General features: G+C 48.4%; 2 protein-coding genes, 1 long non-coding RNA gene and 1 other non-coding gene across 12 annotated transcripts; 3 read left to right on the top strand and 1 right to left on the bottom strand.

Annotated features, from left to right (window-relative positions):
* The first annotated feature begins 33,820 nt into the window (after positions 1-33,820).
* LOC132504593 (U6 spliceosomal RNA) lies at positions 33,821-33,924 on the top strand. Its single transcript, XR_009534979.1, has one exon. It is a non-coding gene; the product is annotated as a U6 spliceosomal RNA (small nuclear RNA).
* An 11,598-nt stretch (positions 33,925-45,522) lies between these two features.
* ZNF236 (zinc finger protein 236) lies at positions 45,523-148,264 on the top strand. Of its 6 annotated transcripts, none has more exons than XM_060170383.1 (32): positions 45,523-45,830; positions 59,726-59,868; positions 61,308-61,472; positions 70,335-70,513; positions 73,054-73,178; positions 73,481-73,653; positions 76,073-76,216; positions 78,967-79,170; positions 80,131-80,359; positions 94,935-95,207; positions 96,548-96,700; positions 104,720-104,861; positions 105,504-105,764; positions 108,797-109,041; positions 109,761-109,862; positions 110,377-110,528; positions 112,616-112,719; positions 114,070-114,221; positions 114,977-115,189; positions 116,791-117,073; positions 119,306-119,409; positions 121,040-121,405; positions 122,176-122,321; positions 122,413-122,653; positions 123,051-123,230; positions 125,937-126,092; positions 135,271-135,458; positions 139,514-139,642; positions 140,449-140,646; positions 142,916-143,045; positions 144,739-144,915; positions 145,751-148,264. In XM_060170383.1, the coding sequence occupies exons 1-32, from the start codon at positions 45,776-45,778 to the stop codon at positions 145,873-145,875; spliced, it is 5,637 nt and encodes a 1,878-aa protein (XP_060026366.1). In that variant the 5' UTR covers positions 45,523-45,775; the 3' UTR covers positions 145,876-148,264. The 6 variants fall into 6 exon arrangements, with proteins under 6 accessions (XP_060026366.1, XP_060026365.1, XP_060026369.1 ...); XM_060170382.1 differs by having other exon boundaries at positions 96,497-96,700; XM_060170384.1 differs by lacking the exon at positions 45,523-45,830 and adding an exon at positions 47,739-47,802 and having other exon boundaries at positions 59,822-59,868; positions 96,497-96,700.
* A 6,488-nt stretch (positions 148,265-154,752) lies between these two features.
* MBP (myelin basic protein) lies at positions 154,753-269,266 on the bottom strand. Of its 4 annotated transcripts, XM_060170494.1 has the most exons (10): positions 269,137-269,266; positions 244,921-244,996; positions 218,046-218,133; positions 190,750-191,171; positions 184,146-184,223; positions 166,621-166,728; positions 165,325-165,360; positions 164,892-164,924; positions 161,597-161,716; positions 154,753-156,163 (listed from the first exon to the last, which is right to left on the bottom strand). In XM_060170494.1, the coding sequence occupies exons 2-10, from the start codon at positions 244,969-244,971 to the stop codon at positions 156,119-156,121; spliced, it is 981 nt and encodes a 326-aa protein (XP_060026477.1). In that variant the 5' UTR covers positions 244,972-244,996; positions 269,137-269,266; the 3' UTR covers positions 154,753-156,118. The 4 variants fall into 4 exon arrangements, with proteins under 4 accessions (XP_060026477.1, XP_060026478.1, XP_060026479.1 ...); XM_060170495.1 differs by lacking the exon at positions 164,892-164,924; XM_060170496.1 differs by lacking the exon at positions 184,146-184,223.
* LOC132532179 (uncharacterized) lies at positions 156,775-157,795 on the top strand. Its single transcript, XR_009544351.1, has 3 exons — positions 156,775-157,102; positions 157,196-157,254; positions 157,527-157,795. It is a non-coding gene; the product is annotated as an uncharacterized LOC132532179 (long non-coding RNA).
* Positions 269,267-286,677: the final 17,411 nt, after the last annotated feature.

The following is a 286,677-nucleotide window of genomic DNA, read 5'->3' as shown; positions in this document are numbered from 1 at the left end:
CCCAGAGGCGCTCGGGGAGGATCCATCCGGCGTCTTGCAGCCTCTGGTGGTTGCTGGCCGTCCGCGGTGTCCCTTGTCTCGTGGCTGCGTCACTGTGGTCTCCGCCTCCTTCTTCCCCATGAAGTCTGTGCCTTCCCGTGGACCTCTCCTGTGTGTCTGTGTCTTCTCGTGGCCTCCTCGTCTCTGCGTCTGCGTCCAAACCTCCCTCTTCTCGTGAGGACACCAGGCTTTGGATTAGGGCTCATGCTAATCCAGTGGGACCTGGTCGTCACTGGATTGTATCTTTAGAGACCCTATTTCCAAATAAGGTCACGTCCTGAGGTTCTGGGTGTTGTGCATTTGGAGCACACATGGCTCCCGGGCAGAGGGGGGACGGCGGTGGCAGACTCTGCCCCTCCAGCTGGAGGGCGCCCCGTGCCGCAAGTGCAGTGGTGGGAAGGACTTGCCTTCCTGTCCTTGGTTGAGGCGCGGAACAATTTCTGGTGCTAACGTTGTACAGAATCATCCTGTAAACCTTTATCAAAAGCTTCCTGTGTGCCTGACATTTTGCTTGGCAAAGTGCGGCGGGTACAGCAGCGCATGAAATACAGCCCTTGGCCTCAGTGGGTTTTCAGCATTTCCCCTAATGAACTGCATTCAATAGTAATAGGAAAACCAGTGATGAGAGGTGTTCTTTGGCAGACCTCCCAGTTACTGACATTTGTGGTTTGGTCGCCCGTGGCCACACACACACATACAAATGCCCTAAAATAATAATTTTTTTAAAATATCAATTCATACATTTGAGGATACAAAATATATTTCTTTGGAAATACTGGGCCCATTGAAATAGCAGCTGTGAGAATGAAAGGCTGAAGTAGAGTGAATTTCTAATTGGTTCTTTTGTCTCAAACATTTGGAGTAAGGTGATGTGGGAGCCATGTTTCTAAATACACTGCAATATTTTGAGATATCATGCCCTTTGTTTTCAGTCAAATAAAAAAGAAAGATATGGTTACAAACCTGAAGTTATATTAGGAAAAAATAGTCTCTGAAAATAGCAATAAAAGTCCTAGGGTGATGGCCTGTTGTTTGGGTAACAACCCAGATTCTTGCGGAGGCAGAAAGGAAATTCACGTCAATAGGAACTCTTCCAGTTGTTAAGCTTCTTAGCTCCTTATTAGATTGAATACCAGAAGGCAGGTTAGTGCCAGTTGTATCTTTTGATGAGACCTGAAGCCCTCTCCACTGTCCACAGGCCTTGGCCACTCAGAATCATATTCATTTAAGTGAATCAAATTCATATAAATTATATTCATATAAATTGCTCTCTCCAGCTCTCTTTTCTTTCTCCCTTTCCACAGCCCTTCCGTCCTTCCATTCTTCCTTCCTTCTCTCTCCATTTTCTCTCAGTTCTATTCTTCTTCAATTTGCCTTTTTTTCGAGAGTTACACTTAGGCCTTCCCGCAGTGGTGCAGTCATTGACATGTCTTAGTCCCACTGGCAACTCAAGGGTAGGGAGAGTCACCCAGCCCAGCCCTTCTCAGACGTCCATGTGCCCCCAGAATGACCCGTGCATCTGGCCAAAATGCAGATCTTGTCTCAAGAGGTCTGGGGTGGGCCTGAGAGTCTGCATTCTTGACACCATTGAGGGCGAAGACAGAGATACCCAGCACCCCTGTGATGTTCAGGTACTTCTCATTTCCCTTCAGTGTGGAGATGGCAGCAAGGAGGTGCCTGGGGGGGAGGGCAGGGGCGACGTCCCAGAAGTAGGGGTCTGTGTGGGCCATGGAGGGTGTGACAGCATGGCCTGGACCTAGTCGGGGAAGAGCATCGAGGCCGGGTTTGCTTCCCTCTGGCTTGAGACTCCAGCAGGTGACTGGCGAGGGCACGAGATGGACCCTCAGAGACCCTTAGACGGGGAACCCAGAGTGCACTGCTGGGCTCCACAGGCACCCTCCACTCGCTGCCTCTCAGCTGTTCCCTGGTCCCTTCCGGGCTGTGGATCCGGGACCAACAAACACCCAGATTAACTGCCTGCCAGGCATTTTAAAGGGTCTTCTGAGAAGTTAAAGAGAAGTTGTGTTCGTTTGGGTCAAGAGCTTTCTATTTGAATGCAGACTGTCCACCACGATTCACGCTAAGGTCACTTAGGAAAAAAGAAGCGAGACGGAAACAGCCACTTCACTGTTGCCGATGACGCAGTGCAAGGAGCTGCACAGAAGGACTCGCCACTGACTCACCACCTGCGTCTCCTTCCTGCTGCTTAAAGTCTGTCCTCAAAGGCGTTCTCCTCAGAGCCATCGGATCCACACTGCTGGCAGCACTCACCACCCGTGACATTTCAAGTGGAAGTGACAGGGCAGTACTTAAACAGTGGAAATTTAAAATCTGTTTCGATATGGATCCCTTTCCTTTCAATACAATGACAGTGTCGTTTATATTTCATTGCTTTGGGATTTTTTTCTTCATGTTAACAATCAAGTGATTATGATGTTATGGTTGATGCAACTTGCAAACGGTTAAAAACTAAATGCAAACAATAACTATTACCATGGCTCGTCTTGCTACTATTGCGATGGCAGTAATTCGGGACCGTTCCTACTGCTACAAGGCAAGAAGGAAAGTGAGTCGTCACCAACTCGCTCCTTTTCGCTGAGTAGGGTAGGACGTTCCTGAGGCCAAGGTCCCAGGCGGAATTTTCTCCTGGGTGCTGTGACTAGATGGCTCCTAGTTTCTGGGACAGTCATAATTTCAGATCCTCTGTTTTGTTCTTTTCATCATTCACATTTGGTCTTCTGGGAGAGTTACCAGTGACCTGTGTTCTTAGCTGCACACAGTGGCCCCATCTGATGAAGCTGAGGAGTCAACCTTCCCCCAGCGTCTACATCCACATCTTGAAGTCTTGCCAAAGTCCAGTTATTAACAAGGCCTGAGTCTGCAGGCACTAGCTGGCTGCCTTAGGCACACATGGAGAGAAGAAGCTGGCCGGCATCCCAAGTCCGCCGACTTGTCCACTTGGAGAAAGGGAGAGGTAGCAGTGCAGGGCTGTGCTTCTTGGTGTCCTGTAACCTGGCTTCTGTATAGAAAATGCAGCATCATGGAGTTCTGACCAAACGGCTGAGCAGCCTGTCTCCTCTGTGGTTGGCAGAAGTCGACGTGAAATTGGTGGTTGGTAGGAAATGGAGGATGAAGGAGTAGGAGTTTGCTAAAGGGTCAAGGAAGAAAAGGACGTCCAAGCCCAAGAAGTGACATGAGTACCATCTTGGAGCCATGATGCTGTGTGGGCGTTTGAGAAATGAAAAGTGGCCACTTGCTAGGGCTGCCATAACAAAGAGCCACAGGTTGGGGGCTTAAGCAGCACGTCTATTCGGTCACAGTTCTGGAGGCTGGAAGTTCAAGATCAAGGTGTCAGAAGGGTTGGTTCCCTCTGAGGGCTGTGAAAGGGAATCTGTTTCATGCCTCTCTCTTAGCTTCTGCTGGTTTCTGGACAATCTCTGATGATCCTTGGCTTATGGATGCACCACCCTGATCTCTGCCTTCTTCACATCGTCTTCCCTCTGTGTGTATCTGTCTCTGTGTCCAAATTTCCCTATTTTGGAAGGACGCCAGTCCTAATGGATTAGAGCCCACCCCGATGACCCCATTTAAACTTGATTACCTCTCTAAAGACCCTGTCTCCAAATAAGGTCACATTCTGAGGTCCTGGGAGTTAGGATGACAACGTTTCTTTCTGGGGGACACAATTAAACTCATAATCGGAATTTAAGAAGAGTTTGGAATGTGCAAGAAAAGGCTGGAGTTACGGCTTCATATGCAATGCTGAGGAGTTTCGCGTCTATAGTGAAAGCTCTGGAAACCAGCAAAAGCTTTTAAGCAGAAGAATGACATGATTGCATCTATGTTTTAGAGAATAGCCCTGTCCTGGGCAGATTACCCTGGAGCAGGGGGCAGCATACTTAACAGGATGGACCCCAGGTGCTGGAGGTCCAGGCATGGGCTGCTGCAGTAGGAATAGAAAGAGAAGGGACAAATTTTCAGAGATTTTAAAAGGGAATCGATAGAGCATGGTAACCCATCAGATGACTACATGGAGATATTAAAGTAAGTAATGAAAAAGTGTCTATCGTGGTCTCTCTGGGGCAGGACCAAAGGTGGGGAAAGTGGGTGGTCCAGAGATTAGGTTTCCAAGGGTCCCCAGGAAGGGCTGGTGGAACAGTCTTGAAGTACAGAGTAGAAGGGGCACATGGGTACAAGCTGTAGACAGGTCACTGAGGTGGAACCAGATTGATAACTCACCGCGTAGGCCTGGAGGGGCCCAGGAGGAGATGAGAGACAGGCTGCAGTGGTCCCAGCTCACACTGCTCCCCAGTCCTCTGGAGAAGGGGTGTTGTGATGTAGGCTTGCTCGGGTAGAGGTGCGCCGGCAGTTTTACGACTTGGTTTAATGTCCCTGGAAGTTCTGTGGGTTTTTTTGGCTTTCTCTAGTTGTGGCGAGCGGGGGCTACTCTTTGTTGCGGTGTGCGGGCTTCTCACTGCGGTGGCTTCTCTTGTTGCCGAGCACGGGCTCCGGGAGCACAGGCTTTGGTAGTTGCGGCACGCACGCTCAGTAGTTGTGACTTATGGGCTTAGTTGCTCCGCAGCATGTGGGATCTTCCAGGACCAGGGATCGAACCTGTGTTCCCCGCATTGGCAGGCAGATTCTTAACCACTGCGCCACCAGGGAAGTCCAAGCTCTGTGTTTTGAGGCCTTTTTTTTTTTTTCTTTTTTTGGGCCGCGCCACGTGGCATGTGGGATCTTGGTTCCCTGACTAGGGATTGAACCCATGCCCCCAGAGTGGAAGCTCAGAATCTTAACCACTGGACCGCCAGGGAAATCCCGAGGACACTTTTCGAAAGTCGTACAAGTTATGACTGAAGAAGATCTCTAGCTCGTTGTGGTGGTTAGTTGTATGTGTCAGCTTGGCTCGGTGAGGGTGTCAGACTTTATTCTGGGTGTTCTGTGAGGGTGTTTTTTGGATGGGATTTACATTAAAATCATTTAACATTTAATGGACTTTGAGTAAAGAGATTACCCTCCATTATGTGGTGGGTCTCATCCAATCAGTTGAAGGCCTTAATAGAAAAAGACTGCCCTTCTGAGAGGAAGATATTCTGCCACCTGACAGCTCCCCTGGGTCCCCAGCCCGCCGTCCTACATTGTAGATTTTTGGGCCTTCCGGGCCTCCATAATCATGTGAGCCAATTCCTTAAAATAAATCTCTCTCGATACACACATCCTGTTAGTTCTGTTTCTCTACCCTGGCCAATACACACATCATCTTGATCGGTCTTAAATGTAGCTCTATTTCCTCAACCCAAAATGAAGGTATAAATTTAAATGATTGGATTAAAAGGAAAGGTGTTAAAAAGCAACATTTTTTTTAAAAAAAGTATATTAAAAAATACGTTTTGTGTGCTAGGACCTCTTAGCACCAACCAGTGATAGCTATCGTGTCTTTTCCTTCCTGCAGTTCACAGGTGCGCCCCCCACATACACCTAGGGCCTGGATAGAGGGCCGGGGCTGCTGCTGAAACTCTCCTGTTGAAAACACGATCATCCAGCACCGTTGTCGCCTTGCCCACCGAGGGCAGAGTTGGTGGAGATCTGCACAACCACTCTAGTCTTTGGCCTGTGGTGGTCATGAGAAGGGGCTGCCAGAAAGCAGTGAGTGGGTGCAACGTTCATTGAGAGTTTCCAAGGAAAAGCCCTCAAAACGAGGAGGAACAGCAGGTATATCAGTTGGAAAGAGGACACGGTTAGCACGTTAGATGCAGCGGCCCTGCCTAATAAAATGCATAAATAGACCAATAAAATGCATAAACAGACCAACAAAATGCAAGCACAGTGCAGGAAGTACTTACTGAGCGTGGCCATCGGGAGGCGCCGGAGGATGAGAAAGGAAGAGACTGCCGTTCTGAGGCCTTAAAACGTGCTTCCCTCCGCGTAGGGAACCATGAGCCCCAGGACTGTCGTTTACTAGCTGACTGTTCCCTTCTGCCTGTGTCTAGGCTAACCGGCACCAGCTTTAATGGTCCAGGCAAGATCAGAACTCTCCGCGCTTTCCTTTGGAACATCTTTCAAGTGGCTAAGGGTAATGATGATTCATTTATTTATTTAAAAAATATTTTGGATAGTTTAGAAAAGGGTGGGAAAACCTACCAAAATATTCATAATCAAGTAGTAAATGGAAAAGTACACGATAACAGTGTACATAGTAAGTCCTGAATTAAGAAAAAAAAATTGTCCCCATATGCTCAGCCTTTTATGGCTGGTGAGATCACAGGGCTTATTTATTTCTTCTTTTTGCTCATGTGAATTTTCTTCGATGAGATGTATTCATTTGTAATAAGGAAAAACTTACAATCTTCTAAAAGATCAAAAAGAGGCTTAAATTGTTTATAGAACCGTGAAGTATTTATATTTCAACGAGCTCAGCATTAGGAAAGAATTCATCTAAAATGGAAAACTGTGCACATAAACGTATAAACAACTGGACCCGGGAAGGAGGTCCACTGTGGCGCGCATCCGCGGAAACCCCGGTTCTGGAAATGTTCCTCACGGACCTGGTCCCGAGGGAGGCTCAAAGACTCGGCTGACAGAACCTTTGCCATTCAAAGTAAGGTTTCTAGTATCACCATAACCAGTGCTTCTTTTTCATCATGAAAATTGAGGGGGATGTTTCAGCTCTGACCTCAGAATTATAAATGTGGACCCCCATCCCTGGGCCTCCGGGAGGCCCCAGCCCCGAGCCTCCCTCCTCTGTGCGAGCCCTTCCCTCCCCAGGCCCAGCAGCCGTCCATGTGGAGAGGCACGGCCCCTTGGCAGTACTTCTCGCCCCTGGGTCTCACCCTCATGGAGCTCCGTGGCACTCAGGCTCTCCCGCCGCTTTATGAAATGCGTTTGCACAGGTGCGGTGGGCGGGGATGGAGCTGCTCTCGCTGGTACCAAAGGGAGTCCTGGATCCTCCTGGCTCTGACCTAACCCAGCCAGCCGGCCCTGGGCCCGCAACTCGCAACCCAGCCGCGCGGCTTCGCCCAGCCCGTCGGTGGTGCGTGGAAGCCAAGCCGCGCCGCCCATGAGACGCTCTCCCAGGGTCTGTGGGACTCAGCTTGTCAGAGCCGAACGTTCACGAGGGATTTTAACTCCCCAGAGGTAACACAGGCCTGAAAGGGATCCTAGGCCTTGCAACGAGTCTTCTCCACTGAGATCCTGGTCCCAGTGCAGGTGGAGGTGACTTGGCAGCTCCCTGGGGCAGCACTCCCCGTGGGGGTCACACTGTGGTCACAGACACATGGTGACATCTACGTCATGCCCTCCTAGGACCACACCTGTAGGATAATGCTCCGCAGTAAGTTCACTCACAGCTTCATAGGTGTGATTTCTTCTCCATTTGAAAAGGTTACGGACAATACAAACAGTAGAAATGTTTGCTAACCTGGTTTATTTCAAGATACTATATATTTTGTCATAAGTTTAAAAAATTCTTTAAATAGTCATTCATCTCTTGTATTTGGAAAAAGGTTTAACTTCATGTGAAAACCAAGCCTTAAACAAATACAAAATACTGCACGTGCACGTGTACAGCTGAATTAGTTCCACCCACAGGGGGAGACCTACACCGATAGATGCTAGTGGTCCTACCATCTAGGAGCCACCTGGATAGCAGGTAGTTCTCCATCTCATTGAGCTACCTGCCTGGAAACCTCTTTAGTGATGACTTATTACTGATACAGTAGCCTTCAGACGTTAGATCCACTTTCGTCAATACATTTAAAGCCCCGTTTCCCAGTATAGACCTGCAATGGTTTGCTTCAAGCTGTACTCATGGCGTGGTTCCAGTCCTGCCCATTTCCAGGCAAAGCAGTGAGTAATGACCCACTAGTGTGGCAACATCCAGGACTGTGGTAACTTAAAATTGCTTAATTTAATTGATAGCTTCTCCCGATGAGCCTGTGACATTACTACCCAGGAGGGCTGGGCAGAATTAATTAGGTGAGGGAGGAGATTCCAACAGAACCATGAGTGATGGTGATCTTTTGAAAAAATTAGGTTTTTTCCTCCAGGTCACTATGAACGTAAATGACAACCTCAGAAATGATAAGGTCACTCCACTTTTCAAATTTGAAAGGAAGACTGAAAGTATTTGGGGGACATAAGACTTGCTTAGTGGGAGGGGCTGCTCGTGTGGTGATGTTCAAGCAACCCAAGAGCGGCCAGTCCAGTGGGCAGGAGCCCGTCCCCTCGAGACACAGGCCCCGTGGGTGGTGCGTCCTCCGGCCCTGGACACGCTTTTAGAAATGAAACTGTCCTCAAAAGGGCGGGTCGTCACCTCGTCATCAACGTGATGGCTCCCTTGCCTCTAAACACCAGCAGCACTTTTGGGTTGTTTGTTCGTTTTTGCGGTACGCAGGCCTCTCACTGCTGTGGCCTCTCCCGTTGCAGAGCACAGGCTCCGGACGCGCAGGCCCAGCGGCCATGGCTCACGGGCCCAGCCGCTCGGCGGCATGTGGGATCTTCCCGGACCGGGGCACGAACCCGTGTCCCCTGCATCGGCAGGTGGACTCTCAACCACTGCGCCACCAGGGAAGCCCCTCCTCCATGTTTTTTTCTTTTGGAACTTCTGTTTATCAACAGTTGGAGATCCTGAAATTTCTTCTCTTTTTATGTCTATTTCCTTGTTTTAGTTTCTGAGACATGTCTTCAATTGTATTTTCCCATATTTCAATCAGTTATTTTATTTCTGCTTTTTTAAAAACATCTTTATTGGAGTATAACTGCTTTACAATGGTGTGTTTGTTTCAAGTGAATCAGCTTATTTCCGCTTTTTTATTTGAATTTCCAAGAACCCTTTTCTTTCTTTTTACTCATCTACGTTCCTTCTAAACATCTTGTTCATGTTGCATGGAAAAAATATATTTTCGTATCTCTGCAAGGATGTTAATTAAAGAAATACTTTTTGAAATTTTCTTCAGCTCTCTGCACTGTCTTTTCTTTCCGCAGAGTTCCTTTTCTCTGCCTGGTTTGTCTCTGTCTTTCATGATGGAATGTTTCCTGAAATGTCCAGCCATCTTTTTTTCTGTTTTTAATTTTGATTGGAGTATAGTTGGTTTACAATGTTGTGTTAGTTTCAGATGTGCAGCACAGTGAATCAGTTTTACATATACACAGGTCCACTCTTTTTTAGAGTCTTTTCCCATATAGGCCATTACAGAGTACTGAGCACAGTTCCCTGTGCTGTACAGTAAGCCCTTATTGGTTATCTGCTTTGTGTATAGAGGTGTGTATATGTCAGTCCCAATCTCCCAATTTGTCCTCCCTCCCTGTCCCCTACTAGTAACCATAAGTTTGTTCTCTAAGTCTGTGACTCTGTTTTGTAACTAAGTTCATTTGTACCCTTTTTTTAGATGCCACACACAAGCAATATCACAGGACGTTTGTCTTTCTGTGTCTGTCTGATTTACATCACTCAGTAAGACAGTCTCTAGGTCCGTCCATGGTGTGGCAGATGGCACTATTTCATTCTTTTTTATGTGTCCAGCCATCTGTAGTTGTCCGTGTTTAACAAGAGTAAGTCCTGATCAGAGGAGGGAAAGTTAAAGCTGATGGAAGTCCCGTGGTTGACCGGCGGTTCTTGCTCTCAGGCAGGAGTAGCAGCGTGTTCTGTAAAGTCGGGGCAGCACGTATTTTAGGCTTTGTGGGCCATTAGGTCTGTGTCGCAGCTACTCCACCCCGTCTACGCTGCTGCAGGGCATGGTAATTCGAAAGAAGCCACCGTGACCAGGAATGAGTGTGTCTGTGTTCCAGGAAAACTCGCTTCACAAGAACGGGCAGTGGGTCACCTCCTGGTGGGGGCCTGGCCACTGCCCTCGGCTGCACCAGAGGCCTTGGGACCAGAGCCTCCCCGAGTCACCTTTCCCAGAGAAAGCTCTTGGGTCTTGAGTGGGGCCCAGGGCGAGGGTGCTGGGTGAGTCGCTGCTGACACAGAAGTTGAGGGGGCAGGACTGGGGGCTCCTGGGAGCACATGGCCTGTTTTCACCTTCAGCCTTTGACCTCCTTCCAGAGGTAGAAACAGGCTTTCACACATCAGCGGGCTTCAAACAGGCTTTCACACATCGGCGGGCTTCTTCTTGTCGACTCCCATTATGCAAACTTGGCTTAAACTTTCTCCAATTACTAAGACAACTACCGCTCATTCATTTATTTTCCATCTCCCAAAACTGTTACCAATTTATTGTTTCTATTTTCTTTGTTCTTATGAGTTTGTAACTCTTTTTCCCCTTTATGGTCATTTTGGTAGGGTTTCAGGAGGATGCCAAAACATCACGTATGTTCTGTTTGCCATGTTTAACCAGAATCCTCCTGGGAAGTTTTCCCACAGAGGCCGTGCTGACCAAGGCCATGGGGAGGGTGAGGTCAGGAGAAGGAAACATTTCAAAAGGAAGGAAAACAGGGCTTCCCTGGTGGCGCAGTGGTTGAGAGTCCGTCTGCTGATGCAGGGGACGCGGGTTCGTGCCCTGGTCCGGGAGGATCCCACATGCTGCAGAGCGGCTGGGCCCCTGAGCCATGGCTGCTGAGCCTGCACGTCTGGAGCCTGTGCTCCGCAACGAGAGAGACCACAACAGTGAGAGGCCCGCGCACCGCAAAAAAAAAAAATAGTACTATTTCTGACAATGCTGCAGTCTGCTTTTCTCTTCCCTGGGAAATTCTAGGGCAGGCATCACGCTGAGATCAGATGTAAAGTAAGCGTGGCTTCAGGATGACAAAGGTGTTAATCACTGAAGTCATCAGCCAAGGTGGCATTATTATTCCAGCCCTTCGGGAGGAACACAGTGGTTTCCTCTGAAAGGTTTCCAAATCAAGATTTCATGTCATCATGACTAATTTTATACAGTTAAAATGCCATGAGGCTCTTTCAGAATTAGATAATTGGTTTTTAAAGTGCTGCTCTTTAGAGAAAAAGGAGAAAATAATAATGTGTAGAAACAACAGCACAGCATCACGCCACCTCCGTATCATCCCCCTCTCCTCCATCACACACACAAGCAGACACCACGCTCACGCGTGCACCCCCACACCTGTACAAAGTTCTGTTAGTTGATTTATCAGTGAACGAGATGAGAGTGTCAGCATATCTGAAAACTGGCCGTGGAGGAACAGTGGAGCTAGGTGCTCAGAACCGCCCACCTTCACCAGGTGAGAGAGCCGAGCAGGACAGGGCAGGCCGGCCCGTGGCGTCCCCTGGCGTCAAGGTCGCGCACCGTCAGCCTCCTGGCTGTCAGGGAAGGAGCTCGGACCGACCGCGACCACCGTGGCGGCTGGCTACTGTCAGGAGACCAGGGTGACGGCAGGGACCGGCTCAGGCCATCCTCAAGCCCAAACCTATGCGCTGTTTATTAACTGAGATCCCTGGAAGCAGAGGCGCTGGGCAACTGGCTCGAGATCGGCCTGGAGAGTCGGGGAGAGGGGTCTGAGCCCCGCCATCCGCGGCGAGGCTGCCCTGGCAGCTTCGCGCGGCCACAGAGCCGACCGTGGCGGAGGCAGGACGGTGGGTGCAGAGGCACCCACGTGGTGGGTCTGCGGCCTCATGGGCTCCGTGAGGAGGTGGGGGCGGGTCACCGCAAAGACCCCCCCCCCAGCTCCGCAGCTCCCTAATTCACATGCTCCTCGCCTATGCACTTTATGCTTTTCTGTTGTTCTTGTTTTTTTTTTTTTTTAAAGAAGATGTTGGGGGTAGGAGTTTAGTAATTTATTTATTTATTTTTGCTGTGTTGGGTCTTCGTTTCTGTGCGTGGGCTTTCTCTAGTTGCGGCGAGCGGGGGCCACTCTTCATCGTGGTACGCGGGCCTCTCACTATCGCGGCCTCTCTTGTTGTGGAGCACAGGCTCCAGACGCGCAGGCTCAGTAGTTGTGGCTCACGGGCCTAGTTGCTCTGCGGCATGTGGGATCCTCCCAGACCAGGGCTCGAACCCGTGTCCCCTGCATTAGCAGGCAGATTCTCAACCATTGCACCACCAGGGAAGACCTCTGTTGTTCTTTTAAAGTACGTTCTGTGAAACAGGGCACAGACTTTTTAAAAGAAAGAAAACTCTTTCGGAGGCCCGGTTATGTAAGTTACAGAAATGTTTCCCTTTTGGTTTCTTCATTAACACACTTACTATTCTGTGCGAATTTCAAACTGTTCATCGAACTGTTGGTCGTCTCTCTTCAGCACTATGTTCAGTCCATCACCCCTCACCCCAAATATGCAGAATCGGCCCTGAAATGTACAGCGTCCTGATGCCACCACTCGGCCCACAGCCGCCTGCAGGTCCACGCTCCCCAGCCCCACCTCTCCAGCCACACGCCGGAGCGCCGCTCCAAACACCAGTTAGGCGTGTAACTGCCCTGCTCACACACACAGCGACTTCACAACGCACTGTTGTAACTCCTGGTCCTAAAACCTTAAGAAGCTCAGTGTGACCTGGCCTCTCCTTTCCTTGTTCTGTGCCATGCAGTTCAGCCTCATGGATGTTTCTGATTCTCCAGGTCCATTTTTTCCTACCCCTTGAACTGCCCCCGATTGTTTTCTATTAAAGAAAATTCACATCACATAAAATTCACATCCCGTAACCATCTCAAACTGTGCCACTCGGTGGCATTCGGTGGATTTGTAATGTTCTGCGACCCTCACCACTGTCTAGTTCCAGAACCTTTTCAGCATCCCCAATGGAAACCCCACACCCATTAGGCAGTCACTCCCATCCTCCCTGCCCTCCAACCCCCAGCACCCACTGATCTGCTTCCTCTCTCTATGGATCTACCTATCCTGGGTATTTCACGTAAGTAGAGTTTTACAGTATGTGGCCTTTTGTGTCTGAATGCTTTTGAGTTTCGACCATGGTGTAGCAGGTGGCGGAACGTCCGTCCTTCCTTTTTGTGGCTGAATAATATTTCATTGCATGGATTACTGCATCTTGTTTATCCGTGCATCAGTGGTGGGTGTTTGGGTTGTTTCCACCTTTCAGCTACTGTAAATAGTGCTGCTAGAGCATTTGTGCACACGTTTTTGCTTGAGTTCCTGTTTTCAATTCTTTTGGATATATTCCTCGAAGTGGAGTTGCTGGGTCTTCTGACTTTCTGAGGAGCCACCAAGCTGTTTTCCACAGAAGCTACACCATTTTCCCTTCTCACCAGAAGTGTACAAGGGTGTCAGTTTCTCCACATCCTTCTCAACACAATTTTCCAGTTTTTGTTGATAGCCATCTGAGGAGGTATGAGGTGGTGTCTCATTGCAGTTTTGATATACATTTCCTTATTGACTGATGATGTTAAGCATTTTGTTCATGTGCTTATTGGCAATTTGTATATCTTCTTTGGAGAAATGTCCATTTTAATCCTTTACCTTTTTTTTAGTTGGGTTGTTTGTCTTTTCGTTTTTAAGTTGTAAGAGTTCTTTGTATATACTAAATGTTAGATCCTTGTCAGATATGTGATTTGCAAATATTTTCTTCCATTCTGTAGGTTGGCTTTTCATTTTCTCAGTACTGTCCTCGGATGCACAAATGTTTTGATTTCGATCAAGTCCAGTTTATCTACTTTTTCTTTTGTTGCTCAAGTTTTTGGTTTCATAGCTAAGAATCCACCGGGATGTTGATAGGGAATGCACTGACTCTTACATCACTCTGCTGATGCTAACATCAGAACAGTGTCTTAACCATTTCAAGTCTTCCGGTCCCCCTGATTTTCACAAGGCTGGCTTCTCCTGTTTACTCAGATTTCAGCACTCAACTGTCTCCTTCTGTTTCAACTCTCGTTTGGAACCTACCACTGCACGGTGCTTTCCTTATTCACTTGTAGTTTTGGGTGCTTCTCCTCCGTCTTTGTCCGCTGGAATGCAAGCTACTTGACAGCAGGCTCATCATGCCTGTTTGTTCGATGCTTTATCCCAGCATCTGGAATTGTGCCGGCACCTAGTAGACCCTTAACAAATACCTGTAATGATGAATGAATGGATGAGCCAGTGAAAACCGGCTGGATGAACAGAGCACATTCGCCAGGGAGCAGAGCGGGAAGGTTACTCTCTTGTAACCAGAAGTGACGGCAGGGTGACCTCGTGCCCCTGACACGCAGACGCTCTGCAGACAAGCCTTGTCCTCTCTTACAGCTCTGAGCTTATGAAATGGATTAACCTTCAAGCATCAGCTGTGAGAAAGTAGGTGGAATTGATTGCCATGGCTGCTAAGAATTCACGAAAGGCACCTGTTGTTGCGTTTACATTTCTTTCCATTTTGTTGTAAATTGTGTTTTATCCATCAATCTATTGATGCTGCTGAAAGCCAAATGAAGTGAAAAATGTGTTTTCTCCCTAACCTAGTCTAGAATCCCTATGGGAAGATGAGCTCTTTGAATCAAGAGGCTGTAACCTCTGTCCTCCAAGTGACAGTGTGGTATCAGCGGGGTCAGTGGTTCACGCTGTTCTCCACCCGCCTGATGTTCGTACCAAACACCCACTCGCAGTGGTATTTCTCCCCTCACTTGCTGACTTTCCACCGGCACCGACACAGAGCATCCCAGAGCCGAGCCCTAGTCCAGCAGGTGGCCTGTCATGTACTGTGCGGGCAATAAGAAGACAGGCCACCAGAGGGGCTGGTAACGGGGCCTGAGTGTGCACGGGGTGGCCGAGACTGACGTTTTAGGGGCTGTGAACCCAGGCCCAGTTCTGCTCACAGCGTGGAAGATCTCAACAGCTTACCGTGAGCGCAAAGCAGAGGCCAGATGCTGGGCGAGCACAGGAGCGAAGAAGCAGGTGTCTGTTCTGAGCCCCAGAACAGAAGCTGCCTCTAAAACGAGGCGTCTCACAAAAGGAGGAAGAAACAGAAACATGCCCCAGGCGCCTTTGGGAGCCACGCAGGCCCGCGAGAGGGAGCCAGGCGAGCGGCGATTTCTGCCCCTCTCTGCTCTTGTTCACTCTTGCTTGGAAGATACGGTAAAGCGCACAGATATGCAAATGCGTCCGGAGCCAGGAAGATGCCGAAGCGCGTGGGTGCCAACTGGGCCGATTTGGGCAGTGGCCGCAGAGGCCGAGCACTGCTCGAGGGGCAGGGTCGGCACAGGTGCGGCGCCCCCGTCGGAGGGGGCGAGGTTGCTTAGACTCTTGCGCCACGCTCAGTGTGGGCCTGGGCAAGCAGACGCCCATCCGTGTACCCTTGCCAGCTACGCCTCGTGCTCCAGTCGCGCCGGGGTGGCGGGGCGGGGGGTGGGGGGACTGCCGCCCTGCTGCCCCCCCAGGTCCTGCGCCCACACCCGGAGTCCCCCCACCCCGCCCACCATCTTCTTCCCTAGCGTCCTCAGTCCCGTCCACCCTTCAGGTGTCTTCCCCGGAGAGGTTCTTTCACCCAGGGCTGGGTTAGCATATAGGAGAAAACTGCTTTCCTGTTTCGCTCAGTGAATCAGTACAGGGAGTAAAACAGAGAAGGTACTTCGACACAAGGGGAGAAGAAACCACCTGCAGGAGACTAGTTGTATCCCTGGCGGCCGACGGGTGCCCACAGGAAGCACGTTTTAAGGATGAGGTCACGTCTCCATTGTAGCGACAGTGTGGAATCTCTCCTCTATTTATAAAAATACCTTGAAAAACAACAAGTGATTTAACCAAATACCTCTTCAATAGGATGTTATAAAATGACTTGGGTAGAAATGAAAATTTATGGCTTTCTCTTTTAAAAAGGGTCATGCGTTGATCTCCAAGGAGCGCAGGACGTTTCCCTATGCTTCTGCCCTTTCCTGTCTCTCCTGCTCTGCTCTGTGCTCCATCTGTCCATCCATCCTCTCAACGTGAGGCCTCCTTTCCACTGCTAACAAGTGGAGGCCGCAGTTAACCCATGTGTGGGGAAAGAAGCCTTTGCGGAATCTTCACATAGGCTCCAAGGATGGTGTAGGAGGATTAAGGATTCATTAACGACGCCCGTGCACAGATTGCTCTTTTCTGGTTGTATAACTGAAACATTGTCCTCAGACTCCAAGAGGAAAGTGCTTGTAATGTAAGGATGGAAACGAAAAGCAGCCTTCTAACCAGGACACCGTGAGCGCTCGTGGCGCATGTGAGTCTGGACACAATGGGAGCCTTTCACACTTCAGGGCAATCCAAATGTCAAATAATTCTGGAAGCATAATGTGTGGCTTGTTAACCCCCATGAACGTCTTCACGCTCTTTGTGCGCTGAGGAAGAGGCAGTTGGAGCAGGGGACGGTGAGAGGGGGCTTCTGTTCAGAGCCCCTCCCGCCCGCGTGTTTGCCCTGCGGCACCCGGGGCTTGCTGGGCACACACGCCGCCGCAGAGCAGGTTCCAGAGCCAGGGCGCCGGGCCCAGCATCCTCCAGGGGTCAGAGACGTTCTACCAAGCTCACAGTCAGAGACCATGGAGTGCTTTGGTTCAGTTACTGATTAATCACCATAGCAATGTGCTCATGGTTCAAGTACAAAATACCCTTACAGATCAATGAGAAGGCAGCCCGACGTCTCCACCCCAACAACAACAACAAAATGGTCAAAGATCCAAGCAAGCATTCACAAAAGAAAAACTGGAAAGGACGACGAACAGATAGAAGAGGTCCAGCCTCACAAACTGCTAAAGGTAACATGCACCTTGTGGCCGCACAAGATGGTAAGGATTCTTCTCCCCTAAATGGTAGCGCTTCGTGTTCCTGAAGATTCCGGAAGCAGGCACACGGATGTGCTGCTGGTGGGAACACGAGTGGGCCGTGCTTTCCGGAGTGTGATTCGCCCTCATCTGTACAGACGTAGGCTCGGCTCCAGCGGGGTCACGTCTGCGTCACCACTCACCCTTAGGAGGATTCGTGCATAAGTGTGACATGGCATTTCTCCATCACCACGCTTTCCAGGAGGTGGAAACTCAAAAATAACCTCGATGCTGGAGGACAGGACTCCCAGACACTGCGGGTGGCTGTGTCTCGTCTCCCTTCCGCCCACGGGAATGGGACTTGGTTATGCTTGTAGTTACCTTTTTCTTTCTGGATTCCTGTGCACTGAACGGAAATAATCACTATCCCGGCTTTATGAAACATTGTCGTGGTTAGCCCATGCCTGGCACTTTTATAAATCTGTGTCTTTGTGATAATGTAACACACACCTAGGAGCCCACCACTGCACATGACGCTTGAACTTGGCAATAACTGCGTCTGTGTGAGTCCCTCCCCCTCCTGGCTGGCCAGACCCCCCGTTCTTCTTCCCTTGTGCTCCTTTTTACATTATATTACATCACATTATACTATATATGGATGTATATACTATTCCAGGAAATAGATTTCTAACTTTGCAGAAAATGTACCATGTTCATGACATCTTTGAAACTTATTTTACTCACTGAACATTTACTGCCGAGATTCATCCATGGTGTTGCATGCTGCTGTAATGTCTTCCTTTTCACCGTTTCTGTTTTCTTATTACACCGTAATTTGTTAGTCCACGTTCCCATTGATGAGTATCTGCTCCTGAGAGCAGACACAGCATCCCCGTATACATCTGCTGGTGGTGTACCTTTGCAGTTTTTCTCTGTTGTGTTAGCTTCCTGGGGCTGTCATAACAAAGTACCACAAACTGGGCTGCATAAAGCAACAGAAATTTATTATCTCACAGTCCAGAGGTCAGAAGCCTGAAGTCCAGGTGTTGGCCGGGCCATGCACGACGGGAGGAAGGATCCTTCCCTGTCTCTCCCAGCTTCTGGGGGTTCCTGGCTATCTGCAATTCCATTTACATAACATTTTTTAGACGACAGCGTTTTAGAAATGGAGAACAGATTAGTGGTTGTCAGGGGTTAGAGGTGGGGGAGGGGAAGGTAGGCGGGTTAGAAAAGGGATCCTTGTGGTATTGGGTCTATTCAGTGTGGAGTTGGCAGATATACCGACTATGATGTGATAAAATCGTATGGAACTCAGTACACACGCAAATGAATGTAAGTAAAACTGGGGCATCTGAGTAAGATGGCTGCGTGGCATATTCTGGTTGTGATTGTTGTGCTAGCCTTTTGCAAAGTGTTACCGTTTAGGATTTAAAAGGGAATTTATTTCCCCCTATGTTTGTTTACATCTTTTTGGAAGAATTGTTTGCCATAAATACCAAGTAAGTAAACAAATAAATATATAAGCACATCTGCTGCCCCTCCCCTGGGGCTGCTGCTGCACGCACCCGCTCATCATTAAACCAGCGGCTGGAAGAGCAAATCCATGCTTAGTGGGCGGAGCGCCTGGCCCCCTGACTTCTAATTAGGGCCTCAGATCAATAGCACTGCTTGTGTTTCTCTGCCCCCGGCAGCTTCGTGTGTGCGGCATTTCTCTTTAGAGCAGCAGGGACATGCCTGGCACTGCCGCTCAGGTTCAGCCGCCCAGGAGGATAGCCGCCCATCTAGATGAGATGCCACCCCGGCACTGCCCAAGTTCAAGTACACGCCGTAGAGCAAATACACCCACCCAATCTGGGGACAAGCCCTCCAACTGGTGTTTCCAATGCAGTCATAAATGGATATAAACTTCATTTTATTTGCAAGAGTATCTCCTTCTGGTGCACATGAGCAGCTATGACTTCCTTCTTTCCTGTCTGTTTTGCACATGTTACACCAGCAGGGCGTGAGGAGGAAATGCAGGGGGAGGAGAGACACCTGAAGCGAGGCCCCGGTTGGTGTTGGTCGCTCAGGTCCGGAGTCTCCCGGGGAGCTTGACCTGCCCCACCACCATCCTAAACCCTCCCCGTGTTTGTAGAATACAGTTTGGGGGAAACCTGCAGCCCCTCTCAGTGTCCAGACACCTGGCAGGGGAAGCCGTGAGCTGGAGGAGGGAGGACGCCTAGGCTTGGAGGCCCCCACGGGGCGGAGGGCAGGGGTTCTCCAGCCTGGCCTGATCGCAGCCCAGGTGGCTCAGGCTCGGGACCAGGATACGAGCCTGGGGGACACGCTCCAGCAGACGGAGGAAGAGAGCGCTTACCGTCTACCTTCTGCATCCGGCCACGGGAGCATTTCCCACGGATCACACCAGCTGTCTCGACTGCACGAGCCCAGATACCAAACCCCAGCTTCACAGTTTAAGAAGTAGTCTTAGAGGGGCTATCCCACCTGCCCCACACCCTGCAGAGCTAAGAGGCGGCTGAGCCCATGCACAGTAGCAAATGATGGTCCTGGGAGCTGAGTCGCCTTGGCAACGCTGCTGCTGCTGGATCGGTGATGCCCCCGTGGCCCATGAAGCAGCCTCCAGCTCCCGCTCCAGCCGGTCCAGCTCCTCTCTCCTCAGCCAGCGCTGCTTGCCCATGTGTCCTGCTACTTCTCTTCCCCTGTGTGGCTGCGAGGTGAAGGAAGCTGCGTTCCTCTCACAGAGTGAAAAGCCTGCCCTCCAGGGCGACGACTGCTAGATGCCCAGAGGCCCCGCTTTTGCTGCTATTGGGAGTTTTGTGTTGTTATTTCCATGTTTGAGGTCCCGTTTCAGATGACGGCGGTCAACAGAAATAGTCACGCTATATCCACAGCAGTGCTCGGTTTATGCCAGGCTTTACTCGGTTAAAATAAAACACTGTTCACTGGCTAAAGGATTCACCTTCTGTCTTCACCTTTCAGCGCTTCTGATCTCTGTCGCGGCCCCAGGCCGACAAGCCCCAACATTTATTATTTTATTTTATTTTATTTTATTTGTGGTACGCGGGCCTCTCACTGCTGTGGCCTCTCCCATTGCGGAGCACAGGCTCCGGACGCGCAGGCTCAGCGGCCATGGCTCACGGGCCCAGCCGCTCCGCAGCATGTGGGATCTTCCCGGACTGGGGCACGAACCCGTGTCCCCTGCAACGGCAGGCGGACTCTCAACCACTGCGCCACCAGGGAAGCCCCCTAACTTTTATTTTTGCCACAGCACAATTCATATGTGAAACTTCTGGCTAAAGGTGTTCAGGCAAAATCCAGCATCTCATCCATCTGAGGCTTCCTGGGTTCCCTCTTCTTCTTCTTCTTTTTTTTTTTTTTTTTTACATCTTTATTGGAGTATAATTGCTTTGCAATGGTGTGCTAGTTTCTGCTTTATAACAAAGTGAATCAGTTATACATATACATATATTCCCATATCTCTTTCCTCTTGCGTCTCCCTCCCTCCCACCCTCCCTATCCCACCCCTCTAGGTGGTCACAAAGCACAGAGCTGATCTCCCTGTGCTATGTGGCTGCTTCCCACTAGCTAGCTATTTTACGTTTGTTAGTGTATATATGTCCATGCCACTCTCTCGCTTTGTCACAGCTCACCCTTCCCCCTCCCCATATCCTCAAGTTCATTCTCTAGTAGGTCTGCGTCTTTACTCCTGTCTTACCCCTGTGTTCTTCATGACATTTTTTTCTTAAATTCCATATATATGTGTTAGCATACGGTATTTGTCTTTCTCTTTGTGACTTACTTCACTCTGTATGACAGACTCAAGGTCTACCCACCTCATTACAAATATCTCAGTTTCGTTTCTTTTTATGGCTGAGTAATATTCCATTGTATATATGTGCCACATCTTCTTTATCCATTCATCTGATGATGGACACTTAGGTTGTTTCCATCTCCTGGCTATTGTAAATAGAGCTGCAATGAACATTTTGGTACATGACTCTTTTTGAATTATGGTTTTCTCAGGATAAATGCCCAGTAGTGGGATTGCTGGGTCATATGGTAGTTCTATTTGTAGTTTTTAAAGGAACCTCCATACTGTTCTCCATAGTGGCTGTACCAATTCACATTCCCACCAGCAGTGCAAGAGTGTTCCCTTTTCTCCACACCCTCACCAGCATTTGTTGTTTCTAGATTTTTTTGATGATGGCCATTCTGACTGCTGTGAGATGATATCTCATTGTAGTTTTGATTTGCATTTCTCTAATGATTAATGATGTTGAGCATTCTTTCATGTGTTTGTTGGCAGTTGGTATATCTTCTTTGGAGAAATGTCTATTTAGGTCTTCTGCCCATTTTTGGATTGGGTTGTTTGTTTTTTTGTTACTGAGCTGCATGAGCTGCTTGTAAATTTTGGAGATTAATCCTTTGTCAGTTGCTTCATTTGCAAATATTTTCTCCCATTCTGAGGGTTGTCTTTTTGTCTTGTTTATGGTTTTCTTTGCTGTGCAAAAGCTTTGAAGTTTCATTGGGTCCCATTTGTTTATTTTGTTTCTATTTCCATTTCTCTAGGAGGTGGGTCAAAAAGGATCTTGCTGTGATTTATGTCATAGAGTGTTCTGCCTATGTTTTCCTCTAAGAGTTTGATAGTTTCTGGCCTTACATTTAGGTCGTTAATTAATTTTGAGCTTATTTTTGTGTATTGTGTTAGGGAGTGATCTAATCTCATACTTTTACATGTACCTATCCAGTTTTCCCAGCACCATTTATTGAAGAGGCTGTCCTTTCTCCACTGTATATTCCTGCCACCTTTATCAAAAATAAGGTGACCATATGTGTGTGGGTTTATCCCTGGGATTTCTATCCTGTTCCATTGATCTATATTTCTGTTTTTGTGCCAGTACCATACTGTCTTGATTACTGTAGCTTTGTAGTATAGTCTGAAGTCAGGGAGCCTGATTCCTCCAGCTCCATTTTTCGTTCTCAAGATTGTTTTGGCTATTCGGGTCTTTTGTGTTTCCATACAAATTGTGAAATTTTTTGTTCTAGTTCTGTGAAAAATGCCAGTGGTAGTTTGATAGGGATTGCATTGAATCTGTAGATTGCTTTGGGTAGTATAGTCATTTTCACAATGTTGATTCTTCCAATCCAAGAACATGGTATATCTCTCCATCTATTTGTATCATCTTTAATTTCTTTCATCAGTGTCTTATAATTTTCTGCATACAGGTCTTTTGTCTCCTTACGTAGGTTTATTCCTAGGTATTTTATTCTTTTTTGTTGCAATGGTAAATGGGAGTGTTTTCTTGATTTCACTTTCAGATTTTTCATCATTAGTATATAGGAATGCCAGAGATTTCTGTGCGTTAATTTTGTATCCTGCTACTTTACCAGATCCATTGATTAGCTCTAGTAGTTTTCTGGTAGCATCTTTAGGATTCTCTATGTATAGTATCATGTCATCTGCAAACAGTGACAGCTTTACTTCTTCTTTTCCGATTTGGATTCCTTTTATTTCCTTTTCTTCTCTGATTGCTGTGGCTAAAACTTCCAAAACTATGTTGAATAAGAGTGGTGAGAGTGGGCAACCTTGTCTTGTTCCTGATCTTAGTGGAAATGCTTTCAGTTTTTCACCATTGAGGATAATGTTGGCTGTGGGCTTGTCATATATGGCCTTTATTATGTTGAGGAAAGTTCCCTCTGTGCCTACTTTCTGCAGGGTTTTTATCATAAATGGGTGTTGAATTTTGTCGAAAGCTTTCTCTGCATCTATTGAGATGATCATATGGTTTTTCTCCTTCAATTTGTTAATATGGTGTATCACGTTGATTGATTTGCATATATTGAAGAATCCTTGCATTCCTGGGATAAACCCCACTTGATCATGGTGTATGATCCTTTTAATGTGCTGTTGGATTCTGTTTGCTAGTATTTTGTTGAGGATTTTTGTATCTGTGTTCATCAGTGATATTGGCCTGTAGTTTTCTTTCTTTGTGACATCCTTGTCTGGTTTTGGTATCAGGGTGATGGTGGCCTCATAGAATGATTTTGGGAGTGTTCCTCCCTCTGCTATATTTTGGAAGAGTTTGAGAAGGATGGGTGTTAGCTCTTCTCTAAATGTTTGATAGAATTCGCCTGCGAAGCCATCTGGTCCTGGGCTTTTGTTTGTTGGAAGATTTTTTTTTTTTTTTTTTTTTGCGGTACGCGGGCCTCTCACTGCTGTGGCCTCTCCCGTTGTGGAGCAGAGCACACAGGCTCCGGACGCGCAGGCTCAGCGGCCATGGCTCATGGACCCAGCCGCTCCGCGGCATGTGGGATCTTCCCGGACCGGGACACGAACCCGTGTTCCCTGCATTGGCAGGCGGACTCTCAACCACTGCACCACCAGGGAAGCCCCTGTTGGAAGATTTTTAATCATAGTTTCAATTTCAGTGTTTGCGATTGGTCTGTTCATATTTTCTATTCCTTACTGATTCAGTCTTGGCAGGTTGTGCGTTTCTGAGAATCTGTGCATTTCTTCCAGGTTGTCCATTTTACTGGCATAGAGTTGCTTGTAGTGATCTCTCATGATCTTTTGTATTTCTGCAGTGTCAGTTGTTACTTCTCCTTTTTCATTTCTAATTCTATTGATTTGAGTCTTCTCCCTTTTTTTCTTGATGAGTCTGGCTAATGGTTTATAAATTTTGTTTATCTTCTCAAAGAACCAACTTTTAGTTTTATTGATGTTTGCTATCGTTTCCTTCATTCCTTTTTCATTTATTTCTGATCTGATCTTTATGATTTCTTTCCTTCTGCTAACTTTGGGGTTTTTTTGTTCTTCTTTCTCTAATTGCTTGAGGTGCAAGGTTAGGTTGTTTATTCGAGATGTTTCCTGTTTCTTAAGGTAGGATTGTATTGCTATAAACTTCCCTCTTAGAACTGCTTTTGATGCAACCCATAGGTTTTGGGTCATTGTGTCTCCATTGTCTGTTGTTTCTAGGTATTTTTTGATTTCCTCTTTGATTTCTTCAGTGATCACTTCGTTATTAAGTAGTGTATTGTTTAGCCTCCATGTGTTTGTATTTTTTACAGATTTTTTCCTGTAATTGGTATCTAGTCTCATGGCATTGTGGTCGGAAAAGATACTTGATACAATTTCAGTTTTCTTAAATTTACCAAGGCTTGATTTGTGACCCAAGATATGATCCATCCTGGAGAATGTTCCATGAGCACTTGAGAAAAATGTGTAATCTGTTGTTTTTGGATGGAGTGTCCTATAAATATCAATTAAGTCCATCTTGTTTAATGTATCATTTAAAGCTTGTGTTTCCTTATTTATTTTCATTTTGGATGATCTCTCCATTGGTGAAAGTGGGGTTTTAAAGTCCCCTACTATGAATGTGTTACTGTCGATTTCCCCTTTTATGGCTGTTAGTTTTTGCCTTATGTATTGAGGTGCTCCTATGTTGGGTGCATAAATATTTACAATTGTTATATCTTCTTCTTGGATCGATCCCTTGATCATTATGTAGTGTCCTTCTTTGTCTCTTCTAATAGTCTTTATCTTAAAGTCTATTTTGTCTGATATGAGAATTGCTACTCCAGCTTTCTTTTGGTTTCCATTTGCATGGAATATCTTTTTCCATCCCCTCACTTTCAGTCTGTATGTGTCTCTAGGTCTGAAGTGGGTCTCTTGTAGACAGCATATATATGGGTCTTGTTTTTGTATCCATTCAGCCAGTCTGTGTCTTTTGGTGGGAGCATTTAATCCATTTACATTTAAGGTCATTATCGATATGTATGCTCCTATTCCCATTTTCTTAATTGTTTTGGGTTTGTTATTATAGGTCTTTTCCTTCTCTTGTGTTTCTTGCCTAGAGAAGTTCCTTTAGCATTTGTTGTAAAGCTGGTTTGGTGGTGCTGAACTCTCTTAGCTTTTGCTTGTCTGTAAAGGTTTTAATTTCTCCATCATATCTGAATGAGATCCTTGCTGGGTAGAGTAATCTTGGTTGTAGGTTTTTCTCCTTCATCACTTTAAATATGTTCTGCCAGTCCCATCTGGCTTGCAGAGTTTCTGCTGAAAGATCAGCTGTTAACCTTATGGGGATTCCCTTGTGTGTTATTTGTTGTTTTTCCCTTGCTGATTTTAATATGGTTTCTTTGTATTTAATTTTTGACAGTTTGATTAATATGTGTCTTGGCGTGTTTCTCCTTGGATTTATCCTGTATGGGACTCTCTGTGCTTCCTGGACTTGATTAACTATTTCCTTTCCCATATTAGGGAAGTTTTCAACTATAATCTCTTCAAATATTTTCTCAGTCCCTTTCTTTTTCTCTTCGTCTTCTGGGACCCCTATAATTCGAATGTTGGTGTGTTTAATGTTGTCCCAGAGGTCTCTGAAACTGTCCTCAGTTCTTTTCATTCTTTTTTCTTTATTCTGCTCTGCAGTAGTTATTTCCACTATTTTATCTCCCAGGTCACTTATCCGTTCTTCTGCCTCAGTTATTCTGCTATTGATCCCATCTAGAGTATTTTTAATTTCATTTATTGTGTTGTTCATCATTGTTTGTTTCATGTTTAGTTCTTCTAGGTCCTTGTTAAATGTTTCTTGCATTTTGTCCATTCTATTTCCAAGATTTTGGATCATCTTTACTATCATTATTCTGAATTCTTTTTCAGGTAGACTGCCTATTTCCTCTTCATTTGTTAGGTCTGGTGGGTTTTTATCTTGCTCCTTCATCTGCTGTGTGTTCTTCTGTCTTCTCATTTTGTTTATCTTACTGTGTTTGGGGTCTCCTTTTTGCAGGCTGCAGGTTCGTAGTTCCCGTTGTTTTTGATGTCTGTCTCCAGTGGCTAAGGCTGGTTCAGTGGGTTGTGTAGGCTTCCTGGTGGAGGGGACTAGTGCCTGTGTTCTGGTGGGTGAGGCTGGATCTTGTCTCTCTAGTGGGCAGGTCCACGTCTGGTGGTGTGCTTTTGGGTGTCTGTGGACTTATTATGATTTTAGGCAGCCTCTCTGCCAATGGGTGGGGTTGTGTTCCTGTTTTGCTAGTTGTTTGACATAGGTTGTCCAGCACTGTAGCTTGCTGGTCGTTGAGTGAAGCTGGGTGCTGGTGTTAAGATGGAGGTCTCTGTGAGATTTTCGCCGTTTGATATTATGTGGAGCTGGGAGGTCTCTTGTTGACCGGTGTCCTGAAGTTGGCTCTCCCACCTGAGGCAGAGCCCTGACTCCTGGCTGGAGCACCAAGAGCCTTTCATCCACACAGCTCAGAATAAAAGGGAGAAAAAGTAGAGAGAATTAGTAGAAGTAGGAAGAAAGAAAGAAAGGAAGGAAGGAAGGAAGGAAGGAAGAAGGGAGGGAAGGAAGGAAGGAAGAAAGAAAGATAGAAGGAAAGCAGGCAAGAAGGCAAGAAGGAAAGAAAGGAGGGAGGGAGGGAAGGAGGAAGGAATGAAGGAAGGAGGGAAGGAAGGAAAAAAGACAGAAAGAAAGAAGATACAGTAAAATAAAGTATAATAAAGTTATTGAATTAAATATAATTATTTAGGAAAAAAAAGGGACGGATAGAACATTAGGACAAATGGTGGAAGCAAAGCTATACAGACAAAATCTTACACAGAAGCATACTCATGCACCCTCACAAAAAGAGGTAAAGGGGAAAAAATCATAAATCTTGCTCTTAAAGTCCACCTCCTCAATTTGGGATGATTCATTGTCTAAAGGAGGGAGGGAGGGAAGGAAGGAAGGAAGGTAGGAAGGAAGGAAGGAAAAGTATAATAAAGTTAATAAAATTAAAATTAATTATTAAGAAAAAATTTTTTAAAAAAAAAACAATGGACGGATAGAACCCTAGGACAAATGGTGGAAGCAAAGCTATACAGACAAAATCTCACAGAGAAGCATACACATACACACTCAGAAAAAGAGGAAAAGGGGAAAAAATCATAGATCTTGCTCTCAAAGTCCACCTCCTCAGTTTGGGATGACTCGTTGTCTATTCATGTATTCCCCAAACGCAGGTGCATCAAGTTGATTGTGGAGCTTTAATCCGCTGCTCCTGAGGCTGCTGGGAGAGATTTCCCTTTCTCTTCTTTGTTCTCACAGCTCCTGGGGCTCAGCTTTGGATTTGGCCCCGCCTCTGCCTGTAGGTCACCGGAGGGCGTCTGTTCTTCGCTCAGACAGGACAGGGTTAAAGGAGCCGCTGATTCGGGGGCTCTGGCTCACTCAGGCCGCGGGGAGAGAGGGGCACGCAGTGTGGGGCGGGCCTGCGGCGGCAGAGGCCAGTGTGACATTGCACCAGCTTGAGGCGCGCCGTGCGTTCTCCCGGGGGAGTTGTCTCTGGGTCCCGGGACCCTGGCAGTGGCGGGCTGCACAGACTCCCCGGAAGGGGGGTGTGGAGAGTGACCTGTGCTTGCACACAGGCCCCTTGGTGGCAGCAGCAGCAGCAGCCTTAGCGTCTCATGCCCGTCTCTGGGGTCCGCGCTTTTAGCCGCGGCTCGCGCCCGTCTCTGGAGCTCCTTTAAGCAGCGCTCTTAATCCCCTCTCCTCGCGCACCAGGAAACAGAGAGGTAAGAAAAAGTCTCTTGTTTCTTCGGCAGCTCCAGACTTTTCCCCGGACTCCCTCCCGGCCAGCCGTGGAGCACTAGCCCCCTGCAGGCTGTGTTCACGCTGCCAACTCCAGTCCTCTCCCTGTGCTTCGACCGAAGCCCGAGCCTCAGCTCCCAGCCCCGCCCGCCCCGGCGGGGGAGCAGACCAGCCTCTTGGGCTGGTGAGTGCCGGTCGGCCCTGATCCTCTGTGCGGGAATCTCCCCGCTTTGCCCCCCGCACCTCTGTGGCTGCGCTGTCCTCCGTGGCTCCGAAGCTTCCCCTCCACCACCCGCAGTCTCTGCCCGAGAAGGGGCTTCCTAGTGTGTGGAAACCTTTCCTCCTTCACAGCTCCCTCCCACTGGTGCAGGTCCCGTCCCTATTCTTTTGTCTCTGTTTATTCTTTTTTCTTTTGCCCTACCCAGGTAAGTGGGGAATTTCTTGCCTTTAGGAAGGTCTGAGGTCTTCTGCCAGCATTCAGTGGGTGTTCTGTAGGAGCTGTTCCACGTGTAGATGTATTTCTGATGTATTGTGGGGAGGAAGGTGATCTCTGCGTCTTACTCTTCCGTCATCTTTCTGATTCCCCTTCTTTTTAAAAAAATAATAAATTTATTTATTTATTTTTGGCTGTGTTGGGTCTTTGTTGCTGTACGCAGGCTTTCTCTAGTTGCAGTGAGCACGGGCTACTCTTCATTGTGACGTGGGGGCTTCTCACTGCGGTGGCTTCTCTTGTTGCAGAGCATGGGCTCTAGGTGCGCAGGCTTCAGTAGTTGTGGCACATGGACTCAGTAGTTGTGGCATGTGGGCTCAGTAGTTGTGGCACGTGGGCTCAGTAGTTGTGGCTTGCGGGCTCAGTAGTTGTGGCACATGGACTCAGTAGTTTTGGCTTGAGGGCTCTAGAGTGCAGACTCAGTAGTTGTGGCATGCGGGCTCAGTAGTTGTGGCTCATGGGCTCAGTAGTTGAGGCTCACGGGCTCAGTAGTTGTGGGTCACGGGCTCCGTATTGTGGTTTGCAGGCTCTAGAGCACAGGCTCAGTAGTTGTGGCACACGGGCTCAGTAGTTGTGGCGCACGGGCTCTAGAACGCAGGCTCAGTAGTTGTGGCGCATGGGCTTAGCTGCTCCGCGGCATGTGGGATCCTCCCGGTCCAGGGCTTGAACCCGTGTCCACTGCATTGGTAGGCGGATTCTTAACCACTACGCCAACAGGGAAGCCTGGGTTCCCTCTTGACTTCTCTGCTTTGCCCGTTTGGAGCTATGCCTTCCTGGTTCCAGTACGTTTGCCACCACTTACCCTGACTGTCCCCTGGTGTCCCATCCCCCAGGGTCTGAGTCCAGCTTGTGTCCCCCATGTGCCCTCTCTCTAACTTACAGCCTCCGACTGCAGCCTAGTCCCCCAGCGCCGGAGCGGGCCCGTCCCCCAGAGCCCTACTCCAGGCCAGCAGTACCACCTACACACGCTCTCTCTTCTGCTTCTCATCTCCAGTCTGTTGTTGGGTGTCACCCGTACCCGGTGCTGATGGGCACATCTGGTGTCTCTCCGTGGCGCCAAGGCCCCTGAAGCTTGAGCCCCTCTCACGCAGGCTCCTCTGCCGTCTTCCTCCGCATCCTCCCTGCCCCACTTCACTCCAGCTGCCGGGCCCCACGTGGGCTCCGTCGTGCTCTGCCCAGCTGCAGTCGGATGGCACCCTGCCTCGGGGGCAAACCACACACCCTCCCACGTGCACAACCCAGCAGTGCGGGTGTCAGAGGCCAGACACCGGGCTTCTTGATCGAGTCCATCCGGTATGAGTGGTGTCTGTGCTCTAAGTGACTGGCAGGTCCTCATACTGGCTGCTTGTCCTAAGGAACAAGAGACATTTCTGGTAGGAGGGGCCGAGTAGATGTCCCCCAAACGGACCCAGTTTCCCTTCAGTCCCCAACTCAGTGACTCTGGAGCAAAGCCGCGTGCCTGGAAGGGCTGCCCAAGGTCAGGGTCCCCGCCGAAGACGTGATGCAGGCGATGTGTCCCCTCACATCTCTGTTCAAATCGTTTGTCCTGCAAAAACAAACAAACAAACAAGGAAACGAAACAAAGCAAAGCACCAGGTGTATTGTGGTGAGGGATTGCGGATGACCGTGGTGAAGCTCAGTCTCGGGGACTGTGACGCCGCCTCCTGCCAGCCGCCGGCGCCCGCGCAGTGGGCCAGGCCCGGAGTAGCCACGGCGGCGGCGAAGGAGGACGGCCTGGCTCCCTCTGCAGGGCTGTTCCTGACACTGCAGGGCACCCACCTGGCCGCTCACAGGGTCCCCTCTGAGACCCCACTGAGGGATCAGCCACAGGGGATCCCGTGGCCTCCCGGTGGCAGCTTGGGCAGACCAGACTCCTTCCCGCCTGGCAGGGACAGCGGGAAGGGACACCTTCCTGGACCCCAAGGGACAGGAATGGACTCCAGTTCTGAACGGTGCCACATGCTGAGGCATGCTCCCCCACCCAGAAGGGCAGGTGCAGTGATGTCCCCACGAGCTTTCCTCCCCTCAGCCAGGCAGGTGGTTCTGGGAAGCGCTTCATGAGGCTCCTCAGAAGGTCCCCAGGGGGGTCCACGGTGGCCATCCCTGCGTTGGCCTCCCTTCCCTGTTCTGCTCCCTGGGGCCCCGTTCCCAAATACGTCCCCAGCACACAGGGCTCTGCTTTTGGTAGAAGCGGGCCAGGACCCCTCTACTCCCCAAATGCTCATTATATGAAAATGAGGACGTGATAGGAGGAGTCCTCTTGTGCATCATTGATTGAGGAAAACAAATAGTCCCATTAGCCTTTCCCAGTCTCATCTGAAATTTCAAAGGCTGTACAGCGTCATGCGCCTCACCTACTTTTCTGACACTCTCCTTTTACCGCCAGGGGAACTGCCAGTGCCTGAAAGGATGAGGTTCTCTGGAGAGTCAAAGAGCATAGCCTCTGAAGAAGGGAGAGAAATGAGAAGGAAGGCAGGCTTCCAGGCAGGCCAGGGGCGTGGCCAGGAAGAGGGGAGGGGCGAGTCGGAGCCACGTCGGAAACTCGGCTCAGCAGCCAATATGGTGCCCAGAGCCCAGAGGCTTAGAAAGGGGCCTGTCGGGCGCAACAAGGGCGGACCTTCGCTGAAGGCTGTCCACGTGCCCAGTGCTGTGTAAGACTCTTACACACACCGTTTACACTTCACAACAACCTCTGAGGGAGGCAGACGGGAAGCAAGGCAGGGGCGATCCTTCAGCCCGTTGGCTTTTCCAACACGCAGAGCTCGGCGGTCCAGCTCTGGGGGCTGGGCTCTCAGGTCAACCTTGGGCTGTTGACATTAACTGTCTAAATGGACGGCGATTGTCTCATTCTAGACTGGACTTTTCACTGAAGCTTTTTCATCGTGCTTTATTCATATTCACTTCTGTTCCTAAACGTGTTCAGCCCAACACCAACACACAAAGTGCCAGGTTGTCACAATCGCCTGGGATAGGCTTGTGATTTTCTACCGACAACTTTGCTGTCTGTTTCAGACCTTAGCTGAGGATAAAGCGAAAGCTTCAATTTCCTTCCTCTTGTGGTGTAATGTCAGAAATATTACTCAACTTTTGTGGACTTCTTAATGTAGCCATTTCCTGTGTCTTAAAGGTAAGTTTCAGGGCTTCCCTGGTGGCACGGTGGTTAAGAATCCGCCTGCCAATGCAGGGGACATGGGTTTGAGCCCTGGTCCGGGAAGATCCCACATGCTGTGGAGCAGCTAAGCCCGCGAGCCACAACTACTGAGCCTGCGAGCCACAACTACTGAAGCCCGCGTGCCTAGAGCCCGTGCTCCGCAACAAGAGAAGCCACCATGAGAAGCCCACGCACCACAAAGAAGAGTAGCCCCTGCTCGCCACAACTAGAGAAAGCCGGCATGCAGCAACGAAGACCCAACACAGCCAAAAATTTAAAAATAAATAAATAAATAAATTTATTAAAAAAGGTAAGTTTCAAAAATCTTTGAATCATAAAAGTGTTAGAACTAGCAAGAACATTTAGCAACCACTTGCTTTATGTTAATAAACTGAGTCTCAAAGAAGTTAAGTGCCTTATACCATGAGTAAATATAAGTCACCGTAAGAACTCTGGCCTCCTGTCTCCCATTCATTGGTGTCACCATACAGAATATCTCTTGGAAAGATCTGGTATGCAATAGAAAGTTGCATCGTCTTTGCTACACATCATTGGAAATTAAAACTCACCTTTGGTATAGTCAGCATGTCTAAAGTTATGCTATTAATAAGACCTACCTCTGGGAGCAGTAGGTATTGTTACTGTCAACTGAAAGAAAAAACTCACAGCACAAGAGCTGTGAGTTTTAAGTTTTATTCAGGGTCTTACTGAGGACTATAGCCTGGGAGACAGCCTCTCAGGAGCTCTGAGTAAACTGCTCTGAAGAGGCTGGGGGGAGTCCAGTGCTTGGGCTCAAGCATCAAGTATACATCTTGGTAAAACTCTACTTACTGCTAGTCACAAAGAGCAGACATCTCAGGCGAATGATTTTAGTGCTTTTCTATGTACAGAAAGATGCAAGGATCTGAGTTCATTAGAATTCTTGCTGAACTACACTTCTGCCTGTCTAAGGGGCCTGCTTGTCCCAGCACAGAGCATCCTGTTCCCATCATTCCCTCCGTCTGCCTGTCTAAGGGGCCTGCTTGTCCAAGCACAGAGCATCCTGGTACCATCATTCCCTCCGTCTGAGGCAGAGGATACTGTCGGTCAGCAGCTGTAGTGGGTTAACCCTTGCAGAATTGCACAAAGCTCTCTGTTCTTCTTTGTTTACATTATGTATGTTATGTATGTTAAGGTATTGTTATGGACTGAACATGTGTGTCCCCCCAAAATTTATGTGTTGAAACCCAACCCCCTGTGTGATGGTGTTAGGAGGTGAGGCCTGTTGGAGGAGATTAGGTCATGAAGGTGGAGCCCTCGTGGTGGGATTAGTGCCCTTGTAAATGAGGCCCCAGAGAGCTCCCTCGCTCCTTCTGTCACCTGAGGACACAGCAAGAGGATGGCCGTCTGCAACTCAGAGGAGAGCTTCCCCAGAGCCCGACCATGCTCTCACCTGATCTCAGGCTTTCAGCCTCCGGAGCTATGAGAAATAAATGTCTGCTGTTTATGAGACATGCAGCCTATGGTACTTTGTTATAGCAGCCTGAATGGACTGAGGTATGACAAAGCTAGGAAATAAATATAATTTAAGTCTGCATGTTGAGCTCCCCAGGCAGACAGTGCTGGATGAATGTTGGTGTGTGTTAAGCCTCCTACACCATGGGTCGTAATAGTCCATCTGTTTGAACGTAGAGACATCTAACCGAGGCTGCAGCCTATGAGACGTGAGCATCCACGGATACTATGAGGGTTGTTTAGCTTTAATCATATGTCCACAGAAATGATTCTGTTATTGCTGCTATTTCACTTTAATTGGGAGATTTAAATAATATACCCCAAAATGTTGTATGCATACAACAGATGGTATAGGAAATAATTTTAGGCAACACCCCAACAAATATGTTTTATTTAAATATCTCTGTATTTCATATGTATTAAAATATATTGCACAACACATATTGATTAAAAAACTGGTACCCAAAATAAAGTTAAAACTCAACACCAAGAAACCAAACAGCCCAATTTTAAAAATGGGCAAAGATCTGAATAGTTACCTCACGAGGGAAGGTATGCAGATGGCAAGTAAGCATATAAAAAGATGCTCTGAATCATATGTCATTAGAGAATTGCAGATCAAAACAGCAGTGAGATACCAGGACACACCAATCCGGAACACTGACAGCACGAAATGCTGGCGAGGCTGTGGAGCAACAGGAACTCCATTCATTGCTGGTGGGGATGCCCAAGGGTGCCGCCACTTTGGAAGACAGTTTGGCGGCTCCTTATCAAACTAAATATAGTCTCATCATGTGCTCCAGAAAGCACACTCCCTGGTATTTACCCAAAGGAGGTGAAGACGTACGTTCACACAAAAACCTGCATGGATGTTTATAGCAGCTTTATTCATAGTCGTGAAAACTTGGAAACAAACAAGATGTCCTTCAGTAGGTGAATGGATACGTAAACTATGGTTCATCCAGACAATGGAATGTTACTCAGCACTAAAAAGAAATGAGCTATCAAGCCACAGAAAAGACACGGAGGAATCTTAAATGCACAAAGAAGCCAGTCTGAACAGGATACGTACTGCATGATTCTGACTATATGACATTCTAGAAAAGGCAATATAGAGACAGTAAAAAGGGCAGTGTCGGCCAGGGGTTCAAGGCGGGTGGGGAGAGGGTGATTAGGTAGAACCCAGAGAAATTTGAGGGCAGTGAAACTATTCTCTGTGGTACTGTAATGGTGGATGCATAACACACATTTGTTACAACCCATAGCACTGTACAGAAATGAACATTAAATTATGAAATTTGGTTAATACTAATGCGTCAATATTGGTTCATTAACTGCACCCAATGTAACATACTAATGCAAGGTCTTATTAATAGGAGAAAGTGTGTATACTGGGGGGAGGGTACGTGGGAACTCCCTGTACCAGATGCTCAATTTTTCTGAAAATGTAAAACTGTTCAAAAATCAACTATTAATTTAAAAAACCCTCAGGTGCTCACCTCGGCAGCACATAGACTAAAATTGGAATGATACAGAGATTAGCATGGCCCCTGAGTAAGGATGACACGCAAATTCCTGAAGTGTTCCATATTAAAAAAAAACTCCTCAGAGTTGTTGCTCAATGAATATCGTTATTATAAGCGTCCAGTATGTGCCAATGACCGCTTCAGCGCTGGAGGTCAGGCCTGTATCGTAAACGGCCCGGGTCTGCGCTGCGGCGGGGAGAGTGCAGGTGGCGCGATCTGCCACCAGGTGGCGCTCCTCCTCCCCGACTCTGTTTCTCTCATTCATTTTCTCCATTCTGCTCCTGTCTTTTCCTTCTTTCCCTTCCCGTGTGTACACTGTCATCCCTGGATCTAGTCACCTGGGGATGGAACCCAGCCCCGCCGTTTCCACGAGGGCGGCCTCCACCTTGGCGGGGGGCGCGGGGAGCTCCGGTGCCCCGGGCGGCACGTCGCAGCCTCTGGGTCCCGGCGCGGGTGGAAAGTGATGGTGACCAGCCAGGGCGCTGGGTGAGCGCGCGAGCCTGCTCCACCTGCATCAGTCCCGGGCCCGGGTCCCTTTCCCTGCTCCCCCCACGCCGCCTCTGCCTGTGTGATGAATCTCCAGACCCTGCAGCTCACCCGCTGAGACTCGGCCTCGCCCCCGGCTCCCCAGCCCGGGGTGGCGCGTTCACACCCGGACCACCCCGGGCTGGTCCCCAGCCTCACGCGCCTTGCCTCCCCTCAGATCTCTCCGCCTGGGGAAGCGGATTCGACAATCCAAAACCTAGCGGGGGAGACCCACCCTGCGCTAAGAGACCGGGCAGCATCAAAGTGATTGTGTGACTGTGTGGCTGGGGGCGGGGTGGGGACGACGCGCTGGATGCGACAGAGGGAGGGCAACCAGCGGGCCCAGAGCGGGGACGCCTGGGTCAGGTCACCGCAGCGCGGGGGACACAGGCTCGGGGCTGGGGAGGGGTCTCCGGGGGAATTAGAAAGGATCACGATGAACAACTTGGATTCTTCTTGCGATAGGGAAAAACGCTGGTCCACGAAATTATGTTAGAATTAAAACTTGCATTTCTCAAATGACAAACCAAAATGGGCCACAGAATAGAAAGACGTTTGTAACACATTTATCTGATAAAATATTAGTATTCAGAATATCTAAAGAATTACTATAGATCTTATAGTAAAAAACATAAACCTAATGCTTAAAATAGGCAAAAATAAAAACAGGCAAATCAGTGAAGAGGAAAAACAAGGGAAGAAAAGTTCAACCTCACTAGAAATTAGGAAAACTCAAATAAGACCCCACAGGTTGACAAAAATTAAGAAGTCTGGTCATACCAGACGGTGATGAGGGTGTTTTCAGACACTGCTGGTAAGAATGTAGATTATTACAATTACACTGGAAAATCATTTTAAATCTCAGTAACTCCACTCCTACAACCCAGCATACTTATGTCCACATGTATAAGAATGTTCAGAGCAATTTTATTTGTAATAATAAGAAAAAGAGAAATAGCCTAAATTTCACCAACAGAATAGATAAGAAAATTTAATATAGTTAATATAACAGAACTGTTTACAGCAGTGAGAATGAACGAGATACATATCACAATATACAAAGAGAAAACAGATGCATAAAGATACGTACATTCACGGGCACTGAGGCTGGCTGTGTTTAGGACTCAGGGCAAATGGGGTGGGATGTGCCCTCCCTTTAAACGTGGCTGGTTCTGTGGGCCCGGCCTCCCAGGGAGGCGCTGCCACTGAGCCACATGGTGAAGCTGGGCTCTGAGTTTGCTAGTGAATCATGAGTACATTTTCGTTTTTCTTACAGCCCAGAGTAACGCTCACACCTGTGATCAGTGGGCAAGCAGGACACCCCGACCCCTGATCCCTGGAAGTGTCCTGCTCAAGGGCCACTGACTTTAAACTGTTATCCAACAGACTCTCCCTGGGGAAAAAAAATAGTGTTTGATGGTTTTTGGTTGAAGCACAGAGCAGTCACAGAGTTAAAATCGCTCGGGACCTCAGAGAGACACTAGTTCAGCTTTCTCATTTTACGGCCTGAGACCTGGAAAGGTAAGGCGATTTTCCTGGGCTCACACAGCCTGACACCTGTTTTCTGTCAGCAACTCTGAGGAATCTATGGGAGAAAATGTGTTGGAAGTTTTAAAGCAATTGTTCTTTCTTCTGGTGTCTTAGAGTCTCCTCACTGATGGCAAACTTGATTTTTCCCGCTGTTCCACCCATCAATGCTGATCAGGACCCACATCCACTTTCCTTATTATCCAAGACACTCTCCCCCTGCGCGCATCGTTTGCTTCCTTACTTGAGTGGTGTTTGAATGATGTCATCCCTTACTGCACATCAGCTGACTGTGCTTTTTGAAATCATGCTCTTGGTGGCTCCCGAGTTGACCCCTAACCCCTGCCCCCGGTCGCTTTCTTGCTTTGTGCTCACGCCATCCCGTCCGTGTGGGCCTGTGCCTGTTTTCTTAGGCTACTGAGTGCTTCTTGAGAAAGTCGTGAGACAGGCTGATTGGTGTTACTACAGTTCTAGCTTATACCATTTTATTTATCTACTTATCGTAAGTTATTATTTCTATTATCATGTTATTTCCATTTTCTTAGGTGCCAAACTATATACCTAGTAACCATTTTATTTAGTTATCATAAGTTATTATTTTTATTATCATATTATTTCAATTTTCTTAGGTGCCAAACTAAGTCGGTTTACTTCTGAAAGTACTCCAGGCAGTTTCAGCTTCAGGCAGATTTCAGAGTCTAGTTCAGTTTGGAATCTGTGAATTCAAGCAACTCTGGAGTGAACTCAGATTCCCACTCCCAGATCTCAGCTTCTCGAATGGCGAGGTATGTACTTTCATTTGCTCATCTGGTATGGGAAAGAGCACAGGGCTCTGGATACCTAGAGACCTGCTTTCCAATCTGAAATCCAAGACCTACTGTGTGACCTTAGGCAAGTTATTTAACCTCTTTTGAGAGAGTTTTGTAAAATGGGAGTCTACACTTCTATTCCTGGGACAACTGAAAGAGATTAAACGTGTGAATGTGCCTGGTGGCAAATTAATACCCAATGGTTTTGCTTGCATCTTCATTTTAACTTGAAAACTGGCTGCTGGTATTTAATTCTTGACAGATGAGAAACAAACAACAACAAATCAAAAAACCTAAACATTATTTCTATGACTTGAAAACTGTGCTAATGCTAAACTCTTCTGTAAAATTCAAGAGGAAGGAATACCTCACAATCCAATCTATGAGACCAGTATTACTCTGATAGTAAGATCAGAAAAACACATTACAAGGAAAACTACACACTAATAACACTCATGAACATAGATGTGAAAGTTCTTAACAAAATTTTAGCAAATCAAACATTCATTCGTGATAGAAACCCTCACCATCTAGGGAAAGAAGGGAATGTCCTCAACTATAAAAAACCAATAGCAAAAATATAATTAATGGGGAAAGACTGAATTCTTTCTAATATTAAAGAGGAAAAAAAAATTTGCTGTTATCGTGTCTATCCATTAGTACTAGAACTATTATTAGAGGTTCTAGCCAGCGCAACAAAGCAAGAAAAAGAAAAAAAGGCTCCATATTGGAAAATAAGTAAAATACTTAATTTGTAGAAATCATAATCATTTATTTTAAAAACCCTTGGGAATCTACAGAAAAAGCTAGACTGACTTATAAATGAGTTTAACAAGGTTTCTGGATAAAGAGACAATATTGAAAAATCAATTGAACAATCAAGTTGAAGCTAGATAAACAATATATTTAATAAAACCTCAAAAATACGAAATGGGAGGAATACATTTGACAAAAGATGGGCAAGACTTGATCACTGAAAACTACAAATTGTAGCAAAGAGAAATTAAAGAAGACTTGAATAAAGATACTGTGGTCATAGATTGGAGGACTTAATATTGTTAAGGTGCGAATTTACTCCAAATCAATCTAAGGATTCAAAGTAATTCTACTCAAAAACTCAGATTTTTTTTTAAAAGAAATTGACAAGCTGATTTTAAAATTCAGGAAATGTCAAAATGACTTAGAATAGGCAAAACAACTTTGCAAAAGAACAAATTTAGAGAACTTAACACTACTAGGTTTCAAGACTTACTATAAAGCTACAGTATTAAAGACAGTGTAGCACTGGAGAAAAAATAAGCAAAAAAGTAATAGAACAGAACAGAGTTTAAAATAGACCAATACCTATATGATCATTTAATTTTAAACAGTGTTGGCATGGCATTTCAATGGAGAAATGATAATCTTTTAAATAAAAGGTGCTGGAACAACTGGATAGTATATTGGAAAAAAAATAAAACTCAACCCTTACCTCATACCGTATACAAAAATTAACTCAAGATGGAGAAAGACCTAAAAGTAAGAGCTAAAACTTCCAGAAGAAAACACAGAAAATCTTAGTGACTTTGGCAAAGTTTCTTAAAAATGATAAAAGGCATGGAACAACTGGTAGTTTAGACTTCAAAAAAATAAAATCTTATGCTATTCAAAAAACACTTTATGGAAATAAAAAGGCAAGCCACATACTAGGAGAAAATATTGCAAAACATATATCTGACAAATTATATTTGGAATATTAAAAAAACTCTACAATTTAATAATAAGATGACAATCCAATTAAAAATGGGCAAAAGATTTGAACAGACAAATACATCAAGGACAATACATGGACAGCAAAGAAGCAGATGGAAAGATGCTCAACATAATTAGTTATTAAAGAAAGGCAAATTAAAACCACAGTGAGATACCATTACACGCCCACTAGAAAGAGTAAAATTCAAAAGGCTGACCATTCCAAGTGCTGGTGAGGAAGTAAACCAACTGGAAGGTCATGCATTGTGGGTAGAAATGTAAGACAGTACAACCACTTTGGAAAACAGTTTAGTAGCTTCTAGAAAAAGATACGACTACCGTATCACCCTGCCATGCCACTCCTAGGTATCTACCCCAGAGAAATGAAAAGTATATGTCCATGCCGAGACTTGACACAAATGTTCACAGCAGTTTTATCTGCAATCAGGGCTGGTATGAGGGCAAGGCAAGTGGGACATTTGCACAAACCTGACAGCGAGCACCTCCTTAAGTTTGCACACAAGGTGCCCTGCTTCTCTCACCCTAGTCCGGATCCTGTTTATAACAGTCAAAACGTGCAAACAATCTAAGCCGCCATCTAAGGTGGGTGGTTAGAGAAGCCGTGGTCCCTCCACACACCGAAACGCTATTCTGTGCTATTTCAACAGCGCGAAAAATGGGACGATACAGAGGAGATAGGCATAGTCCCTACACGGGGACGACTGCAGTTTTGTGAAGCGTTCCGTATTTTTATAAAATAAATAAGTCCTAGGAATATAATGTAACCATAGTTACTAACGGTAACTATAGTTAGTAATACTGTATTGTATATCTGAAAGTTGCTAATAGATCTTAAAAGTTCTCAGCATGAGGAAAAAACTGTAACTGTGTGTGGTGATGGATGTTAACTAGACTTATTGTGATCATTTCACAATATTTACAATTATCAAATCATTACATCGCACACCTGAAACTAGTACAATGTTTTATGTCAATCATATCTCAAAACAAAAGGAAATAATGTTTAGCAATAAAAAGTAATCAATTATTGATTCATGCAACAACATGGATAAATTTCAAAACAATTAGTCTGAGTGAAAGAAGTTAGACAAAAAGAATATTGTATGAATTCCATTTATACAAAATTTTAGAAAATGCAATTAATCTATAGTGACAAAAAGAAGATCAGTGGGTGCCAGGGAAATAAGTAGGAAGTAGGGGGAAGGAAGGAATACAAAGGGGAACAAGCAAGTCTCAGGGGTGACAGGATAATTCACAGCTTGATTGTGCTGATGGCTTCACAGCTGTATGTGTCCAACTTACTCAACTTTACTCTTTAGTATGTGCAGTTTATTCTCTGTAAATTACATCTCAATAAAGCTGTGAAAAATAAAATGAGGCACAATAAAAATTTAAAGACATTAACCCTTATTGGATCCTGACTGGGAAAACAAACTTCAGGGCCAATTGGGAGCATCTGAATATGGACTAGGTATTAACCATTTTAGGAGATTATTGGTAATTTCTGTAGGTATAATAATGGTATTGTGGATATGTAAGAAAATTCCAGTGTTCTTAGGAGATACATGCTGAACTATTTAGGGGTAGAATGGGATGTCTACAACTTATTTTAAATAGTTTGGAAAAAAGAAAGAAAAAATAAATAGATAAAGCAAATATGGCAGAAATAGTAAGACGCTTGAATCTAGGTGTCAGTACACAGGTGTTCATTTGACTATTCATTCTTTCAGCTTTTTGAAAGGTTGGTTTGATAATTTTCTCATTAAAAAGCTGGAAAAATTTACCAAATGGATTTGAAAAAGAACCAAATTACAAGAGATACAACAGAAGATAACTGAATTATCAAACTCAATGAATAGGTTTAACTGAAGACATGGCAGAAGATAAAATCAGTGAACTGCAAAATAAATACTAAAAAAGTATCCATAATGCACTACAGAGAGAAAGAGAGGCAGAAAATATGAAAGAAAAGTTAAGAAACATGGCAAATAAAATGGGAAGGCCTATCATGAATCTGGTTGGGATTCCAGGAGAAAGAGAAAGTTCACTTATAGTTTAAAATGAATTCTTGAAAGTGTAAATAAAAAGAATCCATACTTAGGCATACCGTGATGAATCTGCATGACCCGAATACCGTGATGAATCTGCATGACACGAACAGCTGAGAGGGGCCTTAACAACTTCCAGTGACGATGATAACCTCCAAAGAACAAAGACTGATGAGACTTCATCACCCATGACAGAAGCCAAGCTAAAAAGTGGAACACTGTCAGTGGACTGAAAGAAAATGATTGTCAACCTAGAATTATTTACCCATAAAAAGTACTTTTAAGAATGAGGGCAGGGCTTCCCTGGTGGCGCAGTGGTTGAGAGTCCGCCTGCCGATGCAGGGGACGCGGGTTCGTGCCCTGGTCCGGGAGGATCCCACATGCCGCGGAGCGGCTGGGCCCGTGAGCCGTGACCGCTGAGCCTGCGCGTCCGGAGCCTGTGCTCCGCAACAGGAGAGGCCACAGCAGTGAGAGGCCCGCGTACCGCAAAAAAAAGAGAATGAGGGCAAAATAATTTTCAGGTGAACAAAAAATGACAGTGTTTGGCACTAGCCATGCTTACTAAGTGAAGTTGTACAGTACGTGTATGAGACAGAGGGAAAGAGAGAGCAGATGAAGGTCAGAGATACAAGGAATGTGGAGGACAAAAAAATTGGAACATGGAGGTATATTTAGACAAATCAGACTAAATAAAATAATATAATAATATCTTTTGAAGCTTAAAAGTAGAATTAAAACACAGAACTAAGTGGTATATAAATTAGGAGAAGGGTAAATATATTTATTAACATTCAACTTTTATAAGTATTATCTTGAAGTTTCTAGGGTTCCCTTACAGAATACAGCATATAACTTTCAAATTAGAAAGGAGAAAAAGTTGAACGAGAAAAAAATGTCAATCCAAAAGAAGGCAAGAAAGTAGAGAAAAGCAAACTTAGATGATGGAACAAATTGAAAGCAAAAAATAAAATAATAGGCACAAATATTTTTCATACTGTATTTAAAAAATCAACACCAGAAGGCAAGTACAAGACTACTCATAGCAGCATATGTTCATTTACAAACAAAACCATATGACCCAGCAATGCCACTCCTGGGCAGATACCTGGAGAAAACCGTAATTCAAAAAGACACATGCACCCCAATGTTCACTGCAGCACTATTTACAACAGCCAGGACACGGAAGCAACCTAAATGTTCATCAACTGAGGAATGGATAAAGAAGATGTGGTATATAATATATATATATATATATATATATATATATATATATATACAATGGAATATTACTCAGCCATAAAAAAGAGCAAAATAATGCCATTTGCAGCAACATGGATGGACCTAGAGATTGCCATACTGAGTGAAGTAAGTCAGACAGAGAAAGACAAATATCATATTATATCAGTTACATGTGGAATCTAAAAGGCACAAATGAACTTATTTACAAAGCAGAAGTAGAGTCACAGATGTAGATAACAAACTTATGGTTACCAGGGGATGGGGGGGAGGGATAAATTGGGAGATTGGGACTGACATATACACACTACTATATATAAAATAGATAACTAATAAGAACCTGCTGTATAGCACAGGGAACTCTACAAATACTCTGTAATGGCCTATATGGGAAAAGAATCTAAAAAAGAGTGGATATATGTATAACTGATTCACTTTGCTGTATCCCTGAAACTAACACAACATTGTAAACTCTACTCCAGTAAAAATTAAAAACAAAACAGAACTTGACATAACCCCAAAGTCCATCATGGACTGAATGAATACTCTATGGCATAGTCTTACAATGAAATACAACAGTGAAAATAAATGAACTGCAGCTATATGCATCAGCATCATTGTATCTCACAAACACAATATTGAGCAAGGAAGCAGAATTTGGAAGAACTTTAAGAAAATGTTCCAAAGCTGGGCCAACTGACGAATACTTCGTTTATTTAAAGACATCTAAATAGACTGTACAACTGTAAAGGCAAGGGGATGATTATTATAGTATCAGGAGAGCAGGTATCTCTAGGGGGAGGACATTCTCAGTCATCTCACATATGGAGATTCCACGGTGTTGGTCCTGTTTTCTAGCTGTGCCCTGTGTGGTGATTCTGGGGAGGATATGTTTTATGCCCCCTTTTTAAATGTCTGATATAGTTATCAACTTCGAAATGAAAAGGAGGAAAAGAGCAGTCCTCCATGGAACCCTCTGACACACCCAGGAGGGAGAGTATAGAAAACCAACCTATATACAACCTACCAAGGCTGAATCATGAAGAAACAGAAAATTTGGATAAACCGATAATGAGTAAGGAGATTGAAACAGTAATCAAGAAGCTCCCACCAAAGAAAAGCCCAAGACTAGGTGGTTTCACCAGTAAATTCTACCAAACATTTAAAGCAGAATTAACACCAATCCTTCTCAAACCCTTTCAAAAACTGAAGAGAGAACACTCCCAAACTCATTTTTATCAGAATTATCCTGATACCGAAGCCAGATAAAGACACAGCAAAAAAAGAAAACTATAGGCCAATACCTCTCATAAACATGGATGCAAACATTTTCAATAAAATATCCACAAAGTGATTTCAGCAGCACAGTAAGAGGCTCACACACCACGAGCAAGCAGAATTATTCCTGGGAAGCAACGAAGAACAGCACATGGGATATACCACATTAATAGACAGAAATCATATGCTCATTTCAACAGATGCACAAAATGCACTTCACAAGATTCAACATCCTTTCGTGATAGAAACTCGCAACAAATTGTGTAGAGAAAGAACGTACCTCAACATAATAAAGGCCATATATGACAGAACCACAGCTAACATCTTACTCGTGGTGAAACGTTCAAAGCTTTCCCACTATGACTAGGTACAAGGTACAAGACAAGGGTGCCCACGCTCACTTCTATTCAGCATTGCACTGGAAAGTCCTTGCCAGAAAAAAAGAGAAAAAGAAATAAAAGTCATCCAAACCAGAAGGGAAGAAGTCAAAACGTCTCTGCAGATATGTGTAGGTATACATGTATGATGAAGAAAGAAACCTACGGAACTACATAGCGGGTACAGTGATGGAGGTGCAGTTCTCTTTCATGGAGTAAGTGAGGATCTTGTAACTAATCATGTCTACTTTTCTGCTTGGGCTAAGAAACCTGGAGTTTGATTTCCTATTTGCTTTTTATAAGCATTTCATTAGTTTGGGTGCTGACTCACTTTTTCTATTGTTTCCATTGTCCTGACTTCCTCATGTTTTTCCCCTGATATAAATTGCTTCAAATCTTTTCAGAACAAAATAGGGTATACATTCACAAACACATCACCATCATCCAAACTGATTTATAAATGACCAAGGATTATTATCTGTCTCCATTTTCTCAGCCTTACAAGGTACTCCAGCCCTAACATGCATATGGTAGTACTGTCATATATATATATATATATATATATACATATTTTATTTTTGCGTTACGCGGGCCTCTCACCTCTGTGGCCTCTGTGGCCTCTCCCGTTGCGGAGCACAGGCTCCGGACACGCAGGCTCAGCGGCCATGGCTCACGGGCCCAGCTGCTCCGCGGCATGTGGGATCTTCCCGGACCGGGGCACGAACCCGTGTCCCCTACATTGGCAGGCGGACTCTCAATCACTGCGCCACCAGGGAAGCCCCTGTCATATTTTGTCTAAACTTAACGTAGACTTCTGCTGTGATGCAACTAGGAGCATGGGGTTAACAGGTAAGCAGATTTGGTTTGCGTCTTGGATTTGCTTACAGGCTATGTAGCCTTAAGCAAATTCCTTAACCTCTCTGAATCTCATTCCTAAAAGAGTACCTTGAAGGAATGTTGTACGGATTAGAAGTATTTTATGTAAGGCACTAAAACATGCTAAGAAGTTAAAGAACAGGAAATGTTCATTGCTAAATCCCATCTGCCATCCACTGGCTGCCTGATGTCGGGAGGTTGAATAACCTGAACATGTTTAGTTTTTTCAGGAATTGGATGTATATAAAACCCCTAACAGATAAGACTCATTTTAGTTTTTCCTACTTTACCTCCTTCTTCACCTGTTGCCTCCAGGTAGAAAACCCTTTACCATCTGTTAGCACCCAACCACTTACTAAGTTTCAGTTAAGAGAGGGGTCTTTTGTATTTACTTTTCTAACTATAATTAACCTTGTCCTTCTCAAAGTTCTCTGTGGATTTTTGACTAGTTTTGTGTTTCTTGCCCCATGGTTCCAAGTTTTTCGGGGGGACAGATTGTCTTGTTAACCTTTGTATTCCCTCATAATACCCTGCGTGCAGTTGGTGGTCATTATTTATGGCTTTGCATTAATTTTTCTGAGGATACTAAGACGATGTTAGACTACTTTCTTTTGGCTTTGTTTGACCTCACCTAACACTCTGCCGTCATGTTCCTGTTCGGGCTTTGGGTTAAGTCAGTATGGGCAACAACAACAAAAATAACAGATGGACACATTTGAAATTGTAAATTTTAATGCATTACATCAGAGGATAGGAACATAAGTGACTTCTGGGTGGGTCCTCCTCAGTCCAAGGTCGATGTTTTGGGTAAATTTAGGCTCCCAGCCTTTTTGCCCCTGTGGTTTTCACAGGGATGCTCTCAAAGGCCTTCCGGAAGCAACCCGGGGAGATGGAGCGCCCAATTTTCCTGGAATTACACGAGCATATACACACACAGGACGCAGACTACGCACGCGGCACAGGAAGGACCCGTGGCTGGGTTGTTTCTTTTACCTGACTCCACCTGGAAAGCTCCTTCTCACCACCTCGGCCCGTTACAAGGACACCTTTCCTACTTACTTTCCCGACGGCCTTACCGGCTGCGTTGACTTCGGCTACCCAACACCTCGGGAGGCGCCGCCGCTAGGTGACCGCGGCCGCTCGCCCTCCGTCCGCCCAGGCCCGAACGGCCGACCGCGCATGCGCACGGCGCCGCTCCCAGCCCCCACCGCGCGCCCGCCTTCAACGCCCCGAACACGGCCCGCTGGGCCATGGAACCCGCCGAAGTTGGCGGGGTTCGAGCTCTCCCGTTCGTTCGCTTGGGCGCCTTCCCCCCGTGAGGCCCGCGGGCGCTCGGCCGGGACTCGGCGTCCGCTTGAGCCGCTCCGCCCGCCTCCGCCGCTCGGCCGGGTGCGCGCCGCGCCCCCGCGTCCGGTCCCCGCGCGTGCGCGCTCCGCCGAGTGTATGTGTGTGAGTGTGTGTGCGGCCGAGGGGTGGGCCGCCGCCGCCGACGATGCCGCGGGGCCGCCCCCCGAAGCCCAAGGAGAGCAAGGCGCGCGGCGACACCGGTAAGCGGCCCCGGCCCGGCCGCGCTGTGCCGCTCCGCGCGAATATAGTCCCCCGATGCGGTGCGGAGGGCGCCGGGAGCGGGCCGGGCCGGGGGCGGCGGAGCGGGCTGGGGTTGGAGACCGGAGGCCGGGTCCGGGCCGGGGTGGGTGCTCCGCCGCCGCCACCGTCACCACCGCCGCCGCCGCCGCCCGACTGCTGGGTCGCAGGGTGCGGGCGGAATGATACCGGCGCGGCGCGGCCGGCCCCTCCGCCGGGCTGGGCCTACTTTCCTGGGCCGCGCGGGCGGGCGGCGGGGCCGGGGGCGAGGCGCGCGCCGCCGCCCTCCTCCTCCTCTCTCTCCTCTACTCTCTCTTCTCCTCCCCCCCCGTTCCTCCTCCCCCCTCCACACCCCGTCCTCCTCCCCCGTCCTCGGCGTCTTCCTCCCGCTCCCCCGCCCGCCACCTTCCTCCCGCTCCCCCGCCCGCCACCTTCCTCCCGCTCCCCCGCCCGCCACCTTCCTCCCGCTCCCCCGCCCGCCACCTTCCTCCCGCTCCCCCGCCCGCCACCTTCCTCCCGCTCCCCCGCCCGCCACCTTCCTCCCGCTCCCCCGCCCGCCGCCCTCCCGGCCCGGCTGCCGCAGGTCGTGGGAGGTCTTTCTGACGAGAAGGCGCCGGCCCGGTGTGCATCCCCGGGGTGGCGGGCCCGGCCCGACCGCGAGCTGCCACGGCCCCGGGGGGACGCCCGCGGGGGGCTCGGGAGCGGGTCCCCCCGCGGTGACACGGGGGCCGAGACCGTGCGGGGCTCGTGTCCAGGTGCACCGTCTTCCGGCCCCGGGCTCGGTGGCCCAGCGTCACCCTCCCCTGAGGCTCGGGACCCAGGCGGGCGGGCGCTCCGGATTTCGGAAGAGAAAGAGGACGTGTCTGGAAAGGAAGGCCGTTGCGTCCGTTCCATTTTGCCGCTGCGGCGTTTGGGAAGAGAGGAGGAGAGGCTAGGTGTAAGCTTAGCGGCGTTGGCAGTGCTCTTACTGCAGTTGCTGAAGTTCACGGGCATGGGAACCGGGCTGCAGCGCCCGCGAGTTTCCGCTGGAGAGGTGTCGCTGGAGAACAGTCCAGGTGTGCACGTTTGTAGTTGCCTAGTGGCTGCTAGAGTTCTCGTTAGTGGCTGATGGTGTCTGGAAGGAGGTCTTAAAGGCCTCGCACCCTGATCGGGCCTTATTTTGGTCAGTGTTAATTTTTTTCTCGTTAATATGATTTATGCAAAAAAATAAAGTGCAGTGTCCCGCAGTTCTTAGTCACTTGCAAAAGGCTTAGGGTAGAGAAAGAATGTGAAGTTTACATTGCAATACGGCTGCGACCTCTTCTTCCCCCAGTCTTTCCCGTCTGACCAAATGGCATCACCGTTCACCTGCTTTTTCAGGCCCCAAACTGAAAAATAATTCTTTCCCTTCCTCCCCAAGGCGTTTCATAATTTTGTAGCTTCGCCCTCAGAGGCGTGTTTTCAGTCGGCCCTACTCCCTCCCTCTCTCTCCAGTGTGACTGCGAGGCGGGCCTCTGTGGGAGCCTTCTGACTGGTCTCTGCTGGTCTCCATCACCTGTCAGCCTGAGGCATCTCTTTCAAATGTAAATAAGGTGGCCACACCCTGATTAGAACTCTGCAGAGGATCCTTCATCCCTTTAACTTACAGTCCCACTCCTTGCAGGACCCTGCCTGATCTGGCCTGCGTCTGACTCTCCTTTCTCTTTCCTTGCCCTCAGTCCTTTGTTCCTGGACGAGGCCACGTTTGTTTCTGCCTCAGGGCCTTTGCTGCTCCCTATTCTGAGAAGCCACCCCTTGCTCATTCTGGGCTTCAGCTTCCCGAGAGAGGCCTCCTTCCTCAGACCCTTCTGAAAGTTGCTTTCCCTGCCTTAGACCAGTCATTCTCTACCACAGTGGTTCTCAGAGTTGGTTCATGGACCCCTGGGAGTTCTGGAGACAGTTTCAGGCATCTGCAAGGTAAATATTCTTGTAGTGATACTAAGTCCGTTGGGCTTTTTCACTTGGTTAACAATTGCACTAATCATACACAGGCCATTAAGGGTGAAACTGCTGACTCTTCAGCAGGAGCCGTGGTGGCGACACCCAACCCTGTGAGGCAGCGCTATATTCATGTATTTCACTCAAAACAACGTATTGCAACAGAGAGAAAGCAGAAGCAGATATGAGCATCCACCTGTCTTCTGTTAAAGGAGACCTTGAAAAGATGTACAAAAGTGAAAACTCCTCTTACTATGTTTTTGGAGAGTATGTTTTACACAAAAATGTGCATTTATGTTAACATGGACTAGATTTATTTTTCAGTGAATAAGCGTTTGGAAAGTTGCTTAGTTTTAATTTCTAGTAGGGCAGCTGTCAGTAGGTATAACCTGTAGAAAGTTAAGGTCTTTGGGGTCCTCCGTGATGTTTAAGAATATCAAGGGGTTCTGAAACCAAAAGGTTTGGGGACTGTTGCTCTAACAGTTTACGATTTTAATTATGATTTTAATGTTTCTCATAATCTGAAATTATTTTGCTTGTTTTTTTGTGTCACTCATTATGAATTTTATTCTAAGAAAAACATGGAAGGTAGGAGGTGGGGATTTTTACACAACACCTATATTTCCCCTATATTTTTATAGGGGAAATGAGGCTCAGAGAGGTTAAGTGATATGGAAGGTCTACTCAGCTAGTAAGTGTCAGAGTTGGATTTGAATCTGCCTTTGAGTCCAAAAGGTCCATTGCATTGCTCTGCCCTCATAACTATAAAGCCCTACATGTGGGTTAATTCATTTCTTCAGCAAGCATTTTGAAGCACTTCTTGTCGTAGGTGGGCACTGTGTTAGGGGCTGAGGGTGCAGAGTTTAAGAAGAGAGACGAGGTCTCTGCCTTGGGTCTCAGGACGGTGTGTGTCCTCTGACGGCAGGAACACTCTTTATGGCAGCAGGTAACAGTCACTGGTGGTCTAGGCTTCCCAAGGAAAATGATGTCAAAACTGAAACCTCCAGAAATGAGGAGGAGGAGGTCTGCTCAAAAACATTTCCTTTTTTTTTAAATGCAACTTAGCAAAGTGATCGTTATACATATGCATATATTCTTTTCCAGATTCTTTTCCACTATAGGTTATTATAAGGTATCGAGTGGAGTTCCCTATTCCCTACTGCTATACAGTAGGTCCTTGTTGTTTATCTGTTTTATATATAGTAGTGTGAATATGTTAATCTCAAACTTCTAGTTTCTCCCTCCCCCTCACCCCCAATCCCCTTTGGTAACCATAAGTTTGTTTTCTAGGTATGTGAGTCTATTTCTCTTTTGTAAATGCGTTCATTTGTATCATTTTTTTTTTTTAGATTCTACATATAAATGATATCATGTGATATTTGTCTTTCTCTAACTTACTTCACTTAGTATGATAATCTCTTGGTCCATCCACGTTGCTGCAGATGGCATTCTTTCATTCTTTTTTTTGTGGCTGAGTAATATTCCGTTGTATATATGTACCACATCTTTATCCATTCCTCTGTTGATGGACATTTAGGTTGCTTCCATGTCCTGGCTATTGTGACTAGAACTGCTCTGAACATTGGGGTGAATGTATCTTTTCGAATTAGAGTTTCCCCGGATACATGCCCGGAAGTGGGATTGCAGGATCATATAGCAACTCTGTTTTTAATTTTCTAAGGAATGTCCATACTGTTTCCCATAGTGGCTGTATCAATTTACATTCCCACCAACAGTGTAGGAGGGTTCCCTTTTCTCCACACCCTCTCCAGCATTTGTTATTTGTAGACTTTTTGATGATGGCTGTTCTGACTAGTGTGAGGTGATACCTCATTGTAGTTTCGATTTGCGTTTCTCTGATCATTAGCGATATTGAGCATCTTTTCACGTGCCTGTTGGCTATCTCTATGTCTTCTTTGGAGAAATGTCTATTTAGGTCTTCTGACCATTTTTTGATTGCGTTGTATGTTTTTTTGATATTAAGCTGTATGAGCTGTTTGTATATTTTGGAGATTAATCCCTTGTCAGTAGCATAAAAACGTGTCTTAAAGTAATAATTAGCTTTAGGACATAAGTAAAGAAGTCAGCCTCATCTGTTACATAAATTGATGGGGGAGTGTTTGTTGAGCACTCACCTTTGTGCCTGGCACTGTCCTGGGAATATAAAGATGAGTGAGATAGGGTTTTTTTTTTTATCATTGTTATTTTAGTTTACTCTTAATAAGCCGTAATGTGATCTGGATGGAAACTACATTTTGGGATCTTGTGTGGCTTCTGTTTTTCCAGTAGAATGGTGCAAACCTTTTCTGCCTAGCTTGAACCTTTAGTTGGTCTCCTGCTAAGTTTCTGTTTTCTGTTGAAGGGATATTTGTTAATACTTCATTTCCAGAGAGCTGAGGCAGGCAGACCTTGAGCCAAAGGAATAAACAATTCCGTTCTTGCTCAGATTACCAATTCAGGCCATTTTAGATTTTCTCCGATGAATTCAGTAACTCTGTACTCTTCCTTCAAGGGGCGGAGACTGCTAGCATAGCTAACAGAAGTAGAGCTTGAACTTCTTACAGGGCAGTAGGGGAAGTGCTCTGAGGCTTTAAGGGGACTCTGCTTCCCTGGCAAAACTAGGTGTCATTGGTGGGTAACAGTTAAGGGGAGATAGATTCTGCTTAAAATAATTACTTTCTATCAATATCAGATATTGAAGGATGAAAAGATTTCTTCAGAAAGGAGCAAGCTGTACTCTCCATAATCGAACTTTTCAGGTAGACAGAAACTCAGAGTGTTTAGTATTTTGAAGAAAGTGTGATTAGATAAGACACAAAATCTAAAGATTTTATGATCCTGGAATCAAGTAGTGAGTTAACATGGGTTCAAGATCTTGGTCTTTGACACAAACCTAGCCTGGGAAAACCATAGTAAACCTAATTCTTCATTAGATAGAGTCAATTCAGCAGTTCTAAAATGCTTAATGTATATCAGCGTTTTTACATTGTCTCCATACGCAAAGGCAGTGCTCAAGGAATGAGCAACATTTTTCAAACTTCTTTTTTGTTTTAGAATTCTCTCACGTGAAATATCGCAGCAAGACCTCCGGTGGCGGTGTTCACCCTTGGAGCGCATTATGGAGTCATGTGGGGAGCTTTTAAAGCTCTCGATGACCGGGCCTCATCCGGTGACATCTGAGCCTATGGTGGGACCTGGGCATCACGGCTTTTAGAGCTCACAGGAGATTCCACTGTGTGGTCCAGGCTGAGGCCACTCTGCTGGGAAGGAGGGAGGGAGGGAGCTGGGGCTCCGAGGTGCCTTTCTCTAGCATTTCTCTCAGCAAACGTGAAACCTGTTGCTTTTCTGGGTTAAAATGAAAAATGTATGTAATCTAATAAACTGCAGGAACAGACTGTGCTCTCTTAATACCTCAATTCTTTAACTGAATTCAAAACCTCAGTTGTCTGTAGGTCAGACACTAATGCAAACTAGCGAGGCAGTTAAAGGTAGTAGGTGATAGCAGTTGATAGCTGGCTCTGGGGTTTCGGAGAATTGGAGTTCCTATTTTTTCCACAGGGGCCGGCTCCTACTTTGCTCCATTTAATTATTGCCACAGCTAATGATTTTTTTTCAGGAGAAGCCAGAAATGTGTTTTTTGAAACTCCTTTATTATTGTATTTAGGTGACTAATTTAATTGAATAGAACATCAATGTAGAAAAGTGCGTAGATTTTAAGTGAAAAGCTTCATGAATTTTCATATGTAACCAGAACATTAGCAGTACCTTAAAAGTTCCCCTTGTTCTCTCTATTACCTGCTGACCCCCACTGTCCTCTTTTGATACCGTAGATTAGGTTTAGCTGTTTTTGAACTAAATTGAGTTCATAGTATGTACCCATTTCTTTCTGGCTTCATTCATTCAATATTTGTTTTTATGAGGTTATCCTCCCTATTATATAGCAGAAATCGGTTCGTTTTTCATAGGTATATAGTATTCTGTTGTATGAACATACTATCATTTAATTTATCCTTTCTACTATAGATATTTGGGTTGTTTCCAGTTTGGGGTTATTACAAATAAGTGCTGCTGGGAACCTTTATGCATTTCTGGGTCATGGTGGGCAGTGGTGAGTGAGTGTACCAGTTTACTCTCCCACCAGTAGGGGATTAACCTTCCATTTGCTCTGTAGTCTTTGCCTTATCACTCTCTTTGCACTTGGCATTGTCTGTCCTTTTAATATTTTAGCCCTCCTGATATGTGTAGTGTTATCTCATTTTGATTTTTAATTTGCAGGTCTGTGCTAATAAGGGTTTTATGTTTATTAAGCATTTGTTCTCTTTCGTGAAGCTCTTAAGTCTTTTCCCATTTTTCTACTGAGTTGGATGTTTGTTTGTCTTTAGTTAGTAGACTTTTTAGAGCAGTTTTTAGGCTTGCTCAGAGTTCAGCCGATAGTTTGGAGTTCCTGTATACTGTACTCCTTATTTATCTCCTCACAGCCTCCCGTTATTAATGTCTTGTTTTAGCGAATGAACCTATTTTGATTCATTATTATAAACAAAGTCTATAGCTTACATTAGGATTCACTGTCTTCATAGCTTTGCCTGCTCCAGAACGGCATATAGTTGGAATCATATAGCATGTAGCCTTCTCAGACTGCGTTTTACTAAGCAGTGTGCATTTTACACGTCTCCATGTCTCTTGATGGCTTGATATAGCTCCTTTCTTTTTATTGCCGAATAATATTCATTATATGGATGTACCACAGTATATTTGTTTACATTTTGAAGGACATCTTGGTTGCTTCCAGTTTTTTTGGTAATTATGAATAAAATTGGTGTATACATTCATGTGCAGGTTTTTGTGAGGGCATGAGATTTCAGCTCATTTGAGTAAATGCCAAGGAGCATGATTGCTAGATCAGACGGTGAGACTATAAACAGCTTTGTGAGAGATTGCCAGACCTCTCCACGGTGGCTGCACCCTTTTGTGTTCTCACAAGCAATGAATGGGAGTTGCTGTTGTTCTGCATCCTTGTCAGCATTTGGTGTTATTGATTATTTTGTACTTGTAGCCCTTCTAATCGGTGTGTGTTATTGGGTATCTCATCGTTTTAGTTTGCATTTCCCTTATGACTTACGATCTTGAGCATCTTCTCATATGCTTGTCATCTGTATATTTTTGGTGAAGAGTTAACATGTATTTTCAGTATTGATCCGTAGGAGTTCTTTATGTATACTGCACTTGAGTTCTTTGTACTTTCATGTTCACTCTTTCAAGGATAATCTTTTCATGAAAGAAGTTTTTAACCTTAATGTTGTCCAATTTATCAGTCCTTTCCTTTATGCGTAGTACTTTTGGGACCTGTTTAAGTAATTTTTGACAATTATAATCATGAAGACATTTTCATCTAGAAGCTTTATTGTTTTACTTCTCACCTTTAGATTGATACACCAACCAAAATTGATTTTTGTTTCTGGTGGAAAGGTCAAGGCTTTTTACATGTGGATGTCTAATTAATCTGCACTATTTATTGGAAAGATCATCCTTTGTTGTACTGTAGTATCACCTTTGTTGTAAATCAGGTGACTATGGAGGTGAAGAATTGTTTTTGCATTCAGTTCTCTTCCATTGTTTTTTGGTTTCTGCCTATTCAATTTCTTATTGTCTTAATTACTTTTAGTCCAAGTTTTGGTATCTAGTAGTGTAAATGTAAGTCCTCTACTTTGGTTTTCATTTTCATGGTTATCCTGATAATTTTTGGTACTTCTCAGTTTCATCTAGATTTTATTTAAAAAAATTTTTTTAATATGATTTGAGAGGTTTTAAAAAATACTTATTTATTCATTTAGGCTGTGCCGGGTCTTAGCTGCAGCATGCAGGATCTTTTAATTGCAGCTTGTGGGCTTCTTAGTTGTGGCATGTGAACTCTTTTTTTTTTTTTTTTTTTTGGCATGTGAACTCTTAGTTGCAGCATGCATGTAGGATCTAGTTCCCCGAGCAGCAATCGAACAAGGGCCCCCTGCGTTGGGAGCATGGAGTCTTATCCACTGGACCACCTGGGAAGTCCCTCATCTGGATTTTAGAATCAGCTTGTCAGTTCCATAATGATTAATGACACTGAGCATCTTTTCATGTACTTGTTGGCCATTTGTATATCTTTGGAAAAATGTCTATTCAAATCCTTTGTTCATTTTTTTTTTTTTTTTGCGGTATGCGGGCCTCTCACTGTTGTGGCCTCTCCCGTTGCGGAGCACAGGCTCCGGACGCGCAGGCTCAGCGGCCATGGCTCGCGGGCCCAGCCGCTCCGCGGCATGTGGGATCCTCCCGCACCGGGGCACAAACCCGCGTCCCCTGCATCGGCAGGCGGACTCTCAACCACTGCGCCACCAGGGAAGCCCCCTTTGTTCATTTTTTAATTGGGTTGTTTGTTTTTTGTGCCTTTTGTAAGAATTCTTTATATGTTCTGGTTACTAGGCCCTTATCAGATGTATGACTTACAAATATTTTATCCCATTCTGTAGCTTGTCTTTTTACTTTCTTGATAGCATCCTTTGATGCACAAAGGATTTAAATTTTGATGAAGTCCAATTTATCTACTTTGTCTTTGGTGTCATATTTAAGAAACCATCACGCCTCCACAGTCATTAAGCTTTTTCCTTTTGTCTTCTTCTGAGAGTTTAATAGCTTTAGTTCTTAAACTGATGTCTTTGATCCATTTTGAGCTATTTTTTGTGTGTGGTATGGAGTGAGGTGGATGTCTCTGATCCACCTTCCTTCTTTTGCATGTGGATATCTGTTTGTCCAAGAACCATTTGTTGAAGAGACTGTTCTTTCAGTGAGTGGTCTTGGCCCCCTTGTTGAAAAATCAGTTTGCGATGGAAGTATGGGTTTTGTTTCTGGACTCTCAGTTCTATTCCATTGGTCTGTATGTCTATCCATGTGCTAGTACCTCATACTAAATTTCAAGTATACTTTATACTAAGACATTTTAAAATAAATACATAGCCAGTAAAATTGTGAGTTCTTGTGCTGCCTAAAATCACCTCACAGACTGCTGGTGGTACGCTTGTCACACTTAGAAAACACTATCTCTGCACATTTTTAGGAAATATGTAGTTGCTAATCATTGTGTAGCAAACCAAGGCCCTGATGCTCATTGTTGCATTTATTGAAAATGCTTGGCAGAAAGCCTTTAGCGGGTGGGGTAAGAAGACGTGGGGTGAGGTACATAGGTATCGGGCAGAATGGTGAAATACAGAGATAGCTGCCTTTATTGTATTAATTTTCTGAAAATTATTATTTAGGGGAATGTCCAGTCTTTCTATCTCATGACTAAGACAAAGGTCTTAGTTTTGAGGAGATTATGCCTAGGTAAGTGTTAAGCCTATTTACTGTAGAAGGTAAAGCATGGTCTATGTCAGCCCTTTATGCCTTTGTCACTCTGGGACGTCCCTGGGGTGCACGGAGCTTGGAGGGTAACAGACATTGCAGGGATTGCAGTAATGCTGGCTGGCCGGTGTGGAACCCCGGTTTACCCTCTGGGGCAGGGGTAGCAGGCTTCTTCTGTAGCGCCAGATGGTAAATGTTTTAGACTTTGTGGGTGTTAAGGTCTCTGTTGTAACTTTGAATTGCTGTCGCAGCCCCCAAACTGCCACAGTAATACGTAAACCAGTGAGCGTGGCTGAGTTCCATGAAACTCTGCTTACCAGAAAGGCTAGACCCTAGTTAGTTGACCCCAATCTGGAAGAAAAAACAGGAATGAAAAGGAAAGTTGCATATTATAGCACTTTACTTTGGGGTAAACCTTCTATTGATATATAACATACAGAGAAGAACAGAAATTATGTTAAGTTCAGTGAATTTTCAGAGCAAGAACTTTCTCATATAATCAGCACCCAGATTATATGGGTTGTATTAATAATTCATATAATTATTTATATAATTTCTTAGGTTAAGAAATGGGGCGTTACCAGCACCCTAGAAACCCCCATGATGCTCCGTGTACTTACAATCAGTACCCTCGTGAGACTAACCCCTGTCCTGATATCTCACAGCCTAGATTTTAGTTTTGCCCATTTCACTTCAGAGTTTTACCTAAAAAATCTCAGCTGTGCTAAAACCTGAATGCTGACAAATGTGGGAGGAGCAGTAGAAAATGGGAGAAAAGAAAGTAGAAAGGAATTTAAAAAAAAGTAGAAATGAGGGGAAAGAATGGTGGTGATTAGGCAAGGTGGTACCGATTTGAAGTAGGGGGGTGACTCTCAGACTTCCCAGACGCCTGCTTGGTGACTTCAGAGAGCACTGTGGTGTCAGAGGGTGACAGAGTGAGAGCAGGTGGTTGATGGTTAAAGAGCTGGGTTCTTGGAGGAATGTAGGGAATGATGGAAAGAGGGAAGTGAGGCTAGTGCCTGTTGAGGGCAGAGGATGGGGAGAGCAACTCTATTTTGGAAAGATTTTTATTCAAAACAAAATAAAAACAGGTTAAAAGTTTGGGGTTTAGTTACTTTAGAAATTGAAAATGCCTCATCAGGATTTATGGATAGCTGAGATCTTAAATGCACAGTGCTTAAGAGTTTCAGTCGGGAGATGCGAATTTGAGTTAAATCCCTGAATGCTGTAAATGCAGTAGGTTTTGCTGGAACTTGGTGTCACATCGTAGGTATTTTGCGTGGAAGAGATCCACCTAGGTTCTTCCAGTTGGGGTTGTGGATGACCTTCGCCATGCAGATAAGCTGGCTGGTCTGATGTGCTGGGCCCGTTCTGGGAAGAGCAGTTTGAAAGGCAGCTCATCTTGTCCCTGCCGTTACATGCCAGGTCTGCCTGTGGGTAGTTACCATGGGAGAGCGTGGTCTGGAGTGATGGGTAGGGTATTGAGTAGCAAGGACGAGCATTAAAGAGGTGGCCGTGCTTCGAGACGGTTGATGGGCTTTTGTCCCCATGGCACCAGGAAGCGTCGTCTTGTTTAATCTGCACAACTCCGTGATAGGCTGTATCATTTTGGGGTGGTAGAGACACAACTATTATTATATACTGTTTAGAATCTCTGTGTAAAGAGTTAAACTGATTTTGAAACTGTTCTTCAAGTTTTTCTCAGGGAAGCAAGCAAAGGTGCTCAATTTCTGATCTTCGTACACCGGTTTTTGTTTAATTTTGATAGTGAAGTGGAGTTCTTGGTGGTGGGAAGGTGAGCAGTTGAGGAGAGCGGTGGGCCTGTGTGTGAGGCGATGTGTGTGTGAGGCGATGTGTGTGTGAGGGGACGTGTGTATGGGGACAGTCTGGGTCCTGCCTGGGGTCCTGCCTCCGGAGGCTTCCTTGCACCAGTGAGATCTCATGATGACTCCTCCCCGGTCCTCTCAGAGGGCAGAAGCACATAGGTGAGAAGTACTGTTCTGGATGAGCTCTTAGATTTGAGCACTGCCAAATGCAGGTGGCTCTGTGCTTATTCCCATTCTGTCTGGGGGAGCAGTAGGAATATGTGCGGCCCAACGTCTCATGTGAAGTTCTAGCTGCCTCTTAAAAATGCAGCCATACTCAGGAGGACTGATGTGAATTGATCACACCTTGACCTAGATCCCTAGCCCCTTAGAAATCCGGGGGCCCTGTGGCTGCAGAGACCGCTCACCCCCAACAGTGGACACGTGCACACGCGTGTATGTTGGTGTGTAGTTTTCTTGGAGTTGGTGGATCTCCTGAAGCCGATCCTAAGGATACGTGAATTTCATAGACCTCTTTCTGAACAAGTACTCTGGGGACCAGACATGTGAATGAACTTGAAGAGCTGGTGCCTAATTGGGGTTGTTTTGAGGCCTAGGACTCTCCCAGAAAGGGCCAACCCTGAGCAGAAAGAAAGCCGAGTGTGGGGTTAGCACCCCCCAGCCCTGGAGAAAGGCTTTGCTCTCTCAGTGCTGAGAGAAACAGCCGCGAAGCAAAGTGAAAGTCTAGAGATGCTGTGGACTTTAAAATTAGACTCAACGTGGAAACTAAAACATGTTTTGTTTTTTTCCTTCCCAGTTACACTGTAATTTGAATTGTTTTAAGTTTGTCTTTGGACCAAATTAATATTATGTTATCAACAGCGGGAAGGGACCTACTGAAAAAGTCATTTTATTACATTTAGAGCTTTGTTAAAGAGCGAAGTCTTGCTGCTTAGGATAAAACTATTTTCTAGAAAAGTCTTAATTCATAAGCAAAATGACATCATTTTTCAGTTTTAAATGTACAGTTTTTTATCTCAGGGGTTTATCTATCAATTGCAGTTAATTAAATCAAATTAATTCTCATTTTTAGATAACATATTAAGTAGTTTCAACATAGAGGCTATGAAAATTGTTTCATTCTCCATCCTGAAATAGCATTTTAATTTTGCGTTTTAGAAATTAAGTTGAGGGGCTCTTAGTGTATTCAGGCTTTAGGTTAAAGCACTACTGAGTTCTTAAAACACAGTTGTCAACAGATATCTTACTTGTGCCTTTAGTGTTTCTTCCCATACTACAGACTTTTCAGAAGGGAATAATGTATCAATTAATGTGGTCCCAGCAATCATTTTATTTGGGCCTGGGGAGTCATACAACATTTTGTTATTAGTTTGGTGTAGAGATTTTGAATGTATGGGCTTTGAATGTGGATAGAGTTAAGAATAAGTAGAATAAAAATTATGTGTATCTTTCCCTTAGTAGATCCACTTTGTTTCTGAATGAAGTTACAGTCTTTTGAATTACATCAGTGTTTCTCAAAACTGGAATCGCTTTACTGGAGGATCTGCCGGGAGGATTTTTTGGAGTTCTTGTCGGCTTTCTGCATCCGCTTCTGCTCTGTCTCCAGCATGGTTTCACCCCACCTCCCATCGTTGGAATTTCACAGCTCTTGTTTTAAGCAGATTCTGCTGTAGACCAGGAGGACTGTTGGCCAAACAGGGGACTGCAGGCCATTTGCTCAGAACAGGCATGTAAAGGTCTAGAGAAAATGCTGGAATGCTGTGTTCCCCACATGGACGTTTGAGAAATAGAAGACATTCCTGAGCTTTATTGAGTCTTAAAATTAGCCCCTCACCCTACTTCCAAATTTCTAATATTTTGGGGTCAAGTTGGATACAAAGAGTTGTACGTGACATATTTCTGTCTTTGTCTAGTTAATATGGATTGTATATTTGTGCCGAAATTATAAGACTTGGAGTATTATTTTCAAGAATTGAAGACATTTAGGAATCTTTATTTTATGAAGTTCTTGGTAAATTTTTGTGATTATTGCATATTTGTTCTTGTTTGAAAATACTTTTAAGTTTATAGCCATTTACCTAAACGTAAGCACACTGTACACTAGGAAGCACACTGTAAAGCCTGAGGATGGTTCAAAGCACTGCAACTCTTTACCCTCCTAAAACCGTAACTATGTGAGAGAACAAAAGGGTTTGCTTTTTTGACTTTATCTTGCTTTGCAGCAGTTTTCAGAGGTAGATTGAATTAGTGCATCAGCTTTTATATTTCTACTCGAGTTTTGTTTACTGAGTGATTTAAGAAACTGCGTTACTGATGAATGCTCAAAGTGCCTTAGAGGAGAAGGCCTCTGTGACTTGTTGTGACTTAGAAATAGTATTGAGCAGGCAGGCAAGGCTAAGAGACACGGTGGCTTTTGTGCGTCCTTGAGTGGGTATTAAGCCTCAGGAGTTTGGTTTCAGGTTTCTGACAATCCTGTTAACAGATGTTAGAATCCTGTAGTCCCATGTCTCAGTCATCTCAGCATTTCTCATTTCTAACTTAAAAACATGTCCATTAAAAAAATTTAAGGTACCATTCATTTCATCTGAAATCGCTCATAAATCTGATATAATGTGGTTTCGAAACAATAACCAAATAATTTAGTTTCATTTATATGCTGAGAATAACAACTGGTATTTATTGTTTATACTTATGCAATTTTATAGATGGAGTTTTAACATTGAATGCGGAGAACACTAATTATGCCTGTCAAGTTCCGAGCTTCCATAAATGTGAAATCTGTCTGCTATCTTTTCCAAAAGAGTCCCAGTTTCAACGCCACATGAGGGATCACGAGCGAAATGACAAGGTATGTATTTTAAAAAGGGATGTCAGAAATGTGAGCGTTGAAACTGGAGGAATTGTGAAAATCAACATGTAAACATTTTTCTTATTCCTAAATTATGGAACATTCCATATTATGTAAATAAATATTTTGATGTTTTGTTTTTAGTTGTAGTTGTATTTCTACCCATCATTAGATAATGAAAGAAAGTGAGAGCTAGTCTGGTGAATCTAATGAAGTTATTTATGAGTGGACAAAGAAATAATCTTAAAATATGACTTTCTTCAGTAGTTTCAATTTCCCTTATCTTTTTTCTCACTGCTGTGGCCTCTCCCGTTGCGGAGCACAGGCTCCAGACGCACAGGCTCAGCGGCCACGGCTCACGGGCCCAGCCGCTCCGCGGCACGTGGGATCCTCCCAGACCGGGGCACGAACCCGTGTCTCCTGCATCGGTAGGCGGACTCTCAACCACTGCGCCACCAGGGAAGCCCCAATTTCCCTTATCTTGGTGTGTTTTTCTCCAGCAGGCAGTGTTACCTTTAAGTGGTCTTGCATTTTAAGAAGGTACTTGAGATGTTTTAAATCTTATTTCCGCAGGGAGCAGTGCTCTCTTGAATAGGGATTTGAACTCTCTTGCAAGTGTGCCCCTTGTGGGGTATGTCAGGCGTGTTAGTGTGCTAACGGAACGAGCTGCCTGAGAGTTGGAAAGTGGCAGTTAAAACTACAGTGAAAAGAGTGATTGCCGACTTTTCTCTAGGTTAGGAGGATGTAAGCTAGTGAGCCATCTGAGACTAGAAAAACACCAGGGACCTCTTTTCTGGAGGACGGGATCTGACCAACTCCAGCCTTACTTTCGGCATGAATGATGCTGCTGTAACTATGATAATGTGGTACTGACACCAGTACCAGCTGGCGTTACTCTCCCAAGCTGAAAAATCTGAAAATACTGACCCATTAGGGTCTTGATATTTACAGGAGAAATACCAGTGATTACTTTATCTTTCTACTAGTAAGTGGCAGAATACCTTCCATTTGGGGGATATTTTAGATGAGGATAAGCAACTCTGTTAAAATCTAGTGAAAGTTTTCACAATTACTTAGTTTACTTGAAGTGATTTTGTTTACAGCAGTGGAGTTGTCATAAAAGAAGGGAAAAAATCCCACCCAATGAGTTGAAGTATCTCACTTTTATTTTCGTAGTGGCTACATTCTGATACGTTTATATGCAGCATTTCTTATTAGAAATATTTTCTACATAGATGTGGTGTCTCCTTACACTCCTTTGAGAAATACTGTAAGGAGCTTTACTGTGTCCGTTTTGGATTTATTGACTTCAGGTCCAGAAGGACTTCAGAAGTTCCTTAGAAAACTTATCTGTGGATTATGGTGCTTGTTAATATTTGAATGACATTCATTGTGGAAAGATTGTGTTTCAGTGCTTCTCGACTTTTTTCTCCACCTAGCCACATCGATGTGACCAGTGCCCCCAAACCTTTAATGTTGAGTTCAACTTGACACTTCACAAATGTACCCACAATGGGGAGGATCCTACCTGTCCCGTGTGTAACAAGAAATTCTCCAGAGTGGCTAGTCTCAAAGCACATGTTATGCTGCATGAAAAGGAAGAGGTAATTATTTCAGCCTATACTTTGTTCACGGATTTTTAAAATGCATCTGATCCTTAGTCAGGAGGATGTTAGGGTTAAACTAGTTTTAAAAAGCCTTTGGTATAGGTTTCAAGGAGTCAGTTATCATTAAATTTGCCTTGGCTAGTCTTCAGGTCACTGGTAAAGTGTTTATTTCGGGGTCATGTCAGCACCTTGGGGTAGAGACATTTTAGTGTGTAGTATATTGGGGGGATCAAAGTATGTCCACAGTGGCTGGCAGAGGTGCCCCGCACTCTTTTTTTCTTAATAAAAGTTAACTTTTTTAGGATTCTGAGTGGTCAAAAGTAAAGTTTCTGCCTCTGAAGATGGTAGAATCTCCTTGCTTGGCTCCTGGATCCCCTGACACGTGGGAATTTGGGAGAAGAGAGGAAATTCATGATGACCCAAAGCAGTTTATGCACCACAGTGAATAGTCCTGAAAGGTCCACAGGCCTAGTCTTGGGACAGAGTGAAGGATGACAGGGACGTGCCGCTGGTGTGCACCAGAGAGGCCTGCCTTCTTTTGGGACGGGTGGGCTCACTGTGACGTATACATGGCTGTTGCTTAAAGTATTACCCCCCATTGTTACCATAGAAAACTAGGGAAATGCAAATGTAAAAAGCAGTCACCCAGGGATAATTACAGATAACTATTTGGTATAGTTTCCTCCAGAGACAGAAAAACATACAGCGTTTAAATTGCATATATAAAATTTGCCTCCTGAAAATTGAGTTTATTATACTTTGTATATCGGTTTGTGCCCTCTTTTTATGTCTTTAATTTTTTATATAAAATAATTTATTTTTATCTTTTAAAATCTTATTGTATAAGGAATACATGTTTATTTTGGAAAAAGTTAGAAACTAAAGATTAACAAAAGTAATGTAAAAGAACCAATAATCACACCAGTGGGAGAGAACGCATATGCAGCTGACCTTTGAACAACGCGGGTCTGAACTGTGCGGGTCCACTTAAACGTGGAGTTTTTTAGTGCAAATACATACTGTTTTGTAACCCACTCTTTTCCTTTAATACATTGTGAATACATCTTTTCCTCTTTCACTTACTGAATCATGAGTGTTTTCCCCATGTCACTATTTTAAATTGCTTTATTAAAGTCTTCAGCATCTGGATATAGCATCATGATCTTTTTACCATTTCCTTTGTTATTTAACCTTTAAGTTGTTTATACTTTTTCAGTATTATAAACAGTACATCTTTGCATGTATCTTTAATCGTTTCATTAGGATAGATTCCTAGAGTTGGATTTACTGAATTAACAAGGCTTTTTCAAGTTCTTTATAGAATGCCACGTTATGTTTTCGAGAGCGCATGCTGCTCTATACCTTCTCCTGCAGACTGCAGGCCTGTCTGTCTCACTCAGCTGTAGCACTGTCCAGAAATGGCCATTGTTTTCGTTTTAAAAGGCAGAACGTGTTTAATTTTGGAATAAGTTCACACAGTGAGACTCAGACAGCAGAGAAAGGGTTAGAGAGTGAGACTTAAGTCTCCGTCAGGCCCGACTTTCAGTCCTCCTCCCAGGAGCTGCCTGCACAGCGGTCTCTTCTGCATCCTCCCAGGGGCTTTCAGTACGCGTACACATCTCTGCATCCCCGGTAGTACCACGCAGTAGCAGTATTCTGTGCTTTTTCTTCAGTTGGCTCTGTCTTAGGTATTGTTGCAGCCGCCGCATGGTGTTACACTGTATGCGTTGTGTACACCCGTGTCATAATCAGCAGGTCTCTGCGCAGGTTGTTTCTGCCCTTTGTGTGTAGCTGCAGTGAGCAGTCTATTCATTGACAGGTTCTGGCTCTTACGATTTGCTTAGAAATGCTTCCCAAGTGTACAATCACCATTTTTTAAAATCCCACCGTGTCTTCTAATGCAGGTCCACAAGATGTAGGGCGCACCTGTATTTCAGAAATCCTGAGTTCACACTCATTCCTCCAACCCCAGCCCCTCCGTACAGGGCGCCCACCTGCCCCCCAGTTCCTGGTTGTGTGTCCCTTCCTCCACGGCGGGGCGGGGCTCCCAGCAGTGTGCACGCCCCTTCCCTCGTGTGCTCGGTGGTCCTGTGTTAACACTGGAAGTCGTTTCACAGTTGCTTGGCCCAAACCACTGTACATGAAGCGCGTTTCGGATCTGGGGTCAGTACAGGGTTGTTGCATTCGTTTGCTTTCTCTTTTAGGCCCCCTTCCCATTCTTATGATCTGCGGCCCTCAGTTTACTGCCCTCAATTAGGGTCGGGCTTGTAAGACCAGAGACAGCCCCATGCAGGCAGAGTAGGGATTGAGGACCGGGGAGGTAGTCTTTGAACATTAGGGTAGTAAGTAGCAGCTGTCAAAAAGAAACAAACAAGGGGCACTCAGGAGACTGGCTCCTTTCTGTAACCCTGCCCCATTCCTGGGACCACGTTCTTGGTTTTCAGTGTGACTTTGCTGTATTTCTCTTTGTAATGATAAACAAATGTTTGTATGTTTCTTATTTTACTTTTCTGGTTTATTATTAATGTGGACTTTAGAATTTTGCCTAATTAAAAATTAATTGGTATTTTAATTTTGATTGCATTAAATTTTTAGATTGTTAAAGGGGAGAATTGAGCATGTTTAAAATATTGAATCTTTATTGTCAAAATATTCAGTAATGTTTTGTTCAGATGGGTTCAGCACATTATTTAAATTTGTTCTTTTTTTTAAAAAATATCATGTAACGGCTCTTTCAAATATGTATTATTTGTTATCTGTCTATAGGAAAGCAGTGCATTTTTGTATATTGGTTTTGTAGCCTGCTGTTCTACCAGATTCTCTGAGTTTTCAGGTGTACAACCTCATCTACAAGTAATAATTAGGTGATGAGATTTTTGGTTTGGTTTTGTTTTCACCTAGTACATGGGGGGTTTTAAAGTAAACCAGATCTCACCCCTCGAATTTTCGAACAATTTTGAAATAGTTGCAGGCATCATGTTACTACTGCACCTCTAAATACTTCAGTTGTATCCCCTAAAAACAAAGACACTTTTCCTCATTATCACAGAACAGTTACCACACTCAAGAATTTAACGTTGCTCTAATAATCCATCTTCAGAGTCTCCATCGGGAGGGGCAAGGACTGACTTCCTTTGAGAGTAGGTGGAGAAGGGAGTTGTGAGCAGAAGAGATACCTCTGCCTTTGACCCTAGAAGAAAAGCGTGAGGACAGGTTCGGGTGGACAGGGGATGCAGGTGTGACAGTGGGAGTCCAGGCCCTTCCTGCTGGCTTAGGGCAGCTTTCCCTTTCTCGGTTTGCAGCTTCCGTAGTCTCTGTGTCTCAGCAAGTTTTCCACTGAGCCAAACGCTAAGAGTTCTTTTTCTGAAGCAGTTAAATCTAAGAGGTCCAATAAGTATTTATGTCTTAAGTAACTTAGTAGCCATTTGGAAAAACTACCGTATGTAAATTAGGTACTTCGTAGCTTTTTAAACCCTGCAATTTCCTGTTTCACATTGATTTTCACTCATTCCCTGCTTTTTAACCATAGCGACTACTGAAAGCCAGCTTCACAACGTTACGATGTCATTGAAACTGAACGGTATTGAGCCAGTTGTCCGTGTGATATGGGACGGTTGTCGAGGGTCGTGTGTCTTCCCTTGAGGGCGTCTGCTGTCCCTTGGCCCCTGCGAGTCTGTTATGGTCACTGCCGCCTCCCTCTCGGGCTGGATTGGGGCTGCAGAACCTCATTTTTCTCTGTGAAATGGAGACGTTGCCTTGTCTTCACAGAAGAATGAGGTGGTGGAGAGAGGCATGGGTGTGGGAAGCCTGCTTTTGGGAAGTGGGAGCAGAGCCTGACCAGGGACAGATACGTGGGTTGTGTTACACGTACTACAGGGGTCGTGGCTGCGAACGGATCTGTGTGTGTTGGGTGGGAGGGGAGCATGTGGCTTCTTCACAGCGCCCTTCAGCCCGGTAGGAGGTCAGATGGTTGTTTGCATCAAGGTTCTGTGACGGGATAGCGAATGAGTCAGTTGTTGGCAGAGGGTTGAAACGATGTAACATGCGGTCTAGGCCGCATCAGCAAGGGGGTGAAGCCTGGGGTGTGTGTGTGTGTGTGTGTGTGTGTGTGTGTGTGTCAATCCTCAAGGGGGCTCACTGCGGCGGGTGGGGTGGGGGCAGATGATTGAAGCCGTTCCGACTGTCCTGGTGCCCCGGGTGGACCCAGCCCTGGGGGTGATGGCATAGGGCGGGTGTGCCCCTGAGCTGGGGCCCCGCACCTCTGCCAGCCGCACACCACCGATGCAGGCCAGCGAAACTGCTGTGCTCCATCCTAATGCTTCTTCAGATACACCTTTAAAAATTTTCTCTACCTCCTCCATGACTGGAAAGAGAAATAACGGTAATTCATCATTTCCAGACACTCTTAGGTTTTTATACATTATTTTCAAAACCTTCCCTTCATTCTGTTTTCTCTTCCACACCCTTTGTCCAGATTCTTTTCCACACTGTCCCCCAAGTGGAGCTCACAGTCTCTGATGTCTGCCTTTATCCCGTTTCCTTGTGTCGGTTTCTCGTTGCTGTGACGTCGTCTCCTGAGGTGGCAGCCCCGTCATGCGCAGCAGCTGTGACGGCAACTTGGGCAGCCTGGTCTCATCTGCATCCTTGCTGCAGTGGTGAAGCTCCAGCTGTCTTTGTCTTTCACTGTTGTAGGAGCGTAAACAGTTCATAGTTTCTGGCTCCAGACTTTTTTTTTTCCCAAAAGGCCTTTGAGGAACATAAACAGTTCATAGTTTCTGACACCTAGTTTTTTTTTTTTTTCCCAAAAGGCCTTTGAGAAGCATGTATTTTCTGAAACCAGTTGACTTTCATTTCTATTACTACTAACCTGTCTTCTATTTTCTCTCTTGGAATATAACAGATTCTCTCTTAGATCAGTAAATAATCACAGGAGAGGAACAGGGCTGGAATAGTCAGAAGGGAGGCTTTTGTGTAACTGGTTTGAAGCTGGGGATGGAAACCGTGAAAATGCTTTATCTTCTTGCCCTTGTGCCACTGTGCTGCCGGGGACAAGGCTCTGGAAGTTGAGAAGTGATATTCAGTAACTTGACCTTAGTAACCCCATGCTGAACAGGAATTCAGGACTAGTGGTTTCACATGAGCAGAACAACGACAACAAAAAAGGTTTGCAGTGCTTATTTCTGATGGGAAAATGTGTTGGCAATATGTAAAAAATCGGGTGCTCTTTTTTAAAAAAAGGGTTGTGTTCGGGTGCAGGTTGGGAGTTTTCCTCTCTCACCTAACAGTCTGGTGTCGTACAGTACAGAGCTGGTGGGGTGGCCGAGGTAGTCCGGGACCCCACGTGCTCTGCTCTCTGTGGGTGTTTCTTGTACCACGTGGCTTACAGCGGAGGGAGGGAGGGAGGTGGCGCGTCTGCTGTGGGAAGGCCAGATCCAGAGGTGGGCGGAGCATCAGCCTGCTGCCATCCTGTCGAGCGGAAGGGGCACGGTCGCCACACAGGGTGGTTAGTGTTAGGAAGGTCGGCACACAGCCGTGTGCTCAGCTAAGAAACCCATCGTTGTATAGAAGAAGAATAGATACTGGAACACAATTACCAGTCTTGTGCATGTATGTTAAATAATGCATTTTAGCTACCTTTGCCTATTTTGTATGTTTTCATTTCTTAGTTAATTGATTTGAATGTGGTATATTGGTATCGACTACAGGAACAATTCCTTACCTTTAGTTGCACTTAAAATTAACTGATAAGAATCCAGCTAAGATGAAGTAGACCCTTTGTGCCCCTCTTACAACTGAAAATACATAGAAATCACACAGCCGAGAGATCTAGAGGCTCCTGAGGGCGGGAAGAAGGAGGCGGGCAGCTGAGGGCTTTCAGGACTTGAGAAACGTGTGGCAGCGAGTCCCCTGAGCTGCTTTTTTGCCTGCTGTACACCTGGACAGGGTGCTGGAAGAGCCTGCAGCCTTCTGCCAGCAGGCGTAGATGAAAACACGCCAGAAGATTGGTTGCCAACAGCCCAAACTGGGAAGAGGGTGGTCTCACAAGAGAAAATCTTGTTGACGCTGCCAACCCTATTCCAGCCAAATACCCACTGAAGAGCTCGGCGGGGCTGGGAGGAGAGCGATGGTCTACGCCAGCCTGCTCTCCTGCAGTCCCCTGCAAGCAGATGTCCCTCTGCTCCCCTGACCCCCGGGATTCAGTAGGGAGCTAGTCTTGCATCCGTCTCCTGGCGGATGGAGGTGGCACCCAGATCGCCCCCCCCCCCCCCCGATGGTGTTAGAGAGCCCAGCTAGAAGCCGGCCTTCCATCCTCTGCCGGGCAGAAGCAGGGCGTGTTCTGACTCCCCGCCTGTGTAGTCTTTCCACCGGCAGCACCAAGACTCAGCCAGGTGATGTGGGATGGATCGGTCTGCACGGGGCAGAGGGGCCCTGTGAGGTGGCCCTCCACTCCCCAGCTGGTCCTGCCTCTGAACAGGGTGACACCGGCCAAGAGATGAGCCCAGTGGACGGTGATGGAAACCAGTGCTGCTGGGGCTCAGAGGAGGGCGGTGCCCTGTGGGGTGGGCTAAGGTTTCTCTCCTGCGCTGAGCGCCATTTTGAGGCGGACTCCTGTAGGAAAGGAGGAACGGCTGCTGAGAAAGCCCGGGCAGGGGCAAGGACAGCGCTTGGGCATTGGAGCCTGGGGGCTCTGGGAGAGGGAACGGGGTACAGAGAAAGGTCGTGGGTGGCCCCGGGGGAGGGGCGGCGGAAGGGCAAGCGTTACGGGGTGAGTAGCCTAAAGGCGGTTAGTATTTAGCGTATTTTATACTCTGTTTGACTTTTAAAAAGTTATTATATCTTCAGCCAGGTGGGGGCTGATAAGAATGCCATGTTTCCCTGGATGATCTGCTGGCCACTTAGCGGTCACTGGAGTTCCCCCAGGACCGCCTGCTTCTGGGGCAGGCACTAGCCACCGCTTCTGCCTAGAGGGCCTGCCGGGAGCTCCGACTGCGGGGAACGCGGTACAGTGGGCGTCCGCCAGCCGCGCACAGGCCTCGCACTCCCCACTGAGACTTGCTCGAGGTGCCAGGTCCTGGGCAGGGAGGGAGGCCCGTCCCGGCTCCTGGGTCTGGCTGGGTGTAACACAGCGGCAGCACGAAACCTTGCACCACGAGGCCTGTTCGGTTGTGGCCCAGCATGTGCTTGATCCTGCTTTCGCAGTATGAGCAAATTGTACATAAACCAGAGTTTCCACTCGGAAAATTCTGATCAGTTTCTGAGTAGTATCCATGTAGATGTCCCCTGAAATATACTAACCTGTCATTTGGTGAAGAAGTACCTGAAAAGAGGGTGGGTCTGAGCCAAAGCAATGAGAGTCAGGGGGCGGGTGGGAGGGTAACAAGTCAGGGTTTATCCGTGATTGTAAGTCATTAGTGAAAGGAGAATCCCTTGCTGTACAGATTCAGGGTGTGGATGCCCCCAGTGCTACACTCAAGATAGGCAGCAAATTTTGTTAGGTGGTTTTTAAATTTTTGACAGTTCCCAAGAAAGAAATTTCTTTATTATCAGCAAGATACTAACAAGATAGTTCATTATTTCCTTAAATTATTATATAGTAACACTAAAGTTACTTAAGTTGGCGTCATTCTTGGATTGCTCAAAGTATTCCATTCATCCTTGTCTTTTCTGCAAAGGATGCTCTGAGTAGTATCAGTGAACAACCTCATGTTAACGCTGTTTCTATGCATTTACGAGACTGTCAGGTGGAGTAATTAGAAGAAAGTCTGATGGGAAGAAATAGCTATATATTTCGTTGTTTGGAAATAATAGTTTATTCTCATTGACAGGTTACACTCATTCTTTTCCATGTTTGGATCATTTAAATAAATAATTGTATTATAGAAGGTCACATGAGTAAACTCATTGAACTTTGTACTGAGTCAACAGTTCATTACTAAGTACTTCCTCTGTGCCAGGCACCGTTCAGCATCTTACATGCACCGTTGTACTTAACTTTATAACAACCCTGTGAGGGCAGGCATTGCTGTCACCACTGTTTCACAGACTTTGAGCGGTCAACACCCCCAGATACACACCGCTGGTGACCAGCAGCCTTCACGTGAACCAAGGCCCAACTCCAGAACATCTGGACCAGTGCTATCCTAATTGAAATTTGAGTAATTTAAAATTTATAGTGGCTATATTTCCAAAAGTTAAAAAGAAAACAGATGAAATATATTTTATTTTAATATACTTATGAAAATATATCCAAAATATTCTAATTCAAATGTTAAAAGTTGAGCTATTTTACATTCTTCCTTTTTTTTTTTTTTCAGTAAGTCTTTGAAATCCTGTGTGTATTTTATACTTATTCCATAGCTCTGTTCAGGTGCTCAGCCAGGCACTTCTGGACAGAGTCGCAGAACTCTCGTAATCGACTACCCGTAAACCAGATTGAAAGAATGATAGGTGTTTCCATTTAAAAATTTACCAGCTGTCATTTTGTTTTAAGGTAGTCTATTAAACTGTCACCTTAATTTAAATTCTTTCCTGACGCTTTTGTGGTCATTCTGCTTCTCTTTAAAGTTTTCACAGCAAAGATGGACAAAATGCCATTTACCCAGCAGCCAGTTTGAAACAATTCGCTTTGCTCAGAAATTGTATTGTTCTCTCATCCTTTTCCCTATGTTTCTATCAGGAAAGAAATCATTTTTATATGTTCATATTTGGACATGATGATATTATTTGTTAAGAGGTGAAATAGTGTTTGTTCCAGAGGAAAGCATCCTTTGTGTATCAGCCATTTACAGTATGAGTTCTTTCAAGAGGTGATGGCTCTGAAGTGTTTGCTCTGCTCACGGGCGGTCTTTGCCTTTGCAGAACCTCATCTGCTCTGAGTGTGGGGATGAGTTCACCCTGCAGAGCCAGCTGGCCATCCACATGGAGGAGCACCGCCAGGAGCTGGCTGCGAGCCGGACTCACGCCTGCAAGGCCTGCAGGAAGGAGTTCGAGACGTCATCACAGCTGAGGGAGCACATGAAGACGCATTATAAAATTAGGTGTGAGCCTTTTCTTGGGCTAAAAAAATTATACGGTACCTTAAAAATGGGCATGCTTTGCTATGACTGGTTACACATCTTGGCTGCTTTAGAAGCAAGAACAGGGCAACTCATCTCATGTGGTGTCGGGATGTCTTTCGTAGCATGTGTTATGTGTTGTGTCTACAGTAGGACAGAAAAGGTCGAAAATTTAAATGTCAGACTGTATGGATAGACGTTTTTAGCTATATTATAATGTTAAAAGGTGTAGAACAGAGTATTATTGGCAATACATTTTTATGGGCAGGTAACAAGGTGTGTAGAGTGGATTCACAAAGGCCACATTAGCACCCTTTTTACTGAATTGGTTTATTTATACTACCTATTTAGAACTTACATGTTTAAATAGTTACTGTGCTTAGTGTGTATATAAATATATAAGTAAAACTTCATTTAATCATTACAAACAACCCTTCAGGCCTGATACTTTTATGTCCCCATTTTGCAGATGAGAAAAGGTAGACTAGAGAGACCAAGTAACTTTCCCAAGGTTTTACAGCCATAAGTCAAGTGTTAGGGATTTAAACCCTAGTAGTCTGGCTTTAGTGCTCATAATATTAGCAACCACGCCTGTATTTACATACGTATATACATTTATTCCTGGTAAAACTTAACATGGCTTCGAAATTTTGTATTTGACCTATTCCTGATTATATATTTTTTACTGCTATTTCCTTCTCTTAATGATATGAAATGCAGAGTTGTTCCTGGCCCTTTGTGCTAAGTTAGCCAATGGTGGTGATCAGTGGTCACACTCGTTGAGCTGATCTCTACAACAAACTATAAAAGCCCGTATTGATTAACTTTTTAATGACAGTATCATCAGTTTAACTTGCCACCCTTCCAAGCTCCAGTATCTAGGAGCTATCTGTACTGTTTAATAACAAGCACCACCACAGCAAAAGGTCCCACACCAGTTAATAAAGTTTGTAAAGTGCCTGAGTGTTTTGTAGTATTTATGTATTCTCTTTGGCATTGTGTTTTGGAAGCGTGGACTGAACATCTCCATATGATCAAAGTTCTCCTGTCTTTCCCACTCCCTTCATATTGCTGGTTGTTGACTAATGTGGTTCCCACCTGATGCTTTGTTATTTCGGCGATTTTTAAACTCCCCAAATGTAACGCATGTGTCCTATCACACTAGATTTTTATTGTGATGACGTTCTAGCACAGGCTCTTTTGATTGTCCCCGAAGGTCTTGGAGAGGCAACTGAAGGTGCGTACGTGGTCACCGCGCACTAGAGCGCGCCGGCCCCTGGGCCTTCCAGGGGCTGGGCAAGCTGCCTCCCTGTCGCGGAGCTGCCGTTTAGCAGGGGAGACAGACAGCGGCCAAGCAATCGGATTAGCCGGCGCAGGCTTCAGGCAGTGGGCGTGTTGAGAAGGAAGTAGGATTGGATTCACCTGGGGTGACGCTCCAGGGATGGGCAGTTGCTGAGGCACCTGTCGGATGTAGGCCTTTCTTAGGATGGCCGTTTGAAGTGGGACCCAGGTGAGGAGCAGGGGGAGACGGCCCTGCAGGTCTGGGGGGCATTCTGGGCCTGGTGGGTGGGGAGGGGGGCAGTTGCCACAGTCTGAGCCGCAGGGGGAGGCCGGTGTGATGGGAGCCGGCTGCGGGGTGGAGTGGAGCTCACGGGGCTGAGTGAGAGGCGGCCGGGTCTCGGAGCTGGAGGGCGCTGAGCCCATCCGGGAACGCAGGTGTTACCCCAAGGGCCGCGGGAAAACCTGGGAAGGTTTGGCCCACGGATCTGGCTGCCCAGCCTTCAGGCCGCAGCCTGGCTGCTGTGTGGGTGAGGTTGAAGCAGGGAGACCCATGGATCGGGGCCACAGAATGGCGGTGCTGCTCTCAGGCCACGCTGGTGGCTGCAGGGTGGGGAGACGGGAGCTTCTTTGGAGGTGTTTTGGGGTGAGACCAGCAGCTTCTGGAGATGGACTTGAAGTCAGGGGTGAGGGAGAAGGAAGAATCCAGTGTAACTTCTAAGGTTTAAACTTCACAGCTGGGAGCTGCCGTCTCCTGTTGTGGAAAGGAGCAGGCTGAGAATTAACAGGGCTTCATTTGGGACTGACTAGGTTTGAGGCGCCCAGGAGCCTGCAAGGGGTGTCAGCTAGAGAGTTAGGTGCCCAGGGCTGCTGCACAGAGGAGGAGTCCGAGTTGTTGGAGATCATCAGCATCTAGGAGGAGCCTGGAGCAGGCAGCACACACTCGTGTCGACGTAGAAACCACACCTGAACAGGTCTGTGTTTGATCATCACAGGGAAAGCTTTATCTAGAAGAGACATTCCGACTCTCCTCCTCCCCAACCAAAAAAATGAGTTTTATGATATTGATACACAAAACTAATACATGGATGTGTGTGTGTGTCCTACACACTTCTATGTGATTGATTTCTCATTAAAGCACATTCTGATGGCCAGTCGGCCTAACCTTTCCCATAGGATTTTGATTTAGAAGTGGTGGCACAAGGGATTCGACTTACTGAGTATTTTCCCTCTACTTATACTAGGGTGTCAAGTACAAGGTCTTATAATCGGAACATTGACAGGAGTGGATTCACGTATTCATGCCCACACTGTGGAAAGACGTTCCAAAAGCCAAGTCAGTTAACTCGGCATATTAGGATACACACAGGTACGAGATACATTGACTTTTGGGTGATTTCCCGTGCGACCTTAAGGGAAGAAAAGGTGCTTTAGAGCCAGCGAGACCTGAAATTTAATCTTGCCTTTTCCGTAGTTTGCTGGTAACCTTGGTGTTACTTGGGAGGTTTTGAGTAGGTAGTGAGACGTGAGAGTCTGCGGCCACAGGGGGACGTTCTGCCTGGAGGGGCAGGTTCGGGGTCTCGCGTGTGGGTAACTGAAGTATTTTCTTTTAACCCATCAGATGCTGGCACGGTGTGCAATGATGTTTTGATCATTTTTCTCCCTCTCTAGGTGAAAGACCATTTAAATGTAGCGAATGTGGAAAAGCTTTTAACCAGAAGGGGGCGCTGCAAACTCACATGATTAAGCATACAGGTGAAAAACCCCACGCCTGTGCCTTTTGTCCTGCCGCTTTTTCTCAGAAAGGGAATCTCCAGTCACACGTGCAGAGAGTTCACTCAGAGGTAAGCGTCACACTTGGGGGTGTGGTCCTCACAGGTGTGCAGTACGTCACAGGCTGCACGGATGGCTCTTGAGTTAAGAGTGAACCTGAGAAATTCTCCATTTTAAATGTAGACGAAGAATTTGTGCAGAGCAGACCCTGTTTAAAAAAATACATATATGTGGGCTTCCCTGGTGGCGCAGTGGTTGAGAGTCCGCCTGCCGATGCAGGGGACACGGGTTCGTGCCCCGGTCCGGGAAGATCCCACATGCCGTGGAGCGGCTGGGCCCGTGAGCCACGGCCGCTGGGCCTGCGCGTCCGGATCCTGTGCTCCACAATGGGAGAGGCCACAATAACACACACAGACATACACACATACATGCAGACACACACATATACACACACACAAGACATACACACATATACACACACAGATATACACACATACATACACATATACGCAGACACACATATATATACACACATTTGAACCTTTCTGGACTATTATACATGGGAGAAATATAAAATACTATTTTTTGTCTTTTCACCAACAGTATTGTACCTTTGATGAATAAATGTTTGGAAATAATCATAATACCATTCTTAGTTATGGTCCGTCAATCTGAATGTTAACCTATGTCATCCCTTTAGTGAACCTGAAACAGACACTTCCAAGTGTAAGAAATTGAGAGACAAATGAAATTGAGGAGAAAGTATTTTTCTGGTGCTAGTATTGCTGACCTTGCATATGGGCCCATTCACATTTTCTATCAAACAGAGCCCTGGTCGGTGTATTTCCCTCCACACTGCATGTTAGCTAACTATTTCAGCCAAACTGATGTTCCTAATTTTTTTGTTGTCTCCAGGTAATACTGATTTGCAAACTCTGGAAGTATTTCTCTTAAATTGGTTCAGCTTTGCTCTTATTATTATTTTTTTAAATATTTATTTATTTTTGGCTGCATCGGGCTCTTGGTTGTGGCACGCAGGCTTCTCTCTGGTGGCCTGTGGGCCTCTCTCGAGGTGCGGGATGCGGGCTCAGTAGCCATGCGGCATGTGGGATCTTAGTTCCATGCCCAGGGATCGAACCCGTGTCCCGTGCATTGGAAGGCGGATTCTTAGCCACTGGACTACCAGGGAAGTCCCCACCTTTGCTCTTGTTAATTGTCATGATTTGGTGTCTTATTTAGTCTAACTGTAGATTATGAAGAAATATTTAAGCAACACAAATACTTTTATCATGGATCATTTATTTTATATAACTACAATACTTTGGAGGATGAAAAGCATCACATTCCTAAAAGCATATGTATATCTTTTAATTTTTTCCTTGGAGTAAATCCTTAAGTAACACTAAAATGAAGAAAACCCTACATACTTCATATAGTTTGTAAAGAGACTGAGAATTTCATATGCAGTGAAGTTGCTTTTAAAGACTAAGTTTTATTATCTAAGACCCAGAGACACTAGGAAGAGCATGTACGTATTCGTGAGGTTACCTTCCGATCTGAGAAGAACAAATGTGAGCTGTGTAAGTGACTCTCTTGGAGCTCCCTCTGTGTAAAGGTTGCTGAGGAATAACAGTGTGTTTAAATGCACAGCAACTGGAGAATGGCCCCTGAGAACAGTCCCAGGCGTCCTCGTTGGTGCTCCCGGCTTTAGGAAACCCTTTCAGGGAAGGCCAGGGACTCGCCTGCCCCCAGCCTGGGGACACCCTGGGACCTGCGGTGGGACGGGAGCAACCTCTAAAGATTGCTTGTAACATTATCTAATCCTGTGATGAGTCTAAAGCCATAAAGTTCATTCTTAGCAAGGTGCTAGGTGGAGTGGAGGTCTTAGCCAAGTTCAGAGCCGGCTGGGCTTGTTGAGTAGTGCAGAGAGGATACTGTAGGTGCTTCCTCTGTGCCTGGGTGGCCCTGTCCCTGATATTGCCTTGTAGTCCACTCTTGGCTCTGTCGTAGTGTTAAAAAGTAGTCACTATTAAAAAAAAAACCAAAAAATGCGGTCACCGCCGTGGACGATTGGACTTGGTGATGGAAAATGTATACATTGCGTGGCCATCCATCCTGACTTGTATGTTCAAGGCTCAGAGTAAAATTATATCTAACTGTCTGGCCTTCATTATTGCACACTGTGCTTAACCATTTAAGAAGTTGAGAACATGTCAGACATTTTTTTACTAGAGCACAATAACTGAAAACTATGATTTTTCACTTAACCAGTTCTGATTTATAGAAAAGACTGAAATTTCAATTAATCTCATACTGGCAATATTGATTAAAGAGTTGGGTCATTGATTCTAGACCTACCTAACTTATAAGAAAAGGTATGATAAAGGGTTAGATTATTTCTGTCATTTTAATTGAATGATAAATTATGATTTGCCATAATTTAAATATTTTAATCTAACAATTGTAAAAACTTCTTTTTTCTTTTTTAAGGTCAAGAACGGCCCTACCTATAATTGTACAGAATGTAGTTGTGTATTTAAAAGTTTAGGTAGCCTGAACACTCATATCAGCAAGATGCATATGGGTGGGCCACAGAATTCAACAAGTGCTGCAGAGACTGCTCACGTTTTAACGGTAAGCTTAGTAAGCTGGTTGATAGCAGGTGTTCTTTTACCAAAATCTGCCATCTTAATTATGACCTTGAAAATTGAATATTATTTAGAATAGTATTTAGCACCGTAAAGATGCTATGGAAGTTTCCTGTATGGAAGTACGGTGCTACTTTTATTTGTTTGTTTAATGAGTGAAAGGAAATCAAATTTTTAAAAACTTTAGAATAATATTAACGTGATTCTGATTTATGGACTGTCATCTGAACCGGTTAGAAATAAGGCAAAATGTAATCATGTAATCATTAATTTATGAAATTGTAATTCCTATGGTCAGTGTTATTGATGATTATTATTGAATATTCTTTATCCTTATGTTATACTTTAAGAATCACGTCTCTCTTTAAAGTAATATTTCTCCAGGTCTACTGTGACAGTGATACTTTTTCCTGAGACCTTGGACTTCTGGGAAACTCAGTTGTATTTTTCAGTACATGTATTTGAAATTGTATGACCCCCAAACACACCCCCTTTTACTCCTTTTTTGTAGGCTTTCATAGCTCAGCCTCGATCTGCTACTTCTACTACCCTCCCAATTGATCATAAATGGCAGCATCTAAGCATAGAGTTTGGTATCCTAACCAACAGCAGAGACTTTGGACGTACAGGTCTCGGGAGTGTTGAAGTAGCTCATGAGTGCCGTCAGCCGATAGTCTGTGTTCAGTCAGCAGCTGCCTCCTCCCAAACTAGAAAATAGGCCTAGTTTGTATTTAGTTCCCAAGCATGAGGTTCACATGTAGTGTTTACTTTTTCTTTTCTTTTCTCACAATATTTGCAGCTTGGGATGATTCCTCAACTTACTCTTGATCAGGGAGGATGTTGTAAAGAAGTTCTAAAACTGGAGAATAATTAGAGTCTAATAATTATGTCTTAAATTCTATTTTGGACTGAGTATTTTTTAAATAAAATTTTCAATGTATAAATCAAGCAAATATTCCTTTGGCAGTATGCGAATCAAATATGTAGATGTAGTGAATTACCTGGAATGATAATACAAATCATTTTTAAAATTTATAGTTTCAGTAAAAAACAGAAAATGTAGTATAGGGGTTTGGAAACCTGTGATCCACGCCACCTTTTACCCTCATCTGCGTGTGTAAGAGCGCTCTGTGTCAGGTTATACGTACTGTTTCTCAGGACTGTCTAGGGGTCAGTGTCCAGCCCCCTGAACACTGTCTCATTTTGCCTCTCCCATTTTCTAAATCTTGACCTTTGTGCTTTACTTTGGAGGGTTTTTTTCAACTTTATCTTATAATTCTTTCCTTGAATTTTTTTTTAAGCTAGTAAGGTTTTTAATTTCTGAGATCTTTCCTTGTGATCTGATTGTTTCTTTTTGAAGATACTCTTTTCTGGTTTGATGTACTTTCCTTTGAAATCTAATCAGCATTTTCTCTTAAAAGTTCTCTTCTAGTCATTGAATTGTCTCTCTTGTGCATCTCCCCACTCCTTCTTCTTTCAGATGTCTTATAGTTCTTGGTTGCCTGCATTTAAGAAGGGGAGCATCAGGAAACCTGCCTCTGAACTTTTTATGTGTGAACAGAGCTGGTTGAACTCCAGGGTTACTTATAATTGGCCAGGGAACCAGCTCTTAAAATTGGGGTCCCTGGTGGCAGAATGTAAACGATTTTTTGTTTAATCTAGGGAACTAAGGGCCACAAAAGGTGCCCTAGCTCTCCCCAAATAGTTTTTTCATTTTTATCTCTTTTAGAGGCAATCCCCCATTTTTTTGCCTGAAGGTAAGTGCCTAATTGCCATCTTTTCTATGGAGGAAGACGGGATTCATTGTCAGTGATAAGTATTTTAATTAATAGACTTTATTTTTTGGAGCAGTTTTAGGTTAATAGTAAAAGTGAGCGGAAAGTACAGAAAGCTCCTGTAGACTCCTCTCCAGCAACCCACATAAGTTATTACCCCCGTTATTACCCCTTGCATTGGTGAGGTGCATTTGTTACAGCTGATGGATGAGTACTAGTGTATTACTATTAACTAAAGTCCACAGTTTATGTTAAGGTTCACTCTCGGTGGAGCACGTTCCGTCGGTTCGGGCCAGTGTATAATGCCCTGTTATCCACCATTACAGCATCGCGCAGGGTAGTTCTCTGCCCCTACTGTCTTCTGTGTATGCGTTTCACATTCCTGGGTTTCTGAGGAATCAGATCAGCTCTCTCTTCACAAGTTCTTGGCTGTAGCTTTACAGAGCATTTATTCCTCCAATGCCCCTATTTTTTGAGAATTAAAAGAAAAATTTTAAACCACAGTGATCTCTTGCTTATTTTCTATATTTTGTAACTCTTTTACTCCTTCATTTTAACGGACTAAGAGGGAGATGAGGCTTGTGTGCTTCACCCCCATCTTGAAGCAATAGTCTCTACCGCCGCTTACAAGACTTGAATTGTAGTAGAAAAAATTCATTGAATATATTTTTTTAAGGGCCAATTTTGTGTCTAACTTAAAAATCAGTGAGGCATTTTATTTAAAATTTACGTTTGGATAGGTATAGCTGACTCACTTTGTTATAAAGCAGAAACTAACACACCATTGTAAAGCAATTATACTCCAAAAAAGATGTTAAAAAAAAATTCATGTTTGGGATACTAATTTTGGGATTTTAATGCTCATAAGGGAGATATGCCTGTTTATTTCCTTTTTAAAAAAAATTGGTGTACAAATTAATGTAATTGTTTATATTTTTAACGAAATGTTGCTGTGTTTCAGGCCACGCTGTTTCAGACCTTACCTCTTCAGCAGGCGGAAGCCCAGGTCACGTCTGCTCCGAGTCAGCAGAGTTCCCAGGCGGTGGCCGATGTCATCCAGCAGCTGCTGGAGCTGTCGGAGCCGGGGCCTGCGGGGTGCAGCCAGCCGCCTCAGGCCGGCCAGCAGCTGAGCATCACGGTGGGGGTCAGCCAGGACATCCTACAGGTGAGCCACACTTGCCTGCTCCTGTCTGTGTTTGTCAGGGGCTAGGCGTCAGCACTGACAACGCAATATGCAGGTCTTGTCAAAGGAAAGGGGTCTTCATGCAAAATGTGTCGTCATTGAAAAACTGTATTGAAACAAAATATGCTTGTTTGAGTACTTATGGACAGTGCAGTATTTGAAATGATTTATCACTCAATAAATACAAAGTTTAAAACTATAATTTTTTCTCTGTAAGTGAATTTTCTTGAAAAGTATAGGCGTTTCAGAACTTCCTTGTATCTACCCTTGTTGACAGAGGGTAAGGAATATTTCCTCCTTTCCCACTGCGCTCCTTGGAGATAGCACTGCCTGTCTTGACAGTGTGAGCGTCCCTGCTCCTGTGGCGCTGGAGCGTGCGGAGGGCAGAGGGCTCTTCTGAGTCTTCCTCCCCGCCCAGCTCCATAGTCACCGCCTTCATTCCCAAGCAGAGACAGCCTTCTCTCTCCTGTCCCTCTGTTTACTTACTGACGTGAGCACTAACCTCTCCCCTCTACCTCTGTGGTGACAAGTTGGCCGGGGTGTGAAGAATCTCAGGTTGTCATGACGGCTGATGTCGTGAGGGTGACCCCGCTGTAGTTTCAACCAGGGATTCCTAAATGTGTTACAGACAGCTAGGGTTGTCTGAGAGAAAATTTCTAAAAGGCAAGTGAATTAATTTCAGTGCCCTTGAATTTAGAACTGTAAATGCTTGCCACACCAGACTTTGGGTGGAGATGAGATGTCAGATATCAGGAGGGATGTTTCGGCCTCCAAGGGCTGGGCGTTTCGCTCAGAGATGACTGCTTGGCGATGTAGCTCTTAACGCCCAGTGGGGTGGAGTCAGAGTTCCGTAGGTCAAGCTTGGTCGCGTCTTTGTAATTGACTTTGGCGGGCAGGTGTGGGCATCGTGCCTCCTAACCTCCTAGTTCTGTTCTGTCTCAGCAAGCCTTAGAAAACAGTGGGCTGTCTTCAATTCCAGTTGCAGCGCATCCCAGCGACCCCAGCCACGCCAAGGCCGCGGCCGCTCAGGGCCAGACTCCAGACGCTCCCAGCGTTTCAAGGGAGCCAGCTGACCCTACGGCCGCAGAGCGGGAAGAAGAACAGGAGAGCCCAGAGAAGTTGGATAAAAAAGAAAAAAAGATTATAAAGAAGAAATCTCCGTTTCTACCTGGTAATTGTAGTATGCTTTAAGGTTTAGACACTTTGGGTGGCCTATTGCTGGTTTTTAAGAAACACGCCCTCCTTTTTCCTTCTGAAGGTGGTATGTTTGTTGAAGTCTCTGATAGCGTCTAATAGCATTTGTTTATCGTAAACTTCGTTAAACTTACCGAGGTCCCTGTGATTAGGGCCCCTCCTGACTTGTCCCGCCGCTGCTGTCAGGCCCCTCCTTCCCTCCAGCCCTTCCCGCCAGTCTCTGCCCCTTTGTCCCCCAGTGCCGCCAGCCCTTTCCTGCCGCACCTGCTCCGGCACCTGCTCCGTTTCTCGGCCCACAAGCCCTCTGCAACCTGCCCCAGCGTGCATTTCTGTCTTCCCTCCCGGGTCACCTGGTTGCAAGCTTCTGTTATGGTAAACTTGGATTCCTGCTGTTCTCAACGTTCTCACGTCTTTGGAATGACGTGGGTTTCCCCAGGCTTTTCTGCATCGTGAATGTCTTCTTCCTCCCCCTCCTCTCCTGTTCTCTGTGCAGACTCGGGTGGTCATTTGAGGCCAGATCATGGTGCCTCGTCGTAGGAGCACAGGTCTCCCCCTCTCAGTCCTGCAGACTAGAATGTTTAGGACCCCCGCGACCCCTCACATCACTTGTGGACAGCTAGAACACATTCCCTTCGTTTCCGAACACCCCACGGTGCTCAGTATGGCTCATTGCATGGGAGCACGCATTAATGCATCTTTCTTGAAGAAAATAGATTCCTGCCTTTTGGGAAAAGCGTTCCTTTGAGAACATTTTCTCAGTGAATATAACTACTCTGCCCCTCCCAGGTGTCTTGGGGGCAAGTGCTTTCTTTCTGGAGAGCATGGAGTAACCCTGTCATCTCTGTTAACACTTCAGAGAATGTATTTTCTCATTGTTAACGTGCGATTGTGAGATCCTCGTTTCTCAACCCACAAAACATTGTGGCCCTACTCTCCTTTTTCTTTGGGTCTGGCCCCGTCTCCCCAAGTGAAAAATAGGATGATGGAATCTAAGCAGTTTATTGTCTGTGTTTTCCTGGGATCTAGAGAGGCAAGAAGGAAATAAAGGGCCATTGCCACATATTTTTAATAATAGCTCTATGATAGCCTTGTAGGTTACACGTTTAGCTGTGCGTTCTTGAACGTCTCCTCTATGTGCCCCTGATAAACTGATGGAAACCCATAGGTCTTGCGAAACGTTTTGTACGAGTTAACTGCTAGTCGTCATGCTGAGCCTATGAACATGCTCTGATGTGGCTGCAGGCAACATACACGTCTTCAAGTGAAAGGCCAGACCTGGCTTCCTGAAAGTAACGAGGAAGGGAGGCTTCATCCTGGGCCGTCCCATATCTTTAGGTGTTAGAAACAGCTTTCTCTTTTGCACTGAGCATTATTAGGTGGAGATTTCAAAATGGAACTGCAGTTAACCTTATTGTACATTGTTTTAATGTGGAGTGTTGTGTTCATCGAGTGTAAAGATTATGCAGATTAATTTTTGAGATACTTGGATAAATGAAGTACTTAGAGCACTTAGCAAGCTTATGTAGTTCTAGTAAATTTTAGATTAAATGTGATCCTTACTACAGGTTGGAGCCAGCTTTTTTTGTTTTAACCATCTCTCTGATATTGTGATGAGAAAACTATCATGGGGACATGTTTCTATATAAAGATATTCCTCTTGATTAAAACTTTATAGGGACCAGTATACGTTTAATGTAATGACTGTTTCTGAAAATACCTCTTCAGGAGTAGTTGACACCATCTGATACCCTAAGAAGACCCTGAGCAAACTATTATTGTCTCGTAAGTTGTAACACTTTCTTAACAGCTTAAAATTAGCCTTAATTACATTTCCAATTGTACTCTGCCATCTATAGCTGTCACTATTTGATTTATTCAGTTTTGTGAGAGGGAATATTTTTAGTAGAATTTGCTTTGTTATTTTAAGAGGTATTTTGTGTATCGGTTAAACGTTGAACAAATGCTTTTATATTTATCATAAACCTTGTGATGTATAAATCATTATGAAGCTTTTTTTTAATCTTTTTTTTTAACATCTTTATTGGGGTATAATTGCTTTACAATGGTGTGTTCGTTTCTGCTTTATAACAAAGTGAATCAGTTATACATATACATATGTTCCCATATCTCTTCCCTCTTGCGTCTCCCTCCCTCCCACCCTTCCTATCCCACTCCTCTAGGCGGTCACAAAGCACCGAGCTGATCTCCCTGTGCCATGCGGCTGCTTCCCACTGGCTATCTACCTTACGTTTGTTAGTGTATATATGTCCATGCCTCTCTCTCGCCCTGTCACAGCTCAACCTTCCCCCTCCCCATATCCTCAAATCCATTCTCCAGTAGGTCTGTGTCTTTATTCCTGTCTTACCCCTAGGTTCTTCATGACATTTTTTTTTTCTTAAATTCCATATATATGTGTTAGCATACGGTACTTGTCTTTCTCTTTCTGACTTACTTCACTCTGTATGACAGACTCAAGGTCTACCCACCTCATTACAAATATCTCAATTTCGTTTCTTTTTATGGCTGAGTAATATTCCATTGTATATATGTGCCACATCTTCTTTATCCATTCATCTGATGATGGACACTTAGGTTGTTTCCATCTCCGGGCTATTGTAGATAGAGCTGCAATGAACATTTTGGTACATGACTCTTTTTGAATTTCGGTTTTCTCAGGGTATATGCCCAGTAGTGGGATTGCTGGGTCATATGGTAGTTCTATTTGTAGTTTTTTAAGGAACCTTCATACTGTTCTCCATAGTGGCTGAACCAATTCACATTCCCACCAGCAGTGCAAGAGTGTTCCGTTTTCTCCACACCCTCTCCAGCATTTATTGTTTCTAGACTTTTTTGATGATGGCCATTCTGACTGGTGTGAGATGATATCTCATTGTAGTTTTGATTTGCATTTCTCTAATGATTAATGATGTTGAGCATTCTTTCATGTGTTTGTTGGCAGTCTGTATATCTTCTTTGGAGAAATGTCTGTTTAGGTCTTCTGCCCATTTTTGGATTGGGTTGTTTGTTTTTTTTTGATATTGAGCTGCATGAGCTGCTTGTAAATTTTGGAAATTAATCCTTTGTCAGTTGCTTCATTTGCAAATATTTTCTCCCATTCTGAGGGTTGTCTTTTGATCTTGTTTATGGTTTCCTTTGCTGTGCAAAAGCTTTGAAGTTTCATTAGGTCCCGTTTGTTTATTTTTGTTTTTATTTCCATTTCTCTAGGAGGTGGGTCAAAAAGGATCTTGCTGTGATTTATGTCAGAGTGTTCTGCCTATGTTTTCCTCTAAGAGTTTGATAGTTTCTGGCCTTATATTTTGGTCTTTAATCCATTTTGAGCTTATTTTTGTGTATGGTGTTAGGGAGTGATCTAATCTCATACTTTTACATGTACCTGTCCAGTTTTCCCAGCACCACTTATTGAAGAGGCTGTCCTTTCTCCACTGTACATTCCTGCCACCTTTATCAAAGATAAGGTGTCCATATGTGCATGGGTTTATCTCTGGGCTTTCTGTCCTGTTCCATTGATCTATATTTCTGTTTTTGTGCCAGTACCATACCGTCTTGATAACTGTAGCTTTGTAGTATAGTCTGAAGTCAGGGAGCCTGATTTCCTCCAGCCCCGTTTTTTGTTCTCAAGATTGCTTTGGCTACTCGGGGTCTTTTGTGTTTCCATACAAATTGTGAAATTTTTTGTTCTAGTTCTGTGAAAAATGCCAGTGGTAGTTTGATAGGGATTGCATTGAATCTATAGATTGCTTTGGGTAGTAGAGTCATTTTCACAATGTTGATTCTTCCAATCCAAGAACATGGTATATCTCTCCATCTATTTGTATCATCTTTAATTTCTTTCATCAGTGTCTTATAATTTTCTGCATACAGGTCTTTTGTCTCCTTACATAGGTTTATTCCTAGGTATTTTATTCTTTTTTGTTGCAATGGTAAATGGGAGTGTTTTCTTGATTTCACTTTCAGATTTTTCATCATTAGTATATAGGAATGCCAGAGATTTCTGTGCATTAATTTTGTATCCTGCTACTTTACCAGATCCATTGATTAGCTCTAGTAGTTTTCTGGTAGCATCTTTAGGATTCTCTATGTATAGTATCATGTCATCTGCAAACAGTGACAGCTTTACTTCTTCTTTTCCGATTTGGATTCCTTTTATTTCCTTTTCTTCTCTGATTGCTGTGGCTAAAACTTCCAAAACTATGTTGAATAAGAGTGGTGAGAGTGGGCAACCTTGTCTTGTTCCTGATCTTAGTGGAAATGCTTTCAGTTTTTCACCATTGAGGACGATGTTGGCTGTGGGCTTGTCATATATGGCCTTTATTATGTTGAGGAAAGTTCCCTCTGTGCCTACTTTCTGCAGGGTTTTTATCATAAATGGGTGTTGAATTTTGTCGAAAGCTTTCTCTGCATCTATTGAGATGATCATATGGTTTTTCTCCTTCAATTTGTTAATATGGTGTATCACATTGATAGATTTGCATATATTGAAGAATCCTTGCATTCCTGGAATAAACCCCACTTGATCATGGTGTATGGTCCTTTTAATGTGCTGTTGGATTCTGTTTGCTAGTATTTTGTTGAGGATTTTTGCGTCTGTGTTCATCAGTGATATTGGCCTGTAGTTTTCTTTCTTTGTGACATCCTTGTCTGGTTTTGGTATCAAGGTGATGGTGGCCTCGTAGAAGGAATTTGGGAGTGTTCCTCCCTCTGCTATATTTTGGAAGAGTTTGAGAAGGATGTGTGTTAGCTCTTCTCTAAATGTTTGATAGAATTCGCCTGCGAAGCCATCTGGTCCTGGGCTTTTGTTTGTTGGAAGATTTTTAATCACAGTTTCAATTTCAGTGCTTGTGATTGGTCTGTTCATATTTTCTATTTCTTCCTGATTCAGTCTTAGCAGGTTGTGCATTTCAAAGAATTTGTCCATTTCTTCCAGACTGTCCATTTTATTGGCATAGAGTTGCTTGTAGTAATCTCTCATGATCTTTTTTATTTCTGCAGTGTCAGTTGTTACTTCTCCTTTTTCATTTCTAATTCTGTTGATTTGAGTCTTCTCCTTTTTTTTCTTGATGAGTCTGGCTAATGGTTTATCTATTTTGTTTATCTTCTCAAAGAACCAGCTTTTAGTTTTATTGATCTTTGCTATTGTTTCCTTCACTTCTTTTTCATTTATTTCTGATCTGATTTTTATGGTTTCTTTCCTTCTGCTAACTTTGGGGTTTTTTTGTTCTTCTTTCTCTAATTGCTTGAGGTGCAAGGTTAGGTTGTTTATTCGAGATGTTTCCTGCTTCTTAAGGTGGGCTTGTATTGCTATAAACTTCCCTCTTAGAACTGCTTTTGCTGCATCCCATAGGTTTTGGGTCGTTGTGTCTCCATTGTCCTTTGTTTCTAGGTATTTTTTGATTTCCTCTTTGATTTCTTCAGTGATCACTTCGTTATTAAGTAGTGTATTGTTTAGCCTCCATGTGTTTGTATTTTTTACACATCTTTTCCTATAATTGATATCAAGTCTCATGGCGTTGTGGTCGGAAAAGATACTTGATACAATTTCAGTTTTCTTAAATTTACCAAGGCTTGATTTGTGACCCAAGATATGATCTATCCTGGAGAATGTTCCATAAGCACTTGAGAAAAATGTGTAATCTGTTGTTTTTGGATGGAGTGTCCTATAAATATCAATTAAGTCCATCTTGTTTAATGTATCATTTAAAGCTTGTGTTTCCTTATTTATTTTCATTTTGGATGATCTGTCCATTGGTGAAAGTGGGGTGTTAAAGTCCCTTGCTATGATTGTGTTACTGTTGATTTCCCCTTTTATGGCTGTTAGTTTTTGCCTTATGTATTGAGGTGCTCCTATGTTGGGTGCATAAATATTTACAATTGTTATATCTTCTTCTTGGATCGATCCCTTGATCATTATGTAGTGTCCTTCTTTGTCTCTTCTAATAGTCTTTATCTTAAAGTCTATTTTGTCTGATATGAGAATTGCTACTCCAGCTTTCTTTTGGTTTCCATTTGCATGGAATATCTTTTTCCATCCCCTTACTTTCAGTCTGTATGTGTCTCTAGGTCTGAAGTGGGTCTCTTGTAGACAGCATATATATGGGTCTTGTTTTTGTATCCATTCAGCCAATCTGTGTCTTTTGGTGGGAGCATTTAGTCCATTTATATTTAAGGTAATTATCGATAAGTATGTTCCTATTCCCAATTTCTAAATTGTTTTGGGTTTGTTATTATAGGTCTTTTCCTTCTCTTGTGTTTCTTGCCTAGAGAAGTTCCTTTAGCATTTGTTGTAAAGCTGGTTTGGTGGTGCTGAACTCTCTTAGCTTTTGCTTGTCTGTAAAGGTTTTAATTTCTCCATCATATCTGAATGAGATCCTTGCTGGGTAGAGTAATTTTGGTTACAGGTTTTTCTCCTTCATCACTTTCAGTGTGTCCTGCCACTCCCTTCTGGCTTGCAGAGTTTCTGCTGAGAGATCAGCTGTTAACCTTATGGGAATTCCCTTGTGTGTTATTTGTTGTTTTTCCCTTGCTGATTTTAATATGCTTTCTTTGTATTTAATTTTTGACAGTTTGATTAATATGTGTCTTGGCGTATTTCTCCTTGGATTTATCCTGTATGGGACTCTCTGTGCTTCCTGGACTTGATTAACTATTTCCTTTCCCATATTAGGGAAGTTTTCAACTATAATCTCTTCAAATATTTTCTCAGTCCCTTTCTTTTTCTCTTCTTCTTCTGGGACCCCTATAATTCGAATGTTGGTGTGTTTAATGTTGTCCCAGAGGTCTCTGAGACTGTCCTCAGTTCTTTTCATTCTTTTTTCTTTATTCTGCTCTGCAGTAGTTATTTCCACTATTTTATCTTCCAGGTCACTTATCCGTTCTTCTGCCTCAGTTATTCTGCTATTGATCCCATCTAGAGTATTTTTAATTTCATTTATTGTGTTGTTCATCATTGTTTGTTTCATGTTTAGTTCTTCTAGGTCCTTGTTAAATGTTTCTTGCATTTTGTCCATTCTATTTCCAAGATTTTGGATCATCTTTACTATCATTATTCTGAATTCTTTTTCAGGTAGACTGCCTATTTCCTCTTCATTTGTTAGGTCTGGTGGGTTTTTATCTTGCTCCTTCATCTGCTGTGTGTTCTGTCTTCTCATTTTGTTTATCTTACTGTGTTTGGGGTCTCCTTTTTGCAGGCTGCAGGTTCGTAGTTCCCGTTGTTTTTGATGTCTGTCTCCAGTGGCTAAGGTTGGTTCAGTGGGTTGTGTAGGCTTCCTGGTGGAGGGGACTAGTGCCTGTGTTCTGGTGGGTGAGGCTGGATCTTGTCTCTCTAGTGGGCAGGTCCACGTCTGGTGGTGTGTTTTTGGGTGTCTGTGGACTTATTATGATTTTAGGCAGCCTCTCTGCCAATGGGTGGGGTTGTGTTCCTGTTTTGCTAGTTGTTTGGCATAGATTGTCCAGCACTGTAGCTTGCTGGTCGTTGAGTGAAGCTGGGTGCTGGTGTTAAGATGGAGGTCTCTGTGAGATTTTCACCGTTTGATATTATGTGGAGCTGGGAGGTCTCTTGTTGACCGGTGTCCTGAAGTTGGCTCTCCCACCTCAGAGGCAGAGCCCTGACTCCTGGCTGGAGCACCAAGAGCCTTTCATCCACACGGCTCAGAATAAAAGGGAGAAAAAGTAGAGAGAATTAGTAGAAGTAGGAAGAAAGAAAGAAAGAAAGAAAGGAAGGAAGGAAGGAAGGAAGAAGGGAGGGAAGGAAGGAAGGAAGAAAGAAAGAAGGAAAGCAGGCAAGAAGGCAAGAAGGAAAGAAAGGAGGGAGGGAGGGAAGGAGGAAGGAATGAAGGAAGGAGGGAAGGAAGGAAAAAAGACAGAAAGAAAGAAGATACAGTAAAATAAAGTATAATAAAGTTATTGAATTAAAAAATAATTATTTAGAAAAAAGGGACGGATAGAACATTAGGACAAATGGTGGAAGCAAAGCTATACAGACAAAATCTTACACAGAAGCATACTCATGCACCCTCACAAAAAGAGGTAAAGGGGAAAAAATCATAAATCTTGCTCTTAAAGTCCACCTCCTCAATTTGGGATGATTCATTGTCTAAAGGAGGGAGGGAGGGAAGGAAGGAAGGAAGGTAGGAAGGAAGGAAGGAAAAGTATAATAAAGTTAATAAAATTAAAATTAATTATTAAGAAAAAATTTTTTTATAAAAAAACAATGGACGGATAGAACCCTAGGACAAATGGTGGAAGCAAAGCTATACAGACAAAATCTCACAGAGAAGCATACACATACACACTCAGAAAAAGAGGAAAAGGGGAAAAAATCATAGATCTTGCTCTCAGAGTCCACCTCCTCAGTTTGGGATGACTTGTTGTCTATTCATGTATTCCCCAAATGCAGGTGCATCAAGTTGATTGTGGAGCTTTAATCCGCTGCTCCTGAGGCTGCTGGGAGAGATTTCCCTTTCTCTTCTTTGTTCTCACAGCTCCCGGGGGCTCAGCTTTGGATTTGGCCCCGCCTCTGCGTGTAGGGCGCCGGAGGGCGTCTGTTCTTCGCTCAGACAGGGCGGGGTTAAAGGAGCCGCTGATTAGGGGGCTCTGGCCCACTCAGGCCCGGGGAGAGGGCGGGGCACGGCGTGCGGGGCGGGCCTGTGGTGGCAGAGGCCGGTGTGACGTTGCACCAGCGTGAGGCCCGCCGTGCGTTCTTCCAGGGGAGTTGTCCCTGGATCCCGGGACCCTGGCAGTGGCGGGCTGCACAGGCTCCCCGGAAGGGGGTGTGGAGAGTGACCTGTGCTTGCACACAGGCCCCTTGGTGGCGGCAGCAGCAGCCTTAGCGTCTCCCGCCCGTCTCTGGGGTCCGCGCTTTTAGCCGCGGCTCTCGCCCGTCCCTGGGGTCTGCGCTTTTAGCTGCGTCTCGCGCCCGTCTCTGGAGCTCCTTTAAGCAGTGATCTTAATCCCCTCTCCTGGCGCACCAGGAAACAAAGAGGGAAGAAAAAGTCTCTTGCCTCTTCGGCAGGTCCAGACTTTTCCCGGACTCCTCCCACTAACCCCCTGCAGGCTGTGTTCAAGCCGCCAACCCCAGTCCTCTCCCTGCGCTCCGACCGACTGACCGATCGAACCTCCGCTCGCAGCCCCGCCCTCCCCAGCGGGTGAGCAGAGAAGCCTCTCGGGCTGGTAAGTGCTGGTCGGCACCGACCCTCTGTGCGGGCATCTCCCCGCTTTGCCCTCCGCACCCCTGTTGCTGTGCTCTCCGCCGCGGTGCTGAAACTCCCCCCTGCGCCTCCCGCAGTCTCCGCCCGCGAAGGGGCTTCCTAGTGTGTGGAAATGGCTCCCTCCCACTGGTGCACGTGCCGTCCCTATTCTTTTGTCTCTGTTTTTTCTTTTTTTTCTTTTGCCCTACCCAGGTACGTGGGGAGTTTCTTGCCTTTTGGGAGGTCTGAGGTCTTCTGCCAGCATTCAGTAGGTGTTCTGTAGGAGTTGCTCCACGTGTAGATGTATTTCTGGTGTATCTGTGGGGAGGAAGGTGATCGCCGCATCTTACTCTTCCGCCATCTTCCCAGCACCCCCCATTATGAAGCTTTAATAAAGTCAGTTAACCTTTAAAATGTCAGCTTCCTCATCTGTAACAGGGGTAGATAAAAGGGATAGAATAAATGGAAGAGAACTGAGTAGCGCCTGACACATACCAAGTGCGTAATGAATACATACGTTTTTAAGTTATTTTAAAAGCAGGTGAAACTTGCTCGTGCCCCACAATTCAAAAGGTACACGATGGGGTACAGTGGAAAGCAGGGAGTCCCCTGCCTGCTCATCTTGGTCCTCCATGCGCCCCTCCCTCAGGCAGCTGCCGTCACTGGGGTCTTCTGTGTCTTTTAAACAAGCTTAGGCATATTATTATATATTATTGTTTTTTAGCAGGATGTATGGCATACTGCATGTATTATTTTGTGGTTCACTTTTTCCCACCTGATAGCTTGTTTTACAAGATGCCTGAATAGTATTCCGTTTTATGGGTAAATAATATTTAGGTATTTGCCAGTACCAGTAATGCTGTCATGGATATGTGTATATCTGTAGGGTACATTTCTGGAAGTGTCAGAGCTTTCAGAGGGTAAATTCTGTAAAGATTGTTTTAAAGTACTGATTTTGAAATAATTGCAGGCTTACTAGAAATATTGCAGGAACAGTAAATACGGAGAATTGCCTTTTGCCTTCATCTAGATCCTCCAAGTGCTAAATGCTCTGCTGCATTCGTTTTCTCTTTACCTAGTAGTATTTTGTGAGCTGTATCTGTGGCATGTATTCTTTTCTAATTTGTTTGGCTTTTGAGTTAAAAGGGAGAGGTATTTTCTTTTTATATAGCAAAAGGGGGAGAAATGTTTTTATGTAGTCAAATTTGTCAGTGTTTTATGACTTTTGGACTCGTGTAATACTTAGAATTCAACACTGACATTATGGAAAAAGTGCCTCTTTTATCTAACACTTATACTTTCATTTGTTTATACATCATTACAAAATGATCACCATGATATGTCCAGTTACTATCTGTTTACTCTCATATTTTAAACCAAATCTTTGACTCAGTTTTATTTTTTGTTTCCAGATGGGCATCCAGCTGCCTAGACACCATTTATTGAATAAGTCACATTTTTCCTGCTGGAAAGCAATGCTGCCTTTATCATGTATTACACTCTCAAACCTGTATGGGTCTTTTCTGGACTTTATTCCAGTAATCTGTCTTTTTATTCATGTGTTGTGATACCAAATGGTTTTAGCTTTATTGTGTGTTTTATAACTAGGATACCTAGTCCTCTCTCACTACACTTTTCTTTAAAGTGTATTTTTTACTGTTTTCACATATTTATATTTTCATATGTACTTTAAAAGCGACTGCTAAACTTCCAAAACTAGTTCTAAAAGAATCCCTATTGGTATTTGTATATAAGTGATTTAACCAGAGAGAATTGATGCCATTATAAATTTTTGTCTTTATACCAAAGAATAGGGTTAATAGGGGATTATATGAAATCATGTGTGTGAAACTTTTGAAAATTGTAAAGCACTATAGAACTTAAAGAATCTTTCATTCAATAAAAAGAATAACTTAAGAAAAAAGAATAGGGTATGTATGCATTTCCATTTACTCAGATTTTTTTTTTATCCATATTTTAGTAGTATTTTAAAATCTTCTTCTGGATTTTGTTGGTAGGTATGAAGGATGTTGATTTTCACGTATTAAAATGTGGGCCTCTTTCTGAGTTTTAGTTTTTTAGGTGTATAATCATATCATTTGTAAACAATGATTTTACCTTTTCCTTTATAGTTATTACTGTGCATTTCTTTATCTTATCTAGTCATGTTGGCTGGTATCTCTCAAACATGATAAATTAATGGCAGTGTGATAGTGGACTCTTTCCTCACCTTAATAGGATTGCTTTTAGTATTTTCCTGTCAAGTCAAATGTTGTATTGATATGTTTTATTCACCTCCTCCTGTTTTTAGGCAGTTTTTTAAAACTTAAAACTAGACGTTGAATTTTAGTAAATACCTTTTCGTCTTGAAGATGATTATGCATGTTTTTTCTTTCAAAATTTATTAATGTGTTTGAAGAGAAAAGCTATTGCCCAGCACCAAGAAAGATTGCCACGTGGGAATGCAGAACTGGTTTTCCAGATCACTCAGTTTGTCAAAGGGTCAGAAATCTGGATTCAGTTTTCTTTTTCTAACACTGCCTGGGCCAAACAAAACGTATACAGGCCAGATTTGGAGACAGCTTCAGGTTTGAAGCTTCAGCTGCCAGTTTGTATCTCTCTTCCAGTTCATTCCCAGAAATAATTAGAACCTGGTGACAGTTTTATGTCATCTTATGTAATTAAAGACATATTTTCATTTTTGTTTGGAAAAAAAATCTGATTTGGGGAGATGATTTCCAGATTTTAACTGACAGATATTATGGTTCTGTCTTATCTCTTTGTACGTTGTTTTTCTGATTTGTCATGATAAGACCTTTAGGTAATTATTGCACTTCTTCTAATACCTATTAGTTTTAAGCAATCTTAAGTTTTAGACTTCCTTAGTATAAGCAGTATCACCTAAAATAAATATCTTTCTCTCACTTTAAAAACCATTTCCTTTGTTTTCTACTCTTTACCCCCCACCCGCCGTGGTGTGTGTATGTTCCTCTCTTTGTTCTTGTTTTTAGAAAAATATTACTTTTCATTCTTTTACCTAACCTCTTTCTCTATGTTAATTAGTCCCATAAAAAGTGTTATATTCAGGAAAATACATTTTCTCTCCTTACAGATTCACTAACACGTAAGGAAAATTCCTTGTATTGACTGATAACAAAGAGAAGGAAACAAAGAGCTTTCCTTTTCCCTAATAAAACTATGTCTGTAAAGACACAGTTAAATAAAGAGTGAAAATTTTCTGATGAATTTCATCAGCAGGGCCCAAATCTCTTTGATTTCAAGTGTATTCCTTACCTTATTGTAGGTGTCTTTTTAATTTCTGGCGAATACATCTAATTGAAATTTAAAAAGCTGATTCTGCCAAATTAGAAATTTGCCAATTTAGGTATTATTTTACTAATTATATTTCCATAAATTCCACTTGTGATTTTTCTTCTGAGAGGAATAGCTTCAAACCTGGATCAAGGTTGAATAACAGTATGGGGTTGGCCAAAATGTTTGTTTGGTATTTTCCGTAAGATGGGTCTAGTAGCACTTAGTGTCTTTAACTCATTCGAAGCAATTTTGTTAGATTGTATGTGACAGCTGTCCTATCAGCGTGCATTTAAAAAAAGACTTAACTGGTGAATTTTTGTGTAGCCATTTTAATATTGAAGAGAAGAAAAAAAGCAACATTTTCAGCATATTACGCTTTATTATTTCAAGAAAGGTAAAAACGCAACCGAAACACAAGAAAAGATGTGTGCAGTGTATGGAGAAGGTGCTGTGGCTGATCGAACGTGTCAAAAGTGGTCTGTGAAGGTTCGTGGTCTGTGAAGGTTCGTGCTGGAGATTTCTCGCTGGACGATGCGCCGTGGTCGGGTAGACTACTTGAAGTTGATAGTGATCAAATCGAGACATTAATTGAGAGCAGTCAACGCTATGCCATGCGGGAGACGGCCGACACACTCCAGGTATCCAGATCAGGCGCTGAAAATCATCTGCACCAGCTTGGCTGTGTTCATCGCTTTGATGTTTGGGTTCTACATGAGTGAAGCGAAAAAAACCTTGACCGCATTTCCACATGCGATTCTCTACTTAAACGTAATGAAGAGAAAACCTTCCGTTTTTAAAATAAACTGTGACGGGCGATGACAAGTGGATACTGTACAATAATGTGGAACGGAAGAGATCACGGGGCAAGTGAAATGAACCACCACCAACCACACCAAAGGCCGGTCTTCATCCAAGGAAGGTGATGTGTATATGGTGGGATTGGAAGGGAGGCCTCTATCATGAGCTCCTTCTGGAAAACCAAACAGTTCCAACAAGTACTCTCCCATTTAGACCAACTGAAAGCAGCACTCGATGAAAAGCGTCCAGGACTAGTCAACAGAGAACGCATAGTCTTCCATCAGGATAACACAAGACCGCATGTTCATTTGATGACCAGGCAAAAACTGTCACAGCTTGGCTGGGAAGTTCTGATTCATCCGCCATATTCACCAGACATTGCACCTTCAGGTTTCCGTTTATTTTGGTCTTTACAAAGTTCTCTTAATGGAAAACAGTTTAATTCCCTGGAAGATTGTAAAAGGCACCTGCAACAGTTCTTTGCTCAAAAAGATAAGAAGTTTTGGGAAGATGGAATTATGAAATGGCAGAAGGTAGTGGAACAAAAGGGTGAATACATTGTTCAGTAAAGTTCTTGGTGAAAATGAAAAATGCATCTTTTATTTTTACTTAAAAACCAAAGGCACTTTTTGGCCAAATGCAATATTTAGCATTGCAAAAGAATCTTCTGTATTTGATCATAAATCATGAACTCATTCATGATCAAATATGTTATTTCTTTATTTTAACTATTTATCAGTTCCTTTCTGTAGCATAAGAATTTACCATTTCCTCATTTTTATTTGCATTTTTTATTAGTGATAACAGATCAGCTCAGACGATACTTATTGTAAGTTCATTCCTTCTTTTCATGTTCTTTGAGTTAATTTTGGAGTCATTTGATCACACCTACTGTTACTTACACTTATAGCAGACTAAGTCTGCCCTGCTGATTCTTGATTTATATCATAGTACCTGTCTAGTTAGCGTTCTTATCTCTCTTAGGCTATGATTTGTGTTCATATGGGACTGTTAGGATTTTCCGCAAGATTCAATCATAGTCATCAGTCATTTCAGTTATTATGGAAATTTCAGCTTTCTCCACAGTTGCTCATATATCCTCTGCTGTGGCAAAAGGTCTGTAGCCTTTTGTACGTGTGATGTGCTGCCTCAATCTAAGCCTGGAAGGACAGTGATACTTGGTGAAATGCGGTTTCGAGGCCAAGCTGGACCCTTCTCATTGTAATCTTCCTCCAGGGTCGATCCGCGAGGAGAACGGTGTGCGATGGCACGTGTGTCCCTACTGCACCAAGGAGTTCCGCAAGCCCAGCGACCTGGTGCGCCACATCCGCATCCACACCCATGAGAAGCCCTTCAAGTGCCCGCAGTGCTTCCGGGCTTTCGCCGTGAAGAGCACGCTGACAGCCCACGTCAAAACGCACTCGGGCGTCAAGGCGTTCAAGTGCCAGTGCTGCATGAAGAGCTTCTCCACCTCGGGGAGCCTCAAGGTGCACGTTCGCCTGCACACAGGTACGGGCCTGCCGCCGCAGGTGGTTCCCGGCGAGGTCTGCGCTGGTGGCTGGGCGTGTGGAGCGCCCGTTGCTCTTTATTTCAGCGAGTGTGACCGTGACCTTCTGCGGGCTGGGCACACGGCACACGCTGTTGAACAAAGTCCACGTGACCTTGGTCCTCATGGAGCCGATGGCCCGAAGAGGGAGCGTTAAACTGTACCACTTACGAGTGAGGGCAGGAGTGCAGGGAGTGAGGAGGGGAGACCGCTGTGGGTGGCGGGATTCAGATGCAGCCCAGGAGCGCCTTCCCGAGGAGGAGGCCGGCATCGCCCCCGTGGGGCCTCTGGGTTTTAGCTGGCGCCCTTCAGGCTGGGACCTTAATATCAATACCCACTCTGCCTGTCGGATATTTTGTCATCAGTATTAGGGCACGAGAACTTCCATGTTCAGGCTCCAGTTCTGTTCATAGCAGTTTTATTGAGATATAATTCACAAATCATAAAAATTCACTCTTTTAAAGTGTGCATTTCAGAATTGTGCAACCCATGCCACTATCTAATTTTCTAACATTTTTATCACCCCCAAAAGAAACGCTGTACACATTAGCAGTAACTTCTCCTAACCCTTTGAGGTTCCTGGGCTGAGCTGAGCATGTGGATGGGTATTTGAAAAAGCTGAAATGAGACTGTTTTGATATATGCCTTTCTTTGGAATCTGCATTTTCATTTGCCAATAAAATTGTAAGAAAAGGAAGTTTCCTTCAGAAAAGGGAAGTCATAGCAGAGGATTGTTAAAAGGATGTTATCACTGTCATCAGCAGCAGCAGTGACATTGTTATTTACAAACAGCCACCATTTACTGCTCGTTTACCCAATGCCGGGCACTGCTAAGTGCTCTTCAAACACAAGTGTGTAGAATCCCAGCAGCAAACCTGGGGCCCCGTTGTTATTCCAGTTACAGAGAGGATGATTTGAGAGAGGAGAGCAGCGTTACTCACGTTAGTGTCTTAAGGACTACTAGTTGTTTGAACATCCATTTTACAATTTTAGACTTTCTCCTGAAAATAGTAAATGCCCTTTTTTTTTTTTAACTTAAAATGCTCTTATTACATGCCTTAACATCTGTAACGTGCACTGTATGCAAACGAGAATAACTGTTAATTTATAATGTCCATGAAATTATAAACATATGGCATGAAACAACAAATTGAGAATTCAAATCAGTATTAAAATACTAGAATTTTATGTTGGCGTTAACTGAGATGTATCTCTTTGGAATAATTCTACAGTCTATTTTATTTTTTATCAGGAGTCAGACCTTTTGCTTGTCCTCACTGTGACAAGAAATTTCGAACCTCAGGCCACAGGAAGACTCACATTGCTTCTCACTTTAAACACACGGAGTTAAGAAAGATGAGGCACCAGCGTAAACCTGCAAAAGTTCGTGTTGGCAAGGCGAACGTTCCGGTCCCCGATATTCCTTTGCAGGAGCCGATCCTCATAACAGACGTAGGTAAGATTGTCCTCCCTTGGTACTTTGCAAAGGGTGTATGAACATTTTGGTCTGCGTAGTTAGATAGTTGTATGTGTGGTGCCGGTGGAGTTGTTGTTAAGGATTGTTTTGCTTTATGGGCCAGCAAGTTTCACAAGTAAATTAAGATCCTAGTTCTGGCTCAACTGCTGCTCAGATTATGTTCTCGGTAAGAGGGAAGTGCTGTGTAAGTGAAGATGTTCCTATGTGAGTCCTCACCAAGGAAGACTGTACCTCAGTGGACCTGTGGGGTGGATGGGTGTCCTGAGTGGGGCACACAGTATGCTGTGTCATTTACATCTTAGAAGCCCCGCAGGCTGTGTAACAGATCATTATCTGGGCTGCTTTAACCTTTGGATTAAAAGGTAAATCTGCCAGCTTTTAAGTTCTTTTTAGGCTTGGTGTTGTTATGATCAAGGTAAATTATGATTTTGTTAGCTAACTAAAAAGAAAACACTGTTCATGAGAATCTTCAGAGAAATGATTTTTGTAGGTCCTAAAACAAGATTAAAGGAAACTCATTAAGTTTTGTGCAAGAATTTACATGTTTATGCAGTTCTCCTGTATTTCATCGTCTTAGGTGAGATAATCTAGTCTGTGAACAAAATTAATATCAAGTAAAACATAATTTAATATAAATAAAGCTTAAATAGTAAAAAAAAAAAGAGAGATACTGTAGACTAATGTCAGCTATAGTCCACTAATAAGGTGATCTATAGTCACGAGCCTTTATGTATCTAGGAGCATAGCATCAAAATATATAAACCAAAAACAGAAGAAAGGAGAGATATTCAAATTCTGAACCAGAGTGAGAGACCCTCAATTAGATTGGTGTAAACACAGTGAGACTGAGGAGGATTTGAAGCGCACATATCAAAAGGGTGATTGAATGGCTTTAAAGCCTTCTACTCCAAAGTACACACTCTTTTAAATATGCATGAAATAGAAGTTGATCACATTCTAGGGTATAGAGAAGTTTCAGGTTTTCAGAAATAGGTACTGTGAAGGATACAGTCTTTGATTACAGTTCACTGAAAACATAAATTAATAGAAAGTAGCTATCTAAAGTTTCATTCTATGGAAAAGTAAGACTCAAAACTGCAATTACATCCTAGAAATGGGAACGTTTTTATAAACAGTGGGATGGACCAAAGCTATTATCAGAAAAGACTGATAACAGCTTTTAAGAAGTATTTCTTACTAAAAAATAAGAACAAAAATAAATAAAATATATAACTCAAAAAAGTAGAAAAATAAAAAAGCAAGTAGCAAAAAGTAATTAATAAGTACAATAATTTAAGATAGAAGACAAAATTCTAGTGAACATAATTTTACAATTTTTAAAAAGTTAACAGTAGAATAGATAGCTTGACACGTCTCTAGTAAACTAAAGACCAAGAAAATATCTGTAATATTAGGAATGAGAGTCAAGCTGTAAGCACAGATACAGATGAGATAAAAATTGTTTGCAGATACTCTACAACATTTTGCTAATACACTTGAAAATTTAGATGAAGTGGATTTTTTCTAGAATAACGTGCTTATCAGAACTGACTCTAGAAGAAATGGAAAACCCCCAAGAGACAACAAGTTTAAGAGCATACTCCCCAAATACCAGCCTGCAATGATTTTACATATGATTTCTGCTAAGCTTCCTAGGAACTGTAATTCTTAGGGTGTTTAATTGTTCAGACACTGATCGGAACTCCCATGGTAGGTTAGAACACTCTGATGTCCTTGTGCAGTTGTGGCAGCTCACAAAACAAAACAACAGACCAATTTCACTTAATGTGTATTTAACTTCACTGTAGTCTCTAGGTTCTCAGTGATTTGTGTTATTCTTGAAATGCAAAAAAATCTCTAAAAGTTAGGACAGACTAAAAACTTACTTAGCAGCCCTAGAATTATCCTTCATGCTTGAGGGTAACCCTCAAATTACCAGTTTTTTCAGGTTGCCATGACTCAGGTTACACACCTGTGGGTTTCTTGCCGTTAAGTTTACAAATCCTTAGTTGAGTTGAACTGGAGCCCTGATTCTCCAGACTTTCCGAGGTTAAAATGGAGAACATTGTGCTTTTAGCTTCACAGACACCTGTATCTTAGACGAAATTAGTGGAAGCAGAATTCTCCTTTGTTCTAGGCTGAGTGGGACACATGGGGGAAGTGATTCATAGAGCTGGCTTCACATTGTAAAATATTTAAATACTTATTTTACACTTCGTCATTATTTGTATTTGTGTCTGTCTCTTCTCTCAGAATCTGAGCTCCTTGGGGCGTATGTAGAAAAAGTGTGACTGTAATTATGTTTGGGGGACAGATCTTGATAAAAACATACCAGAGAGGATTTAGCATAGATTAGTTACAGTTATTTGACTTAACTGGGAGATGAGATGTTCCAGTCCAGTCTAGTTACTTGAAGCTCAATACCTTTTACACTAATTACTGTCGCTTAGGAAAGTATTAGAATGCATAAAAAAATACTCCAGCAAGTAACTTAATCTCTGCATATTAAGGGAGCATTGTTGGATAGAACAGTTCCATATAGTTGTGTAATTCTAAAAACTTCCAGAGCTGCGTGGGAACTTAAAAATAGTCTTTCCCAAACTTGCCTACATTCCTCACTCTTCATTTTCACAGATGTAAAATGTGGGCCCTAGAGAGGGTTCTAACATTGCTTTTAGGTTCTACAACTAGAGCTCATGGTAGAACTAGAACCTGGGTCTTCAGACTTCTGGATCAGGGTGTGGTCAGTAAAGCTCACTTCCTCCCACACCCGTCAGCCTTGCGCCCCCGGCGCAGGAGTGTGGAGGAGCCGCCAGGGGCCCAGATGGCCACTGGATCTTGGCATCGAGCACCACTAGTCTTTACTGAACACAGATACCGTGTAGTTCATTGCACTTGGGGCTGTTTTCACTAGACATGCGGTGTACTGTACTCTAAATGCTTTCTCTTCTAAATTCAAGAACTAAGTTTAAATAAAACAGTGTGCAGACTGGGGAAGTATTGGAGTCAGGGTGATCGTAATATTTAGATCTGTAGCTGCTTCTGGATTTTCAAATCATGTGTATACGACATATCTATTTTTTTTTTAAAGAAATCACTGTGTTTTCTATATATGACTGTGCGTATGTGTGAGTTTGTGTAATGGTGTATGCTCCCACCATTTTTGTGGAGCATAGATGTTTGAAAAATATTTTCTTCGAAGTGAGCCAGGCTTTGGTTATCTATTATTTTTTAAATTTATTTATTTTAAATTAAAAGTGGGGCTTTGTTTTGTTTTTAATTAATTAATTAATTAGTTAATTATTTACTTATTTGGTCGCACAGGGTCTTAGTTGCAGCGGGCGGGCTCCTTAGCTGTGGCTCATGGACTCCTTAGTTGCAGCTCGCCAGCTCCTTAGTTGCGGCATGCAATCTCTTAGTTGCGACATGCAGGATCTAGTTCCCTGACCAGGGATCGAAGCCTGGGCCCACTGCGTTGGGAGCGCAGAGCCTTGACCACTGCACCACCAGGGAAGTCCCTGGTTATCTATTATTTTAAACCTCAGCGCTGTAATGATTGATCTTCCAAGTTTATATTCATGTTTTAATCATATTGATATTAGTGCATTTATCTTGCTTTTTTTTTTTTGTGGTACATGGGCCTCTCGCTGTTGTGGCCTCTCCCGTTGCGGAGCACAGGCTCTGGACGCACAGGCTAAGCAGCCATGGCTCACGGGCCCAGCCACTCCGCGGCATGTGGGATTTTCCCAGACCAGGGCACGAACCCGTGTGCCCTGCATCGGCAGGCGGACTCTCAACCACTGTGCCACCAGGGAAGCCCTAGCTTAGCTTTTTAACAGAACTTTGTAAAATTATTAGACGTGAAAAATAAAGCATCAGAAAAATGAAGCCTGTTATTTCACTTTCTGAGGAACTCAAGGTGGGACTCCTCCCCTCCCCCCCAAAGATGTCAGAATCATCTGGGGTTCTGTTTAAAAATAAATATACCTGGATGCTGCCCAGAGACTATAATTGTGTGTCTAGCGGGGAGACACTAAGGTAACAGTTGTATATACTGGATTGTTTATTGCAGCCCTGCAGTAGTGTACAGTTAGAAACAGGCAGGATGTCCGCCAGAAGTGCATTAAGGGAACTGGGTACACTGGTACGGTGGAATTCCTTGCCAGCATCCAAAGGGTGATGGGGATGATGTCATATGTAATGACTTGGAGAGTTAAGTATATGTATGAAGTATGGACAGGTAGTTCCAGAACAGTGTGTATGGTTGATCCCACTTATGTTTTCACATTACAAACTCTTCTGTTAGAGTGGCTACTAAACCGTTCACTGTGGTTGTCTCTGAGGGGTGTTACTGGGCACATTCTTTTGTTTTTCTTTTTACGATCTTGTGAATTATTTGAGAAAGGGCCAGAGGACTTGCACTAGAGCGTATTGGCAAGGGACTGGGTAAAGGGATTCGGTTCGTGGAGGGCAGGTGGGACTGGGGAGGAAGCGAAGGCAGGCTGGGAGGCGGAGCTGGGCCGGGACAGGAGGCTCGAGCTCCTCAGGCTCGGAGGGGGCCTTAGGAGCCGGAGCGTCCAGGCCAGCCGCTCGACCACAGACCTGCTGTTTCGGAAAAGAAAGGAGTAACTGAACATTCTGTTTATGGGACCTGTTTATGATGGAGAACTTGTTTGCTGTGGAACGTAGGTTCCAGAAGCCATAGGAGAAAGAGCTGGGAGAACAGTGGGGCTGGAGGGGGGACCCTGCACCAGAATGGGGGTGACTTGGAGAGGAGGATGGTCTGTGGGCCTTACAGGGCTCACAGCTTCAAGGCCTGGCGCAGACAGCCCGTCTGGAGTCTCCCGGTAGGTTCTGGCGTCAGGCTGCTTCCGTGCAGGCTGGAAGTCAGGGCCTGCCGTGGCAGACGGGTGGCGAGCTCTCTGAAGGTGCTGAATCGGGTGCAGCCTGGAGCCTTAGGGGTGCAGCCCGGCTCTGCCGTCTGATGAGCTTGTGTCTGCACTGCAGGCTAGGGAGGTGCTCACCCGGAACCCCGCTTTGCTGACTGACCTCAGGTCTGACTGGGAGGCAGTGAACCCCTGCACAGCCCTGCCCCCAGCACCCAGTACGGCTTTTTTTTTTTTTTTTTTGATGTGGGAAATGGCAAAAGCAATACTTTGTTTCCTTATTTGTGAATATCTTATTTTTTTCCCTATGAAACAGATACAAGATGACTATAGGAGGGCTTTTTACTTTTTAAAAATTACCTTGTGAATTTCATTTACTTTACGTACTTTCACGAACTTATACAATTTATATAACTAATTGCCTAAAATTATTTCACTTTCCTGTGTTGCTTTTTAATGTATATCTTGTCTGATGAAGTCTATAAAATTAATGTCTCACGTTTGTACAGCCCAATTTAATTGTGGGAGGAGAGTTTTAAATTTTTTTATTGGTGTTTTTCTTAGAAATCACTCATTCCGTTAAGTTCAGCAATGAACAAGAAAATGGCTTATCAGATATTACTTGGAGCTACAGTTTTAATTAAGTGGTACTTTATGCTAATAGTTACTGAACCTGTTTGCATAAGATACTGGGGAACTGTGCCTAAAAGCTGCTATTATGTGTTGCCTGTGGACCTTCCTTGCAGAGCATTTGAGGTTCACAGTTTCACAAGCTTCGCAGTGACCAGAGGAGCCACCCTTTTTGGCTGCCAGTTTGGAAAATACTCACTTCAGTTTTCTGTTCTCTTCATGGAATCTAACATGATTCCCTGGAAGTAGGTGTCCAATAAAGGTTGGGTGTCAGACCGTGAATCAACGACCTTGGTTGGAATTTGTGCGTGCTTCTTTCCTTCCTTTCCTTCTCTGATTTTGTAAACACTGAGAACAGGATCGTTAGTATATTCGATCGTATCTACGTGTCCTACCTGGCCAGTGCTCTCTGGCTCAGGGCTACATCTATGACCATGGGGCAGGCCCCAGGCTCCAGAAGCTATAGCCCAGGGAGTGGGGAAAGAGAAAACAGAACCAGCAGTGACAAGTGCTGGGACAGAAGTGAGTCAGCGTGTGGAGGTGGGACAGTGAGGCTCGTTAGGAATCGCAGCACGGAGCTGCCTGGGGAGAAGCCGGCGGTGGGTGTGGGGAGAGGTGGGGACCGGGGCCAGGAGGCCGAGCCTGGTGGTCGCGGTGGCCCCGTTCTCGGTGGCAGACCATGGGAGGTGGTTGAGCAAATTGCCGTTCGGGTCCCGGCGCACTGTGCCAGGGACATTCTTCTGCTGGTGACACGAGAAGGCAGAGCAGAACATTCAGGAGGCTGGTCTAGGTGCGTGTCTAACACAGAGCCACGCAGAAGAGTGAACGTGCGTCTGGGTTTGGGAATCGGCCCTTGGACGGCCATCTTGCCTCTGAGCGCCAGGCGTGTCAGCCTGTCTGCAGCAGACTTAGCGCGTGTGTCCTGGGGAAGGTGGTGGGGTGGACTGAGGGACTGAAGTTTTCTCTTCTTGAGCGTGAGAAAGGAGTTGTTGGGAAAAAGCAGGGCAATGCCGTGAAGGGTAGAGCGATGCTGGAGCTGCCAGGAGGGCAGGGCTTTGCGTGGTCCCCATGCGTCTCCCCAGTCCTGAATCCTTGTGAAATGGGAGAAGGTTTGGCGGCTCTTCGAGTGTGTGCCCTGTGGGTTGTACACACATCAGTCACAAGGGAGATTCTGGTATTTTTTTTAATTTTTTTATTTTTTGGCCGTGTCACACAGCACGTGGGATCTTAACTCCCTAACCGGGATCAAACCTGTGCCCCTGCCTTGGGAGGGCAGAGTCTTAACCACTGGACCACCAGGGAAGTCCCACAAGGGAGGTTCTGAATTCTCTTTGAAAAGTAAATGAGCTCTCATGCAGCATCAGGAAGTGCGGGTCCATTCAGTTAAGCCTCACATGCGAGCGAAGCGAAATAGAAATAGCAGTGGAAATAGAAACGAGGAAACAAGTTTAAGAACACTGAAAAGTGGGACCTCCAGGACTGGCAGATGGCAGACTTGACGAGCGGCCCCAGAAGTCTGGGATCGCCGGCCCCCGCGTGACTGGGCGGGTGGGGTTCCTCACGCACAACTAGGAGAGCTGGGAGGGACAAGCGGGTTTTAGGGGACAGGATTGAGCTGTAACCCGCACCGTTAGGGACGGTCTGGACAGCAGTGTGTTAGGAGGTGCCTCTTGGTAATCATTGCATGGAAGTGAGGGGCACAGCTGAGGGAGCAGGGAGTGTGGCCAGTCCAGAGTCTTGGCTGGTAGCTGCATTGTCTGGGAGAGAGGAGGAGCAAACAGCCCAGGTAGAACTGACAGTGTACGTCTTCCTCTCGTTCCAGGTAAACATTAAGTGATTCAGAGGGTTCAGGTGTATGTTTGTTCTGAATTTCATAAATAATTCAGTTGCTTGATCAAGACATACTTATTACACGGTCAACCTAAGGGCATTCTTTATTCACTGAAAGTATGTAAAACCTGAAATATTTAAGGTTGTAATTTTGCTGTTTACAGATTTTCTTTTAATAAAATTTCTATGAAAACCCTGACTTTCTTAGAACAAAAAATCATGTTGGAATCATTTCTGTCTGAGTTTGTTATAGTACCTAGGGTACAGTCTTCATACTGAACAAATAAGGGACTTAAAAACTCTGATTAACCTGCATGTTGATGTACTTATATAAATTGCATGCCAACAGATGCTCATATAGAAAGTTAAATGTAGAAATCTATGAAAAATTGGCTCTAGAACAAGGAGAAGTAATTGTGACAATATAAATGTTCCTTATGTCGAAAAGAATATCTTATATTAACTCTCTAAGTGTTTCCTGATAGGTGTTCTTTAAATAGCGAGTCCCTAACACAATTAACATAGTAGCGATTAGTCGCAACACTGGAATCCGGCTCCTCAGGATGTTTATCTTCTGGGTAAAGCAGGTGCCTTTTGACATTTCTTAGTAGCACTGACAGTGAATTATTCCTGATTTTCTTTTGGTTTGTAGGTCTTATCCAGCCCATTCCAAGAAACCAGCTTTTTCAAAGTTATTTTAATAATAATTTTGTAAATGAAGCAGATAGACCGTACAAGTGTTTTTACTGTCATCGTGCCTATAAAAAATCTTGCCATCTTAAACAACACATCAGGTAAGGTAATGTAGATTCAGAGATGGAAATTTATAGTTACAGTGACTTAGTGATCTGGTGACTTGTGGAAATACTAAGAATGGTAGTGTTAGCTTTTGTTATTTAAAATGTCACTTTTAACCCCAGAATATTTACTGATAATTGATATTTTCATTCTTCAGTGTCTTGACCAAAATGTTTTACCCACAAACCGCCTATTATATTTCACTCCTATTATATTTCAGTATTTGCAATCTCTGGGACATGTCAGAGAAATATTTGGTTTGTTTCATGAGGATTATGCTCTTTCACAGTTTCTCGGGTGTATTCATCAGATTAATTCTTGGCGCTAGCAACAGGGAAGAGGAAGTATTGATAGAAACCTGATCACAAGAGACAGTGAGGGGTCATGAGAAGAGGACAGAACGTAGAAGAGGATGTGGGGTCTGGTTTTGTGTCGGTTGTATGCGAGCCCCGGACTTCAGATGAGCCACCTGAGCGCTGAGTCTCAGGTCCCGTTGTGGGGACGTGAGAGCTGAGTCTCTCTGCTGCTGAGCTCAGAAAAGGGGTGGCCAAGTGAGATAATTACTAGAGTGCGTTCTAAATTAGAAAGCAGCGTGAAAGCGTAAGACGCTTATTCATTACCATTTTTATTCTTTTTAGATCACATACAGGTGAAAAGCCTTTTAAATGTTCTCAGTGTGGAAGAGGCTTTGTTTCTGCAGGAGTGCTCAAAGCACACGTCCGAACGCACACTGGACTTAAATCTTTCAAGTGTCTGATATGTAATGGAGCTTTCACTACTGGTGGTAGCTTACGGCGACATATGGGCATCCATAATGACCTTCGTCCCTATATGTGTCCCTATTGCCAGAAAACATTTAAGACCTCACTAAATTGCAAAAAGCACATGAAAACCCATAGGTAGGTATAATTCTGATGGTCACTTTTTAACAATCCTTATAATTCCCAGATGATGGTGGGGAGCGTTTTGAAGAAATAGTTGTCTTTGTTCCCTTTATTATTACTTCTAGCAGGAGGTGTATGAGCTAAAGAAACTTCTGTATCAGTGTTTAATGACCTATTGAGAACCATAGACTGAAGCACATCATTTTTATTTTTAATGTAGTGTTGAAGTAGTCAGTGTTGGCCTAAATGCTTTCTAAACTCTCTTAAAACTAATAATCAGTAGTAGATAAAATGCTAGATAGACAGTGTCTACTATAATGAGGTAATGAAGGTTTCAAAAAAGAAAATCTTGGTCAACTCTGGGACCTCTAGGCATATCATTAGTGTTATCTGAATGGTAATTATTGTAGGTTGTTGACAGAAAAAAATTATGTTTTAGCTAACACATAAATCCATCATTAAAGTTTACTTAGATTTTTTTTTTTTTTTTTTTTTGCGGTACGCGGGCCTCTCACTGTTGCGGCCTCTCCCGTTGCGGAGCACAGGCTCTGGACGCGCAGGCTCAGCGGCCATGGCTCACGGGCCCAGCCGCTCCGCGGCACGTGGGATCTTCCCGGACCGGGGCACGAACCCATGTCCCCTGCATCGGCAGGCGGACTCTCAACCACTGCGCCACCAGGGAAGCCCTAACTTAGATTTTTGCTTGCTTAGAGGGCTGCCTCATCTGTAAGTGGAGGGGACCCAACGAGCCCTTACAGAGACGCATTTCTGACTGTGTCTGGAGCTTATTCAGTGGTGCTTCTGTGAAGCCACAGAATTCTGTATTGTAACAGAAAGCATGGACAAGGTGACCACGACCACCTCCTAGGAGACTTTGAGAACAAGAGTTACCAGGCTTACCAGGAAAGAATATTAGCCTTCTGCCCTAGAATGTTTACCTTTGAGCCGTATTTTAACCCGGATGTCTCTGTCCAGGTATTACCTACCAAACAGAACTCCCAACTGATAGAATAAGGTAACTCGGAGAAATGGTGTTCTGGTTTCATCCCTCTGGCTGCCAAAGCACACTTGGCAGAATTGACTCTCCTCGATTTTGGTTGATCGCGTAGCCGAGGAGTTTAAGTGCTTCTTGAGACCATCTAGGGACTATGAGATTGGTGGTGTCAGTTAGGGGACTCTTGCCAATTACATGTCCAGTTACACTTGGCTGCATTTTATGGAGGAAGCTCTGTGCTTCACACGCATTCAGGGGCTGGGGAGTTCATGGGGGCGGAGACGCTCAGAGCGTGCACTGCTGCCCCCCTGCCAAGAGAAATGGGGCGCGACCACAGCTTGCGCAGAGCATGGTGAATGACGCCTCTCTGCAAGACGCCCGGCCTTCACAGTGTGCTTTTGTGGTGGTGTTGGGAGTTCAGTTTACAGGCTCAGAGGCCAGTGCTGTAATTTCCGGGAAGAGGGTCAGCTGTTTTTAGCCGGGTCATTTCTGTCAGTGGAGTGTTGCTTTGGCCACTGCTTTTCCAGGGTTCCGCTGAGGGACACGTGCCATGCTTACGCCAGGGGAGAGTGTGCGTGACTTTCAGGTGGCAGCGTAAGGACGGGTAGGTCTGTCATTGCAGAGTTGGGGGTTTATCTTATAGATGGCGTGTACTGTGAACCTGCCTGCGAGCAGGCAGCAGCTCCAGTCGTTTGATCCCTTTGTTTGAAGTCTTGGGAATTCCTAAAATGCTATATACACTTACATTAAAAATAAAAAGTCGCTGTAGTAAGAGTTGTGAAAACACCCAGGCAAACAAACAAAACAAGGCTCCACCAGTCACAACAGAGGGCACATTTCCTCTCCTTCAGGGTGGTGGAGAGGACCCCGTGAACCCACGGCACCGCTGTACAGTCACCCTGTGGTGGAGGTGTGACAGTGCGTGTTCTTTCCTTTGCTGCTTTTCAGTACATTTTTGTCCCCCCACCTCAGTAAAAGTAGTCGAGAAGTGACTTTTTTTTTTTTTTTTTTGCGGTACGCGGGCCTCTCACTGCTGTGGCCTCTCCCGCTGCGGAGCACAGGCTCCGGACGCGCAGGCTCAGCGGCCATGGCTCACGGGCCCAGCCGCTCCGCGGCATGTGGGATCTTCCCGGACCGGGGCACGAACCCGTGTCCCCTGCATCGGCAGGCGGACTCTCAACCACTGCGCCACCAGGGAAGCCCAAGTGACTGTTTTTGATATCAGAAAATGAAGAGGAAAGACTTTGTTTGGAACTCAGAATGGAATTCTGAATCAGCAGATTCACGTGATTCTGGCATCCAGCGTCCAGTAGAGCTTGTGTGAGTCTGACTGGAGTAGCCCCTTCATGGCTGAGATACTGTACAGCCTGTTAATCAGATCATTGTTTGACCTGGGTTTTTGTTTGTTTTTTCCCCAGTGTTTTTGTTCATTCACTGAATTCATTGTTCATTCACTGAATTCATTGTTCATTTTTCTCTTTGAAAGAGAAATTGTTGGCCTTGATGATAATATGCCAGGTATGCTTTGTACACGTAAAAGTAATACTAACAGGAATAATGATTTTGCAGAAAACCATCGCAGCCACATGCCTCGTGGTCCAGGTTCTGCCGCCTGTGGCCCACTGGTCAGTGAGCCGCGCACGGCCTGGCAGGTTGCAGGACGGTCCCGTCTCTCCCATGTGTGTGTATAACACTGAAAGCAGTCTGTCAAGACGCTGCCTCATCTCATGCAGTTCTTGTTTTGAACACCTCAGCTCATCACAGAATTTGAATTGGGAGAGTTTAGCTTTGAAACGTGGCATCTTTTGTATCGTTCAGACTTTGAAAAATCCTTGTTGCCTTCCGGCCCCTATAGTCTGTGAAAGCGCTTAGAGATAAGGGCACGGGGGTTTTCTTTCAGATTATTTGTAGTGTTTAACTCTCAACTGGATTGCTGCTGCGACTTCAAAGTGAAACAGTTTAAAATGAAAACTGTCACTGAATAAATCGCACCTCGCGTGCCCGCGGTGTTTGACAGCAGCTGACGCTGCGGACTGTTGTCCATTTTTTGAAGATTTGAGCTTGCCCAGCAGCTCCGGCAGCACCAGCAGGCCTGCCCGATAGATGACGGCGCCGTGGACCAGCAGGGCATGCACGTGCCCACCCAGGTGCAGGTGGAGATTGAGAACGCCGCACTGCAGCCGACCGCTGAGGCCGTGGCCGACAACCCCGGGGCCGTGCTGGACCTGGGGCCGCCCGCCGGCGTGGAGGCGGGGCTCGGCCAGCAGATGGCGGGGCAGCCTTTGGAAGCAGATGAAGGTGAGCGGTTCAGGGCTTTTAACTCTCAGGAGTTTTGCAGCCCTTTGTACTCCAGTCCCCGCTGGCCCTCTCGTCCCTGACCTTTTAAAGCGCAGTTTGTGCCGTGTGTCTGAGCGTGAGAGAGTCTGCGGTGCATTTAGAATGGTAGAAATGGGACCTTCCGATAACGTGCTGCTTGTCACCCACTTTCACCCCTGAGCCTACCGCGAGAGAGTCTTTGGTTTCCACTGAGTGCCCATCTGTGTGATCACGCGTGTCCTGGTGCATGGCTCCCGGACTTGCCAGCGTGAGGCCGTGGACTGGGTGCCGCTGGCTGCGGGAGCTGAGGCCCCTCAGCCAGCGCGCTGCCTCCTGCGGGGAGGTCTCGCTGCAGAAAGATGCCGGCTCACGGGGCGGGGGGGGGGGGACAGTGAGCTCAGTGACAGAGTCGGCTCAGGCTTCCGGCCCCCTGCGGGCCTGACAAACGGTTGGCTGGTCAGCTTGCTGTTTACTTTGTGGGCGTCCCAAGAAGTATTTGGTCTGTGAGTAGGGTTTTGTGCTTTTTAGCCAACATGTGTAAGTTTGTACCCTCTATATGAATTGTCTTCCTACTGTCTTTTCCAAACAAGGAGGCTGCTTTTTGGAAACTCACCGAAGCATCCTTTTGGACAGGTTGGTAGATGTGAAGCAGCTTCCGGGTTTACGAATTTTCCGCCCTCGTCTGTGCTTCTTGTCTTCAGACAGGCTTGTGGTCCCGCAGCACACTCTGGAAGGGCACGTGGGCCAGTACGAGGAGCAGGCTCCCCCGCCGCAGCCCTTCGAGCCAGCGGGTCTGTCACAGGGTCAGTGGTGGGCCTTACCCGGGGCTCTCCAGTGAGCTGCGCCTGGTTGGGGTTAACTTTACAGCAAGCTTGAGTGTTTCTTTTAGTGCTCTTCTGAAATTTATGACCAGTTATCGAACCAGATAACGTCTTGCGTGGGTAGCGTGTGCATGTGTGTACACATGCATGCATACGCTATTTTGTAGTCTGTTCAAATTTTCCAGAAGGGGACTTTAATGACCATTCTACACCTGGTCTCTAGCCAAGGAAAGGTAATTGAGTAGAAACTGGGACTTATTTGTGGCTGGTGTGTTAGCCTGCCCTGCAAGGATGGGAGCTGAGCGTAGTCTCTTGCCTGTGAGCAGATCACTTTAGAGCCTGCTGATAAAAACTAATAATCCTGATTCCCGTTCAGAAAGTAGACATGTTCCTTTAAATACCTTTATTTTGTAAAACCAACCTTTTTTGGTTTTGTGTGTGTGTGTGTGTAACTTTAGTATTTTTTGTAGAACTCACGTCTTCTAATTTATTTCAGGTTTTACAGTGACTGATACGTACAATCAACAGACTCAGTTTCCACCGGTCCAACAGTTACAAGATTCCAGCACACTGGAGTCTCAAGCCCTGTCCACGAGCTTCCATCAGCAGAACTTACTTCCGGTTCCTAGCTCTGATACGATTAATGTAGTGAGTATTGCAGAAGTCTCATCATTGAGCAGATTCTATCTTATTCTTTACTGTAATTATTTAAAATTTGCTTACTTAAGAGGGCATGTTTACTTGTTGCAACTTTAAGATTGCTGCATCACCTGTGGAAACCTCAGTGTTTATCATATAGGGCTTCTATTTCCTTAAAACATTTTTGTTTTAAGATTTCATTCCCATGATGTGGCTTTACCTTTTCTGTTAAAAGTCAGGAAAGTCAGGAGAGTGTAACTGACTTCAGTAACATCTGAAGGATATCGCCTTGCTTTAGCGAGAAAACCAAAGCATTTTAATATGTGGAATCTTAAAGAAACATGTTAGAATGAAAATATAATGAAGGCTGACATACTGAAGATACATATTTAAATGCATCATTTAAAATTTTCCTCTCTTAGTCAAGTTGGAGGCATTTAAGTTTTTGTTTTGGTATTGATTTTGCCATTTTTGGAAATCTTTCAGTAGTGGTGAAAATGATTGGCAAATCAATTGTTTTCTCTCTCTCTTTTTTTTTTTGCGGTACGCGTGCCTCTCACTGCTGTGGCCTCTCCTGTTGCGGAGCACGGGCTCCGGACGCGCAGGCTCAGTGGCCATGGCTCACGGGCCCAGCCGCTCTGCGGCATGTGGCATCTTCCCAGACCGGGGCACAAACCCGTGTTCCCTGCATCGGCAGGTGGACTCTCAACCACTGCGCCACCAGGGAAGCCCTCTCTCTCTTTTTTTAATATTTACTTTTTAAATTTTTTGGGGGGCTGCGTTGGGTTTTCGTTGCTGCGCGCAGGCTTTCTCTGGTTGTGGCGAGCGGGGGCTACTCTTGGTTGCGGTGCACGGGCTTCTCATGGCGGTGGATTCTCTTGTTGCAGAGCACGGGCTCTAGGCGTGCGGGCTTCAGTAGTTGTGGCTCGCGGCCTCTAGGGCACAGGCTCAGTAGTTGTGGCACACAGGGCTTAGTTGCTCCGCGGCATGTGCGATCTTCCCGGACCAAGGCTCGAACCCGTGTCCCCTGCATTGGCAGGCAGAATTTTTAACCACTGCGCCACCAGGGAAGTCCTTATTTTCTCTCTTTAAAAGACCCTGTGGGTAACTTTTGCCAAGTGGAGGACCTGGACCCTCCAGTGAAATTTTCAGAGCACGTTTTCCCAGCTCGAAGCTGCGTAATTGACAGTAGGCGCTGAATCTGGGTGATGGGGGGTATGCGTCTCTGTGGCTTGCCTTCACTCGGCCCTCTGAGCAAGACTGCACACCCGCTCACTTGTGGCTTTTCGGGGTGGGTCCTGGAAGCCAGGGGAAATGCGTGCACGCAGGTAGGTTCTCCACTGTTCTGGCCTCTCCTGCGCCTGTCCCCCATGTCCTGAAGGTCAGCCTGTGCTCTGTCCACTGAACATGGGTGTTTCCTGCAGCTCTTTGCCCAGTCCCTGGGCTGCACCACCTGTGGCCGGAAGGTGTTGAGTTAAGGGACTGCTGTCTCCAGGCCTGCTGCTCCTGGGCTGGGAACATGCTTTCTCCCCCTGTGATTTTGTGACAAGCGAGGGGACTTAGTATTTTAAGAAAGCAGGGCGTTTTGTTCACTCTCAGTAAGAATAGAGCAGATGAAAGAGTAGTCTCTTAATAGACATAAAAAATATGGAAAGATTGGGCTTCCCTGGTGGCGCAGTGGTTGAGAGTCCGCCTGCCGATGCAGGGGACACGGGTTCATGCCCCGGTCCGGGAAGATCCCACATGCCGTGGAGCGGCTGGGCCCGTGAGCCATGGCTGCTGAGCCTACGCGTCCGAAGCCTGTGCTCCGCAACGGGAGAGGCCACAACAGTGAGAGGCCCGCGTACCGCAAAAAAAAAAAAAAAAAAAAAAGGAAAGATTAAAGCAAGTTAATGGAAAATAAAATAAGTATTTCTTCATTAAAATTGGTATAGATGATTTTTGTTATTAATTTGGCCCAAATGATTGCAACAACCTAATTGGGGTTTCTTCCTTTTAAATCCACATTTATGAGTTTTCTTATCCTTAGTTGTTAGGTGTTTGTATTCATTCATAGATGCTCAAGCAGTCTGCTCTGTGCTTCTACTATGTTTTAGACAAGTCGTTTGGTTCAGGAGTCACCCCAGCAGGAGCTGGGGCTGCAGGCGCCACGTCCCCCGTTCCTGGACGACAGCGAGGAGCAGAGCCGGCGCTCCTACAGGTACGCGCGCTCCTCCGGGTGCACGCGCTCCTCCGGGTGCGCGCGCTCCTCCGGGTGCGCGCGCTCCTAGGGGTACGCACGCTCCTACGGGTACGCACGCTCCTACGGGTACGCACGCTCCTCCGGGTGCGCGCACTTGGGCTGCAGCCCGTCCTGCTGCGCCCAGTGCCCACCTGCACCGTTCCTGCAGCTACACAAAAGCTCTGGGAAACAGGGCCTGTCGTCACCCCCATTTTATAAAGAAAGTATCTGAGACAAAAGAGACTCACTTGCTAAAGCTTCTACAGCTAATAAGTGACATGGGCAGGGTTTGGACGCAGCAGCCTGTACCCATAAACTACTCTGCTCTAGCTTCCTGTCCCCACTCTAGGCTGCTGTTACCGTGTTTTCAGAAATAACTTGAATTTATATCGTGCCTTTTTGTCCACGGCTCTTTGTGTGTTTTATATATAACCTCCTGATACTTAAGTCACACTTCCATTTATTCAACAAGTATTTGTTTGTTAATGTTTAATTTGGGATCTTGCACGGGTATTTTTAAGTGAGATTAGTGTAACGTTTTCTTGTGATTCCTTTGTGACATCTGCTTGGGCATTCCTGGACTTCTGGCCATTCGTTCATTCCCCATTCGTTCATTCAACACTTATTAAGAACTTGCTGCTGTGTGCCGAGCTGTGTGCTCTGTGTACCTTTCTATCACAGATTAAAACCTGGAAATGGAAAAAATAGGGAAATAAAATGGAATAAGCTTTCAGAATTTTTAAAAATTTTCTAATAATATGTGAATAGGAATTTTGAAATTTATAATTGTTTCATCCTTAATTTTAATATATTTCATAACAACTGAGAGGAAAATAACACTACATATTTATATATTATTCAAAATAGGTCAGTAGCATCTGTTTGGTAAAGTATTTTATCAACTAAAGAGTATACGAACTGACATTTCCAAGTGTCTAGACTCAGGTGATTCTGACCCTCATGCAGCGGAAAGGTTTGCAGCATCTTATGACTTGGTAAAGAAAGTAGCACATGATAAATTCCCTGTTATGTTTAAAGGAATAGTTTGTAGTTAATCAAATTTTATTTCTCCTGGAGAACTGCTGTAGGTTTTACTAACTTTGAAATAATAAAATATGTTTAAGGGTACGGTCTGAGCAGAGTTTGATCTAACAGGTTTTTCTCGCTAGTGTTTCAGTGTTCTAAGTGTTGGAAGCACACCTGGTTTCTGTAATGGTTAGGCCTGATGGTTTACTGATTGCTGGTGAAGCGTGTTTGCTTTTCTTCCCTTCTCAGGTGTTGCATTTGTGGTCATGCTGTGAATTAACGTGGTCTGTGTTGTGTGTATAGATGTGACTATTGCAACAAAGGCTTTAAGAAGTCCAGCCACTTGAAGCAGCACGTGCGGTCACACACCGGGGAGAAGCCCTACAAGTGCAAGCTCTGTGGACGTGGCTTCGTTTCCTCTGGGGTCCTCAAGTCCCACGAGAAGACACACACAGGTCATTGTCTGCCCCGCACTGGACGTAAACACGTGGAAAACCATACGTGATTCTAGAGCATATGAATTCTAGCGCATTTTCATCACACCCCTCAGGGCCCCCAGCCCCAGGCAACCACTGACCTGTTTCCTGTCTGTGTGGTTTTGCCTGTTCCGGGCTCTTCCTGTAAACGGAACCATACGACACGGTGCCTTTTGTCACTGGCTTCCCTCACTCAGCACGTGTTCAAGGTCCACCCACGTTGTAGCATGTGTCACACTTATTTTTATAGCCAAACAGTAGTCCACTGTGTGGAGAAACCACGTTCTGCCTGTCCGCTCATCAGCTGTTGGACAGCTGAGGTGTTGCCGGGTTTTGGCTATCAGGAATGATCTTGCTGTGAACGTTTTGTGCGTTTCTGTGTGGATGCAAGCTTTCGCTTCTCTGTTTAGGAGTGGACTTGCTTGGTCATACGATAACTGTTTAAACCTTGGGGTTTACCAAACCAGAATGGCCTTTCCAGAGTGGCCGCACCATTTTCCTTGTCCACCAGCAATGATTTCACATCTTGTCAGGGCTTAGTATGATCTGTCTGCTTCATTATGACCGTCCGTCTTCTTAAAATAACCTTCTTGAAAGACCCTCAATTCCTAAAAATTGGAGACCACAGCAAGTACATGCTCTTCGGTCTTGCAGCTTGTTGAGCGCATCTTTGCTTTGACCGCGTGCGGTTTTCAGGTAACGAACGTGTTCTGACCCCGTCTCTGCTGTCGCAGGAGAAAAGGCGTTCAGCTGCAGCGTCTGCAACGCTTCCTTCACAACCAACGGCAGCCTCACCAGGCACACGGCCACGCACATGAGCATGAAGCCCTACAAGTGTCCGTTTTGCGAGCAGGGCTTCCGAACCACAGTCCATTGTAAAAAGCACATGAAGAGGCACCAGACAGTCCCCTCGGCTGGGTCAGCACCGGGAGAGGCAGAAGGAGGAGGTGTGGTCCCTTTGTTGATTCAGGTTTATCATCAGCCGATGCTGAAACTTAGTGATTAACTCATTGCAGAGGTGATTTGTACCAGTATATTGACTTATTTCATTTTCTGATTATGAAAGCAATCATAATTTGCTCTTTGAAAGAAAGATTCGGGAGGCACGAAGAGGAAAACTTCTCACCTCACTGGTCACCAGGCACCAAAATACCAGCGTCCCCGCACAGGGCAGGCTGTCGCCCACGCATGCATGTACGCACGCGTAGGTGGACCTGAATTCCCTGATAGGACAGCATGTTACATGCAGTGTTGTCGTCCATGGGTGTTCATTACAGGCGAATTTGGTATTAGCACGGGTGTGCATCAGTTCTAACGCCTGCACGGAATTCTGCTGTGTTTCATTACACGGTTTCCTGTTGCTGGATGCGCAGTGGCTGCCCAGTGCTGCAGTGTAACAGGAGGAGCTGGCGGTCAGGGGGCTTTAACCCTCGGCGCTGTGCTTACTCACCACGCACATTCTCATCTGATCGACACGAGATACCGTGAAGCTAACTTAAGCGGTAGACGAGCTGATGGGCCCAGTTCCCACCCCAAGTATAGGAATCCCAGGAGGATTTTGTGCCTATACTCTTTGTACCTGTGAGATGATTTCTTCTTAGCAAGTTCCAGAGTGAAATTACAGTGGCAGAACGTGCACCTTGCATAGATCCTGACACAGGGCGCCAGTGCACAGCGTTCTAAATCTTTTAAACGACCTTGTTCCACGTGCAGTGTGAGTTATGCTATCGACAGTTTACACGGTGTCCTGGGGCCTGGGCTCCTGTCAGTGCTGCAGCCGGCACTGTGCACCTCACACCGTTGGTGCTGGCGGAGTGAGCGTGCTGAGATGGGGGTGCGACTTCGAGGGCCATCCGTCAGTTTTTAGTTCACTGTTTTGGCTCTGACCACCGTCCGTTTTGCTATTTAGTGTCTCTACTGTTTTTTAAAAAAATTTTATAGCCATCTGTGCAATAATAAAGTCCCCCTGTCCCCTGTCCCCAGCCAAACCTTTTTTTTCTTCTCGGTTACATTTTAACAGCAGCTTATTCTTTTTTTTAATGGATGTAAATATATCCTTACATTTCACTGAGAGAATACTTCAACATACATATTTTTTAAGTGTTTTCTTACCTTTCAGTGAGTCTTTTTAATTGGCGGCTGTTTGCCAGTTATCAGTTTGGTCTCTTCCTTCGGGCTGCTCGTCCTCTTACGCTAATTCACTTGGTGTCCGTGTTGATAAATGAACGTCTGTGTGTATGAGTACTGTTGACTCGTGCGGACACTGACCCGTTCAGAGCCCACTGCCAGCCTGCTGGCAGGGCTGGCGGAGACCGTCAGCCACGGCATTTGCCCTTGGCAGTGACCCCTCCCCCGAGGCATGGCCTTTCCACCCTGACCAGCTTCTCAATAGACAGTGGTGGGAAAAAAACCCTTTACCATCCCAAATATAGCCTCATTGAGTTGCTAATTTTAACCTTACATATTTAAGTTAAATGTTTTGTTTTAGTTTTTCTGTTACATTTAGTTTTTTATTAGGATTTGATCCTTTTTCCTACATGTTGTTTAGAGATGGGTCTGGAGGAAGAGGAAGACAGTTCTGAAAGAAACGTGTGTAGAAAGGCTCGTCCCGAGGTCATCACCTTCACAGAGGAGGAGACGGCGCAGCTGGCCAAGATTGGGCCGCAGGAGAGCGCCACCGTCTCAGAGCAGGTGCTGGTGCAGTCGGCCGCCGAGAAGGACCGCGTCAGCGAGATGAAGGACAGGCAGGCGGAGCTGGAGGCCGAGCCCAAGCACGCCAACTGCTGCTCCTACTGCCCCAAGAGCTTCAAGAAGCCCAGCGACCTGGTCAGGTGCGGTGCAGGCCCGCTGCCCCGGGGGTGGACGTGCGGTCTGCGCGCTCCTCTGCAACCCGTGCTGACGCCTTCTGAGTGGCTCCTCCCTCTCTTGAGTCCTGGTTGCAGGCCCGTGTGCGTTTGGAGGCTTCCTTGCGAGCTCATTGAGCACGTTAGCTAGAAGTCTGCTTGCTCTGTGGGTGCTTGTGCTTATTTCTGTGTGACGGTGGTAGCAGTAAAAGAGAATTAAAAATCATTTCCTGAGGCAGATGCGGTGCTGAGCCCAGCCTTGTAGGCGCACACAACACAGCGGGTTCCTGCCCGCCCCACAGCGCGACCGGTCTGTATGGCGCGAGGCTCCATCACGCGGGGAGGTGGCCCGAGCGCTGGGGGTCGAGTCCACGTCAGCCGCGAGGCGGTGATTGACGTGCGCTCCGGCAGAGGGGCGGAGGGCAGCTGACAGACGGGCTCCAGGAAGGAAGGCCGAAGTACAGCACTCTCTTAAAACATCTGGAGGATTTTCGTTTACGGGGTGGGGCCGGGGGGGCGCTCGTCTTTTGCTTCAGGAGGTGGAACTGCTGGGTAAAAGGTAGAGGGTGATTGAACGGAGGAGCTGTCGGGATTTCAAGACGGGTAATAAGAGAGCCGGCTGCTTCAGAAAACCAAAGAGGCGTCTTCGTGTCCCTCTCTGTCGCACAGAGCCCTGCATGTGACGGGAGGGCAGACAGGCTGCCCAGAAGCTGCTAGGCTGGAAGTGCCCGTCGCGTGAGCGCAGCCGGTAGCCCCTGCCCTTGTACTCCTGCCGGGCAGGAGGGGCGCGTGCCAGTGAGAGAGGGACGGGTAGGCGGGCGAGGGGCAGTGGGCAAGGCCGGGCCAAGCTCGGGCGCGGAGCCGAGATGGCGTCGTGTCCCGGCGGGTGGGGAGGAGGCACGAGCTAAGAAGATGACAGCGTGACTCCGAGGCCGGGAGTGAAACGCTGGAACCCTCAGCTACGGAGAGGACCGGGCGGTGGCCGCAAGGGAGCAACATGCGGGGTGCGGGGCGGGGCAGGGCCCCAGCGGGAGGCAGGGGTGTGAATCGCGGACGAGGGCGTCGTGCTGGGCAGCCCCGTGGGCATCGTCGCGCTGCTGAGAAGGCCTGCAGCGCGTGGCCGGCGGGTGGTGCTGACGAGCAGCCAGCTGGGCCCGGAGGTGCGCCCCGGAGGCGGGACTGCTGACCCTGCACCCCCGTGAGGGGGCGAGGCGGCAGGTGCCCCTGGAAGCGAGAAGCCTGCTGCGGCCTGGCAGCCGGCCTGCCTTCTCCTCTATCCTTCATTTGACAATCGTGCGAGGCTCAGCTGCCCGCACTGCGTACTGGACAGGCGTCCTGGTGAAGCGAGCCAGGACCGAAAACAGCGGAGGAGGCTATGAAGGGAGAGCCTTCCCCTCCCCAGAGACAAGCGCTATTAGCAGTTTCTTCTGTGCGTTTTTTCAGCAATGTCTACTCATACGTCAGCATTAACTTATGCAATTCTGGTCTCGGTTTAATTGTTACATATTGTGGGGTCTCAGACAGCTTTGTCAGTACCCGCCGACCTCTTTCATCCTTCACGGCGACGTCTTGTTCTGTCGTGTGGGCATCCCAGACCCCTGTTGATGACTGCCTAGTTTTCAGTGTGGAATCACTAGGCCAGCCCCACTGTCCTGTGTTCTGTGTGCACCTGTGTGGGTGCCCGGGGTCAGTGCTGATGGACACACCCACTGGCCTCCGAGGGCTGTGCCGTTTACATCCCCCAGCCTCTGAACACCTGCTCCTAGGCCACCCAGCCGACAGTGGGTCATCATCAGACAGATGGGAAAGGGATGGCTTGTCATTTTAACTTGCTCCTTTTAAATTCTGAGGCTGGGGAATACCTTTTCATGTGGCATTTGGGTGCGTGTGTTTCTTCTCTACGCTGCCTGTGTGTTGCCTGTTTTTCTACTGTGATATTTCTTGTCTTACTGCTGATTTGTAAGATTCTCTTTGGTTTTCAGGAAAGTTAGCCTTGTTTTCGTTGGTCTTGCAGATTACTTTGTTGTCTTGCGGATTTGTTTATGGTATTATTTATATAGAGTGAAGCTTAAAAGTTTTGTTTTGCTAAATTTATTCAGTACATAGTCACGCGTAATTTTTATTTATATGGATAGCTATAAATTTTAAATCATGAAGTTGTTTGTAAATGCGTATAAAGTTAAAAAGAAAGACACTTAATTGCAAATGCTTTCTGGCTAGGCATGTTCGAATCCACACTGGAGAAAAGCCATATAAATGCGATGAATGTGGGAAGAGTTTCACTGTTAAATCTACCCTGGACTGCCACGTGAAGACTCACACAGGTAAGAGCAAACACCTGCACTGTTGGTAGATGCCTTCCGACGGCATTTTATACTTGTTCCTATGTATTTTTTTTGCACACATACTTTCAAGATGAAACAAAGCTTAAAAATCAGGAACCATGAAGAAATGAATATAGAAGATTTGTGATTCCCAACATGGAGAAAGTGATCTCTGACACCAAAGGAAAGGATCTAGGTCTCAGATGTGGCGTTGTAAGTTGTCTTACTCAGAGTTAAATACCTGTGTTAGAAAGATTACCTCTTAGTCTCATTCAGGCCAGAGTTTCAGTTTGTTGAAATTTTGTGAAAACTGGGGATTTCACAAATCTGATTACACTTACCAGGTAGCAATTCTGTTTCTGTGGGGGGAAAATCTGATAAAGGAAAACAATTAACGTCCAAATTTCATGGCCATTTTCTTCATCTTATGTGAGGAACTGAAGGTTAATCATCCTAAGTAAAACGTGCTCAACCTTCGCTTCTTGACTGTGCACGGTGCGCCCTCGTGGGTGAGAAGGCGGCCCTGGGCCTCTGCCCGGTTGGAGTCTGTCCTCACTTGTGAGCCACTTCTCTGACCCGCCCATCCGTCATGTAGAAAATGGGGCAAACACGAGCACCCTCCCCCCACCCCCCGGTTTAAATTGCCCAGAAAAGTAGAAGTAGCACCTGGTAAACACGGAGTAAACGTTAGCGTCTGAGGACGCGTAGGATTGTGACTGTCACACCAATTTGCACTCTGAAGTTTTGGCCGTGAGCAGAATTGACCAAGGGAGTACAAGTGGAATTTCACACATAGGCGTAAAGTCCTGTGATTCTTTTCTGATGGGTTCGTGTGTGGAATTAGGTAAACAGATACACGAAGTCCTTCAGCTGCCTATTCTACGGACAGTTCTTCTGTTGTTTCCTTAGGATCTGTGCTTGACCCTCCCCTGCAGCCCTGGGCGCTGCCGAGGGTCAGGAGGGACCCGCTTAGTGGCTTTGTGTCCCGGGTCTCGCGTGGTAGCTCACGCGGCAGGTGCTGGCCACCCTAAGGACGTCTCCTGCGCACCAAGCCTCCGTGTGGGCTCCCGGGCATCAGGACTAGGAAGAGAATCTCTGGGAAGACACCTTCCAGGGCCCCCCTCAGCTGACTTCTGCGGCCCGAGCAGCGCGAGGGGAGCAGGTGCCGCCAGTCCCGGGGCCCTGCTGCCGCGCCCAGCCCGGCCTGCTGGGCCTTCTTCGCCCCGCAGCGTGTGTTAGAGGACTTGGTGCCCCAGGAGCTGGGCACGTGCGCCCGGAGCGCAGTCTGCCGGGCGGCTTCCACCTGTGCCGGCGGCTCGGGCGCCCCTTTGTCAGCGGAGAAGACTGGTGAGGCGTGAGCTCACGCTTCGTAAAATCAGGGAGTGGAGCCCGAGATGCAGGGCGGGTCCCCGCTTCCGGCAGGGCTTGGTGTGCCTCCGTGTCGTGGAAAGACTGAATTCGGATCCTCGACAGTGAACTTCGCTTACTTTTAAGTTTTCCAGCCACCGGCCCTCCGGAGCGAGGGGCCCCGGGGAGCGTGGGGGATGGTGGACGCAGCGTGGTGGCAGCCAGGCCGCTGGCCAACGGGGGCGACCCGGCCAGCCCGCTGACGCACGGCTTCTTCTCCCAGGTCAGAAGCTCTTCAGCTGCCATGTCTGCAGCAACGCCTTCTCCACCAAGGGGAGCCTGAAGGTCCACATGCGTCTGCACACAGGAGCAAAGCCGTTCAAGTGTCCCCACTGTGAGCTGCGTTTCCGCACGTCTGGGCGGAGGAAGACTCACATGCAGTTTCACTACAAACCGGACCCTAAGAAAGCCAGGAAGCCTGGGCCCCGGGGGCCGCCGGAAGGGCCGCAGCCCGTGAGCGCGCCGCCTCCGCCCTCCTCTGACCCCAGCGTGTTCATCATGAACAGCCCCGTGCTGGCGGGGCAGCTGGACCAGAGTCTGCTGCAGCAGGGCCTGCTGGGCCAGGCCGTCCTTCCCGCCTCCGTGTCCGGTGAGTAGGGCTGACAGGCACCAGGGCTGTGGACGCCGGGACAGGGGCAGGGGGGGTGGGGTGGGGTGGGGGGCGCGACCTTCAGCCTCAGGACACTGCCCTTCCTGAGGGTTTCCCGCGAGGTCGCGGGAGGTTGAAGTCCTGACTTCCAGACGCAGCTGCCTTTCCGTTTCCCATTCTTTCTAACGTCACTTCTGCATTTCAGGCTTCAGCTCTTTGTTTAGTTTGATGGGCTTAAACCTGTTTCTTTTTTAGTATTCTCACAAACTTAATAGCGAGACGTAATTTATAGCTACCCGTGAACCTTGCTTCTCATATACGAGTTATCCAATTGCTCTTGGGTCACACAGTATTTGAAAAGCATTAAATTTTAGTCAGTTGGGTTTTTTGTGCACTCACAAATAACGTAGCAACTGTTAGTAGCTACTGGACATCTTAAGTGGCTTTCTTTCAGTTTCATGACCCATGGTGCAATTAAAGCATAATAAGACAAAATAATAGCATTGTTTTAAATCTTGGGCTGATCAGTGTGATCTCTTTGAGCCTAGTTTCCTGATGTGTTTAAAATGGATAATATTATTTTCTATTTCACAAGGTTTGTTTTGTGATGATTAAATTAGATATGTATGTGCCTGTGTAAAGTAAATATTAGTATTTGTTAACTAGGTCATGTCGGTATGTGTTTAGAACTTCTGTATTTAGGAACCCAGTGCGTTTTTCCTGTTTGAGAAAGTGTCTGGTACGCAGTCATTCCTATTCTTCCTCTGCAGCTGGCGGCGACTGGACGGTGTCTCTGACAGACGGAAGCCTGGCCACCCTCGAGGGCATACAGTTACAGTTGGCGGCTAACCTGGTTGCACCCAGTGTTCAAATCTCTGGGATCGACGCTTCCAGCATTAATAATATCACGCTACAGGTGCGACGCCCACCAGGCTTTTCTGTGCTTTCAGAGGGTCTGAGTCACACTCAGCGTGAAATTTCCATCACAACAACCTCTGTGCTTTCAGATTGACCCAAGCGTCCTGCAGCAGACGCTACAGCAGGGTAACCTGCTTGCTCCACAGCCGACCGTGGAGCCCGGCCTGGCCCCGCAGCACAGCTCCCTTCAGACACCAGACAGTACAGTCCCGGCCAGCGTGGTCCTCCAGCCCATCTCAGGCCTGTCCTTGCAGCCCACGGTGACGTCTGCCAACCTGACCATAGGCCCGCTCTCGGAGCAGGACTCCGTGCTGGCCAGCAGCAGCAGTGGTGAGGGCCGCCGCTTTGGTTGGCTGCGACAGCTGCAGTTGCGGCTCGCTGCTGACATCACACATTGGGTTTGGGGACACCGGGGTGCTGTGCCCTTCTCTTTATAAAGCTTAACGAATAAATGTCCTAAGAATAAAGTAAGCTTTTCTGACGATAAATGATGTTTAGTCAGTATATGCACAGAGATTGCATTCATGGAACCGGCTTCCTATTTCCTCATAAGGCTTTTTGTTTGTTTTTAAATGATTTCAGATTAAGGAATTAGAGATGACTGCTACTGTATTTTGAATCCTTCTCTTTTTAAAGTAACAGTTGCACTAAAATATTTTAATATGAACAAGGAGGAAATGATTATTTTTTTAAGCCCAGCTTCGTTCTGTTTTATAACGATGACCAGGCACGCAAGACCTCTCTCAGGTGATGACATCACAAGGCCTGGTGTCCACCTCCAGTGGCCCCCATGAGATCACCCTGACCATTAACAACTCGAGCCTGAGCCAGGTGCTGGCGCAGGCTGCCGGGCCCACCGCTGCGCCGTCCTCGGGGTCGCCGCAGGAAATCACCCTGACCATCTCCGGTTAGTCTTAAAATTTTTTAAATCCTTTCACCTGCAGTTTAGGTAACTCTTTTTTGTATCTTTTTCCTGTAAGACTGAGCTTTGCCTAAATCCAGTGCCTCAGGAAGTGTTCGTAATTTATGTGAGAATGGTCATCCTGCAGCTCCCATCTGATACCAGGGATTAAACGTGGTGGTTCCTCACGGCACGTCCAGTTTGAGCCAGGTAGCTTTGTCAGATATATTTTGTTTAACCAAGAGCAGAAAACCATGGCTTCATAATTCTTACCATGCTCCTTTGAGCTAAAGGAGTTGAATCGGTATAAGTGGTTACACTAGGAGATTACAGATACCTACCCCCCTGACCTTTTCAGAATTCTTCTCAGATTATGTAAAAAATTATGGTAGAACTAGATAAGTGGGTGGAAGACACCCTGTGGCAGCCCAGGCCACCGAGGTTGGCAAGCTCATCCTCCATGTGAGTCACCAGCTGATGTGCTCCCTGTTCCAGGCCTGTGACGTTCACGGTCAGCTCTTCCCCTTATAGAGCATCAGTTCTCACAGTGTGTTCTCATCTTAGTTAGCCTGGAGCATATTTTACAGGTGCGCTTTGCCCACATGACTCTTAGCTATGAGCTCTTCATGCTAACTGAGTGGTTCTTAAATTTAGCAACAATTTTTTGACCCTTACAGTGCACCAGGTCCTGTTCTAGTAACTTTGACAAATATTAACTCATTTAAGTGTCATAACAACCTTAAGAGATTGTTGTGTTTTAAAGAAAAAAAAAAAAGAAAAGAAAAACATTTTGCTGGGGTCAAAATAACCTCCCTGGAGACACAGTATGGCAGTGGCTGGAATACTGGGCTGATAGCCGTGTGAGCGGTCAGTGTAGTTATTACCTCTGTTGCCTGAGATTTCTGCAAAAATCATTATTGGAAAAGAAAGAGTAGTTATTGAGAAGAAAACCAAAAGCTTGCTTTCTTGAGGGGCGTCTATTCCTTTCAGTTTACGTGAGAGTTTGAGGAACTGTTCCTGGATGGAGCTTTGCTTCTCAGTGACACGCAGTGGTGTTTAGGTGCTAGCAGGCAGCAGAAATTAACTCTGAATTTTATCTAATTCACTAACTCTCTTCTTTTTTATTTAATATATGTGTGTGTGTATATATATATATATATATATATATATTTGAATTTTAATGTTGGAAACATGGAAGAGTTATTTTCAGAAAGCTGTTTTGTTGATCGAATTAACTTTTTTTGCATAATCTCAATATCTGAGGGGTTGTGCTAGTCCTATATAAAAAACACATAACATATAGTTCGGCAAATGTGTTTTTGTGGCTTGTACTTCTGTTTCTCCTATGTTTTCCTATTATTGATCATTTAGTTATTTTATTGTTAATTTTTAGTGTATTAGGTGAATATAACTGCAATTTAAAAAAAAAAAGCTTAAAAGGGTTATCCTAGGAGAAATCTTTGTCAGTTGATGAAATAAGGGTTGCCCAAACTCTGGGCTTAAGATTTCCTATTCCTTTACTTCTCATTATTGTGTGTAATGAGAATTGGCTGTGGGGAATACTAACTCAACATTTTCGTGTCGCATTCTGAGAAGTCTAGAAAAACTTTTCATTTCTGGTCACCTGTGGAGAGCATCTAGCTGTGCTATAGAAATGTTTGGTTATTTTGTCAAATGTTCTGTTTTCCATGAATGCACAGAATTATAAATGCTTACGAATGCTAGAATGCAAATACTACTTCAGTTAAGGTGTACAGACCTTTAGCAATTCCTAAGCTGTTTGGGAAAGAAGTTAAACATTGGGTAAAAGGCGAGGAGGGTCCTCAGTCTCCCCCAGTTGTCGTGTAAGTAAAAGTGCTCTTACCTGATGTCTTTAGTTATTAATAGAAAGCCACGTCAAGCAGAGAGTCAGAAAAACGATGCCTACACGATTTTGAGCATTTATCCGCAGGTCTTTGAAAATGGGTCTGCTCTGCTGGTAGGAGTTCTGCACGTTTTATTTTGCCCACACTTCCACCCCTCTTGCACAGACTCATTCCCCAGTTCTGTTTCTCTAGTGTGGCATGAGGGTGTCGGTGATTATGAAGCTGAGTGCAGCATCCTTTTGTCTTTTGGTTTTCATTGAAACAGCTCGGGTTTTTAATTTTCATGTTCCTCTGTTTCCATACTATCTGATTACATTATACAATTATGCTCTAATGTAAAGGTTACAAGCTAATGAAGCTGACAGAAGCCCATGTCTCTCGGTGGGAGTACATCACGGCGTGCTTGAGCCTGCTGTGCGCGTCCAGAGCGCCGTGGGGCAGTGACCCTCCCGCAGGAGACCTGTAGCGGCCACTGCTGCCGCAAGGGAGGCCTTGGTACCCTCCCTCGTGCCCCTCGGTGCTGCAGCTGGGAGTCCACCATGTTTGGAAGTATTTCCAATTCAGTTTAAGTTTTATTCAACAAAGTGTGTAGCTCTAAGTGCCTAAATGCTGGGTTAAAGTAGAACTCTTAAGACGCACTTAAAAACTTTATAGCTTAAAAAGTGTGAACAGGTAGTTTCATTTTGGGAAATGTATTTCATGGTCTTATTTTAATTTTTTTTCTCTTTAAATAGTATTAAAAATGAAATAGCTTTCACTTTTAAAAGGATGTTATATGTTTAACATACTTGCCAGTATGTGAATTAATGTGTTACTCTCAGATATCACAGTATTAATTTCTATTTAGGTCAAGATCTTATTCAGCACAGTTCTAATGGAAGTAGTGAACTGAACGGAAGCATAAGATTGTCAGCACCTGCAATCAATAATCAATCTACGGGTGCCACCTTGACCATAAGCAATGATCAACTTCTCTCACAGAGTGCAACATTAAACGCTTCAGGTATGCAGCTAATGATCCAGCCACGAGAGGCTTCATGACGTTTCATAGTTATCGGGCTCTGCACCTGGTCAGCAGAGAGAAGTCACCTGTCTTCTTGCATGATGAGTGTGTCAACTGCACGTTCTAATACGTTTGATGTGATTCTGTGATGATTAGTGGCTTATGTATAATTCTAGGACACAGAACTGTCTCGAGTGTTATTAACCTTTTAAGGTCGTTTCCACCTTCTAAAGAACAAAGGTAAATAATCTTATTCAAATATGCAAGGCATTGTGTATGTCTGCAAGTCACAAAGCTGTCCCTGTGTCACCCAGGCTGAAAGTGCCTCTGGCTTGTTACTTTGTGCCCTGCGGTGGGAATGTTTGGGCACCAGCTGAATGTAGGATGGCAGAATTAAAAGAAGACATCTTACTAAGGTTTTGAAGTATAGACTTTAATAAAAAATAAAAGAGCTCCAGTAAAATAGGTCACAGCTTCATAAGTAAACGTTAACAGTTGAGGATGCCATACCTGTTTGCCTTACCTTGTAGAGATTTCATTACTTTCTTAGCCTTCTTTATTTTCCAACTCTGTATATCATTTTTTGAGAAAAAAAATTTAATCTTTAGATATGTTTGTACCCCCAGCTAGACTTTTTTCCGTGCTTAATTGAAATGCTTTCTTAGCCAGTAATTCTTCTATTCACTGAAAGATTGTGGTGCATACTGTATGGTAAGAAGTATACTAAATCTGGGTGTGTCATGTTGGGCAAGGCAACTACGGTCCCCTTGCATTTTGGGTCCTAGAAACGAACAGAGCAGACGTTTATTGAAGAAGCTGTAAATCAGTGTAGGATTAACGGCAGTAGCGATACATAAAGGGGAGAAGGGCGCCCAGCGAGCACGTCTCGGGTGGGGGGTTGACCTGGTCGGGGCGGCCTCCCGAGGCGGGAGCCCTGGCCGTGGGGGGGGCATTTCTCCCCCGTGAGTGAGGGCTTGATGGATCTGCAGATGCTGCAGGGTGGGGACTTGCTGAACTGAAGCAGGCGGCGAGCTGACGCAGCTGCACACAGTGAGGTCCCACTCAGGACCCTGAGGGGCTTTCTGTCCACCCCTCCCCTTTGCTAAAGGGTAAACCGACACCCGGCTGGTTAAGAGCCGTGTTGGAATCACGTGTTGGCAGATCTGGGCAGATGCAAAATCTGGACTTCTGGCCGATGACCGTTTCCACTGTACCACTGCTGTCCGTGTGTTCCTGTCTCTACTTTGCTCTTAACTCTGTCCCTCCTGCGTCGGTTTGCTTGTTTAATTTTGGGGCTCTAAGAAAATTGTATCCCAGAACTGAATTCTTGTACTTATTAATTTGAAATGAGAGTCTTTTGGTTTTGTTTGCAATTAAGGGGAATTTTGTTTTATATTCTAACTGGCTATGGAAGCTAGTACTTTCAGGTTATAATTTAGCCTGTAATAGGTAAGACTTCTACAGTATATCATGTACTACTCAAGTTACATAGCAAACTTGTTTCTGCAGCTGTTTCCTGAAAGTCTTAGTTTGTGTCTTTTTGTAAAGGACTAGACACTGTGTTCTTTCTTGTCACCTCTGGGGTTCTGATCACCTCTCCCACCCTGCATGGTGCGCGGTGCGCAGTGCGTGTTGCAACATGAAGATGTGTCTCTTGTGTTTGGCCCGAATGAGTGGTGTCACGCTCTGGTGGGGGTCTATGTCCTGGAATGCTGGGATGTCAGGCTCTCCCCGCCTCCTGCTTCCCTGAGGAGTAAACTGGCTGTAGGTGGTGGAATCTTACATCTCCTTGAAAGCCCTGCTTCATGTCTGTAGTGAGTCCTGGGCAAATCGATGGAAAGACAAGGAGAGTTTTAGGTGTTTCCCTGTAAATGGAGGGGGGGTGTTTTGCGCTACTTGGTGACCCTGGGCGTTCGCTGGTACAGCAGATTACTTAAAGCTGGTGATGTCTGATCAGAATGGAGAAGGGGATGGAGGGAGGGCCCAGGGACGCAGAGGGCTGTGTTTTGGCCACCTGTATTTCTTTAAACCTCTGTCTTCTGTGAGTCAGACAGTGGGTGTTCCACCTTGTACATCTGCCTCCACAGATACAGGGTGATGGTCTCACGGGCAGGGGAAGAGCGGTCAGTTGTGTACAGGGCTCCTGTATGCCACACACTGATGTTTCTTTAAAAACAACACGCATGCCCCTTTCTTCTGATTTAATTTTTTTTTCTCTCTTAAGACTTATTGTTGTAGAGCCAGCTGAGAACTTTTCTCTCTTCTTTTTTGACGCCACTTTAGCTTAATTTGGTACCTTAGTAAAAAAATTTTTTTCAGGAGTTTCATGATATTAGAAAATAAAAGATGTGCTCATAACTAAAGAACATTTGTTTAATAATGTAGTATCAGTTATTATAAATACAGGATTAATTTTATATAAGCAACTCAGTTGTATTACGATCTCAAATACCTTTGGCATCTTTGAATAATCCTGAATATAGGAAAAGATTCTCCATATGCTGAACCACTTGATCCTTGACTCTAAGCAGATGTTTTTAGAGAGGTTTGCGTATTCCACTAGTGCTAGTTATAATTAAGTGGCTGATTTCATCTATATCCTGTTGTCAAGAGATTGCATCTTAATGGGCAACATATATCTTAGAATCAGTCAGCCCTAGGCCGAGCTTCAGGCCACACCAATAAGAACTGAAATTGAAGTGACTTTGAGATTAAACATGCCTCTTCTGAGATGAGCACCAAAATACAAACTTTCGGTGTCACCGGTGAAAGTCATGTTGCAGGCCCTTGATCACCTGTGGAAAGCATCTGTCTTCTGTGAGTCAGACATTAGGTGTTCCACCTTGTACATCTGCCTCCACAGATGCAGAGTGATTGTCTCACGGGCAGGGGACGAGCATGGTGACTGTGCGCGTGGTTGTCGTCGTTAACTCTCTGTGTGAGCAGCACGTGGTGGGCTGCCAGCTTCTAGGGCAGCTTTTGGGCTCTTTGCGCCTTAGTTGGAAGTAGGCTGTTACCATTTAGGGATTTACAAATAAATCGATGTGCCCCGATGAGTCAGAATTTCACATCCAGAACGAAAGCATGTGCTTTTGTTCAGATGTGTGATATGGGTTTGAAGGCCATTTCCAGATCCGATCCAGGTAACACCCATGACAAAGGGTTTTCCTAGAAAACGGGCAAGTATTCTATAAGTACCCTTTCAGAGGCAGAAAGTTATTATTAATAGAGGCTTGAAATTTAGCACAGCTTTTTAAGGAATTTAACATTGTCTTTTTGTTCTTACCTGAGTCTTTTTTTTTTTTGATTTTAGAATACTTTATTTATTTATTTAGTTTAAACATCTTTATTGGAGTATAATTGCTTTACAATGGTGTGTTAGTTTCTGCTGTATAACAGAGTGAGTCAGCTGTACATATACATATATCCCCATATCTCCTCCCTCTTGCGTCTCCCTCCCACCCTCCCTATCCCACCCCTCTAGGTGGTCACAAAGCACCAAGCTGATCTCCCTGTGCTATGCGGCTGCTTCCCACTAGCTCTCTGTTTTACATTTGGTAGTGTATATATGTCCATGCCACTCTCTCACTTCGTCCCAGCTTACCCTTCCCTCCTCCCTGTGTCCTCAGGTCCATTCTCTGCATCTGCATCTGCATCTGCATCTTTATTCCTGTCCTGCCCCTAGGTTCTTCAGAACCTTTTTCTTTTTTTTTTGTTAGATTCCATATATATGTGTTAGCATACGGTATTTTTTCTCTTGCTGACTTACTTCACTCTGTATGACAGACTCTAGGTCCATCCACCTCGCTACAAATAACTCAATTTCGTTTCTTTTTATGGCTCAGTAATATTCCATTGTATATATGTGCCACATCTTCTTTATCCATTCATCTGTCGATGTACACTTAGGTTGCTTCCATGTCCTGGCTAAATAGAGCTGCAGTGAACATTGTGGTACATGACTTTTTTTCAATTATGGTTTTCTCAGGGTATATGCCCAGTAGTGGGATTGCTGGGTCATATGGTAGTTCTATTTGTAGTTTTTTAAGGAACACCCCCATACTGTTTGTAGATTTTTTCATGATGGCCATTCTGACTGGTGTGAGGTGGTACCTCATTATAGTTTTGATTTGCATTTCTCTAATGATTAGTGATGTTGAGCATTTTTTCATGTGTTTGTTGGCAATCTGTATATCTTTGAAGAAATGTCTGTTTAGGTCTTCTGCTCATTTTTTGGGTTGGGTTGTTTGTTTTTTTGATATTGAGCTGCACATGAGCTGCTCGTAAATTTTGGAGATTAGTCCTTTGTCAGTTGCTTCATTTGCAAATATTTTCTCCCATTCTGAGGGTTGCCTTTTGATCTTGTTTATGGTTTCCTTTGCTGTGCAAAAACTCTGAAGTTTCATTAGGTCCCATTTGTTTATTTTTGTTTTTATTTCCATTTCTCTAGGAGGTGGGTCAATAAGGATCTTGCTGTGATTTATGTCATAGAGTGTTCTGCCTATGTTTTCCTCTAAGAGTTTTATAGTGTCTGGCCTTAGGTTTAGGTCTTTAATCCATTTTAAGTTTATTTGGGTGTGTGGTGTTAAGGAGTGTTCTAACTTCATTCTTTTACATGTAGCTGTCCAGTTTTCCCAGCACCACTTATTGAAGAGGCTGTCTTTTCTCCATTGTATATTCTTGCCTCCTTTATCAAAGATAAGGTGACCATATGTGCGTAGGTTTATCTCTGGGCTTCCTATCCTGTTCCACTGATCTGTATTTCTGTTTTTGTGCCAGTGCCATACTCTCTTGATTACTGTAGCTTTGTAGTATATTCTGAAGTCAGGGAGCCTGATTCTTCCAGCTCCGTTTTTCTTTCTCAAGACTGCTTTGGTTCCTCGGGGTCTTTTGTGTTTCCATACAAATTGTGCGTTTTTTTGTTCTAGTTCTGTGAAAAATGCCATCGGTAGTTTGATAGGGATTGCATTGAATCTGTAGATTGCTTTGGGTAGTAGAGTCATTTTCACAGTGTTGATTCTTCCCATCCAAGAACATGGTATATCTCTCCATCTATTTGTATCATCTTTAATTTCTTTCATCAGTGTCCTATAGTTTTCTGCATACAGGTCTTTTGTCTCCTTGGGTAGGTTTATTCCTAGGTATTTTATTCTTTTTGTGGCAGTGGTAAATGGGAGTGCTTCCTTAATTTCTCTTTCAGATTTTTCATCATTGGTGTGTAGGAATGCAAGAGATTCCGTGCATTAGTTTTGTATCCTGCTACTTTACCAAATTCATTGATTAGCTCTAGTAGTTTTCTGGAAGCATCTTTAGGATTCTCTGTGTATAGTATCATGTCATCTGCAAACCATGACAGCTTTACTTCTTCTTTTCCGATTTGGATTCCTTTTATTTCTTTTTCATCTCTGATGGCTGTGGCTAAAACTTCCAAAACTATGTTGAATAATAGTGGTGAGGGTGGGCAACCTTGTCTTGTTCCTGATCTCAGTGGAGATGGTTTCACTTTTTCACCATTAAGAATGATGTTGGCTGTGGGTTTGTCATATATGGCCTTTTATTATGTTGAGGTAAGTTCCCTCTATGCCAACTTTCTGGAGGGTTTTTATCATAAATCGGTGTTGAATTTTGTTGAAAGCTTTTTCTGCATCTATTGAGATGATCATATGGTTTTTCTCCTTCTGTTTGTTAATATGGTGTGTCACATTGATTGGTTTGCATATACTGAAGAATCCTTGCATTGCTGGGATAAACCCCACTTGATCACGGTGTATGATCCTTTTTAATGTGCTGTTGGATTCTGTTTGCTAGTATTTCGTGGAGGATTTTTGCATCTATGTTCATCAGTGATATTGGCCTGTAGTTTTCTTTCTTTGTGACATCCTTGTCTGGTTTTGGTGTCAGGGTGATGGTGGCCTCATAGAATGAGTTTGGGAGTGTTCCTCCCTCTGCTATATTTTGGAAGAGTTTGAGAAGGATGTGTGTTAGCTCTTCTCTAAATGTTTGGTAGAATTCGTCTGTGAAGCCATCTGGTCCTGGGCTTTTGTTTGCTGGAAGATTTTTAATCACAGTCTCAATTTCTATGCTTGTGATTGATCTGTTTATATTTTCTGTTTCTTCCTGGTTCAGTCTCGGAAGGTTGTGCTTTTCTAAGAATGTGTGCATTTCTTCCAGGTTGTCCATTTTATTGGCATAGAGTTGCTTGTAGTAATCTCTCATGATCCTTTGTGTTTCTGCAGGGTCAGTTGTTACTTCTCCTTTTCCATTTCTAATTCTATTGATTTGAGTCTTCTCCCTTTTTTTCTTGATGAGTCTGGCTAATGGTTTATCTATTTTGTTTATCTTCTCAAAGAACCAGCTTTCAGTTTTATTGATCTTTGCTATTGGTTCCTTGATTTCTTTTTCGTTTATTTCTGATCTGATCTTTATGATTTCTTTCCTTCTGCTAACTTTGGGGGTTTTTTTTGTTCTTCTTTCTCTAATTCCTTTAGGTGTAAGGTTAGGTTGTTTATTTGAGATGTTTCTTGTTTCTTGAGGTAGGACTGTATTGCTACAAACTTCCCTCTTGGAACTGGTTTTGCTGCATCCCATAGGTTCTTGGTCGCCGTGTTTTCATTGTCATCTGAGTCCCTTTTTAAGGTAATGTTGATGAATGAATTGAGTTCTGCTTTCAGTGAGAGAAGGATCAGTTCTTTGTTTACTAGTTCTTTGTGAGGTTATTTTGACCTCCGTTTCTCCTAGATTTAAGTGCAGTCAGTTACTTACTTCCCAACAGCTCAGAAATGTTAACGGCCCCTACCAGTGGGTGCACTTTACCATCAGACGCTCTTCCCACTCTTCCTGGGGGTGAGGCCAGTCAGGGCATCTTTCCCGTTCCCGACTCCCCGCCTCCTCTCACCACTTTTTTGTTAATCTCAAGAAAAAAGTGATCTCACACCTTGTCAGCTTGTTATGAAACCCTCCAAAATTATCATTAAGTTTTCTTAGAGGCTATGAAGACTTATCCCAACAAAGACTGAAAACAGGGTGGGTTTGATGAACATACAGAACTTGTTAATCCTTTAAAGGTTACTCTTTTTGAGTTAGAGTCATGCAGTGAAGTAGGGCTTAGATGGCTGTGATGTGTCCTAGGAGAATAGAAGAAATAAGAAAACGTAAGTGGGAACTAAAAGTAAGAGTCTACAGTGTTTACTTCAGTGTTGAATCTTAATTTTCCTGTTAAGAATATTTAATTTGAATTTTAAATTACGGCTTCTAGAGCTTTAAGCAAATACTTTCATGTGGCTAAGAGCTCTATAGTAAACAAATATAGTGACAGCTTTTAATTATTTTAATCATTTAATTGCATGCGAAAGAAAATTTTTAAACACAGGTTCTTTTCAACCATATTGAGACTAGTTCTGCCTGAACTAGGGTCATCCTTCTTGTGGGAAGTCTCTTGAATTAAGAACATTATTAAAGGTTGCGTCACCACCACACTGTTTGAGTTGAAATATGAGCTCTGGCCTTCCGTGAAGTTGTTCAGTCTTTTCTCTGAACTTTGTGTCAGGGTTCACCTTAGTTAATGAACTCGCAGGCTTCTGTTTTCTCTTTGCATTCCTTGTGCTGCACGTCCTGGAACCTTCCACTACCTTAACCGTCCTCAGAACGTCGGACGTAGTTCACTGGTCGGAAGGGGAGAAGGTCTGCGTCTCCTTAGTTGCAGGAGTTGTGGTGAGGTCTGGAGTCCTGTGGCTACTCCGGGATGATCCCTAAGCCCATGGTGGTGCTCTTGGCCGACGTGGCCCTCACACCACCGTGCTTCTCCCAGCCCGCGCCCTGCGGCCGGCCCCATCCTCTCCTTAGGGTTCCGACTGAACGGCAGCTCGTGGAGCTGCTCCTCGCCAGGTCCTGCAGGGTCCTTCTTGTTCATCCTCACCCCTCCCGATGGCGGGTGTGTGGAGGGGATGCCCGGTGAGGAGGTGGCCCGGGTACCTCCGCAGATCCACACTCCCCTCCCGTCCTGGCGGCCGGGCACGCGCGCTGTGCAGACGCGAGCGAGGGGGGGCTGAGCCGCGTGGCTGCTTCAGAGCGGAGACTCCCAGCCTCCTAATGGTTGTACTGCTTTTGAAGGTTCCAGGTGTGTGCAGCACAGTGTGGGACTCCGGGAGTGTGGATCTGTGGAGGACGCCAGTTACAAGTAAGTAGCCTGGTTCCCTGTGCCCGACGCGGGCAGACCCAGGTCTCAGCAGAGGACCGCGGGAGTCTCGTGGTGTTTTGTGTTCAGACCTAATTAGGGACTAGTGTTCGGAATTTCTGCTTTAGGTGTCATCTTGGGGTCGCTAGCACCTGGAACGGTGGCTGACGCAAGTGGGTGATAAGTCACGTTTGCTAGGTGAATGGAAGGACAGCTTGTGAGAATTGTGCGTGTGTGTGTGTGTACACGTGCATGTGCATGTGTGTTATGCTTACAAGTAAAAACTTTAAACAGTTGTGTTTTGTTGGTGCCCGCCACAGGACTTTGATAGTACCATGCTAAGCCCATTTCGTTTGCCAGTAGGTGCATGAGTTTCAGTGTTGTGGAAGAGAAGGCCTTCCTTTCTTTGCCCGATCTGTCCCAGACGTCTTCCTTTCTGTTATATCATTAGCTACAAGGGGAGAATATTATAGTGTTTTGTTTTGTTCTCCAAAGAAGATTAAGGTGCCCTGCAGGATAAATTAGTATTTAAAGGATTGCATGAGGTTGATTTTGATTGCCTGTGTTTCAGAATAGGTGAACGTAAGCAGAGTTGTCAGATGTTACACTGTGGAGCTGGTTGTCGCTCAGTGGGTCCCATTTCATTCCTCTCTCCAGGCTGGTCTCTGGTCCTGGATGAGGACAGTGTCCTGGAAATTCTTGTCTGAGTCTCCTTCTGCACTGGCAGCGGTGACTGGGCCTCAGGGTCACTTTTTCACTCTCTTTTACGGCTTTTTTCTCTGTTTACACTTCAGAAGCAGAGTACATTTACGTGTAAGGACGTGTAGATATTTACAAAAGCCTTGCCATAACGCTGGAATCAAAGATACTGTGATGCCTTCATGCACTTTCACAAGCTTAGGCACTGTAAATGCTGACTATGACAGATGCGTTCCTTTATGAGAATTGTCTTCCCGTGCGAATAACATTGGACTTACCTACTTTCCCGTTTTGCCTCTTCTGTAGAACTTAATGCCACAGCTGGAAGCCTGCCTTTGACAACACCCATGTCCCCATCTGCCACATCTGCCCAGAACCTGGTCATGTCCTCATCGGGAGTGGGGGCAGAGGCCAGCGTCACGCTGACCCTGGCTGACACTCAGGGTTTGCTCTCCGGGGGGCTGGACACGGTCACGCTCAACATCGCTTCTCAGGTGAGTTCCTGTGTTCCCCCCGCCCCACGGGGTCGTCCCGGGGAACTTACCACTTTCCTGAGTGTGTGTTCTGAATACGCTCTTTCAAAGCTGAAGTGGTTTTTTCTGATTAAATTGAAAAAGTAATTTGTTAAATGCAAAGTGGGGAGTACAAGAAAATCCAGACAATACAGAAAAGCATTTAAAAAAATCCACTACCCAAACGGAACTGCATTTAACGTTTGAGTGTGTCTTCCCTTCTAAACCTTTCTATGCATACGTACAGATGCGTATTTTCTAACTTTTACAGAAATGAGCTCACATCTATATCGTGTAGTGTAAACTTTTCCTCCTCTCATTAATTATATTATGAATATCTTCCCATCAATGATTTCAGCAGTGCAGACGTTTGTAATGGCTGTACCACCGTTCGTCTTGTAGATGAGTTTACTGAGGGGCACTGCGTTGCATCCAGGGTTTGTTATTAGTAGGGTGGAAATTCTTACGCTCTGTATCACTTATGTTCTTAGATGAATCCCTGCAGGAGATGTGCTGGATAGAAGGGTGTACATTTTAGATAACGCATTGAGCTTAAGATGCCGAAAAACCTTTCACAGCTTAATTAGAAAACTCATGAGAAAGGATGATTAATTACAGTGATGAATCCCTGTAGTAAAGCGCTGTAGGAGTTTCGACAGCGGACCTGTCTGCTGGTCCCTGTCTGTGCGTGTGCCCGGCTGTGCGTGTGCCTGGCTGTGCGTGTCCCTGGCTGTGTGTGCGCCCGGCTGTGCGTGTACCTGGCATGTGCCCGGCTGTGCGTGTTCCTGGCTGTGCGTGTGCCCGGCTGTGCGTGTGCCCGGCTGTGCGTGTCCCTGGCTGTGCGTGTCCCTGGCTGTGCGTGTGCCCGGCTGTGCGTGTGCCCGGCTGTGCGTGTCCCTGGCTGTGTGTGCGCCCGGCTGTGCGTGTACCTGGCATGTGCCCGGCTGTGCGTGTCCCTGGCTGTGCGTGTGCCCGGCTGTGCGTGTGCCCGGCTGTGCGTGTGCCCGGCTGTGTGTGTCCCTGGCTGTGCGTGTCCCTGGCTGTGCGTGTGCCCGGCTGTGCGTGTCCCTGGCTGTGCGTGTCCCTGGCTGTGTGTGTGCACGGCTGTGCGTGTGCCCAGCTGTGCATGTGCCTGGCTGTGCATGTCCCTGGCATGTGCCCGGCTGTGCGTGTCCCTGGCTGTGTGTGTGCCCGGCTGTGCGTGTGCCCGGCTGTGCGTGTCGCTGGCTGTGAAGAGGCAGGCTGGGCAGCAGAGTAGACAGTCACCTGCTCTCCTGGCTGGAGCCTCGTCTCCGCTCTGGGCTCTCACTGTGCAGGGAAACGCTGATGGCTGTGGCATCCAGAGCAGGGTCTCTTCTGATCCTGCCACAGGTGCGTGCTGGCTGTTTTGACTGCAGGAAGATGGGTTAGCTCTTCTAGGTCCTCCCTCTTTCCCTTTGTAGAATGGTCACGTGTCCTCTGCTCGCTCTGGGCTCACGCCCTGTGAGATTCCCTGCCAGCATGCCCGGCCCTTTCCCCAGGGAACACGTGGGACACTGCATGCGAGGGGCTTCTGTCCCGGCCGACCAGAACGCTCCCTCCCAGGCGATTTTGACTCAGCAGCCTGGGCCCCGTGAGCAGTTGAGGGGTCTACAAAATTCATGTGCACTTGGGGAATGAGAATTATTACAATTTCCACCTCAGTGTAAATGAAATATAGCAAAGAAACAGACTGCAAGTAATAATACAAACCAAAAATAAGTGACTTCTAGATGATGCCATTTTAGCGGATTCAGGTCATCATTTCTGTAAGTATAGCTAATTGTTGAGCATTTATTTTATTAGGCACTTGATTTTTGAATCAGATCATTTGCATTAGAATACTTAACATTAGCCTTTGGAACACCAGCCATAAGCTAGTAAATCACGTCGTATTCAGGATTCTTTTTAATTCAGCTTTTTTATTTTGAGATAATTGTGGATTCGCAGGCAGTTGTAAGAAATAGCACAGATCCCGTAGACCCCCTACCCAGTTTCTCCAGTGGTAGCATCTTGTAAAACCAGGGCACCGCACCCTCCAGGTGTTGTCATTGGCACAGTCAGGACGCAGAACACGCCCATCCCCACAAGGATCCCTCAGGTTGCCCTTTTAGCCACATCTGCTTCCCCTTCCCCCTGACAACTGCTGATCTCTTCTACAGTGTTGTCATTTCAAAACAAAAAGGAATTGTAATTTCCCCTTGATAAATCTGTATGAGCTAAGAGTCTCAAATGTCTTAGCTTTAGTTGGGAATATATGAATTTATTGAGCCAGCACTTCTTCAGGTGTGTCAGAATTTCTGGCCAGCAGTTGTATTTGTTCTTGATTAATAAAATAAGGAAATGTGAATTTATTAATTTTGATTGACAAATTTGATTGATTTTTCAAAATTGGGTACCAACACTGGGTACCAACTGTCTAATCAGAGTGGGGGCCAAAGCCAGACACAGACACGTAGAAGTGCAGCAGTAACTGCTACTTGAAGATAGCAATATTCAACCGACTTCCCTGTGTAAGGGGGGTAGTGGACATGATGCTTTATTAGGGTACATAGGAACTTTTCAATCCATCCCACGTTTGTGTAAGAAAATTGGACTGATGGATGGAGATACCTAAAATGTTATTTCACTTTTTAAAAAATCGCCTATGGAAAGTAAAGAATCTTAATTGAAGCTCTCTTTTTTCTAGAATCTAGATGACCTTGTAAATTTATTTTCTGCCCCATATATCCCATATTCTACCCCGTTGCCTTTGTTTCCCCATCTGCCTTGGGCGGCGTCTTTGCAGTAAGAAGTGCACCTGAAATCCTCTGGTGGAGGAAGTGCTCACAGTGCCGTCTGGCCCTGCGTTTCATCTCCCTGCCCGCTCCTTGCTTCTGTCCTCCCGGTTGGGGCTCAGCCTGTGTCAGTCCCGTGAGGGCATTGAGCAGCAGCCCTCCCCTTCAGCTTGCAGGCCCCCAGCGACATGGGCCATGTTCTGTGTGGCCGTGTGACCCCTTACCCCTTAGCATCGTGCATTGATGGGGATTCTTCAAATCCATGGTTTTGAGTGAGTGTTTTGAGGATGTGTGAAATACACTTAGAATCAGCTTTAATGGTAGCAGTTCGAGTTGTGTTCTTAGTATGGAGCCTGCATTTTCAGTACAGTGTTGGTTCCTTTAGGTTGAACTTCGTCTCTGCACTCATTCCCTGCATCGCCCTCACCACATCCATTCTCTCTCTCTGTCTCAGATTCACAGTCAGTTGATAAAGGTGTGCTGGCGTGGCAGTAAGACTCAAAGTAGTTTTGTATGTCTATTTTTAAACAAATGTCCTTTATATATATATTTTTTACAAGGTTACTGAGATATAATTTATATATCGTAAAGTTCACCCATGTAATTTAAAGTGTGCAATTTAATGGTCTTTAGTATGTTTGCAGAGCTGTACAACCATCACCATATCTAATTTTAGAACAGGTCATCACCTGAGAAGAACCCTTGTCCCATTAGCAGTTAGCAGTCACTCCCCAAGTCCCTCCCTCGACTCCAGATCCACCCCACCCCTGCAAGTCTCCCCCAGCCCCTGGCAACCACTGATCCACTCTCTGTAGATTTGCCGATTCTGGGCACTTCCCATAAATGGAATCATAAGACTCTGGTCCTTGCGACTGGCCTCCTTCACTGGCTTGCACACGTTGTAGCCGTGTCATCATCATTCTGTTTTATTGATGAATACTGTTCCATTGTATAGGTGTACCACATTTTGTCTGTTGGTTCATCAGTTCATGGATATTGGGGTTCTCTGCCTGTTTGGGCTGTTGTGAATAGTGCTGCTGTGCACATTCCTGTACAAGGTTTCAAGTGGATGTAGGTTTTCGTTTCTCTGAGCGGAATTGCTGAGTCATATGGTGATTCTGTGGTTAGCGTTTGAGGACCTGCCAGCTTGTTTTCTGAAGTTACTGCACCATAAGAGATCTTTTAAATTACAACTGGATTTGATCATGTCACAACTTCTAAAGCAGTAATCACCTCTGCCAGGGTCAGCAGTTCCCAGCCTTGCTCACGGACCCCGCTCTCTCGGGCCCTGGGGGTGCGGGCTCGCCCCAGGTCATCCTGGTGAGCCCCACTCCACAGCCGTCGGCAGCCTGTGAAGAAATCGCCTATCAGGTACAGCACAAGTTTTATCCACAATCTCTCATAGTTTTCAAAAAGCGTAGCTTCAGAAGGGATGGGATGGAGGGTCCTGGAGAGTCCTGCATGGCCGGGCTCGGCGCCAGCCTGAAGACGTGTGTCTCCCGAGAGACGAGCAGGTGCTGAGCAGGGAGGACCCGGGGGTGGGGGGTTAGCACTGGGTCTCGTTTGTTCCATGATTTTCCAGTAATGCGGAAGTGTAGTTTTAAATCTATCACTGTCTTCTTTACTTGCCCACCGATCAGATTGCACGTGGCCATTTACTTGCCTTTGTTCTTTTTGTAGGATTTCCTGTCATACCTTTGCTGATTCTTTCAAGTCTTGCTATACTTTTTCATAGTACACACGTTCACGTGTGTGTGCATGACCTATTTCTCCTTTGACTAGTCCTTTTTCTTAAACGCAGTTTGGCAGCGGGGGTGAGGGTGGACGAACACGTAGTAAATGACAGAGTCCCACATAGAAAGGCCTAAAGACTCCTGGAACTTTGCAGAGGAGTAAAGACGAGGGGTGAGGACCTCGCCCACAGCGGCCACGACAAGTGAGCTGGGGCCGGGTCTGCGGCTGGGGTCCCAGCCGGCGCCGTGCTCTGCTCCCCGGAGCCTGCCCGGTCAGCGTGCTTGAGACACGCCTGAGCTGCTCGTTGCAGCTGCTCCCACGGGGGGCCAGGAGGCCGGCCGCCTCCCACAGATGACAGCCGAGCTCGGGGGCTGGGTTCGGGGCGGGGCTGCCTGTACCCCTCGCGCCGGTCCCGTCAAGCCGGGATTTCTGACCCGCTCCAGGTGACGGACGTGTCTCCTAACCTGGCCCAGGGTGGGCAGCCCGAGAAGGAGGGCCGGCTGCACCAGTGCCTGGAGTGTGGCCGCACCTTCGCCTCGGCCGCCCTGCTGCTGCACCACAGCAAGGAGATGCACGGCCGGGAGCGCATCCACGTCTGCCCCGTGTGCAGGAAGGCCTTCAAGCGCGCCACGCACCTCAAGGTACGCCCCCGCCCCCCTCCCGGCAGCATCGCCGCTCTTCGCTTCAGGTCAGAGGCGCTGCACGGGCCTAGGACTCAGTGGGGTCAGGACTCTTCCTAGTGAGCGACACGGTTCCCATCTCTTTTCGAGGAAAGGCCCATGGAGGTGAACATATTTACAGATCACCTTGAGATGCCGTTTCTCCCATCGCGGGGACACGCATGAGAGCTCTGTCGGCACCTATGAGCAGGGCTCTGGGGAGGCAGGAACTTCCGTGACGGCTGGCAGGCTGCAGAATTGGTCTGGCATCCTGCAGGGGAATTAGGCGATACCTAACCACGCGAGAGCGGCTCCCACCATGAGAGTTGGCACAAAGGCATATATGCCCGCCCGAGCTCAGGGTTAGGTCAGCGTTGTTTGTAGCTCCCAGTCATTGGGGACAACCTGAGGGTCCCACTCTGGGATGTCCACACAGTAGAGGAAAGAATGAGGAAGGGTACTGTGATGTGACTTCCAGGACCACCGGTCAGGGGGAGTGCCCAGGCCTGTGACTTCCAGGCCAGAGCCCCTCCTCTGCTGCTGCTTAGTTACCAAAAGCACGAGAATCCTGTGACGCCTGATTGCACAGTGAATCCCACTCTTCCTTTTTCAGGGCCTTTAGAGGAGACGGTCAGTCAGTAAACCGAGTTTCTGTTCTCCAGGCCTCCATCTGCCTGGCACCTCTCGCCTCTTTTTCTACTGTTTTCTGAGATGAGAAGCCCCAGTATTAATGTGTTCTGAAAAGAGACTCCATGTTCATTTTTAAAAGCAAAACACTGACTGTCAAACGAAGTCTTCTTGCAGAGGCTGCAGCGCGAGGTCGGTGGGGTTGGCGAGCGCTCCTTATGCCTGAGGGGCCCCCAGCCCCGCCCGACCTCTGTGTGCCTCTGCCTCTGCCACTTAGAGCCTCTGTGCTCCTGGTCGGGTCACGTACCGTCTGCAGCTTCAGTTTCCTGCTTTATAAAATAAGGGTGTTAATACTTACATTTTAGGGTGAGTTTGAGGAATATAAAGCACTTAAGGCCTGCACTGAGCTCTTAGTAGACAGTACAGAAATTATAACTATACTCACGTTACAGCCTGATAGAGGAGAAATCCTTTTGAAGAGGGAAAAGAATAAAAATGGTTCAAGAAAATTTAAGATGTTTAAAATCGTATATGTTACTATATATAGACATAACTCTTCCATAAACATCTACAGTTTGAAATACTAAATTTGGCCTTTTAATACTTATAAGTTACTTTCTCTTGATGACCTTCAGAAATCTGGACTTTTTAAAAAATTACGTTGTGCCAGAAATAAGGAAGTTCCCGCCACGCCCACACGCGGCGTATGACGGGGCCGCGTCGGGGGACACGGGGGCAGCTGGAAGAGTTCCCGCCACGCCCACACGCGGCGTATGACGGGGCCGCGTCGGGGGACACGGGGGCAGCTGGAAGAGTTCCCGCCACGCCCACACGCGGCGTATGACGGGGCCGCGTCGGGGGCACGGGGCAGCTGGAAGAGTTCCTAGGGGCCAAAGCTGGAGCAGCCGGGGCAAGAAAACAAAGTAGAATTGGGTTATAGCCCACAGTGCAAAAGCTCCACGATCGTTACTGGTGGAAACATGATCGACTGAACAGGCTAGTCTCCTGTGCAGAAGAATCCCGAGTAGCCCCTGTGGATGCTGCCCCCAAGAGGGGGTGGCCCCACTCCTTAGGGGCGAGCGGCAGCAAGGGCACGTGATGGGAGGGGGTACAAATGGCCGCCCTTCTCTGGAGAAACCTGACAGATGCTGCCTGCGTGATCAGAGTCAGGGCCAGCAGTGATGATACTGTGGGATGGAAATGGCACGGAACTCCCCACGGCCCACAGCCCACAGCCCACAGCCCACAGCCCTGGTCTGGTGATGAGGAAAACATCAGACACCTCTCAGTTGAGGGGCATCCTGCAAAATATCCAGCCGGTCCTCTAACAACTGTCACGGTGGCCGACAGGGAGGGAGGCCGAGACACCACCCCGCCCAGATGCAGCCCAGGGGCTCGGGGGGAGCCTGGGTCTCCCTGGCAAGCTGCAGGCCCGGCCTCCCATCCGCCGGGTACCACCTCCGACTCTGCTCCGGGAACACCCACGAGGGTCCGGATCGGAGGCGAGCCTGTGGTCCTCCTCCCACTGACGGGCCTTTCTGCGCCGGGTCTTCCTCTCCTGTTTCAAGTCTAAAGTTCTGGTATGATCTTCAGTATTCCTCACATGTGTGTTTGTCTTTACCAGGAGCACATGCAGACGCATCAAGCCGGTCCTTCCTTGAGCTCTCAGAAGCCGAGGGTGTTCCAGTGTGACACCTGTGAGAAGGCCTTTGCCAAACCAAGCCAGCTGGAGCGACACAGCCGCATCCACACAGGTGACCGCGCGGCGGGACCCCCACAGCCGTGCTTCGTTCCCCCTCTGCCCCTCCGTCTCCTCGGGACCACGGGCTCGGCCTCCCACCCTCTCTGATCTTCTGTGCACCCCTCCAGGCCTCTATTCACCTGGCAGCCGGGCCAGAGCCCTCAGAGGCTCCCCCTGAGCACCCCCGGCAGAGCCCGCCAGACCTCCCTGAGCCCCCGAGGCCCCGCGGCCACAGGCAGGTCTCTCCCTGCATCCAGCTCTCTGTCTGGCGCCCACCCTTTTCCCGGTGCTCTCTGGTGGGTCATCGTCTTCCCAGCCCTTCTGTCCCTTTGCCGGCCGTCTCTGACTCACCTTCACATGGACGCCTCCTCCCGAGAGGCCCTGCCCCGCTGGTGCCCCGGCTGGCATGAGGGCCTCCTGTGTGGTCAGCAGGTGCCCGGCAGCCCTCCCCAGCCTGCGGGCCATGTGTCCTCAGGGATGCCCCTTGCCTGTCAGCGCAGACCCGGCGCCCACCGGGTGTCCAGCAAGTAGCTCTTGAGTGAAAAACAACCATGTGGTTACTTCATAATGCATTCGTTCAAAAGCATAATCAAGAGAAACGACTGCCGTTTTTACTAGCATAGATGCACGTGAAGAGTTTGGCATGTGTGTAAAGTGGGCACCTTGTGGCTGTCACTGGGGCCACGTCCCTGCTCACATGGGTGCCCCGTCGTCCCTCCAGCTCCTGATGTCTTCAGCTTCCCCTTCCGTCTCCAGAGAATCCCAGCTTCTGAGGACGGTGTGATCAGGGTGGGCCCGCAGGGCAGTCTCCCTTTTGGTCACTCCCAGTCATCTGACGAGCGACCTAGTTCATCTGTGGCCGTTCTCGTTTCTCAGGCATGACGTCATCATAGTCCCAGGCCCAGAGTTCAGGGCAGGAGACCTTGGGGGGCCATTTTTGGGACTCTGCCTGCCCTAGGCAAGCTGCAGGAAGACCTCCTTTGTCGTTGGCTGTGGAGGGACACCTGGGGGGCTGAGGACAGCCCTGGGGGTGCTGGCATGTGACCCCGCGAGGCAGCGTGGCAGAGCATGTGGGAAGGAACCTTCAAGGCCAGGGGGAAGGGCTGTGCCAGGCCCTGGGGCAGGAAGGGACCCGGTCCCTGGGACTTGGAAGTGGGTGCGTGACAGCGAGGGGTGGCAGGACCGCCAGGGCCGCAGGGGGTGGAAGCAGAGAGATGCTGCGTGGGGCGGGCCGGACTCCGCAGTGTGGCTGTGGGGCGGGCGCTCACCTGGGCAGGCCCCCAGCGGAAGTCAGCTTGGCGGCTTTTCCCTCCATTTGTCAGTTTCCACGTCAGCTTGAAAGCAATTAAGTACCGTTTGAAACATATTGTATAAACCATACTTTCAGTCAATTGGATTTGATATTCCCATGTCCTTAATGTCTTTTTGCTTTTCTGCTCAAAATGGATTAGAAACATTTTGTTTGAACCATATGTGCTCTACCTTTATTTCTGGGTGCTTCTAGGACTTTCCGTAGCTTTTGATCAAGGTGTCTTTCATGGCTCCCCATGGAGTGGCCTTGCTGGAACCCTGTGGGTTAGCATCCTGAGTGAGGAACGTCCTTAGCCTGCTGTTAAACTCGCATCCCTTCTTCGGAGTTGCTCTGTGCTGTGTGTGCTCGTCGAGCGCCATCTATCAGGGACGCTGACTGTGCTGTCTGTCCCCAGGGGAGCGGCCATTCCACTGCACCCTCTGCGAGAAGGCCTTCAACCAGAAGAGCGCGCTGCAGGTGCACATGAAGAAGCACACGGGGGAGCGGCCCTACCGGTGCAACTACTGCGTCATGGGCTTCACGCAGAAGAGCAACATGAAGCTGCACATGAAGCGGGCCCACAGCTACGCGGGTGAGGCATCCTGGCTGCACGGTGCGCGGGACTCTGTGAGCTGAGCGGTCCGCGCCCGGCCGGCCCCCAGGGGTTGGCCCTGCGTCCCCGCCTCAGGCTCAGGGTCCAGGTCGGGCGAGTCTGTGCCCTGTGGCTCCGCAGATGGGCCTCCGTGTCCCCGAGCTGACTCCCCCGCATTGGTGCCGGCAGGGCAGGGGCGTCTCTCTGTCCGCCTTGTTTCCCGCGTTGTCCAGGAATGCCCGCACCCTTTATGGAGACAGGCAGGGGCGGGGGGCTTGGGGCGGGGGCTGGAACGCAGCCCGCGGAGTGTCTGCGACAAGTCAGGGAGGGTTACAGCCTGCGTCTTGGGCTTGCTCTGCCGGTCTGGGTGCTGTGGCCACGAGGGGAGTCGGACGGCCCGAGCGTGGCGGGAGTAGTGCCCAGGGCTTTCCTGGGGCCACAGGGGTAGGACCCTTCGTGTTGTGAAGTTTTTGAGGAAGAGGAAGTTCTAACATCTACACACTAGTGCTTCGTGCTTTACTTTCTGTTAGAAAACTTGTGCCTGTCGTTATCACTAGTATTAATTAGTAATCGCTCATCAAGGATGTCATACGAACATAGGCTTTATGAGCATAGGGAACGAGCGCTCTGTGCGTATTCAAGTATTCATATTCAAGTAACAGTAATTGTCGTCACCGACAGAATTATGAAACCTGCAGCTCAGATGACTTTTTTCACCGGGAAGGAAAACAAATCAACTTAGGAATTTCTTGTCTCCATTTAAGTTGTCCTTATTTAAATGTGAATAATTTTGTGCTAGTGAATGTCTGGGACTCTTTCTTTATCACCACGGCAGGAACCTTGCAGGAACCCGCCGTCCCCCAGGAGCACGGAGGGGAGGTGCTGAGCCGTGCGCTCCACCTGGAGGAGGTGGAGCCGGAACCCGCGAGCGAGTGGCAGACCCTGGCCAACGTGTTCTGACACAGCCCGGCCCCGAGAACGTTTCCAGAGTGAAGTGTGGAGAAGAACAAAGCACTTGGGATTTCTGTTTTGAAGGCTCAAGTGTTAAAAATGTTACCACAATAGCTATAAAATTATCTAAAGAATCATTGGCTTTCAGAGACTTCAGGAAGAAAGCTGAAAGGTGGAAGCACGTTGCTGTTGTTCTGCAAATCACTGAACTCAGGTACTACGTCAGCAGTCTCGCCTACTCCGTGGCCAGTGCGTCTAGTTAAAAAGAAATTAACTGGATCGGACTCTCATTGTAGTGTGATTTCTTTGTATTAGCAAAGACAGAAGTTAACGTGGAAAAACCCAGATAGGTTTTCCTTCATGCTTTCTGTTATAAGAAGCATAGCTCATGAAACAAACATAAGATAGGTGCATGAAGTTCGGAAAAAACGTTACAACACGCAGGGAGGTTTTTTCCATCTTTTTCTCTGTGAATTTTGAAATTAGTAGAAATTGACTCTAATTTTTAGTCTACCATAAGTTAATATAACTAATACCTTGAGAGATGGCCGGACCAGTTCTCTCTCCATTACAAATATCTAATCGTTAGTGACAAGAATGCAGTGTCTGGGGCGTACACCCGGGGAGTAGAGCAAGCCTGACACACGCATGAGGATCCAGCTGTCCGCGCGGGATGATGCCACTCGCGCTGCCCGAGTCGATACTCGGGTACATGGGTCGGGCTACCGCAGAAAGCACAAGCCATGCACTGCAGGTCCGAAATCACAGAATGGTCTCCTGGGAACAAAGGGACTGCAGCCCTGTCCGCCTCAGTGATTAAGAAGTGTATCTGTACTTTGAGGGTAAGAACCTGTATGAGCCCCGTGGTTTTCTCTTCGTGCATAAGCAGGTGTATTTTTTATTTCAGGGAATTCTTTAGTATCATCAATGGTGCCACGTTGAACATGTCCCAAACCAAATCCTACCCCGCGCTGCCCGCGCTGGGGCAGAGTGTGTGTCGTTCCCACAGCATTCCAAAGATGGAAACTTCTTTACTTCATGTGAATCTCTCCTTTGAAATTATTTATATGTTCTATATATAAATACATATGTACATATACAGATATATGGGCCTCTGTGTGGCCGAACAGTATATTTTGTAAATAAGCACTAGTCCCAGTTACAGAGAGAGCGACAGAGTTTTTACCTCCCAGCGAGCACTTCAGATCAGTATTGTATTCATTTTATTAATAAATGGATATCCTTGTCATTGTGACATAAAGCTGGGGTTGGTTTTTTGTTTTTGTTTTTCCTGAAAAATAATCGCCTTTATTTTCTCTCTCATTGCCTTGCTGGTTTCAGAAGAGAGCAGTTTTATGATATAAATATTGTATGGACTTTGTATATTAAGAGAGGAGCTCATTTCAGATTCCTGAAGAAAGAGACATTTTACTGTTATTTTTTGAAGGGGCGTCTTTTGATTTTTTGTTGTTCACGCTTCTGGCATATGTATATAAGTAACATCGATAGTGATATAAAACCTTTTGTTATGTGAAAATATTTAAGTCAGAAAACTTAAATAATATTACTTTTTTTTTTCAAACTGCTTTATGTATTGTATATTTTTTTAAGGGAGAAAAAAAAAAGCCTTATTTGACTTATTCTTGTGATGCTGGACTTGTATACCCTGAGGTTTTTCTTGGATGTCAGTGTGTATACCTGGCTGCAGTCTGTTATTCAGAATAATTGTCATTGCGCCAGTTAAAGGTTCTGCTTTTATTGCACTTTTCTTCTATAATTTTGTATTAAACTATTTTAGAAATGTTGATTAATTTTGGTGAACAAATATCTCCGAAGTTGAAATGATTGAAATCTTAAAAATTTTGTTTTTGCTAGGTTATTTATTTTGGTTTCAGCATTAAATGTCATCTCAGGTCAGTCTCTAAAAGGGGTTTGTTTAATTCCTAATTGTATAGAAAGCGTAGTTCAGTGAATTGTATTGGTGCACTGCCCAAGTAAGGCCTTACCAGGTGAATCTAAAGCCTACTTTTATTTTGGTTAATGAAAAAACAAATCTATCAATAATCTGTTTTGTGAGTTTTCTCAGTTTATTATCAGGCAAACACAAGACATTAATGTATTCTTTTGATTTACTTCCTAATTATAAAAGCTGCTTCTTTGCAAGACATTCCTTGAAAAATAAGGTTTTGTAAAGACATAATATCACTTGAACTTTTTGGTGGAGTGGAGTACAGGTTGATCTTTATACTTTACTGGTTGATAAAAAGTCTTCTGACAAGAGATTTCTAGTCTCCTGCATAACCAGGGTTTTGAGGATAGATAATTGTATTTTTAAAAATATCTCATCATAGCGTATCTGCTTTGGAAATAACAATAAATAAAAAATGAAGTTAGGAAATGTGATTAATTTTTTTCTTTTAAAATAGTTTGGCACATGAATTCCTTTCAAGCTCAGGTTTTTACAGAAAAGCATTTTAATCATATTTTCCTGTACCTCTGCGCTTGACGAACGCTACCCTTGCAAGGTTTATTTGCAGATCTTCAAACTAAAAATCCGAATATGGTGTGATGACAGGCAGGCCGTCTGTGTTAGGTAGCAGTGTCTGTTGTTTTCACTGTTGGCCATATTCAGCGGTATCCTGGTCATAAATGACCAGGCAAGAAAACAAAGTAGAATTGTAAAGTAGTGCCTTTAGAAAGGGCATGACGGTCTTTAACTGTCTTCTGTGGTAAAGTAACGGTGAAGCCCTTAAGTAAGCCGAAGGAGGGTGCGTTCCCCTCCCGCCCATGGTACTGAACTGGAAACTGGGATGCGGCTCACAGGCCGCTGGGGGCAGAGGCAGCTGCACAAGTGGTCGCGTCTGCGTGAAATGGCGGTAGATGCAAGTGGGGACGCCTTTGCACTCCCACGCCCTGCCCCAGGCTCTCCTCTGTCCCTCTTAAAGGCAGGCGTGTGGTTGGAGGGTCCTGCAAGAATGGGGCTCAGCCTGCAGCCTGTTGCTTCAGCAGGAAGTCCCTCAAATGTCTCCTTATCCTCTGACAGCACGCTACTGACAGGATGAGGAGAATCGGTCCTCAAGTGAGTAGTTCCCATCCTGGCGTCAAGTTTCCATCTCCTCCAGCGTCAGCACTGAACTAGCGAGTGTTTCTCCAGAAGAGTATTTTGTAATTCCTGCCCATTGCCGTTTGTGAGCTTGAGTTCTACAAGAACACCAGTATTTATGCGCAAGAGGTGCGTGCGTTAGTACAGGGGCGGAACTCTGAAAAGGAGGTGGGTTTCTGTTCTTCCCACGGAGTTTCCTCTTTGCAGAAGGATATTGATAACTCATGAAGATACACATTTTTAACATTAAAAGATCATCACTCAGATTTATGTAAATCTGAAACAGCTAAGGTGATTTTTATTTTTTCCTGGGCTTTGCTCAGAGGGAATGGTAAGAAGTTTGCTGTTCTCATTGCTTGTTTGTAGAAAGAATATTGCTCTATTAGTGTTCCAAATACGGCGGGTGGGGGAAGGGGGCTGTTCTTTCAGAAGCGATCAGGTCGTGGCCCATTTGTTCCCTCTACCGTGGATTGCAGCTGTTTGAAATGGCCCGGCCGAGTGTTTCCGGAAAGCGTGGCTTTTTGGTGGTGTAAGATTGCTGCTGATACTTAAACACAGTCAAGGGCACGAGTCTACGGTGCGTCCTGGGCTTGGGCAGAGCTGGGAAGTCAGGCCTTGGGGCCTCAGGTCAGATTAGCCAGGGCGCTGACGGGCCGCCTGTCTTTAGGCAGTTCGGTTCACTTCTCTGGTCTGTAAAATTAGTTGATTACATGTCTTCCTTCCCAGCTCGAGGACCTCTTCTTAACCAGTGAGCTGTGGTGTATTGGGAGGTAGTTCTCCAGGGGTCTGTCTCATTTCTGCAAGTGTTAGGGGTAAAGCACTGGCCATCTCTGCTCCACGATCTCTTCAAGGCAGTTTGAAGAGAATACGACCTCGGGAGAGAGGACATCTTCCTCCAGAGCCAAGTGATGCTTTTCTTACTGACCCGTGTAATCAAGGTATGTCTCACCGAAGCAAAGGTCAGGCCGGCTTGCCGTGTGTTTATTGGAGACTCAGGTTCCCAAAGCCCTGCTTCCTCTCCCGGGACACGACACCCTGCGTGCAGGCATCACCTGGCCCGCTCTGGGCTGCGTGTGGAGGTCGCCTGGGGTATCAACACAGACGCCGGGGCTCTGGTGCCTCCTCCTGCTGTGAGTTGCCAGCCCCTGCTCTCTGGCCCGGGAGCCTCAAGTCTCCTGCCAGCAGCCGGGAAGCTGGCGGGTCTTCTTCTAAGCCGGCAGGTGGGGAGAACTTACCATGTTTCACAGTTGTTGGCAATATGTTCCCAGCTCAGCATACTCTATGAATGGAAATTTTTTTTACAAATGTCAATGATTAATTTATTGTGCACCACCCATAGTGTTATTTCTATCACTGAGGAGATGTTACTGTCATGCAGTACCTTTAAAGTGTTAAATCCCTCTACTCTCTAAGGAAAAAGTGAAAAACGGGGCAACACACAGCCCCACCCTCTCCTTTCTGCCAATAAACAGGTATTTCCCTGATTTTTAAATTCTCTATCGACCAGAAGTGATGGTTCTATGCCACTAGTTTAGTATCAGAACAGGGTGATTGTAGGTTACCCTGTTAACCGGCTTCAGGGGAAGAAATTCTTACGGATTAACTCGAAGTAGCTCATCTTGATGTGATCTCAGCCGGAGGTGGACAACAGGTGGCCATCTGCACCCTCATCACCACGCATTGTTTTCTAGGTTGTCTCTGAATTATCTTTCTCAAGTTTAATAATCCGAAATCTTTATCCTTCTTGTGTAAACTCTTTGAAGCAGTTTCAGATTTACAGAAAAGTTGTGAGAGTGGCACAGAGAAATCTTCATAAAACACCCCTTTCCGGTGTTGCCGAACCTGTGAAGGATAAGATCTTTGTGCAGCAGACCCGGTGCAGGGTCGTGCCGGCACCTGCACCCTCTTCACCCGGGACGCCCCTCCCCATGTCGCCGTGGTTCCTGTTACCCTGACGTCTGAAAGTGAGTTCAGCAGCCGCCCCCGCCCTGCCGTGCCTTCCGGTTGGGCCGGGTCCTGCGTCACAGAGGTGATGCTCTTCTCAGTGCGTCTTATCAAGGTGACACGCAGTGTCCACGTGTCCCATGACTGATGCTGTCGGTGTCAACCCTGTAACCATTTCCCCTCTAACCGGTGAGTATTTGTGAGAGGCTCTGCGACCACGCGGCCAAGTGCCTCATCCCGCCGACAGCCTGTGTGGTACCCCGGCGTCTCCCTGCTTGCAGGTCCCTTCATTCCCTCTGTCATCAGGAGCTGGTATTCCACTTTGAGAACGGGCTTCCTGTTCTCCCTCGGTGGTTTATTCTTGTGTTTGTGGTGGTTCAGGCTTGTGGCTTCCTGTTTTATTTCATGGCTGCAATCCATCAGGATCCTTCCTTATTTTGACTCTCAAATAGTCCTGGATTTGGCCAGTAGGGGCTCCTTCAGGTAGCTTTGAGTCCTTTTGACATGCCCACGTTACTCTCTGAGCGCTTTCTTACTTTCTGGCCCGAGAAATTGTTCCCTTTCCCTGTCCCCGCGCTGGAACCAGCCATTTCTTCCCGAAGCCCTGGCTCCCTCTAGTGGAGCGTGGTATTTAGAAGCCAAGAGCTGAGTGGTGGGGGTGGGGGGGGGGGAGAGAGAGAGAGAGAGTGTGTGAGTGAGTGTGTGTATGTATGTGTGTGCGTGTGTGTGCGCGCGCACTCATCATCGATCTGAGACTTTGCACCCGTCTGCACGTGAAACCATGGGGTCCCATAGATGCTCCAACACTGCAGGCTTCATCCCCTCCCCCTCCAACAGTGAGAGCCCCGCCTCCGGACGCACAACCAACTCCTGCAGCTTGGCTGGCTCCTGGCTGCCTGCAGGCCCTGCCCTCGTTTCCTCCCTCCTCAGCGGGGGAAGCGAGCATCCACACGGACTCGCAAGCGCTCTGGGGTCCCCCGCCTCGGTCACTGCAGCAGCCTGTGTTGCTTGTTTTGCTCCGAGGTGTGGCTGCCAAGGTGCAGAGACGGGCGTCCGCGAGGAGGGCAGGGCGCTGCCCACCTGTGCAGCAGACCGTTATCGCAAGTGATTTTGCCGCAATTCATGGTAAGGGAGGTGAACCGGCCCCTGGCCTCTGGGTCCAGGGGGTGTCTTCCGCGGGCAACGTCCCCACCTCCCCGGGGGGCCCTCGTCAGAGGCCAGGTTCTGCCCCCCGAGGTGGGCGGGGCCTCCCAGGGCTACCGTGCTGCTGGTGCAGGTGCCAACCCAGTGCCTCCCGGGCCATCAGGACACCCCCTCGGGGGCTGTTGTGCACCCTGTCAGTCACTCTGTCCGCCCTCTGCTCCAAATCTCTCCTCAATTTAGCACCAGCATCTGGAACTAGGCTGCGAGCAGCAGGGGCCCCAGCTGGGCTGGATGCAGTTGAAGCACTGGTCATCTTAGGCGTGCTCTCGGGTCTTGACCGAGCAACGAGTTTCTGGAGTTGGTGAGGTTCGGGTGCTGGGCGAACCCGTGTTCTTTCACGGTGCGGGGGGGGAAGTCGAGCTGAGAAGAGGCTGTGAGAGGAGGAGCTGTCACCCTCCCCCTGGGGACAAAGTTGAGATTGTCTGGGGGGCAAGGGAGAGCCCGACTGAAATCAGCACGTTTCTCGAAAGTTAGGTGGTTGATTCTGCTTCCAGGGCAAATGCTGTCAAAGGACGTTGCTCCAGGGTCGTGCACTGGAGTGAACAGCCCGCAGTGGTTACCCGTCCCTCGGCTTCACCGGGCTGCGATTGCGCACCCCCTGCTTACGCCGCTTTGCCTAGGATTCCCTGACTCTTCGCTACTTACAAGAGAAAAATCGCCACAGAAAATGCACTGAGATGCTTCACTTCATGTTACCTTTTTGGGGAAAGAAGCAAGCGTCCTCCCTGCAAAGTCCTGTGGTTTAATTAAAACTCTTGCCAGATGGGGGTCTAGGACATACTTGTCGCTGCACGAGAAACACACACCTGCTGTGGATTGACTGGTGCCCCTCCCCACACAAATCCATCTGTTGGAGCCTTCACTCCCAGTGTGACAGGACTTCTAGGAGCTAATCAGGGTTTAAGGGCGGTCTCAAGGGTGAGGACTGGTGCCCTCATAAGGAGCAACACCAGCAGTGTGTCACGTGCCCAGAGGAGGGGCCGCGGGGAACCAGCAGGCAGGTGGCGTCTGGAGGGCGGCCTCCCCAGAATCCCCCTGCCAGCACCTTGGCCGTGGGCTTCCAGCCTCCAGAACCCCGAGCAAAGAAAATATCTATTGTTTCAGCCGCCCAGTCCGTGGTATACTGTTACGACAGCCCTAATAGACTCAATTAAAGGCTTGGCTCTTCTCGTTTTCAGATGCTACAAGAAGGCTTTTCTTTCCCTATTTCAGTGTTTTCCTCAGGCCCCAGTTCTCTCTCCTCCCAAAATCCCAATTCCAATTTACAGCCCGCACCCGATTTATGAAGCCAGCCCCATGGATTGAGCCGACATCCTCTCCGCTAACCTCTGACCTGCTCCCGACCTCAACCTTCCCTCCAGAGGTTGTTCCCGCCGGGCTGGGCACCCTGGACCAGCTCCTCGGACCATCGTCCGCCCAGATGGACAGGAGGCCACATACGTTTCTCGGTCTGGACCGAGTGGCGTGGAGGTGGCTGTGCAGATTGATACGATATCTTGGAAAGCATGATCATTGTGGTTTCCTGTCCTGGTGGGAAGAGCCTTTCTCGGTTCAGTAGACCCTCCCGATACCTCTAGACCCTGCGAGCGATGGTCCTCGGGGTGAGCACAGTGAGATGAGGAAGAGTGTCCCGGCTGGGGTTCCAGCACCCACTTCTCTTGGAGCTCCGCCTGGTAAACTAATTTCCTTCAACTTGAGGGGGGTATGCAGACCGCTTTGGATAAATGCTCAGTGAGAACACCCCTTCCGTGGTTCATTTCCTATTTTGCGTCATTTTATTTTAGTATCACATTATCATGGTAAACGCTGTGTTATTCTAGGACACCCCTTGGTTTACCACTTAATGCATTTTCTATATATGTAACATTAAAATAGACTTGCCAACTGGAAGAGCAGAATTGAAAAGATGTGATGTCTTTGCATGCTTTTCCAAATCCCTTGGTCTGAAGGGGTTTGGGGGTTGGCATGGCTTGGAGTCTATCTACCCCGTGGATGGGGCCTCAGGCTACTGGGCAGGGCCGGCTTTTATTGTCGGATTGGACGCGCACAGCACGCTTGAGCCTGGGTGCTCCCTGAGGACGGCCGGTGTCACCCTGCAATCGACGGGGAGGGCGCTTCCCTTGCTGGCATTTGTGAGTTTCTCAGGGCTGCTCCTGAGACGGAAGGGAACCAGTGGTTTGTTAAAAGCAAAACATAAGATTTCCATTTACCTTTTTGAAAGATGATTCTTGTAACCAAAAGCAACTATACATAAAATTTCCAGTATCAGTTATCTTTGTCATCGTCTCTGCGTGGCAAAAAGTCATTTTTCAAAGGTTCTTCAGTTCAAGTTAACGGGGACTGGTATGCTGGTAAGATAGTGAAATGTAAATATACTCTAAAGGATTGTTTAAAGATAAATTAAAAATTACTTTCCTTGTGAGTCAGAGACTCAGTGCCCTCACAGCGGCCTCTACTCCACTTTCTCTTATTGATACACAAACCATCTGATGATAACTCGCCTCCTCAAACAGGTGCCGAGAGGCAGCTCTGTCCTGTGACAGTGAGACGCCTACTCACATCAGCTCTGAGTTTTGCTCTACGTGGGCTCGCATTCCACAGACCAGAATAAAAGCCAAAGAAGACGGCCATGCAAATATCATTAAAAGTGTATTTTATTTCAATATTCAAGAACAGTGCATACTTTCCACGAGACCCAGGGTCACAGCTCTTGCTGTTGGGTGTAGCCACGAATGGAGGTCACTCAGTCAACAGTCAGCTCAAAGATGCAGTGTGTGTGTGTGTGTGTGTGTGTGTGTGTGTGTGTATGTGTGTATAGCAATTTGGAGGTTTTGTTTCAGAAATTTTCTTCCTTTTTTTTTTCTTATCCTCTCATCATTGAGGCTATATATTAATAGACATTATATTAAACCCACACGAAACATTCAAAATTAGAAGGGGATTAGAGTCGCGTTTGGGCGTTATGTTGACTAGGTCCTCATCTCCGTCCTAGGGGGGCTGACGCCAGTGTGCGGGGCTCCTTGGAGGGCTTGTGGGAGAGATGCTGAACTCAAAAGGCAAGAATCAGTAGGTTACGGGGAGCGGGGGGAGCGCAGGAGATGTCAGCTCGCGTTAGGAAACAGCGGGATTGGAGGACCTCTGCCCATCCCCACGTGCTCGGCCGGCGATTCGGGAAAGGCCAGCGTACTCGTCGTCAGTGGGTTTCCTGGAGGAAGCGGGCGGGACGGTTACGTTTCCGCGGGGGTGGGGGAGAGTTTAGTGTTTGCCGTGTGCACCGCCGTGCTGAACTACGCCACCTGTCACCTTCGCGCTCACGGTGACCAGCCTGCCACCGCGAGGCTCCCCGGAAACTCCTGCCACCGCTCCGAGCTGCGCCACCTCCCGGCCGGCCGCCGGGCTCGGGTGGAAACAGGTCGTGGCGAGGCCGCTCTGCTGCCCGCCGAGCCTGTGCCGTCGCCGCCCGGTTTCCCAGAAGAGCCCGGCCCGACTCTGCCCCCGCGCGCCCTCTCCGCCCGCGCCGATCCGGCTCATCCGGGTGTGTGAGCCGCGGCCACCACGCGGGACAGTCCCCGCTGCCCGCCCGCCTGTCACGTACCAAAGCGCCCGCCGCCAAGCCGCTCCGCGCCCAGCCGATTGGTTAGAAGGGGAAAGGCTTCGCGGGGTGAGCGGCGGAAAGAAACCAAAGGAAGCTCGGAGACTCACGGTCTGCGCGCCCCGCGCGGTGGTCCCCAGGGCCGCGCCCCGGGCCATCGCGGGACGGGGGCCGGCGACGGGGGAGGGTCGCCGGCCCCGGCTCTCGGGGGACGTCACTGATCTCCAAGGGCGAGGGGACAGAGGGGCGGCCGGCCAGAAGCCGGCAGGCCGCGCGCGGGGCCTGCTGTGCGCTGTCGCCAGGGTTAGGGGGCAGCGGCTACGTTAGGGATCTACGGCTCGCGGTTAACTTCCAGGCAGTTGTGTTAAGAAGCTGGGGACGGACGGGATTCCGGGACACGGGGCAGGGCTTCAGCGTCTCGCCATTGGGGACCCCGAACGGCCGTCTCGTCCTCCCTGAGGAAAGGAAACAGAGGGTTAGGAGGGCCGGGGCCGCCCGGCCGCCCTGCGTCCTTGCGGTCACTGGGTCGCCAGCCACGGGGCCTCTTCTGGGTCTGTTGCTGGAAATGATGCCGCACGGAGCAAGTCTTTGACCCCGTGTCTCCAGCATCCTTTAGCCCGTCGGACCTCCAAGTGCCTCAGGGCAAATAGGACGCAGAGAGTTGGGGGTCTCGTCTGAGAACGTTGCATTTTCCGGGCGTGAAAAGCGCAACTGATATATTACCAGGTTTTGAAGGAGCTCGTTTCCTCGGCCAAGATTCCCGGGGACCGGGGGAAGCGGCCCGTGAACGATGACAGGGACAGGCTCCTCTGTGGGAGCTGAGGTGCTGATGTGACGGGCACACCCTTGCTTGGGCCGCCAGGGAGGGGCCACTGCTCAGCTGGTCTCCCCGGGGACAGTCCCCTCCCATGAGCCCTCTTCTGCGTCACCAAGAAAACCAGCCTCCCAGAGGGGCCGGCCACTAACTCCGACCTCAGGGTCTTAAAACATGTGAATTGACATGTTTTCTGGACAAATACAATTTGCAATAAAAAAAAAAAAAGAGTTGGCAGTCGTGGAGGTGGAGACGGCTGGGCGGGGACAACTTCTTCCAGGGAGCATGGCTGGGCATCGGCTCTGAGAAGGTGGCACTTGTCACCCCAGATGTCACTTAGATTAACTCGGAAAAGGGCGCTTTTTTTTTGCCTTTGAATTTTCATTCAAACTTTAGTCTCTTTGGATTTCCCTTTTCTCTTAGGTTATGGATGAAAAATTGACCTCTCAAAGATTCCCTTGCGACTGTGAGCCCCCAGAGAGCAAGACAGACATGAAATACCCTGTTGACCAGATGACAGACGGGCACCTATTGACCTGACCTCGGCCATGCCTCCGTCCCTCACGTTACCAGAAATAAGGTGACGGAAGCATGAGGGCCCCAGATCCTTATAATTAACGCAGTCAGCCAGAGAGATGGTAGTTCTGATTTCTTGGGGTTTTGCTTTTTCCAGAAACATCCCTATGTTGCTGAACAACTCACCAGAGGAATTTTATTTTCACAAGCGAGAAGGTTTGTGGAATTCTAACCTCTGAAGGTACCAGGAATCACCCAGAGACGCTCCCTCCCAGGGAAGGGGCTTTGTCACCTCAGCCTCAGGGCCACCCTCCTCAGCGGGGACTCGGGTCCGGTCCCGTGTGAGCCCGGCTCAGCTTTGCGTGCTCGGTCCTCAGAGCCGCTGCCGGAGAAGCCCTGATCCAGTCTGCCCTGGCCCACCGTGCCCTGAATTTCCCGCAGATCAACCTGTTAGGGCTCCCTCGAAAGTGTGATTTATTCCCGCGCAGGAGCAGAGTCACGGCTCCATCTGACAAAGTACACCTGTGCTGAGACGGAGTCAGCGCCCCACGCCCTGGGCCAGACAGTTCACGGGAGACGCCACTGAATGTCCTCGGGGCTCCTTGTGAAATGATAAATGGCACATTTGGGGGGTTTATTTTCTATCATCGTGCCTACAATTTATTGAGCATCTCCCGCGAGCTAAATCCGTGACGTCTGTTTCCTCTTGTGAACGAGCAAGCCAACATGGAGGGAGGTGTTGTTAGCATCCCCCTTGCCTGGTCGAAAGAGCTGAAGCTCAGAGAGGTTGCATAATTTCCCCAAAGTCAGCCAGCCAAAGGGGTTAGAACCCCAGATGAGGAGGGAAATCGTCCTAACTGCAGACGTCTGGGTTCAGCCCTGGGACGTTCTTGTTCAGAAGTCTTGGGAGACCCAGAAATGGTCTGGGCATTGCAGGCAACCTCCCGGCCAGGCTTGGGCCACTGGTGGAAACCCTGCAGTTCCGGGTTTAGACCCAGAGCTCTTCCGGGGTCTGTATCCTCGCCGTCTCGCTGCTACATTTCAGAATCGAGACACGTATATCGTGATGGTCTCTGTTGCTTGGACGTTTAGGTAGAATTTATTTTCTTATCTGATTTGCCTCAGAATTGACATTTTGAAGAGTGGGTCCTGCCTCTGGTTTCTTTGCTTGTTTGTTTGCTTTTGTGTTTCTGTTTTTTGGCTGTGTTGGGTCTTCATTTCTCCGCAGGCTTTCTCTAGTTGCGCAGAGCAGGGGCTACTCTTAGTTGCGGTGCGCGGGCTTCTCATTGCAATGTCTTCTCTTGTTGCGGAGCACAGGCTCTAGGTGCGCGGGCTTCAGTAGTTGTGGCATGTGGGCTCAGTAGTTGTGGCTCGCGGGCTCTAGAGCACAGGCTCAGTAGTTGTGGCGCATGGGCTTAGTTGCTCTGCAGCATGTGGGATCTTCCTGGACCGGGAATTGAATCCGTGTCCCCTGCATTGGCAGGCAGATTCTTAACCACTGCACCACCAGGGAAGTCCCAGCATTTTATCTGACATTAACCAACTTAGCCACGGTTTACTCACCACTCACTTCATGTATTTAAGGTTTTTCTTGAGGAGACTAAGGGTCCTCAAAGCTGAGTCCTGCTTCACATCACCCACGAGTGTCCAGCATCTTCCAGAATCTGGGTCATGGGGTCCATCCGTGCCGTGTGTATATCCCGACCACCAACTACACCACACATGGGACTCGATATTGAATTAAAGATTAGGTGACCAATCAATGAGTCTTTGGGTTCCTGACCAAATCTTTCCACCATAAATTGTAGAATCTCGACGTTTTAATGAACCAAGTAGGAAGCCCGCTTCTTCAGGTCAGAGGTCAGAGGTGATTCAGGTTGAGGGGCTGCTGTGCTTTGCTGGTGGTGACTGAGCCCTTGCGACGGGGCACACGGGGCTGTCAGATCTCCTGGTGACACGACCACGCCACGTACCACGGGACCTTCTCATATTAAATCACGTTGTGACCTGCTGTGATCCCAGCAGGTGTTCCCCAGGAGACGCTCCCATTCTCATCCGAGCCCACGAACACCTCGGACAGGAGTCCGTGGAAACTCCCGCCTCCCCCAGGTGGCTGCCGGACTGAGGACACGGGGGGAGGAAGCTGCCACACGGGGTGAGGATTGGGCTGCGTCTGCCTGCGATGCTGACACCATGATGCTCGAGGACGCAGGATGGTCCAAAGTCCGGGGACCGAGCAGCTGGCTCCCCTCCTGCGGCTGGATCCCGGCTTTCCTTTATCCGCAGGGAGCATCTGACGGTGCTGAGGGCATCGTGGGTGTCGTGTCCTTACAACGCCGCTCCCGTCGTAACAGATGGACTCTGTCTTTTCCTCACTGGCGTTCGTCTTCCGTATGACGTTTCTTCCAGCTGGAAGAGGAGTTGACTGGACCCTCTTAGCAGTCAGGGCTTTGGTCGTAGTTGGATGTCGGCAGGGAAGTGATGGCCTGTTTGGATGAAGAGTCAGCGGAAGTGACGGCTGGGCTGTTACTCTGACGAGAAAACATGGGACCCGAATATGGTGAAGTTTGTCCCTGCCCAGCTGCCCTGTGAACACGGTTCTGTGCCAGGGATGGCAAGTGCCCTCCTGGAGCCTCAGATCTGCATGAACACGGCCCCAGTGGCACGGTAGGCTCGCCATGGCTCCACGGGGTCATCCCAACTCCCAACCCCCTTCCAGGTTTAAGCCTGAAAAGCTGACACGTGGTTAGAACCTGGGCTCAGCCGTCAAAGCCCCAGATGGGCAGCCACGGAAATCCACAGGGTGTTCCTTGCTCTCCAGTCCAGGAAGTGCAAAATTCGGTCCCGGTTTTTGTTAGTTTTTGCCAGATGGTCTTTCAACATTAGAACATAAGTCACACCGTGTCACTAGATCCCGGGGACCTCCCCATTCAGGGCCAGGGTCAGAGCGCTCAGGAGGGTCCCGGGACCCTCTGCGGGGGGAGCCCCTTACCCCTCCCACCGGTCACTCGGTGCCGCTGCCGCAGCCGCCTCCCTCCTCCGGGACATGGCCAGGCCTCCCCATGCTCCGTCAGCGGTCAGCCAGGAGCCCTGTCCCCGTGCCAGGCCAGCCCCTGCCCCCCTTTGCGCCCCTGCGCCCGCCACCCGCTCCGCCGGGCCGTGTCTGGGCGCCCCTTCTGGAATCCCGATGGCCTGGAGGGCACAGAGGGGCACGTTCGCGCTCAGCCCATCCCGCCTCCCCGCCACCATGCACCCTGTGTTTTCTGTCGCCCGCCCGACAGGACGACACGGCTCCTTTAAGACGCGGCGGCCTGCGCGTAAGGCTTCGCCGGCACGTGACGACGCACCGAGCATGCGTTCAGCAAAGCCCGGCGCAGAACCCACGGGGCCGCGGCGCTGCCGCCAGCCCGGGGACCCCGGCGCCACGCCCGGAGCAAAGCCCGTCACTGTGTTAGTCCCGAGGCCTCCGCCACCGCCGCGAAGCCCCTTCCCAAGGCTCTCGGGGCCCCAAGCCTCAGGCGGTGGCGGCATGTTTCCGAGGCTGCGCCTCGTGCCCCAGGGTCTGTGACCTTCCTACGAGGAGCCGTCAGCGGGCCCGGGGCGCTCCTGCGACCGGCCGAGGGCGAGCGAACGGAGGCCGCACACGTCTCTCCTGCCACCTGGAAGTCGCCTCGGCGTCGGGCGGCCAGCGGCGCAGGACGCCGGGGCGGAGCCCGCCGCCCTCAGCCCGTCTGCTCCAGGCCCAGCCCGGCTCCCGGCCCTCCCGTCTCCGGGCCGTCCGGCTTCCTCACAGGTGAGCTTGGCCTCGGTCAGAAGGCAGCCCTGGACGTGGGCGCCCCCGACCTCCCCCGGGAGGGAGGCTCTGAGAGGCCTGGGGGGAAGGGCCACTGCCGGCCCCCGTCCGAGTCCAGAACCTTCCTTTCCCGCTTCCGTGCGGCTCAGGCCCGGGGTGATGGCGCCCGTCCCCCGTCGGAGCCCCTCCGGAGATGTCGGGTGCTCCGAGCGAGGCCGGCTTGTCGCCAGCGGGGGGTGGGGGGGGCCGGGCAGAGGGCGTTGTGCCCGCTCCACCGTCGCAGCGGCTCCGGCCACGCGTCCGTCACCCCGTCCTCCGGAGGACAAGCCGAGCTTCAGGGAGCCCGGGGGCCCAGGTCACGCACTGACGGACGTGGCTCTGACGCCCGGGTTAACCAACGGGACGGGTGCCCGCGGTCCCCGGGGCCTCTCGTCCATCCAGCCGTCTTCCCCTCGTGTCCCCATGGCTGCCGCCGGTTCCCTCAGGGACGGAGGTGCTGCTGTCTGACCTTCCAGGCCCCCGTGCCTCCCGGGCCCCGGCTGTAACCACGGCGACCCCGTCGTCCGCAAGCTCCCCGAGGGGCCCCGGCCTGGCGCCCAGCGCCGCCCCTGTTCAGGCGGGCCCTGGAGGAGCGCTTGGCGGGGCAGGGATGGCACGTGGGGCGCTGACCGCAGAGAAGCGGCGCGGGGACGAGCCAGAGGCCGGCAGTCCCAGCCCTGTCCCCGAACCCGCCCCCGCGCCGCCCGCCTTAAGAAGGTGGCTTACCAGCTTGAAGATTCTGGAAAGCGTGCCCTGGGCGTCATGCCCCTTGAGGCCCTTGTGACCCGATTTGTAGTCGGAAGCTCTGCCCCCGTAACCGAATCCTGGCTTCTGGCCCTCGGCTCCCTGCAAGAGAGGACGGCCGCTCTCAGTCTGTCCATGCGGCCTGGGCAGCACAGACCCTTCCCATCTGCTTCCCTGGAGGCATCAGCAGCCTTCAGACTTGGTGAAATTTGGGGGCTCCTACCTTTCTAACGTGCACAGACAAAATTCCCAATTCTCCAGCCTGGAGGAGCCTCTCCAGGACGACCAGGACCAGCTCCCCTGGCCGCAGCCTGGGTGCCCTGAGTGTGGACGGTGAACCGGGACCAGGGTCCTTCCAGGGGCTCTGGGCTGGGAGCCGGTCACCGTAGAGGGGAGGGGGCGGGTCCCGGCTGGGAAGCCCTGTCCCCCAGGCCGTGCACCTGGGCACAGCCCCAGAGCCAGCCACCTGGACGGGTCTCAGCAACCCCCCACCCTGGCTGTGTGACCTTGGGCAAGTGTTGGAACCTCTCTGAGCTTTGGTTTTCTCTTCTATAAAATGGGGATAATGGATGCTCTGCTCTGAGAATGGAGCCTGCGGCTCTGAACTTTCGAGCTTGTTGTTGTTATGGGGAGGGGGGTTCCCCTGGCAGCTCTCAGCCTGGTCTCCAGCTGCCCCGGGAGCCCTTCTCACTTCAGGGAAGATGGAGAAAAATTGCCTTCGTGACACGTAGCAACGACAAGTGATTACTGAAATGTAAGGATATGTGTGTCTCTAAGACCAGTCTGCATTCTGATGCACTTTAGTTTCAAAGGGAAACTTCCACTGTGAACACAAGAAAGGAATGGGGGAAACTCTGATGCTCAGACATAAAGAATGTTAGCCTTTGGGGGTAACAGGTGTCCAGCCTGGGGTGCGACATTCCTCCAGGGGTGAACCACACGTCCTGTCTGCGTCACAGATCTTATGCAACGGACAGGCTCTGAGGCCTCACTTCAGGTTTCGCCAACAAGAAGTAGGAAGCTCTCTGGGCTCTCCTGAGAATTCTATACACAAAATAAAACTGTCTCCTGATCGAGACCCCAGAACCCTTTGCCTCAGGATGCAGCGCTTTCCAATTTCATGAGGGTGCCTTAGGGCTGGAAGGAGCTTGGGAAACCATGGGATCGATCCCTCTGGTTTAGGCTCCAGAAGCTTCCAGATTCCTCCAGTCCACCCCTCTCGTGTTGGAACTGAAGCTGGACCAGGGCCATCTGTCCAGGCACACCCCCTGCCCTGCACCCCAAGCTACTTCTCTTCAGCCCAGGTTTGGGAATAGACATTGGCCACTCAGCTACTTTCACGTGAAGGTTTGGTTTCAAGGGTTATCAAGTGTGCAAGGGACAGGGGCAGTGAAGATCCAAGACCACATACGAGAGGAGCCCAGAACTGCCCTGAATCCCAGAGGTTTCCATGGACACGCTCGCGGCATCATGGTCCAGGGTCGGGGGGGTGGTTAAAGAGGACTGAGCCAAAGGACAGACACAGAAGTTGTCGAGATCCACGCCTTCCCGTGCAAGTGCTAAATCGTTCTCTTACTCTGCTGTTTTCTCCAAAAATAAAGAGCTTCTGAGAATTAAATTCAAGGATTGGTTTTCAGATTAATAATCTGCTTAAATTTTCTCCTTTCAAACTCTTGGTCACTTACATCTTTGGACAACCTAGAATTTACCAAAAAACATACAACATAGTTCGGAAAACTGGTGGGACTTTCAGGAACTCCAAACGGGAAGACAGTCGTGTGGCTCTAGGAGACCGACAAACCAGCTCACGGAATACGGAGCAGGATTTTACTTTGGAAAAAAAGAGAAAATTAACAGACATTAGTGGGACCAAACACGGAGACGTGAGAGGCATGCAAAGGCCGTGCTGTTAGCTGCCGGGCTGAAGTGGCCTCTAAACGACTGGAAGAAACATGGTCTTTCCCCCTCCCATCACTCCACGTTCGCCGATGGCTCCGCCCTGGTTCACGCCTAGAAGGTTAGAGGCAGCTCAAGCGGTTACTAAAATCAGATTTCTGGGTCAAAAGTGGGTCCCGTTCTTCAGCAGCATCTTTGTCTCCTGCTGGCACAGAAAGCCCGTCATTACGTGTCCCTGAGGGCTGGCCCGTGTCGATTCCCCACGCTGTCATCACCTTCCGGCAAATTCACGAGCTCAGGAAAGCGCTCACGCGTATTTGTATAAAACGTTCCAGCAAATATCTCGGGTCATACTTCCATGTAATGATGCGTTGGGGCAGTTTATGGAAGCCTCCCCTGCCTTTTCTCTGAGGGTGGCTCCCCCCTCCCTCCTCCCTCCTCCCTCCCTTCCTTCCTTCCTTCCTTCCTTTTCTTTCTTTCTAAAGTCATTCATTGATTTCTATGATGCTTGTTAATTGGGTATCAAGGATTTGTAGGCTCTGCACTAGCGATATATTGTGTCTCCAAGGACATTGGAGGATGTGTTTCTAAGGATACTGTGTCTCCCAGACAGACACAGTTCCTGGCCTATAGATTAGTGTTTCTCTTTTTATTCTGGAGATTTTATAAAGTAAGAACTCTACCTAATATTTGCTAGTAAGTATGGTCGATAGATCTAGTTAAAATATAGATAGGCATTTAAAGTTGGTTCAGACACAAAATTTTACTCGAAAGTGAACAAATCAGCCATTTAAAATCTTCATGGGTTAAACGAAGATTTTAATCTTCTTTAAAATCTTCTCAGAAACTCCTAAAAAGGTTTTCCTGGATGGCTTGGTATCCAAGCTTTAGTTATGACTAAATCAAAACCCAAGCCAAAATCTTTTGGATCACTTAGGTTATAAACTGAATGACTGAATTTAGCATCTTTTTGTCTCGTGAGCAGAATCATTTTTTTCTCCCCAAAATGTCAACATCTGGCAGGGGAGGGAGTGCGGGCTATTTGGACAGGCCCACATGCAGGCTGCAGGGACCCATTTTTCCTCATCTGCCCTTTTGGAAGGAAATCAGGAACTTTCTCATACGTGGAGTCACTCCTTCCCTGGGGAGGAGCCCAGGGGAGTCTCCTAAGATCCCTTTGGTGCCTGGGCCCTGGGTCATGAAAACAGGAGTGTGAACCCAGCTGGAAGGAAGGACCGGCTGCGGCGGAAGCAGCGGGGGACAAGCTGGGTGGGATGGGAAGGAAGGTGGGCCCAGAGAGCAACTGAAGCAGAACAGAACAGAACAGCTGAGTGGCCGTGAGGAAGCAGAGGCAATGGGTAGACGTGCATTTGTCACCTACCCAGCTAAATCTGCTGAGGGACAGTCCTCGCCCCTGTGTGAGGAAAAGAAAAAGAGGGACATGGTGATCAGTGTGGGAAAAACGTTCTCTGCACGAAACAGGAAACACAGTCAGGACAACACAGTGCTGAGATGGCAAACAGGTTTTGGCACACGCACCCTATCCTGAGGGTGGCCGTGGCCCCGGGGAGCTGCCCAGGGAGGATTTCAGATTGGGGTTGAGAGGGAGGGGAGCTGGGATGGTGAGCGCTGTCTGCACGGCAGCAGGCGGGAAGGGGTGTCACGCGCGGCTCAGCCTGTCCTGCATGGGCTCCACGTGACAAGACATTTTGGGGTGCAGTCAGGGAACTCTGAGTCCAGCCCTCCTTTTGATCCGTTTAGGGATTTCAGGGAAGGGCTGTAAAGTGATGACTCAACACATTGGGAGGTCTTACCTTTCCTTGTGATGGAGGAGGTGTGCGAGGTGTCACCTGCAAAGACACAGGAGAATGGTGAGCGGGGGTGGGGTCCCTGCTTCACAGCAGCCCTGACCCTCCTCGCGAGAGCCTCCTGTTGTCACCATGTCACCTCGTGTTGTCACCTGGCTTGTTGCTAGTTCCCTGCTAGCTCCTGCTTGCTGGGAGGGTCTGGTATCTATTGGTATAAGAAGCCACCCACTCAGTCTGCCCGGCGTCCCCATTCTGTTTTAGTTGAGAGAGAAATATACGATTTGAGAATGTGAAAGTATCCAATGCCACCTGGATCTTCCAGAGCACACAGAAAGTGTTTGAGAGGATGGGAAACACACCAAAGGCTCTGCAGCCACAGAGGCGATTCCTCTTGGCGTGTGCTCCCATGACACACCCCCTCTCGCAGGTGATGGAGACGGTGAGCGTCACCACCATCCTCTCTGGGGTGGGCAGTCAAGGGCCCCTGGTATTCGAGCCTCAAAAAGGACGCCCTCAGGTGTGCGACTCCTCAAGCTCCCTGATCAACATGAAAATACCATCTTGGATGTCTGCTGCACAAAGTTTATAATTAGAGCCTGTGGCTTTGTTTTTAAGATGTTATTTTTTAGAGAAGTTTTAGGTTTCTAGAAAACTTGCACAGCAATTGCAGACAGTTCTCATGACCCCTCTGCCCTGTGCACAGCACCCCTGGCTCTCGTGTGGTCCACTTGTTACAACTGAGCCAATGTCAATACATTAACCAGGGTCTGTGGACTCTGTGTTGTACATTCTGTGGATTTTGACAAATGTATGAGGTGTCTCCGCTGTCACGGGATCATTGAGAGGAGACTCGCTGCCCCCAAATCCCGGGCACTCCTAGTCTATTCATCCCTCCTGCCCCTGCACCCCTGATCTTCTTACCGTCTCCAGAGTTTTGCAAAGCTTGTATTTTTGAACTAAGCATCTCCTACTAGCTTAGTCTCAAAAGGAGTGAGTTCTTTGGTAGCACTCAAACTTTTAACACAAAGTTAAGCTGCAGATGCAGCTCAGACCTTGGGACCAGGTGCTGGCCCTGGGCTCCCGAGGCCAACCTCACCCTGAGGAAGTGGGAGGCGTCACCTGGGGATACACTCAGAGCCCCCATCATGGATTACAGCTGTGTCACATGGAGATATACTCAGACCCCTTGTGGATCAGAGCTTAGTGTCACCTGGGGACATACTCGGGCCCTCGTGGACTGGGGCAGGGCCGGACGCCCCTCACCCCTCTAATCAGTCCCCTCCCACCGTGGCTGCCACTCACGATGTTCTTGAAGAAGTGCACTACGGGGTTTTCATCTTGGGGCCGCCCGTGCTGCGCCTTCTGGGGCAGGGAGCCATAGTGGGTGGCTCTGGCCGCGTGGTGTCCATCCTGAAAGACAGGACGCGTGGTCTCAGGGCAGGCTGGACCCTCTGCTGTCTGGGGAAGCTGCCTCTGCTCCTCTGTGGATCCGGATACTTTTGGAGACCTGATGCTAGGAAGCTGCTGACGTCACAGGATGCAGCCAGGCGGGTGGGGTCTGGGCGGTGCTGTCCCCACAGGTCCCTCCTCGGCTGGCCTCCTGGCCACTGCAAACGCCCCCTCGGGAGCCCTCCCGACGGGAAGGCCAAGCTCAGGGGGGAGCATCGCCAGCCTCCCCGGACGTGGGCTCCACCTTCAGAAGCGCTGACAGAGCCTGCGAGCTGGTGGTCCCAGGAGGAGGGGGCCTCGCCTGGAGCCCTGGCAGAGAGGACGGTGCTTGTGCACACCCCCTGCTATGGGAGTGTGGGAGGTCGTGAGAATGAGGGGATCAGGAAACGTCTGGAAGGTCAGAGGAATCCCCTGAAAGCCCGTCAGGTAAATGCGCCAAAGCCTCGTGCACACCTCCTCCATCGCCAGCTCGGTGCTTGTGGTTCGACAGGACCCTTACTGTTCAGAAGACACTGTTGCCACCGAAAAGTCTAAATTGGGCTTCTCGGGAATTTAATGGGCTTAGTTTCACTGGTGATACCTGCACCCCTGACTGGGCTGTCACTGGAGTAACAAGTACATCGTCCCTGGCACTAGTTATAGGTACACTGTACCTGGTACTAGTTACAGGTGCATTCTCCTTGGTACCAGTGACAGGTGCATTATCTCCGGTACTAGTTACAGGTGCATTGTCCTTAGTACAAGTTATAGGTGCATTCTCCTTGGTACTAGTTACAGGTGCATTATCTCTGGTACTAGTTACGGGTGCATTGTGTCTGGTACTAGTTACAGGTGCATTATCTCTGGTACTAGTTACAGGTGCATTATCTGTGGTACTAGTTACAGGTGCATTGTCCCCGGCACTAGTTACAGGTGCATTGTCCTTGGTACTAGTTATAGGTGAATTCTCCTTGGTACTAGTTACAGGTGCATTGTCCCTGGTACTAGTTACAGGTGCATTGTCCTTGGTACTATTTACAGGTGCATTGTCCTTGGTACTAGTTACAGGTGCATTATCTCTGGTACTAGTTATAGGTGAATTCTCCTTGGTACTAGTTACAGGTGCACTGTCCCTGATACTACTTACAGGTGCACTGTTCCTGATACTACTTACAGGTACATTGTCCCTGGTACTAGTTACAGGTGCATTGTCCCTGGTACTAGTTACAGGTGCATTACCTCCGGTACTAGTTACAGGTGCATTGTCCCTGATACTCGTTACAGATGCATTGTCCCTGGTACTAGTTACAGGTGCATTGTCCCCGGTACTAGTTACAGGTGCATTGTCCCCAGTAGTAGTTACAGGTGCATTGTCCCTGATACTAACAGGTGCACTGTCCCTGATACTAGTTACAGGTGCATTATCTCTGGTACTGGTTACAGGTGCATTGTCTCTGGTACTAGTTACAGGTGCATTATCTCTGGTACGAGGTACAGGTGCATTGTCCCTGGTACTAGTTACAGGTGCATTATCTCTGGTACTAGGTACAGGTGCATTATCTCTGGTACTAGTTACGGGTGCATTATCTCTGGTACTAGTTATGGGTGCATTGTCCCCGGTATTAGTTACAGGTGCATTATTTCTGGTACTAGGTACAGGTGCATTATCTCTGGTACTAGTTACAGGTGCATTGTCTCTGGTACTAGTTACAGGTGCATTATCTCTGGTACTAGTTACGGGTGCATTATCTCTGGTATTAGTTACGGGTGCATTGTCCCCGGTATTAGTTACGGGTGCATTATCCCTGGTACTAGTTACGGGTGCATTGTCCTTGGTACTATTTACAGGTGCATTGTCCTTGGTACTAGTTACAGGTGCATTATCTCCGGTACTAGTTACAGGTGCATTGTCCCCGGTATTAGTTACAGGTGCATTGTCCCCGGTACTAGGTACAGGTGCATTATCTCTGGTACTAGGTACAGGTGCATTATCTCCGGTACTAGTTACGGGTGCATTATCTCCGGTACTAGTTACGGGTGCATTATCTCCAGTATTAGTTACGGGTGCATTGTCCCCGGTATTAGTTACAGGTGCATTATCCCCGGTACTAGTTACAGGTGCATTATCTCTGGTACTAGGTACAGGTGCATTACCTTTGGTACTAGTTACAGGTGCATTGTCTCTGGTACTAGTTACAGGTGCATTATCTCTGGTACTAGTTACAGGTGCATTATCTCTGGTACTAGTTACAGGTGCATTATCTCTGGTATTAGTTACAGGTGCATTTTCCCTGGTATTAGTTACAGGTGCATTATCTCCGGTACTAGTTACAGGTGCATTATCTCCGGTACTAGTTACAGGTGCATTATCTCTGGTACTAGTTACAGGTGCATTGTCCCCGGTACTAGTTACTGTTAATGTCTATGCCTGTCTCCAGCTGGCGGTCCTCCTACCCCCATCCACCAGGGCTGAAGCCCTGTGGTCACGCTGGCTCCTTCTCTGCTCTATTTCCCCCACTGACTCAGTTCACAAACCTTGTAGGTTTTTCTTTAAAATATTCCTTACATTTGTCCTCTGCCCACATTGACGTTAAGGCCAAGGCTGGGGTAGCCCTGTTCGGGCCCCTCCCTTTCCAGCCAAGACGGGTTTGCAAAGGATGCTCTCCTCCTGTCCTTCCCCACAACCGTTCCCTGCGCCTGTTTCACAAACTGAACATCTTTTCTCCAGCCGGGGGGCCCCCAAGACCTGGCACCACACGGCATGGCCTGGTTTTGTCCACTTGCTGAGACCTCGTCTTGGCTCTGAGTAGACCAGCCACCTCGATGTCCTTTGAACGAGGTGTCCACGTGCCCTCCACGCCTCCTGCTTCCCTGTGACTTTTCGTGCCCTGCTCAGCCTTCGAGCTCAAAGTCCATCCTTCTGCAGGTCCTGACTGGAGTCAAGGCCCCCTCCCACTTCCCTGTGGCTCTCTGCCTCTCCCAGGCTCCCCCCGCTGCCCGACACCCACCCTCCCGACGTCGCGGCTGCGCGTTCTGCTGTCTGCAGTGCCCTTCCTGCGGCCTCTGCTGGGCACAGCTTTCTCAGCTCACCTGGGGCGACTCAGCACGTGATCTGCTTTCCGTGTGGCACATTCACAGCCTCCCAGAAGGGCGGAGGGTGCAGCGGAGGCCTGGTGGCCACGGGCTGAGTCTCCCTCTCCTCCACCGGGCCGGGGACCTCACAGGATTCTGGTTCCCCACAGAGGAAACCCGGGGGATTGAGTTATGATGTGGGTACGATGGTGTGGGCAGAAGCGGACGCCATGCGCATTTGAACTTGAAGACGTCAACCTCAAGGGGAAGCGCTGGAGCGTTTCAGGAACTGGTGACCCTCCCTCCCCCGTCCTTACTCTTATTCTCTCTGCTGGGGTTGCCAGAACATAAATAATCTGGTTCTCCTTGTGCTTGTGTTGTCTCTCAGCCAGCGCCTTTCTGAGCTCACAGACCAATCAGATTCGCTCACCGCTGGCCCGCCTTACACATGCTTCTCCAATAAAAGAGAGTATAAAATTAAGAATGAAAAAAGAAAACAGATGAGCTAGGAAACTGTTTAAATTACTTATTTTAAGAAAAAATATCTTTGTGTCTAATGTATCTGCCAAGTGAAGTTATTTATTACATACTACCCTAATGGCCAAAAATAATTAAAGCAGCTCAGAACTTAGTACAATTTGCCCTGACTTTGGTTTTTTTTGTGTTTTTTTTTTTTTTGGCCGCTCTGCACGGCATGTGGGATCTTAGTTCCCTGACCAGGGATCGAACCCACGCCCCCTGCAGTGGAAGTGCAGAGTCTTACCCACTGGAGAAGTCCCTTTACTTTTGTTTTTATATACCATTTTTCTGCAGGCTGTGTTGGATTTTGAGTCACAGAAACGTCGTGCACTTTGATTCACCCATTCTGTGATTAAACTAGAAAAGTTTCTTAAACTTTACAAAAAGGTTTTTAAATAAATGAACGTTCAGTCCTATATGCAGTTCTGATATTATTAAAACTTATTTATGCTCTGATATAGTTAATGAAGTATTGTGTAGATTATAATAATGTTTCACATGTTTATCATGTGTACCAGCTTTGAACGCTAAAAGAAAGAGCATATATTTTGGTGATTTTTATAATGAATACATTGGTCGCCAATCTTTTGAGGGAAAAGTAATTTAAATCTTTTAAGGAACACATGAAGTTGGTAAGTTGTGTTCTACCTCTCAGAATGTGGGGTCAGAACTGTTCATGAGAACGTCAATTAGTGTATTTATAGCCCTCGGCACAGAACTAAGCATGCAATGAGCATTAACTGTTGAATTAATGCATCGACAGTTTAGATCACTTTAATACAGAGCCCAACACATGCAGTAGATCTTAAGTAAATAGAACAATCATCATGGAATCCTTTTGTAACATATGCACTGAAGAGTGACTGAACTAGGACTCTGACTTGGAATTTTGGCTGTAAGTTGTCACAGATAATTTAATGTAGAGTTATAGCTATATTGTTGTAGTTGTAATGGTCTGTTGCTGAAAGAACGTTTAGTCAATCATATTTCTATATATTAGCAATGAACAGTTAAAAAACCCCAAATTTAAAAGCACCACCATATATAATAGCATCAGAGAAACAAAATATTAGTTATAAACTTAGCAAAGCATGTATAGGATCTTTATGCTAAAAACTAGAAAATGCTGGTGGAAGAAAATCAAAGAAGACTTAAGTGGAGAGACATACTATCTTCATGTGTCACAAGACCATGAATAGTACAGATGGCAGTTCTTCCCAAACTGATCTACAGATGTAATGCTCCACCACTCAGAATCCTAGCAGGATTTTGTTTAGATATAGAAAAACTAACCTTGAAACTATATGTAACCAAAATAGCCAAACAACTGTGAAAAAGAAGAATAAAATCAGAGGAACCGCATCACTTGATTTAAAGATTTCCTACGTAGCTATAGGCAGTGTCGTACTGGAGAAGGTGTAGATAGATAGTTCAGTGGAACACAGTAGAGTCCAAAAGTAGACCCACACAAATAGGACCAGGTGATTTTTGACAAAGGTGCAAAGACAACTCAATGGAGAAAGCATAGTCTTCTCAACATATGGTATTGGAACCACTGGACATCCAATATCCAAAAACATGAACCTCAATCCAAAGTCACACCCTATACAAAAATTAACCCCAAATGGATCATGGATCTCTATCTACACTGTAAAAGTACAGAGTTTTAGAAGAAAACAGGAGAAAATAGAAGAAAACCTTCATGACGTGAGGGTAGCCAATAAATTTATAGACCTGACACCAAAAGCATGATCCATAAAAGAAACAAAATTGATCAATATTTAAAACCTTTGTTTTGCAAAAGACAGTTTAAGAGAATGAAAAGACAAACTACAGATGGAGAAAATATTTCCAATCATATATATGACAAAAGACTTGAAACCACAAGTCCTTCTTGTAAAGAACTCTCAAAAACCAATGGTAAAAAAACAAACCACCAGGTTAAAAAATTGGACAAAACACTTGACTAAACACTTGACTGCAGAGGATGAGCAGAATGCAAATAAGCACATGAAAAGATGCCCAGCATCATTAGCTATTAGTAAGATGCAAATCAAAATCATCAGGAGACACCACTGCACCCCTATTAGAATGGCTAAAATAAAGGATACTGACAATACTAAGTGCTGACTAGGATGCAGTGCAACTGGAACTCTCATGCTTTGCTGGTGGGAATGCAAAATGGTACCCTCACTCTGGAAAACAATTTGACAGTTATTATAAAGCTAACCATGTATCAATACTTACTATATGGCCCAGCAATCCCACTTCCTGCTTTGAATGATAAAAGAAAAACTACATATTTTTGGATGAGATTTTTGTAATGAATATATTGGTCTCCAATCTTTTGATGGAAATAATTTGAATCTTGAATGAAAACTTATGATCACACAAAAACCTCTACATGAATGTTTATAGCAGCTCAATTCGTAATCACCAACTCTGCAAACAACCCAAATGTTCGTCACTGAGTAAAGGGATCAACAGACTGTGGTATGTCCATGCAACAGAATACTATGCAGTAGTAAAAAGGAGCAACAACTCAGAGGCATCTCCAAGGCATTGTACTGAGTGAAAGAAGCCATTCCAAAAAGACTTCATACAGTATGATCTCATACATGTGACTTTCTTCAAAAGAGTACACTACAGGGAGGGTGACCAGAGCAGTGGCTGTCAGGGGTCAGGAATGGGGAAGGGAAGGGTGTGGTGTGAAGTGGGAGGGAGGTTTTGGGGTGATGTACCCTTACTGTGGTGGCAGCCACGTGAAACTACATGTGTGTTAAAATTCACAGATGTGTACACCAGAAACAACCCAATTTTACGTATGTTAATTTATAAAATAAGTCCATTTAACACGATCTATCATTATTTGTCCCAAGGTTGGTGATGGCAACATTACGTCGTTCCGTGAATTTCCTGGTTGGAGATCTCCGCATAGGTGAGTCTGGCCTTCTCCCTACATCCATCTTATGTCTCCAGGTCTCCAGCTAGATTTTAAGTTTTTGGAGGAAAAAAGAAAAACTTCTACTTGATTCCCCAAAGCTTCTGGCAGTTTGGTTCAGCAAACAGAAGTGGACAAAGGAACAAAGAAACCCTCTTTCTACTGGGGCCTCCTGGAAAGAGCAAGCCTCTGGGGGGCTCTGGTCCTGACACAAAAACCCCTGCGAACCGAGCACGCCAAGCGCTGGGGCTTCTGTTTCCCCACGTGTAAAAGCATGGGGTTGAAACCGAGACTCGCTGAGAGAGTTTTTAGCTCTCAGCTTCTCTACTAAGGGGCCACCTCTGAGTAGCAGGCAAGGAAGGAAAGGTAATTCTGCAGCTGGTTTATGTATTAGGGCGTTTCCTAAGACTCTAGGGCTGCTGCTTAATCTGTTTATTTATGTATCACTAAAAAGTTTTGTGGTGAGCACAGGAAGAAGAGCTAAGAAACGCGCCTCGGTTGCCATGGTGATGACACCTTTACACAGTGGCAGGGGAGGGGAGTGCTGTATCTGTCACCCTTAATTTTTTTTTTTATTGTGGTAAAACATACGTAACGTGAAATCTACCATTTTGCCGTCGTTAAGTGCACAGTTCAGTGGCCATAAGTATATTCACAATGTTGTGTATCCATTACACCATCCGCCTCCAGAACTTTTCCATCTTCCCAAACTGAGACTGTACCCAGTAGACACAAACTCCCCATCCGCTGCTGCGGCCCCTGGAAAGCCCCATCCTACTCTCTCTATGAATCTGATGGCTCAGGGGACCCCATACAAGTGGAATCACACAGTGTCTGTCCGGTGGCAACTGGCTTCTTTCACTGGTGTAATGTCCTCAGGGTTCAGCCATGCTGTAGCTTGGGTCAGAATTTCCTTCCTGTTAAGGCCGGGCCATATCCCGCGTCGCCTGTGTAAGCCACATTTTGTTCACCCTTTCATCCACTGATGGACACTTGGGTTGTTTCCACCCTTTGGCTCTTGTGTTTAGTCACCTGCTCTGACTCGGACCCTGTGATGCTGATGTGGTCTGGCCTCCGACAGGTGGCTGAGGGGATTCAGGCTCCCAGCTTCCTCCCCACAGTCTGAAGAGCATCCTTTATTCTTTGAAGGAACATGGCGGGGGGGGGGGCGGGTCGTGACTCTGAGGCCATATTGAAGGCCAGCCTGCGCTGAGGAAGGGGGTCCACACCCAACTTGAGGGGCGCCGGGCGGGGAGGCTCCGGCCATGCAGGACATCTCTGCTGTCAATGCTCAGTTCACGGTCAGAGCAGGGCCAGCCTTTGTCTCCCGGGCAGCGGTGGGAGCCCCTGGCAGGAGTGGCAGGGTACTTAAAAACAGTGGCTTTTGGCTTATTTGTTATATTTCACAATTTATAGGGAGTGGGTACTTACTTCCATGCCTCACTGTAAACAAGGGGGTCCGTTTCTGTCCTGGAGGAAACAGTCTGGGGAGGGAACGGGCCGCAGGGGAAGGGGGATGACGGCGGGGCCGTCTGGGTGCGAAGGTGACCCCGGTGGGGGGAGGACGGGGCGCGGGTCCTCCTCCCTCCACCCCTGTGTCCCCAGCCTCTGCCCCCAGAGCCTGGGACACACAAGTTTCCCTTTAAGGAGCCCCCTGGACTCAGCTCCCTAACTCAGGAAGGGTTCGTGATTCTCCAATGCAGCCCTTCTTATCTGTGTGCAGAAAGGATAGAAGAACCAGAATTGTTCACATTTTACAGTTATTTGCCAGGAATGGTGTCTCTTTGTCCATGTCTATCCTGATCCAAGTAGCTCATCTATTTGTAAGTGATTAAAAGGCAAAGGAGGAATTCGAAGGTCAGTCCTCCCGGAAAATCAGAACCGGACACCCCGAAGCTGGGGTGGGGCGGGTAGCGGTCGCCCCTCTCAGTGTGAGCAATCAGAAAAGGAAACGGGGCCGGACACAGGGCCCCCGCCCCACGTGCCGGTCTAAACCTGAGGTTAGGACGTTAACACGCTATCTCCAAAATACGTGGAGCTGAATATTTGGGACAAGTGAAGTTAGAAAATTAGTCCAGTTTTTTAAAAATGAAAACTCAAGTTGTTTAGAAAAATAGTGCTTATTACATAGGGATTTCAAATAACAAGAAGTTTGTAGAAGAAATCCTACCTGTTAGGGGTGACTTGGTTCACACTCTGATGAACCACATGGAGACCTGGCTGTCTGCACACGTGAACACGTGAGTCGTGTAGGGGCCTCGGCACATGATCACAGCACGCGCAGGGTTACGTGGCACTGATGTGTTACTCTTTTTTGGCATCGTGATTAACAAAACAACAATAAACTTCTTGGTGGCAAATAAAATAACATTACGCTAAAAAATTTAAACACTACTGGAGGAAAGCCATGGGATAAAGGACAACCATTTCATGGATTTTTAACATAAACTGCTTTTTCCATTAGCCTGTTTCATTGTACTGGTTTTGAAAAATTGTGATTCATTTTCCCTCCACTTGTGATAATGTCCTTCACCAGCAGGGGGCGCTCGTGCACTTGGCTTCCCGGCTGCTTTCCAGTCCCGTCTCCAGATAACGGGAAGGATTTTATAACTGTTTTTCCAACTTGCTGGAGAGCTGTGAATCCTTAAACTTGCAAGTAATAACGGGGGATTAGTTTTTGCCTGACACATCTGAAGATCAGTGGTCATCAGATTGGGTAAAGACTCACTCCCTTGACTAGCGGCTGTCTTACGAAAACGGGGATGAGGTATTTGCCAGCATCATCATTTGCATTTGCATTTGATTAGAAACAAATGGATAGAGTCAGTCCCTCTCAGAAGAAAACGCTGCCTCTTGAAAAAATTAGTATTCACTGTGCCTGGGGTTTTGTGTTTAGGGGGGGAAAAAAAGAGTTCTAGCGCTTGCTTTATTTCTTGTCTGTGAGAGGAATTTAAACTCTTTCCTGAATCCACCATCAGAATTCCAATGATGGAAATCAGAGTGAATCCATGGCTCTGGGACGTTTCCCCCCTCTGCGTCCACCCCTCCCGGGCTCTGCACCTGAGAGGCACCTGTGTGCTCCCTGTTGGACCCTATGAGCCCAGGCGGTCTCCCCTTTCTCTGCCCAGGCTTTAGTTTGCTTGCCTCTCTCCTCCAGATGAATGACATTGGATGAGTGCAAAGGAGGGACCAGGAGAATAACATCATTAGATACACAAGCGTAAGGAAAAGCATCTGAGGACCGCCCAGGTGTAGACGCATGGCTTATAGTAGCTACACAGGAGACTACGAGCCTGTTACAGGACCAGCTCTCTCCCTAGTACTTTAAAACCCGGTGTGACGATTTGAGGTTCGTTACAAGATGAGAACATCTTTTAAATGTCATAACTGTGTTCTGGCTTCCCTCAGATCACAGGCATTAACAGGAAGCATGTTCTCTTCCTGCGCTGTTACTCTGTCTTACTGTGTGCTAGTTTGGGAGAAACTGGTCCTTCAAAGACAATGTGTGTCTGATAACTAGTGTTGCTAATACCTGCTCCGTCTTTTCTATGTGATGTGAACAGACATGAGGTCTGTGTGGAGCTGCTATTTGGAAACTGCTGCCCTTTTTAAACTTGAAGTCGAGCATTTTCACGGAGGTGACTGACGCAGGTGCCCTCATGCCAGGACACCTCAACCCACCATCCGTCGGGGTCTGTGGCTACGGGTACCTCCGAGGTGCCCCAGGTCTGGCCCATCAGCAAACTCCTAACCCTGTGAAGGGAAACCTGAGGCGGCCAAGGCCCTGTGCAGCCCGCCTCACTCAGTGAGAGGTCCTGGTGCCGTGTCAGAATGACACAGCCGGAGTGGCCTCTCTGTGGATCTGTCTCGAATATGTCCGGGTGGTCATATCCAGTGGCTAAAAGCACTGACCATTTTCTTACTGGTACTTTCTTAGTCAAGTCAATCATACAAGTTCCAGGAACGCACGTTTCTCCCTGTGTCCCTAGAAGGATCCAATATAAAAAAAGGAGCAAAGAAAGTGGCTCTACTTGCTTTGAAAACACGGGGTGGACACATGATTATTTTCACCCCAGCTGGTCACAGACCAGAAATGTTGCTCTGTGTGGCCACCTCTTTTTGCAGATGTGGAAGTGGATACTCAGAGGGGTTAAGTGAAGAGCCTGTGGTCTCCTTTCGGCCCCAGCTCCATGTTTTAATCTGCTGCGTCATCCGAGATTCCTGTGGATTCCACGTGCACGAGAAGGAATGTCCCAAACCGAACCCTAGCAGCAGGTGGAGAAATCACGGGCCAGCCACGTGACCAAAGGGAAGGGAGAAGAACTTTTTCCAAGTTTGCAGACTTACCTCCTGTTAAGCTGTGAAGGCGTGATGCACTAGAAACAAAAATGTGCTCAGATATAAGAAAAACAAATTAGTGTCTCTCGGTGGCATCAATCAGAGATGTCGGTTAATATCTAGAGAACTGGGAAAGCTGTAATCACTGCTCTACTAGAAAACGAGTTCCTGCTTATCTTGGTAAATACTGGTAACTGGATACAACAAATGTGCGGCACGTCTAGTGAGAGAGATGAGATTTTTCAGGTTCATTGTTATTTGGAAGGATGCAGTTCTACGTAATTAAAACGGGCTCGATCAGCTCCCACTTTCAATGGAAAAGTTATGCCTCAATCCAAGCGGACTGTACTGTCTGCAACGTTCTATTTTGTTCATGTGGTTAAAAGCATCCAACTAACCAGCCATCCAACGAGCAAACATCTTTGATACTTAATCCTTCAATTTACACGTTGAACACGACAGAATTGTGCACATATCCGCCACGTGGCATTAAGGATACACGCCTTTAGTAGATGGTTTCACCAGTGGTCCAGAGACACGGGGAGCAGAGGAACTTGCATTCTCCTTTTTTCCGCCAGAGAAATCTTTGGTTTTGTGGCACCCTCAAGAAACCCAGATCCAGGCAGCTAAGCGGTTCATCTCTTTAACCTGTTTGGAACCACAGACCATAACGGTGTCGCTGTTTTTCTGAACTGCCGACAATAAGGGAGAACAGCAGAGTAAGACTTGGGATCAGTAAAATGATTTTTTTCCTTGTGAAAGTGGTAAGGAAACCAAATATGCTTCTTGCGTATTGTTTTCTTTACATTTAAGAACCACGACACGTAGTTCACTGTGAAACGGATATACTTTTTCTGCCCTTTTCCTCTTGCTTCACACTTCTTTCGATGGTTTATAAAAATCCTTCACCGCCCTCAGAAATCTTGTTGCGGTGATTTGTCCTCCTTAAGGACTTACTGAAAGAGGCAGCAGCATATCTTGTGCTGAATGACTCTTATCCGTGGCTGCCCTGTCTGGCTGCCCTTCTAGCCCTTTGGAAGGACGGGTTGTGGCAGCTTTATGCCCCTGTGGCGACTGGCCCAGGTGCTGAGCTAGTTGCCAGTAAAGTAAGTACTCTGGACTAGAGCATGTGACCCAAAGGTCACAGGCCTGTGGAAGACATGACACATCTGGCTGGAAACTCTTCGAGCTATGAGTCTCCCCCTTTCAGAGCCGGTCTTGATGAACACGGCATGTTTTAATCCCCACACCCTGACCGCACGGTGCTCTCTGGCCGTTCCCAGAAATCACTGGATCACGAGGTTATCTTGGGCCTTCTGGGCATGCTCCTGGTTTTGTGTATATATGTTTTTCAGAGGAAGCAATTGCTCCATTTCTGGTCAAACAGCTTCTAATACGCCTCAAGAGAGAGCATTAGATTTTTTCTGGCAAGGTCAAGGCGTTTAGATTTTGCAATCTGGAGAGAATTCTTTTCTGTCTGAATGACCTACGCAGTTTTGCCCTACGTTTTTGCCCTTGGCAAGGTTAAGAATATGTTTGTTCCTGAATCATTGACTCGAAGGAGTTTAATTAAAGCCGAGGGTTTTTTCTTTCTTTAGAGAAAGCCATGCAGTATCAGCAGCGGGCTTTTCTCAGTTACGGGAGAGATTCACAGGTGGAGATTTTCGGTGACCTGCTGCCTGTTCTGATGACACGTTTCTTCTCAGATACTGGCATGTGAGAAGGCTGGCGGGGCGCGGTCTGTGCGGAGGTGTGGGTCATCCCTGGTCCTCCGCTCAGCTGGGGCTGTTGCCTGGCCCGTGGTTAGAGGGGCCGGTTTCCGAGCTGGAGAGTTGACCCTCTTAGCAGCCTGTGAAGCCGAAGGCAGCGGGCTGCGGGCAGCACGGCGGCTTCTGGTTTCCTCTGTGATGTTTCCCCGGAAACGAGGAAACCGAAGCCCCCGGCCTCCTCTGCACCGATGGCTTGGCCTCCACGGGACGGCCGTCCAAAGACCGGGGTCAGAGGCCTCCTGGCAAGGACAGAAAGAAACCTGGGATGTGGCCATGAGGCCGCCCCGGGCGCTGGCATGCGGGAAGTCGGTGTCACGTGTCACAGCCGGCGCGCCCGCCCCTTCGGTGAGCGTGTGGTGGCTGCGTGGCCCCCGAGGGGGGTTAAACTCGGGCGGGGCTCCGAGGCCTGGCCTCCTCTGTCACCCCGGTGAGCGGGCCAGGATGGTGGAACAGGAGGCAGTGCAGTGGACAAGGGCCCGGCCAGAGCTGGGAGCTGCGGCCACGTCGGCGAGGACGCCGCAGACCGTTGTGTTCTCCACCCACAGCTCCGTCTTCTCGTCCAGGCAGGATGCGCGGCTGCCCCTGGGCCGTCCCGCCAGGGACATGAGGCTCCCTCTGCGGTGCCCAGGCCACCCTCCCTTGTCCCATAAGGCAGCTCCTCCCTCCTCGTCTCGGGCAGCCCTGGAGAGCTCACAGCCGGAGGCCTGGGCTCGTCGTCCCCGCAGGGAAGGCTCACCGCTATTTCCCGAACTCAGGGCGCCTGGGCTGGTGCCGAGAGCGACGCTCTTGAACGTGGGTTTGGAGGCCTCCCGTGTCTCCTTCCAAAACGGCGGGAGGACAGGTTAGATGTCGGCCTTAACCGCTCCGACTGTTTTCCTTGCTCCCAGGCACCCACTTTTAAAGGCCTCAATGTGTCTGAAGTACGCGGAAGACTTCCCAGCGTTAACATCAAACAGCTCAGCAGAGGCGTAAGCCCGGACGCCTCGGCTTGGAATTCAGGAGTCTCCTCGCGCAGAGCGACAGCAAGTGCTTTAAGGGATGCGGAGTCCGGAAGATTATTTTGGAAGAAAAGCCAAGTTGCAACAGTCTTTCCTGCAAGTGAAGGCTGCAGGCCCGGGCGCAGCTGCACTGGGGGGCAGCCCGTCAGGGGTGGGGGGAGTAGACCATGGTTCCCCAGGAGGGGCCCGGCCCCACGACCGCCAGTCGGCCTCCGCCCAGGTGGGCAGGGTCCCACTCGCTCTGCTCTGGGTCCCCATGGCCAGACCTCCAGGACCCATCAAAGCCACCCAGCTCTGGTCAGAGCCATTTGCTTGGGCATCATGAAGAAATCTATTGAGAAAACCTGACGACTAAATACGAGGGAAGCCTCTGGAAGGCCTTCCATGTGAGTGATGCCTGGGGTCTGGGGGCTGTGCTTCCCGGGAGCAGAACAAGAGCCCACAAGCCTAAGGCACGGAGTCACCCTGAGCACCTCGGGGTTGGCGGGGCTGGGCTTACGGCAGGTCCCTGGAGACTTGAGGAAATAACCATGGAGTCTCAGTCTTCAGAGAGATGTTTGCAGTCGCCGACTCTGACCCCTTTGCTTTCTGGGTGAGGAAGCTGAGGCCTGAGAGCAGGAACCCAGGAGCTGACGGCCAGAGCTGGGGCAGCCTCGCAGGGTCCCTGCGGGAAGCAGGCCTGACGCGCCCTCGATGCGCCGGCAGCTTCCGGATGTTTCTCTCCATCAGCACGGGGGCCCGGGGCGTCGGCAGGACAGACGGTTATTTCTGACGTTGGTGTGCTTTTCAGGCCAGGAAAGGAGGCTCAAAGCAGACACACGGAGGCTGGGCAGTGGACTCAGACCTCCCACGCGTGTTTCCATCCTTACCCTGTGCTCGTCCAGGTGCTAAGAGTCCGACTCCTTACCCCCCGAGCATCCTGGGGACAGTTGGTTGGGGGATCACAGCGGGCAGGGCGGCTCTGGACGAACCCCTGGGCACCTCCCGGGCCGGGCATCCAGGCAGTGTCCTCTCCAGGCTGCGAGGACCGGTTCCCGGGGTTTGTGGGATGCAGGCAGAGGGGCTTAAGGAAGCCAGTGAGAGCAGCTGACAGGCGTGGGAACAGGGGCTTTCCCCTCTGTTCTTCCTGCATCTCCAGGGCCCAGACGTGCAGGTGTGCGTGGGACGGGGTTTACTCGGGTGAGGCACTTGCTCCGCGCTCCCCGCCCTGGGCACCTTTCCAGCTCCTTCCATCCGCAGGCGCCAGGCGCTCTGGGTCGTGCAGTTTCCAGAGGCCCAGCCGTGCGGAGCCAGGGTGACATGATGGAGAAACCAGAGGAAAGGCTCTGCCTGTCTCCCCACGGAGCTGTCTTCCCTGTTGTATATTTGCTCCTTGATTCTGCCTTGGAATTCGTGCTTTCCCAGCTTGCTTTTGGGTATCAAATATTATTTCATGCGTGGCCTCGGGCTTCCCGTCTTCCATGGTCCTCTTCCAGCCCTCAAGGTCAGCCCTGTGTCAGAATCAAGAGAAGTGTTCAGGCTCCTGGAATCAAGGGATTCCTCGCAGGGGACCCAGTCCTGGAAGCACAGCCACAGTGCTGAGCCCCCTTGTTCCTTGACGTGTAGTAGGTGGGGCTCTCCCACCCTTCCTGGTGTGTTTGTTCGGAGAGACAGACAGACAGACAGAAGGAGGTCCGGGTGCAGGACGCCAGCCTGACATCGCTCACCGACTTTAAGTTTCTGAACCACAGGGGAAGAAGGAGGAAGCTTTCGGTCCCGAGCCGCCCGGTGGCCCTGCACCGCCATCCCCAGCCCCTGCGTCAGCCCTCCGGCCGTGGCCTCACCCCACGGCTCCTGTCCCCTCCGCAAGCCCACTCCACGTGCCCTTTGTCGTATTTTCAAACCACTTCGTGCCACCTGGCCCTTCAGTGCTCTCCTGTGTCCGGGGCCGTTAACGCGCCGAGAAACATAAGCTCTTTCTGGAAATACTGAAGAATGCAGCGTGCCGGAGGAAGACACAGTGAACAGACAGCAAAGGCAAAGGCCGCGGACGCCCGGCCCCCATGCTGCGTCCCTGGGGCTGCTGTGTGGACCTCGTGCATTTCTGGCCAGTTGTGTACGTGCGGGCACAGAGGTCTGTCTGGGATGAAGCTGTGGAGGGCGGGGCTGCGGCCCTTCTTCCACCAACAGAGAAGAATCGTTCTGCTGTAAGTTTCCTGACATCCCCAAATGCCAAAGCCCTGGCCTCTGGCCCTCCGCGCCCTGCACTGCATCTGGGGTTTCTGGCAATGTCTCTGCCTCTTGGTGGAGCAGGGCTGCTTTCTGACGGCGACGTGTCCCATGGAGGAGAGGACGGGGGTCCCAGTGGCTTCGGGCACAAGGAGCACGTGGGTCCCCGCCTGCGTGCCCGCATCCCCGCTGCCAGAAAACAGGGAGCGTCCGCCCCAGCTCTCCGCACTCGGCCTGGGAGCCCAGGGCCCCCCAGAAGGCCCCTGGGGCCCAGCCCGGGCTTCCTCGAGGCTGAGTCTGGACCAGGCAAGGCCCGAGGGCCCCAGAGGTCATGTGCCTCCAGGGGGACGGGGCCCTCTCGACCTCCCCGGGGATGGGGCTGTTTGCTTTGAGGGCCACCGAGGGGCCCTCTGCACCGGTGAGCACGATGGTCACAACTGAAACGCGATTCCCGTGAAACCCGGGCTCGGCGGCAGCACCCCTCTAGCCCCACTGCAGCCCCACCTGGAGATGCGCCCCTGCCCACCCGAGGGGGCTTGACGGCAAGTCCCTCCCGGCAGCCAGCGGCCCCGGCACCGCTCCCGTGGCTGGGTCCTACGACGGGCTCGGGCCCTGGGCTCTGCGGCCGCTCTGCCAGCCTCCCCCGGACCGACGTCTGGGAGCCGACCCTTTACGTCATATGGATCCGCTCCTCCCCTGGGACCAGCCGGTCCCGCAGGCCCCTGTGGTCACACCGTCCGGTGCGGGGCAGAGGGCTCCGCGGTGGGTCTCAGCTGCGGGCACAGCTCCCGGCTGCCTGGGTCCCGCTCCCCTGGCCCCCTCTGCTTCGTTTGAAGAGGAAGATCCCCAAGCGGGTCTCCTGGGGCCCCATCCTCACCCTCGGGGCTCAGTCAGAACTAGCTTTCCTGTCGCGTGCCACGTGGTTTCAACCTCCTGCGCTTTCCCGAGGTTGGTAAGGCCGGTCGATGCCCGGGCACAGCGCCTGCTGGGGTCCCAGAGCAGAGGTCCGGGCGGGGCTGTGCCCTCCCCGCGAGCTGAGTCTGACCCGGGCTGATCGCGCGCCTCCCCCGGGGTCGCCCCAGCCCGCCGTCCACGTGGCTGTCCCTACGGTCCCTACGAGCTCCGAGGGGCAGCCGGGAAGGAGGTCCTCCCCCGGGGAAGCCCAGCTGGGCTGGCGCCTGGAAGAGCTCACTCACCTCGTACTCGGCGGGCGCTCCGTGTCCGCTAGGCGCCAGTTTTCGGAGGAGACGGGACCACAGGCGGGTCAAGGCCATGGCTGCCGGCCACCTTGGGGGCCAGGCTCGCTCCAGGAGCTTGTCCTCACCCTGGTCCCACCTCCGTCTGGGCGGGACCCCCAGTCGAGCCCGCGCATCCCTCGCGAGGACGCCCCCTTCCGTCTTTGCACATTTTCCTTTGCTCGCTTCCCCTCAGGAGCTGCCCTGCTCGGTCTGACAAACGCGACTTTCCAAGACTCCCGTGGCGGGGAGCGAGGCCCTGGCAGCGCCTGCGCCGTCCCCGCGGTATGGCCACGGCCGCCGGGCGGAGCCGTCTTACCTGGTGCACGTTGCACAGCCCGGGCGGGCTGCGGGCATGAGGGGGCAGAGGGTTCCCGCTCTGCTTGAGCCACGGGACCTGCCAGAGGGACAGAGCGGCCACTGAGTCCATGTCCTCCAGCGGGTGAGCTCCTGGCGGCAGGGAGGAGGGCGGGCGAGCGGACGGTGAAGATTAGAGGATGAGGCACGTGACGGTGATGGAGGATGGACCAGCCAGTGGCCGGGGCTCAGGGGACACGGGGAGGGCAGATATCAGGGGACAGCCCCTGAGGGCTCGGGGGCAGGAGGAGGGACGACAGAGAGAAAGGAGGAAGGAGAAAGGTTTAGGGAACAGTTATTTCCAGGAGTCTATTCTGGGGGCCTATAGCTCATTATGTGACCAAATTTCCTTAAAAATGTTGCCGGCACCAGACATGTACGATTTCCAAGGCAGCTTCATGTGAAGAGCTGAAAGGGCTTTTCTGAGTCTGTAATGGAATAGATTTTACACTCTGGGGGGTTTTATTTTATTTTATTTTTCTTTTAGAGCAAGTGTGTTAGCTTCTGCTCTGGATTTACAAGTAGAAGTCTTTCCTGCTCTGTGCGGTTACCTGTGGCTCTCAGTTGGGTCCCCTCAGTCTGTTCCACAGTAGAAGGGAACCACTTCAAGAGCAACAGAGCGCTCAGAAGGCATCCTAGCCGACCACTTGGAGTTAGGCTTTCTCACGGCCGTTCTTCTTTGCTGTCGGTGGCATTTAGGAGCTTAATAGTAATATTAATAGGGACCTGAAGTTGCTTCATGAGCTGTGAACGAGGCTGAACTCTAGTGTTATAAATCTTCCTGAAGAGTATTTGCTCCTAACTGAGCGTGCTTTCTCTGTTCTATCGGCTACGAGACAGTTTCTGCCGAATCAACCAACGTTGAGGGATGTGGTGGAGAGAATAGTATTACAGGACCAACGTAAGGGGCCTGCAAGAAGTTCCTCTCTTTTGACCTGCCATAGCAAAATGGCGAGAGAGAAAGAGGGAGAGAGAGAGACAGAGACAGAGACAGAGAGCCTCATAGGGGTCAAGAGGTGAAATCAGTGTAATAGGTTTCAAGGGATGTCTTACATTGGCTACAGATGAAATGGAGTTTTAAAAACCAGGTTAATAGTCGGTTATGCATGGAAATAAGCAGTAGTTATGACACAGGAAAATATTATGCATTCTAGAAATATTACTGTAAAGTCAACACACTAGGGTTTCCAGAGGCAAATCCGTGGTGAGCGTGTACTTAGCTGTGCACCTCACAATCAATTGTCTCCGCTTGGGAGAGGCTATTTCAATACTAGCAAGAAGTACTGGCGACTTTGATGCACGGTATTGGGTACTTAAATAAGACCACTGAGTACTTGCTTAGAAGCACACCTCAGTGGATAAGCCTGTGGATTCTCTGCCTTGATGAGGCCAGGCTGTCCCCACTGAGGGTGAAAACCCTCAAAAATGGCCTGTGGTCCATGCCTACACTTGGTCCAAAGGCAAAGAATTTTCTAGTCCTCTATTTAAGACCACATCCCTTCTTAATGAAGAGGTCAATCTCTCTGCGACATTTTCAGGCAGCTCTGGGGGCTGGTGTTAAGGCCCCTCTACTGCCACCCCGGCTTCCTGGGCACTGGCCACGCAGCCTGGGGCAGGGATGGCCCACGGCTCTGAGATGGGGTGGCCCCCTGGGCGACAGACTGGCCCACGGATGCCTCCCTGACGGCTTGCCTCTCCTGCGGTGGCAGGAGGACGGAAGACAGCTCTGTCTGTCTGTGTGAGAGCAGAGGAAGGTTCTCCACCTTGCGTCCAGACGTGCTCAGGATCAAAGGGAGAGCATCTCCAGCAGAAGGAGTGGGGCACCCACAGGGCAGGAGGAGAAAAGGCAGGAAGGCCTCTTCTGGAAGCCGCGTGTCACCCTGTCCGCCTACTACTGTTTCTCATGGAGCAGGACGCTTCCCGAGTGCTTAAGAGTGTGGTGATGTCCATAATGGAAAAACTCTTAAGATAACCTATCAAACCAGAGTGTGAGAAGAGATTTCTCCAATTCTGGGATGCTAAATCCATACTTAGTGATTTCCACGAGAGATCGAGGGAGTGTTTTCTTGCCCTAATGATGAGATATTCCCTCAGATGTCAAGCTAAGCTCTCCACCAACCGGTAGGAATTGCCTGTGCCTTCTACCAAAAGGAACATCAGCGATGATGGAAAGCAACACCATAACATGGAAGTGAGTTTAACAGGAGATGAGTTAGGACAGGGTCTGGTGGCAGGGTACGGGCACAGACGAATGGGAGACAGATCGAAATTAATCCCATGTCTTTGCACTTATTTCTAGTTCACCAGCAACCCCGAACTTACCCTCAATTTCACAAACTACCTGTCATCCTTAAAAGAACCAGCCTGCCTCTACGTTCAGATTCTCCGCTGTTTCTTCTACCCCCTGGTATGTACCCTCCCAGGGAGCCCAGGCGGGGGCCGTCTTTCCTGTGCTCAATCACTCAGTAAATGCTATTGAGGGTCCCATGTCCCAGGCACAGGGGAGAATACAGTCATTTCCCCCAACGTGTACAGGACGGTGCTTTGAGAGAAACAGTAAAAGCCTCAGGCAGAATGAGAACAGTCCGCAGAAGGGTGTGCTCGGGCCCCCAGACTCACCTGTTGTGTCAGAAGGTCATGAAAATACCAGTTACACCGTGTGCTTAGTAAAGGGAGGGTCACCAAAAAAGACAACTTAAAAAAATCACATGCAATTAGTCTGTTAAAATGTTTAATAAATGCATAAAAAGGAAGAAATATATAAAAAGCAAAAAGGTCATCACAAAATCAAATCGGAATACAATCACAGAAGGCAATCAGCATTAAATACATCAACATAATCTACAAACGTTTCACTCAGAGGACGCAGCCAAAGGCTGCCAACACAGGGGCGCACCATTCCGATTTCCCTCTCGCCTGGTTAAAGACAGCGGAGGAGTGAGGCCACAGGAGGACACAGCAAAGCGCTGGGAGCCGATCAGTAATGGCTCCCTAACTGATCAGGGGAATGACACGTCAGAAGGAATTCCTGTAGGAAATCTCAACAAGTGTTTGGGCGCAGAAACACATATACCCAGCATACAGGGATCTTTCTCTAGAAAGCCTCTTGGCAAACGGATGTACTGAGCGGCTGGGTCGTGGCCACGTAGACGCACGTTAGCTGAGATCCGTGTTTCGTGCATCGCTGCATCGCGAGTGGACACTCTCGGCTGAAATGAGCGAGTGCAGCTCCGCCGGCCCCGACTCCAGGGCTAGGCTCACACGGGCGGGACACCCTGCTCAGACACTGCCTGCCGTGTCCTTCCTGTCACCTCCAACTGTCACCCTCCCCGGGGGGTTACAGAATGCATCGCTAACATTAGGGTGCCACGTTAACGGTGAGGAGTTGTTACCGTAGAACTAAAATGTGTTCAGTGAAATTGAAATGCAGTGGGAAAAAAGGCAGGAAACAGGACATTGTGATTAACTTGCAAGACTGCTTAGACCCCAGGGCACTGAATGACAGCAAGCGTTCTTATCCCACACAATCAAGGTTAGAGGCAGGGAGGTCATGCTGCATGCTGACGACAGGATGCTGAGAGCAGCAGGTTGTAAATGCAGCTCTGACCGGAGTCAACAGAGGAGAACAGGTATAACCACCAGTACAGAAACCTGCCGTAAAACACCTGTAGGAAAGTAGACTGATGCGGAGGACGGCGACACAGGCCTGTCCCCTTGCATCCCTACTGGGGGTGTCCGGGTGTCACATCACTGCGGCCACCCTGGCTATTGCCCAAGCTAACGGGTCACGATGTTGCTGTTAAGCCTGAGGGTACAGCGCTGGCCCCGGAGCGGCGGGTCCGACGGGTGGGTAGGTGGGGCAGCTTAGGGGACCCCCTCCACCCGCTAAAACTGACCAAACGCAGTGGCATCTCCGTCCTGACCACCCGCCCATTCCTCACAGGGCCCCAGGTTCCAGGGACTTGGAAACCTGGTTCTTAAAGGCAACAACTCCGCCTGCCTTTCTTCCTGCCACAAAGGCGCGTGGTCTCGTGAATGCACTTTTCATGTACGGCTCTCTCGGAAGTATATGCCGCCTCAAGGAATTTGTGAGCGCTTTGCTCGAATGTCAACTCCCGGCCGCACAGAGGGTGGGTGTGCTGGTGCATTCCCAGGGCAGGGGGCGCTGCCGCTGCTCACCCAGGGGCCACCCCACGTGCCCTCGGAGGAGGGGGGCAGGCGACAAACAGCCCCTGTTCCGGGAACCAAGGGCTCCCATCAGTTTCACACGCTTCAATCCAAAGGACCTTTCTAGCACCTAATACAAGGAGGGCTCTCCTGATTTATAAACAGAGCAAAGCAAAAATAAGATCAAAACCAAAAAATAAGCCCACACCAATAAATACCGCAGGCTTCTAGGCCATTGCGGGTGTGTCACTGGGTGTAGGGTGTGTGATGCTTACACCTCCAGTGTTTAAAAGTGAACAAAGAATCCACAGTAAGACAGGTGAGCTGAGTAAGGCTGCCAGTAAGGCCCACTGCGCACTTTCAGCAAAGCTACTCGATAGGAATGTATCCCTAGCCTGGGTTTGCAATAAGCAACTACGGATATGATTTTGCATTCGAACTCTAAGGGATTTCTTTGGCATCAAAGGGCAAGGCTGCTCATTCGAAAATCTTCTTTACTCAACATCCAGTAGTGAACAGAATTGATACTTCAAAAGTTCTAAATCCATTATTTAAACATTGTTTTTATGTTTAAAAATCCTGTGAAAATGTTTTGATTTCTCTGAATCCTTGATAACCTAGCAAGACTAGTTTGTGAAGTGGATGCCTACTTCTGAGGCTGGAATCTTTTCTTTGAAAATGTTGAAGAATATCAGACTTGATGCAGTCAAGGTTGTACTTTTACATAAAGGAAGAAAAACAGGTATGTCTAATATATATTCATTTTGAGATGAGGTCACAGCAGTCGACATAAACGCTTTCACGATTTTATTTTAACCCATTACCACCGAAATGAAGCTTGTTTTGCAATATATGCTATATCCAACTGCTTCATCTCTTCTGCACAGTTTAAATCTATTTTTCCTGTTCTTTGGGTTAAGCAGAAGAGTTTAAGGTTTCAAAACTGTCGACGCAGCATGCATACGGGGTGCTTTGCATAATAACAAGACTTGGTTAGGCAGTCAGGGTCTGGTGTGGTTTGCTAGCCGTGCTTGATAAAGCATCTCGGATGGAAATCGGCATTAGAAATAGGTTAGAGGACCCACATTTCGGGGTGAGGGAAGACTGCCCCCAACTACAGGACACTGAAGAAACCAATCAGAAAATGAATTCTATAAGCACAAAAGGTACATGGAGTTATTCACAGGAAGTCCTGCCACGTGTCACGTGACAGATCTCAGCTCCCAGCAGGTCCCCGAAAGCTCAGCGCTGCTTTAACACCACACAAAAGGCGCAGCTGACATCTGTGTTTATCTCCAACCATTTCATCATCGTCACTAATTTTAAGAACTGTAGTTAGAGACTAAAGCAAATTCGAGAAACTCCTGAACTCCCAGTGCCCCAGTGTTGATGATGTTATAGGACCACGATGAAAGGGCCTCTGCTCCACACTCGACTCAAAGCCCCTTACAACTTCCCAAAGGCCTTTCAGAATAAGCACAGGGCACAGCCAGAAGCAAAGCTGCATCTTAGGTGTTTTGTGAGCACACCCAATAAACCAGGGGCTTTTTTGAAAAACCTCACTCCTTCCAAAATCACCCAGCTATCCAACACTCTAAACTCCAGGTGCCGCGCATGCCATGTGTTTGCTGTCGGAATGCCACTTGGGGATTAGCTTTTCAATGACGCATCAGCCACAGATGATCTCTTCACAATCTAGTCCAGAAGCCACTTTCACAAACCGGGCCACAATAGGAGCAATTTTCTCCTGTGACACATTTTTATCTACAGAACATTTAAATAATGAAACTTCCCAAATTCTACATTCAAATGAATGGAATAACAAACTAATACAGTTTTGATTCACAGACGCACTCATTTAATCCCTCACACTCATTTATTTCCCTAAACGACTCAGACAAAAGAGAACGTCTGCTCAAGGCGAATTTAAATTTCGAGTTTGTTCCAAAGTCCTCAATCACATCATTGTTGCAAAGCAACACGAAGCTAGCGGCACTGAGTCCAGGAAAACGTTGGCAATAGCCCAATGTGGAGCCCCGAAGCAGGGGGCAGCAGAAGCCACGTCAGCCCTAAAGCCCCCAAGCATAAGACACAAAAGACCACAGTGCCCACGTCCACACCACCCTGGAGATGTGAATTCAGAACGTCCTCCTTTCCCGGACCACATCCTGACCGCATCCCTGGTGAGCAGGGGAGAGAGGGTGGAAAAATCGAAAGCCGTGACCCAGGCCCCTCCCAGGAACCCGTAAGCATCTCCTGGGGAAACCCGTAAGTTTCCCCAGACAGCACGGAGGCTGTACTCCCTCTAACGGCTGAGTTCACCTGCAGATTCCCTTCCTTTTCCGCTTACACCACCTGGGAGGCACGACCTGCCTGCGCCTCTACTCCTCAGAGCTCACCTTGCCTGAGCCCCGCTTGGGTGCACCCCTGTCCGCGCCAAAGAAGCGGCCGAGGGAGTCGAGGATGCCCGTGTCCCTGTGTCTGGGGAGGAAGCCGTGCCTGGCGTGGTCCATGGTGCTTGCCGAGGCCAGGTACTTGGATCTCTGGGAGGGTCTCTTCTGAGCCGCCATCACATCCAGGCCCTCGGGAGCAGCTGCGCTGTCTTCTTGGATGGTCTGGAGCTCGTCTGACTCTGAGGGCCGGTCTTTGAAGGTGTTGTCCTCCCTCCCTGGGGCATCTCGGGAAAAGAGGCGGATCAAATGGGGGCGGCCCCCGGGGTCAGCTGGGTTGGCATCTGGCCAGGCATTCTTCGGGCCCGCTGTGCGCTTGGAGTCTGTCACCGCTGTGTCCTGCAAGGGGGTCCCATTGTTCTGGTCCACATCTGCAAACAACAGTGAGATATGAATACGGCTGTGCAAAGCGGGGCACGGACAATGCTGCTTTCTTCCCGGGCTGGGGAACCGGCCGTCTCCTATCAAATCCACAGGGTGCGCAGGCGCCAGGAGCTCCACGCGGCCCCGGACTGCCTTGGGCAGAGCCCATCCGGCCCGAGCATCCTGGCGGCGGCTCTCTGTCTCAGAGGCCCTGGGAATTGTCTCAGGTGCTCCAGATCCGGCACTGGGCCTTCCCGAGCAAACAGGGCCAGGCACACAATCTCCCCTAGGTGCTGCCACGCCTGCCCTGGGGGGCTCCAGGGTTGCAGGTGCCTTGACGGCACGTTTGTCATCTAAAAGGCTACCGGTGCCTAAGCAAAGCGTGTTGGGAGCACTTATTTGACAAAAGGTATTTTTAGCATTCTTGCTAAAAGTGGAACTGCCCACACCTTTTGCAATTCATGCCTTAAAGAAATGGGGCATTTAGAACTCTTCAGTACCCGGAGTCCACGAGAGGCCTCTTGCATGAGAGAGCTGCTTGTTCAGGACACTTTGGTTTGGCTTCTCCTCTGTACGCAGCAGCAATCAGAAAGTTTAAGTGGAGACGGGGTAGTTCACGTGGCGCACCGTCCTCCCTTAGCTTTTTACAAAAATACACAGGATTTCTCTCGAGAATGACAATACCTCCATCTTGCTCTCAGTTACCACGGGTGGGTATAAATGAATGTCATGTAGTTAGGTTCTTCTCCAAAGTTTATTACTTACCTATGGCAAATGTGGCTTTACTCACACTATCCATCCATCAAACTGCCCAGAAGTCTATGTACTAGCATTTACCAGCAGCATCCGACCACCCACCCATCCATCCATCCATCCATCCACTATCCACCCATCCATCCACTAACCACCCGTCCATCCACTTATCCACCCGTCTGTCTACTTATCCACCCGTCCATCCATCCTTCCATCCACTTATCCACCGGTCCATCTACGTATCCACCCGTCCATCCATCCTTCCATCCACTTATCCACCCGTCCATCCACTTATCCACCGGTCCATCCACTTGTCCACCCGTCCATCCGCCCACCCAGCCACCCATCCTTACCAAGCACCTAGCAAGTGTCATGTCCCCTGCACTAGGCGAACAAGATGTGGTCCTTGTCGCATGAACACAGATGAAAACGAACGTTATGGGTTGAATAATGTCCCCCCCAAATGGTGTGTCTACATCCTCGTCCCCAGTACCTGTGAATGTGAACTTATTTGAGGGGTAGGTCTTTTGCAGATGTAATCTAGTTACGATGGGGTCTCACTAGAGTAGAGTGGGCCCCGACCCAATGACCAGTGTCCCTGTGAGAAGAGGGGGATTTGGACGCAGACACACACACACAGAGGCCACGTGGCATGGAAGCAGACCGTGGCCTGGTGTGTGTACAAGACAGGGTTGCCGGGAACACGGGGAGGCACGTGACCCGGGGCAGACCCTCCCCCCGAGTCTTCGGGGAGAGCACTGCCCTGCCCACACCTGGGAACCGAGAGGGTAGAAATTCCTATTGTTTTCAGCCGCCCAGTTTGCGGTCATTTGTGTGGCTGCCACAGGACACAGACACAATGCGTAGTTTCATGTTGAGTAATGGTGTGAAAAGAAACAGCAGGATAAGGGGCATCAGGAAGGCCCCCTGAGGGGACCGCTGGATGACACGGGAGTGTGGGCCAAGGACGGGGCTGGGGGTGGCAGGGTGGCCGGGGGGTGGGGGGACGGACTTCTGCAGAGAAGGACGCCCAGGACAGGGTCCTCGGGAACGAGCTTGGCCTGTTCCCTGGGGAGAAGCAGGAAGGCCTGGAGCCCGAGCGTGCAAGGCTTAAGGTGCTGAGCGGGAGGGGGGGTAGATGGGGAAGGGGGATGGTGGGGGGAGGGGGCGAGGGGATGATGGAGGAAAGGGGAGGGGATGGTGGAGGGAAGAGGTGAGAGGAGAAGGATTCAAGACAGGCCAGCCAGACTATGCAGGGCTTCAAGGGCTGAGGCAAAGGGTTTTCTTCGCAGAAAGTGCCCAGAGACAGCCAAGGACTGGGGTGTGGGTGGGACCAGACTTCAGGGGAGGAGAAGGCTCGGCCTGCAGGGTGAGTACAGGTGGGAGGGGCTATGGTCAAGGGAGAGGTAGGGCGCAGGGCCAAGGTCATGTCCTTGGGGTGCCAGGAAGGAACGGCACGTGTCTGGGGGATGATTGCAACAGGGTCTTTCCTTTTGTTACATGTATGCGGGGGAGTTTTTATATCTAAACCCCTACTTCCACAAATATATAAATAACAAAACCCGAGGGATTCCACACTCCTTTAACAAAGTCACAGGGGTCAAGAGACTGTCCCGTGGGTGACACTCATCGTGCAGTCAGTATATTGACTTCTGTTTCCAAAGCAGAGTAACTGGCTCCCAACGGGTATCATAAACGTTTGCCGGAGACCAAGTACCAGGCAAACAGCCAGACCCTGTGATCCCGGGGTCTTTTTTCTGCTGCTAAGAGGGTGCACACAGCTCTCAGGTGTGCCTAACGCCGGCCACGCTACAGGCCTTACAAATATGCCACGTCTTTTATGACCACTGGTTACTTGAAACACATGAGAACACCGATATTTATCACATATCCAATCCCTCACTGTATCGCAGCAACGTGAAAAAGCACCATGAAGAATGCTGTGGCCGGCGCGAAGCTGTAGATTTTTGCAGGGATGCAATCCTGATTTATAGGTTGCAACAGAAAGAGCCTGATTTTCAAGCTGTGCTTTAGATTCTGTGGCTGACATAAATTAATGCAAATGTAAAGGGGAAACAGTCGCTATATTGTACATGATTAAATGCATTAACGAAACACAAGCGCCTCTGAATGCTAATATTTTTACAACAGTTGGCTTTTGTGTCTCTGAATATGGGTGTTTGTGAGGCACAGAGAAGGGTGTTTGTGTCCTGAAAGTAGCTTCTCCCAGGACGCAAGGAGCACAGGGAGAAGCTAAAATCTGTGGATCTGCAGCATTTTGGGTTAGGACAAGGGCAGTTTCAATTTGTCAATTAATAACAGCTTTAATCGAGTTAAAGCCCAGGGCAGAGTTCTCCTTTAGACTCTGTCTGGAGCAAAGCCTCTACTGCACAATGTGAGAGGCACAGGTCTGGCTCTACTGCCCAAACACGCACTTATAATCCTCTATTATTGTACAAATTCTACAGGGAGTTGCACAAATGTCTTAAAAAACCCCACCTCCATCTAATGGCTAAAATGACCTCAGGACACTTAGGGAAGTGCACTGGACTTCTGGGGGTGGAGATATTAAATCACGAATTGCTCCCTGGACCGTCTCTGAGGAGCAGAGGACGTCACCGGCTGGAGGGTGGCTTCTGGGGCCTTCAGAGACCCCCCACAGAGCAGGATGGCGACCTTGGGGTGGTGTTTACTCTTTAGAGCAACTCACAGGTGTCACCACCCGAGGGAGGCTCCAGCCCAAGGTCTCGGCAGCATCACTTGGGCCTGTGGGTCCTCAGCGTCCCACCTGCCCAGAGACAGGGCTTGCAGGGCGTCACCGAGAAGGGCCCTGGAGGCTGAGCTTGACCCCCGTGCTCCGCAGCAAGGGCCCCGAGCCGCCTTTGGTATCTGCGGTCCTGAACGGGGAGGGGCAGCCACGTGCTGGCCTCCGGCACCTCGAGCCCGTTTCAGCAGCACACGCAGGGATCAGGCGTGCTGGGTGCGCCCCAGGGCCACCCCTCCGGTAAATGCAGTGTCCAGTCACAGCCCACAGGGAAAGCTGAGCGCTCGCTGATGCTCTGGGCACTACCACCAAGCCCGCGAGGCAGGTCGTTTTACCAGCCCTTTTACTCATGTGAGGAAACGGAGGCAGAGAAAAGTGAAGCGGGACTCGACGGAGGCGGTGATGTTCATTCTGGGTCCCCAGCCGCCGTCTACGTTCTGCCGACCGCAGACCATCCGCAGCTGGGCGCCCCGCAAGCCTGGCCCAGCCCCTGCTGGCTTGAACTGGCACTAGGTTTTGCCTCGCAGGGTCACATGTAACTGCAGACGACCGATGGCTAAAACGTTTCTGTTTAACAGAGGGACTGACCGGGAGAGATGGAGGGACATCCTAGAGCGCTGCCATCCTGAGCTACGAGCCCAGCCTGGGCCCTTCCTGCAAGACACAGGGCCCTGGAAGCCCCCCGCACTCTGCGGGGCTCCGTTCCCCCCCACCCTGACCTGCACGCATACATCTGCCCACAATTTACTACATCAGCTGCCCTTGGCAGAATATGTTAATGACTGTTAGCACCCAAAAAAGCTGAGTTGAGGAAGGCTGAAAATCATTATTTTCTATGATTCCATATCATTTTTGCTATAACCAGAAAACGACACACATCACATATTCATATAAGATCATCTCAAATTGTGATGATGAAGTGAATCTTGTTCTATATTTAAATACGACTGTTTTTACCTAGACTGTGTGTCTTATGCTTTTTTCCATCACAGCCATGGAAATCATATTCCATCACCAACTTTCATCAAAACCACATGTATGCGTGCACGCGTGTGTGCGTACAGACGTGAGGACACACACAGATGCCGAGGCGCACCCCAGACCCAGAAAGTCAGAAACCATAGGATGGCCCCCCATTCTGCATTTTTTTTTTTTAACGGGCCGGGGTGGAGTGGGCAGTGAGTTATTCATTCTCCCAGTAACTAGGTTTGCCCTTTAACCGAGCAGTGTACGCGGTCAGTGACACCTCCTGTTCACCCGAACTCAGAGCACGTAATTATCAGGGAAGTTCACTGTCAAAGATGCTGATGACCTGGAGCGCGTGGTGGTGTCGGGTGTCTGCCACCCTCGGTGTCCGGTGTCCTGTGGCCCTGAGTGCTCTCGTCGGGAAGCCGCGCCTGCGGGGACAGCACTTGTCCCGCTGGAACTCAGGGCTTTTCCCAGCTTTGCGCTGACCCGGACGGGCAGCTCTGTTCCCACCACCATGGGAACATCCTGAGTCTATCAGGAGGGGTCAGCGTGAGCATGGGCTGCGGCTTCACCTTCTGAGTTTGCCCGTTTCTCCAAATGCCACAGGCTCTCAGGTCAACAGGAATAGAAAGGATGTATTCAGTTTCTCAGGCAGGGCTGTATCGCTCATCAAACCAGAACGACACATAATACAGAAATCCCCTCCGTGAGTGTGTCAGTCTGTTAAAGTTAACGACAAAATGAAAACCTTCTATCAATAAGATAGAAGTTTCTTCTTTTCACTACAATTAATTTAACATTTCTTCCTATGATTAGAGAGGGATCGATCGTAAGGGATCATCCTTCCATAAGGAATCGTCAGGGAAGTTCAATAAAATTTCATCTTCACGGCTGATCAGATCTTTAATGAGACTGGAAACGGTAAAAATGACCATCACTCACCCAATTAGAGGTTTTGCCAATAACAGACTTTTAAAATGTGTGGTAGAGGCTTAGCCCTCTGCAAAGCATCACTGTTGGCTTGTTTTGTTTACAGGCATCATTCCCATCTCAACAGGAGGTTCCCAGACTTCACAGACCAGTAAAATAGTAAAAATTGGGGGTGAGGTCCTCACACTGGCATATCCAGAGCTTCGAGAAGCTTTTATTTTATTTACAGCTAAGCTATAAAGAGAAAACAAGTAACTACCGCGTACTAGCCTACATTTCACTAAAGAAAGAAAGGGAATTTGGGTATCAAAAGAACAGGAAAGGCATCATCTCAGAATAAAGGGCCGGGCCATGTCTTCAGGTCACTTTTTGACCCAAGAGGCTGCATCTGTCCACAGACGCCTCACAGGCCCACCTCGAGTGGAGGCTCTGGGTCCAGCGCTGCTGGTGGCCTCCTGGGAGGGGCAGGGCTGGGACGCGCCAGGGTTCCAACAGACTCCCCCCGACCCGTGCAGACGTCCCAAAACCCGAACACCATGCTGCCTCTACTGAACCCCTCAGAGCTTCTCGCTTTGCCACCGACCTCTAACAAGCTCCCACAGAGGTGCTTTCAGTATATATTATACATATACACTTTTCCCCCGCATGACATCCACTCAGATATTTTGATAAAAAATAAAATCTGTTTCTTCATTTTGAGGGATCAGACTCACTGGCTGTACCTACATTTTTTTTGCTTGGTTTTAAAAACAATTGTTTTTGGTGGCCTATCTAATTAGGTTTGTAGCCCAGACGATAATTTTAGTTGACTATTTTAAATTACAGAAAGAAAAAAAATCACCCAGAAACTAAAGTCACAATTGAACTGATTTGCTAGGTCTGTCCCCCATCACAGGGATTTTTCCTGGCTCAAAACCATGGACTTCCAGTTTACTGTCTCTGCCACTTCTTCCTGGTGGGTCTGACAAAGACAGTGTACCCGGCTACAGTCTCCTATAGATGGCCCGTAGAAGCCCACCGCAAGTTGCTTCCTGGTTACCTTTTATAGGGCCTGAAGCAGAGACGATTGTCTAAGGAATTGCTGGGGTTCGTACAGTTCACGTCCGAGCTGCCGGCACCAGGGCTCCTAGGAGCTCAGGCAGTGCTCAGGAGGTCACCGGGACCCCGCCGTCCCAATCCTTTCCCTGCTGTAACGTCGTGTGATACCCGAGGCAGAAATTACCCAGAGCCTGAGCACCCCAGCGACCTTGCATGCAATGGGGTGGTCACCCTCCTGGGTGGGGAGGGCACTGAGCCACAGTGGGGACGGGGCTCTGGGGCACTTGCGCACTTTCCGCTAGATGCGCTGGGGCAGAAGTTAGAGCGGCTGTGAGCCCCGCTGCCCTGGCGCACTGCACAGTTTTTCCCTAAAGTGATTCGCAACCTGGTTTCCCAGCTTATAGTCGCTTTAGGAAGTATTATCCAAAAAGAAATCCATAAGCCCGAAAGCACCAAAGGTGCTACTTTCATAACTGTTCATAGGAATCCTTCGTTTCTAAGGAACAGATGGAAGGAACTCTCACTGTGGAATCCACAAAATGGAGGAAATCTTTAGTGTTTTGATCTTCGATTTGCTGTTTTTAAACTCATGCTTTATAACTTATATTGTTCTTCCGTATTTTTCCCATCAGATGTCATCTTAAAGATCATTGAGACCATCGACACCATTGTAAAATGTAGATTAGCACGACTGACACTATTTCAGGCCCTCTCTCACTGGGACCAGTTGACCTGGCAAATGTGTGACCCCAAGGTCAAGCCCTTCAGGGCGGGTGACCTGAATCAGAAGGGAAGAGGAAATCTGAGGTCACACGGCCTTCTTGAGAGTCAAGAAGAACTTAAGGGATACAGAGATGGTTGTAAGAACGAAAGAAAAGTTATCCAATACTTCAGCCCATTGCAGAAGAGGTCTTATTTCCAGAAAACCACGAGAAGGTGATTGGGTTTCCTACAGCTCAGGAACAAGGAGGCAGGAGCTCAGAACTCGAAACTGAAATAGACAACACAACTGTCCTCCAGTGGCCTTTGGAAATTTCGCTTCTCAGCTGGCTCCTGTGGCGGGGAGATGGTTTGGATCTGCTGCTGCAGGATTCTTGCCCGAGGCAGCTTTGCGGACACGCAGTACCGCCGCAGAGCCTCCTGCCCTGCCCGTCCCCTCCCGGCCCATCAGTGACCACGCAGAACCTTGGCCTCCTTCTGCAGAAACAGGCTCCAGCCCCACCCACCCCCGCCCCCACTGCCCGCCAAGCAGAGATTCTTTATCAGGGAAGCTACAGAAAAAGGAGGTGGACATCGTTTCATCTGGTAGGCCTGAGTCCTGGCCGGGATTCTCATTTTTGGTTGGTGGTATGAAGTTGGTCGAGTTTCCACGTAACTTTCCTCTGGGCCTGCTGATACGTGTTACCTGACAGAAGAACATCTGGGGCCATCTCACGTGACCACCCACATAAGAAAGCACCGTGCCTGTCCCGTCTGTGGACCGTCAGCCCCTCTCCATCCTGCGGGTGGAGGTACCGCACCGGCCGCCAGGCATGGGGGCTGCTGGGCTCGGCCTGAACGCGCACCCAGCGTCCTTCCTCCCGAAGCAGCCTGCCCGTAAGGGCCAGGCATCGGCCACGGGGAGCAGCCCGCAGGCCCTGCAGCGCCTGTCCTTCAAGGGGCTCCTTAAACCGACGGCCACAACCAGGCTGTGAGCTCAGGGCCTTGGGCAGAACCTCACGTTAACGCGACAGGGACCGGCGTGCGGTCCGGGGGGTGGGGTGGGGGGAAGGGCAGGAGGGAGCCGCCCCTTACAATCACCCGCGGCCCTTGGCCTGCGACCCTCTGAGCAGGGCCGGGCCCCTCTCTGCAGGGGAGCTGGCCACGCCCCTGGGCCCGTGGAGCCCTGGAATTTGCCAGTGTGGGCCGGGGCAAGAGGACCCTCCTTGTGTGTGGAATACTTCCGTTCCTGGCACGCTGCACTCAGGGTCACCAGGGAGGGCGAAGGAACAAAAAGGCCCATGGTTGTGGCCCGTGGATCTGCTCCGGCAGAAATTCTGCATCTATGAGAGGTATGCGGCCGCCCGCAGCTGCCTGCAGACATTTCTTTAAAACTTTGCCACAAACGAATCTCGCCAACCCACGCATCTCACATGAATGCCTCCTTTGTGGACCCAGAACATATAGTTTTTATTTGCTCTAAATAGCTGGCCCCTCAAACCCTCCCACAGCAGGGGCGGGGTCACGGGCGAGGCAGCCCCGCGCGGAGCCGGAGCCGGAGCCGGAGCCGGAGCCGGGCACCCCTCCCCCCCGGAGCCGGAGGAGGGCACCTTCTCCACTGCACGACGGTACCCAGCTGGTGTCAAGGTGATGAGATTCCAAAGAGCCCGGTATTCACACGGTTCTGTTCCCTGTGCAGCCTCTGGGCATTCTCCCAGTGACTCTGCACAGACTCGCAGCGGCTGCAGGATCCCCCCGAGAAGGTGGCATCACAGGCACCACTACCACTTGCTTTTCAGTGGGGAGCAAATAAGCTGAAACAGGTACTCCTACCCCTAGGCCAGTTTTACACAGTGGCGCTCAACCAGTGCTGGTAGCGCTAAGCTGAACCTGGGCTACAGGACCAGAGTCTGCCGCAGCCATGCCCAGCAGACTTTGATTCGGTTCTGCCACCTGCTATGTGACCTTGACCACATGGTCCAATCTCTCAGCGCCTTGGGTGCCTCATGGGCAAGGCTGAACGAACACGTGGAGCTCCCCCAGGTCACTGTTGTGACAAGCACTTGAGGTGCACGTAATAGTGTTCTTAGCACCGGGGCACACTGAACACTCAGTGGGGGCTTTTGTTACTGTTGCTATTATTATGATGTTTATAAAACTAGTTTGGGAATACCTTGTGTAAGAACCCATACATTTTCCGTCCACCCACCCATACACCTACCCATCCATCCATCCACCCACCCATCCATCCGTCCAATATTCACTTCATGCCTGTGTAGGCAGAACTGTAAGAATGGGTCCCAATAATCCTCACCCCTTGTTCCCTCTTCTCTCAGTGTGTGGAACCTGTGAATATGATGAGGTATCACTTGTGATCGTGTTATGTTTTATGGCAAAAGGGAGACTCTCTGGGACTGTTTCACCAACCACAGGAGCCTCTGGAAGGCACGGTTTTCTCCAGCTGGTGGTCAGGGAGACTGTCATCCAGGTTTGAGAAAGATGGGAGCGTGCTGCTGTTTTTAGAAACGGAAGGACCATGCGCAGGGTCTGGAGACTGGCCTCTAGGAGCTGAGGGGACGGTACAGTCCACGGCTCACAATGCAAAAACTCATCGATACATTTGCTATCGTCTTAGTAACTGAGAACGTTATTTTTAGATCTTTTCTTGGGCACAGTTGCAGATCTGTCCTGCAGCACTGTCTGTCCCTGGAAGCCGCAGGAACAATGGTGTCAAATGTCTAGCAGCAGAGATGGGGGCCGCTTCACACAATGTCTGCTTTTCACAGGCGGCCTCCCAGCGCTGAGACTGCCCACGCAGTGCCAGCTAGTGTCAGCTGCTGCTCTTTTTTAAGGATAAAAATAACTTGAAGACTCTGTAAGTGAAGCAATATTCAGTGAAATACTTAAAAAAAATCCTCAGGCAGTAGAACATGATTGTTCAGCTTAAGAAAAGGTAACGTAACAATTAGATAAATGGAAATAAAGGAAACACTCCAAGCACCAATTATAGAAATGTTCTCAGGTAAACTCTCTTTATCTGCTGTTTTAACTGTTCCCAGATATATACTGCTTTAGTCAAGTGCATGCTAATATTTTCATGAGTTTTTTGGTTTATTTTCTTTTTTAGATATCGTCTTGAGACCGTTGATCATGATCGTATAATCAGACACCATTTACATTTTAGAAGGTATCCGACTGAAGAAATGGAAAATATTCCTTATCTTCTCATGCAGTAGAAGTAGACACTTTAAAAGACTGATTTATGAAAATTCTAACTTAAACACAATGGGTGCCTCTAATAATCTATTTTGAGGTTTTGTTGCATGAACCTTGAATAATCAGATAGTTTCATAAGGAAACTATCAAACGTAGAAAGTCAGCATTTCCACATCATGAAAATAAACCCGTACACACATACATGGATGTGTGAGTATTACAGAGTTCTCCAAAGTTGAAGAAAATCTGATCTCCTGAGTCTCACTGTCACATTTTACATTTTTATCCCAGAGACAATTTGACATCATTTGCTACAGGTCCTGGTTTATTTCCGAGGGACCCTGGTTTGAGGAATCTGAAGGATGCAACTGCACGGTGTAACCTGCCAGGTGCTGGAGCAGGTCCTGGGCACTGAGGCGGTATCGCTGCATTGCTCACGTGTGATCACTCAAGGCCAACATCGCTCACAGCAGGGCTGGAGCAGGTTGCAAAGTCCCTTCTGGCCTGAAGGTCTACACATGTCGAAATGCAGGGCATGAAATGTCCTTAGAAAGTGGTTGCTTGGGGATAAAGCTTTTAATCCCTGCGAACGCTCTTGCACTGTGATGCCCTGAGCTACTGCTCAGTGCCGTGGTGTGAGGGGTATTAGTTCGTCCCAGGGCTTTCCAAGAGCACCGAGAGCACAGTGAGAAGGGATGTCGGTCCCGCGGAGGCGGATCTATCCACGTGTCTAAACCCCGTGTTCACGTGTGCCACCTGAGGCCCAGACATTTGGGGCGGGAATCTCACAGGTCAGCCGGCCCAGCTTCCAAGGGCTCCCAGATCCGGATCCGGATCTCACTCTACCTGACCTTCCCTGACCCCAACTCCTACTACCGTCGTGGCAGCCCGCTCGCATCAGGTGCGTCCGTATTTCTGCATCTTTGACTCTGCTGCTCTTCACCTCTGCCCTTGTGGCCAAGGAGACCCCACCTCCTTCAGGATGTGAGTCCCCTCCCTGGACGCTGGCAGCCGGAGCTGATCTCTAGATACCAACTGTACTTGCTATTCCACCCAGTTTCAAGTCGAGGTGACGGAAGGGTTTCAGGGTCTTAACGTTGATGACCCGCCCGTGACCTCCTCGGGACAAGGTGCCTCCCTCTGGGCCCTGTGGACGCTGAGCTGGGCCGATGCCCACGCAGACCAGCAGGGGGGCAGCTGAAGGAGGCAGGGAGGGAGGGAAGGTCCCGGACGGGGGTTCTGTGTGGCCTGAGAGCACGGGGGCATGGCCACGACCCGGGAAAATGTCTGCAGAGGCAAGTGTGGGAGCCGGGGCCGCCCCTGCCAACCCATCTCCTCCAGGCCTGCGAGCCCTGTCTCGGACGTGCTGCATCCCGAGGGCTGTCCGCTCAGAGCCTGGAGGACAGGGGCACCGTCCGCCGTGCTCAGGACCCTCGGGGCCTGCCCACTGCTGATGGGCCGAAGGCGAAACTCGCCTGCGGGCAAACTCCCCTTTGATGCTTTCCAAGTGTCAGCTCCGCTGCTGCCCTGCAGCCCTGCCGCCCTGCCGCCCAGCCCTCAGGCCCAGGGACCCCACACGGCCTGCTGGCCCCAGGCAGCTCCGCGGGGACACGCAGTAATGGCCGCGCTGGTCTGACATTCTAGGGGCGGCTCAGGCCCCCTGGAGCCTCCACAGAGGCCGGGCCCTGCTCAGGACTCTCCCTGGCCGGTGGCCTCCGCACCGCCGGGCTGTGCTCACCTTCCCACCCGGTCTGCAGCTGACTGTCCCCAGTCTGTCCCCACCGAGGGGCTCCTTGTTCATTTACACCTTAGGGCACCCAGGGATTATGTGCCGTGTGAATAGACAAAACCAGATCCGTAAGGCTAAAATCAAGTTAAAAAGCAGAAGAAAAACATTTGTTAAAAACAATTGTGATTTTTTTCTTTTTCAATAGATTTACTTCTAGGAAATGGAAATGTCTGTTTCCTTAACAACATGGTTAGGATGGCTGTAGGGCTTTTTGGTTGTCATCTTGTGTGCGTGTGTGCGTCCGCGCATGCGTGTGTGTGTGCGTGCGTGTGTGCGCGCGCATGCGTGTGTGTGTGCGTGCGTGTGTGCGCGCGCATGCGTGTGTGTGTGCGTGCGTGTGTGCGCGCGCATGCGTGTGTGCGTGCGCGCGCATGCGTGTGTGCGTGCGTGCGTGTGTGCGCGCATGCCTTGTGTGTGCGTGCGTGCGCGCGCATGCCTGTGTGTGTGCGTGCGTGTGTGCGCGCGCATGCGTGTGTGTGTGCAGGCACTCCCGTGGTTAAAGGCTGCCCTTTGCGACAAGATACCTCCGGACAGATGGATCAATGGATGAATATGATCTTGATATATTATGACTGAGGTTTGCTTTCTAAGTAATCAGGTCATGCGTCTGGAGTTAATCTGCTATTCTTTCCCATTAGAAAAGGAACATTGCGTTGGCTGGAGAAGGCGGATGACAGACAGTAACAAGGCAGCCTTTGAGAACGGCAAATGGACAGAGGGCACTGCCCTGGCCTCCCTAAGTTCCACGTAAATATCACAGACCACGGGGAATGCGACACTGATTACGAATTAGCACCACTGCTCCCTAATCTCCACGTAAATATCACAGACCACGGGGAATGCGACACTGATTACGAATTAGCACCACTGCTTGAGGACAGCCGCCCAGCAGAGACATTTAAAGGACAGGTTTCCTAACAGGAAGCGCCTGCAGCATCACCGCCGACCTCCGGTCCGGGGTCACAGGGTCAGTTCCGCAAAGCACCGCAGGTTAGAATGCTACCCCCCAGGGCTGGGATCACTGGTGATAAGTCATCACAAATTCCCACACTTTTCAGAACGTTCCATCTCCTGTACCAAAGATATTTCCAAAGTTAAAAATTACTATTATGAATCTAACCTCTTTTCCTTCTATTAGAAAAAGTGCTACTTAGTAGTGAGACTGCTTGAATAATGGCAAGTAGGCGACACACAGGAAGGAGAACCACGCCTCCCGCACGACCGTGAGACATGAAAGCGACCACACATTGGTTCTGAGGGAGCATTTCTCAGAACACACGGGGCAGGAAGGCACCATTTGAAAAATTCAGCTGCAGTGTTGAAGCCTGGGTCAGTGGCCAGCCTGTGAGTAGATCTGACGTCTGTGTCAGGGACGCACAGGAGGGAGAGTGTTTCACTGATGTAAGCTATTAACTGAATGTACAAAATACTTAATGATCTACACACCACACTGCAGGTTAACTACAGATAACAGTGTGTGTGTGTATCTGTTAAATATCACACTTTTATTTAGTGGTAATGTGGAAACCCAGGGTCCCTTCGAGTCTTAGGAGCGTCAGAGACGTCTGCTAGTGAGGCTGGCATGATGGCTCCTTGGGAACATTCGCAGAGATGGAAACGTACCCCTGCACAAGCAAAACAGCCGGTTCTGCTAGAGCACTTCAGATCACCGCCCCCCTTGGTCCCCAACTCTGAGTGCGTCCTGCTCTGCAAACGTCCTGCATCCTGAGGAAAAGGCTCAGGATGAGGGTCAGAGGAACACGTGCTGGGCCTGCAGGGTCATCCTGTCAAACCCTTGCCTCTGAGCTCTCCCTAAAAGCCACGCTCCCCGTGTACCGGGAGGCCGGGCGGAGCGGCTGGGGCAGGCCGACCCTCCACACGGTCCCCGGGGGAAGCCGAGACTTTCAATGACCGTCGGTCTCGTTCTGTGGTTCCTTCCAGTCTCGGGGCCTCTCTTTAGAATTCCCACCTTTCCTTCAGTTTAGGGAGAGGCAGCTTCTGGAAGGTGGGAGTCGGGGGAGGGCTGCTTTAGTGCAGGTAAGTACGGGCTTGGGGACATGAACTTTCAAGGTGGGTCAGTGGACTCCGGTTTGATTGCTAATCCAGACCACAACGGTCTGCAAGGCAGGAAAAGAAATCTCCGATGCAGCGAAATGCCGAGGGTCTCCCGTGCCTCGGCCAGCAGCAAGCCTGACTGCGTCACGGACTAAGTGAATCAGGCACTCGGATGGATTTCAGCTCTGGGGGGGTGAGGTTTACTGAACACCCAAATGCAAAGGACAGACATAAAACCGAAGGTCTAGGCAAACAGCCCTGCCCTCTGGAGCTCAACAGACAAAATAATGCCAGCCTGGCAGGCGTCTGCCCCCCGAAGCCCGGAGCACCGGGCTCCTGGTGGTACCACTCGCAGCGGCCAGGATGCGGAAGCAATGCGAACGGCCAGCAGTCGATGCGTGGACAAGCAAAACACGGACCACCGCAGGAAGGAACGAAGCACTCACACACACACCACACAGCGTGGATGGACCTCGAAAAGGCGGTGCTCGGTGAAAGAAGCCAGCCACCGAAGGCCACCTGTCACGTGTGGAGTCAGCAAATCCACAGACAGAGCGTGGGTTCGTGGTCGCTGGGGGCCGAGGGGGGGTGGGCTGGAGGGCAGAGAAGGACCAATAAGGGGACAAGTTTTCTTATTTAGGTGAAAAAATGTTCTAACGTTAGATTACAGTGAGGGTCGCACAACTCCATGAAAAAACTAAAAATCATTCCTCTCTACACTTAAAACGGGTGAGCTTGACGGTATGTAAATTATACCTCAAAAAAGGTGTTAAAAATAAAAGCAATTAAGGAAGTCTTCATTTTACTCACTTGTTGCTTCAACAGAGCTTTTCAACCAAACAGAAAAGAAAGCAGAAGATGCAAGGGGATGTATTCAATCACATTTTTAAGGCAATTGGGAGAAACAAAGAGACGTTTAATACTTAATGCCAAATGCCAGAGAATTAATGTATCTCTGATGATTACATATCAGAACATCTCAATGAATAATGTATATATGATGCCATAAAGGAATTAGGTGTATCACTCTTCAGAGAAAAATTCTATGCAAACACTGCAATTATAGTGCTGATGAAAACAATGAACTGAAAAGCTGGAAGTCTAAAAATTAATTTTCTAACACGTGACCGTTAAGCAATGCCAGTACGAAATATGCCAGCCGCAAAGTGCAGCACTATAGATTTAAGGGTCACAGGTGCCTCTTCTCTCTTTAAGTCCCTTTGACTCTGCACGTGGACCAGTGGCCCTTCCACGCGTGTCAGCTCCCCTGGGGAGCCTAAGAAGCTGATGTAAGTTTCGCTCGACGCTCTCTGGTTTCACAGCCATCGCTCACCTGGAAGAGTCCCTTGTGTGTCCTGCCTCCACAGTCGGGGGCTGACACATCAGTAAAGGAAAGACAGGGACAGAATCCTCAGAAACTTTGATTCCTGGTTAAGGAAGTGTGGGTGAAACACAGAGGCTCCACGCCAACCGGAAGAAGATGGAAAGGAGGAAAAGTGAGCTTCATCCTTACGGACTCTTGTGTGAGGTCTTTTACTGGTACTTGTCTCTACTGGACCCCCTGCGCCCGCCCCCCCGCCCCGGCCCCCCATCGCTACATCACAGGCATCACAACCCCCATTTTACAGCTGTAAATACCGAGGGTCAGCGAGGTCAAAACAAAATCCACACATTTACTAAGCAGTAGAGTCAGGATCCGAACCCAGGTCAAGAGGGTTTTTCTGTTTTGCTCACTGCTGCACCCCTGCACTGAGACCTCGCCTGGCACATAGAAATGGCTCAGTAAATATTTGTGGAATGAGTAATTCTTATTTCAAAAATAATAAGACAGTCCCTGTGCCATGCCTTACGGAGATGGAGGGTTTAATAGTCTGGTGTCTGCTCAAACCCTAACAAAGCAAAGGCTGGTTTTCTTTTCTGTCTCTTGACGTTCCTGCAAGTTTCGAGGAAAGACCATGTGAGGTGGCTCAGCGGGGCCTGGGATGTGTTAGAGTTACTGTCACTGGGTAACTAGCGACCAAAGGACGCTCTCTTGTGTAGCCATGGAAACGAGTGCTGTTCTGGCCTCTTGCTAAGGGCAGGGCTTGTCCTTGTTGACGTTCTTTAGTGGATTTGACAGCAGCAACGACGCGAGCGACAGACTTTGATGAGCAACAGTGTCTCCATCTTCCAGCTCCTCTCTTGGCCTCCAGAAGTTACACGTCCCCAAGGCACTACTGTCCCAGGGAGATACTTCCAGACTTGGGAGTTACTCACTGACATGGACCTGGGACAGGAGACTCCTCTCCTGCCTCAAGCATCGCGCTGAAGAGAGAAGCGGTGGCAAAAATAAAAGCGATTTGAAAACTGTAGATAATATTTTATCATTGTGAAGACACTGGCTTTCTGAAGCACAACGATTTTTACACGTCCGCTTGCACACTACCCCCTCTCTGAGCTGTGCTATTAGTCTCTGTTCAGAGGCAGCTGTCTTGGTCCTGGAACCCGGCTGCACATACACCTCCCAGTGTAAATGCTCCTGTTTGAATGGCTTAGAAATTGCAACGCAGGAGGAACTTACGCCAGTTCCGTACCGTATTTCAAGGGATGTCTCTGTGAGTGAGTCAGAGCGCAGCTGAGCATTCCAGGTGCCTGATCCTTTAAAGAGTAAGTGTGGAACCCAAAGTGCTCCTGGGGTCGGGTCACACCCTTCACTGCCCAGGGGCCTGGGGCCACCTCTGACCCTGAGGCTCAGAGCCACACCCATGCCTCCCTCCCTCCCCGCACTGGTTTTGAAACTTTCCTTTTTGTTCTCCCGCTGCCCCCGGCCTGGCGTCCCACCCCTCATCATCTCAGGGGGTCACTTCTTTAATTCAATGTCACTGAAGGTGAGTGAGAACAACGCTGAGGACCGGACAGCAGCCCCGAAAGCACGAGGCAGACCCCCGGGGACCAGAGGAGCCAGGACCGGGAACTGCGGCCCCAGGCGATGCTACACTCCCCACTCCCTGACGCCCACCCTCGGGAGATGGCTCCCCGGGTCCTCCTGAAGGCACACAGCCCTCTCATCTTCAGTTACAAGCGAACAACTGCCCACGAGGAAACTGCCAGTAAGATCCTGCCAACACCACCCCGCTGGGCGCGGCTGTCCCGACCTTCCGCACGTGGTCCCCACCGCGAGCCTGCAGCCGAGCGGCGCGCCCACCCCGGGGCTCGGACGTGGGGCCGCCCCTCCCTCCCTCCCTCCGGTCCTGCCTTCCCCTGTGCGTGTGTGAGAGTGTGCCTGACCGAGTGTGTTCGTTAACATGAGCGTGAGACAGGGAGTGTGTTTACGGGAATGCGTGTCAGTGGATGTGGACGTGAGTCAGATTCCGTTTCTCTGTGGCTGGAACTGCACTTGCTTTCCAGAAAGACAGACCGTTCACACAGGCCTACCCTGGAGGCCGTGAAGCACTGGGGCAGCTGCTGTGCAAGTGCGGCATCACGAGTCATGCATCACCTGGAGGCAAGGCTCCTGTCCCCCTGTCCCCCCACCTGCGGCAAATCAGATGCTGGTACAGAGTTGCCTTCCAGTTACGGGACCTCCGCTTACAACCCTGGGCCACAGTGTCTTTGGTTCTTATCAAAGATTCCAGAGAGAGAAAGGAAACATTAAGACACGATTTTTTGAAGCAACTTAAATACAGAATTTCAGCTAGAGGCAATTTTCAAGTTAATTAAGATAGTGTATAAAATTCAACTATCCGGGTAGGGTCCTGGCTGTTAGACAGGAATGAAGGCAGAAGGAGTACCTTCTTACCTAAGTTTTATATAACTTGGAAAATGATTACATTGTAGCCTTGAAATAAAAACGGCCTGGATGCAAAAGGTCTGCTAACAAAACATTCCGATATTCACGTGCCTAAACCGCACCAATTTACCTGGAGTTCACCTGCTGGGGAGCGACAGGAACACCTGATCTCTAATGACACCATGAGAGCTGCCCGACCGAGTCAGGTCCAGGCTCTATTGTACAAGCCCACCTGCCACCGTCGTCCCAGCTCAGGTACAGCTAGGTCACCTGCAGGAACAGGTGTGGGGCCGCGCCTCCACCCCTGGATCTGGGCTCGTACGGGGAGGGTGACACAGGACATGGAGCCTGGGCCGAACCCAGGGCCGGTTTCCCCTTAACCCTCAGGTGCCGAGGGGCGGGGCGGCCACCACGGTCCCCTCACCCTGGGAGACAGAGGTGAGCAGTGACGGCCAGTGAGAGCCTTCCTGGTCTGTCACACCTAACATCCCCGGGGCAGACCGCACGTGGCCAGCAGGACTCAGCCATGCGGGTGTGGACGGGGCAGGGCCAGTTCTGGTTCGACGGGTAAGGGCTGGGGGAGGTGAGGGAGCGGCTCGCGCTTGGCCTGCGGCGCCCGTAGGACCAGAGCGCGGCAAGATGCCTCGCGTGCCTTTCGGAAGACCTTCTTCAGTTAGACAGCGTTCATAGTAATGGCCTTGGTGGGAATGAGGGAAGGGGAGGCTCACCCTTCAAAGCTTCCTGAAGGACGCAGGCCCCCCTCCCCCACTGGAATAAGTCCAAGCAAGGCCACGGCCACCTCCTGAACCGGCCAAAGGAGGAGGGTCCGGCTGGGAAAGGTGCCTTCGACCTGCTCCGCCCTCGAGGCGGACTGTCCTCGGGTTTGCCGGGGCCACTGGCCGGGGACTCGGAGGTGACAGCGCCCCGGCCACACGCCAGCTCCCAGGGCCACGTTACAAATCAGGCTGGCTTGAGGTGGAAATCGGAAACAGTCACTCTTCCTGATGGAAGCCAATATGGGTGCTTTCAAGCTGGGGACCCAAGACCCAGCAGGCTCGCCTGTGGCAGTGGGTGAGGGGAAGGGTCCACGGGCGGGGTCCCGGCTGGGACACGGCGCCTTCTGCTGGCCAAGCCCGTCACAGCTGCGGTCTGTGCCATGCTACGGCCTGTGTTCCCCTTTTGTTCTGGAAATGGTTCTGTTGCCCTATCGTGACTCTGCTGGCCTCAAGTGGCTCTCAGCAGCACATTCTAGTTTGAAGGCCAGGACCAGTGGGGGACGCGCCTGGACAGCCAGCTGTGGCCTCTGCGACTCTGATCGCCGGCGCCGACTGATGCCCTCCCAGCTCGCCGTGCGCTGGGAGCCTCACCCCCTCCCAGACCACAGCGCTCATCCCGGTCTTGGCGTTGCGGGTCCCCAGGGGACATGCTCAGCCGTCCCAGGAGACACCAGGCAGCCACCTGGACCCCGGGCTCCTCCCACCCGCCTGGCCCTCTTCCGTACACCTCTCGCTCAGCAGCGGCCCAGAGGCAGAACTTCTCAGGAAGGAAGAGCTCAGGCCTGAGGTCACACGATCCGGGGGGCGCTTCTGGTGAAAATCAGCAGTTTGCAAAGGTGTCCTAGTGAGAGGAGGGGACGGGCTGCAAGGGGAGGTGGCGGCCCACCCATCCCTCCATCATCGGCAGATGCTGACGAGCTCCTGCGAGGGCCTTGGATCGGGGCAGTCGGGGGGCAGACAACACGCAAGCCGCAGACGCCCGTTCGCGAGCCACGGCAGGTGGCGGAGCCGAGGCCGCCTCCACTCGCCTCCTCTCGGTCCCTGGCAGCCAGACTGGGTCGTGCGATGGGGCCCCGTGGAACCTCAGCGGATGTGATGGATGCTGTCCCCCGCAGGGGACGTGCCTCTGGCTCCCCACCCCACAGATGGAGCAGCCTGGGCCTCCGAGTCATTGCTGACAGGGGGCCTCCTGCCTGTCCTTGCTGGGGCGGGACACGGGTGAAGTTATGACATGGAGCTCTGAGGCCTGGGAGCCCGTGTGAGAGGTTGGCACAGCCTAACTGTCCTAATGCAGCTCTCTTCTAAGTGGGCTGGTCATTTGGGTGCAGCATCCCAGGAGGAGGGCACAGCCCGTGCAAAGGCCCTGCACTCCAGGAGCAGCGAGCAGGCGGGGGAGGAGACAAGAGAGGGTGCGAGGTGCCGTCAGACGGGTGCCGGCCCGCGGGGAGGGCGGGAAGGGCTCTGAGCAGGGGCGTTGAGAACAGACGGGCAGGCGCACGGGCAGCAGTCGGGATGGAAGCCGGGGCTCCTGAAGGAATCCAGGTGAGCCCTGATGGTGGCTTGGACCACACGACGTGGTAGGTGCCGGCTCAGTGAGCGAGGCGAGCTTGTTCAGGTGCTGGGACACAAGGGACCCGAGCACCACAGTGGCCACACACCCCATCGTGTCCTCGTGGGAGAGGGGCCAGGAGACACTAGCGCTCAGATTCCTGAGACATCGGTAAGTTTTCACTGGGCCGTTTCCCTCTGATGATCTATTTCGTCTTCAGGAAAGTGAGGCTCAGAGCAGAAAATCCAGAAAAAGAGGAAACCGGCACGCAGGTACGCACATTTAATTTAAACATTGTATGTAAAACCGAATACCGTATATGTATGTGGACTATGCAGGTACGCGCATTTAATTTAAACATTGTATGTAAAACCGAATACCGTATATGTATGTGGACTATGCAGGTACGCGCATTTAATTTAAACATTGTATGTAAAATCGAATACCGTATATGTATGTGGACTATGCAGGTACGCGCATTTAATTTAAACATTGTATGTAAAATCGAATACCGTATATGTATGTGGACTATTAAAGGTCACCGGGGGCTTCACTTGAGAGGCCGGGCCCTTGGGAGAAGGCAGCATGCCGGCAGGCACCCTCCACCCCCGGCCGCGACAGAGGGGCTGAGGGCAACGCCGCCCGCCCCCCCCCCCCCCCCCCCCCGCACCTGCCCTGCTCACCTGCACCGCCACTCCCTGGACTGTTTAACTCCGATGCTCGCTCACGACAGCCCGGAGCTCAGCGGTACTGGGATCCCCACCCACACAGGGGAACCTGAAGCATGGAAAGAAAGACTGAGGACCCGGCCCGGAGGTCTAGGTCCACACTCCCACTTACCAGATGATACGGCCTCACTCAAGAAACAAGATAATCCTAGATGCCAAGACATCTGTCCAGCAGCTCCTGCCGTGGTAGAGGCTGCCGAGTAGAGCCGACGTTCCGCTGGCCGTGAACACGCCTCGCCTCACCACGGGAGCATCACCTGAGCACCTCTGGGAGCAGGGGGGCTTCGGCCAGAAATACACACACTGAGAGCGGGAAGAGCGCGCCCCCAGAGGGCTGCCCGGGAACTACAAGCAGGCAGCACAAACAGGCAAACGCGTACTCGGAAGACACAAAGCATCATATTCATTCTCACTCAAACGCGCAGAGAAATAATAACGCGTTACGATGTGTCACTGTTTTAACCTATCTGTCAAATGAGAGGCGTCTCTGTTCCCCAAGGACCATCCAGGACAAGCCACCGTTTTCCTGGTGGGGCTCAGAGCAGGGCCAGGGACGCTGGGCGGCAACCTTGCCTTTTGTGTCCCCAGGCCTCTGTCTTAACTGTCCTGGCTGTCAGACCCTCATCGACACAGTGACCGGGTGGACGAGATGGACTCTAATATTCCTTCGAGTTCTCAACTTGCGGTTTTGAGTCTATGATTTTTATCCACCCCAAAGACGCCCTTATACAGTATGGATTCTATCACTTGTCTAGGTAAGAATAAAAGACCTCAGGCAACAGCTGAATCGCAATTAGCAATACATTAAGGCTACCATCAAACATTCTCAGGAAAAAGGCTGTGCAATGGTCATTTCTGAAGGGCATTGATCATATCTGGGGAGGGACAGTTAAACAGGAGTCTGCAGGGCAGGACAGAGTGGGTCCCTCGCCTACGTTCCTTACTGAGTTGAGATAGAATTTTACATCAGTAAAATTAAGTAGTAATGTAGTAATTAAGTAGTAATTAAGCAGTAATGACTGCTACTTACTGATTTTGTAACTTAATCCAATAATCAGAATATATTAAATAAAATATTACCTAAAATAACATCTCAAAAAGATTTCCTTGTGGAAGGTTCTTGGAAACAAGCAGACAAACAAAAAAATGCAACTTCTTTTTCTTTTTTAAACGCTACATGAAAATTCTCAGGGAAGAGATCTGTCTGTGGCCGAGTCTCTTCCAAACCTGGCCGAGCACTATCTCAGGCCACACACGTTCTCCCAGGTCCTCCCCATCGGAGGGGCACCCACTTCCCCTCCCTGGGGGCTGAGCTGCCTGGGGTGTGGCGGGAATGAGACACAAGGTCCCAAGTAGAGACGTGAGCCTTGAATGGGCTCCGAGCTGCAAGGAAGCTCATTATTCAGTTTATTTCAATTTGCACATGAAACGAATCGCCAATATGCCCTAAAAACGCCTTGAGGTCCTTGACGACCACCTCATCATCTGTGATAAAAATTTAAGCAAGCAAAAATTCTGACAGTGTGTTAACTACAGCTTTGCTTCCTTTGAGGAGCACATGTAGGCAGCTGTCTGATAACAACAGCTGTCACGTGGCAGACGGGAGTGACACACAGGTGCCAGCTCGTTGATTTCTCACGGGCAGCTCTGTTATCACCCCTACGTGCTGGTGAGGAAACCGAGACACAGAAAGATGAGGGGGTACACTGCCCCAAACCACAGAGCTAAATCATGGGGGTAGGCGGAGGGAGGCTACGTCCTGTGTAAAAGGAAAAGCTGACGAGGTCTCACTTTCCATCGGGCAGCTGGGAAACTACAGGTTGAATAAGTTCAACACAGCAACCGCTGTGCAGTCAACAAACGTACGTGCGGACTTACTTCATCTCTGCGTTATGTTTTTTGTATTTTGCTTCTTTTTCTTATTGCAAGTTAACTCAAGCCTTGTGAAATAAAGACACACATATATGCACACATATATATATTTGTATCCACTTAAAAATATATAATTATTAATAATATATATTATATACTTTATAATTATATACTTAGACATACACGCAAATGTTTCTAATATGAATGCTTTCCCCCTAAACATTAAACATCGACAACTCTCTCTCCATCACCTGAGCAGTGAACTAGTGATTTTCACAGGATTTTGCCCTTCCCTGCAACGCGCACGTGGCTTAGCTGCGTAAAGTGCTCTGACCTGACGCGCGGCCGCGTTCTCACGATCCTATGACCCTGTGGAGCTGCACTAGCGTTCGCCCAACGTGACAGGCACTCACCCCTCTGCTCTGACTTTTGAGATGAGGGTCGCATCTGGGAGGATCCACAGTTGCTCTGGAAAGAGCAGGGGTGCCCTCTCTTGGAGACCTCTCTACTTCGTGGGTACAGTTAGGGAGACCTAGGGCTTCTGCTCACCTCGGCTGAATTACCTGCCCCTGCTTTAGCCCCTGCTTTAGCTCTGGGGCACGGGGGTGGCGGTGAAGGCCCACCTTCCTTCCTACCTGGATTCCAAATGACAGGGCTAGCTTGTGCCACGTGTGTGGCCGTGAGGTTCCCAAAACAGCTCAGCAACTGTCCCACCACAAAGCACCCTGGTTCCCCAAAGCCCAGACAGCACGTGGTTCTTGTGGGGCTCCCGAGCCCTAAGATGCTTCCTTCCTCTTTGGGTGACCAGGCAAAACCCCCCACGTGTAACGCCCCACCGTCAGGGGAGAAATTACAGGAGATTTACAAGTGCGCTCCAATGAGTTATTACTTGGATCCAAATCCTTCAGTGAAACTCTCCCAGAGAATGAAAAAGTAAATAGAACTCTTCAGCGCGTTGCCAAGTCAGTCCTAAGCGTTCACCACACACGGGGGAAGCTGCCCTGGTTTGAGTCGTGCAGCTCACGCATCAGACACGTGAGCCAGTGACTCAGGCACCTGCGTGGGGGCAGCGCCGGCCAAGGAGCCTCCGGACTCGCGCGCAGGACTCTCACAAAGCTGGCCTTCCCAACCTCCAGCGAGCGTCCTGAAGACGCGGGGGAGGGGAAGGCTAAGGGCCTCCCCCACAGCCCTCACCGGCCCCCAGTTCTGCTGACACATGGACAGAACGACGACCAGGAGCCTGAAGAGAATCGCTAAGTGGCTGCTGCGGACGCGTGGCTCAGGGACCATCACGAAAGCGTGGTTTCTTCTTAGATTCGGGGAGTTTCTGTCTAGTCAGCGAAAGACCTTTTGTTTTTTTTTTGCGGTACGCGGGCCTCTCACTGCCGTGGCCTCTCCCGCTGCGGAGCACAGGCTCCGGACGCGCAGGCGCAGCGGCCGTGGCTCACGGGCCCAGCCGCTCCGCGGCACGTGGGATCTTCCCGGACCGGGGCACGAACCCGCGTCCCCTGCATCGGCAGGCGGACTCTCAACCACTGCGCCTCCAGGGAAGCCCAAGGGAAAAAGACCTTTTTGTAAAGTGGGAGGGAGCTGCTGATTTCACCTCGAGTGACATTTGTACACTTCAGGATTTAAAATCGTACATATTTCCTCCAAAAGTAGATTGTCAAGATGGATAGCCAAGATTATTTCAGCCTCTTTTCCCCCCATCACTCTGCCCCTTTAGACTGGGGCGGCTTTGGACCCCAGGAAAGCATTAGGACTGGGAGACTATGAAGTTCAAAAGCAGACGCCCGACGGCTCTGCAGCGCCCACGTCCGTGTGACTCAGGACGGCAGAGCACAGAGCAGTGGAGCCCAGGAGGTGTCCTGGGTCCCCCTCACTCACGGTCACGCTTCCCCTCTGCTGTGACTCAGCGGCGTCAGCTGCAATGCCCTGAAGGTGACAATTAGGGAACTACTCCCTAATCGCGCTGATGGGCTGCGAGCTTGGCCCGGGACCGGTACCTCCAATCAGCAGATACTCCAGCCTGTCTCCGCGGTCAAGGCACCACAAAGTCACAGCAGACAAGACAGGCAGGAGCTGGCTTGTGGCATTATTCTTCCGGTAAAAGGCAAATCTAACTTTGTGACAGGACTGAAATATTTGCATTTCCATTGGCTTTCACATTCAACTCCAGATAATAAATCAATTCTCCAAATTGAGTATGCATTTGAGAAGGTTCAAAAGGGCTGCCTTTTAAAGTTATCCAGGAATTACACCATGTTTATAACTTAAGGAAAAGCCTTATTATAGATCTTTTTCACGCTATGTCATACAGGTATTATATACAGGCAATATATTGCGTTGTGTGTGTGTGTGTGTGTGTGTATCTGACAGTAAAAGACCGGCTGATGTTGTTTCAAATAATCCTAAAAGCGCTAAACCTGGGTAATGGTAAATACGTGCTTGCTTTAAAAATAAGTGAGCTGAGCCGAAAAGAAATTCTAAAACTTACTCTTATTCACATATAGAACCCAACTATGGACATTTCTACTCTGTCATTCTCTTTTATGTGTTTATACACATATGTAGTTAGAATACAGGCCTACAGACACCTTTATCTTAGAGGTTTACAGGCAGATTTAGCGTTAAAGTCACTGACAGTCAGACGTGCCTCCCTCTATAGTCCAAAGGCCACACCCTACTCTCCAAGCCAGGATGCCATCCTCTACTCCTTCCTCTGCCCCTAAGGAGTGGAAACCCCACTACCTAGAGGCGCTGGACTGTGTTCAGGTCCAAAAAATCCCTATGGAAATCATCGTGGAGCAGGCAGAATCCGGGAGAGAGTAACAAGTACTGGCCTCCTGTCTGATTTCCATTTAACTAATCCTCGGTGTTTTGTCTCTGGGCCTTTGGGTTACATTGATTTTCATGGAAGCCTGTGATACTGAAAAAGTGGGCAGCGGTACTTCTGTAATTACGTGTCCTGCTCAAGAAGGAAGGAATTATAGAGAAGGAAAGGATTTTTCAGAATGAGCAGGTAAATCAGGAACAAAGAAAATTGGGATGGATTTTCCCGCCTGACAAGGGAAGCGTAAAGAAACCCTTTCCAGAAACGAGCAGAGACCAGGCCAGGAAGACGGTGGGGAGGCCTTGTTCCTGGAGTGTCAGACCTGCAGGCTGGGGTGACTGTGGCTAAGGCTCATCTTAGCAGCTAGAACACCGGGCCCTCTTGTTTTGATAAAGGAGACCTCAGGATCTGGCTTTCAGCCCTCACACTCCAGGAATACGAATACGTGGAGAAAAGAGCGATGCCCCCGGGCAGGTCTGCCCGTGTTCCAGTTTGGCCTGTGATGCTGGGAAAGTAATCCACGGTCACTGTCACGCGGCAGAGGCAGACCCAACAGCGTTAATACAGGAATGGGTGGGAGCCTGCCCGTTCACTCCTGGGGTGAGAGGCAACCTCTATCTCTAGGGTGATGAAAATGTAAACTCTTACAGAAACACATTTCCCAACAGCTCCTGAGTCACTCTTTGTAGTTAAAATAAACACCACCGTATCCAGGCTCTGGGACTATTTCCCTTCCTTGTTAGCTATTTTTTTTTTACCAGAACTGCTTGGCCTCCCAATGCCCACACCCAATTGATCAAGGAGATGACTAGAGAAATAGCATATAGCAAGGGAAAATCTGGGAAATTTCCGGTGTCTGTGGGTACAAAAAGGCATGCGAAACAAAACCAAAAGCAAAACAAGATGAGGACGGCTACCATGGGCGGCCAGGGCAGTCCCATCCGGGAGACGGATGGATGTTCCCAAGAGGCTGATGAAGCGGGCTCGGCCTCCAGGTTTCCACAGAGGCCGCATTTCTAATAATGAGAACAGATTCACGGATTACTCACGTAATTAAAAAAATTAAGACCTTCTCCAAATGAGAATGTGTTTGCACACGATTCTCATATGAAATCCCATCTTCTAATTTTTATATTACGTACCAAACACGTCACTGTCTTCTGAGGTCTCCCGGGAAAGGTTACGAAGGTTTCTCTTTTTTTCAGATTCTCCTCCGTTAGTTTCACCATCCTGGAAAAAACAACACAAAACAACCCTTTCTTAAGATATAGTGTCTTATCAACAAGAAGCTTTAATGCGTTTTTCTCTTGATACATTTTGGAGCCAATAAACACATTTTCATGTCTGTCTTCAAGGTATGAGATGGAATCTCGATTCAGGGTGTGTTTCCTGCGGAGGAGTCTGAACTCTGGCTTGTTTTCTCTGCCTGAGCACGCAAGCATTCTCTTGCTCCAGCGGATATACTTTCATACAAAAGAAACTGAAGTTATTAGACTAAACGAGCTAAACATCATCCCATGTATTTCAGGAGCCTGTCCACTTGGTCGCTGTTCTGGGCTGTGAGTTTAAAGCACGGGATGAAACTGACACCAAACCTGACTCCCCTGAATTCCAACTTTGCTCAATGGTAGCCGGGCAGGACAGCCCTGGGGGAGAGCCCCTTGCAGGGGCAGGAACGGTGCAAACGTCCTCGGCCCACCTGGCCAGCTGAGGGGAGTAGCAGGCGCCATGCGGGCTGGGCTGGGCTGGGCACCCACCTCCGCCCTCGTTCCTCTGGGAATCTGCACCCTCAGAGGTGAGCTTTCTTCACTCCCTCCCACCCGACTCCCTTCTGCTTTTTTATGGAACCCCAGGGTGCTTTTTGAGTTTCAAATTGTAAGTGCACAGAGTAGACACGGTTCAGTTTCTACTCTAAATCAAGCTTATTTAATGATTTTCATATGGAACGCGTGCACCTGACATCAAATTCACAGGGCACTGCGAGGGTCACGGTGAGAAGGGTGGGATCCCCAGGCACCTCCCCTGTGGATGCGCTTCCAGCTTCCGTCTTCCTCCAAAACAGTCTGGGCACAGTTCAGCCACTGCACAAGCTCACTCCCTTCTTCCTCCTTTTTACCTTTACGTAAATGCCAGCACACTCTGGACGCTGCTCTGCTCCTTCTTTGTCACTTAAGCAGGAGCCCTGGAGATCGTGTCCCCCAGGACACGCAGCACTGCCCACGCTGCCCTGGTCGACAGGGACCTGGCACCTCCCTCCATCTCTCTTGCCAGGTGACCAGGCTCCCGCTGGGGACCCTGTGCCCCGCTGCCTCGTCTTCAGTTACGCCCAGTGCTGCCTTAAGCCCTGCTCGCCTACTCAACGTTGTACGAGATACATTTCTGGAGGCTGAACGAGTCACACCATAATCTTTTAAAGACAGTGCCTAACTTGGGCAGATCCGCAAGGGGGTCCGCCGCTCCGGACTCTGGTCTCCACGCTTACTTTGCGTCACTTTTTTTCAGACCAATCTCTCTGCCTGGACCACACCCTACCTCCTGACCTGGGGGTGGGGGTGGGGGTCCAGGCAGAGGTCAGAGCCTCTGGGAATTCTGACCTCACCCAGCCCCCAGCCCCGCCTCAGTGGCTTCCCTGCCCCCAGCCCCCTTCCTGTCCCCCAGCCATAGATCTGAGCTGGTCTCTACTGCAGACACCATCACAACGCCCTGTCTGTGTATCACTCTGTCTGCCCGCCACACTGTAAACTTCTTGAGAACGGGGACCTTGCCTGATAAATCCTTCTAGCCCCAGACCTGGCACAGTGCCTGGTATCTAGCAAGTGCTGGAGAGAAAACTTCAATTTTATGCTGTTTAAGAATAGCTTAAAATAGGTAACTTCTGTTTCAGCAGAGGGAGCCAAAGGTGGTGTAGTATATAATTTTTCATGTCTACCTATTTATTTTTAGAGGAGACTAAAACTTGGAAGAGAAGGAATTTCTTGGTAGATTCTTTCATCATCATAAATTCCTATCATATGTGTTTGTTTCACATCTCCCTTCTAGGCTGGTGTCAGTATCATATCCTCCACTAACTACAAAATAATAAGCTTTATTGGAGAAGTAATTAATTAAATACAACTTAGCTGCCATCGTAAATCGCCGTGGATATGTTTTTTCACATTTTAAAATCAGGATTCTCCTTACAAATCGATAGCATCTTCCAACTAGAACTGGCAGTGTTTTCCTTCTCGGTGGTTATAGGGAAACAACGTGGAGTGTTCAGGGATGATGGTGCTTCAGGTGCAGAGGAAAAGCTAGATCTTTAAAGCGAATCACTTTGCTTTCAGTGAGTGGAGGTTGACAGCATGGTCACACAACTTCCCCATATCCACTGCTGAGGCTGGAATGGCATCACGGTGAAGAGACATCTTGCGTCTTACATCGCCGTGGCACTGGGACATAGGAAAGTGCAACAGGTGACCGAGAACCACATCCTTAAACTCTTCCAGAGCAACCTGGTGCCCGCCGACCCTGAGTGAACGCCATCTGCCAGGGACTCAGACGCTCAGGGAACAAAAGGGTCGACCCAGAGCTGGGGGGACCCAGAACCGGCTTCAAAGGCAGCTCCTGGACAGACGGTGGGAGGGGGCCCTTTCCGAGAGGAACCAATAAACCTTCTGTGCAGAACTTGAAAAAAAAAAAAAGGCTGGAATGGCATCGTGGCCAAGAGACATCTTGCGTCTTACGCCCACGCCTTCCACAGCCTTCCGGGCTGAGGCGACAGCACATCCGCACGGTAAAGCGGCCACAGATGCAGCCCCGCGTAGTGATAAAGGCAGGACCACAAACCTCACCCCCTCCCATCTTCTCCCTTCTCAGTACCAAGCCTCTAGCTGAGTAAACATCTGTCCCCCACATCATGGTGCACGAGGCTGTGCGGAAAGTACATGTTGCCCTGGGAAATTTACGGACTAATTTACGTCCAAATACAAAGCTTGTTTCTGAGACCTGATACTGTTGCTATTCCACGAATATAAAAAACATCCTTGGGACTTCCTTGGTGGCGCAGTGGTTAAGAATCCGCCTGCCAATGCAGGGGACACGGGTTCGAGCCCTGGTCTGGGAAGATCCCACATGCCGTGGAGCAACTAAGCCCGTGCACCACAACCACTGAGCCTGCGCTCTAGAGCCCACGAGCCACAACTACTGAGCCTGCGTGCCACAGTTACTGAAGCCCGCGTGCCTAGAGCCTGTGCTCCGCAACAAGAGAAGCCACCGCAATGAGAAGCCCGCGCACCGCAACGAAGAGAAGCCCCCGCTCGCTGTGACTAGAGGAAGCCCGCGCGCAGCAACGAAGACCCATAAATTTTTTTAAATCCTCATAAATAACACATTTTCAATAAGCAAAATGTCCAAAAGCAACACAAACAAAATCAAGGTGATGTGTGTCCAATGTAATGGAATTTTCATGATAAAGAAATAAGAGCGTCCTGTAAATTATAAAACGTAATAAAATCCTCAGACATACAAGACAGTCAGGCCTATGACCTGGACCCTCCCTGAGTGTCCTTGTCCCAGTGTGTTCTGATTTTTAAACCGTGTCCGTGACTATAAGTATCTGAGTGCATTTCAAGCCGTTATGATTTCTTCATAATATCTGTGCCCATAAACAAGAAGAAAAGACAACCCTCAGAATGGGAGAAAGTATTTACAAATGAAGCAACTAACAAAGGACTAATCTCCAAAACTTACAAGCAGCTCATGCAGCTCAATAACACACAAACAACCCAATCCAGGAATGGGCAGAAGACCTAAATAGACATTTCTCCACAGAAGATATACAGATTGCCAACAAACACATGAAAGAATGCTCAACATCACTAATCATCAGAGAAATGCAAATCAAAACTACAATGAGGCATCACCTCACACCGGTCAGAATGGCCATCTTCAAAAAATCTACAAACAACAAATGCTGGAGAGGGTGTGGAGGAAAGGGAACCCTCTTGCACTGTTGGTGGGAATGTGAATTGGTTCAGCCACTATGGAGAACAGTATGGAGGTTCCTTAAAAAACTACAAATAGAACTACCATATGACCCAGCAATCCCACTACTGGGCATATACCCTGAGAAAACCATAATTCAAGAAGAGTCACATACCACAATGTTCACTGCAGCTCTATTTACAATAGCCAGGACATGGAAGCAACTGAAGTGTCCAGCAACAGATGAATGGATAAAGGAGATGTGGCACATATATACAATGGAATATTACTCAGCCATAAAAAGAAACGAAATTGAGTTATTTGTAGTGAGGTGGATGGACCTAGAGTCTGTCATACAGAGTGAAGTAAGTCAGAAAGAGAAAAACAAATACCGTATGCTAACACATATATATGGAATCTAAAAAAAAAGGTTCTGAAGAACCTAGAGGCAGGACAGGAATAAAGACGCAGACGTAGAGAATGGACTTGAGGATACGGGGAGGGGGAAGGGTAAGCTGGGACGAAGCGAGAGAGTGGCATGGACATATGTACACTACCAAACGTAAGGTAGATAGCTAGTGGGAAGCGGCCGCATAGCACAGGGAGATCAGCTCGGGGCTTTGTGACCGCCTGGAGGGGTGGGATAGGGAGGGTGGGAGGGAGGGAGACGCAAGAGGGAGGAGATATGGGGATGTATGTATATGTATAGCTGACTCACTTTGTTATACAGCAGAAACTAACACACCACTGTAAAGCAATCATACTCCAATAAAGATGTTAAAAAAAATATTTGTGCCTGTTTTCCTTTCCATCAGCCTAAATATATAAGAATCCACTTACTTCTCCCTATGAATTTTAGAGGTAAATACAACAAGCAAAACTCCCATAATTATTGATGTCGACTTTAAAATACTTCTTAGTATAAGTGAGCTTCATTATCCACCAGTATTTGGCAGAATATTAACTATGACTTAAGCAATTTGCTGCACTTTCTAACCATCTTGTCCAATTCTCTGGCAACAGACCCCATCATTCAGGTGTATCACTGCCATTTTTAGAGATTTTCTTCTACTTGGTACAGCTGTTTACACACACACACACACACACACACACACACACGAGTACAGAGGACAATATGATCTTAATCAGACTTGATTTTTTAAAACACTGAAGGTCTCAAGGTAGCAATTTTAGGAGGAATGGCCCAGAGGATAAGTTTCTAATCGTTGTAGAAACTTCTGAAAAATAAAAAGAAAGCTCTGGGAGAGGAGAAGAAAACACTGCAGGTACATTTCTAAAAAGTTAAAAAGTTTTCAAAAGTTCTGATTCAAACTAGAAAACACATATCAGGAGAGGAAAGGTGTGAACCATTTAAAAAGTGACATTCTAAACTGAAAAAACAGTTACATGTTAGTATTTGAGACACGGTCCACCATAGGTTGCTTAACAAAAAGAAGAAGGAGAAGTGAGAACTGATTTAGAGAAGTTTGCCACACCTTAAAAAAAAGACATTTCGTGAGATGCCATAAAACTTGAGTGGGACATCCTGCGTTTAGACGCAGGGTCAGTCTTATCTGGTTCTATTTCCTTAATTGTATTCCCATTCACTCATTGATTCCCATGCGGACCTTGTAGTAGGAGCTGAGGATGCAGAGAGAAATGAGCCGTGGGGCCTCCTTGGGATGCTCACACGAAGTAAACACAATGGATGTTTCAGAAAGAAAATCAGAGAACCACCAAGCCAACCCCTAACAGATCAGTGCCATTTAAACCAGTACCGGGTGAGCCAGCTTCCTGAGCCGGCGTCACACTTACTTCTTCTGAGACACCCTAGGAAAAAAGTACATAGTGATTCACGTTTTTAACTCTTAGGATGTTTATTTAGCAAGATAAGCTGCACTGCTCACGGCCCTCCGTCCTCCCGCACTGTGCTCCTTCTGCATCTTATAAGCCCTTGACTGATGTCCTCTTAAAGAGGAAAGAAGAAACCCAGCGGAGCTTTCATTACGGCTTCACCAGCGACACGTTCACCCATCACCCTCCCCAGCCACGTTTCAGCCTCACGGGCTTGCTTTACAGAACACAGGCTGGTCAGATGCTCTGGGTACCGGTCACCGTCTGGCCTTATGACTCTCATCTAAGTGCCACGTAAATCTGCTGTTTCTCAGGGCACCACGTGTATCTTCGACCTGAGGTCGCTGTGGAGGGGATGTTACTGAAGGACAAATATTTATTTGCCTTTATCTTCTGCCATATTCACGTAGCTGATAGATTTAATCCACCTAGAAATTTGCTGAAAATGGTGTGGGGCACAGGATCAGCGGCCCACACAGTACACTGCACCAAACTGTTATCTGCACAAAAGCTTAAGAACTGGGTCTCTAGGCCCATTTCCTGGACTTGAATCCTGCTGCCCCACGTGCTCGCCGGGTAACTGTGGGAAAACAACTAAGTTTCCTCTACTCCGTTTGCCTAAGTGTGAAATGAGCGGCATAACTCAGAGGTTCTTGCTGTCTGATTAGGACATTCCTGTGAATTGAAGATATTTTTAAGATTCTGGTTTCATCAGAAGAAAGGTAGACAAGCCTTCGCATAACGCTGGGGAGATAATTCCCAGAAGAGACAGAAGGAGCGACGGCAACAAGTGAGCATCTTTGGACATCTTTTGTGGACTCGTCGCTCTGATACACGCTTTGTGACACAGTCCTTCTTCCCACTCATTTCTCCCTGGAGGTGTCAACCCGGAGACTCAAGCAGAGGGTGGACAGCAGCTCCAGAGTCGGAAGGCAGAGTGTCCCCGATGGGAATGCTGACGGGCTGACTCGCATCCACGGTGCTGGAATGTCGCCCATCTCTGGTGTGGTCACCCCCTCGGCTCCCGGCACTGCCCATGGCTCCCGGGAGCTAGCATGGGCTCAGCCACTGGGGTCGCCGGGACACCCCAGTCCAGCGTCTTCCCAGGAAGGAGATAAGCCAGCGGGAGACCTGAGGTGTGGGCACCTGGGGTGGAGGCCGGGATGCTAACCGGTCAGTTCCTCGCTCTGGGAGCACTTTGTGCTTTCAAGGAAAATTGTGGAATCTCTCTGAGGGAAACTCTCTCTCTCTCTTTTGTTTTAAGAAGCAAGTCATTCCTTTCACGCTCAGAATAAATCCGGGCCCCATATGGGCTGGCTGTACGAGTTTAGCTTAAATTCCTACAGCACTGCTCTCTAATCACATCTCAGAGATCTCAGCTGCCACCGGAGGGGGAGAGGGAAGCAATGAGACTGTCCCCGCCAACAGCCCATCAGCCCACGGCCGTGCGGGTGCTTCAGGGACCAGTACGCATGCGGGGAGGATCGAATCTACTGGTATTTTCTGTGGCTGAAAAAATCCTCCTGCATGTTCTTGTTATTTAAATCTGGTGATAAACTTTGTTTGAAACTGTTAAAGTACTAAAGTATCAACACCAGAAAAAATCGTGTGTGTGTGTGTGTGTGTGTGTGTGTGTGTACACGTGCGTATGTCTATGAGTGTGTGTGTGCCTGTGCGTATGCGTGTGTAAGTGTGTACTGTTTGTACAAAGTAATAAGAAGTATATAAAAATAGCTCTTATTACTTTGCACTTATTGTTCAGCATTTTTGATTTATTTCTTAAACAAGGATCACAGTTTTGCTCTTGGCTGGATCTGGACAAGTAACAGACGATACTAGCAAAACACTGAAAGCTTATGGGATCAATGCAAAGAATACGAAGAAACATGACAATCAGACTCACATAACCCGACTCATCTCAATGGCATGTCCCTTTTTATGCAGCATCAGAACAGGATGGAGACATTCAGGCAAAAGTGTGACCTTAGCCCATCTAGACCAGGGCTTCTCAATGCTACATTATTGGTATTTAGGGCTGGATAAGCCTCGTTGTGGGGCAGAGGCTGTCCTGCGTGTCATGGGACGTTTAGCTCCTTCTTTGTCCTCCACCCAGGAGACGCTAGTAGCCCCTGCAGTTGTGACAAGAAATGTCTCTAGACATTGACAAATGTCCGGAGGATGGGGGGGAGGTCCCCTGGTTGAGAGCCACTGGTCTAGACAAAGAGAAGCAACAGAGAGGGGGTGAAAATCGTGAATCTGTTCACAAACATATAGGACGGTGATGAGTTTTTCATGAAGACATTCTGTGAGTCATCAGAACTCCACTTTTAAAGAATAATTTGAAAGCAGGACCACATGACAAGGATTAGAGAAGGACTGAGAATCAGACTTAACTTAGTCATTAAAGCAGGTGCTGCCTCGGCAACGGTTTCTTAGACGTGACACCAAAAGAAATCATGGATAAACTGGACTTCATCAAAATTTGAAACTTCTGGGCTGCAAACGGTGTGATCAAGAAAGTGAAACGAGGGCTTCCCTGGTGGCGCAGTGGTTGAGAGTCCGCCTGCCGATGCAGGGGACGCGGGATCGTGCCCCGGTCCGGGAAGATCCCACGTGCCGTGGAGCGGCTGGGCCCGTGAGCCATGGCCGCTGGGCCTGCACGTCCGGAGCCTGTGCTCCGCAACGGGAGAGGCTACAACAGTGAGAGGCCCGCGTACCGCAAAAAAAAAAAAAAGAAAGTGAAACGACAACCCAGAGAATAGGAGAAAATATTTGCAAATCATTTATCTGATAAGGGTCTAGTGTCCAGAATACATAAAGAGCTCCTACAACTAAACAACAAAAACACAAACCACCCAATTAAAATAACTGGCCAAGGATCTGAACAGGCACTTCTAGAAAGAAGGCATATGAATGACCAATAAGCCCAGGAAAAGATGCCCATCATTGTTATCCATTAAGGAAATGCAAATCAAAACCCACACGACACTGCTGGATACAATAAAAAACCTGAAAACAAGAATTGCTGGGCGGATGTGGAGGCCCTCGTATGCTGTAGTGAAATGGTGCAGCTGCTGTGGAAGAGACTCCGATGGCCCCTCGGAAACAGAGTCGCCATTTGACCCTGCAGATGCAGCTTCGGTACATACCCAAGAGAAATGAAAACATACGTCCGTGTAAAAACTCATACACAAATGTTCACAGCAGCGTGATCTGTGATACCAACAGGTGGAAACAACCCAAATGTCCACCAACTAATGAACGGGTAAGTAAAACGTGGCATTTTCCTACAATGGAATGTTATTCAGCAGTAGAAAGTAATGAAGTATTGACATATTCTACAACACAGGTGAACCTTGAAAACATTATGTAAGTGAAAGAAGCCACACACACACACACACACACACACACACACAGCTGTTGTATGATTGCATATTTAAGAAATGTCCGGAAGAGACAAATCTGTAGAGACTGAAAGTACATTAGCGGTGGCCTGGCGTTGCGGGTAGGGTGGGGTGGGAGGATGGTTAGAAAGAGTAACTTGAATAGATTTATGACTAAAGGCAGTGAAAATGCTTCCCACTCAACACTGTGGACTCCAGAGGAAAAGAACCATGATGTTACAACTCTCAATGAGATGAGATTTCAAATCCAGGACTCCTTTTCTAGATTTGTCTGGAAAACACAGGAAGCATTTTTGATGATATGAGTATATGAAAATCCAGGATTTTTAAAATTCAGAAGGTATATAAGAGAAACGAAAACATATGTCCACACAAAAACTTGTCGATGAGTTTTTGCTTACAGCAGAGTTCTTTATAATAGCCAAAAGGCGGAAACAACCCAACTGCCCATCAACGGACGAATGGATACACAAAATGTGGCATATCCATACAAAGAGATACTACTGACGTTAAAAAAGAAGGAAGCACTGACACAGGCTACAACATGGACGACCACTGAAAACATTACGCTACGTGAAAGAAGCCAGACAGAAAAGACCACATGTGACATGACTACATTCACACAGAATGTCCGGAACAGGGAAATCTAGAGACAGAAAGTCGATGAGTGGTTGCTTAGGGCTGCGGGCTGGGAGGCTGGTCCCGGGGGGCGCGGGTGACGGCAGAAGAGCGCAGTTCCTCTGTGAGGTGATGAAAATGTTCTAAAATTGATTGTTGTGACGGTTCCGCGTATCTATGACTAAACTGAAAAAGCACCAAATTGTACACGTTAAACGGGTGAACTGTATGGCATGAGAATCACATCTCAATAAAGATATTTTAAAAAACATAAATGCTTAGTTTGCAGGTAGTTAAAATGAAACGTTGTAGCGTCACTAAAGGGAGTTTAGAGCTACATGCTTGAAGTGCTCGTGAAGCCGTTATCTTGGATTAGGAAATGGTCCTTTCACTACTTAGTTCAAAAGCCACACTCTCTGCAAGACCATTTGGCGGTGTAATTAAGATCGCAGTGTTCTTTAAATAATGAACGCAAAGAAAGGAGCTCAGGACTTTATTTCAACACTGGTCACAGCAAAGTTAAGTATTAACTAGTGTCACAGTAAAACTGTTTATCGAGACCTGTTATGTAACTGGACGTTCTAACATCTATTTTAGGAACACAAATATCCTATTTATTCCTGGAAGTTTCTGCTCCATCAGCTGTTTAAGTAGAACAAGAAGGACGGTGACAAAGGCAGGGCGTGGGGTGGTGGGAGAGAGGGAGGGAGGCTTTGTTCCGTGTATTTCTTTTACTAAAAAGAGTCTGATGGTCGTGTGAATGGCAAGTTTAAATAAAATGCACTTAAAGCTAATTCACAGAAGGGCATTCATTCAGTTCAAAAAGATATTCTACATTACTGAAAACAGAAGAAGGCAGTGGAGAACTCTGCTTAATTTGAAATTTCCTTTAGTTTTATAGAATGAAAACCTCTCCTACTAATCTCCCTGAACACATCACCCTACGCCTGCACATGGGTTTTAACTGCTTCCTGTGATGCAGACAGGGTAGAAGGGGCAAAAGTCTAGTAATGGAAGATGAATCTTTGCTCAAAGGAAAAACATGTTGATATATCAGAGTCTGACCATTTTTCTGAATATATACCTCAGCTCTGCCAATCTCTTCAACCTCCTCCGTTTCCTGTTTCACTGTAAAATGGGCATAATGATACCGTCTATCTCACGGGGTTATTCTGAACGAAATGGGTCCATACGTGTGGTGACTGTAACAGTGTCTGACCCTCAGCTAGCACTGTCAGTGCTGGACATCATCACGATTTATTTTAGTCTTATGCGTCTTCTGATTACCTTCCACATTTTAGTAAAGGTGGAAATAAAATCTTCTTCAGTGAAAATCAGGTTTTAAGGTGCACGTCAATGCAATCAGGTCGAGAAGTGAAAGAAAAAGCGATTTCACAGCGAACTCTGATTGTACCTGAGTTCTGGGTCCCTTGCTCGAAAGGAACAAACTCGTTTTGCAAAATGGAACTGCCACTTGCCTCTGCAGGGCTTTTCTTTGCAGCTGAGTTCTGTACCTGTGACCACCTAGGCGATTCACCGAAACAGAAACCTGCTCGGACTCGTTCCAGGAGCTAGAGAAACAGTCAGGCCAAAGCTGGTTTCCACCCGTTCAAGGTCGGGAAGAGCCACTGGAACTTGATCAAGAGACCAAGTGCATCTCAAGAATATGATACACGCAGTGCCGACAGATGCCGACCACCAAGACCAATACGATCAATTCCGCAGAAGCGTGCATGCGCCATTCTCTGCAAATGCACACGCAAGGGAACATTCTCTGCAAACGCACACGCAGGGGAAATTTGGTTTTTCAGGCCACAGACCTTCTCTTGTTCCATAACTGACAATAAAATCAAGTCAGAGTATATAGTTAGGAGAAGATACAAAAAATATTTTGAAAAACCTCTTTATGGAAGGTCAGGTGGCAACTAAATTGTCCAGGAAAACAGATCGAATGGGTTTCCCTGTATATTAATGAAACCATCCTTTTGTTTTAAGTACCATAGGAACTGTGACCTAAAACAAGCATGGTCAGTCTCCTGATGTTTTAGAGCACGCTTATATGCTCGAGAACAAAATCATAAAATCAAAGATCGATTTTCTCTTAAACACTGAAGAACTGGCGAGAAAGGCAAAAGATACAATGTTCCGAAGCAGAGTGAGGAACTAAATATTTCGTATTCCGACAATGAAATGAGAGGAATCTCTTATTAAGAACGGCTCACCAAAAAGCAGTATTATAAACTCCTGGACTGTATTCTACAAATACCACGTCATATTTCACCTTGAAAAACATTGCAATAAACCTCTTTTAAAAGGACTAAAATTGTCACAAAGTAGAATAGAATAAAATAAATATTTTCTGTGGGAAGCTCCCCACCAGCAGCTGGAAGCGGCAGGAAGGACTCCTCCCTGGAGCCTCCAGAGGGAGCACGGCCCAGCCGACACCTTGATTTTAGACATCTGGCCTCCAGAACGGTGTGAGAAAATGAGTTTCTGTTGCTTTAAGCCGCCCCGTGTGTGATGACCTGTCACGGCAACCACAGGAAGCTAGGACGATGCTCCTGGAAGTTGCACTGTCTCTCAGGCTGGAAGCTACCAGCCCACCGTGCCTCTCAGGAATACTTGCCTTGTGGCCCGGGTGCAGCCTGGAGAGTCTAGCTGCAGCACCTGCCTGAAGCACCTACAGCAGGTGACTACCGGACCGGTCCAGGCCCTCATCCAGGCCTTCGCGCCTGACCCTGGACACCTCCGCCTGCAGGGCAACGTGATTCCCCAGGTGTGGGGGGGCAGCTGCTTAGCCGGGTCTCTGGCGTCCACCCTACAGCCAGGTATTTCTTTCCGGACACAACAGCACGGCCAGCATGCTTCCAAACGTCGGTAGGCTTTCCTGAATACGGGCTGCAACTCTCCTGCAGCAGCTGAACACGAGGCAGTGCGTCCGGGTGGCCGTAGTGCTGTCCCACCGTCTCCCACCTCACGGGACGCTGCGGTGGCGGCTGGCCAAGAGGCCTTTGCCATTGCAAAGGAGGCTGCAGACATGGGGTCAGATCTTAAAGCTTAGCCTGCGCTTGCCTGAGGCTGAGATGAACCACTTCTCTCCTTTTCCAGAGAAAACCACCACTTATCAGAGCAGGCATCCCTTGCCACCCTCGGCGATGGCCCCCTCTCTAGAGGACCATTTGCATCAGCTGACGAACACGCTCTTAAAACTCCACCGTCAAAAGCAAAACGGCCCCGACTGGCTTCCACGCCCTTGCCAGCTGTGCCCTGGGTCCGGTTCCTTCTCCACACAGCTTCTCAAGGAGGTTTCCGGGCCACTGTTGCCAGTCTCCTTCCAATACCAATCGGGTCTCACTGCCACCATGCCACCAAAGCATCTCTGGCCTCGGGCAACAGGGACTCCGGGCTGCTTCATCCAGTGGTTGACCCTCCATCCTTTTCTGACCTGGACTCAGTGCTATTTGACCGGTGAAATGCTTCTAACACTCCCTGCCAGACCCAGTGACTCATGTCCATCCCCCCACCTGTGGCTGCCCCATCTTGGTCTCCCTTGCGGGTGCCACTCACCCTCCTGGTCCCAAATGTTGAAGTCCAGGGCTCAGCCTTGGATTCCTCTCTAAACCCGTCTCCTTAGTTGATCTGAGAGTTATGAATCTTGGACGTCTCTGCCGGCGCTTTTTGCAAGGTGAGCACCTAAGGGGCACCTCAAGCTCGCGGTGATTTTTCACCTGTTTCGCTAACCTACCCTGCCCACGCTTCCTCACCTGTGCACAGGTGTACCCCCGACGCCCAGGCCCCAACCCTTCATTCCCTTCTCTCTCTAACTCCCAGTTCATCGGCAAATCCTACCAGCTCTCGCTTCAAAGGCAACTGGAACTTGACCATTTCTCAAGGCATCTACCTTCGCCCCTGGCCGGGCACCGTCATCTCTCAGAAGGACAGTTCCCGGGGCTACCTGACAGCCAGCTAGGCGCTCCGTGATCTAGGCCTTTCCCTGCCTGCCTGGCCTCCTATCTTACCCCCTCCAGCCCTGCCTCTCCCATGCAACAAGGCAGTGGCTGGCTCAGTTTCTGCACGTGCGAGATCCTCCGCCTGGAACACCTGTCCCCAGAGAGCCGCGTGGCTCCCACCTTCCACTTTCCCAGCCTTTGCTCTATGTTGCCCCATCGCGGTGGCTCCCCGGCAGCCCTCACCCCTGCCCTCCTGAGCCCCCAACCCTACATATTTCTTCTGAGCCCTAACACCATCTGAAGTACCTAATTCCCATGTTGATTTGTGTATCATCTGTCTCCCCAGTGAAAATACCTGCCGGTGTGGGCAGTCACCGCCGCGGGGCCCTGGTGAGCAGATACGACCGATGGGACCTGCTTTCGACATTCTAGATACTTTCCTGGTTCCTGGGAGGCACCGGCGTTCCAGAAAAGGAAGTGCAACGGAATGTGCACTGCATTAATAAGTTGGTTCCTGACACCTTTTATTATTTAACGTCTTTATTGGAGTGTAATTGCTTTACAGTGTTGTGTTAGTTGCTGCTGTAGAGCAATTTGAATCAGTTATGCGTATATACATATAATCCCCCCTCTTGGGTCTCCCTCCCACCCCTCCTATCCCAGCCCTCCAGGCGGTCACAAAGCACCCAGCTGATCTCCCTGCGCTATGCGGCTGCTTCCCGCTAGCTAGCTATTTTACATTTGGGAGCTGACACCTTTTATTTTACTGAATCCAAAGGAGGCAATGTGGGGGGATGTATCTGAAGAAGTTTCCTTCCCTACAGGCATTTCCAGCAGAAGTAACCAGCCCCAGCATGGCGTGAACTTCACTACCAAGATCAACTTGGACGCTGTGCACGGAGCCGAGGCCTCATAAGCGGACCCTGGGGTGACGGCACCCACTGGCCGTGCAGTGTCCAGTGGCCCTGGGACGTGTGGGTGCCAGGGGGTCAGCCTCTGTTCCCACAGGGTTTGCATTCCAGGGTGAGGCGGCGAAACCAGCCAGAGAAGGAAAATGGACCCGATGGTTTGGGTGGGACAAGGAGAGTAAGGTGAGCAGCTGGAAGGGAGGGGCCGGGCGGCGAGGGCGGAGCGCAGGGGGGCAGGAGGGGACGGGTGGCAGAGGCCAGGCCCCCAGATGCGGAGGCAGCACGCGGCTTTGCCAGCAAGGACACGTCTCAGACCCTGCTTCCTGAAAGAGGCAGATTCCTCCCCAAACAGTCGAAACCAACATGTAAGCTCGCCTTTCACTTCTAAATTTCAAGATGCTGGTATTTTGTTAAGCAACTTAATGCAGCTCTGCAACAGCAGGGTGTGAACGCACGCACGTCTGTGAGTAACCCAGGCTGCAGTCACCCTCACTCACCATGGGTAATTAACGTAACTACCAAATTGCCTTGTCTGTTTACTGAGGGCTTGTGTTTGGTTACATATGACTTGTGCTAAAGCATAATTTAGGACGTATTGAATAACAGAGTCTGTTTTGCAAGCATCAAAAGCCACAGAAACAATAATGAATTTCATCGAGGCTTTTGTTTAACTGTATGATAATCAAATTAATGGGGGTACCCAATCTCAATTAGGAGAGTGGTGTGTTAGAATCATACACGTGCAGAGCGTGGGCTGAGCCTGAGAACGTGTCCACACAGCTGCCGATGGGCATTTTGCAGGGCTGGAAGCTGGCGGGTGAGAAAAATGCCACACGTTCAAACACACACACACACTGACAAACACAGAAAGATAAATTTTCACAAATGTATTCCAGCCTATAAAATCTCTCACTTCCAAATGTAAAGTTTTAAAACCATACTGCCTTAGGACTCCCCTGGTGGTGCAACGGTTAAGAATCCGCCTGCCAATGCAGGGGACACGGGTTCGAGCCCTGGTCCGGGAAGATCCCACATGCCACGGAGCAACTAAGCCCGTGTGCCACAACTACTGAGTCTGTGCTCTAGAGCCCGCGAGCCACAACTACTAAGCCCGCGAGCCACAACTACCGAAGACCACGCGCCTAGAGCCCATGCTCCGCGGCAAGAGAAGCCACCGCAATGAGAAGCCCGCACACTGCAACGAAGAGCAGCCCCCGCTCGCTGCAACTAGAGAAAGTGCACGCACAGCAGCCAAAAATAAATAATAAATAAATAAATAAAAGAAATCAGTTTTAAAAAAGTTTAAAAAAACCATATTGCCTTAGTAATGAGTGAGAAAAGACAAGAAGCATCATTCTGAAACCTGGATTTTTAGGTTTTGTTTCATTTAAAACATTGTAAGAGGGTTTGAATAAATATAAAAAAAATTCTTCCTTAATAACAAAATAAACACAGGGTTTTTATACGCAATGACACGCTTTTCACTCTCAGAGTCTGAAATAAACTTGTCTTCAAAGATAAAATTACATGGTGGCCTTTCTGAAATTACCTGGCAGCGGATGAGAAATGGCAGCTCAGGGAGGCTTCATGGGCACACCCAGTGGCGAGCCCTAAACCGACTGGAGATTAAAACAATCTACCACCGAAGCCCTTTCCCCAGCCCGTCAACCTGAACCACCTACAGGAGGGCACTGCTCTCCACTCCCAGGAAATCTAACTCACCCACCCTCTGGAAAGGAGAGTTTCCATCTAAACACTTTCATTCAAGTCAGGAGGAATTCAAGAATACATATCTGCTGTGCCACCCCTGGAATCACGTTCTCAATCAAATGTAAACCCCAAACGGAGCCTGAGAACTACTTCACGTGACGCGTATCCATTGTGAGCTCAAAAGCTTCCCCACCTTAAAAAAAACCTATTCAACGAAGTCAGCGCTGCCTCTGCTTGTTCTGTGCTGCGCATCTGATGACAGGCCAACATTTCTGGCCTCCCTTCCCCCGTCCTGTCAGCTCTCATAAATGATTTAGCGTTACAGATGCAGGGACAGAGGAATTAGGGGCTATGACAGGGTGAGGGAAGGAATGCGGAAGGAACGGTTTATGAGTCCAGCTGAAAACAAGACGACAAACGGGTGTGTTCCAGGGTCACCGGGCTCCGGATTCCACGTGATCGGCTGCCCAAGGCCCAGGAACATGATCTTAAGGATAGAAGCCTCGTGTGGGGGTGGCCTGAATAGAGCCGTCTATTCAAGCCGTCCCGTCGGGGGCACGGTCCACTGTTGCTGTAGTTTTACCCAGAGAATGATTTTATTGTCACGTCATTTATAAAGTTAATGACCAGTGTTAAACATATCACTTCTACTGAACGATCGTGGCCCAAAGTCAGCTGCTTGCAAGGTTGGTCACAGTTTCTGATAAAAACTAAGCTTGCGAACTAACTCGCAACCCTAATAAACCCTATAATAGGGTGAAAGGACACAGAAGGTGCGCATCTCACAGGGTCCGAGGCCCCTGGGGTGTACAAGCCCTGAACCCTAAGTCGGAGGCCTCGAGGTCCCCGCAGCCTGACTCCTGGGGCCCTTCCCTTAGCAGCTGAGCCGGGAGGGGCCCCCGAGCAGGGGTCCACGAGGCCATCCCTGGGATGGGGAGGGGCTGGGCCTGGGCCAGGGACGGGGCAAGTTCATAAATCACGTGCTGCCGCGTGGCCTGCCCGCTGGATTTATGCTGCCTGGGGCACCACTGCATCATCGCCCCATTATTTTTATTAAGGGCTGTGAGGGCCCGGGGTCTGCTGGCTAATTACACCCCTGCCTTTACCACTCACTCACATGTGTGTCTGTGAGGCCTGTTGCCACCTGACTGACAGAGGTGTGAGTGTCCTCAGTCTATCAGAGGAAACAAAATGCTCACTCACAGACCTTAGAGATCAGAATCAAGCTAGGGTCATGCTTTCCGTGCAAAACCGTGATGGGAGACTTTGTCGTTAGTACCTTCCAAGAGCAAATCAGTGCTGACTCAGGACATTCGCGAACCTGCTGTAAAGGCGGACTTGGTAAGACGGCGCTCGCCTGCGGGTGGGAGACGCTGCATCTCCAACACGGCAGTCTTCACCATCCCTCGGGGCGCAGACAGCCCCCCTTCAGAGGCGGCCCTGGGGTCTTAAATACAAATGCGACTTCACAAACCAGCCTGGAATGAGATGTTTCATTTTATATCCTCGTGGCTCGACTCTCAGGTCAGGGACAGATCCCATGTTGATTTCTCCATGACTAATCAGAAGGCTACTGATTCTGGGAACCTCTTAAAAGGATGCGTCCTCTACACTATTTTATTTCTCTTTTTAGAAGCTCGCTGAAATTCTTTCGGAGGCACTAAGCAAGGCAGGTGGGTAGGCGTCTGTGTGTGCAGGAAACTCAGAGGCACTTAGATAAATGCATGCTGTTTGCAATGCGAGTTTCCCAACCCTGCAGCAGGTGGCCCCCTTCGGAGGGAGCAGTAAGTAAGCAATGGGGCCGTGAGACCCTCCCAGCCAAGGGAGGTGAGTGAGGACAAGACCTGCCCCACCTGCTGGAGCTCACGGCTCACAGCGCCGCCCTCTGCAGTGGCTGGTATTTATAAGGGTGTGTTTCCAGAGGATTTTACCTTCTGAACTCGATGCTCACTTTTGTACGCGATCATATGACTTTGAGAAAGACCCAGTTTTTGTCCTTAACGAGAATTGGAGCTGATGTCTCTCAGGCAGGGTTCTGGGGACCCCAGAACTAGGAGGACACGCCAAGCACCCAGTGGAACGGCATGTGCCTCAAAACACACGGCTATTTAAATCTGAAGTTAAAAGTTTGGTTCTTCTGTTGTACCAATCACAGTAGCCACGTGTGTCACGTGACCGCCCTATTGGCCAGCAGGGGCACAGGGCAGAAGGTCCTGCTGGACGGGTCTGCAGCGGGGCGTCTGCAGTGAGCAGCAGACGCAAGGCAGCTATTGGTACAGTGCACCATCGGCCTATCGGAAGGTGGTTTAATGCTGTGCAGCTGAGGCGAAGGGGAATCCTTTATGGCTGTGTGCGAGAGATAGAGATGGAGATACAAACAGAGATGGAGAGACAGACAGACAAAGGACTCTGGGACTGTTGAAGACAGATACAAGGGAAAGACCGCCTGCACCTCGCAATCTAAGGCCTTACTTGATGCTGACTAGGTCTCTCCATGTATCTGACTAGATTGGTGAGTGTCTGCAGGGAAATACCATCTACTTTTCAGCCCCCTAAACTTTGAAACGTATATTATTTGATTAACTTAACTACCTGAGTTCTCAAAAAAAATTGTTCGTGGAACCGGCCTAAGAAAATGGAATTACACATGTATGGGTCTAACAGTTGCCAACACACTGCAAAATCAAATCAGAAACGTTAACTTTCCAGGTGGATTCCCTGCTCGAAGACACGGCAGCCCCATCGAGTGGGTCTGGGTGACTGGACGGAAGTGAGTTTCTTGGCAAACCCGCTTCCCATTCTGCGAAGTAGCCGTGGTGACGGCGGTCGGTTCTAACAAGGAACTGCAGGAGGAAGCGTGATGTGGGGCGAAAGCAACGCTGGATTTGGGGTTTGAAGGGCCCACCTGTGCCGTACGCAGCGCGGGGCGTGTGGACGACTCCCTGCCCTGGGCTGGGGCCCACAGGTGAAGGCTGCCAGCATCCACCCGGCCTGGAGCCGGCGGTGTCGGGGGCGCCCTGGACACCCGTACGGGCTGTGCAGTTAGGGTCCCCCAAACAGCAGCACTGGGGGCGGTGGGGGACAAGGGCACAATACCTGCAAGCAGAGCCCGTGGGAGGAGAGAGGATGGCACGGAGCTGGCCGTGGTTTAAAGCAGAAAGATTCCTCCTTCCCGAGGCTGGCGTGAAAAGCACGGGGCCCCCTGAACAAGCGACACTGCTGACAACATGCCCCACTTGGGACAAGACGATGCAGGATTGCGGTTCTGCAGAGTCAGTGAACCCCCGAGGGAAAATGTCAGCCCGTCCCACAGCTGGGACGTCAGACGTTTTGAAGGAAACGTATTTTCCCGTCAAATCTACATTTTCCATCTCCACGCTGGTGGGCGGGGCTGAGCTGCTGAGCGCCTCTGTGTGTATGCGTGCAAACTACACCTCTCACTTCTCAGAGCGTCGCCGGTACAGCATCCCAGCGGCTCATCAGACAGGGGGGTCCGTGATGATTAAATACGCGAACGGCTTCCCCAGGGGTGTGAGTATCCCTGGAGAGGCGGCCAGCACACACTGGGCTTTGAAGAACAGCTGAGACAGCGAATCAATTTAATCGGAAACACAAAACAGACCAACAAGTTACTCCCCACTGTAAAATCAGACACGAGTCTAAATTCTAAAACTGCTCTCAGACCTTGTTTTTCAGTGTGGTATCGTTCTTCTTAAGCTGATTAAATAGAAAACTCCAGAAACATGGCTGGGCGCCTTTGGAGAAACTTTGTGAGCCAGATACCACCGCCAAGAAAAGTATAGAGATCCCACAGGTGAAAAGCAGGCTTTCAAAATTATTATTTTTAGATTTTCAAAAATTGTCATAGATCATCGCTTGATTTCACTCATTTTGGAAAATCTGTGGAGATGCCGATATAAACTACTCTTTGTTTCTTATGTTTCCTGGTAGTAATGCTTCTGACTAGCAATGGCCTCACTAGTTTCGTATGAAAACTTCTTGAAGTTCATTCCCATGTGGACTGAGGTCAGTGCTCAAACAAGAAAATTAAACAAAGCTGAAGCATTCAGGTGAGAAGAAGTAGTTCAGGGACGCTGGAAATCCCACTCGCTCAAGGTCAGTAGGAAATCTGGAAGCAGGAGAGGCAGAGTCCCCAGGGACCGGCCCTGTTCCAGAACCTTCCACCGACACCTGCCAGGCAGCCCTAGTAAGCCCCAGGTGACAGGTGTTGAGGTGGATTCTGAAGGTCCTGGTCTGTAGGTGCTGGGAGCCCCGGTTCTCCACACTTGACGCTTGGGCGGGGCCTGAGGGTCCAGCGGGGCAGCCGTCAGCTCCGTCCGCCTCGGACCCCTCCGTCTCCCTGAGCCCTTCCCACCTGCGGCTCTCCCGATTTTCCTCTTGCCTCTCTGATATCGGTCTCTGCCGGGGAATCTTTTTCCTCTGCACAACAAAAAATGGCACAAAAGCTCTTTCCCACAGGACGTTCACTGCTGCTCTGGGAGATGTTGTCAGAAATCACGGTGTTTAGGGCACCCACGGGTTCAGGAGGGAAGCCGCTTACAACTGCTGAGCACAGGCGACAGGCCTGGGGCCAGGGCCGTCCTGCTGAGCCAAAGTTATCTCTACGTAGCCAGAAGGTATTCTGACTTGTGCCATTAAGTTCCAAGGCCGCCCAGCACGGTGTCCGAAATGGAAACACCAATGGAATGTCTAAGGGGCCACTGGCCCTGCCCTCAGCGACGCAAATTCATCAAAAAGGATGCCTCCTCCCAGCAATCACTGTGAGGGGACGCTTTGACTGACAGGCAGCGTCAGGCTGCGGAAATGGTGGGGCTGCTGCTTGGGGGACTCAGAATCCACAGCGCTTGGAGGGGCCGAAACTGGGAGAGATTTGCAGAAAGGGATGGTACAAGGGGTGCCCCAGGTCAAATCCTGTTTGCAGTACTTAAACATTTTGCCCGTGTTTCCCTGAGCCCGAGGACACAGGGAAGGACCACTCCTGGGCTTTCCCTCTGCTCTTTGTAGCCTGTTCTCCACGCTGGTTAAAGGCCATCAGGCAGGCCAGGGCCCCCGGTCCCCATGGTTTCCCTCCTGTATCCCGTCATTGCGCTGGGCAGAGGGTCAGAGTTCTGCTGGTCTCTCCAGTCACACTGGGAGCTGTTCTGACAGAAGATGCACGCCCGTTTCTCTTAAAACAACAGCAAGAATAAGAGCATTAGGAACAGAAGCAGCAACGGCACAACACAGGACTTGCTGGGCACCAGGCAATGCTCTGTGTGTCACATCCTTCGGCTCACGTAACGTTCACCATCTTCTCATCTCCGTAACCAACGAGGGAACCGAAGCCCAGGGGCGTGAAGTAACTGCCCCAGGTCGCCTGACAGCTGGTGGGGAAGCCGGGCTTTCGTCACTGAGTCCAGCCCAGTCCTACTCAGGGGAGGTGCTTAATAGAAGTCTGCACCTGCCTATGGATGGGTGAATGGATGTAGGAGTAAGTCAAGATTTGAGACACTTTCAGTGCTAAACAGCTAACTTACTTGTGAACTCTGAAGGGACAGAGTCCACACACGAGTTAGAACAGCCTGCCTCTTGTTAGAGAAAACTGGGGGCAACGCAAAGTGCCAAGTGTCCTCACGTGTCTGTGGCAGCACCACGACGCACCTGGTGCGGAGTCCGGGGCTGATCCCAGGTCGGACCCTTCAAGCTGCCCCAGAGGCTTGGGGGTGATTCAGGGGAGGGCAGACGAAGCCACGAGACCAGAGGCACTCCCGATGCCCTAAGCGGTCTCTGGATTTGGACAGATTTAAAAAGGACGCTCCTGCTTTCTCCTCTGCACCGGACTTTCACTCATCACTGCCCTTGCTCTGCGGTTACTGGTCCAGCCAGGGGACAGAGGGCAGCCACTCATCCACACCCCTCCCCAGCCCCTCCCTCCCCCTCCGGCTTCTCCTCTTCAACCCCAGCTCCCTCCCTCCGAGGGCAAAATCAGGCCCATCATCATCTCTCAACGGACAATACTGGTCATTCACAATTTCTCTTTCCTCTTCATCAGGCAATGGATGAGATGCACGGTGGGCAGGGCGGGGGGCGTGAACTGGATGGAGGACACCATGAAGGTGTCCGGGACACTGCCTGGCGAGGCAGCAGGGCCCGCAGGGATGGGCCTGGCCGTGGAGGCTGCCGTCCGGTCTGGAGCTGCCAGCCACATGTGGCCACTGAGCGCTAGAAGAGCGGCCAGGCCATGTTGGGATGTAAGCTAGATATACCCCGAGTTTGCAGGTTCACTGAGACGGAAAGAACAGTAAAGTACTTCACTGATAGTCATCATATGCTGACATGACATTTGGAGTATATTAAGTTAAAGAAAAGATATTAGCATTAATTTCTTCCTGTCTCTTTACTTTTTTATGTGGCTACTAAAACGTTTAAACGTCCACCTGTGGCTCTCCTTCCATTTCTGCTGCCTGGTGCCGACCCAGAGGGACAGAGAGCCGCCCCACAGCCCAGCTCCTGCGTTCGCTCCCCACCTGGCCTTGGGCCAAGCTCGCAGGCCACTCTGAGAATCCATCTCGGGTAAAATGAAGATGATACTCAGGGTCAGAGCGTGGAGAAGGGCTGAACGCATGAGGGCAGCACATGGAGGACACAACCTCAAGGCCGCTGTGCCATGTGGACAGATGGTCACGGGCAACAGACGGGCATGGAAGGTTCTGGACAAGCCCCACATCCTAGGGGCAGCGGGGGTGTTGGCTTATGGATCTGGGGCCTGGAAGGTTAAGGGGTCTGCGAGGGAGGCGTTAACAGGACAGAAGCGAATGCCGAAATCTCATGATGGGGAGAGGCCAGGGCAACGGCAGTGCCCACTGAGGGTGAGGGTCAGACTCTGGTGGCAATTACCAGGCAGGGCTGGGGACACTCCTCTCTCTGGCCTCTCAAACCTCCCAGTCACTTCTCGCCTGCATCAAATAACACGGACATTGTGGACTGACGCGTGTTCCCCAAGGATCCACATGTCGGAAGTCCTAGCCCTCCAGGAACGCGGAATATGGCTGCATTTGAGGGTGGGGTCTCCACAGAGTTGATTAAGGTAAAATGAGGTCACGAGGATGGGCCCTAATCCTATAGGACTGGTGTCCTCATAAGAGGAGATCAGGACACAGACACACACAGAGGGACGACCACTTGAAGACACAGGGAGAAGACGGCCGTCTACACACCAAGGAGCAAGGCCTCAGGAGGACCCAGCCCTGCCGACACCTGGATCTCAGATTCCAGCCTCCAGGACTGAGAGCGAATACACGTCTGCCGTTCAGCCCCTGGGTGTGCGCTGCTTTGTCACAGCAGCCCTGGCAACCACACAGCCACGGCGCGGATGCCTGGAGCACGGCAGGCGCTAATAGCAGCTGGTGTGTCCAAAAGAGAATCACCAGAAAACCCCAACGAGCAAACCCATAGGTCAGAGACTGACAACAGTCAGAGCACCGCCGAACGAGACAGAAGCCCAGCACAGCCTCAGTAAAGGGTGTGGGCACCGTCCTAAGGCCCAGCTGGTTCTCCTGCGAAAGAAGTGCTCCAGCTTCACTCCTGTGCAGACCTGGAAATGAGCCCTCCCCTCCAGGAGCCAGAGGGGCCAAACGTGTCATCCACCTGTGCAGGGTCCCCAGGCTCCCAGGGCTGCCCGGGCACAGCCTGCCCAAGGGCGGGGGCTCTTTGAGAACCATGTGTCCCGGGGACGTGGCAGCTGGTACGTGTCCTTCCCCGGTGCTGCCAAAGGACCATTGTGAAAACGCACTGCCTGACAAGGAGCTGGTAAGTTAGTGAGCTGGGCTTCCTGGAAGCCAAATCCACCAGGATGCTCAGAAAACAGGGAATCGGAGGCCAGCAGGGATTTCTTTATGTCTGAGAATGAGGGCTTCCCTGAATGCCACTGGTTCCCCTTGTGGATGGGGCCTCCCTGACCTCCACCACGCACACTCTGCTCTGATGGGGCCCCGAGGTCGCGCTCGCAGCTGCATCACTGCCTGGACGTGCGTCTGTTTCCACATTAACACGCAAGGCTGGAACAGGAACAGAGACATGCCAGAGCTGTCCCTTCCATCACAGGCTCCTTCCTACATCGTGACACGCCTTCTTCGGGAGGAGAGAGAAGCCAGTGAGAGAGCAGTGGGGCGCCACGGGGAGGAACCTGGCAGCAGGCGGCTGTGCGCTCCTGGCCACCGCGGCTCCCTCCCCAGCTGGGCCGAGCGCGGGGGCGGGGTGGGGGGTGGGGGAGAGGGTGGCAGAGCAGGGGGTCACGACACAGGGCCACTGCCTCCTAACGTCCTCCGCAGGCCAGCGGGTTCCAGGAAGGCAGCAGGCGCGAGCGTGAGGACACGGGGCTGATGGGGGACGCGAGTGGAGAGCAGAGGAGGGCTCTGGGCCCCCTGTGCGGTACGGGGGGAGCTGCAAAGAGGCAGAGCTGGGGAGATGAGTGGGGTGACCGGTCCCTGCAGCCCCCCGCCTGTTAGCAGGTCAGCAGTCAGCCCCCGGACACAGGCAAACGCTTTCTGTCCATTCCCTCGTAAGTGAAGAACAAGCTTCCCAGAATGACCACAGAAACGTGCAGATGCGAAACTGCAGGGCACGAGCTCATGTGGTTTTTCTCTATTCTGGTTTCAGCTGACACTCCACGTAACACCGCAGGGCAGGGGCCCCCAACCCCCCGGGGCCGCAGACCGGTACCTGTTTGCGCAGCCTGTTAGGAACCGGCCGCACAGCAGCAGGTGAGCGGCGGAGAGCGAGCGAAGCTTCATCTGCGCCTCCCCTTCGCTCGCATCACCGCCTGAACCCCCCCATTCGCCCCACCCGCCTCCGTGGAAAAACTGTCTTCCATGAAACCGGTCCCTGGGGCCAGAAAGGTTGCGGACCGCTGCCCCAGAGCACTCCCTCCACAAGGCCTCAGATATTTTCTGTCAAGTGACAATTAAAAGAAGACAGCTGTTACTTGTAACAACTCCCTACAGGAACCAGTGGTCTTAAACGCCCAATTTCAAAGAAACATCAGCAGAATGTTAAAAATTAGCTTTCAGAAAACAGAAGCGTCACTACGGCTGTACCACTGCTCAGGAATCTGACGTTGGTAAAAGTAAACCAGTGAGAACTACGTTTTGGTGCTTTACAACGTCCAACAACAAGAAAGACACTGCAAGCCACAGAGAGGTTTACAGAAGCAGACTTGCAAATCAGTCACTTAAATCAGCAGTGCCTTAAAATACCACGTGCTAACAGGATGGGGCTCTCTGAGAAGAGCTGTTTCTCCATTTTCACTCTCAGCTGAGACTCTATCCTCCTGGTGCAGATGCCACCAGACCCACGGTCTTTAGAGTAACTGAACACGTTCACAGCTCAGAGTTACTAGTATCTTCACAGGGAGATTACCAGTAATACAGTTCACGCTCAAGTTGTAGAGAACACTGCGTGATTCCCCATTCAACATTCACTAGAACACTTTACACACTTAGAAAATTGGTCCTCCTTTCAACAATGAGAGAATTCCAAATCAATAATAACATTATAAAAAGGTAAACCCCTTCTAGTTGACCTTGGGCCTGACATCATTAGGAAAGAAACTCCGTAACATTGTTTTAGATAAAACAATGTTTTCTCAGAACACTTTGTAAGATAAGATATGAACAAAAACAGTATGTAATCACTGATTTACATGAATGGCTTGAAAGCAAATTATGGAAAATTACCCACCTGGCTGATATGGAAATTGAGTCTAAGTACAGATCAGAGAAGGGCTCATGGCTGCAAAGTTCATTATTATTAAATAAAACCCATAGCACAGAAGCTCAGCAAAGAGGTCCTGGGGCTCAAATGTAATATAATTCAATCAGGTGGACATTTATGAAGCACTTCTGCGCGCGCGTGGGCTGGTGGAGGTCCATCCTCAGCACTGTGACATTCTGATGAACTGTCATTTGTCTTGAGTTAAAGGACCAAAGAACTGGAATAATTACCCTTTCCCCCCTACAAATTAGGGTGGATTCACAGTTCTGCGCACAACATCAGGCCTATTGCCTCATAATCTGAAATGATTCTTCATGGGCAGAGAATGAGGCCAGCAGGTGCCCTGGTGACGGGCCATCGGTTTGAGCGGCTCAGGGGGAGACAGGCTGAGAACCACTTTCCCAGTCACTCTGGGGGAATCAAAGGTGACGCAAAGAATCATCATCGCACAGGGGAAGCTGACGTCCGTGGAATAAGGTGGAAAGGGGCGAACACGAGGCTAGAAACACCCGGAAGATTTGTTCTGGGTCACTGGAGGGATCTGGATGACTTTTATTTGCGTTCTTCCCGTTTGCTCTCCTGTATCTTCCAAGCTCCCTGTGATGAGGGTTGGGGCAGGGACGTCGGGCCGATGGCACTGGCAAGGCCAGTCACAGTGAGACTGTAGTGGGCCTGGAGTCCTGGCCGAGGAGTTCGGGTCTTGGACTAGCATTCTAAGCCCTAGAAGTTTCTAAGGTAGGAGGATAACAGCCAATTGTTTTAGCGGAAACCCTGGTAGCCACAGGGTACCTGAGGAGGGTCTGTGCGTTTGCAGGATTTTTGAGCCGGCTCACTCCTTACCTTATTTCCCTTCTCGGCACCTAAGTCTCGCTTCCCTGCGTGGTTCCCCATCCTGAGCCGTCGAGGTCTTCAGATGCTGAAAGACAAAGAGAGGCCGTTAGCCTTGGAACTGGTACTTTCAGAGTTTTCTACGCTAGTTTTCAGTCAGCACCATCCCGTTCCACATGCTACACCCATTTCTGAGAAAAGAAAACGAAAGCCCCCAAACTCAAGAGGCACCCAAAGTCTCATGAGTGAGTGTCACTGTCTTCTGAGCCCTGGCAGAAAGCCAGAGAGCGGGACGGCTGCCCAAACCCGGATTCTGTCCAGTGACAAACACTGTTCAGTGTGTTTCCTCATCCATAAAGAAGATGAACTCATCTCCAGAGATCTCAGACTGTGCACAAGTCCAGATGGACGGACGGAGGTACACCTCATGTTCAGTAACAAGAGGAACAGAGATGCAGAAAAGTGCCGACGCGCCTCAAAATAAAAACAAGCCTGATGCTTCGGGAATCGTGTGAGCACAGAAACAGCAAGACCCGACCAAGGGCTGCTTATCGGACAAGCATTCCAAGAACCTGCAGCATTTGTAAGGAAGATAAAGTTGGATTTAAAAAAGCACATGTTCCTCATTTGTATTTTCTAACCCAAACTTTAGCAGCAAATTTATTTCTTTTCCTCCAGAAAGGCACAGAACGGAAGAATTTAGCCAAACTCATTCCACACAGATTCCCTCATCCCACACACATCCCTGGACCTGCCTGAACCACAAGGACCACTTGCACCATCACCGTACACTTGTCAGCTGGCTCCAGGTGACCTGTCTTTAAGGGCCGTCACAAAATTCAATCATCCACGATGTACCCTTTTCAAAGAACATGTGAGTAGTAGCTCCCTGCTGAACGAGGAGTGGCTCTCCTTGAAAGGCAACAAAATGAATCGTCTTCTAAAAATGGGAAGGGTTTCTAAAATATTACACATGCCTGATGAAAGGCAAGTTTTGTTTCCCCAAAGGCACTCTTTTGCAAAGAAGGAATTGCCCAGTATCTGAATTTCCCCAAAGTCTCCCATATCACGGGGTGACTCCTCAGTGACTACGAAGGATACCCATGCCCTTCCCCAGGCAAATTGGTGAGAAAGGGAGTGATGGCGTCTTAGAGCATCACCTCCCAGTGTGTGGGGTACAGTGAGCTGTTACCTGGTGGAGACCGAGCACCTGAGGAGTGGAAACCCTTCCCGCCTTTGTATTTTGTAAATGGAAACTGGACCAGAGCCCCACGCAGAGGGAGATTTAGTTAAAAAGTGCTGTACTTCAAACGACTTGGATCGAAGTGGGGATCATGTGCTCTGGTGAATCAAAGACATGGTTCTAGTGGTGATAAAAACACTGCTGACTTAGAAGAATCATGTGAATACATCATGTATCAGGACATGAAGGTGAAAAAACCAATACTTTAACGTGTATGCTTTAACATGGTGACTATAGTTAACGATACTGTATTGTAACCGGCAGACCTCGTTTCACAGTTAACGGGACTGTGTTGTACGCCGGCAGACCCCGTTTCACAGTTAACGGGACTGTGTTGTACGCCGGCAGACCCCGTTTCACAGTTAACGGGACTGTGTTGTACGCCGGCAGACCCCGTTTCACAGTTAACGGGACTGTGTTGTACGCCGGCAGTTTCCTAGTTAACGGGACTGTGTTGTACGCCGGCAGACCTCGTTTCACAGCTAACGGTACTGTATTGTACACCGGCAGACCTCGTTTCCTAGTTAACGATACTGTGTTGTACACCGGCAGACCTCGTTTCACAGTTAACGGTACTGTATTGTACACCGGCAGACCTCGTTTCCTAGTTAACGATACTGTGTTGTACACCGGCAGACCTCGTTTCCTAGTTAACGGTACTGTACTGTACACCGGCAGACCTCGTTTCCTAGTTAACAATACTGTGTTGTACACCGGCAGACCTCGTTTCACAGTTAACGGTACTGTACTGTACACCGGCAGACCTCGTTTCCTAGTTAACGATACTGTGTTGTACACCGGCAGACCGCGTTTCACAGTTAACGGTACTGTATTGTACACCGGCAGACCTCGTTTCCTAGTTAACGATACTGTGTTGTACACCGGCAGACCTCGTTTTATTGTGCTTCGCTTTATTGCTCTTTGTGGATATTGCATATTTTATAAATTGAAGGTCTGTGGAAACCCTGAATTGTCAGATGACAGTTAGCATTTTTTAGCAATGAAGCATTTTAAATTAAAAAATAAAATCTATGCTTAAAAAAATAAAATGGGGGCTTCCCTGGTGGCGCAGTGGTTGAGAGTCTGCCTGCTAATGCAGGGAACACGGGCTTGAGCCCTGGTCTGGGAGGATCCCACATGCCGCGGAGCAACTAGGCCCGTGAGCCACAACTACTGAGCCTGCACGTCTGGAGCCTGTGCTCTGCAACAAGAGAGGCCGCGATAGTGAGAGGCCCGCGCACCGCGATGAAGAGTGGCCCCCGCTTGCCACAACTAGAGAAAGCCCTCGCACAGAAATGAAGACCCAACACAGCAAAAATAAATAAATAAACTCCTACCCCCAACATCTTCTAAAAATAAATCAATTAATTAAATAAAATAAAATGTATGCTTTTAAAAATGCAAGTCGACCTTTGCAGATAATTTCAGTATTCAGTGCAATTCTATCATCCACCTTCCCAATTTACTTACATGGGACCACCCCCTAAAAAACCTCTTTGGGGTAACCTCACTGGGAAAATGGAGGTTTGGGGGCACATATGGTAGTTTACTTGATAAGAGTGGGCACAAAAAGGTAAAGAGGGGACTTGTTTTTGTCCTCTTGGGGTCTGAACTGCAGTTGGAGAACATGACTGCACGTTCTCTGTGCAGGACGACGGTCTGAACTCTGGGAGTAGAGGGGGTCACTTTGAACTGCGATCTCTCTGTGGTCCCATGCAGGGTTCTGAGGAAGTACTGATAACTTGCACTGCGTATGTAATACACAGAATAACAATGCATCAAACATCCCTGTTTAAGAAATAAGAATTGGTGTATTTGGTTGGGGAAAGATAAGTTAGGAGGTTGCGATTAGCATATACATACTACTATATCTAAAACAGATAACCAACAAGGATGTACTGTATAGCACAGGGAACTCTACTCAATATTTTGCAATAACCTATAAGGGAAAAGAATCTGGAAAAAAATATATGTACATATAAAACGGAATCACTGTGCTGTACATCTGAAACTAACACAACATTGTAAATCAACTATACTCCAATTAAAAAAATATATATAAATAAAAGTTACCTCCAAAAAAAAAAAGAATTGGTGTATTTGAAACTAAACACAGGCAAAAATAGATAACTTCTTTTCAAGTTCACAGCTTGGACTCTTGGGGTTTTCCAGCCCCGACACAGAGAAGCGAACGCTACCATCTCTGTTCTCACCTGGACAGTATCTCAAGCCCAGCATCCCTGACCTCCTCCCATTTCCATCTTATTCTCACCCTCCTCAGTCACCTCCCCCGCAGGTATTAGGCAAATCCCAACACAATGGTCCCCCCTTCCAGAAAACAAATCTCTAAGGATTTAACCTAAATCAAAATAGCCTGGGACGTGTGAATATTCGGGGGGTTGCTTGTGGACAAAAGGAGAGCTGATTTTGGAGCAAGGGCTTTGAGGCACAGCTGATCTAATCACATGTTGCTTGCCCTGCTCCTTGGAGAGGGGACGCGTCTTCCAAGCCAGCGTGTTCTGATCAGAACTTTATCACGCCTCAAAGCGCAACTTGGGGGTATACTTGGGAAGACTGTTCATGAACTATTTTAATCACTATTAAAAAAACTCAAGACTACTGGACACAGAATAGATTGAAATAACAAAAGTCCGGGTCAGACTTTTGAGTGTGTACAGACTTTTTTTCTCTTCTGTCTCGGATGAACAGAATGAGAATTTATATGTGTGATTTCGAGTAGGCAGATTCTAGCCTTAAGTGCACAATTTGCGCACCAGCAGGAAAAGAGAGACAAGAAACTCAAAGTGACAATTCTCAGATTAGGGCCCCTCATTAGAGGGATCATCAGTCCTTGAGGCGTGTGGCACAGTCCTGTGGTGAAAATCATGGGCAGTGGACTTGTCTGGGGGTAACTCTGCCCCATTCCGCCGTGGAGAGATGGGAGGGTTGCATTACAGAAAGAAGGCTGCCCTGGCAGCTGGCCTCCATAGCGAGCTGAAAAGAACCTTCTGCAGACAGAAGAGTTGGACATTTGAGGTCATCTTCATTTCATTTTTTGCAATTAGTCAAATAGAGAGAGCAAGAGGAACCTTCACGTGGAACGCTCCTGGAACTCAGGTTGACTCTGAAGCATCTCCAGGTTCTTAAGAAGCTTTTCGTGAAATAAGAAGACAGGAGATTGGTGGAAGGGGAAGTGGAGGGCCAGGGCTGGGAGCCTTTAGGATAGACTAGGTTATATCGGGCCTGCCCCATACTCCTTAGGTTGAAATTCAATCCCAGCTGTGATTTCGAAACAGCCACTGGGATTATTGAAAATTTCCATGTTTTCGTGACCATCCATACTTTGTGTTATTGGTGCGGGGCGGGGGGGGCAGTAAAAATTAAGCACGTGAGTGCGGGTTAGTAACCCAGATTCACTGGTACGCAATCCAGTCTCAGCTGCTTGGATCTGTTTTCAACAATGTGCAGCTAAGACCACTCGTATCACTTTGGTGGACACTGTGAAGGAGTCACAGATAAAACCCACGTTGGGTGGAGAGGAGTGTGTGTGAATGGGCAAGCTGAAATGCTGGGGGCATGGAGGTGAAAACACCTTGCTCTGAGCATTTTAACCACCTGCTTTCTACTGGAAGTCCTGACATCTAGAGTGAACACGGCGGATGAGACCTCGGTCCCAATCCAGGCTCCTGTGGGGTGACCTGGGGCAAGTCACTCCACTTCTCTGAACCTCAGTTTCCTGTCAAGTGGAAGCAATAGAAGCACCTTCACTGTGCTGGCTGCGGTGAGAATGAAGTAGGGGCTGGTCAGGGTTGGCTGGGGTCAGGGTTAGGGCCTGGGTTGGGGTCAGGGTTGGTTGGGGTCAGGGTTAGGGCCTGGGTTGGGGTCAGGGTTGGGGGTCAGGGTTGGGGTCAAGGTTGGGGTCAGGGTTGGGGTCAGTGTTGGGGTCAAGGTTGGGGTCAGGGGTTAGGGTCAGGGTTGGGGTCAGGGTTGGGGTCAAGGTTGGGGTCAAGGTTGGGGTCAGGGTGAGCTCTAGGGCTGACGGCTCCTGCCTTTCTCGTCCCTTGCACAGGGTGCCCAGGGTGGGTGGTGATCAGCTGAGAAAACATCTTCTAGCCGTCTAGCTATCTATGATTGCACGCCTATTGCAGAGACCTTTACGTGGGTTCCCCTATGTGTGGACATCCGCTCTTAAACTCCCAGGTCAAGAGAGGAGAAAGGGGTGAGCACACCGGTGCCTGAGAAGCCCAGAGGTGACGTCCTACACGAGCCCATAAGCAACAGCACAGGAAGCAGCGTGACTTCTCCTGTTTCCAGACTAGAGTGGGTGGGGGATGGGCGGCGAGAAGGGAAAAGTGAGGCGGAGACCCGAGACCCGTCGGAGGCTGCAGACACTAACAGGCTAAGCTGCCTATTCCTCCAGTACCTTTGGGTGCATTTTCACAGGCAACGGGATTATCGTGACATCTCTGCCTCAGTAGGTTTACTGTGGGAGAGAGAAGGCCTCAATTCAAGTCTCCCTAGATAGAGCTGTGGCCCCCAGAGCATCCTACCGCCTCCCAAAACCCTCGGAAACGGGAGGGGATCACCATGGGCAGTGCTGACCTCTGGGCTGAGAGGAGCGTCAGGGCGGTAACCCACGTGGTCCCACGCGTGGTCATACGCGTGATAGGGCGGGTTCATCACGGCGTCTGCACTCACCGTACGTTTGGGCTCATTAGGAACCAACCCGTCTGGCTGTATTTATGTCCATGTTCTAGGAAACGGTCACAGGTGTACTTTTCTCACAGATGTATAGTTCTTCAGGCTTTGGTTTCATAAGATTCTGCAGATGGTACAAGAGTTTTGCTTTTTATTTTTCATGCTCAGTGTCCGTGTTCCTAAAAGCAACCCTAAAATTAATGTTTTTATGGAAATACAGGGTTAGTTTTACAGTGATTTGCTTTATCCCTTGAGTTACGGAATTACAGGAATAACCCTGTGTGCTTTATTCCCATTTTACAGTTGAGAAAGTAAAGCTTAGAAGACTCATCTAGGCATGAATATAACACTGCCTCTAGGAGTATATCATAGGTAAAAATAGGGATCAGCTGGACGTTTTTTACATCATGAGTATGCCTTACGTGGAAACAAGTGTTCCAGTAGGTCTAAGATGTCACCCATTTCTAGATTATTAATCAACACGATAAAGAGAAGGCTTTGCTCTAACAAGCACCCTTGAGAAAACAGCTGCATTACAATAACTTATTCTTCATAAACACCTGTCCGTGGATACACGAGTTTAATAAGGAAAATGACAGCGACTCTCTTAATTTCCTGCCTAATGTCTTGCCATAACAGCTGGTGAAAAGTGTATGCAAGGAATTATTTGGGTTTTAATTCCATGCCTGCCAATTACTATTTACTGAAGAGCTTAGAAATTTAGTTCTCCGAGCTTCTGACTCCTCATCTGTAAAATCAGCTGATAATACCTGCAGTGCATTCATTCATATTGAGGCATTCAATAAGGTAACAGACTCGAAATCCCCTGGCCCCTGACAACCCGTCCACAACATAAGGGCCTTCTCTTCCCTTCCTTAGAGGACGGCTTGTATGTTACATAAGGCACCGACCGCAGAAGGAGACGCATAAGGAGTTAATCATGATCCCGAAGGGCTAATCGTCCACAGATATCACAACTGTCAAAGTTCAACTTTCTCGTAATAAAAATGTTCAGTGAATATATTGCTTCACGATCAGCAGACAGCCAGAGGGCAATCTGTCTTTCTCATCTGTCTCGGGTGCAATTTTTCATGTACAGTAGCTTAGAGTAATTTTTTTCTCTGTCCTGTTTGCACTTGTGTATGTGTGAATATTGACAGTACAAACACCAGCGGGATGGCATCTGTGGGGAGGGGCTGAGAAGGATCCAGGGGCTGAGGTCACCCTGGGTCACAGAGACGGGTCAGGTGAGAAACCTCAGGAGCATTGAGCCCATGGTTAATGTTTTAACATCTACCCACTGAATCCATGTACAGTCATTCCAGCCAAGAGCTGGATTAATGTGTACTTTTGGCAGCAGAATTAAAATTCTGCTACTACCAGGGTGGTAACTTTTGCTTCTCTGCTTTTGCAAATCACTAAAGCAATGTTTTCAAAATTCCATGTACTTTGCCATTAACCCTTAACAGAGTGGTAGCTTTTTACCAGGCTTTAAAGGTAAATGAACTTCACTGTTATTACTACTGTTACATTTTGTACTTAAACCCTTAGCTGGACCCAAATGGCTCTCAGCCTCTAGTTACTGGTGAATTACATGCTGAAGGGGCTCTGTGGGACCTTGGGGATGAAATATACCAACTGCCAGGGTCGGCTGAGGAACCACCAGGCACCATAGGAGCATGGTTTATGTTTGGAGGTGGCCTAACCATACCTTCCAGAAGAATGAACAGTAAGACAGATGGGGATGTGCACCAGCCAGAAAGGGCTACTTTAACCTCTGAGCAGAGGGGAACCTGGAGAGTTTGACTGACCGAGGGAGTGAGACAGGGTGTCCCCGGAATGGAATAACTGAACAAGGTAATGAAACAGGAGATGGTGAACATTCCAAAGGGGCACCCTCATTTCCTTCCTGGAAGCCACTAAATGCGAGACAGAATGAACCTGCTGTTGAGCTGCTGAAGGACACTACCTCCCCACCCCCCCAGACCAGCCGGGGAACCCACAACTGGCGGCCGATCGCTTCCTCCGGGCCGCCCTTCCGTGGCGGGTATGGTTTGTCACGGGGTGTGGCCCCTGCCCATCCTCCCCGCAGAGACCAAGCTGATGCCACCAGCCCTAAAAGGCAGGCGGGGGTAGCACAGAGCTGGAAGGACAGACAGTGGGACTCTGCTGGTTTGACCTTTAAACAAAACCCAGAGAGCAAATGTGAAAGAGCAAGGAACTCGCATCTGAAAAAGGACCTGAGAGAGAAGCATGAGGCTAAATGAAAGACCATCCCTTCAGCCTCCTCGTTCTGTTTCTCTCCCTCTTCCTCCCCCACCCGCCTCTATTCTTCTGCCTCTTTCTCCGCCAGGGCACAAGCGTTTACGCCTGGTTTCTGTAGACAATCATTTTTATTTCTCAGGTCAAAAACGTTCTTGTAACACTCTGTGTTCAGAACATAGTAAACGGCTACCAACATCACCAAAACAACCACCCCCAAAATAAACACACACACACACGCACGTGCCCAAGCCAAAAAGAAAGACCATTTTACGGCTGGAACAGGCAGTGGGAAGCAGAAGTCACACCGAGTTTCCGGAACGCGTGGGACAGCTGACCTCGAGATCCTCAGGCTCTCCCCAGGCTCCCTCCCGCCCTCGGGCTTACAGCACACAGACCACCCACGTCACACGCCACAGTTCACCGGTCGGTCGGTCGATACGGCCAATTCGACATTGAACCTGAAGAAAGAGTCTGCTTTCCTGTCCCACCCAATGCACCTCGCAGACCTTATCGCAGTTCTCTGAAAGCAAACCATCCCTCCCCCACGTGAGCACACAGCGCAGAGATGCTGGCTGCGATCCAGGAACTGGGTTCCCACCAGACACTGAATCTGCCGGCACCTGAGCTTGGACTCGCGCCCCCAGAACTGTGAGGAATCAATGTCTGTCGTTTACAAGCCCCCGGTCGTGGGTTTCTGTTACAGCAGCCTGAGTGGCCTAAGACAGCTCATGATGCGCTGAGAAGGACGGGGTGGAAGTTCACTTCAGAAGTCTATGTCTATCCTAGAAAAAGCTTCTCCAAGACAGTGAGGTGGGATCTGGCCCCCCAACAGTCCTCAGGACCCCAAGCTGCGCTGGTGTCCTGACGGCGTTTACAAACAGACCCAAACGCCCAATCTGGACTCACACGGAAAGCGTCAGAAGAAATCAGCCTCTAGATTTTGGGGGCCGGGAATTTCTGCTTTGGGTTATCACATAATATTCATAAGCCAGTTATCACCATCCTTGTTTTCCCCAGGCTTATCAGATTTACAGTGCAGAAGAACACTGCCTTAAGTTCTCAGAAATCATTTAGAAAGAAAATTACAGAACTGCAGATGGATGGAGCTGGTTGGGGTCTGACTGTGGTCCCTTGAGCCCGGTCCTCGGGGCATCAGCTGGCTTTGTAGATAAAGCCATCACCAAAGGGGGCAGCAAATGACGTTCTGGAGGTCCAGTCCGGGCTTCACCTGCTTTGAGGGATGAATGAACACCCCCTGCCTCTTTCCTCTCTGCGTTTCTATACCTGCCTCCCCGGGGTCTCCATCACGTACCCTAGAACATCTGTAATTAGTCACGAAACCCACACCAGCTCTGTGCAGAAAACTCCAGAGAGAGTGGCTGGGAAGGTTAATCTAAGAAAAGGACAGGGGAATAGTGGGATCTGAACCACCCTCAGAGCCCCGCTGGGTTACGGGCGTTACGGTAACTAAGGGCAGCTCCGTGGAAAGGGGTCAGGAGCAAACTCTGGACTGAGTCCAGGGCACATTTTTCAAACTCTTCTTCAGCACAAGTCATGAAAGCACCTGAAGTTAGGTCTCAGAGATTTCGGACTCTGTGATGATCGTACCACATGAGCCCACACGGAAATGACACCTGGGACCTTTTCTACCTTCATGAACAAATGTGTGTTTTTGTTTTTGTTTTTGCGGTACGCGGGCCTCTCACTGCCGTGGCCCCCCCTGCCGCGGAGCACAGGCCTCGGACGCGCAGGCTCAGCGGCCATGGCTCACGGGCCCAGCCGCTCCGCGGCATGTGGGATCCTCCCGGACCGGGGCACGAACCCGTGTCCTCTGCATCAGCAGGCGGACTCTCAACCACTGCACCACCAGGGAAGCCCCAAATGTGGTTTTTTAAAAAAGGGTGTGAGGGCTTCCCTGGTGGCACAGTGGTTAAGAATCCGCCTGCCAATGCAGGGGACACGGGTTCTAGCCCTGGTCTGGGAAGATTCCACATGCCGTGGAGCAACTAAGCCCGTGTGCCACAACTACTGAGCCCATGTGCCACAACTACTGAGCCTGTGCTCTAGAGCCTGTGAGCCACAACTACTGAGCCTGCGCGCCTAGAGCCCGTGCTCCGCAACAAGAGAAGCCACCGCAATGAGAAGCCCGTGCACCGCAACGAAGAGTAGCCCCCGCTCGCCGCGACTACAGGAAGCCCGCGCGCAGCAACAAAGACCCAACACTGCCAAAAATAAATAAAATTTTTTAAAAAAATAGTGTGTGAAAATTTGTCCAGGTTTTAACCTACCTTCACATTAAAATTTGCTTTAATTTCTCATCCCACATTTTATTTTGGTGTTACTAATCCTATGTAAAAAATATCTGTGTAAATAGTGTTAGGACTACTATGTAACATGGCTTTAAACACGGCATTTCACTGCCTTTTCAGAAAGGCTGTCTGCCAGGTCAGCACCTCTATGTTCTTCTTCCTTTCACGTAACAATTTCCAAACAATGTCTGAAATGAATCAGGCTAGCTTTTTTTTTTTTTTTTTTTTGCTGAGCCACACAGCATGAGGGATCTTAGTTCCCCAACCGGGGAACAAACCCAGGCTCCTTGAAGTGGAAGGGTGGAGTCTTAACCACTGGACCGCCAAGGAAATTCCAGGCTAGCTTTTAATATCTGGTTTAAAGCCTTCTCTCTTCAAAAATAAGTCTTGGGGCTTCCCTGGTGGCACAGTGGTTGGGAGTCCGCCTGCCGATGCAGGGGACGCGGGTTCGTGCCCCGGTCCGGGAAGATCCCACATGCCGCGGAGCGGCTGGGCCCGTGAGCCATGGCCGCTGGGCCTGCGCGTCCAGAGCCTGTGCTCCCCAACGGGAGAGGCCACAACAGTGAGAGGCCCGCGTATCGCAAAAACAAAAAAAAATAAGTCTTGACATACAGAGATAATGACGGAATAAAAGAATCATCGTCTGCCTTTTAAAGGGACAGCACCTTCCCTAGAGCTGTATGAAACAATGCATCGAAGGTAGAGATGCATTAGGCCTGACTCTGAAATACATTTTATCCTCTTTCTATTTCTAGGAAGACAATGGCAGCTGGGGATTCCACTTCATAAATCCCTGGTCTCAGCTAGTCCAAGGCGATCACGTTTTCAGACATCCGACAGAATCAGAATGAAAACAACCAAAGCACACCCTGCCCTCCTACCACATCAAGAGAAACCTAGCTCCTAAAATATGAGAGTCATTTTTGTTTATTTTGTTAAGTTCCTGCTTTATCTGGTCTTGTAAGGCAACACAGGGAGCTGAATAAATCATGTCCCACGTTCTCCTGGGTGCTGAAGAACAGACTTGGGCAAATGACTTCGGCAAAGTTCAGACTCTCAGGTCCATCAGCTGGATGGTGATGATTAGGGTCAGTGGAAGCCGCCATCTGGGGATGCAACACACCCCCCCTGGGTACCACGCAGATGACGTGAGGCGAGGAAAACCTATTTACCTGTCCCAGAACGGAAGTGCAGAACGGAACATTTAACCACTTATAAACTGAACGTGATCAGAACCAAAGAACAGAGCTACTGCTGTGAAAAGCCATGTGGGGAAGGTGGGCATCCTGGAAACAGGGTGAGGAAACTTCCCTGAAGGAGCCATCCATCCTAACCCTAACCCCAGCCAGGAATTCCGGGAAGAGCCCAGAGAATTCCCAGACAGGCTGCAGGGGAGGCACAGGGCTGCTGGGGGATTAGAAGCAGCTACTGAGTCCCCTCCCCTCTGCCAGCACAGCCCCCTCATCGGGAAACCTGAGTTTTGTTTATACATCTAGCAGTGTGTTCAGCAAATGTTGGGCCTTGGGAAACCTATCTGTGGATCCCTGAGCTCCCTAATAATACTATACAGCACTTTCAGGGCCCCAGACGCGTCTGTTTTATGTGGGTGCATTGGAAAGGCACGGTGTGGCCTTCTGCCCATCCTAGAGAATGAGAGAATTTTAAAGAATCAATTGTGTGTTTGCTCTATTTGGGAAGCCTGCCACACAGCTCTGTGTTTTTTGCTTTCAAAGCAAGTTTAGCAAAAATGTTAGGTTCCAACTAACCAAGAAGCCAGGATGGAGACGATGCATATCCCTAAATATTCCTTGTCAGATACGCTAGCGCTCACAGGCAGGAAAGAAAATGTCATCCTCTAAATGGAGTATCAAAAACAAACGATAATACAGTGTGAAGTAAGTCAGAAAGAGAAAAACAAATACCGTATGCTAACACATATATATGGAATCTAAAAAAAAAAAAGTTCTGAAGAACCTAGGGGCAGGACAGGAATAAAGACGCAGACGTAGAGAATGGACTTGAGGATATGGGGGGGGGAAGGGTAAGCTGGGACGAAATGAGAGAGTGGCATGGACATATATACACTACCAAATATAAAGTAGATAGCTAGTGGGAAGCAGCCGCATAGCACAGGGAGATCAGCTTGGTGCTTTGTGACCACCTAGAGGGGTGGGATAGGGAGGGTGGGAGGGAGGGAGACGCAAGAGGGAGGAGATATGGGGATATACGTATATACATATAACTGATTCACTTTGTTATACAGCAGAAACTAACACACCATTGTAAAGCAATTATACTCCAATAAAGATGTTAAAAAAAAAAAATCCGCCTGCCAAATGCAGGGGACACGGGTTCGAGCCCTGGTCCGGGAAGATCCCACATGCCGCAGAACAACTAAGCCCCGTGCACCACAACTACTGAGCCTGCGCTCTAGAGCCCGCAAGCGACAACTACTGAAGCCAGCGCACCTAGAGCCCGAGCTCCACAACGAGAAGCCACCGTAATGAGAAGACTGTGCACCACAACGAAGAGTAGCCCCCGCTCGCCGCAACTAGAGAAAGCCTGCGCGCAGCAACGAAGACCCAATGCAGCCAAACATAAAAATTAATTAAAAAATAAAAATAATAAAAAAATAAGAACATATCATCAGTATAGAACGTTATTTTCCGTGAGTCATTCTTCAAACATAAAGTCAGTTTATCAGTGAAATATAGTTTCTTGATCGTGTTAAAGTGGATGTTTGTGAGCACGGGCAGGTGCATTCAGGTAAATCTGTGTCCCCGAGACACACATCGGGCACTCGGCACGCATTTCCGTCTTTCACTGAGCAGTGGGCCTCACCACTTGGAGCTCACTAGACTGCACACTCGTGGGCCTGGGCCCCGAGGTTGCGGTGTGGTGTCCAGAGCCCCGGGCCTAGGACTCTGCATTTTATGAGTATTCTGGCCAACACGCATGCAGGTGGCTGGCAGACCACCGGGGGACCGTTAGGCGCCATCCCAGTCCACAGCCCCGTGGAAGGCTCGGAGCCAGGCACTGGCCACGGCAGACACTTCGCTGGGGCGCTGGGTATCCTGCCGCCCAGCCAATCCCGGCCCTGCAGCCGTCTGCACTGATTCGGGCAGGTATCCAATCAGACTCCGGATGGAGGTGAGCGCCATCTAGCTTTCCTTCCCCGCTGGTTAGTCTGGTGGCTGGTGTAGGCGAGGCCGAGGAACGTTCTTGCACCTGGCTTTTTGCTCCTGGGGCTGCGGCGACAGAGGCTGCTAACTGCAGGGGCGGGTCGGATGCGGCCTGCGGGGAGATCCTCTGTCGCCTGACACCCCAAAAGGCGGGGCCGACGCTTGTGGGCGCTGCTGTCAGTGGTGAACAAGGCCAGCACAAGCGCTCTCTTTACTCGAAACATCGAGGATGGGGTCACCAGGCTCCCCACCCTCTGACAAAAATCAAACCCTCACCTGCTTCCACCCTCCTGCCCCCAGGTCCCATGAAACAAAGGGAAATCTGACTGCAGGAGTCACTGTCTGAAATAAACATTTCAGAAAACCAAATGACAGTGAGGCATGTCACCCCAGTGGCTCTGCCTGCCTCTCCAGCCATGACTCACAGGAAGCCGCAGTCCAGCCGCGGAGCCGCTGGTCACAGGGCCGGGCAGACCCCGGGGGCCCCCGCGCTGAGCTGCAGCCCTCACCAGCGGGGACCCTGGGCTGCCACGGAACCCTCAGCACTCAGATGTCGCCTGCAGGGCGCAGGGCAGGGCCTGGCACACCTGCGGGTCACTCAGAGCTGCCGTCAGCCTGGTCAGCACTGAATGCTGGCCACCGATCAGAGCAAAACCTGATGTAAAATGCAACCAAGTCAACTCACTTTCAGAAGAAGCATCAACACCGGTCTCTGTTTTCTAGATGGTTTTAACAGTGGGGAGGCATAAACCAAACCCAAGCCTCAGTACTATGTAGTCAGAATCAGCACGATGTTAAAAACCCGTGTGTTCAGTAAAACATACTGAATGGCTCCTGCAACTCTTTTTGCATTTCAAAATTTACAACACATACCAAGGAAAACAACTGCCAAGGGGCTCTGAGCAGAAACTCATTTCCTGTAAAAAGCTGCGGTTTGGGGCCTCAGAGAAGTTCCCTCACACTCTGGAGGCCGTCACCCCCCTCGTCACCAGCTATCAGCCACTGACTCCTTTTCAAAACCAGCATCAGTTTTGATGTGCGGCATCACGACACCACTAAAAGAAATGACGTTCTTGCATCTTTTCATACCAATTCTTTCCTTTAAAAAGGAGCTAATTTTAAAACAAAAGCCCCTGGGCTTCCCTGGTGGCGCAGTGGTTAAGAATCCTCCTGCCAATGCAGGGCACACGGGTTCCAGCCCTGGTCCAGGAAGATCCCACATGCCGCGGAGCAAGTAAGCCTGTGCGTCACAACTACTGAGCCTGCGCTCTAGAGCCCGCGAGCCACAACTACTGAGCCCGTGTGCCACAACTACTGAAGCCCACGCGCCTAGAGCCCGTGCTCCACAACAAGAGAAGCCACCGCAATGAGAAGCCCGTGCACCGCAACGAAGAGTAGCCCCCTCTCGCCGCAACTAGAGAAAGCCCGCGCTCAGCAACGAGGACCCGGTGCAGCCAAAAATTAAAAATATAATAATAATAATAAAAAGCCCCTGGTTTCTGACTGGTCCCCAGCACTCGTGACCAACTTGGGGACAAGGCCTGGGGCTGGCCGGGGCCCAACGCCCCTCCCACCCGTGGGACACTGCCTTGAGACAGTGCAGCCTGACACAGGTGTAGGGATGACTGGATTTGGAAATGTGCTCTGAGAGCTCAGGAGCACAGGGTGAGCGTCGCTGGCCGTCACACATGTCGCTGGACAGAGCAGAGGACGCCCTGGGCTTCACATGACCCCCCAGATCTGCTGAGTGCCGAGAACTCACGTTTCCTCGCCTGTAACAGGGTGAGGATGTCGTTCGATTCAGAGGGTTGCTGGGGAACAGACCTTACCTGGCTCCCCAGCCGGCGGGGGCAGGAGGGCCTCCACCTTCTGGGCAGACCGTCTTACCCCAGGGTGCTGACAGGGCCTGTCCAGACAGCATCACTGCATTTATTCTGTGTCCCTTTAGAAAATGAGTCTGTCTGGAAACAGACTCACAGACAGAAAACAAACTTACGGTTACCAAAGGGGAAAGAGGGTGGGGAGATAAATTAGGAGTTTAGGATGAGCAGATACACATGACTATATTTAAAATAGGTGAACACCAAGGCCCTACTGTGTAGCACAGGGAACTCTACTCAATATTTTTTAATAACCTATAAGGGAAAAGAATCTGAAAAAGACTATGTCTATATATGTATAACTGAATCACTTTGCTGTACGCCAGAAACTCACACAACACTGTAAATCAACTCTACTTCAATTTAAAAAAAAGAAAGAAACTGAAAACCATATAAAGAGAAAGAAAGAAAATAAGTCTGTCTGAGTGGTGGGAGAGATCAGTTAGGCTCCTTGGTGGGTTTTAGCTACGTCATCATATACATATATATATATGCACGTTTGAAACAACAGATATCACATGGAAATAAACTCCTGGGTTGAGAAGTTCAGAGGATTAAACCTCAGGCATAATTGCATTCAGCGAAGGAGGGGTAGTTCTTACTGTACGAGATGCTGCCCTAATGTGCAAGGCTGCCAACCCCACACCAGCCATCACGTGTGGACTCCAGCCGTGAGCATGTGGGGTGTGTGTGTGTGAGTGTGTCGGGGTGACCCCCTTCCAGGCCCTCAGCTGCCTCTGGGACCTGTCTTTCCACGCTCTGTATATTAGTCTCTAATACAGAACGAAGCATGAAATTTGGTTAATCACTTACTGTGAATAAAACCTCATTTTCCTTCTCTTACCTTGGAAAAAGGGTGAGCTGAATGTTAATCCCCTCACTCTTAAAGAAAGTGAAATAATTCTACAGGAAATCAATTACAGACCTTTCCTCGGCCACCGCAGCATCCTTGCACTTGCCTGTGGCCAGTGGCCCCTGCAGACCAGTCGCTGGCCCGCAGACACTGGTGCCGACACCGCGAGTCTGGAGGGGGTGAGTGGAAGGGAGCAGAGGCCCCCTGGGCCAGGGAGGCTGTCCGGTGCCCACGGGAGGGGGAACCTGTGGACTTGCGGACGCATCCAGGGCCAGGGAGGAGCGAGAAGGAGGGCCCTGGTTTGCTGACCTCTATTTAAAACACGCTGGACGGTACTTAGAGGCCAAACTTATGCACATGAGGGACTCAGGAAAAATTCAGGCAGCAAAGAAGGAAAACCAGCTGGGTCCCAATGCGCTAGTTCCCCCTCACGTCCTTCACGTTTACGCAGATGTAAATGGTTCTTAAAAGAAAGACAGCTGATCGCAAGTTGAATTCACAGGCTGAAAGCAGGGCCAGGCGTGGCGCCCACCTTCCCCCTCCCCCCGCCCCCCGAAATCTCAGCCCGTGGCTGGTTCACAGGGCACAGCCCTTCTTCTAAGATCACCCTACTTAACTCCGCTTCTAGTTTTCCTTGTTTGTACCCCGTTTACAAATGATGATGGGGACAAGGGAAGTTCCCCAACTCTCTTTTTCTCTGCTCTTGCTTTTACCTAATTTTAGTAACTTCACCCCAACCTACGTCCAGGTTCTTCTTTGAGGCTATTAATCTTCCCAGCTTTTCCACCATTTCCTCTTCTTTAGTGTCATACCCCCAAACTTGACATTGGCTTCTTTATTGTTAACATAAGTGATTCATTATTACAAACAAAAGGTACAGAAAAAAAATACACAGCTGGCTTACCTTTTCCCTCAAAAAAAGTGACACATTCCTTTCTTCGTCTAAAATCTCAAAATGTTTCAGAAATAAAACAAATTCCCTTCCCTTCATACAAACCCATCCTTCCTTAGACACAGGTAAGCAGCTTCCTGAGGTTGACAGATAGCCCACTTTGCGTGATTTCTGTATTTATTTCATCTCTGTGTGATCACGACAGGTAGTGTGTTCTTTTGTGTATTTAAAATTTTTCAGTAAATAGGATGATACTGTATTTATTCATCTGTAACTTGGCTGCTTTCCATTCAATCTATTTGGTTTTGACCTGTATTGAGACCTGACCCCACACCGCACAGAGCCTGGCAGAGCTCCACCTTGAACCTCAGCTCTCTTTCTGGGAGCCGTCAACCAGCCAACCCTTTCCACATTTTGTTCACTTTTTGACCTGACCTTGGACACACAAAATCTTAATTCAATAAACATTTAAACCATTTGAAAAAAAATACGTGGGCACAGCTAAAATAGTGCTGAGAGGGAAATTTATAGGATTAAAATGGTGACACTGAAAAGAGGAAAGGTACTGAAATCAATAATCTAAGTTCTGGGCTTCCCTGGTGGCGCAGTGGTTGAGAGTCTGCCTGCCGATGCAGGGGACGCGGGTTCGTGCCCCAGTCCGGGAAGATCCCACATCCCGCGGAGCCTGTGCGTCCAGAGCCTGTGCTCCGCGACGGGAGAGGCCACAACAGTGAGAGGCCCGCGTACCGCAAAAAATAATAATAATATCTAAGTTCTAACTGATGAAACTAAAAAACCAAACCAAACCAAAAAACCTAAATATATCCAAAGAAAGTAGAAGGAAGGAAAGAGTAAAGATAAGAACAGAAACCAATGAAACCAAAAACAGGAAAATAGAGAAAAATCAATTAAACAAAGAGCTAGTTCTCTGAAAAAAAAATCAGTAAAATGGATCATGCTCTAGCAAGATTCTCACATAAAAGGAGAGAAGACAGAAATCATCACTGTCAGGAATAAAACTAGGGATATCGCTACAGATCCTGTGGCATTAAAAGGATAATAAAGGATTCTGTGAACAGTAGTGCGCTCATAAATTCTACAGGTGACAAGAAATGAACCAATTCTTCGAAATCCACAAACTACCAAGATTCAACCAAGATGAAATATATAACTTGAATAATCTTACAACTATGCATGAAACTGTATGTGTAATTAGAAAATGCCCCTCCAAAGAAATCTCCAGCCCCAGATGGTTTCACTGGAAATTTCTACCCAACATTTAAAGAAGAATTAATGCCATTTTTACATAAACCCTTTCAGAAATTAGAACAGGAGGGAACACCTCCCAGCTTATTTTTATGGGGCTCATATTACGCTGATATCCAAACCAGCAAAGATTGTACAAAGAATGAAAACCACAGACCAATCTCTCTCATGAACGTAGAAGCAAAAATCCTCAACAAAATACTAGCAAAGTGAATCCAGCAACATGTAAAAAAATTATACACGTGACCAAGTGGAATTCATTTCAGACATGCAAGGGTGGTTCAACACCGACGTGAACATTAATCAGTTTAATCCATCATGCTGACAGGTTAAAGAGGAAAATTCACAGGAGCCTGTCAGCTGACTGAAAGAATATGTGACAAAATCCGAGACCCATGCATGACAAAACCTCTCAGCAAGTTAGGAATAGAGGGGAACTACCGCAGTGTCATGAGGAACTTCTACAAAAGCCCTAAATAAATAAAGCTACGTCATACCTAGTGGTGAAAAAGTGAATGCTTTACCCCTCTGATCAGGAACAAGGCAAGGATGTCCACTCCTGCAACTCTTCTTCAACAGGTTCCAGTGCAACACAACAAGAAAAAGAAACTAGAAAGGATAGAGGTTGGAAAGGAAGAAATAACACTTTCCCATTTACAGGCAACATGACGGTCTGCATGGATATCACAAGGAATCTACCCCCGAAATCTAGACACTTAGTGAGGGAGTTGGGCAAGGTCGCAGGACACAAGGTCAGCACACAAAAATCATCCACATTTGTGTAAACTAACAACACACATGTAGAAACTGAAGTTAAAAACATGACAGTATTTAAAAATAAAGAGAAATATTTAGGTATACTCTTAAAAAAACCCCACAGATTCAGAATCTAGACGCTGAAAATTACAAAATACTGATGAAAGAAACAAAAGCACATCTAAATAAACAGAGACAACCTGTGATCACAGCGTGGAAGACTCCACACGGTAAAACTGTTAATTCTCCCCAAGTCCACCTATAGATTTGATGAAATTCCTATAAAAATTCCACCAAGGGTTTTGTGGACACAAACAAGCTTATTCTAAAACGTATGGAACGGTGCAGGAGCCAGCACAGCTAACAGGATTTTGATAAAGAAAGAAGGGGAAGGACTCACGCTACCTGATGGTAAGGTTCACCCTCCAGCCACAGAAATCAGCACAGTGTGGTCCTGGTGCCGCAACAGACACCTCGATCAAGGGAACAGATCAGGGAAACCAGAAATAGACCCACACAAATATGGGGACACGGTTTTTGACAAAGATGCAAAAGCAATTCTACGGGGGAAGGATCATCTTTTCAACAAACAGTCCTGGAGCAATTCGACATTCCTAGATAGGCACAAAAACCAAACCAAACCAAAACCCTCCACCTAGACCTCACTCCTTATACAAAATTAACTGGAAATGGACAACAGACTTCAGTGTAAAATGTAGAACCATAAAGCATGTAGGGGGAAAAAAAAGGAGAAAATCTTCCAGACTCAGGCTAGGTGACGGGTTCTTGCATTTCACACCCAAATCACAATCCATAAAAGGAAAACATTAATAAACTGGATCTCATCGAAATGAAAAACTTTCTTCCTGCAGAAGACTCTGTGGAGAGGTAGAAGTCAAGCTAAACTGACAGAGTAACTGCAAACCACAACCAGGAGCGGTATTCAGAACATGCAAGGAGCTAACGAGACGGAACAACCCAATCAGAAAAAGGGCAAAGACGAGAACAGGCTGCTCGTTGAGAGGATGTGCAGAGGGCAGACGCACACACGGAAAGACGGGCATCATTATCCGTGAGAGAAACGCAGACTAAAATCACGGTGAAGTATCGCCGCACACCTGTTAGAGGCTCAAATAAAAAACAGTGACGGTGCCAAAGGCCGTCGTGGAGATCCTGGATCACTCACACCTGGCTGGTGGGATGTAAGACGGTGCAGCCGTTCTGGAAGAGAGGAGGGCAGTTTCTTGTGAAATGGAATACGTGTTTGCTATTTGACTCAGCAATGGCACTCTTGCTTGGGCATTTATCCCGGAGAAATGAAAACTGTGTTCACACAAAAACCTGTACGTGGATGGTCACAGCAGCTTTACTCAAATAGCCCCAAACTGGAAACCCTCAAAGGGCAAATGCTTAAAACTAAAACACTACGGGAGCGGGGTGGGCATTCATTCCACGGAATACTACTCATCAATAAAAAAAGAACAAGCTATCAGTATACTCAACGACTTGGAGAGATCTCAAGAGAATTGCAGTCAGTGAAAAAAGCCAATCACAAAAGGTTGCATAACTCTACTTAAATAGCATTCTTGAAATGATGAAATTATAGAAAATGGGGAACAGATTAGTGGTTGCCAAGGGCATCGGGAGGGAGAAGGGGGAAGTTGGCTGTGGCCATAAAGGGCAGCCCTAGGGAATTTGTGATGGTGCTGTCCCTACCTGAGGTGGATGGTCACACGATCGTACGTGTGATAAAATTTCACAGAACTACACACAGACACACACACGTAAACTAGCGAAATCTGACATCTCAACACAGCTGATGGATTGTACCAATGTTAATCTCCTGGATGGGATATTGTCTATAGTTCTGCAAGATGTCATGAAGCATGTATGGATCTCTCTCTATTATTTCTCACAATTGCATGTGAATCTACAATTATCTCAAAATAAAAAGTTTTAAAAAATTGCTTCCATAAGCAACCTTTGTATGTGCCCTATGCACTCAGACCAGGTTCTCCCTAGAGGGTGAACTTTGGAGTGAAATCACGAGGTCATAGGGAATGCCCGTCATCAGCTTTCCTGAATTCTTCTCTAAAGTGTCTGTTTTTATTTACACTCCTACTCACAATAATGTGAGTTCTCACTTCTCTACATCTTCCTCGGTACTTGGTATAGTCAGAATTTAAAATTTTTACCAGTATGATGGATACAAAAAATTATCCCATCTGATGTGATTTTTGACTCCCTGGGAACTAGTGGGTTAAACATTTTTTCATATTTTACTAGCCCATCTGGGTTTTCTCTTCCAGGCCAGCCTGTTCAGTCACATCTTTTTCTATTGGGCAGTTTGTTTTATATTGCTGACTTTTAGAATGTTTGATACATTCCAGATACCTCACCTAAGTCTGTTTATCCTCATTCTCTAGGCATCCATCTTTTTTTTTAATAATAGAGCCTCACACTTACTCAGAGGTGTTCACAGAGTCCAGATCCATATTTATGAATTTTTAGCAATTACTGACTCTGAGACGTTGCTAAAAGCTTCAGAATATGCACTGTTCCCTATTCCTGGTTGCAGCGTGAGCTCTGGATGTGGCCTCAGCTCACGGCTGAGAGCTGCAGCCTCCTGTCTGGTCGGCCTCTCCAGCCCCAATTCCTTGCGATAAGTCACTCATGTGCATCTCCCATTGATTCCGTGTCTCTGGCTAAAGCCTGACAGCTACATGTTTAGGTGGAGTTTGAATTCTGCTCATCTCTGCTGAATGGGACCACCAGGGTCTCCCTGTGTATAATTACTGTTGCTTTAAACTCACCTCCTGGGGCCCCAAACTCAGGCTGATTTAAGCTTCCTTCAGTGGCTCTCACGGACCAGTAGAAGTGTCTTCCTGCTTAATGACTACTTACTAAAAAGCGTACTGAGGAATTAGAGAACGGTCTTTCCTTCTTTACTGTCAACTTTACTGAGGAAGTTAAGGAAAAGATGACTAACAGAGACCTGACAGCAGCCTTCGAGGCTAATCACCCTGAAGAGGAAGCATATTTTGTTGGGCGTGGCCGCTCATCAGCGGTGGAATTTTAACAGACAGAGAAGTGCAAGGTAGCCCTGTGGGCTTTTTAAGGCGTCCTACTTGCCCCGCAGGGCAGCAACAAAGGGCTGGTGGCAGGTTCCCAGAACTGAGTCCTGGGCACCCTGGGTGTCTCCATGCCTTGGTTTCCTAGTCAGTAAAAATGAGGGTACTGATAGGGTAGTTATATCAAATGGGGGGATCCCAGGGCAGCCCGCCTATCAGTGAGGTGATGCATTGCTCTAAGAAGACAGCCTGGCAACTTGTAAGTGGTCAAAAATGCTACCTGGACACGTGGGTGGAAAAGGCACAGAGACGGTGGCTGACACTGTCAAATTTTTAAAGAATCTAAAGAGAAACTAAAAGTCAAACAACAAAAGGTTTCTAAAGTGGATTTGAACCAAACAGCTTTTGTTTAACCCTGAGTTAATAAAGGGAGTTATTTCAGAACAGGTAAACCGTTGGGAGTGACTGTTAGCCAACACCTTAGAATAATTTTGAACTGGATTCCCTCCCTTCAGGTTTTGGTTTATCCCACTTAAAAAAAAATACGACGACTGATGAGCACTTCTCCTGGGTTGGGAGAAACACAGCTGTGAGGCTGCGGCCCACCTGCTGGTTCTTTGGGCCCATCCCTCCCTGAAGAGCTGCTCTGTCCCAGGCTCCCGCTGGCTCTGCACCTGGGTCACCTCGTCCGAGGAGGCCCCCAGCACTCAGAGGTGGTCCTGCCAGGGAGAAGGGGAGTCAGGACTGAGCCCGATTCAGGGGGGTCCCAGACTTGTGGGTCACTCTGTAAACTATCTCCCTGAGCTGGGGGGCTAAAGTCTTCTCCAAAACCCACAGGTCTTAAATAGGACGCACCCTAAAGTTCCAGAACAGCCAGGGGCCCCCCTGCACCGTGTTTACATCTCTCCCAGCACATCCCGGCTGTGGCCCGTGCCTTCCACAGCTGCAGAGGCAAACTGAACAGACGTTGTCGATTCTCACGTTGTAGCATTTGGAAAACAGAGAACCAGGAACCAGAAAGCGCTTATTTCCTGCCAGACTCCTACTGAGATCACCAAAGAAACGCAAACGTGGTTCCCAGCCCCACTCTGCCTTCTGAAAGGAGGTGAAAGGAGACGCTAAAAGAAACGAGGCAGTGCCACCAGCAGCCCAAAGGACCCAGAGCCACTGAATGTCAGGGAATCGTGCAGATCACAGGGCACCCTAAGGGCCACCCAACCCGGCGCCGGGCCCAGGGGGCTTCGCGCCCGGGGGCGCCAGGCGCACAGGTGGGCGCAGGTGGGCGCAGGCGGCGCGGCCCGAGCCGGGACGGGCCCCCGGAAGGCGGAAGCCCGGAGAGTCGCCTGTCGCCGCCCTCGGCGCTCAAAAGGAAACTGGTTTTCGGCTCGTGGGGCGGGAGGGGAGAGGGGGGGCGGCAGGAGTCGTCCGCTCGGCTCCAGGTGTGTCATTAAGAAGCACTTTAGGCTGGTGGGGACCCCTGCCTGCCCGAAAGCTCGCCAACAGCGCGCGTTCCCAGCGCGCCCGGGGCGGCCTCCTTGACCTCTGTCACCTCTCACCCGAAACTCTACCCTCACCCCCTCCCACGCTCTGCCCGCGACCCCGGCCGCCGGGCCGGCCGAGCCCACACCTGGACACCCGTTGGGGACAGCCCCGCCGCTCTGGCTCGGCGTCTACACCCGCGCCCACCTCTGGCAGGGCGGCCGCCCGGCTGCCACCTGCCGCCACCTGCGCCGCCGCCCGGGGGAGCCCCGCGGCCGGGTCCCCGCTCCGAGGGCGCATAGGGGCCCTCCCGCCCCCGGCGAGGGTCACCCACCGTGCTGCGCTCGCCGCTCCCAGGCCGAGGGCGCCGCGGAGTCCAGGCCGCCTCCTCGCCGCGCGGGCCCCAAGCGCGCGGGGTCCCGGGGCGCCGGCGCCGCCTTCCGGGTCGGGCACGCGGGCCGCCGGGGCCGCAGGCTCGTCCTCGCTGGCGCGCGGCGGCGACTGACGGCGGCGGCTCCGAGCGCCGGGCGCGCCCGCCGCCCCTCCCCCGCCCCCCGGGCTTCCTGCGAGCCAGGTAAACACAGCCGGGCCGGGCTGAGCCGCCCCACCTGTTGCCCGCCGGCCGGGACCACCTCCGGGCGGCTCCGCCACGCGGGCTCGCTGCACTCACGGGCCCCGCGCGGGGGCAGCCCCTGGAGGCGGGCGCGGACTCCGGCCGGGGCTGACCTGCGGCTCTTTGAGCCTCTGCTCGCGGCTGAGCCTCCGAGTCACCCCGCCCGAGCGCGCAGGGAGGGAGCCCTGAGAGCAGCTGCTCCACAGCCCGCTCCACGGCCGCCAGCGCCGGCTGCAGGGGCCCCAGCAACGCCTGGCCCCTGGAGAGCACCCGGGGAGCTCTCGTGCATCCCAGCACCCGGACAGGTGCTCCGCTGGAGAACACAGGCTTCCCAAAGGAGGCCAGCGAAGAGCGCTCGCAAAGCAGACCAGAAGACGCGCATTTGGAAGGGCGGCCCTGGGGCCTGCGGCCTGAAGCATCTACTGGCTAGTGGTCAGTGTCATCCTCTTGGTCCAGAGGAAGCCTCTTGTTTGGACCTTAGTCACCTGCACACAGTCCGGTGGTCCTTTCCCCTGCATTCTCACCGTCCTCCTGATGGTGGAAAAGTAGGATGTTGAGGGGAGACACAGACCAGACTGAGACCCTGGCGTCCCCCATGGCTTACATTCCAGGTCAGGGAATTGAATCTGACGCTTTCCCGGAGCCCTCAGGGACCCAACCTAGTTATTAGGGGGAGGGGAAGTCTGGTGCTGGTGAGACCCAGCCCTGGTCCCCCCGGGCCGGCCAGAAGGGCCCCAGCTCCCAGTGTGGTTTCAGGGCTGTCTTCCCCAAGCATCCGCCCTCACAGGCCGGGCGTCTGGCAACCACGTTCCAATGCTGGTGATTCTAAGAGAAATGTGTCCACCGTCCCAGAAATATTTGATCCTTTCCTCAGAAAAGGTTGGCCTGGGGGTTTCAGGAATTAGAGAGGGGAGGTCAGCAGGGCTGCGGAGCAGGGATGCTGGCTGTGCCGAAGACAAAGTTTGCCTGTTCCCAGTTCTCCGTCCAAGCCTTCAGCCCACTTGCAGCAGAGGGTGGACGGGCGGGGCTCAGGGGGCCAGAGGAGCCTAAGGGTGTGCGGGGCAGTGACTCTGACCCGGGCCGCTTCCGGGTCCCTGACTTAAGTCACTCTTCCCCCCCAACCCCGATATTTCTTAAAGCTCAAGCCATAGTGCGTTCCATTTGGATGCCGGTTTTAGGATCACAAAGCACTTCTCCCCGCAGATGTCTCCTTGCTTCTTCCTAGGGTCACTGGGATTTGGGAAGAAGGGCTTCTGCCCTGCAGACATCAGTGAAGACTGGATATTGGGGAGTCCAGGCCACAGGGAAGCAGCAGGGTTTGTCCCGCCTCATGCTGTGTAGAAACCTCGCATATGCCAACAGCCGTCTCTGCAAATGTCAGGCTTGCCAAGCTCCAGTTAAGTGCTTTTTAAAGTATTTATAAGATCCCACCATGCCTATATTTGGGGGATATAATGCCCCCAAATGCATGGGAACTTCAAGGAAAATGTATGTGAGGGAACGAGGAACACGATTTAGTAAAGTGACAGATGGACTTCTCTGGTGGCACAGTGGTTAAGAATCTGCCTGCCAGTGAGGGGACACGGGTTCAAGCCCTGGGCCGGGAAGATCCCACCTGCCGCGGAGCAACTAAGCCCGCGAGCCACAACTACTGAACCTGCGCTCCAGAGCCCGTGAGCCACAACTACTGAGCCTGCACGCAGCAACAAAGACCCACCCAGCCAAAAATAAATAAATTAAATTAATAAATAAATTTATATAAAAAATTAAAAAAATAAAGTGACTGGTGGGCATTTGGAAGGTCCCTCATGCCAGGGAAAGGACCCAGGGAGTAGGAAAGCAAGTGCTTCCCTGTGAGGGGTGTCACGCTTCACATGAAGGTGGCCTTGCATCTTTGAGCGCAATGACAGAGATTGATTTTATTCAAAATGGGTCTTTTGACAGGTAAAAGATAAATGATCCAAACTTCATTGTCTCTGATATTTCTAAGAAAATCATATGGCTGTTCCCTCCACCTCTTACTGCTTTTCACATAACGAGGGCAGCAGCCTTCAGCATTTCGTGTCGCAGCAGGGAGCACAAAGTTTCCTGCATGATACACCTTCAGTTCGTTTTTGTTCAGTCCTATTAAACTGCATATTACCCAAACTGAAGGAAGAGAGGAAGCTAAATAATTTCCAAGAGACCACACTACATGCATTTTGAGTTTCTAAAGAATTTTCTTCATCGACAGATTTACCTTTGTAATTATATTTTTGCTTACAAAAGCCCTGAAATCACTTTCATCTCTGGTTTGTAATTAACAGTTTGCTGGTGATATCCACAAACTGTTAATCCACTTAATTTCCAGTTAATCCACTTAAATTCCAGTTAATAACTGGACAGGTTCTGCTGTGGTCATGATTGCAAGAAATTAGGTGCATGAACTCCACAAAGTGCAACATAAAAAATTATGTAAACAAGGAAAGCGTTTGAGGGAGGCTTCTAGACTACAACCAGACACACACACATTCACACACACAACCACACACATACAACCACATACACACACACAAGCCACTTCTCACTTCACTTCTTTTTATCCAGGAAAAAAAAGAAAGGAAAGGAGACTTGTACGCGTTTGATTGTGTGGGAAAAAACAAAAAAACTTTCACACATTTTCTACCATCAATTTTTTGACACTGCTGTTATACAAACTGTTTTACAAAGGGTACACACACACACATATAGTATTTTTCTTTAACCATAGCTCCCTAATTTTATTAATAAAAATAAAAGCAAACAGCTTTCCGTAAGATCCAAGTCACTTTTCAACTACAGAAGTAGATTCTGGATTCAGTGTATTTTTGAAGGAACTCTGTACACGTTCAATAGGTATCATCCTCCCACTCTAATTGCTTCTAGAATTTCCTCTTCCAGGGAGCTCTCAACCCTGAATGGCCTGTTGTCAACCCGCCTGGTGAGCTCGGGGGCTCATCTGCGCTGACAAGCAGAGGCTTGACGATCCTGGGTGTCGTGTGGCAGGTGTAGCTTCCACACGTGGCCCCAACGCCATCCCAATCCCACAAATCCCTCGTTCTCCTTCCTCTGTGCCTTCGAGGCCCGTGCCATGGAAAAGGAGGAGGTGAGTCTCTGCCCTTGAACCTGGGCACGTCCCTGTGACGGCCCCAGCCGTGGAGTCAGGCCCTGGATTTCTGGGGCGAGGTCACAGCAATGCCGAGCACATCTGCTTTCCTCTTCAGGGCCAGCGCCCTCGGAACCCAGCCACCGTCCTCTGAGGACAGCCAGAGCCAGCCCAGGAGACACCAGCGGCTTTCAGAAGGGACCCCGCCTGAGTCGCTGTGGCCTCTAGGTCCCCCCAGCTGAGGTCCCAGGCCTCTCAGAGCAGGAATTGTCTGCCCTTCCTGTGTGCTCCCTGCACCCCTGACCCCCCGAATCTGCGAGCACGGTGCCACGGTTGCGCAGTGACACAGGCCAAGGAGCCTGGGCCCCCGGGGCCCGGAAGAGATGGGGAGGACCCGGCCCTGGAGACTCGAGAGGGAGCGCGCCCGCCCCTTCATTCCGGACTTCAGCTCCAGGACAGCGACAGAGGCTCTTTCCGTTGTTTTGAGCCACCCGGTTTGTGGCACTTTCATACGGCTGCCCCTGGAAGCAAACTCATGGAGTCACAGAAGGAAAAATAGAGGACCAGCCGTTCGCGTAAAGAAACCTCACGTGAACGGGGACAGGACAATTTGATGATAGAAACGGTGGGGCGTGGGATGAAGGAGGGAAGGGGAGGCCAGAGGGAGGCACCCTGGGGCCTGATCTGGGACTTCGATCTGGGACCCCGGCCACCTGGGCCCCGAGAGCCTTCCCCACCTGCCGTCCTCCTGGTTCAGGCAGGTGGGCTGCAGCCTCAGGCCCCCAAGGCTGGGCCAGCACCGGAGCATCTACCTGGGCACCTGGAAGGCCCAGCAGGCGGGTGGGCAGGGAGCCAGGCTGAGGTCCGAGAGGACCCGAGGGTCTCCCTGCTGTGCTTCTTGGGGTGCAGGGCCGCGGGGGAAGGGGGAGGGCAGAGGCACCAGCCCGGGCAAGCACGGAGGTGCGAGATGCTGAGGAACTGCGGGTTTCAGGGGTGTGACCTTGTGGAGGGGCTGTGAGGCCAGGCTGCCCTGGAGCAAAGGGTTGAGGCCGAGGAAGCTTCAGGACGGTCATTCCACAGCTCTGCGGAGTGGATTCCCAGGAGAGGTTGGGGCGGAGAGAACCCTCAGGAGAAGAATAGTGACCATAAAAGTGAGCTGACTGCTGGAGGCGTCACCTGCTTCCAGCAGCACTGAGGCAACTCCCTGCATCAGCCCTGGGTCCTCACGGCGCCTCTGGGATGAGATCCCCGATTCCCATGGTTCCCAGCGTCCGGGGCTGCCCGCGGCGCCCGCTGAAGGGGACACTGCTCGGGGGCCTGCGTCTCTGCTGTCGGGACCACCTGCCCGTCAAGCCCTGGGAAGGGGCCTGGCTGGTGGACCCGTGGTCCATACCTGCTGCCGTCGTCAGAAGGACTGGGGTCAGACTTCAGAGGCTGGTGGGCCGGCTGCAGAGCCCACGTGCTTCCCTCTTTGCTAAAGGCAGAGAGCAGGCAGTCCCCGCTGGACGGGGAGGGGGAGGGGGGCTGAGGAAGAGGGCGAGGTCCCGGTGACACTCAGACCCCTGGCAGGATGGCCGAGATGGGGAACATCGGAGGAAGAGTAGGTCTGATGGAGACACGAGGGAGGGTGGTTCTTGAAGGGCAGGCCGGATGCCGGGGTCCTGGCAGCTCAGATAACACACCCAAGTTCTCTCGCTCCCAGGCACGCGGGGTGTCACCTTACACACATTCCCAGCCGGGCTCACAGCCCTCCGTCTCCCAGTGGCTGGCCGTGGGCACTCTGTGAAGCCCCCTCTGCAGTGCCAGGCCCCCCATGGGCTGGGACATGTCTCCTTGGGGTCCCGATGTCCCCGTGATTGCCCCACTGCTGTGTGTGCTGGGGGGGGGGCACACCCAACAGAAAGACCACAGGAGGGAGGGCCTGCCTCTGTGTCAGTTAGTAACAAACAGCCAGTGTGAGCGGGCAAGTGCCAATAAGGGGGCCACAGGGGGTTGGGGACGCAGGGGACCGGGATAGGAAGTGCTGGATGGGATTCTTTCAATCCAAATGGAAGGGAGTGAGGGAGCACATCCTGGGGTGTGGAGGTGGGGGAGTGCATTCTGGGACACATCAGTGGTAAGTGCAAAGGCCCCGGGGTGGCAGGTGCAAAGGCCCCGGGGTGGCAGGTGCAGACACCCTGGGGCGGCAGGTGCAAAGGCCCTGTGGTGGCAGGGATGCCTGTGTATTCAGAGAACCGTAGGAGCCACCATGCTGGAGGGAGCATGTTAAGAGGCAGGTCGGCTATTCGGGGTGGGGGTCACACAGAGGGCCTTGCCGTCCACTGCAGCTGCTCTGGGTCTTGCTTGGAAGGGGCTGAAGTTTGGGGATAGACTGGAGCAGGGAAAAGCAGAAGCAGGAAGTCAGTTAGAACCTGCTGCAGTGGTCCCGGGGGGAGGTGGAGCAGGTGCTGGGTGTTCGTACAGGTAAGAGCCAGGGTGGGCTGACAGATTACAGGCAGGGCGAGGGCCAGGGAGGAGGGTCAGAATGGCCCGGGCTCGGTCTGAGCAGCTGCAGGATGATGTCACCACCAACGAGGGGGTCAGGAGCTCTCTTTTGCTCGTGCCTCTTAGGAGTCCAAGGGAGATGGGGTGCGTGTTTGATTCAGAGGTCCTGATGGGAGCTACAGTTTGGGGGAGTTGTCTCTTATGTAGGCACCTTGTGAGTCTGGAGACCGGCTGAGGTCACTTGGGGAGTGAATCAGCTGGAGAACAGAGCATCCGACAGCTCATCCCAACACTGAAGACCAGGCAGATGGGGGACTGGGGTGGGGGGGGCGAGAAGGGCGTGCGGAAGGGGCCTCTGGAGGAGAGATGGCCGGGGGCTGACGAGGTGGCGGGCTTTTGTGCATGGACCAGACCGGGGTGTGGAGGGGGGACATCCTGACTGGAGTGGGGTGGCATCCCCTGCCCCAGGGAGTTTTTGTAAAGGGAGGAAAGAAAGGGTTCTATTTTAGGATGAGAGAAAGGACAGCATGTTTGAACGCTGGTCAGAATCTTCTGGACAGAAGGATCTGCTGTTCCCTGTGTTCACATTCGAAAGTGCTTCTTAAAGATAGTAAGTGTCTGAAATTAACATCCGCCCTTTAACCTTCTTTTTTGTTTGTGGGCACAAGGGTACCTCCAAGTTTGCTGGGGCGCAAAGCCTATAAAATTTGGGAGCCCTTTTTAAGAAACAGAACCCAGGACTATGAACGCACAGTGAGGTCCCAGTGTGGGAGGGACCTTGACCTTGAAGCTCATCAGCTCCCGGCCATCCGCCTCTGACAGCTCTGTGGTCCCGGCAGGTAAAGCACTGATGAAAAAAGTAGGGCCGGAAACCCTCCTGTTGCTCCCTCCTTGGCCGCACGTGTATGTCTCTCCCTGGACCCAGTGTCCAGGGTTCCTGTGACCTCACTCCTTACAGACCAAGTGACGTGGGACTGAGGGTTACGTGACACTTTTCAAATTCCGTCAGCCTTCAGGGAACACCGCCACTTCCAAGTCTGTTTTATAAATCGTTCACCACCACCAGTTATGGGAAAAGGATTTTGTATTTGAAACTTTCGGCCAAGTCCTGCAAGGTAAGTGGAACCCAGGAGTTGTTACTGAACGAGGGTTCCTTCTGGCTTTCAACTCTGCCACCTCTTAAAGTACTTGATGCGAATTGGTGAAAGTGGAAGAGGACAGGCTGGTTCAGAGAATCTGCGTATCTGTGTTACTGCTTCTGGGACTGAACATTTAAATATAACTGTTCTCATGGCAACCAGAAACTACAACTTCAGAGTTTCGTTTGGTTAGGGAAATAGAATTTGCTTGTGTGTTTGCAGAAGTACCTGCAGCCAGGCTGTTAAAATAAATGTAAATGAGCATGGATTATATGGTATTATCAGTGATTTTTATCTCTCGGTGGTACAATATATGAGCAGGTTTGCATAACTGTTACAGAGTCCAAGTTCCACTCTGCTCGCCGCACAACAGGCCAATGAATCGGAGACGAGGTGTTGAGGTCAGGAATACGACTTTGTTGAGGCCAGGAATACAAGCCGGCAGTCCGAGAAGATGGCAGACTAGTGTCTCTGAAAAACCATCTTATGGGGGTCTGGGTGCCGGTTTCTTTTATAGAATCAGAGAGGGAAGTACAGTGAAAAGAGAGAATAGAGAGGGAGAGACAGGGAGGAAGTAAAGTAAAAGGGCCACCAGTCTTGCAAAACATCTCCTGGAATGGCCAGCCTCCGGGAGGGGATGTGTTAATTTCTTCTTTCTTCCAGCCATTCACCAGTGGGTAGGGTTCCCTGAGGCAGGCCATTATGTACGATTGTAATAAAAAGAAGCAAGGAAAAGCAAAGGCTAAAGTCAAAGAAACAGATCCAACCTGGAGTCAGAATTGGCCCTTTCCTGTTACACTGCAGCCAGACATTGTTCAAGTGTCAACACACACCTGGAGGAACTTAGCCGTACGTTTACCTTTAAAATGTCACGGATGGCCCATCACTGCCCTGTCTTCAACTCAGCCAAGTCCATCTTTAAAAGACCGTGCGTAATAACATCCCACCCCTGGACCAAATTAGTTACTAGATGCAAGTACAAGAAAACCAGCGTAAGCGGTGACTTAAGCAATAAAAGGATTCCACTGCATATGTTACTAGAAAGTTCAAAGGGAAAGGCAGCTTCAGGTACGGCTTGTTCTCGCAGCTCAGATGACCTGGTAAGGGTACCCTTCACTCTCTCCCCTTTGCAGCTCTGCTACCTCAGGGCAATTTCATCCTTGGCAGGATTCTCTCATTTCCCCAAGGGCTAATGGCAACTCATGCTTCTCATTTAGATTCAACCTTCAAACGGAAGCCTGGGGCTTTAGTCCAGCGGGGCCAGCCGAGGCTGTGTGATCGCCTCTGGGACAACCATGAGGATGAGAACAGATCGAATCACTCTGGTTAGTTTGGGAAGGAGCTTCTAGCCCTGCCAGCAGCAGGGAGCAACTTCGAAGGTGGAGCTCACGTTTACATGTGGACACTCATGTGAGAATGATTTTTGTCACTGTGACATACGGAATAGAGGTTTATCATAGTGAAAGCATGGACACAGGAACCAGACAGCCTGGCTTTAACCTTGGCACTGCACTTTACCAGCTCTGTGACCCTGGTGAGTTGTTTAACCTCCATGGGCCTCACTTTCTCCATTTGTGAAATGGTGATAGTAATACTTCCTTATCTCAGAATTGTCCTGAGGGTTAAATGAGCTAGTGTGTGGGAGGTTCTTCCACAGGGCCTGGTACGTAGTAAAGACTAGGTACGTGTTTGCTCTGTGTCTATGTATTTTTCATATGTAAAAGGAGGTAAATACTATTCGTTTAAAGGGCATGGCATAATCACCAGCAGGGAAACAGATCATAGCCAAACAGAGGCCTTAAGGGAAGGGCCTTGTTAACCACGAATAAGCATGAGTAGTAAAGACAGTAGCTACTTCTTATTACCTAGGGTGCATATAAAGGAGCACCAGAGCAGGTTTAAATAAAGAGCTTAGTCCCTAAAGCAGGTGGAACATTCTGCTTGAAACACTGCATACTATTTGCACATGAATTCAGAGCTGATGACATTTGAAATTACATGGATTTCAAGCGAAAGAAAAGTGATCCCTGTTTGCAGAGTTCCAGGAGCTTGCTCTGTGGGTCAGAACCACGTGACGAGTACAAATTCTTCCCTAAGCTGAGTCAGGGCCTCTGCTGGGCTGCCAGCGGCCCTTGGCCAGGTCATGGGCAGGTGGTTGATGTCACCTGCAGACGGAAGAGAAGGAGCTTGCGGCTCTCCTTCCCTTTTCCCGCACAGGCTGCCTCCAAGGTCACACACCTGACGTAGGACAAGGTCACTTGCTGCTTAAAAAGAAGCTACAGCCTTCACACTTAGTGGAGAGATGAAGCTGGCTACACCCCGCCTTCAAGTATTTTCTGGTCCCTTTTCCTTTCTCTCTCCATGCATCTCTCTCTGTACCTACATAGCTGTGAATATAGCTACCCGCCTTACACACGGGCCTGAGTGAGTGCGGAGGCCACGGGTGGGAACTGGGGGCGGTTCTTTCCTGCTGGCAGTGTCACCATAGGCTGTCAGCTTAGGAGAAGGTGCCCTCCCCATGCTGAAGAGGTCAGAAGATTGTTACCCCGCAGCCAGGGGCAGCTTTAGAAGTGGAGAAGAGAAGCTTGGGCGCATCCTAGGGAACGTCCCAGCCTAGTCCGTGCTCCGCCCCGGGCCTCCAGGGTCCACCCAGCCAGCCGCTCATGACCTGACCCCCGACCGGGACGGGGGGACCTTGGCCTGAGAGTGGTTGGTAAGGCCAGTAACCTACATATGACTGATTAGAACTGATTAACTTCGCATGACTCTTTTTTTGTGTGTGGTATGCGGGCCTCTCACTGGAGCTGTGTTGATTAATCTACCCAAGAGTCCCGGATGAAAGTCTCACTCTGAAAACAAGTAAGTGCACTCATGGTGATTTTGGTAATAATCACAGAATGAATATCACTAGAATGATCAACTAGCTTGAATTTGATATCCGTGGGCTCAGAGAAAACTAAAGTCACACATTCTATTAGAATACACGTGCCCCCAGCTTTAAGCACAGCCAGCAAAAGTCCAGACTGACCAAGAGAATTTTAAAAAATGACTCTTTTGAAATGAAAGGTCCCTTCATTCATTCTAAGTGAATTATGTGTAGTCCCAGCCTGGCTTTGTAAAATCATGGATACCGTGGATTTAAGCGCAGAGATCATAGTGTCTTGTAACATGTCACACTGTAGGAGGTCAGGAAGGTGAGAACCCTATGAGGGGTAAGAGGCTGATGGAGAAACCACCTGTCAGATGTGTTGGTTTATCTTTATGAGAATATCTGGTGCTTCCATCTTCTAGAAAATGGAAGGTTAATCTCCTGGGAGACGATCCACAATTCCCCCTTTTCATTTAAAATGTTTACAGGCATTATTAGCTAAAGAGAAGTTATTGGCAGAGGGTAAAAGCTATTTAAGCAGAGCTCTTCCAAAGAGTAAATGAGGCTGTTTCACTGGCGCATCTGAATTTAACTCCTATGATCTAGATCGGGAAATGAGACAAATAGGTAATAATCAAGGTGGCAGAAAAGCGTAATTCAGGCTGATGAAGTATTAGGCACGTATCCCCACTCTCCTTGGAAACATCAAGGAAAGTATATAAAGGTTAACCTGGCGCCTTTGTGATGTGTCTGTAGTATGTAAATTCCATTGCGCGGCTCTAACTTCTCCAGCTAAAGCACACAGCACCAGTAACAGTGAATCAGATCTTTCGAGTTCATCCTGGCAATGACAAAGGATCATTTAGAAGCTGTCCTTCTCCTTCTGGCCACTTGAGTCACTCAGGCAACTTGTTTACGACTCTGGGATCATGGCTTGAAAAAGCTGATTTAAGGCAGTAAATAATCTATTCACTAAGATGATATATCTAAATATATTCACAGAGCTCTTATCCTTGCAAAAACTATCAGATGTGGCATGTAAATTAATCAGTATGATGGCATGGGAAGGTGTATTAGTCAGGGATCTCCAGAGAAACAGAGCCAAGAGGAGAAGGAGATATTTATCTATCAGCTGATCCATCCGTCACCCATAAAGAGATTTCCTTCAAGGACTGGGTCACAAGACCGCGGGCACTGGTCAGTCTCCTGGTCAGCAGGCTGGAGCCGACGCTGAGGTCTCAAGGCAGAATTCCTTTTTCTCCAGTAAACCTCAGTGTTTGCTCCAAAGGCTTCTAACTGATTGGATGAGTTCCACCCATATCATCAAGGGTAATCTCCTTAAAGTCAACTGACTGAAGATATTAATCATGTCTACACAATATCTTTACAGCAACATCTAGGTTGGTGTTTGATGGAAAACTGGACACTCTAGCCTAGCCAAGGAGACAGGTATTTACCCACTATGGAAGCACTGACTGTGTCTCAGAAGGAAACGTGAGGATTTGTGCAGACTTGACTAACGTGGATTTCCTAAAGTCATTGACTACAGTTATCCATGGTCCCTTTTTCCTTACAGCTTTTAGAGTCATAGTGCAATTTAATGCTTAACTTCTGTTGCCGGGGGACAAACGTACAAATGTTAAAATGTATTTTTCCTTTGTCTCCGACTCTCTATGAACTTTAAGGAAATAATTGCCTTGAGGGTAGACATCTGGACGCTTTTAAAAAATACCATTTGGAAAAGCTGAAAGATAAAGTACCTGAAGAGGCCTCTAAGAAGTGCGTGCCTGACACACTGAGCGGGATGGGTTTTTTGTGCTAATGTGTGCCTCAGGACTTCTTTAAAATGCCAGATTATTCTTTTCTTGGAGGGATGCAATCCGTTCTCTGTTGACTATTATCAAACATATAGATAAAAGCAAAATTTCAAATGCTGTTCTACAAAAATTATTTAATCATCTCTGGCCTACTGTGGAAATTCATTTGAGATGTGCTGATGGGTAGCTCTGCGGCCCTGCTTCAGCAGATGCAATCACGGCCAGCTTTATGAGAAAGTCAGTGTACTCATCTGTGCGATATATACTTTCGTGACAACCAGAGTACAGCCAAGGTCAGCCTTTTATGAAGGCAGAATATGGTTTGAACTAGGGGGCACTGAGAGGTCCTCGCCTGCCTTCCCAATCATATCAATTTTCTACTGGCTGATGATGGAAATGCTAACATTCTAACGTTTTAACTTTATTTTAAAGTTTTGATTCATGATAAAATGCAAATACCACTGGGAGAGGTAAATGAAATGGAAACTATCAACCATGTTCATTTTGGGTGACTGGGTTTCGGATCTTCCCTGATCTGATTTCACGAGGATGGAGGAAAGACGGGGAGGTGAACCGGCTCTCGGTGAGTGTGTAGGCACGGAGACAGACTTAACGTGAGATCATTGTGCTACCTGCCATCTTTTCCTCTACTCCCAGTTATATCCAGAACAGACCTGACTGCAACTGTTTTTAAAAATGTAAAAACAAAAGGAAGTATTTCAGTATAAGTTATACGACGTTAAAGTGCTAACGGTTCAAAGCATAACTACAGGATGTAGAAAGGATGTAGAAAGGTCTGGAGGTTGAGGGAGGGTATGTAGGGGGGCAGGGGGAATATCACGAAATAAGGCTGGTTATGTAAGCAGAGGGAAGATCATTAAAGTTTAGGGCTCTGAGGTTTACACTGAGGATAACCGCTAGCTATCAAAAAGTTACAGGTGAGGCAGTATCAGATCATATTTGCAGGAAAATATGTAATACCTTTTAAGTATTTACATAAATGATTGACACAAACATCAATTTCTGGAATAACCCTTCTGGGTACCTTGGTCTTACCAGGCTGCCTGATGCAGAGTGAAAGAAAAGAGAGACTCATTTTCAAGAAATATCCACTTCCCAGAGGTCCAGCTGTATTACAGACTTTGTTTCTAGTTAATTCCTTTGTGTCTGCTCAGAAAATCTAGTTTTACTTGAGCTGATTTGAGTGGCTTTCTAATTCTTGCAGCCCCAGGAATCCTTAGTCAGAAAATGCCTGGAGAACGATTGCATGTGAAACAGGGAAATAAAAAAAATGAAGAATGAGAAAGTAGTTACATAACCAGGACCACCATAAGGTTGCATTATTATTTGGAATTTTTTGTTAGTCTTATTTATTGATTGAAATTTCTCTTTCTTCGTTGTCATTTTTAAGAGAGTAGAGTATTAATTTCATGTAGCACTTTGCAAACACTCCATAAGTGCTTGTTGAATGAAATAACGGAACACATTTGAGTTACATTTTAGTAATTTTATATTTGGAAAGTGATGTATAAGTATGTGTTGCCTATGGTACTGAATTTGGAACACAGACAGAAAAATCATGAAAAGTTGGAATCTCACAGAAATAGGAGCATATCATAAAAGATTTCTGAATCTTTGAGTAGAATTTACAAAGCATGAAATCATGTTTAGTGGTTATAAGTTTTAATCTTTTTGAGGTTCAGTCTATTCTTATTAGAAATAAACTGAAAGCTATTACCATGGTCATTTAGTCTATTGACGATTGGAAGCCAAAAAAACAATGGAAAAACTGACTTTCTCCACGTCAATTATTTACATATTCGTACTGGGGGCGTGTTGGGGGGGAGATTAAAGTAACAGGAGCAGTTGAAAAATTTAATGTAAAAATTACAGATGCCACCTTTGCAGTCGCTCAGGGAGATTATGTACAATATTCAAAAAGTTGTGTCATTGTTCAAAGTACTTTCGTAACAACTCATCATTTGGAAAGGCTGCCTAAAATAAGGTCTGAGTCATAGGATATATAGCAAAGAGGGTGGCTGCCAATAGCTCAGTGTTCATGGGCGCTCAGATGCGGAAGCACGGTTTCTCATTATCCGTTCTCAGCCTTAAGTGCCCCCGGGGCAGCCGCATTATCAGTTTCTGACATATCCTCCCAGAAATATATATGCCGTGACTGTGTGTCTCTGCATGCATTATTTATATACAGTGACATCATGTATATATTATATCTATATATCATGTATAAATACATTTCCCTTCCTTAACACCTATGGCATTACAAAAAGCTTATATCCATGACATAAAGTTTATAAACTGCTGCACACGTTGCTTTTTTTCACACTTAGCAACATATTAGTGCTTGAGGAATACACTTCCGCAACATCCACATAAAATTTTATTTTATGAATGAGGCATAATTTATCAGTCCCATAGCGAGAGGCATGCAGGTTATTTCCCATCTTTTGTAACGAATAAAGCTTAAATACCTTACACCTATGTCATTGACACACATGGAAATGTATCTGTGGGGGTAGTTGCTGGGTCAAAGGTCAGTGCTGGAGGAGGCCATCAGGTCACGGAGAAGACATGACTGCAGGCTGACCTCAGGCTGACCTGCCCGCCGGCCCCGGGCGATCCAAGGCTCCTCCCTTCTCCTCACCCCTCCCCTGTCCTCAGGATGTGGGTTCTGGCCACCGCGCCCAGCGTGGGGACCACTTTTAGGGATGCAGCTTTGGAGAGTGATGTGGTACTGAGATCACCCCCGCCTCCACCACCCACCCAGGCTGGGCCTGGACCCCGCTGAGGCCTCTGGATGAACTTGAAGACTCCGCGGGGGCGGGGCGGAAGCGGAAACCAGCTTGTAAATTCCTTGCTTCTCACACCTGCCGCCTACGGCCTGGGGCGCTGGCCTCTTTCCTCTGTGTCTCCCTGCCCTCCGTGTCCGTGCGGGTTTGCAAAACAACAGTACCTACGTTGTATGATAAATATTGCCAAGTTGTCGGCTTAAGACGCCATCCCACTGTGTCATCAAACTTCTGACACGCTTACTTGAGAGGTGAAGCAAGTTCTCAGCGCACTTTTCGTCACGTGTGAGTTGAGCTTCTCTTCACACTATTAACGCCTTTCACGTGAATTATCTGTTCGTGGCCTTTAACCATGTTTTCCTATGAGTTTATTGGCCTTTTTCTAGAAATTCTACATGAGGGAAATGAGCTTTGTGTGATATGAGTTGGAAAAAAACGGTTCTTTTTATCTTGTTGGGGGGTTTACTCTTTTTAAACATATTCATTAGTTGTGATGTCTCATCTCTGACTGTTCTTGGAAGTGCGCGTCTTGGTCTTTTGAGGGACAGGCAAGACTGATGGGGCATCGATGCTGTTCTCAATGAAAAATGACATGAGTTTTTGTGTGTGTGTGTGTGCGGTACGCGGGCCTCTCACTGCTGTGGCCTCTCCCGTTGCGGAGCACAGGCTCCAGACGCACAGGCTCAGCGGCCATGGCTCACGGGCCCAGCCGCTCCGTGGCATGTGGGATCCTCCCAGACCGGGGCACAAACCCGTGTCCCCTGCATCGGCAGGCAGACTTTCAACCGCTGCGCCACCAGGGAAGCCCGACATGAGTTTTTCGTTAGCTGTTTTTGAAGGTAATTCCCAAAGAGGAGCTTCAAAATGTTTGGAGCCGTGTTCCAAGCACGTAATTTCTCAAGGTTTGTGTAACTTCCCAAGGTGACCATTATGAAAGATGACACTTCTGTAGGTATAAACTCCATCCCGTTTGTTAAAAAAAATATTCTCCTGATTTTAGAGTCACCCCAGAGCTCGGCAGGATACTGAATACTTGTCCTCTATTGGATATTTGGTTGGCAAGGATTTCGCTCATCCTGTAGATGTGCTTTCATCCTCTGGATAGGGCCTCTTGCAGGGCAGAAGTTTTAAACTTCAGTGAAATTGCCAATTTATCACATTTCCCTTTTACGGATGATGCTTTTGGTAACAGTCTGCGAACTCTTTGCTTAACCCGAGATGCCCAAGGTTTTCTTTCATTTTTTCCCTAAAAGTTGTATAATTGTATGTTTAAGTCGGTGATCCAGGCAGGGGTGGGTGGTCCTTACCAGCTAAGGGTAGGAATGTCTCGGCCACTACTTGACTTCCTGGACAGCATCCCAGACAGGGTGTTGGGCCTTTGTCCCAGCCTGTGGAGCGCACATCTTGGCCCCCTACTTAGCCTTTGCCTGCATGGTTGTGAGGGGGGCGGGTGGAGGACACCAGTTTCTCTGGTTTTTAGTTGGACTGGAGCAGTTGTCTGTTGTCTGAAAGTTTTCTGCCTGCTTGGCTGCCCCTTCCCTGCCTTTGACCAGACAGAGCAGGCTTCTGCCGTTGTTGTTTTTTCTGTCTGCTTCCGGTGCCATTTCTCAGTTGTAGCTTCTTCAGTTCAAAGACAGGGACATATGTGGCCGAAAGGGACCCCTGGGGCTCACACCGCATTATTCCTTGGTTCCTGACCAATCTTCCTCTTCTCTCCTCCACTTAGAACCTTTTTGTTTTTGTTGTGTGTATTCCATCCAGGATTTTTAGTTGTTCTTCTCTGGGGGTATAGGGAGACATGCTACTCCATTTTTCCTGGGAGAGGAAGGTGACATGATATTTTAAAATTAAAATACTCTTCAATACAGAAATGTTTTATGATTTTTCAAGTTGTACCAGTTCCCACCTCTACTTTCTAAATTTAGGAGCATTTGAGACTCAGCAGGACCTCCGTGAAATCCGACCCCAAGGCCTTTCCAGTCTTTTTTTGCGAGTTTGCTTCCCCAATGCCCAGGCATATCCAGCTTTACCCCTGGGAATAACCTCCCTAATGACCTTTTTTTCGGATTCTAAAAAGCTCTGGCTACCTGGGAAACACGTACCCCATAGTTACTGCCCAGTTACCCAGGACTCTTAAAATGAAACAAGAAGGCAAGGGGGTTGAAAATAAAGGCTGATCACTGGTGCTTCTGCCTATTTGATCCCTATTTAAGCCTTTGCTGGCAGCTGGGTTTACTCCTGTCCTCCGGTGAGGATTCCTGAATTTTTAAGGAAGCGTCACTGTGACGTGGAGACATCTGTAGACAGTCTTTGATTCTGTATTTTTACATTCTCCCAAAATCGTGATTAATAAGGACATACAAACTGTCCGTCCTCACACCTTTACATCCTGAAGTGAGGGATAACACTAAGAGTAGGGTTGTAGAAAACTGAGTGGTAAATTTGAACGAACCTGATCCATGCAGCTCAGTACTGCAGGTGGGGTTCCGTCAGAGCCTCCAGACAAGAGGCAAGAATTCTGAGCTCTCATTTTGCTACTTTGTAACTTGGATACATTATAGTCACCTGTTTCTAACTTACTTCCTCTGTTGCTTAAAAGTAAGGTGATAATATTCACAGCTTAATTATGTGACTCCTGAAGCAGAGATTTTTGGAAGTTCATTTATTTTAAGCGGTCCCAGCCATTAGCTGGTGAAGTTAAGGCCTTAAAAGTCACTTAATTTCTTCTAGGCCTCCGTTTCCCATCATTTAAATGGTAGGTTGAACTTGATTTTCTCTCTGCAAGGTCCTTCCCAGCTCTGAGTCCCATGACTGTGCTGTTCGGAAGAGAGCAGTGTTTAAATGCAAGGCATTGTGATTACCACTTTCTTTTTTCGTTGTTTAATTATGGCTGTGTGAGAACATGCTTCCTCTTCTCAGGCAAGCCTTCTTCAAATGCAAATTTAAAAGTTACAGAATTACTTTCTTTAATCCCATGACTCCTTACAAAGTAAGAATTAGGGAGGATTATGAATCATATTAG

The sequence above is a fragment of the Lagenorhynchus albirostris genome, chromosome 14, assembly GCF_949774975.1.
Source record: "Lagenorhynchus albirostris chromosome 14, mLagAlb1.1, whole genome shotgun sequence".
NCBI lineage: Eukaryota > Metazoa > Chordata > Mammalia > Artiodactyla > Delphinidae > Lagenorhynchus > Lagenorhynchus albirostris.
Note: the sequence above shows the minus strand (reverse complement) of the source record. Positions and strands in the feature narration are given on the sequence as shown.

Excerpts from the sequence above, each read along its gene's own strand:
- MBP (XM_060170494.1), bottom strand. The coding sequence starts at position 244,971 with ATGGGGAACCACGCAGGGAAGCGAGACTTAGGTGCCGAGAAGGGAAAT. Across the intron at positions 166,729-184,145 it reads GGCTGTGCAACGTGCACCAG|GATGGACACCACGCGGCCAG; the intron begins GTAAGACGGCTC and ends CCTGTCTTTCAG. Across the intron at positions 165,361-166,620 it reads TGCACTTCTTCAAGAACATC|GTGACACCTCGCACACCTCC; the intron begins GTGAGTGGCAGC and ends GTGTCTTTGCAG.
- ZNF236 (XM_060170382.1), top strand. The coding sequence starts at position 45,776 with ATGCCGCGGGGCCGCCCCCCGAAGCCCAAGGAGAGCAAGGCGCGCGGC. Across the intron at positions 80,360-94,934 it reads GAAATCTCCGTTTCTACCTG|GGTCGATCCGCGAGGAGAAC; the intron begins GTAATTGTAGTA and ends ATCTTCCTCCAG. Across the intron at positions 140,647-142,915 it reads AGCGCGCCACGCACCTCAAG|GAGCACATGCAGACGCATCA; the intron begins GTACGCCCCCGC and ends TGTCTTTACCAG.